Here is a 288,358-nt window from a genome sequence, read left to right as displayed (position 1 = left end):
AATAATCAGGAGCACACGGAGAAACTATCATAATATTAGCAAGAATAATCAGGAGCACACGGAGAAAACCATCATAATATTGACCATATTAATCAGAAGTACTCGGAGAAAACCACCACATGTTTTCTTTGATATCATAAAATTACAGGAAGAAATATTTAAAAATAAAAATAAATTAATAAAAAAATTAAAAAAAAATAAAAAAAATGCATAAAGATCTGGCTTGTACAAGAACTCTATCTTTGCTCAACAATGATAAGTATACAAGCTAGCAGAAACTGTTTATGCATTTTTTTTAATTTTTTTTTAATTTTTTTATTAATTTATTTTTATTTTTAAATATTTTTTCCTGTAATTTTATGATATCAAAGAAAACATGTGGTGGTTTTCTCCGAGTACTTCTGATTAATATGGTCAATATTATGATGGTTTTCTCCGTGTGCTCCTGATTATTCTTGCCAATATTATGATGTTTTTCTCCGTGTGCTCCTGATTATTCTTGTCAATATTTTTATGGTTTTTCCCGTGTTCTTTCAATCATTCCTGTGGTTTCTTCAAGTGTTTCTGACTATTCTGAGAAACTGCTCTCTGCATGGATTTTTTTTGTCTAATGAGACATGTCATTTTATTTGGAGTTACATTTAATTCGATAATTTCTGCTACTAAATCAAAACTTGCAATATTTTTATCAGGTGGAATTAAAAAATATCATTACTCGGTCAAATTAATATTACACCTTGAGACATCTGTGGAGCACCAACATGCAAGACGAACTTCCTTTTCCTTGGAGTCTAGCGAAGCCATCCTTCTTTTGCGATCGTTAGTGAGCATCCCGCATCCCGCATAAAAGAACTAAATATTATTTACCTGCAAGCAACATGTGGCGACATCTGTTGTTGAAAAGCAGAACTACATGCATAAAGTACTTTTGCATGAGATATATTATTTCTCGCTGATGAAATATGAAAAAATTTATATTTAAGTATTGGATCTAGTTTAAAACACTCAATTGGTATCTGCCATTAGTCTCAGTAACTAATATAAATTCCGATTTGGGATCTGATGCTGTATCGAAAGAACATAGGTGTAAGTTTTGCAGAAAAGAGTTTATCTTGAGAAAGAATAAAAGACAACACGAGAAGAATGACTGTGTTAAAAATCCACTGCGCAATATGATAAGTTGTGTTCGATGTAGCAAGTCGTTTACGCGGAGAGAGAGCCTAAAAAGAAATGGCAGAACTTGTAGCGTCAAGCCTGCGTACAAGCTAGAGGACAACGATGAATCTACTAGCCAAAGGAAGAGTGATCTGCATTACGACAATAATTTTCTTGGCTCTTCCGATCTCGGCAAAGAACTTAAATTGAAGGAGGTTGATGATTTACGGAAGAATGAAGACAATGGAAGAATCCTTAACGTGAAAAGTGAGAATATGTTCCAGCCGAATTCAAGTAGATCTTTCCTACTTTGAAAAAATGATGGACTCCTAAAAAGGAAGCGTGAAGACGATGAAGACACTTCAACATCATCAACATCGAATTATTACGGTAAATTGAGTGAAGACGATTCCTTCTACGGTGATTGTTACAGTGACTCTGAGGCTGTTGACAAAGACATAAACTATGATGAAGCACCTAAAGCTGCCAAGATCGAAGAATGTGGTGGTGTCCTGAGACCGAAACGGTGGAAACGACGTGATATATTAAATAAATCTGATCAAGCTTGTGATGATCACCGTCTAAAACATGAAAGTTACCCTGAGGTTGGTTGTAAAACGGAAGACACCAGAGATCATAATATTTATTATAAAGGTGCAAGGAAGATGGTGGTAGAAGAGAATGATTACACATCATGGAAAGATCCAAACATATTGGTTGACCGGATAAGACTTCTACATGGTTCGCTTTGTGCAGGAAACTATTCGTGCATCAAAGAAATATCCTTCATACTCAAGGAACTGAGGAATGCTGGCTACATACAATAATGTCTTGATATACTTGCATTTGTATAATGTAAAGCAATAAAATAAATAATTTAAATTATAAGAAAATAATGTTTTTATTTCTTGTATTCTGATTTCTAACTAAGACCTAGATCTCGTAACTTGTGCTTCCTTTTTGCCTTTTTTTTTTTTTTTTGTTCATGGAGCTTCCAAATGTGCTGCCTTTTCGATGATGGTGCTTCCAAATGTGCTGCCTTTTCGTTGTCGGTGCTTCCAAAATGTGCTTCTTTTTATGGTGCTTCCAAATGTGCTGCCTTTTCGTTGTCGGTGCTTCCAAATGTGCTGCCTTTTCGTTGTCGGTGCATCCAAAATGTGCTGCCTTTTCGTTGTCTGTGCTTCCAAATGTGCTGCCTTTTCGTAGTCGGTGCTTCCAAATCTGCTGCCTTTTCGTTCTCGATGCTTCCAAATGTGCTGCCTTATCGTTGTCGGTGCTTCCAAATGTGCTGTCTTTTCGTTGTCGGTGCTTCCAAATGTGCTGCCATTTCGTTGTCGGTGCTTCCAAATGTGCTGTCTTTTCGTTGTCGGTGCTTCCAAATGTGCTGCCTTTTCGTTGTCGGTGCTTCCAAATGTGCTGCTTTTTCGTTGGCGGTGCTTCCTTTATGCTTTTTTTTGATGGAGCTTCCAAATGTGCTGGCTTCGTTGTCGGTGCTTCCAAATGTACTGCCTTTTCGTTGTCGGTACTTCCAAATGTGCTGCCTTTTCGTTGTCGGTGCTTCCAAATGTGCTGTATTTTCGTAGTCGGTGCTTCCATATGTGCTGCCTTTTCGATGACGGTGCTTTAAATGTGCTGCCTTTTCATAGTCGGTGCTTCCAAATGTGCTGCCATTTCGATGGTGGTGTTATCTTTTCGTTGTCGGTGCTTCCAAATGTACTGCCTTTTCGTTGACGGTGCTTCCTATTGTTTTTCCTTTTTTGATGGTGCTTCCAAATGTGCTTCCTTTTTTGTTGATGGTGCTTCTATTTTTTTAATGTTGTTTTGACTCTAGTATTTTAGAAAATTGTTCTTGATTTGACTAGCGTGTTATTCAAACCGGTTAATGTATATAAACGAGTCCTAGACAGCAGGACGCTCAGTTTGTTACTGCCGTCGACGGTGTACGGATCACCTAGTTTGTTTCTTCTGGTGCATAAGTCGTGTAATTATCTGTTCTTGAGACTTCGATGGCATCTTTACCGACTTTAACGTCGTACTCGATGGAGGATGTACCATCGACTACGGGAACCATGACGTCGGCGCCGACGATGTTGGAGCAGATCCCGTTGGCAACGCCTCTGACAACACTGGAGGAGACTTCGATATGTGCTGTTCCACCATCAGCTGAAGTTTCATCAGCTTTGAATACTTCAATTAATGAAGAGCGTACTTCGCATCAGTGCAAATACTGTGGTGCATCATTTACTATCACCTCAAATGCTCGCAGACATGAAAGAAGCGGTTGTTCTAATAATGTTCAAAAAATACAATTCCAGTGCAATAAGTGCAATAAACTAATTTCACGTCTCGATAGCTTACATCGTCATTATAAAAAATGCTCCGAGACGTTTAATGAACATGGTTATTGATTTGACTCATGTGTTGTACCGGCTAATGAGACTATATAAGTGATATGAACTTCAGTCCGTCTCTGGCTGCGGTGATGACCGGATCGGATAGACATTTAAAGTCATGTAAAAGGCTTAGTCCGTACAATAAGAAGATTGTTTGAATCGAGGAGTCCAAAAGGCTTTGGTAATTTGTCAGTGTTTTTTTTTTGTACTTGTAGTAGTGTATTGAATTTATGTAATAAATTTTTTTCTAAAAGAACTTGTGGTGTTTTTATTTTCTCAAACCTAACACTTTTTTAGTATTTTTTTAAATTAAAGTTGTTTTGTATCGGCCAGTGATCGAACCAAGGACCTTAGTCGATCCAATCAATCATTATATGGATTACAAATTTATTTAATGAATTTGGTTTTTTCCCGCTTTTCTAGCTACGTTATTACATGATTTCAAGATGGTGGTCTTGATGTCTGATAGGATGATGGTAGTAGATGATTTAAAGTCTCTTTACGAATGTTGAACATGGTTTATTGAAATTATTATTTTTTACATAAAATTAAACATTATTGCATCGATAGGGTATCTAACCGAGGACAGGAATCGATCGAATCAATATGTAAGTTAATGAGTGATTTATTTAATGAATTTTGGATTTTTTCCTGCTTTTCTAGCTACATTATTACATGATTTCAAGATCGCGGCCGAATTTCAAGATGGCGGGGAGCACCTCCATAATAAATGATTACAGCACTGTAGCGGGTTAGAATAAAATTATCCAGATGGAAATGTACTCTATAATACAAGTACACACACAGGATGGCGTACTCCGGCAGGTGGTGGCTCCTGGTAGCATGTACTGAACATAAAATGTCGGATCCATGATGGTCGACAAGGACAAAGTCAAATTTCAAGGACAAAGTCAAATTTCAAGGTCAAGGTCAAATTTCAGGACAAGGTCAAATTTCAAGGTCATGGTCAAATTTTAAGGTCAAGGTAAAATTTCAAGGTCAAGGTCAAATTTCAAGGTCAAAGTCAAATTTCAAGGTCAAGGTCAAATTTCAAGGTCAAGGTCAAAGGTGTGGTGACCAGATAATTATACTAACATGGTATCAGCACACTCTAGCAGACGAAAACAAGATGGTGATCTCCAGCGGACGAAGACAAGATGGCGGACGTGTCGTCATACCAGCTGACGATATATATGCTTTGAAATAAAGTGGTAGGAGTCAGTCTGCCTGCATCCACCATTGAGGAAGGAGCCTGTCGCCATTTTTAGTTTTTTTTTTTTGCACTCACCATGTTCGAACCGAGGACGGTGATCGATATAATCAATCAGAATTCGAATAAGTTAATTTTTTGATGAATTTTGGAATTCATCCCGATTTTCTAACATAAAAATTGCGGATTTTCAAGATGGCGTCCAAATTTAAAGATGGCGGACGTGACGGCATGCTCACTGGCGATATATATGCTTTGAAAAAAAGTGGTGGGAGTCAGTCTGCCAGCATCCACCACGAGGGAAGGATCGGTCGCCATTTTTATTTTATTTTTTGCCCTCACCGGGTTCGAACCGAGGACTCCGAGCTCCGTGTCGTAAATGTTTGTTTTTTATCAAAACATTATTAAATTTTATTATTTTATTTTTTTATAATTTTTAAAAAAAATTCATTAAAATCGGATAATAAATAAAGATTTTAAAGATGGCGGCCGTAACGGAAACTGCAACGGTGACGTCATAATTCAAAATGGCGGAAAACAAAATGCCTGAATTTTCTAGAACACAATGACGTCATCCAAAATGGCGGATCCAAGATGGCGGATCCAAAATGGCCGCCGGGGTCAAGGTCAAGGTCACGGGTCAAGGTCACAACCATCCAAGATGGCCGCCGTGACGTCACAATCCAATATGGCGGACCCCGGCACCGGCACCACACCCTGAACCCTGTTTCCGGACCGTTATTCCTATACTACTCATGTGCAACTGTTAGCATAAAATATGTTTTTCACACTTATTTGCCAATACTGCTTAGATTGTATAAGATTATAATACAAACATTGCTGTTGCAAAGTTTTCTAATATACCAGTAGTTTTAAAGATTAAGTTAATATCTGTCAAAATAACAGGTAATTTATAGCTATTCCATCAAAGCAATAAAACTTAATGGAGACTTCATCTGAATACCTACATGCTGTATTTTATAATATTTTGACTGAATGTAACATGCACAGATGAAACACACATACTGTAATTGTCAGAACACCGAAATCTGTTAAATTACTGCGCATGAACTGCATTGATTTACAATTAAAATAAACAAATATCTGGATCTTTTTTATGCTAATTTTACTACTAGTATCATAAAGTGTACAATTATCAGTATCACAATTAGTAATCTTAATTAAATTTAAAGCAACATCTGCTTAAGTAAATACATATGTAGTTGCAGTTGAACATCTGCCTACAATATGAAATTGGCAAATTTCATGAACATTATAACTTTACTAAAGCACAGCAAACCTTTTAAGAAGTTTTCCTGATTAATTAGGTTCCAAAAATTTAATTACTCTCTATTAATAAAACAACTAGACATATTATGAAGTTTTTAGTTAATTAAGTGAAATTGGCCAGTACATACAAAAATTTCTTAGGAGAGCTTCACTCTACTTAAAATCATGTATTTAGTGAATAACTTCTGTTGTGACCAAAGAAACTTTGTAAACCAAATATTTTTCTCCTTGGAATTGAATTAAGCAGTTTAGTAGAAAGAAAAGTGGTATTCTAAGCAAAAATGAATGCTACCATACAATTATAACAAATGGATGGTATGTATTACATTATTTAACACTATCTTTCATCGAATGTGTTAAAATAACCACAAACTTCTAACAAAAATAGATTTTTAAAAAAATTCATCATCTGACAGTATGTGTAATGAATGAATGATTTCAGTTATTTGTAACAAATTATTATAATGAATTAATATTACATACCATCAGTTGGGGTAACATATGTATCATCACATCTAATAAATATTTTGAAGAGTTGTACCATGGTTTAACATGTTTTTTGTCTTGGGCCAAAGTTACTCTCAAAGGGCCAATGTAGTTAGAATTATTGAAACAAATGCTTGAGGGGACTTGCAGGCAGTTATTTCTAAATCAGACCATTTGAAGCATTGACTACTTTTATGAACTTCTTAGTATAAACATTGAAAATATTTGTAAATTAAAATCTAAGTTTGAATAATTTCATATAATTGTGAGTAGTACACAACTTAACAAAATATTCACTTTCTCCATAACATAGAAGACAGGTGGCTGCACGTACTCACAGGATAGCACGACGTGTAATTTCTACCTTCACCTGAAGAAGATGGTTAAAACCATCGAAATGTCGTGAATCGCGCAGCCGCGTGAAAATGTGCCGTCCTCGTATGTGTTTCTACCTACAAGTGCTATCCTGTGAGTACTTGCAACCACCTTCCTTCTATGTTATGGAATTAGTAGCCTAGCGGCCTTGAAACATTCTATTTATATTCAAAATATTCCATTTGTCATATTTGATATTGTATAAAGTATTTTTAAAAGTGCATTTTATACTACACATGGAAAGAAAATTATACATAGTAGTGAATTTAATAAGCTCACGAGACTTATTACAGTACATAAATCAGAGGTGCCCACCCCCTCCCCCCAAACACTATGACTCACCCCACCCCCCCCCACCAACCTAATGATGGGCCCCCCCCCCCCCCCGAAATTTTTATGCCATTTTCTCAATGATTTACTCAATTATTTTATAATATTATACATTTTAGTATTATATTTTATCACATTTTGCATTAATTAAAACTGATTTTCTAATAATAATAATAATTTTGGTCATATCAGGTAATATTTCCATCCTGAACCGACAGATGCCAAACTGCTTTTGTTTGAAGAAAGTGCGGGGTTGCCAATTTGATTTACAAGATCCCTTTCAATTATCAAAGCACCAGAAACGTATTTTCACATTAGAAGCTATAATTATGTAAATAATATATACATTTTTCTCGTCTTTTAACAACCCCCCCCCCCCCTGAAATTTTAATGACGCAGTCTGCGTCGTTACCCCCCCCCCCCCCTTTGTGGGCACCCCTGCATAAATAGTGTGATAAACACTTATAATACATAAATTAAAAGAAAAGTATGTAGGCAAGAGTTTAAAAGCCAAAAGATAGTGAAAAGTAAAATGTCTGCACCATATAGAGTGACCAGTTTTGCTGTTGTATATATATTAGGAGTGGAATCATTTTAATTGGTTATCGACTTATTGTTTACCATTATTAACAGTAGTATTTTCACTTGATTTTTTTCACTTTAAAATAGTTCAAATTTTATTGCTGGTACATGCATAGTTAATTTCAACTAAATACAAGCATTAATCGCAGATCAGTTCAGAAAAAAAATACCTAATCTATTTACATTCGAAGCTTTGAAAATTAAAATTTTGTCCGAACCTAATACCAACGCCTACAATTATCAATTTGATTTCAACAAATTTCAAAATTTTGCACAGCATTAAGAGAGCTCCAATGTGAGTTCCATACGCATTTCCTGAAGACATCCATTGCATAATCTCTTCACTCCCTTTTCTGTCACATTCACTTTCCTAAAACAAATAAAACTGACATTTCACACAGATATCACCAACAACATGAAAGCACTATTTTTAACATGAAAATAGTAAATAAACTCTAGACAAAACACACCATTTCATTTGCAAACATTAATTAGTGAAAGGTCACCTAAAGAAGAAGGCTTAGCAGAACCAAAAGACCATCTGAAAAAATAAATCTCCAACAAACCACTACCTGCCTTAGCATTAATACTTTTAAGTGGTGATGGGTGGGTGGTAGGTGGCAACATCACTACCAAATGCAGACAAGAATCACGAAATGTAACCAAGTGTTATAAACTAAATCAATTTTTTTTAAATGTGTAGCTTGTTTAAAGTATACTTGCTTAAAATCTGTAATGATTTTGTTGTATAAAGTCTTTTTCCCTACCAAAAATTTACAACAGAAACCAATAAAATACAACAGGAATTTCAGTGTATCCTGTTGTATGACAGATGAGATTTCAGTATATTTTTTTGTATCCTGTTGGGTTTTGTTGTAAACACACTGACTTCATTGGGTTTCAGTGTATTTTGTTGGGTACAAATTAAACACACAAAAAAATACATCATTGTATTCTAGTGGGTTCTGTTGTCAAAGCCCACTGAATTCATTGGTATTTATTGGATTCTGTTGTGAAAGATATTGGAACAGAAAGTGTTGGGTTTTGTTGTTTTCTGTTGTAAATCAGTCTGTTGGATTATATTGTATTTTAGTGTTTATTATTGTATTCTGTTGGGTTTTGTTGTTTTCTTTTGCAAAGAGTTATGTTGGTTTCTGTTGTATTCCAGTGTTTTTCATTGTATTCTGTTCGGTTTTGTTGTTTTCTGTTGCAAACAGTTATGTTGGTTTCTTTTGAATACCAGTGTTTATCATTGTGTTCTGTTGGGTTTTATGTTTTCTGTTGCAAAGAGTTATATTGTATCCTAGTGTTTTTCATTGTATTCTGTTGTTTTATGTAGCAAAGAATTCTGTTGGATTCTGTTGTATTTTAGTGTTTCTCATTTGATTATGTTGTTTTCTGTTGCAAAGAGTTATGTTTGATTCTGGTCTATTTTAGTGTTTCTCCTTGTATTTTGTTGGGTTCTGTTGTATTCTGGTGCAAGAATTTCTGTTGGTTTCTGTTGTATTCTAGTGTTTTTCATTGTATTCTTTTGTTTTCTGTTGCAAAGAGTTTTGTTGGATTCTGTTGTTTTCTAGTGTTTCTCATTGTAATCTTTTGGGTTTTGTTGTTTTCTGTTGCAAAGAATTCTGTTGGTTTCTGTTGTATTCCAGTATTGTTCATTGTATTCTGTTGGGTTTTGTTGTTTTTTGTTTTTCTTGCTGTTCTTTAGTGATTTTTGTATAATTGTTTTTTTTTCCTTGTACATAACCTGTTTCATGGCGGATGCCTTCGGGGATAATGCCGATCACAGTGATCACATTTCCCACCACTGATATATAATAATATTATAAATGCAAAACATCCAAAGGGATAGCAATATGTAAAGTTGTAACATGACCGATTGTAGAAGGGAAATGTACATATCATGCGGGCTAAACAAGCCTAGACAGCTCTCTCTTTGCAACATAAAACAACAAAACCCAACATAATACAATGAACAACACTGGAAAGTCATATAAACCAACAATACCCAACAGAATACAATGAAAAACACTGGAATACAACAGAAACCAACTAAACCCAACAGAATACAATGAAAAACACTAGAATATTACAGTAACCAACAGAATTATTTGCAATAGAAAACAACAAAAACCAACAGAAACCACCAGAACTCTTTGCAACAGAAAACAACACAACCCAACAGAATACAATGAAAAAAACTGGAATACAACCAAAACCAACACAACTCTTTGCAACATAAAACAACAAAACCCAACACAATACTTTGAATAACACTGAAATGCAACAGAAACCAACAGAACTCTTTGCAACAGGAAACAACAAGACCCAACATAATACAATAAAACCCACAGAAAACAACATAATCCATTAGAATGTTTTGCAACGAAAACCAATAGAAACCACTGAAATACACTAAGATTTACAACAAAAACCAACAGAAAGCGGCCAATTCCCGCATTAAATACAACAGAAAATCCTGTTGTATCCTATTGTATTTCAGTTGGTTTCTGTTGTAAAGTTCTGTTGTATTTTCTGTTGTTTTCTGTTGTAAATGTTTGGTAGAGTTAAGTTCTTTATCCCCTTTAATGAATCATATTTTACATTTTACACACACATATATATATATATATAAAATAAATAAATAAATAAATAAATATATATATCTGTTTGGTTTCACAGGGCGGGATTTGTAATTGCTTTATTACTTTTATTTATAGTATTGCAGGTGGGAACAAAATAACATTGACGAAAGAATAATATGTCCGTTGCATATTGTTTCGATAGTATTAATAACATACAGTTAAATTTTTATGTTGCGTAATGTAAGAAAACAGTATGAAAACAATAATTTACATACAATATTAGCCTATGATTACATTTCCTTTCGAACTTATGTGACTCTATTAACATAATACTAGTGCAACATTTTCTGTAGGTCTAATATTTTACGATATACCACCAAAATTACGATGTCCCAAATTTGTCCGAAGCCACAAGCAATCAGTAGCAACAAGCAACGCAAATGTTTGGCTGAAGTCACGCTGAAGTACCGTTGTTTATTGAAAACAAAACAACGATGAGCATAATAGTAGTAATAATTAACATTTGCAAAACTTTGTGACCAACACAAACAAATCTCTCATTATTAGTCTCAAAATTGTGAGTCATTTTAAACACATTAATATGTTTTCTAAATACAATTAACTGGATATACAAATAAAATTATTTTGTTTAGAAAAAATGGTATTAGTGTTTTTTGTCGTAAACCACTAATTCAATATTGGTGTTTGTATTGCTACCTACTGCAATAAGAGCTTCATATGTAGTATCTAGCATCAGCCCCCTGAAAAATAAAGATGAAAAATGTTAAAATATCATGAATTTCACCTATGTGAATGGCACATAATTGCTCCAGAAATGAATATTTTTGTTCAAACATAATGGATAAAACAGGGAAAGATTTCTAGTAGGTAACCTATTGTATATGCTTTGGTGATTTTATGTTGTCCCATCTAATGCATGGGAATATAAAATTTAAGTAGTCATTAAAACTCCTGTGGATACTGAAATCGCTTTAGTTTGTGGTATTGAATTACCTTAGCTAACTTAAATGTGAAATTAGGTTATAGTTATAATGAAACATACTTGAAATGAATGTCTTTTATAAGTATGTCGTAACTTTTCAGCAAAGCAATAGATTTAGTGCATTATTGTTTTCTAGATAAATTTATTTAAAGTAGACTCCTTATAATTCTCTAATATTAACATTAAATACAAGAGAGCATTTAATACTTGGTTTTAAATACTTGCTTTTTACGGATAAATAAAATATATTATGTAAATGAAGAAAAACCTGCTATAAAAATAATTATAGGAAGAAGTCTCTAACAACATGAATTAGTTCACAAATTTGAAGTTATGTATTTTCAAGTGTAAAGTTTGGCCCTAAACCCCGGCCAAACTAAACAACTTCCGCAACCCGCGACACAGTAAAACTCCTATATTGCCCCGTACCGCGAGCGCAGGTAAACCCAAAAAAATATTAAAACCCAAACAAATGGCAGGCTTAAAAAATACTAATAAGATTGCGAACAGTGAGAGGAGGCAGCAAGTTAAAAAGACGCAAAATGTATATGGCAACATTTAATAAATATATATACCATAAAATCGTTTCATCACAAATCGGCGCATCCATCATAAAATACATACCCTATTACTATTTATAAAAAAAATGCTATATAATAATACTAAAAAAAAAATACTTTAACAATTCCCCCAAAAAAGTATAATTTGATCATATACTTCGGAGCTCCAAAAAATTAAAGGTAATTACCAAAAAGGCATTTAAAATATTTAAGAACATATTAATACAATAACAAATATAGATACGCACCGGGCGTAGCACTACTGTAAATACCAATTAACAGAATGAAATCTAGCAAAAAATTGTCATACATTAGCATCCAAATCAAAATATAAAAAATTTAGCTAATTACAAATTATGGGTTAACAAGCCCTTCTCAGTTAAGTCATTTTCTAACAGTCGACGCCTTTTTTCTTCCATGTCTGGCAGGGATCGGATGAACAGGCTGAACGTAAAATCCCAGTTTCAAAGTTATTGGTCCGTTAATTTAAATCCCAAAAATCCACAAATTATAGTTTCGCACCAGGGGTCAAAGGGGTCAACGGGGCGGTGGCACTGCTGGCACTTACTTGCTTTTTTGACGTCGTGATATCTGTCACCAAATACACTCGTTTGCTCACGAGTGTTTTTAATGGCAAACCCTTGCCATAACACGTTACCTTAGCTGCGGGTGATTGTACGGCTATGACGAATCCTTCGCCATACCGTCTTGGAGTCTTGGCGCACATAATTCATCCTTGGAAAATCCTCGCGACATTCACACACGCCTCACCAACCCCTCGCTTTTCATCGTACCAATGCGCTCTAAATTATATATATATGAACCCCGTTCATATTCAAAAAGGAACACTCGTATTCAGATGTTGGACCGGCAAGTCACTTCGACGTGGAACCTTCACCATGGCCAACCCGCGTTTAACTCACGTCCGCGCCCGCCCGGGCCCACCAGGCGACTGCCGCTCTCCGTCTCCCCTGACGTCACACACTCAGCTGTTCTCCACGCACGCCGCCTAGTGCAGCGATTACCAAAATATTCGGTATTGTCCTTGAACTTTCCAGACCAATTTAATAACTTAAAATCTTAAAATTAAAAATAATAAGACTAAACAAGAATTACAATTTCCTTATTTAAAACAAAATATAACAAACTTAAATCCATAATAACTCTTATTACCAGGGCATCCGAAAAGGTTAATAAAATAAGTTAACCATTTCTGCCAACATAAACATTATCAAAGGTAGAGGCTGTAGCACACATGCTACACAAGGTTATGCACAAAAACTGTAAAAGCCAGTTCTACAATGACAGTCGTAACAACAGTTTTAAGATTGTTTGTACAGTCGTAAGAAGCTAGTCGTAGAACTTGGTTAAAATCCATGTCTTGCGACTTCGACGACTATAAACTGCATTAAAAACTGATGTTGGCTCATGGAGATGTTTATTTTTTGAACTAGTCATACTATTTTTTATAGTGCTTCTTAAAAACTCGTGACTTTTAAAATTTCATGTTGCAAACTACAAGAACTCCATGTGCTGACCAGAAAGCTAACAAAAATTAAAAAATTATCATCATACGTTGCCGTGCAAAGCATTAATTGTAACACTACGGGAAAAGAAATTCTCATTAAATGTTAGGACACAAACCTGCAAACATTAATACCTACAAACTGTGCATAAGGGTTAAATTACAAGTGTATAGAAACAAGAAACCTACATGGAATTGCAAATAGTCCAGTGTTGCGAATGACAAATGGAAAAAACTAATTTTGTCAAGAAGATATATGTTTTTACTTAGGCTAAATAAAACCCACTCTGAAACATGCATTAAATTATTACAAAACAAATATAAATATAGCTGGGAAAATATCTGAAAAATTTTTTTACTGGAACAAACATATTGTTTACAATATAACCTTTGCATTATGCAAAAGTATTTATTATGACTTTCTGTATAAGTGCAGGTAAACAGGACTAAAAACAACACATTTAAATAGTATTTCTTAAAATAATAAGTTCGTAATAAACCGATTTCAAGATTATAACGATCAAGACGATAGTACTGTTGCGGGAGAGGGGGAAGAATGTGTTTTAGGATATTATTTACTTACATAAAAGCGAATGATAACCGGGATATATTGGACAAAAAAGTAATACGGATTAAACTTTAGGGATCATCAAGTAGTTTATTTCACAACAATGATTGAAAATATTTAAATATCCTATGTACGCAATAACAAAAGTATAGTGAATATTTATAACACACAGTCTATAGGTTCTATATAGTAATATGTAAAATACTTACGACTATACAACGTTTGGTAATGCTATGCTTAATACGAATAATGTATAAAGAACATAAACGTACCTTACATATCAAAAATCACTACAAACATAACCACATGAACATTGCAGACAACACATCAACAGGAAACAAATGCACAGTAGTGATGGGTCGTTCGTGAACGATTCGTTCAAAAAGAACGAATCTTTGAGAGAACGAAATCTTGAGATTCGTTCGCGATGTAAAGAACCGGCTCTTTGAGAGCCGGTACCTTGAAAGATTCGGAAGAACGAAAACGCGGAGAGAACGAGAGAACGAGAGAACGAGATGAGAGAACCGGCCACGCGCCCGGTCTGATTCGTTCGTGAAATGATTCATGACGTCAGGAGTCTGAAGAATTAGTAATCACAGCGTGCGCATGTTCATAAGAGCAAACGATAACTGATAAAATAAAATAGGGTAACATGAAAAGTATATATACCTGAAAATGTCAACTGTTAAGTAGTGGTTTAAAATTGCGTTTTCACATTCACATACACAAATTTGGAAAAAAAAAAAAAAAAACTAAAAAAAAAAAACATGAATTAAAAATAACAGGGAAAGTAACTACAAATGTTCACACTTACCATTTAGGTGTTAATTAATGTACTTCATTTTTCTCTCTTCATACTGAATCGCAGTAGTAGTATTCAATTTTTGTGTTTTTTTCTCTAAATGTGTTGGTCTACATGTAAACATTTTACTCTCTCTAGAGTGTAAATAGCCTGTATATTAATATTTGTAACATAAAAGTAATACAATATAAATAATCTTGTTTCATATACGCAAATGTGATTCACTGGCTACGAAAAGCAATGTTCAAGTACTAGCTATAATAGTGCGATTACAAATTAAAGTTAAGAAAGATCACTTTCGTAACATTCTTAGATTTAATGCTCCCGTATTATATAGAATCACTGCATGAAGCATTTGCAGCGATCAACAGTCAATAATTTTATAACAGTCAGTATACAACTAGACGTTTTAAATTTCATTTACCCATGCAGAGTAGATAAAGATAACCACCCACGCGATCCAACCTCCTCTCGTTATCGGGTCACGCGATAACGAGGGGAGGCTGGAAGCAAACACGTAGCCAATACTCTAGGGCCCACGCACACGAGCGACTCTGTGGCGCGACTGCGTGGCGCGACTGAGTAGCGAGGAGCTATACGCAGATAAGCCACCATTGAAAACGCGCGGAGCCTCGCACACGGGCGATAGTCGCGCGCGTCTGTGGCGGGCTGACGCGGGTCCCCGCGTCTCAGTGGCGCGACAGAGTGGCGCGTACGCATTCACACGGGCCACTTTCTGTGGCGCGACAGGCCCGCGCGGACTGTTTTCCAATGGCTTCTTACGATTCCGACCGTTTTATAATCGAGATTGAATCACGGCCAGCAATTTGGGATTCAAGATGTGATGCCTACAGCAACAAAATTTTACGAGGAAAGGCTTGGGAAGAAATGTGTGCAATTTTTGTTGAAGATTTTGTTGACATGGATGCTGCAAGAAAGAACCAAGCAGTTATGTGTTGGTGCATTACAAAGTAAAATGTTTTTTGTTAATACCTAACTGCGTTTTAAGTTGTATTTTAACATTCAAAAATACCTTTTGACACAGCCTTCAAATATCAATACATAAGTTTAGGGATTTTTATAATCTTAACAAAGGTTTATAACACTACCAAAATTATTTAAGAGTTATCTTGTATTTAATATTTGCGATGTTTTATATAAATTAGGATGGATTTAATAGTTTTCATAGTTCTGTGTTGTAGGAATATAAGTTTATATTTAGCGTATCTAGGTGCATATAATACACACACAATAGAATAATAAAATTTTAGGCTAGTCTGAAATATCTCTATAGGCTCCGGCTAAGTTCTGAATATTTTAATAACTGCGAAGCAAAAGACAGTACCTACTACACATATATCACTAGGTTCCAGAAACACTGTTCAACACTTGGGACGTAATTATAATGTAAGCAACAGCGTAGGGAAGCCACCACCAACAATGAATACTCCTGAAAATTACCTTGTTTCAAAATTTAGTTTTTAGTTTTATTACTCATCATGAAATACTCCGATCAACAACAATAAAATAACACATAGCATTGCATCACAAGTACGACGAGAGCTAAATATCTTTACAACAATAGCACAAAGCCATACTTGACTTGCTCAGATTTCTAATTGTATGCAACAATATTTGAAACTCGTAAATAAACAAATAATATTATTCGGAAAAATCGTCAGTGCCAACAATATGAAAGGTTCAATCTAAGATGTTATGTTCGGCGCTCGTTACAACAATAGTCAATTAACAATTGGTTCCAAGATGTTCAGTAACAATTCGGTCCACAATGCATGTTTTCATAAGGGGTTCAATAAATAATTTAAAATTAAATATCCGAATATAAGCCTCAGCGGTAAGCACGGATCCTTTCACACAGCACCACTGGTTCGGCTAGATTGGCAACCATGGCTAATTTAAATGTCATGTAATTTTCTTATTTGTGACTTGATAAATTTTGTTTTTACTGGATTTAATCACATAAGAAACTGTGCCAGCGACTTAGTTCACATGTATGAAGTGGTAGGCATAATAAATTTGAATCGGCGTCAGGTCGAACAATAGAGAAAATGACTATGGTAGCTTCTTTCACCTATAGTAGAGACATAACTTTTAGCCACACAACCTAAATAAATAATCAATAACTACATTAGTTTATCTTCCCTAGGACACTACCAACTGGACAATCAAAACAAAATATATATTATTTATAAAACTTTGATACAATGTGGATATCAAAAATGAACAAATACTATTAATACATTTCAAAAAGTTTCTTGAAATAATGAAACTGAGATATTTATTAAATAACTCGCATCATCATATTTTACCACATATTGACTTATTTATCAATGTAAAATAACGCCTTGTAGGCCTAGTTGTAGCTGAATTTAGTACTCATCATACCAAAAACTGTGCTGTTTCAGTAATAAAAAATCCAGAATACTTCAATAAAACTCAGATTGTGTTTTTGAAAGAAAAGTCAATCATGCATTCGATTCTGCCACGGCACAGATCCTTCTGCACTACAAAAGTAATCCGCAAACTTTTCTCTGATCGTTAAAGCCGATCATGGACCACCTATTTGCACTACCTCAGTGTGATTGCAAGTCTCTCCTCGGCAGATATACTTATTCTCATATTGGTGTCAGCCTTCTCGATATGAACTCTGAGCAATGCAAGAAGCTGTGCAAAAGATTCTTGTCTCATTCGAAAATAATTGAAAAACTTCGATGTGTCTCCTTGAAGCGCACTCATAATAGTATAGAACTGTCCATTAGCCAGCCGTTCCGATGTTATAGGGTGCATCCATAGTGATCGCTGTTGCCTACGACGACGCCGACGTCTTACGAGGAGAACAATGAGAAGAGCTTCCTCGTCGGAGTCCATGACCAGACTACATTTCTCTGTGGCGCTTCTCTGCAGCTTCGTCAATCACACGGGCCACCGAGTGGCGACACTCAGTGGCGCGACACGGTGGCTTGTTCACGCCACTCAGTCGCGCCACGCAGTCGCGCTACAGAGTCGCTCGTGTGCGTGGGCCCTAAAGGATGAACGAGTTACGACACCTAATAAAAGAGCAAGATCCTATACACAGAAAAGAACGAAATGACCGAGATGAACGAATCGTTCTGAACGAATCTTTCACGGAACTGATCCGAAAGTACCGGTTCGGTCAAAACAACCGTTCTGCCCATCACTAATGCACAGTGCACTGTGTATACTTGTGTAGTTCGCGAACGAACTAGTTCGGAAGAGTGCTCCCACAGACGAACTACGCGAACTAGTTCCCAGATCCCTCGCTCCACAGTTCATTAGTTCGTTCTTTTTCCGATCTCCTTCTTTTAGTTCTGTGCACACGATCTGGCTCTTATCAAAAGTCGTCACTCGTTCTCCCTTTCGGGTATTAATTACGGCTTTGTAGCTGGTCTTTTTGGCTGGCTATCGTTTTCTGCTCGGGTCGGATAGCTGAAATTTCAGACGTCTAACGGATACTGACTTTACAAAAATATTGACTCTTGATCGCTGCAAATGTTTACTGCAATGATACATTTTCAAATATGATCGTTTTGTTGATGATGATAGCTTTATACTCGTGTCCGAGCACAGTTACCCCAGGGTAACTTCGCGGTGGGGAAACCGTGGTGTATACTGAGAACAAGTCAGACATAATTACATTAGGTACTTATATCAGAGTTTACAAAATGATTTCAATATTCATAAAATAATTTTGACAGCTGATGACAATTTTAATATTAAAATTTTGACTAATATAAAACCATTGTTAAATAATCTTATTTTTACATTTCATACATTATTTATTTGTCATTTAATAAAAAAATTAACTAAATAAGTTGTTGTTATGACTGTCTTAGAATGCCAGTACATGCAGAGTTAAGTAATTATCTCAAAAATGATAAGTGTGAAGCACATTTTTTGTTAACTTCACTGATATTTATTGTTAGCATTTTTAATTATTATTTCCAAAATTCGTGTGTGTATGTGAAAAAAATTATTAACTAATACCTATGTACTTAACATTTGACATTGTCGACTGTAGATACTTTTCATGTTACCCTATATGCTATATTCTTTGATCAGATGTCTTTAGCTCTTGTGGATGCGCACGTCAAACTTAAAAAAAAAATTAATATTTGTATATTTATAAAACGGTATTTTATTCACTAAAATAAACACATTTCATAAATAATATTTCTTAAACTAGCTATAAAATAAACCCTTTTATAGATTAAAAAATTTCCATTATAGTGTATGTTAAGTGAAGAATAAAAACAGAACTGTTATATACGCCATTTTACCCAATTATGTAAATTATTGTTTTATTTACTCATTTGATGTATAATAACCCAAAAAAGGATAATAATCTAGGCGTTCACAACACTCATCATTATAAAAAAATAACTAATATAACATAAAAAGAAGATCGCCTGCAGTAGCGGTAGCAAAGCGAACGAACTATCTGAGACCTGTCTTCTTTGAATTCGAGATGGGAGCGGACGAACTAAAAGAGCGACCTAGTTCGCCAAGGAGCTTCGAACTAAAAGGAGCACTCCCGGTCGCGAACTATTATGCGCAAGTCTAGCACTGTGGGTAAATAGCATAGATTACATTTCAGCTATGTACCAGGTACATCACTTGAAATATGTTCCATTTTCGAAACACTGTTATATTTCATTGATATTTCAAAACACTTATAAATGAAATGTTGCAAAGAAACATGTCTGAAATGTTTATGAAAGCTGGATTGTGAAATGTTATGTATTTGAAACATTGCAACGTAACTGAAATATAACTGAAACATTGTGTGCTGTATGGGCTGGTACTCATACAGGTGCCTAACACATGGTGCAGAGAACTTAATTATTTGCAGACACAATCACTAACTTCATTCGTGGGGGTGTGATGTAAGAGTGTGTTCTACCAGCGGGGACTTGTACTGGCGGGGTGGAGACCATGCTTTACTGTCATAAGAGGTATGACATCACATTTAAAACTAGAAATAACATGTTCACCTGTTATATTAGTATGTGATGTATATTCAGATAAAAATACACCGATTCGTAGGTGAAAATTTTGAAATTTAATTATTCCTAAAGGGAACAAAAATATTATATAAACTCATATGCGATGTGTTTAAGAATAGGTATGTCCAGTTTACTGCATTTAAAATTTTCAACATGAGTGCCATTCCAATTTTTGACATTCGTGGGTGCATGAGAATAGCCTTTAATTTATTACAATTTTATTTCTAAATTAACTACATTTGTTTCTGTAATTGGCAATTTAAAACAGTTTCCTAAACATTAACAGAAGTTATATTTACAATTTTTACTTTTCTTAACATTTTACCTACTGTACATTAAAAATATGGATATGTTCACTGTGTAGAAATATTTTTATGTTGATGGTCCCCCGCCTGTTGCCCTGTGAATGATGGTGTCCCGGGTTTGACCCCGGTTGCTGTCTAGCTAGTTACTTGATCTCAGGGGTAGGTGTGGGCCACGTGGCTGAGAACAGAGGGGACGTGATGATATGGTTCCGTGCGGAATGACTACCAACTCAGTTCATAAGACGTCTGTTTTAATGCAAAAAGGCGACTCTGTACATGATGCTGTCCTCGGAGATGGCCCTGCTTGTATGGGTGCCATAGTACGTCCCGGCACACTGACTAACAATGTTTGTTACGAACCGCATGTTGAAAGTGGTTAAAGTGATGGTGGCTAGATGCGTGACGAGAGTTTGAGACACAGAACAACGTGGATGAAAACACAGAGAAATTAGGCCCTTAACAAACACACGAATATTACATGATACAATAATACAATTACTATGTGGGCGTTTAAGAAGTTAACACTGGATTAAAATTATGTACTGTCTTGTGGCAGCGACTACACTATTTGCAATGAAAGAAGAAATTGCATATTAGGCTTGGGTGGAGGGCCCCTGCAGGTATGAGTCCCGCGTGGTCACTACACGACCTGTCTTATTGTTCCCAAGTTGTAATTACTGTCGATTAAGCAAGGCGCACATTTTGTCTGTGAGCTGCCAAGTGCAGGCGATGTCCAAAAGTCCGGTAGCTTATCCCCACTGACCGTGGAGGGGTCAACTACAGTCTCGCGAAATCTCAATTGCGAACACATTAATGAAACAATGAAATAATTAAATTAAGCACCTGAGATTTAATTCGACCCGAATGGAGGCTGGCCGCGGAGCGGAAGAAAAGGTTTACAGATGAACTTACTATGGCAGCGAAAGATGGTGACGACCAAGAGATGATGGCTCTACAGTGCGCGAGCATATCTGGCCTCTGCGCCGGGAGAGTGACAACTGAGATGGCCCTGTGCCATACCGCAACGTGTGGGGTCACTTTCGCGCGCGAAGTGTGATTAAGCCTCTTTTAGGATTTTGTGTTCTTTCTAAGGCAAAATACTTTTGAGATTTTTGGAAATCCTAATTTTTGAATTTTTGAGAAAGTTAACGAGAATTTTTTCCTCTAAACGGTAATTTTTGAGTCATTTTGAGCCATTTTTGAGGAATTTTGAGGAATTTTTGAGTTCAAGATGGCCGCCGTGACGTTTAGAGCAATCGGCAGGCTCCACGGCTCAAGCTCCACATCCTGAACCCTGGCGCCGGAGGAACCTAATCATACTACTACTTGTTTATTTATTACGAACTTTAATTAAATTGTTGTGTAATGTAATCTAAATTCCATGTTGTATATGCTTTCTGTTAATTAACTCACATGATGTAGCTCTATATTATGACAAATAATCAATAGTAAAATAAAAACAGAGAAACCAACGCCTGGACGAAATCATTGTTTTACCTGCTGGAACCAAAAGATCCACTCGTTCCCCTCAGTAATCAGGGGAGAGTGACGAGGCGGGACACACCTATGTGACCGTTTTCCCGCGAGTGCAACGAACACAAGCAGTGAGCAAGTAGAATGGCACCAGTAGCGGCCGGTATTAAAGAGCAGAAGTGCACGTGCACACCCAGTTTTCTACAGAAAATTTATTTATTTTGTAGAGTTATAAGTTCCTTTTTATATACTTTTACCAGTGGCAGCTACCAGAGTTACACTCGTCGCTTTGTTTGCATCTGTCACGGACATCTGTTTTTATTTTTTCGATTGCGGCGATACGGCAACGCTGTAGTGTTCACAATGGATATGTGCACGAAACGCGCTGCCTGCATGCCTGCCTCGGTCCTTTTGCGCATGCGCACGAAGGAATTACGTCACCTCCTACGGGACATTTAACACTGGACGAGTGCACGACTCTGGTGTGCTCGTGATTGTCTCGTTGCTCATTGATGGAGTTCCAAATTTCAGCACGCACAGCAGCACTGATCAGAGAAGTAAGTCATAACTTATGAATCAGCCCGGTAGGTGCCAGTATTGTCCACTCCAATACTATCACCCCTAACCAAACAAACTCTTCGTTTTCAGTTTTTTACGTCCAGTAGAAACAAGTATTTGCGTGTGGTTTAATGCGAGCGTAAATATCTTTAAATGATTATTGTTACTGTGCGTTTGTAAAATATTTTTCTGTACCTTACGCAGGACAACATTTTTCTGAGGTATATTATAAAGTTTCCCTTTGTTGTAAGACTTTAACTGTAAAAATGTAACTGCGTTATTTGGAGCGTATAGCAAACATGTACAATTTTTAAAAATCACCATAATGAATTCCGTACAAACAATTTTAGCGAACACAAAACTTACTTCAAGGAAAAGTTAACAATTAAAAATTTAGGAACACTATGTCAGAAGAAACACTTACTGATTTAGCAATGTTGTCAATAGAAAAAAGACTAATAAATAGCATGCATGATTTTAATCATAGAGTCATCAAAAAGTTTGCTCAGCTGAATAACAGCAGAATGGATTTTTTTTTTACAAATAAATAATGGTGCAATAACATTGTAGCATTAAAGTTTGTAAAATCACATTTTTTAGCTTCACATTGCTTTCAGGCGCAACACTTTGATAAGCTTAAGCCCAGCCACAAATCTGAAAAATTAAGAACATAAAACATAATTTTTTTTTATTTATGTGAGGCTTGATCAGCGATCTACCATTTTGAATTACAATTTAAAATCTCTTAAAAAACAACTAGTCTGCTCAATAAGCTTCGTTCTGTTAATTCGGGCCACAATTACAGACATGAGTTTATGTAATAAACGAAATATATCTTTCACGACTCCAAGATAAGCAGTAACTGCTACTGTGCCGCACCAACACAGATAATCTGACACCAAACCAGGCTTCAAGAACGCAGTAAGGTAGGTGGTCTTTTTTTTTTATGAGTGCATATGTGTTAGCATGTGTGTATGTATGAGTGTGTGAACACCCATAATTTAACATCACCGGCCGCTACTGAATGGCACCATGGCCGATATGCCGATAGCCACCCACGCGACTATCACGTGTGCTTCTCCGCAGGGGTTTTATGTATTAGTCCACCACTTGTAACTGAATTATTTATTTACTGTATTTTTTAATGTTTTATATTATCATGTTATTTCAATAATTCTACAACTTTTATTCACCGTGCATATTTGTTTATGGAAATGGTTTGAACCATCTTTAGTTTTCTGCACACTTCGCGCGCGAAAGTGACTCCACACGTTGCGGTATGGTACAGGGCCATCTCAGTTGTCACTCTCCCGGCGCAGAGGCCAGATATGCTCGCGCACTGTAGAGCCATCATCTCTTGATCGTCACCATCTTTCGCTGCCATAGTAAGTTCATCTGTAAACCTTTTCTTTCGCTCCGCGGCCAGCCTCCATTCGGGTCGAATTAAATCTCAGGTGCTTAATGTAATTATTTCATTGTTTCATTAATGTGTTCGCAATTGAGATTTCGCGAGACTGTAGTTGAAGGGCTACACCACGATGGCGCCCACCTGGCGTTGGCACCACCCCCGCCCGAAGTTTTAAGGCCCGGACAGCTGCCGCCTTCTGCACCTGGACCAGTGGGGGCAGCCCGCCTCACACGTTCACAGCCCACACCGGGTCGGCAGCGAGCGATGCCGTCCACCTGGTGTCGGCGCCGCCCCCACCCGATGTTTCAGGGCCCGGGCAGCTGCCACCTCCCGCACCTGGGACCAGTGGGGGCGGCCTGCCTCACCTGTTCGTAGCCCGCACCGGGTCGTCAGCGAGCGACGTCGCCCATCTGGCATCAGCGCCGCCCCCGCCCGGAGTTTTAGGGCTCAAACAGCTGCCGCCCCCACCCGCCGTTGTGGCACCCGGGAGGGCACCACCCTGACTGGGCCGATTAGGGATACGGAGACAGGGGTGCTCATCCGGATACTGGTGTAACTGAATGGGCGATCCATAGCCGCCCTGGTGGACACCGCGGCGAGTCACACCTACGTCGTGGCCCACCTCATCCCCAAGGCAGACACGAGTACCTTAGGCGAGCAGCATCCAGCTGGCCACAATGGGAGATAGCACGACCACAACCGGACATGCAAAGGTAACGATCGGCATCAGGGATTTTGTGAGGAGTACCACCGCCCTGGTTGTGAGGGACCTCCTTGACGACATCATCTTGGGGCTGCCCTGGCTGGCGCAGGAGGATGCTATTGTTGAGGTCCGGGAGGGACGGATCCATGTGGGTACTCAGGGTCGTTGGACAGTGTATGGGCTCAAACATGCCGCACCCCTTCCCCGGGTTGACCCCCCCTCGACTGGCCGACCTCAGACATGATGTTCCCCCCGAACACGCAGCTCTGTTGGGTGCCGTCTTTGAGCAGCAGCCACAGGTCTTTGCCACTGCTGACCATCTGCGCTGCACCACCATCACGGAGCACTGCATCCCCACCATCCCTCACAGCCCCCCATTTGAGAAGCCTTTCGCTTTCGGGCCCCACGAGCTTACTGCCATTAGGGAGCAGATGTCTGAGATTTTAGGAGACAGGGTCATAGAGACGAGCGAGTCGCGGTTCAATTGCAGAATTTTCATGGCTAGCAAGAAGGATAGCTCGCTTAGGTTCTGTTTGAATTTTAAGGCCATAAACTGCCTCATAATCCCTTCACACACCCCCTCTGATCAACATCACTGAAGCTCTTACTGGACTGGTCGACACCCCAATCTTTTCGTCGCTGGACCTAAAGGCAGGGACTGGCAGGTGCCAGTGAGGTCTGAGGACCGCCCCAAAACTGCCTTCCAGTTCTGTGCGTTGCCATTCGGGCTGATGGACGCCCCAGCGACCTTCCGGACCATGATGGTCCGTGTCCTGGACCGGTATGTCAGAAAGTTTTCCGCGGCCTACTGTGGCAAAGTTTTAGATACCGTCAACATTCAAGAAGGCATGAAAATCATGTCTGTAGTAGAAACGCTAATCGAGTGACATTTCCATGTGACCCATGTAGTGTACATTTCACAAACAAAAGTAATTTGATTAGGCATTGTCAAAGTAAAGTTCATTTGCAAGTTGAACATCGGGGAGGCGATGGTAATTGAGATGTATATCTGCATCAGTGCCGCTACTGTGGTAAACATTTTAGACGACTATGAAGTACACGTATCCATGAAAAGCATGGCTGCAGAAGAAATCTTGTCGTGTAAAATTTATGTGTGAGAAGTGTGGTGTACAGGTTACACGAAAATTTTACTTGAAGAAACATTATAAATTTTGTAAAGCTGGGTTTCTACCATCAACATCTCTGGTCCTCTAAGGTGTTACACTCCTGAACTTTTGTATCGAGATCTGTATGAATTAGTTGTATTTTTTCACTCTTAAAACGAACTATAATAATTTATTTTTATAAAAATGAATGTCACATGAATTGAGAAATGTATACGATATATATGCAGTGTCAGTTTTTATTGTGTATAAATGAACAATTTTAAATAAATTATTGAATTAAAAAAAATTATTTGATTTATTTTTCTTAACCTACATCATTCATCTTAATGTATTAAACTACATGTGACACGTAATTTAGGTCGGATTCGTAATGTACGTTTTGTCTTGTTTAGGTGTATTATTAATTGTTACCAATAATGTTCAAGGCATTTTGTTTTGCTAAAATTATTTCTGTCTGAGTACGTCATCTGCATTCTTAAGATTGTTTATGGGTGATATTTTGGTAAAGAGCTGGTACAGGTTATACCGTAACATTAGAGCAAATCTGATAGGAACTTGTTTTGTTAATGTTTCTATGAAATAATTTATTACTCCTCGAAATAAAACTATCAGACTTGACGAAATTTATTGTTTTAAATCGTAACCTGTCATATATTGGTGTACGCTACGGTGGTGATATTAAAAAAATTAAAGAATGTTAACCAATTGTCCACACTTCGGAGTAAGCTGGTGCACTGGATGGGCTGTATCAGTAAGATTCTGGATACTTGGTAAGAGATTATTCGTCTGAGTTACTCACACCTTCGTACTGATTACTAACATGAATTTAGGGTTCACGAAAAAAATGTATACTAGCAGATCGCTTGTTGTACATTTTTGTTGCTTATAGTTTTCAGAGTATGGAGTATGGTATTGGGTTCGAATCTGTTGTATACACTACAAATTTTTTTTTGATGGTGGCAAGTTATAGATTCGTAGGCTGATTTTCTGCTCTGGATCCGCGTTTAGCACTTTTAAACTGATTCCATCAAGTACTTTACATGAGCTTGATTACGATTTCACTGGAGTTTTACGTGTAGTGAGTTGGAAGGATAGCGAGGTGATGTATGCATTTCTCGAGCAAACATCTGACTGTCGCAGCAATCTACAAGCTTGCCACTCCCACGCGAGGTTTCAATGTTCATTTGCAGGTGCCTGTCTCCATGTCACATTCAGCAAACTCTGCCTCTAGCCTCGAGAATTTTTAAAAATATTTGAGGTTAACGAGCTTGAATTTTGGTATCTACTTTTGACTAGTCGCACGTGAATAAGTTTAAATTCGTATGCATTGGAAGATATTTTTCTACATGAGGTAAGCAAATACAGCATAGATGCTACAATGTCTGATATAGGTATCGAACACATAGTGACTAGCACTTGACATTTGACCTATCTCCTCTAATCCTCTTTTACCGTGTGATTTAGATGAAACATGTTTGTTTTTAGAGATGATGGTTAAAATGTCTTGGGCAAAGAGTCCTTTGTATAAATTATTAGGTGTGGTAATTATTTTAGTCGAAGTGATAATTTAATAGAACACGTAAAAATAACGTGAAGGTTTATTTTCTAATGTGTAAACAAATTATTGATAGGATGGATTTGTATGTAGAACTGGTAGTATACCACCTCTCTTGAATAAAACTGCATGGTATATAATGAAAGACTTTTGGGTTCAAAAATCTATTCTATAGGTGGAAAGGATGATGTGGTTCCTACGATTAAATTAAAGGAAATTTGATGATTTTGTTCTATATAATTAAATGATTTAATTGAGTTTGGGATGATTGGTTGATGGGATAAATAATAAAACTGGACACACTAGCTTTTACAGAAAATGAGAATGGAGCTAGAAAAAAATTGAGAATATTGTGAAGCTCACAAGATCATAGATTGAGGTAAATCTCTGACAACTGAAATGTGGAAACAATATCATAAAATGAGTGATATTGATGCAGCTCCTGGTATTGTAACTGGTAGCTACGGTGATGATGACTTTGCGTCTGTGATAGTGACACGGATGCGGATATTTTAAGACTATTAATAACATATATGTAAAGAAGGTGGGAGCCGTAGAATGTGAGACCAATTGTTCATCAAGAGTCAATCCAAATGATGGGAGAATAGTCTAAAACTTCTACTTGGTTAGTGAAATGCTGACAATTTTACGTCCTCAAAATACATGAACTAAGAAATGGGGAGTTTATAGAATAAAAGCTACTTTTTTTGATCTGATGTATATTATTGGGAATACGTATACAATTTAATATGAGTTTTATTAAATATCATTCTCACATATGTACTTTCAAGCTCTTGGCGCCTACAGTGTACATAAAGTTTATAAAATATTTACGTACCTGGTTCTTCGTTTACCATGTACCTATATTTTGCATTTTTTAATTTGAGTTTCTTAAAGAATAATGACTGAAATGATGTGTGTTATAAACTATAACAACTTCTATAACTGGTGTAATTTATAAAACTGTGAAATTTAGAGGATAGTATGTCCAATAGTATGATAAAATGATTTGACATTGGCTTGATACTCCGCTTGAATGTAATTTAAATGTTAACTTTGTAATGAAAGATGCACGTATGTGCATTGCGTGACCATTTCATTTGTGGAATTTTCTTCCAAATGTGTTACCTTATTTTGTTGTGCTTCTTATTTCAATGATGTTTTGACTCGAGTATTAAAGTAAATGGATCTTGTTTTAAATTATTCGATCGGTCGCAGGTATATAAGCGGGTCCCCTAGACAATGGGACGTTCAGTTTGTTACTGTCGTCGTCGGTATAAGGATCACCTAGTTTGTTTTATCTGGTGCATAAGTCGCATAATTATCTGTTCGTGTGAACTCGATGGCATCTTTACTATCTAAAACGTTGAACTTGATGGACGTCGCACCATCGACTACGGGAACCCTGACGTCAGCGACGACGAAGAAGGTGCAGATACCGTCGGCAACGACGACGTCCACATTGAAGGAGACTTCAACACACGCGGTACCACTAGCAGAAAAGACTTTAATGACGGTGGCGCTGACTACACTGGAAGCCTTGACGAACTTCATTTCGCCCTCGATGGAGACTTCAATGCATGGTGGTTCGGCAAAAACTAACGAACATCGTTGCTGTAACTGCGACAAGATTTTCTCAAACAATAGCAATGCTCGACGGCACGAGAAGAAATAATGTGCTAAGAATCCTCCTCGCAAAATGTTTAGCTGTAACCAATGTCGTAAGCAATTTGCAAGGCATGATAATTTGAAAAGACACATGAAGACATGTACAGGTCCTGCTGCGCGGCAGAAAGTAAAGGTTTCTATACAACAACGATGCATCGATGTGCATAAGAGTACAGCGGGAATTGCTACAACTGCTGCAACAACATCATCTGGTTCGGGTCTGAAAGGATCGGCTTCTTTAACTAGACATCCATGCAGCTACTGTGATATGTCATTCGCATTTTCACATGACGCATGAAGACATGAGCGGAGTAAATCCACGAAGAAACCTTCTCATATGAAGTTTCGCTGCTATGTGTGCCATGTTTGGTTTACACGTATTGACAGTTTGCGACGACATGTGAAAAAATTCCACAATAAGTCCTTGTGTTTACTGATGAACTACCTGTAGAAATTTAGACTCCTTGCATTAGATTGGAGACTCGTAAGCGTACAAGCAAAAAACAGATGCGCAGCAAACGATTGCTGTGGTATCTGGACATTAAAATAAACCTAAGACTGTGTTCGGTTGTCTACAGGTGAATGATAATGGGTTCTATTTGGCGCAGTCTGCATTTCGTGGAACATTAAAAGACTACTATTATCTAAATACGCTTAGTGAGTCGAAAGACATTTGTAATTTTCTTGTTGATATCAGACAGAACAGCTTATTGGTGACGTATCAACAAACGGACCTTTGAAATATAACTTGTGGTTGGACTCAGGGGCGCAACAACTAAATTTCCAAAGGGGGAGTAATATACCTTTTTATAAAGAATCATTGATCGCCTCCTATTGAAGCGGTGGGTCCGGGGGTCCTCCACCGGGAAAATATGTATTTCAAGGTGGAAAATGGTGCTATTTAAGCAGTTTTATTATCTAAAAATTGATTACACAGCACTTTCTTTGCTCCCTTTTGCCCCAACTTCAAGGTTTCAGAGGAGGGGGGGGGGGGGGCAAATACCCTTGCCCCCCCCCCCTGTTGTTGCGCCCCTGGTTGGACTGTATATATGGAAAGCCATATACGTTCGATGACGAAGTGAAGAAGTGTGCATTTAAGACATCGTCTGCGGTAATTTACAGTTCTGACGATGTGAAGCAAACTATTAAACATGCTGTCGAGAAAGTCTGTCAAGAAGAGGAGAACTATGTAGGTAAAGGATCTGGCTGGATTCTGTCTAGTATAAACCGATTGGTGCAACGAATTAGTCATTTCACGCCTATGCAAACCTAAATGATTATAATATTACTAACCTTCGCATGTTATCCTGTAGTAGAATATAAATAATGTAATAAAATTTATTTTGTGAAAGAACTTGTTTTATTTCTCGAACCTGTCACTATTAAGTTAAATGGTTCTTATATTAATTTTTTTATCATTATCTAGGATCGTACCAAGGACCTAAGTCGACCTAATTAATCAGTTTATTGATTGTAAATTTATTTAATGAATTTTGGTATTATACCCTATTTTGTGCGTTAGTTATTTTGAATTTTCCAGATGACATCTAAATTTTAAGATGGCAGGCACCTCAGTAATAATAAATGATTACGCACTCTAGCGGGTTAGAATAAAACTTGCATGAAGGTAATGATGGTAATGATGGGAAGACAAGTACACACAAGATGGTGGCCACCAGCAGACAAAAACAAGATGGTGGCAATGTCCTCTAGCATGTGGTTTCTCCTGGTAGCATGTACTGAACACAAAATGTCGGACCCATGATGGTCGTCAAGGTCAAAGTCAAATATCAAGGTAAAGGTCAAAGTTTAAGTTCAAGGTCAAATTTCAAGGTCAAGGTCAAATTTTAAGGTCAAGGTCAAGGTCAAATTTTAAGGTCAAGACCTAAGTTCAATGTCAAGGTCAAAGTTCAAGGTCAATATAAAAGTTCAAGGTCAAAGTTTTATGCCAACAGTTGAGGATAAAGGTATGGTGAACAGAATATTATACTAACATGTCACCAGCACACTCTAGCGAACGAAAACAAGATGGTGCCTCCAGCGGACGAAGACAAGATGGCGGACATGACGTCATTCCAGTTGATGTTATATAAACCTTGGTATTGGTGGAGTGAGGTCAGTCCAGGTAGCTTCCGTGGAGGAAGAATCTGTGGATTTTTTATTTTTTGCTCTTACCGGTTTCGAACCAATGACAGGAATCGAACTAATCCATCTGTATTCTAATAAGTTAATTTTTTGATGAATTTTGAAATTTTTTTAATTAAAATCGGATAATAAGTAAAAAAGTTAAAGATGGCGGGCGTAACGAAAATTGCAACGGTGACATCATAATTCAAAATGTAGGGGGAAAAATGCGGGAAAGTTCGAGAAAACAAAATGATGTCATCCAAAATGGCGGATCCCAGATGCTGGATCCAAAATGGCCACTGGGGTCAAGATCAAAGCTCCCCAACAGTGTATTAGAGCGGCTTGACCATGGGGAATTTAGGCCACTATGGGGACATGTCTAGCCGCTGGAATTTTTAAGGACTAAAACAGGAAATTTTCCCTCGCAACGGGACTTTTTTAGTCATTTTGAGTCATTTTTGAGGAATTATGATGAATTTTTGAGTCCAAGATGGCCACCATGACATCACAATCCAAGCTGGCGGACCGGCACCAGGCACTTGTGCCAGTAGCCCCATTTACACACTACTCTTTACTTTCTACCGAACAGCAGGACCTTGGCATATCTTCATGTGCATTTTCATATTATCTTGTCTTGCAAATTGCTTGTGACATTTCTAACAGCCAAATATTTTGCGAGGAGGTTTCTTAGCACATTTTCTCTTCTCGTGTCGACGAGCATAGCTATTGTTTGAGAAAATCTTTTCGCAGTAATAGCACCTATATTCGTTAGTTGTTGACGAATCACCACCAATTGAAGTCTCCAACGATGGATGACCAGCGTTCGCCGAGTTTTCCTGTGCAGCCAGCATTACCGGCATTAAAGTCTCTTCTGCTGGTGGTACCGCGACTGTTGAAGTCTCCTCCAATGTTGACGTCGTCGTTGCCAATGGGATCTGCTCCTTCTTCGTCGCCGCTGACGTCAGGGTTCCTGTAGACGATAGTACAACCTCCATCGAGTTCGACGTTAAAGACGGTAAAGTTGCCATCGAGTTCACAAGAACAGGTAATTACGCGACTTATGCACCAGAAGAAACAAACTAGGTGATCCTTACACCGTCGACGTCAGTAACAAACTGAGCGACCTGCTGTCTAGGACTCGCTTATATACATGCAAAGGATGGAATAATACGCTTGTCAAATCAAGTACCATTTACTATAATACTTGAGTCCAAACAACATTTAAAATAGAAGCCCTTCAACGAAAAAGGCAGCACATTTTGGAAGCACCATCAACAAAAACGCAGCATCAAAAAAAAAGGCAGCACATTTTGGAAGCACAATCAAAAAGGCGGCACATTTTGAAAGCACAATCAAAAAGGCAGCTCAATTTGAAAGCACAATCAAAAAGGCAGCTCAATTTGGAAGCACAATCAAAAAGGCAGCACATTTTGGAAGCACAATCAACAAAAAGGAAGCACAATCGTAGCATACTTAACAAACAGGAAGCACATTCAGCAAACAGGAAGCACACCTAACGAAAAGGATGCATATTTTCAAGTCAGTAGGTTGCGTTCGTTAAGTTTATGTTCCATCAGTCATTTTCTCCAACTGTCTTAGGCTCCAACAATCAATGACGTCAAAAGTATTTGACTTCAAATAGTCCTATGCCTAGCGCTATTTGTCTACAAGATTAGGAGGCTACGAAGCTACGAGACTACAGGACTTAATGTCTACATGAGTACTTGACTACGAAGCTACAACTAAACAGGACTCCAACTGCCCTTTGCTTCAACAGCTCCAATGATATTTGACTAGAATGCTACGAGTCTACGAGGCTATGAGGCTACAAGGCTACGAGTCCACAAGGATCTAGCTGGTTACGAGTTATACATGACTGCAGGACTGCATGCGGCTAAAAGGCTGCGTGGCTACGAAACTACATGTTTATGAAGCTACAAGGATACAAGTCTACTCGGCTCCAAATGACTGCGAGGCTACATGGCTACAAGATAACTTGGCTACAAAACTTCAATTCTACGAGTCTTTACGACTCCTCCAACTGCCTACGAGCCTACAAAGCTCCAACTGCTCCAGCAGCATTATGTTATAAGATTACAAGTCTACTTGTTTAGTAGCTACAAGTCTACGAGGCTATTTGGCTACGTAGCTACAAGTCTACGAGGCTCCAAGACATCATGACTACGCGACTACGAGCCATGAGGTTACGAGACTACGTAACTACGAGATTTCAAGTTTACGAGACTGCGAGTTTACATAGCTACGAAGCTTCTAGAACACAGGTTTATGAGACTGCGAGGATACAGTACTACAAGTCTACATGAGTACTTGACTACGAAGATACAAGTCTACAAGGCTCCAATTGCAAAATGTGAAGCGAACTGTTAAACACGGTATCCAGAAACTCTGTCAAGAAGAGGAGGACTATGTCAGTAAAAGTTCTGGTTGGTCTTTGTCTAGTATAAACCGATTTGAGCTAAGAATTAGTCATTTAGTGCCTATGCAGGGTTACATGTTTATTAGATTGCTGGCTTTCGCAAGTGATCCTGTAGTAGAATTGAAATAATGTAATAAATATTATGATTGTAAAAGAACTTGCGGTGTTTTATTTCTCGAACCTGACACTTTTCTGGTATTTAAATTAAATTTATTTTTAGCTTCGTTCATAGATCGAAACAAGTATCTATTCAATATGTAATGTAATGTATGATTTTTTCAATGAATTTTGTAATCTTTCCCGAATTTGCCAACCCTGCCAACAGCACAGTGTTCGCCAAGCAGATCGGGTCGAAAAACAGTGTCCCAGGCGCCTGGAGGAACCTTTCCACACAGTGGCCTTATATGTCATGGGCTCCTACCCCCGCACATCAGGCGGGAAGCGATTCCTCGTGGTGATCACTGATGTTTTTACTAGATGGTCAGAGGCATTCGCGGTCTCCAATGTGCGAGCAGGCACAGCTGCCAGTCTCCTCGACAGCGAGGTTTTTCCTCGGTATGGGTATCCGAGGTCTCTCCTGACGGACAATGGGGCATAGTTCATGGGGCGGCGATGGAAAGCAGAGTGTCGCCGCTGGGATGTGGAGCACCACACAACCCCGATCTACCACCCTAGGGCAAACCCAACGGAGCACCGCAACCTGGACATCAAAATTCAGTTGCGCCTCCGTTTAGGGGAGGATCACTCAAAATAGGATCTCTATCTTCCCAAGTTGCTCTACTGCCTGTGGTGGCGGACCAACATAGTCACAGGCCATACCCCCACTGAGCTACTCCATGGCCAGAACCTCGCCCTCCCTGGGGTGCTCGGAGTATCTGAGGTGGCGGGGGCCGTCACCTGCCACCCTTCGTTGACTTTAGGGAGGAAGCCCAGAAAAACCAGTCTAAATTCCTGGTTACACACTCCACAGTCACCACACCCTCCGACACCACTGGAGCCCGGGCAAATGGTTTATGCTCGGTGCCATCACCTGTCCTCCAGTAGTAAGCGATACTGTGTGGGCTTGAGCCCAAAGTGGGCCGCCCCCGGGAGGTTCTTTGGCGGCTGGGACCCACCTCATACCTAATCAGGCTCCCGAATGGCAGATCAACTAAGATGCATCAGAACGACCTGCACATCGTCCCCCCTCTGGTGTATTGGCTGCCCCAGTGAGGAACAATGGTGAACAAGGCGAAACACGCACTGTCGCACCATGTCACTATCTGACCACCTAGCCGCCACCACCTCTCGTCCCACATCACCATCTGACCAACAAGCCACCACCTCTCATCCTACATCAACAATTGACCACCAGCACACCATCAACCACTTTGCATCTCACCTGGGCGGTGCGACAATGGACGAGCTAGAGAACCTTGTAGACAGGCTAGACCCCAATAGTCTAGGAGCCAGTGACAGATTTTCATTACCAAGTCCCTCCTAATCGAAACTTCGTAAAATGCATCAGGGACTTATACTATGAACATTCGCAACCGTCAGCTGCGACTCTGTGGTTAGGGCGGGCAGTGGCAGCCTCCCACGCATGGTGAAAAAAAAAGTTTTTTCAGTCATTTCCTCTCATTTGAAAATTTGTCATATTATATTTGATCTAGTAGTGTGAAATTAAAACAAAGTCAGCTGACCATAACACGGTGGATTATACGTCAGATGGCTGCTTGAACATGAAAGAAGCGTCCATTTTCCATTATGTCAAAATATGAAGCTTTTACAGAGTGTTTTGTACAAATGTCAGAGCCATCGATGAACAGGGAAGATTTATTTCGCAAAATTCAAGAGTTTACTTGTCAGATGTATGGCCTTAATCGGTTAAACAAAATTAATGACACTAGGGTTGCATTGTTCCAAAAAACATACAAATTTTTTGACAGGAATGATGAATTTAATTTGCTTAAAAAAGCTATTGACGGTTCTTCTCTACCACCATGCGAATCAGAACTGAACAAGCAATATTTAAGGGCGTGTTACATTGCGCAAATTTGGTCTCACGCTAACCTTAAAGTTCCAACAACTGAAGAACCTAAAGACTATGGTTGGGAAGAAATAGACAACCGATTCGAATGTGATTGGTTTTCTGGGACTCAGTTACCAACATCGATTGAGGAGATAACCATTCAGCCTGAAAAAGGTATCAATTCTTTTTTAATATTTTTATTTTTTCATATGATCATGTTTTACTATACATGCGGACTAATATATATATATATATATATATATATATATATATATATATATATATTTTTTTTTAAATCTTTTCACAGATGATGATGAAGACATGATCGCATATAACTCGGACAGCGACTCTGACAGTGAATCAGAGAGAGATGAAAGCGACTCAAGCCAAAGCGAGAGTGAAAATGATCAATTTGAATTGTTATATTTAATCAATTAATTCAAATAAAAGTTTATCAATTAAAAAAATATGCTACAATATATAATTCATTAATTAATTTACTCATACCAACATTTCCTCCATTATTAAACATCATATTTGTTATCAAGACTCTCAAATCAAGCATAATGCCGAATAACTTAAGAAACGTTATTTCCTCCCGGATAAAAATTTATAAGAGGATTGTTAAAATACTCTAGTAAATAATGAAACAAATCAGCTAGCTGTATGTCAAGAAAAAAGTCGTCAGCTGATAAGATTCAGTAGGTAATAGATGCTGTTGCATTACACCTTTCAAGGTACCAGCTGACAAACTTTCCACTGAGATACAGCAAGCTGACATTAATTTTTTATTTATAGTAGCATATAAACGATCACCAGGTACATTTTTAGATGAGAGGAAATCATTTAAAATATAAATTATTTTTTTCATGTTCAAGCAGCCAGCTGACGTATAATCCACCGTGTTATGGTCAGCTGACTTCGTTTTTCTTTAAGAATACTAGATAAAATATAATATGACAAATTTTCAAATGAGAGGAAATGACTGAAAAAACTTTTCTTTTTCACCATGCGTGGGAGGCTGCCACTGCCTGCCCCACCCACGGAGTCGCAGCTGACGGTCGCGAGTGTTCATAGTATAAGTCCCTGATGCATTTTACAAAGTATCTCTCGAGAAGAAATAATTGACCGAAAATGTTCCTGGCTCCTGGACTACAAGGGGGCACAAGTGGGGCCATTTGGTACAGACAGATCTATCACACCAGAGCCAAGCCCCAACCCACAAGTCACATTCCCCGAGGAGGCATGGGTTGGTCACCACGCAGTCTCGTCAACCTGGGGCCCGCCCTTCTGGCCATTATACGTGATTCTAGCTGACTCAACTCTGGCAATGAGCATGGAGCAGCCCGAACATCCAGAGGCAGAACCGCCTAAGGAAAGGCATCTGGTGAGGACGCGCCAAGCCCCGGGGAGGCAGGATTGTGAGGCCAGCACCGGGGGGCAACCACCATCCCCGTCGATGGGGCAGGTGATATTGACATGGCACACTAAGTACACAAGGAGGTGGGGCTGAGGGAGGCCAAACCCTGGCCCTCAGGGCCAAGATGCTCTGCCCAGACCCACTGTATTCCAGTCCACCTTGGCGACTATGTGTGGCAATGCCCACACAGAATGGCGAACCAAGAGCCAAAATCCGACACACCCTGCTGTAGTGTAATGGCCTTTCTCCCGCCATATGCATGGCCCCGCTCTCCCCCAGCACCACCCTGGCCCTGATCACCGAACCATCCCGAGACATCCAGTGTATCAAGGGGGGACAGGCCTCGAGGCAATGCGTGTGGCAAGGGGCTCCGTAGGTCATAGCGGCCTGCATGAGAGGGGAGGGGGGCATTTAACATCGCCGAAGGGCTCCCTTCATTCGCGTAGGCTGTTATGCCGCCTCGGCGCCTCTCTGGGGTGCATATAAAACGAAATGCAGGTGTCATCGGGTGCAGTGTAGTAAATGAAGGGGTCGTGCATGTGCGCACGGCGCTCCGAACATGATCAACTGGCCCAGTGACGTCACTGATATACCACTATATCAGCTGGGAGATTATCATGTTATATCCACAGGGGCTTCAAAGGAACAATTTCTATTACAGAAACACTCTTTAATTTAAAGATTATTAAATTGTGTCTTTGTGCGACCAGGCGAAAGCATGGCTTGCATTATTTTTTGCACATGGCACATTTCAGCAGGAAGGAGGGCCTTGGAGGGATGTGGATGCCATCTTGGACCGCAGTTTGTCACCAAGCCTCAACAGGGTAAGCTGCGTCGCATGCCGCAGAGTCCACCAACCTTTGTTCCATTGGCCATTAACTTCAATAGCGTAAATTCTATATATCACTTTATCTAGACTCCGCAACACCCTCAGTTTGGTTTGAGCTCGCTACTGCTTAACTTAAAATGTGTACCCTCTAAGGGGCTTTTGTTTTCAATGTAATATTTGTAATCATTTTATTAATTCTGCCCTAGGACTTTCGGGACCCGCCTCTTTGTCCGCTGATAGTGTAAGGCTTCATGCCCATTTAGTGTCTGTACTACGTAATTGTTAACCCCCGCGTGTTCGCGGTATAATTTCTTTGTGTTAGGGTATTTTTGTAAACCTGTGCGTCCATTGGGGGATGGCTACAGGACTAGGGTAACTTTGTGTCAAGAGTACTTATTATGCCCGGGGCCAGCAGGCCTATAAAGTAGCAAGCCGCAATAGACGTGCCATGCAGAGCCAAACCTGAATTAACAGAGGTCATGCTCACGCAGCACCATGTTTCAGTGTAGCGTGTTAATAAACGTTAAAAGGAACCCCCGTGTACTGATTGGAAGCCACCCTGATCACTAGTCCTAGGACACATAATCTCACCCCTGCCGCCTGCTGATGCCACAAGGCGACGTCACACCCTAGGACAGAGAATCGTGCTCTACCTGCGAATGGGCCCGCAGGTGCATAAACCCTGGCCCGTTGGTGCCCTAAGCAACCAAACAGGCATTCACCTAACAGCAGAAGGCGGTAGGGTAGCAATGTGAAGTGCAACATGTGTTAACAGTGTTTTCAATGTAATTTTTAGCATACCGACACAGGCTTAGTACCTGTCCATCAGCTCATCTGAATAAAACCATGCTCAAAAAAAGGTTTGTTTTATTGAGTAGTTTGCCACCCAACCTACTTAGGAATCAATTACATATGTGGAGAAGGAAACTCTCAAGGATATCATTAATTAGTAGGGCCTTCGCCAACAGGTGCAGCCACCAAGCTTGGTGAACCACACAGGTGGCCAGAGACCAACACGAACACTTGGGTTCGACGTCTGGGCTAACCTGGCACCCTTCTGGACCACTGTCATAATTAAATTTTTGTAAATTACTTTCACGTAACTAAGTTAAACCCAATTCTCAGTCTCGGGACCGACGGGCAGAGGTATTTGGCGCCCGTACATGTGGCGAGCAACAGAAGATGCAGAAAGAGTTAAGACAGCTACGGAAAAGTGCGGTCATTGTGGAAAAGTGTAGACACGCCAAGCGGACTATTCGAGGTACCCCTCTAGGATGCTTTTGATCTTCATCACGGGATGATGCCATTGCATTCCCCGCTTCTCAACCTATGCGCCTGTTACAGTATCCTGTGACTGCAACACCGGACATAGGCACTGATAATGTGCACAAGCTCTTCGTAGCCAAGGTGTCTCAATTTAAATGCCTGTGGGATTTCTCCTCCTGCCACTCTCTTTCCTCGCCTTGACTAACTTCTCAACTCACTGATTCTCTCACCATCTGTGAACCCTTCCTCGTGGACTATCCCACCCCCACCTTTCCACGCTTCTCGAACAGCCCACTTTTCCTTATGTGTCAAGACTAACAGACAGTGGCAGGCAGTAATTCACATGTTCGCGGGCTGATGTGTGATATCATCATGGCGACGGGTCACTTAACAATCATCGCGACCACCGGTGAGATGCTATTGCAGCCAATGACCTGTGTGTGCCATCACTATATTTTACCTAAAGACACGGACATACTGACAGGCGAGGTGCAGTGGTGCTACATGTGCCGATGTGTTCCGGTAATATCCAAACAGGAAATGGATGATAATACAGGAAAAAGACAAGGGGGCTCAATGTGGACAGGGAATTTTTATATAGCCAGGCTATTACCTCATATGCAGCCAACCTCGATAAAAACTCAACAACCCACATTTACCGATCTAATCGATGTGAAAACAGACCTGTGCCCAGTCTTCATGTGTAACGCAACAGACCAGGAATACATGTGGGAATTTGCTTTGCCAGCTGATCCAGACACAGGGGTAGTGCCGCGAATAATATCAAGCCCAGGACGATTGATGCTGCCAGAGTTCAACAGATTTTCACTTGAAGACCCTGGAAGCTTCTTGAAACAGTGCGAGGTAGGCAGGCATACCAACAGACGAGTGGGCGGAGTGCACGAGTGAGCAACTGTGGGGCACAACCCGGCATTGGTGGTGTCTGTGGAGACAGTTTGGTATTCTGTGGACTGAGTTTGTGGATGCTTGCGTGCATCCTTTTTACACTAGGCAATCCTTGGTGCAGTGTGCATATAAGTTTTAATGGAGAGACCCAGCGAGATGCGAGCTTGTGGAACAGTTTAGTGCACATAAGTTATGGATGTTCAGGCACATCTCCCCTGACATCTGCTCTCCTGGCGGTGACCCTGTCGCTCTGTGATGAGCTACAGCCTCTTATGCACTGTTGCCCACCTGCCTTGGTGGAGGCACACAGTTGATGTGTCCCGGCACCGGGGCTGGTGCTGGAGAGGCCAAGGGTGGGAGTGCACACCCCCCTGGGGCTGGGTGACCTCAGTCATTGCTGCCGAACAGCTCCTGGAGTCAGCAGCGAGTCCGGCGGAGAGGGGCTGGGGCCGCGGGTCCTTAGGCCGGTGGTCCGCGAGGTCGGGCCTGGGTGGACGTTTCTTACCAGCCCTTTTACTGGGCGGGGAAAAGGGGGGTTAGCGGAAGCCTTAGAGCGAGCACCCAAAGGCCGCTCCAAGGGGAAGGGGGGAAGTGGGACTCCTAGAACGAGCACCCGAGGGCCGCTCCAGGGGAGGTGATCTAGAGCGAGCACCCAAGGGCCGCTCCAGAGGGAAGGGGTTCTAGAGGGAGCACCCGAGGGCTGCTCCAGAGGGAGGTGGGAAGAGAATCTAGAGCGAGCACCCAAGGGCCGCTCAAGAGGAAGGAGGGAAGAGGAATAAGATCAGGAGAGTAATAACTTTTCCTCTGTTTCCAATGTTCCAAGTTTTATTTGCCATTTACTGGGAGAGGAGCTCTAGCTAGGTATTTTTTTTTCTTAACCTAACTAAAAACTAAGTGTGTTTGGGAGGGGTCCGGGTTAGGGAGGGACCTAAGTGCGTCTCAGGCTGAAGCCTATCACGCCTTAATCATGCTGGGAATAGCCATGCAGGGAGAGGGTCACATGCATCGTGTGCTAGGAGGGGATTGGCCAGCCATGGCAGCGATTGTTGCCATGACTAACTCCCCTCACTCTTATCTCTAGTCTAAGCTACTAGTTAAGTTGGGCCCAGGTAAAACCTGCATAGACACAGGGAAAACCCTGGGCACTTTCATGCGGGATGCAAGTTTGCATGCATTAGTGTAGGAGAGTACAGGAGACAGAGGATGGTCTGGATGAAGAGTTGGCCAGAGTAGAAAGAGTCTACCATGCGGGGGTTGGGTATGTACTTGGACTCGAGGTCCGCCTTGATGTTTGATTTTGTCCAGGACTGGAATTCTCTGGCCAGGGATGGAGGCGCCCCTGGCTGTGAGGGTACCACGAACCACTCACATCCGCTCCAGACAGCAGCACCTATAACTAAAAGAGAGAAAATTAAACATCCTACAGACTAGACTATTTTTAGTAAATACATTAGACTTGTGTAGTTCGCGAACGAACTAGTTCGGAAGAGCGCTCCCACAGACGAACTACGCAAACTAGTTCCCAGATCCCTCGCTCCTCAGTTCATTAGTTTGTTCTTTTTCCGACTTCCTTCTTTTAGTTCTGTGCACACGATCTGGCTCTTATCAAAAGTCATCACTCGTTCTCCCTTTCGGGTATTAATTACGGCTTTGTCGCTGGTCTTTTTGGCTGGCTATCGTTATCTGCTCGGGTCGGATAGCTGAAATTTCAGACGTCTAACGGATACTGACTTTACAAAAATGTTGACTCTTGATCGCTGCAAATGTTTACTGCAATGAAACATTTTCAGATGATAGCTTTATACTCGTGTCCGAGCACGGTAACTTCGCGGTGGGGAAATGTGGTGTATACTGAGAACAAGTCAGACATAATTACATTAGGTAGTTATATCAGTGTTTACATAATGATTTCAATATTCATAAAATAATTTTGACAGCGGATGACAACTTTAATATTAAAATTTTGACTTATATAAAACCATTGTTAAATAAACTTATTTTTGACGTGACAACGTCTAATAAATCGATGAACGCCGGCTGCACGCACGAAAAAATGTCCCGTTATGCACATTGTCACGTTACCCTGTGTCCCGTTACGCTCATTGTACGCTTGCGCCGCATCTATCTCTCTTCCACTCGTTTGGAACAACCATCTATTTGAATTTTTCGAGGCACATTAAACTTGAAACACTCCCATTCGTTTCCTACTTTTCCTATCATCGTCCTATCCTTAACAGAATAACACAGATTTGAAGAAGTTAAATAGCAAACCTGTATAAAAGTTATAGTTAAAATAATCTCTTCGTTAAAGTAATAAACATATTTGAATTAATGAGTGCAAATAAAAGTAAATGTATCAATTAAATTGTAGATTTAATTTCACTCCTTCTTTGTATAAATACAAAATAGTGGTAATTCAATAAAAATGATTAAATTTTATTCATAAAAGTTTGCTTTCATTTCATCAATGTTTTGTTATGACGTCACGTTAAACTTTCGTCCGAAAAGCGATTTTACAAACAAGTTTTTGTTGATTATTTCTAAAACTTAAAAAAAAATTAAAATTTGTATTTTTATAGGCCTAAAACGGTATTTTATTTACTAAAATAAACACATTTCATAAATAATATTTCTTAAACTAGCTAATAAATAAATTCTTTTAGAAATTAAAATTGTTCGATTATAATGTATGTTAAGTGATGTCGAACTTGCTAAATTTAGTGAATTATATATAGGTCCTAATGAACATGAACATACACATTGTTAAGCAATGCTAGCATACAATTTTACTTAAGAGTTTTTATTAGTATTTCTATGTCTAATTGTAAGGTAACAAATTAGAAGAGTAATGGGTTTTTTTTTCTTAATAATTTACGTAATTTTGTGGCCTGTACATAATAACGCATTTTTTGTTGATTATTTCTTAAGAAAAATATTTGTATATTTATAAAACTGTATTTTATTCACTAAAATAAACACATTTCATAAATAATATTTTTTAAACTAGCTATAAAATTAATCCTTTTATAAATTAAAATTTTTCGATTATAGCGTATGTTAAGTGAAGAATAAAAACAGAACTGTTATATACACCATTTTACCCAATTATGTAAATTATTGTTTTATTTACTCATTTGATGTATAATAACCCAAAAAAGGATAATAATCTAGGCGTTCACAACACTGATGATTATAAATAATAACTATTATAACATGCAAAGAAGATCGCCTGCAGTAGCAGTAGCAAAGCGAACGAACTATCTGTGACCTGTCTTCTTTGAATTCGAGATGGGAGCAGACGAACTAAAAGAGCGACCTAGTTCGCCAAGGAGCTGCGAACTAAAAGGAGCGCTCCCAGATGCAAACTATTATGCGCAAGTCTATAATGCATGTTGCACGGGCTAACATGCCTTTTTTTTTTTTTTTTTAAATGGGGGACCCCCCCAGGGGGTCCACCCTGCCAAAAAATTCGCGTCCTTTATTAGGATCACTTGGTAATACATAATATACATGGAGGGTGACACTTGATTGGTACAAAAAAGAAAAACAAAAGAATTACATATATACATATTTACAATATCCCTTCCGACTAAAAGTCCTTGGAGATGATGTTTTGTGATGTGTGATGGTCTGATGCTGTGCTGGAAAGGATGTTGTTCTCGTTGCGAGGTTGAGCCGTTTGGCTCGGCCCAACCTTGTTGATGCGGTGATTTTATCGGGTGGTGTGGTTGGCGGTACTGTTGCGGGTAGGGTGGCGGCAGGTGGTGCTTCGTGGGGCAGTGTTACCGGTAGACGTGCGGGCCACCGATGTTATCCGCCGACCCCTCCAGCATCGGCAGCTTCATCTCCGTCTGAGGCGTCACCCGGGAGGAGGTGTGTGGTGGAAAAGAGGGGGCGTCTGGGGTGTGGGGCTGTGGGGGGAGGTTCTGCCATTTGTCGGATGAGGGGGTTCAGGTTGGTGGAACAGTTTCTCAAGAATTTTTCTGTGGCAGAGGAGATGGTGTTGTGGATGTGGGGGAGTCCAGTTTGGTCGAGGAGGTGTTGTCGGTTGGTGGCGCGTGGGAGGCCAAGGATGAGACGGGTGCCGAGGAAGAAGGTGCGGGTGATCGGTCGGAGATTGAAGAGGGAGGAGTGTGCCCAGGTTGGGCATGCATAGGTGAGATGGGATATGACGTGGGATCTGTATACAGTGATGCGGTTAGGGAGTGAGGTGCCTGAGTTTGGTCGAAGGACTGGGGCTAGTTGCCCCATGACTGCACGGGCTTTGGAGCGTATGGATTCCAGGTGCGGGAGTAAGGTGAAATTTTGGTCGAGGGTGATACCTAGGTAGCAAACAGTGGGGGACCATGGAATGATGTGGTTGGCGATGCGAGGTGGTCGGTCATGGTGGGGGTGATAGCGGGAGAAGAGGATGGCGTCCGTTTTGGTGGGGTTGAGCCCGATGCCGTGTGCATGGAACTGGGTTGAGAGGGAGGTAAGACCGCGGCTCAGACGGTCGCCGAGCATTTGTTCTGAAATGGAGGAGGCCAGTATGCAGGTGTCGTCTGCATACTGGACCAGGTAGGTGCCTGGGGGAGGGGTGAGGTCGGCGATGTGGAGGGTGAAAAGAAGGGGGCTCAGGATGGCTCCTTGTGGGACACCGGCTTGGATGGGTCGTGGTTGGGAGAGTTGGCCCTCTACTCGGACCTGGAAGGAGCGGTCCTCCAGGAAGGAGCAGAGGAGTCGGATAAGGTGTGGGGGGATGTTGGTGGCAGAGAGTCGGTGGATCAATTGGGCATGTGGGACCGAATCAAATGCTTTGGCGAGGTCCAGGAGCACCATGCCCGTGTGTTGCCGCCTGGAGAATCCTTGGACCACCAGGAGCTCCACCCGGGCGATGGCGTGGGAGGTGGAATGGTGTGGGCGGAAGCCAAACTGGTGATTTGGGAGGAGGTGGTGGTCATTGATGATGGGGAGTAGGCGTTGAAGTATGGCCTTCTCAGCCACTTTGGAGAGGATGGGAAGGAGGGAGATGGGCCGGTAGGAGGAGGGGAGGGTGGGTGGTTTGGCTGGTTTGGGGATGGGGCAGATGATGGCATTCTTCCATGAGGATGGGAAGTAGCAGAGGAGGAACATGGCATTGATGATTTTGGTGAGGAGGACTAGGGCTTTTCGAGGTAGGTAGCGCAGGAGAGGGGTCGGAATGGAGTCAGAGCCCGGGGCTGCATTGAGTCGGAAGTGGGAGATGATGGACTGCAGCTCCTTTGGTGTGACCAGGGGGAATGGTGGAGTCTCTGGTGTGATGGGGAGTGTGGTGTGGCGGGAAAGGTGGTGAGCCTCATCGTCTGACGAGTCAGACGACAGGGAGGTGTTGATGGCAGGTGTGAAGGTGGTTTGGAGGTAGGCGGCCACTGCTTCGGATTTCTCCTGGGCAGTTTCCGCCACTCCTGTGGGAGTGGTGATGGGTGGGATGGTGGTAGGGGTGGCTTTTAGTTTTCGGAGGTAGGCCCAGAGAGAGCCTGTGGAGGAGGAGAGGGCGGCGAGGCGCTTTGTCTCCTGTTGGGCTTTCCACTCCCTCGCCAACCGACGGCACCAGCCCCGCAGCAGGATGTAAATTCTCCTGCTGATCGGGGACCTGGTGGCCTGCCAGCGCGCGCGGAAGCGGTTCCTCAGGGACAAGGCCTCACGTATGTGTGGGTGGAAGGGGGTGATGAGGGATCGGGGGGAAGCCATGGGGATGTGGGAGTGGGCAGCTGCCGAAATGGCCTGGGTGAGTGTGGTGGTGTGAGCGTCAACATCGGCAGGGGAGTTGAAGGAGACTGTTAGGTCAAGAGAGTGGGAGAGGGTGGTACGAAAGGCTCGCCAGTCAGCCTTTGGGAAGTCAAATCGGGGGAGGTGGGGGTCAGTGTGGGGGAGGTAGTGGAGAGAGCCAATGACTGGGATGTGGTCGGAGGTGCCGGAGGTGAGGGTGTGGAGGTCAGTAATGACGGGGAGGTGTGATGAGAGAGCGAAGTCTATGATGCTTGGGTGCCGGTTCTGTTGGGCCGGGTAAAGAGTGGGGGTGGGCGGGGCGTTGAGGGAGAGATGGGACGTCCGGAGGAGCTGTCGGAGGGAGCTGCCCCGCCTGTTGGCGGTAACACAGCCCCAGAATGGGTGGGTGGCATTGTAGTCCCCGGCCAGCACCACGTGTACGTCGAGCCGCCCGAGGGCCACAATGTCAGCGGTGGGGAAAGGGTGTTGTGGGGGTAGGTAGAGGGACACGAGGGTGAGAGGATAGGGGTGTCCGTGGAGCCGTACTGCGACCGCTTCGGTCGCAGGGGAAGTTTGGATGTCATGCCTTAACATGTGGTGTAACACATGTGTGGGCATTAAATGTTTTAATTATGTTAAGTCTAGCTAGGTAAAATGTGTACCTAGCTTATATAGATCTCCTCCCTACACTTATCACTGATACGAGTGACATATTTTCCCCAATACAGAATACGGGTCATCCTGTGCCCTCCCCAGTAATTCACACACCAGGATATTATTTACTTATAACATACATAGCACTTAGACACATTTTATAATATACAGTCATTAATAAATCCATATGCACTGTTATAAACGTCCAAAAATGCTTGCTGCCATCTATGGTATGTTTGCGGCACCACTCGTAGCCTATATCCCACAGCTGGTGTAGAGAAGCCTTTTGGGATACGGCTTTCTTTGCGAGGCGGCCATGTTGGTTGCAGAGAGAGGAGGCCGAGGGCAGAAGCAGGACACGACACAGTTTTAAAGTATTTTAGAACTACAACAGAGCCTCTATTAAACAAATCAAAGTTCCAAAGAACAACAAACTCTCAAATCTCTAGCGGAATTGCTATTCCGTCAGCCAAAGAGGTGTAGGAATAATTCCCACAGTTTGTGACATCAATCTGAAACAAGAATCCACTAGCAAGTGTTCGAGAATAGGGTTCAGCAAATCTCTATCGGAAATCAGTCATTCCTTAGCGGAATTATTCTAACAGCGCCAAAATTGGGCCCCTGTTTCTAGCAAAATACTCTATAACCTTTTTACCGACCATACCAATTATATCATCTACCCTCCAGTAACTGTCGCATAAATTACTTCACCCAATACAAACACTATAACATAATTTGTCAACAGCACAGTTGCATTGGTATTTAAATGAAAACTAAATTTTAATCACAATTGATGACTTTCAGTTTATTTTAAAGTAAGTTTCCCATCACTAAAAACTGGTTGGCCAATATATTTTCCTAAATTGTTTACTATTATTCATTAGTTTCAACGTTGACACTATAAATAGGAAAGCAGCCAAATGCTTTGCAAAATAATAATAATAAATCAACATAGCCTTGTGATATGGTATCACATGATTTAAAATGGAGTTGGCAAGAATCGAAATATTTTAGCGTTGTAAACTTGTGGAAAAAACATCTCATTAACTTCAAATGATCTGTACGGTTTCTAAACAATGTAATTGTTGATCAAAACTAATGAAAAATTTAGGAACTCGGCCTTTAAGGCATTTCTTCTGAGGGTCCCCTAAACGGCCTAAACGCATGGACGCATGTAGATTTGACATCGATTTAGCAGTAGCTGGATTGAGATCGGTGAAGCGATAAAATAATGACTGTTCTTGTATTGTTTACGTGACATTTCGTAATTGAGTGCGGTTGCCATGTAATGGACGGACGATGAGCTTGGAAACGCTGCTGGCGGCTGCCTGGTTTGTTGAACAACAAGATGCGCAGCGAGACCTGTTGCAGACTTCGCCCCTGAATAATTCACGTGGTGAGTCATATATGTTGCATTAAACTTTTGTACTAACCGTTTTTAGTCCTAGCAATTTACAGCTTTTCTAACAAAAATCTGAAAGACATAAGTATTAGTTATTTACAGAGTTCTTTTTTTTTTATTGGTATTTAAATTTTTTTTGGTGTAGGCCTATTAAGGATTAAAAATTACTCCATTATAATAAATTAACATTAACTTAAAACTCCCTCATTTTTTTTTGCTGTTAAAAAAATATTGAAATTATTCTTGTAGCAAATTAACTGATATTACAGTACCAAATGGGGCTCATATAGTCATTATTACCTTTTGTTGGCAAATGTTGTAAAACCTCTGCTCTGCAACCCTTCACGAGAGCAAAGGATAATGAATTAGGTAGTTTTTGTTGAGAATGGCTTTTCTATGAATACAAATTTCCAGGTACCTAACTATCTAGGAGGGGTGTGGAAAAAATAGCATGGTTATTTCCTAAATTGCCAGCCAGCTTTTCCTTGGGAAAAGAAAAACAATTCCAAAAATTTTATATATTAGCATTGGTTGGGTTCCCTTTTTTTTTCTCGAAAAGAGCATACAATTCCTACTCGATTGCGAGTAGTGCCATGAGGTCGAGAGGAATTGTGGGGTAAAAGCCATTAAAAATGAGAAAAACATTGATTGCAAAATTATTAAAATAACTGTAGCAATAATGTTACAGCAAATGTAATAATTTTGTGTCAGTGTTTACTAGTTTTCATCTGGCTAAAACTCATTTTGATTAAATTATTACATTCCAAATTTTCCGTAAATAAAACGATAAACTTCCGAAAATTGTATTTTCAGTACCACAGACCAACCTTGTTTGACCTTGAAAATAGCATTGATAAATTTCCACAGGTTTCTCAGATACTACAATTTATAGGTTACATTAAAATACCTACCTGTGCATCGACGAAGCTGCCACTATTTTTTACTTTAATTGCATTGCTGATCTTGTGATCTCATATATAAGAATGTGTATATTTAGTATTTGGATGTTGTGACACAGTGGAAGGTACATAAATAAAAATTGCACGAACAAGAGGCAAACTTTGGTGAAGTTCGGAACTGTTTGGGCCTTAGAATGGACTGGTGTGAATCTTAGGTTTCCCAATGGTGGTGGCCATGTCACTACACATACTACCTAATGTAACCTACAATGGTACATAATTTCTCTTAAACTATTGTATTTTGCAAAAGCTGTTATAAAGGTAAATAGAGGAACTTCAGTAGTATTGAAAAACCACCATTTTCAAATTTTATTATTTTATTTGCTGAAAATTTGTGATGTAAGAACTTTACCCAAGTTTTTGCAGACTTATAAGCAATTTCTCACGACCTCAGCATTGAGGCTTACCCACTCTGTTTTATTTTTCTAAACCATATTATTTTCCTCGACCGAGTTTTTCAGAATCCTTTTTATTCTGCGAAAATGAATATATTTGATTATAATTAATTCATAATGTACTTTAAATGTGACAACCTTGTCTAACGAAACTTTTACTTCAGTTATGATTATCTAGATTTGCGAAAACCTAACCTTGTGGAAACTTTGGTTTAAATTTTTCTAAGAATTTAACTGTTTAAACAATGACTTAACCTAATATTTATTTAATTAACCTAACCAACCTTTTATTTTATTTATGATCACCTAGAAGTGCAAATGCCTACCATCCTTGAAAAAAAATCACTTCAAAAAATACTCTTTGCAGAAAACTAGCATAACTGTACCATAAAAAATACAATGCAAAAAAACTGAACATTGCCCATGGAAAAAAAATTCAATGTATCATAAATTCATTGAAATATTAAAATAAATGTGCAGTACCTATCATATACATTCACCATAGCTGCACTATAAAATCATTACAAAATGCACCATTGCCTAACATAACCTCTCTCACAATCATCAAAAGATGAACAGAATTTTCAAATATTTGTGACAAACAAATTGACATGTAGGCCTACACTCTGTGTAATGGTTCTAATTCAAAACAGAAATCTTATAATTGATAACAAAGCACATGGAATAAACAACATAAGCATTCGTAATACAATAATATAAAGACATATTTAAAACACCTTTAATATTGCTCGATCAATGCTAATAGGCTGTAACTCTAACAATTAGCAAGTACAGTTTCATTAATTTTAGTTACACAAAGTTATTTCTTATAGTTGGAACAATTGGCAACAATTTTTTTCTTTTCTGACAACACAAATTATGGTAGATTTTACTAGTGCCTGATTAGAACTTAGTACAGGGTGTCTACTGACCCTGGAAAACCTGGAAAAATCAGGGAATAATCAGGGAAAAATTAGGTAATTTTTTTAAATTATCAGGGAATTTTTGTTTGGTAGGTTGTAGTTGGCAATACTTTTTTGTTTATTGATCTGCTTGCATTGACGTAGCATCAAGTCTATCGCGTCCCATTTTTTTATTTTTGAATGGAAAATAACGAACAGTACCCATGTCCATTTTCTTTTATTTACCATCGGATTCAAAAGTGGCGTTAAATCACGTGATACAAACTGGTTCAAGCTGGTCTGTTATCCTGCTAACATACGTACTGCAGCATGTGCTTCCCACGTTCGGATTATACCGACAGGTGCATTTAATTTTAAGTATCTATGGATGCCCTCAATGCAAACTGGGCATTTTTGTTAGCTTTGAAAATACATATCACAGACACTTTTGGTGAAGATTTGCCATCATTGATAGAAATTGGTAGCTGTGGGCTTCATACGGTCCATGGTGCTTTCAAAACTGGAATTTCTGCTATACAATTGGACGTTGTTAGTTTTTTCAGGCACAGTTACTATTTGTTTATGCATGTACCTGCATTAGAAAAACTGGATCAGAGCTTTTTTCCAAGAAATTTTGTGCAATCAGATGGAATACTGCAGTTGCTGAGCATGCCATGAAAACGTTACCCCACCTAAAGAAATTTGTTAGTGAAGTTTCTATTTCATCTGTGTCTTTCAGTGTAGTGAAAAGTGCTCTTGAAGATAATCTTCTAGAAGTAAAATTGACATTCTTCTACTCTTTGGCATCAGAGCTTGTATTATTTCTCACAATGTTCCAAAGTGAAGCACCCATGGCACCTTTTCTCTGATTCACTGGTAGACATTTTATTAGCTTTGGCAGGAAAGTTTTTGAAACCAGAGGTACTGAAGAGCTTTAGGGAGAAACGCAATGTATCTTGATTGGATGTAGATAACCAGGAAAATCTATTGACTGCTAACAATATCAAGTTGGGTTATGCAGTACGCCATGCCATCAAGAAAGAGAAAGTACCAGTAAAGTCTGTCCTGTTACTGAAAAATGATGTTAGGACTTGTCTAAAGGTTATGGTAAAAAAACTTCAAGACAAAAGTCCCCTGAAGTACAAACTTACCAAGGGAATTTCCTGCTTATGTCCGTCTGTGGCTTTAAATTCGGGTGTAAGGAAACAGCGTGTGAATTACAGTTTAGAATGTTGTCTTCAAAACAAGTGGCTATAAGGACAAGAAGCTAATAACATTGAGTGATCATATCAGTTGGTATGTTCCTTGCAAGATTCTGAAGCACTGTTCTCGTCTTTTTCTCGAGAAGACTGGCGCCTTGATCACGTGTGGATGCTCATTCTTAAGGCACATACAGTAGCTGCCAAAACAGGCCTTCTAAAGTTTGTGAGGATGATGTTGGTACTTTCCCATGGAAATGCATTATTGGAAAGAGGATTTTCAGTGAATTCTAGTCTGCTGACTGAAAACTTGCAGGAAGAAATACTGATCGCACAAAGACAGATGTATGACTTTGTTCAACGTTCTGGAGGTGTAGAGCATGTTGATATCACAAAGTCCATGTTACAGTATGTAAGAAATGATAGTTGTAGGCGTAAGGAAACCCTGCAAACAAAACAAAAAGAAAAAGAAGCTACAGACAAGAAGAAGGCAGAAAAAGAAGAGTTGAAGAGGAGATCAAGGCATTGCAGTTGAAGAAGGCTCTAGTGTTGGATTTGGCTCGTTCTGAAGTAAGTGCAATAGACGCAAAAGTTGAGTGAGCGAAATTGATGGGAGCTTCCTTTTACTTATGTTTTTGCAAAAGTAAGTGTGTGAAATATTTGTAGCAGCATGTTTTATTTGCCATCAATTGAGTCACTTTGGCCACGTCTGGAAGAAGGTATTTTTTTTACTAATTTAAGTGAGTTGAAATACTTTGAAACCCATCAATGTACTGTTATGTAGTTTTTTCAGTTTCGTGGAATGTCGTAATTGTGTTAAGGAAAACCTGGAAAATTTCAATTTTAGACCTGGAAAACCTGGAAAAATCAGGGAATTTCATTTACTAGATCTGGTAGACACCCTGTTAGTAAGATCAATAAAACAATTTTATCTGCACTTGAAATTAATAGGGCAGCGTTATTTGCCAAAGGGTTAATCAAAATATTAGCCTACATATTATTTTTACCTGTAAAGAATTATTTAATAGCTTGGTATGTACATGGTAGATTCTGTATGATACTTTGTGATTGTTAGTTATTTTTAAAAAAAATATTTTAAATATCTTTATGGATTATAAAAATGATTTCACATAATTTTTAATTTTGCTGTCTGAACCAAACATAACCTGTTGCTTTAGTTATGATCACCTAGATGTGTGAAAACCTTGGCTTTTACAGATGTAAGTTGGTGATCATTACAAGGAGAAAGGTTTGTTCAGGTTTGGTCAGTTAGGTTTAAAATACGGTAAAAGCATTTTTAAAATATTCATGTTATCACTAGCATAATTTTTCAGAATGTGTACTACATATTGCTGAAATTATAAATAATTACCTATACAATAATACAAAGAAAACAAAGGTATATAAATTACAGAAATAAAACTGGTGGAAGTTTCACATTGTCACACTTTAAAATAACTTAGTATTAATTCCATATTCAAAAAAAAAATATTTAGTTTATTTTTAAATTATTTGCTATCAGTAGCTACTTTCAACATTTACCTTTAGGCTGTCCTACTAATATTATAAACGCGAAAGTTTGTAAGTATGGATGGATGGATGTTTGTTACTCAATCACGCAAAAACGGCTGAACGGATTTGATTGAAATTTGGCACACAGATAGTTTATAACCTGGATTAACACATAGGCTACATATTCATGTGAAATTCCCTCCATATTGGATTGAAAGTGTGATAATTTAATTTTATAACAGAAAAAATCATAGGTCATAGACATACAAATAGTGAGTGAGTTTCATTTCTCTATGTCTGCCACACATAGTAAGCCATAGTATGCCATACATAGTAAGGTCTGGCAAATTAATATCCTTCTCCTTGGTGAGACCAGCCCGCTTAGTGGAGCTCGCGGCGGCTAGCGAACTGACGGCGCTAATAGCAGTTCAGTTCTTAACTTCCTAAATAGATAGAGTTGCCTTGAATTTTAAACTTGCCATCGTTTGATGCGTTTGTCACGTCTTGAATTTTCTTTTGTTTGTGTCGTATGTGTTCCTATACCATTCATCCGATTGCCGTGAAATTTTGGTGAGTTGTTATGCGCATGCCCGTGAAGGTTTCTGAGAAGGTAGAACAATAGTTTGAGCACGAATCGTTTAAAAAAATGTGTGTATTTCTTATAGTTTAGCAGCAGTAGTTATTGTGTTTTCAGTGTATTACAGAATTGAACTGAATGAAATATAAACAGCGATAATTCACAGAATTGAACTGAATAAAATACAAACACAGACATTTCAGTTCATGTGTGATATATACAGTAGGTAGCCCGAGAGTCGTTTCAATAAATGTGTTTATTTCATATTATATAGCGGCAGTTCGTCAGTTTTCGTTGTATGAGTGCGCACGCATGACACAATTTAATTAAATATAAAAGAGAGAGAGATAGAGTGATAGATATAGAGTGAGGTTGAGAGAGACAGAGAGATAGGTTGAGATAGAACTAAGTTTAGGGAATGAAATGGAGTTAGATAAAGAGATATATAGGTGTATAGAGCTATATAGTGATTGGTATATAGGAGAGATAGAGATGGTGGGAGGTATAGATGTATATATGTAGATATAGAAAGATAAATAGAGATAGAGAGAAACATAGATATACATGTAGATAGAGAAAAAGATATATATGTAGAGAGATGGATAGATGATTGTATATGTGTAACTACTTCAAACATATTACAAAACAAAACTGAATGAGGCATTGCAACACATGCCGAGCATTAGTATAATGGAATCTTTTCCATATAAGTAATCTAAAGTACTTTATAGAGTCTACATTACATACAGACCACAAATTTTTAGATATATAGAGGTAAATAACTAAATACTGGCAGAACAACGTCTACCGGGTTCTACCAGTGATATAAATTATTTTGCACACTTGACATTCAAATCAAGAAGACAATTTACTGTCTACATCTGATTTCAATAAAGGTACCCTTCACCCTGTGTTGAGCACGGGCAACGCCGGGTACTGCAGCTAGTGATCCATAGTTTTACAGGCACTTGGGAAATTATTTATCCTGTAAATGGTATTGAATGTAAAAAAAAAGTCCAGGATATTACATATAAAGAAAGCTCTGAATTTTGTAAATAGTATGTAAAAAAATATTTTTCTCAAAAAATTATTACGTTATATAATTTAATTAACACATTTTAAAAATGCAGTATTTCTAAGAACTGTGCAGAGGTTATTTTTTTGTACACAATATATTTTTGGTATCATGAACAATACTTTGGACATAAATGTTTATATAATGTACAGGATTTTAAATGATTAGTTTTTAAAACTTATGTGTAACCAACTCGCGTAGTGTATGAAAAGGAATAGATGTCACGTGAGTTCAGCATTAACGCTGCTAGATGTCCGGCACAAATTTTAACGATGAGATGCTAGATGCTCGACTATTGTGGCAAAATTTATGGTGGGAATATATTATAATGAAACAGTCAACAGTCATAACTGGTATAAATGACAGTGAAGTTTGTGTTTTGTAAATGAAGCCCAGCAGGAAATATAATTTAATTTTATTTAGTATCTGTATACATCTGATAAAAATATTCACAGAATTGGTTACTTCTTATGCTAGTAATAACTGAGCAGGATTATATATTAGCCTACTTAAAGAATAGTAAGTTAGTATTTAGTAACTGATATTGAATGCATACAATTTTTGTTTTTCCAAAAAACGTTCTCTGCTCGGCGAATGATTTACTGATACCAATGACAAAAATATATTATCTGAAAAAGTAAAGGTTAGTTATGTATAGGGCACTGACTCACCACCCACAAAATCACAGCTTTAGTAATTGCTACATTACACAAGAACTAAAAATATGTTTATAATCAATTTTGTATAGAAAGAAAACACCTCTCTTACTGTCGTACAGTATTGGGAGACAGCTTTTGAAAATGATATTGATATTTCAAACAATGTGTTTGATAAAGAAAATCTCCAAAATGCCACTGACATTCAGTGTGGACACACTGTGGAGGAAGCACTTAGTAGTGTAAATGAAAGAGACAGATTGGAGTTTAAATTCAGTGTACAGAAACACTATGCAACAGCTGGAAATTATTTGGTTGGTAAGTTCCACAAAATGTTGAAACACTTCAGCTGTTTCCAGCCTGAGCAGGTTTTAAAGCCAAAGAGTTTGCAGTCCATAGCAGAAATAGCAAGAGTTTTACCAGGGGAGATTAATGTTGACCTCCTTTTAGACGAATGGAGATTGTTGAAAAGAGAAAGAGAAATGACAAACTTCAGTCCAGGGCAGAGAATCGACCATTTTTGGAGAAGTATCTTTCAGTTGAAGAATGCTGTCGGTGCTGAAAAGTATCCTACTGTGCAGAAAGTTGTGAAAATTAGTCTAAGCATTTCTCATGGCAGTGCTGATGTTGAAAGGGGGTTTTCCCTTTCTTCAAAAATTCTGACTGAAGATCGAGCATCAATGAGTGAAAGAACTCTCAATGCCAGGTTAAACACCATTGATGGTCTTAGAGTGTATGGAAATAATCCTGTGAATGTTCCCATCACCAAGCAACTTATTAATTCTGCTGTTAATGCCCATAAGAGCTACAAGCTTTACCTTGAGGAGAAGAAAAGAAAAGAAGACTCTGAGAGGATTAAGGTTGAAGATGAGAGGAAGAAAAGAGAAGCAGAAGAAAAATCCAGAAAAGAAGTGAAAAAATGAAGCTAAATGTTGAAGAATTGAAGAAAAAACTGGATGAAGCCAACAAATGTCATAAACTGAAAAAAGATATGTACTTGGGAAAAAATGCACGAAGAGGCCAATAATAGGCTAAAAAAAGCTTTGTCTAAGACTCCTGTTGATGTTCAGGAAGTAAGCCTGGCACAGGCGATGTACGAAGGAGCACAGTTAGTCAAAAACGAAGAACAACTGCTTTCAAAGAGAGTTTCTAGTTTACAAAATGAACTCTACAAGAAAACAAACAAGCTCCTTACAAATATTTAATTTAAGTGATGAACTTTCGCAGCCCTAATGTAAATATTTTACTGTGTAAACAATGTGAAAGTGTAAAACTTAACAAAATTGTATTTCTCCATGAACTTAATACAGCCCTGTACATCACTTATTTGTTGTAATTAAATGTTTCAAATGTTCAATATTTGGGTACATCTTATTTTATGCCAAAGTAAATTTGGTTTTATTTTGCTATTTGTAATTATTTTTAAAATTTAGAGCCAGTATATTCATGATTGGTACATACATTGAAATAACATGTACTAATTTTGTTTTTGTGTTGTAATATAAATGTCTGTGAGTACGAGTGAAAGTCACTAAATAAGTCACTTTTTTTTTCATTTGTGGTCACTAAATCAACTATTTCGAGGAAAAATTGTGCTCTTGGCCCTGCGAATGGAGAATAGAAAGAATCTCAAACAACGAAGACATAACTCTGAAAAAGAAAGACTTTGCGAAATTGCTAGACGACACCATCAACAAATGCATACAGCCAAAACACTTGGAAAGTGCTTTTCGAGCATGTGGGCTGTTACCATGGGATGCTTCAGCAATTAATGCCACTAAAGTGATTCCAAAAGCTGCTGTCACTAAGGTGATTCCAAAAGCATCGCAGTTGGAATCTACTAGTTCAGTTTCACAGCACCTAGAAACTTTCCTAGGAGCAGAGAAATTACATCAGTTTAAAGAAACTGAAGATGTCTGGCTTGGTGAGGTTGCGAGGTTGAGGATACTTCCTTATTCCAATTTTGGAAGTATCTACAAAATCTTACGAACGAAGATGACCAGCAAAATACCACTTCTAACACACCACCACTTGAAGATCGCATAGCAGCAGGAAGTTCACTTCTTTCTTTGACACTTGATGCTCAAACAGGTTCATCTGATAATGTACCTGATCCTTCAGTCTCACCAATGCATATTTATCAGGCAACCACACCTTTTATTTCACCTGGTCCTTCAGTCTTGCCAGAACATGTTGAAAATGCAGCTACAAAATCTAATGAGTCTTCTTCAGTGTTACCATTACAGGTTGATCAGACAGTTGTAACAATTGTTGCTGAACCCGGTCCTTCAATGTCATCAGTAACTATTGATCAGGCAGTCACAACATCTGTTGATGCACATGGCCCTTCTGTTTCTTCAGGTCCATTGCCTGCTGTGACTCCAAGTGGGAAGATAATCTCCTCTCCTTTCAAGCGCTCTTTATTTTGGCCTGGGCCTCAACATAAGAAAAGTAAAAGAGCACCAAGAGAAAAAATCCCGACAGTGGCAAGTTCAAAACTATGGCAAGAATATTATATGCGAAAAGAAGAAAAAAAGAAGGAAGCACAACAAAAAAAGGAAGAGAGGATTGCTGAAAGAAATCGGAAGAAGATGGAAAAAGTTATGATGGCCGCTACAGCTCAGGCTCAGAGATCATCCCAACAGGACACATCATCAGAAGATGATCCTCCATGTCTAGAATCATCAGGCGAGTGCAGCGAATCCAGTGAAGATGGCATTCTTGATGTTCAAGAGCCAAACAAAGATAACTTGCGACCAGGATTCTTTGCCCTCGTCACATTTCAGGGAGTGAAACGAAAATTAACTAAATACAGATATGTATGCATCATACAAAAGGTAGAAGGAACTGAACTTCAAGGGTAATGAGTATGAAGTCTACAGATAGTTCCAAAAAGACTTTTGTAGCAAAAGATGATGATGTCTCGTACATTAATGTGTGCCAAGTTCACTGTATTCTACCTTCACCACTAATGGTGCAGCAAGAAGCCAGATTGAGGTACATTTTCAGTGCTCCCGTTGATGTGTTTGAAATGTGACAATTGATTCACTGTAAGATATTTCTGGATTTTTGTGCTAAGTTTTCAGATGTGTTTTAAATGACATTCTTTTGATTTTTAGTAACAATCTAAAATCAGCTGTAAATTGCTTTAATTGAAATGTAAATAACTACGTACTGTAAGATGTTTCTAGATTTTTGTGCTGAGATATAAGTTGTGCTTAAAGTGTTTTTTTTTTCCGTACAATATACATCTAAAATAGTTGAATTTAGTTTCTCTCTTTAATTATACTGTTTAGGTAAATAAAAAAAAGACAACCCTAAAATGATATATTATTGTTGTAGAAACAACTATTATTTTGTTTGAATAAGTAATTGTTTTCTAATGTTTTCTAAAGTCATTGTAATATTACAAATGTAAATTTTACGAACTTTTGAGATATGTATGTGTGTGTGTGTGTGTGTGTATGTGTATATATATATATATATATATATATATATATATATATGTATGTATGTATGTGTGTGTGTGTGTGTGTATGTATTTTTTTTTACTATAGTGGTGTTTTCAATAACTGATGAGCATAAATTGTCGTAGTTGGAGCAATATATTTTTGTAATGTACTATCATTCGTAATTACGTTTTTTAAGCATAATGTTATATAGGTACAATAGGCATATTTACTTTTTACTTTTGATATGTTTAAATTGTCTTAATATGGCTATAATTATATTTTTTCAATGTTAGCATGCAAGAGTTGGTATAATTAAAACATGTTTCATTTATTGTAGCTTTACTTATTTTCATGTTAGTTTTGCTGTCCCTCTTTGTTCCGTGAGTGCTGTAAGTGAATTCAAAATTTAATGAGGATTATTCATTATATTACTAAACGATCTTTATGAATTGCCATTTTGATGTTTAAAATATAGTACCAAATAAAATTTGAAGCCCAAATAGTACAATACTATCATTCTGGATCTATGAATTAAAACTAATGCCGCCGAAATCGCACATGACGACTACTGGCACAAACATGTGACGAACACTGGCAAACATGAAAATTTGCATGACGACTACTGGCTCGAAATCACACTTTTTTTCAAAATTATAAATCTACAAAAATAATTTGTTTTTATCGAAGAGTGTTGGATAGCATTGTAGAGTAAAGTTTGAGGTTAAAAACAAACATGTAGGGGCAGTAATACATCTACGAGGTTATGTACACAATTTTTTTTCTAAAACTCTTCTTAGCGTGATGACTATTGGTACATTTACCTTAATTGTAGCATATTTGAAGAACTTATAAATGCATTTAATATTTTCGTAGTAGTCTAATGCTGATAACTGATACAAAACCAAATTGAACATTACTTGTATGATCTTATTTATACTACTACACATATTCTTCCATTTTCATAGTAAATATACTTATTCAAGGCAACATAATACAGATGAAGAATCATTTGGGATTTTCGTAGATTTATCTAAAGCCTTTGGACAAGTTTTATCACATTATAGTGTTGAATAAATTAATTGAACTGGGAATAGTAGAAAATATAAACAAATAGTTGGAGTCTTATTTTAGTGACAGGAAGCATATTGTGTCCATTCAGCATGTACTGAATGATTGGTTCCTCACCATAAATTCTGATATCCAAGCAATAATATATTGGGGTTCACTAAGGAATCCTTTGCGGATAATTCCAACATAAGAGTCATTCCATATCAAATCAACCAAAGAAAAATTAATTTAGAAACTTCATGTTTCAGATTTATATGATTTTTTGTATATTGGTAATATCAACTAAATACATTATAAATATATTTTTTCTAAAAAAAAATTTTGAGTAGTTTTTTTTGTATAAATTTTTGAAAATTGCAAAAATAGCCCTTTTTAGCAATGTTTTGGATCACTCAAATACTTGTAGGTTTCCAACTAATGGTGCTAGAAGGCTGTTTGACAGCTCATTTTAAAGGTCATTGAATGGGCTTCAATTTGATATGTAACATGACCAACTTTGGAAAAAAAATGTTTTTTATTTGTTTTCAAAAATTTTAATATTGAATTTCTAAAAAACACCATTTTCGATTTTTTTTTAAAAAAAGTATGTTATTCCTACATATATTGGTTAGATTTATGCCAAATTTCAAGGTGGAGAATCAATGGGATCATGAGTAAATAAAAATGAGAAGTTTAGTAGATGCTTAAGGGGGCATGGTAGATAAATAAATGCTTTAAGCGTCAGTTGGACGTTATTGGTTTTTGGAAGACAACATTGAAAAACTGCAAAACAACAATCCTACATAATGTTATTTGCCAACTTTATTAGCAGACGTCCTAAAAAGACAATTCTCGAGCGTTGTTTCTTCCGCAGCAATTAAATGTTCGAAATTACCAAGGCAGAAGTTTTGGCTTCAAGTAATCTTCAGTTTTTAATTAATGCATTTAGCTCTGGTTTAGATACCATGCCGCCTTAAGAAATAGTTGCAGCAAGGAAGAGTAGCATAATTTTACATAAAATTTTGACTTAGTAAAGTATTCAAATTTTATTTTTATAGACTAAAAATTTTTGACAAATTATAAAACACGGATAACAAATCTTACCTTACATTCATCCAGTGTTCTTTGATTAAACATTTGATCAATATGATAATACAAAGCACGTGATCTTGCTGAACAGATGTAGCCTAAGTTCAAAGCACATGATCTTGCTGAAAGGATGTAGCTTAAGTTATAACTGACAAAACATATAATTGCTCATGAAAAAACTATGTTTAGTATATATTTAATTATTTACAGTTTTCACTTAGGTTGTGGCATACTTCGTTCAAGCAGGTGTGATGTCTCTACAATCTCTTTTTTAGTGAGTGTAAAAGTTCTCCCAGTTGCTGTACAAGGTTCAACCTTTTTAAGCAGATCTTCAGTTCTAATGTCTAGTATATCGGCTCTTGGTGTTGGATAACAAAAAAAGGAAGCAGCAGGTCCTTTGGGATGTAAAAAAATGACTTTAACCTCATTATTCTCATTATTTTTTGCCAATATACATGCAAGCCACCAAAAGTTATCGTATTTCACAGTAACATGTTTTGTCAGTTATAACTTAGGCTACATCCTTTCAGCAAGATCATGTGCTTTTAACTTGGGCTACATCAAAGGACCTGCTGCTTCCTTTTTTTTATCCAACACCAAGAGCCGATATACTAGACATTAGAACTGAAGATCTGCTTAAAAAGGTTGAACCTTGTACAGCAACTGGGAGAACTTTTACACTCACTAAAAAAGAGATTGTAGAGACATCACACCTGCTTGAATGAAGTATGCCACAACCTAAGTGAAAACTGTAAATAATTAAATATATACTAAACATAGTTTTTTCAAGAGCAATTATATGTTTTGTCAGTTATAACTTAACCCTTTCCTGCCTGGCGGTACTTGTGAGTCCCACAATGTTTGAAGCTCCATAGAAATAGTGTGTGCATGTTTGAAACCACATGCTGCCTGTCGGGACCTCTGGGTCCCTGTATAGCTCCGCTCTGCTAGTTTTCAAAGAAGTTCGGTTGACAGCCAAGAGGTTGCAGCACTAAAACGGCAGCACTGCACCAGTCTGGAGCGCCCTTTTTTTTGTTTGTTGAGCTGGACATATGATAAATGCCTGTCAGGACTTAAAAGTCCCATCATTAAAAAATATATTAAATATAAATAAAAAAATTTGGAAAAAATTATGGCCTCCTTTTATGCCTACTTAAATATAAAAATAAAATAAAAATTACAAAATTCAATTTTTTTACATTTCTAGGCAGGAAAGGGTTAAGCTACATCCTTTCAGCAAGATCATGTGCTTTGAACTTAGGCTACATCTGTTCAGCAAGATCACGTGCTTTGTATTATCATATTGATCAAATGTTTAATCAAAGAACACTGGATGAATGTAAGGTAAGATTTGTTATCCGTGTTTTATAATTTGTCAAAAATTTTTAGTCTATAAAAATAAAATTTGAATACTTTACTAAGTCAAAATTTTATGTAAAATTATGCTACTCTTCCTTGCTGCAACTATTTCTTAAGGCGGCATGGTATCTAAACCAGAGCTAAATGCATTAATTAAAAACTGAAGATTACTTGAAGCCAAAACTTCTGCCTTGGTAATTTCGAACATTTAATTGCTGCGGAAGAAACAACGCTCGAGAATTGTCTTTTTAGGACGTCTGCTAATAAAGTTGGCAAATAACATTATGTAGGATTGTTGTTTTGCAGTTTTTCAATGTTGTCTTCCAAAAACCAATAACGTCCAACTGACGCTTAAAGCATTTATTTATCTACCATGCCCCCTTAAGCATCTACTAAACTTCTCATTTTTATTTACTCATGATCCCATTGATTCTCCACCTTGAAATTTGGCATAAATCTAACCAATATATGTAGGAATAACATACTTTTTTTTAAAAAAAAATCGAAAATGGTGTTTTTTAGAAATTCAATATTAAAATTTTGAAAACAAATAAAAATTTTTTTTTTTTTCCAAAGTTGGTCATGTTGCATATCAAATTAAAGCCCATTCAATGACCTTTAAAATGAGCTGTCAAACAGCCTTCTAGCACCATTAGTTGGAAACCTACAAGTATTTTAGTGATCCAAAACATTGCTAAAAAGGGCTATTTTTGCAATTTTCAAAAATTTATACAAAAAAACTACTCAAAATTTTTTTTTAGAAAAAATATATTTATAATGTATTTAGTTGATATTACCAATATACAAAAAAACATGAAAATCTAAGGTGTAAAGGTTAAGGCCTCTGGTTGATTTCATATGGAATGACCCATAATTCTTAAAAACAAAAATCTCTCAAATCTGCTTTAAACACTCCAAATAGCTTAAATTTTAAATAAAAAAGAATAAAAAGCATACCATATTGTTAAACAATAATGAGTTGGTAACAAAACAACATTGGACAGCAAATTCGCTTGGAAGCCTCATATAAAAAAAATAAATAAAATTATCCCTTTGGGCACAACTTGCAGGCGGAGATTCAGAAAAACCTATTTATTTCTGAATATTGTGGTAACTGCTGGAATATTCTAGAAAAATCTGGGACATTCTAGAAACCTCTGGAACAGCTTAGTAAGCCTACCAAGGTAGTTATTAATTTTTTTACATTCATGTACATGTCATCCCTTGTGCTATAAAGGTGTCGTATAAAAATATTTTACGGACCAAGGTTTAAAATGTGTTTGAACAAATTTGATAGTGTATATAGTTAGGAAGTATTAAGTTATTTTTTTTTAAATTTCAAACCCTTGTTTTTAACAAGTTGCAGTAATAGTTCATCTCATCAAAAACTGTTTCAGCCAAAATTGTAGATAATGTTTAGGAATTTTTTTTGCCATGGGCTGGGTTTTCTCAGGGTATTCTGGTTTCCCCCACCAATTCATTTTGTCACTGCTTCATACCCCAGCTCATCTTACCTCTCACATTCTTCAGGCTGGCCGGAACAGGTCTGTCCCTCTGGTTAAAGGCAAGCTTCAAGGTCGCAGTTGTGAATCATGGTCACCAGATAGTGCTCGGTTGGAGCTGAGAGAGAGAGAGAGAGAGAGATATTGCAGACAGAGATATGACCGTGTCAGCGAGTGGGTCGAAGGCATGATCATGTGTTCATCCAATGTTGCCAGCTCTGTGTCCCATTGAGGAGAACAGGCGCGTGCCTAGCTGGGGGTGGACCGTTAGGCGAGCCACACCCACTCAGCAGAGTTACAGCACTAGAAGCCCGGGACAGCCGGAATATTCATTGGGCATCGTATAGAGCAGGATTTTTTAGGATTTTTACACAAAATTCCTTTGGAAATCAGTAGCCAAGAAATATTTTGTAATATTACAAGAGAAAATATAGTAAATTTGTACAACACATTCCTGTGGTTATTTTTGAATATATGATTTGCATTTTTGGAAACAAAGCTTGATATTTTATGTCGTGCTTATGAATATTGCAATATAATTTAAAATTTCGGCTGACTTTTGTACAAGCGTACATTTTTTAACCCTTGGGAAAGATAAAAATATTCAGCAATTGGACTTCATAATTTTTTATTGTGCTTTTGTGTGTGCGCAGTTAGTACTGGAAAGCTATTCAGGGAAAAGTTTACAAATAACTTTAACTAATTAAGGTACTGGGACAACCCAAATCATAAATGCCCGGGCATGAATCCAATCCCAGATTTGCAGCGATACACTTGCTTTTGTGTAAATTTACAAATTGACAAATATCTGTAATTTTGTGTACATGAATATTTCAGTTCGATTAACAAAAAAAATTACAGAGTACTGTCTCTGCTTTTCAGTATAAAAATCAACAGCGTTTTAGTTATATATTGGCTATAACCATGGTAAAGTTATGTTTGACGAGCTCTCAACAACTTATGTAGCTGGCCTATTCCTTTGAAATTTCTTTGATACTCATTTTGCAAATGCAGCGTTCCTAACCTTAAATCAGTTTTGTAGAGCTATATAATATGTGAACATAGACATTTTTATAGTTTGTCTTTTATGATTTACAAGCCAATGCGGACTGACAAATGGCCCGATTAGACAAAACAAGGTTGGTTACCAAATCTTAAACTGTTTAACCTTTTACCTGAAACAGGGACGGAAAATTAAAAGAGTGAATCAAATCACAGCCAGTATTTTCAGTCTGGATAGGCTTATAAGTAGAGATACGTAAATTTTGTGCATTAATTTGGTTGCAAGCTAGAATGCAAACATTTATACTTTTCCACTGACTTCATTATTATTGGGCGGCAGTTATTTGGCTACCCCTCTGTGATGCCCAGCTAGCAGAGAGGAAAGAAAATCAGGTAGTGCTGATTAACTAGGTTAAGTAATCAGCCAAAGGAAAAGCAAACATGTGTTGAGCACATGTAAGACATTTAATTGTATTCTGACGCCAGATTAATCCACACTTAATCCACAAAATTTTACGGGTCTCTACTTTACTTTGAAAACAGTTTTTGGTGAAGCTGAGTTCTCTCCAGTTAAAGAAATTTGTTATAGTAAGAGCTATGCATTAACGTTGTTATATGTTTTTATCATTCATTTCAGTTATGTGTAGGGCATTCCTAGTTGAAACTGATTCACATTTTTAATATTCAATTACTGCGAGAAAAAATCTCATTATAATAAACATTAATGAAACCTGCCATTCTTTGAATAAAGTTTCATCCAAATATAACTTCACAGCTAAAGTATTACAGAAAAATTAAATTTGTTTGCATTGATTATCTTTCTTTATTATTTTCAGCCAATTAATGTTAGCTGAGAGTGTGTCAAAATAATTACAAGAAATGTTTTATGTATTAGTGAAACATAAATCCTGTTCCATTAGTTTCAAAGCAGTATATTCGACAAATATTTTTCTTTATTGATCAGTAAATATAGCGATAAGAGTTAATCTTTATGAAGGATTGTATCAGAGGATTTATTTGTTTATTTATTCAGTTTTTGATCTGTAGATCCCATATGGAAGTATAGTCCGGCAGAAATTGGCCGTTTTTTGCATGAAGTGAAATTTAGAGTCTATAGTTTGGTTTTAGGTGTCAAATGAAAGATATAAGTGTCTTGTAACAGAAAATGCTGGGTGACATCCGCTATCTGTTGAGCATTTTAATATATTCAAAATGTTAGCCAATAGGGTGTAATATGTTCAGAAAATGTAATCAAATTATATGTATGTCAAATTTGGTATCAAAGTATATGTTTTAGGGGCACTGAATCGAAATAGCCTATACACTGTGTAAAAAAAAAAATTAGCAGATAAGCAACATATTTGCGAAAATAAATGTGCACAATTTCGTAATTCCTCAATTTATATTTGTGTTAATTTTTTTTGTATAAATAAACATGTTTAGTGGCTCCATACTTGATACTTGGCTGTACATCATATTTCAGGTGTACGTCAGAAAGGGGAAGAAACTTGAAAATGTGTGATTCATAAATTCTAAAGCTCAAAAAAATAATCATTAGTGATATACTTAATAATATTCTTACAAACATTTTATGTCTTTCAGATATTACATTAATGAACAGGATATTGAATTATTGAACATTATTTAAATAACTTAGATATTTCATCGGTCATATACCTAAAAGTATTCTCACAACAAAGAAATTAACAAATACATATTAACACTATAAGACCATTAAAACATATATACTACGCAAGTATATTCTTACAATAACTTAAGACGGGTTATTGCATTCCAAATCTCTGCAGGCACAGAATAATGTGCAAGTAAGTCTTGAAGAATAGCAACTACACTTTGAATATTTGCAAGGAGTCAGTTTTGTACAGCTACATTTCACCAGCTTCAAAATAGATTCAGGGGCGTAAGCAATCCCGTTTGGAACTGCAACAGGAATGAGTGATTTGTTTGCCACATCCTTTGACCAGCCATATTCTACTGGATCTAAGGTTGTATGTTCAGGTTTGGTTGCTGATCGCCAGATACAAGCTTGAAAATGTGAGCGTTTTACATTTTCAAGAAATGATGCAGCAGTTGGGGGAAGTGTACGAAGGTTTGGAGCAGTGACAGAACCTGTACTAGCTTTGCTCGCCCAAACTGTTACACGGGTTTCTGACATTGTTTTATATCCACGTTGACCATAGCACGCCGATATAAAGCTTGTTGCCTGATCTGTAACATTATTCATTTCTGCTCTCTCATCTCCAAGCAAGGAGAGCGATAACCCTGATCGAAGTACCTTTACAACTTTGCCTTTACCTATCCCAAAGCAGTACGCCACAGTGTCAGATCACGAAAGTGCATGAGCAGCTAAAAGTTCTGAAATGATTGAAGAATGTTTTTTTTACTGTTTCTCCAATATCCACAACAGTCCTTTCTTGTACTGGTGATTCCATTAACACGCAAGCGGAGACATTGTACTGTTGATAGTAATGCAATAGAAGAACAAATACATCAGTGTCATCTGATACAATGGATATGACTTTAGGGTTCTCTCTTGAAACTACTATAATTTGCTGAATGATAATTGTGTCACCTTCTTCGTGTGCTGTGTACAAATCCTCTCGATTCTGGATGACACCACCAGGAGGTATTTGATAAGGTGTTTTGTCCAAGCCAGTTATGACAAGTTTGTTTATCACATCTTTGTGAAATGATTTGCCAAGTAAAATTCATTCCAATGATAATTTATTAACAAGCCCAATAACACAAACAAGTATTTCATTGAATCTCAAACTTACATGTGTCGTAAATAAGCCGGGTCCTTGTGATATCGAACGGCTGATACATGATCCCACTACAACACAAGACAGACGAATTAACACTCTGTGAATAATTATGAAACATGTAAAAACAATAGCCTTAATTCTGTCGAGGTGTGAGCTTGTCACAGCCTACAACCAGTACGCCGTCAATCTAAACTGCAGAGGCTTGAAAACTACAAAGTGTTAGTCACACCAAACATTCATAACCTTAATAACTAATTCTCTTAACATTAACTCCAGGTCCTTAGTCCATGTACGTTGTACTTTACAGGTGTTTACATTTATTTCTTTAACCTTATCATAGCACACAACCCTTGGTTAATATTAACAACACCCACGTTATTACAACGTAACATAGCACGAGACTATGTCTATACAATCAGTTTTATGTTTTTATTCCGCCGCTACCACGTGAAGCCCCCTACACATTGCTTCCGTAACACGTAATTCTTATCGTGCGTGTCGTCCCTTGTGTCCGCAAATAGTCATGCCGTACGTACTATCTTTGGGTCGTTATGGCTACGATTCTTCATTACATGATGTGGAGAGTTAAAGTCCGTATAGTTTTTAAGTGACGTGATCGGGTCGTGATAGTTTCACTACACCAGCTCGCTCAGCCCTCACGGAGGTTGCTATCGCGCGTCCTCTTGGCCTAGTCGTTGGACCTTTGAATTTAGTTAATAACCACTCTGAAGAATTTTATGCCAAATACAGCGACGCTTCATCTTAACTGTCTAAATTCCGGTTTACAACTTGAAGAGGTCTCACCCAGTCAAAGTCTTCTGCGGCAGCAACTCCGTGGCATTTTGACGGTGTAGGCCGGCGAGCGGTGTCGAAGCAGCGTGGCAGCCTGCCTGCTGATGTCCCAGTTGTTCTGCTCTCTGGTGGACTTGGCGCATGCCCTTTTATACGCGCTGACTTCCTTGACGAGCTGGAAGAAGAACAGTCTCATCTATTTGGGGGAAGCCAGCCCAACTTCCCATTCTGTCCAGATCCGCGCGCAGCCGAAGGCGCACGAACTCGTCCAACGACGGCTGACCTCCTGCCGCAGCGTTTGAACGGCCGCGCGCTCACTGTTGCGCAGGTGGTATTCATTGACAAGTCAGGGGCACTAACCTTTGCATGTGTACGCAGGTACTCAGGTTACAATAGTACCGATCAAATATTAGGTACACCACTTCTATCCAACTTTAATTAAGTAGATGCTTGAGATTTGAGTTAAGTATTGTGACTGTCCCTTGGTTTGGCCAGTGAACAGTCCACAAAAGAGCCATTCCATCTATAATGATTATATCCAGTTTGGGTATCGTTCTAGTGGACACACTTACTTGTAACACTTTTTTAAGCATTGATTTTGCTTTACCTATGCGCATTTCTCCTTCCTCAGTAAACATTGATGTTGAAACATGTGAAAGCTCATGATCAAGTGTTTTGCCAATATCTAATTCATGAGAACTTTCCTATATTCCAATAATCCTTGAATATATAACGTTAGGATCTGGTATGCCTTTTGAATTTTTCACAACACATTTTTTTTTATCAGCCATGGAAACCACTTTCTTTGCAATTGTCTTGTGAAAATTTTCAGGTTAACCTTTTTCGAACTCTTTCATCTGTGCAAGTCCAATTTCTAGAGAATAATCTATATTCACCTTTGCTCTAGCAACTTTTCCACTCACTATATTTAACAGTCCATCCGCATGTTGTGTTGCATTAAGAGGATTGATGCACAACTCTAGTTTCTGTCGAATACCTTCTCAATTTGTTTTATCACTCAACACTCTTCTCTTTCCTTCCTCTTTGTGCGACACTTGAATTACATCCTTAGTACCTTCAGCCATATCAAACAAGGAATTTTATAACTGACAATATATATGTAGACTTAAAGCCCAGGTTTTTAGAGTTTCTGGCTTTAAGGAAATCCCAATGATTCCTCCTTTACCATGCCCATACTTCATAAAAGTAGTCTCTATATACGTCACTCCAAATACCGTTCCATACACCTGGGTTGTGTCTCATTACATGCTGGCCTTCCATAAAGTATTGACGAACTTCTGCAGGCAGTGCAATCATTGACCGAAGGTAATATGTAGCATACCTTGCATAGTGTACATGGCCAGCAGAAAAAAAGTAAGGTAGCATTTCTCTTAAGCTTCAAGATGCAACATCCACTCTCCTTCTCTTTCAGCTCTTACAAACTTCATCATAATGAACAGTGGTTTGATTAGGATATCAACCCATAGTTTACTCGTTCTGCTTTTTGATGCCAGTTACTGAGAACATTAAAGAGCTGATTTTTGCTTGTGACATTATTCTCTATAATTGTATGTCTTAAAATCTCTTCAGCTAGTAGGCGAAGAGCTCGGACATTCTGTGGGAACTTTTTCCCCAACATAATTTTTGGTACATCAGCGAAAACATCACTTAAAATTTCTACAAGCCCACTTCCTTCCATCAAAGTACCTATTGAGCCACAAAAGGACATCAAAGTGTGCATACCACCAAATCGAAGAATTACATTCTGAAAATGCTCTGGTAATGCCCACTTTATATGTACTGCAACACGATACAGCTGTAAGTCAAATGTACAAACAACAAACTTCTGACCAGTTTGATGCACAATCTCTTGGAATGGATTCAAAGCAGTGAAGATGGTATCCGGATCGGAAGGTATCATGTTAATAAGGGGGAGATATACTCGTCTAGTTCTATTTTTAACTTTGTGACCTTGTTTACGGCATAAAGATGTGTTGTATCCATTGAATTCAGGACACTCTGGGTTAGTAGTTACCTCTTTCATAAACTGAAAATCAAGTGCTCCAGCTCTTACACTGGCTATTGTCTTGTGACAAAGAAGTTTTAAAGGTAACACTGATGTCTGTGCTTCCTTCTGAGGCATGATTGTTTGTTTGGGGCCATAAATCTGTGAATTGGAACTTCGTACTTTACATTTTTTACCATATCAGTTTTCCATTTGCGCTTAAAAGTCTCTGTAGGATTCTTATTATAAGATTCCGCTGATTCTTCTTGGGCTAGAAGTACTGCGAGTGAGTGAGTGGTACTTTTACCATTTTGTGATGAAATTTCAGCATCAAAATTATCTGCGACAACTTGCACCATGCCATCTACTGCATCAAAAAGTCCAGACTTCTTGGCATCTTCTACAACTGCCATGGCTGCTGATTTCTTGAACCTCAACACTTCATCATAAGAAAATGTGATTCCAAACTTGTGCATCAGCTGTATAAGAGACTTTGTGTCGCAAAGGACTATGCCTAAGGCTATTTGCATATTAGTTGGGAAGTTTTTTTTGTACTTGTAACAATATTACCAATCAAAACTGCAGGCAGTGATTTGTTCAGTTTTTCAGAAATACTACATAGCAACTTCATTAGAGTATTACTGACTTGCTCTGAAGCAATGTCTATATTGATGGTACTTCTGTAATTCGTGCTTTTCTTTGGAAGTGACTGTATTTCTGTTGTTATTATTTTGCTTACCATTGAAATGCCATTTTCAATATCATCATCTTCGCTGTCCACAAATTTTTGAACTTGTCTTGCTGTACTTTTAAAAATAATAATGTTGGCAACACCCGGAGAACTGAGGACAACAATATCACTTAACTGTTGCTGATATTGCTTTGGTTAGATGTTTTCTTGAGAGTTCACTCCCTCCATTTTGCTGGTATTTTTCATACAGTTCTACAGATGTCCACATTGTTGATCTGTTACTAGTCACTTCATTGATGACAAAATCTAATGCCACATCATTTTCACCTTCACTGTTTTCTGTCCTTGTAGCCAATTTAATAGATTTTGGTGACATAAAGTTTGATCTACAGTTAACATGATATCTTGCATCTGCAGCATGAACGTCACTCAGTGATCCCAAAACACGTATGCGTACACTATACGCCCATTCATCTTTTCATATTTCACACACTTGAAGAATAGAATCTTTGAAAGACATTTTTAAGCCACCCACATTAGCCTCTTTACAGATATAGGCTGGTCTCCAACGTGATGGATTTTTTTGGAGATCTCATTCAAGGACACTTCTTCTTGGCGCTTCCTCTTGTGATGTTCTTCCAGCTGTGTCGCTGAACAGTATGTTGATACACAACTCTTGTTGCACTTCACAGTCAATTCGCTTGTTACAGCTATTTTTTCTTCTAGCACATTGTAGAGATCATCGTTGTATACTTTACTGCATTTTATAATAGTCTGAATTCTTTTATCACCACTTTCAATAAGTCTTTCATTGTAGTTTTCACAATTAAATTTCTAGTCAAACAGGCATTTTTCTTAAATTTTCTTCTCTATATTACTTCACATTACACATGCAACAATAAAAAAGTATTAGCCAATTCTTTCCATCATGCATGATCCACAAAAAAAACAATGTTCATGCCACAGCAACTAGAAGAGTTACATTTTATACTAATACTAGCTGCCCGTCCCGGCTTCACACGGCTATACTGAAACCCGCCTTCTGGTCAAATTGGAAGGGAGGTCCCGTCCCCGACTCACCCTAGGTAACTATCAATACAAAAACAGGGAAAACCAAAAAAAGGTAATTCGCTCCAAAAAGTCGCACCCGGGCGGTCGAGCTATGAAAGGCAGAAAACTACGAACGTATGCAGCAAGACTTTGGCTCATTTCAACAATCAAATAGATTAAGGCTACTCAAAATTTTATTATTAATATCATTTTCAAAAGATCCAAAATACCTATATAATCAGAAAATACAAATACTATAAAAATACTATATAATAAAAACAATTAATTATAAAAGTTCCAAAAAGAGTCCTACTGGGAGCCGGATTTATACACGTGCACGATCATGAATATTTGCACGTCTTGCTTGCAAGAATCAAACAGCTGATAACCGTGACCTTCAGAAAATGTGTAGATATAGTTCAGTCAAATGCGCCATGCAAAATATCACTCAGTCGAATTGAGGCGGCTGCATTAAAAATGTTTTTAGTTCTGAGGCCAAATTTCGCAGGTAAACATAATTTAAAAACTAAATCTCTTCAGGGCATAGCAGCAATTTCTACACTCCACATTTATCATAGTTCAGCAAAGTAGCATTGACCCAGTTTATAGAACGGAAAGGTCTAATCCATAAGCTTGCACAGTTATACGCAGTTCACATAAAGTTTGCCTCGCAAAACTAAGCTTCTTTTTAATAATAAATCTTGATCCACAACCCGCTACTGCCAAAGCTATGTGTCGCCTCTTTACCTTAGCGTAGATTTCGAAATATCTTGCCGCTGAGGACGCCTCAGGGTAAGGCAAGGCCCCATCTCAGCAGGCCCCGGCGAGGACTGGCCGATGCGAAGTCGAAAAGCCGTTTTGCTTGCCTCGCGACACACGTCCGGTCGCGGCGACTCCAAAAAACCAACAGCCAGCGGCCCACAGTTCAGTCCGGGCTCACCGGCACTCGAGCGCTCATGACGTCATTGGTGAAACGAACCCGCGCTCCCAGTAGCCGGCCATGAAAACACAATCAATATATATATTGAAAAACAATAAAACTAGAATGACACCAAATCAGAATAAAACTATAAAAGGAAATAATCACAATAATTAAATAATTAACCAAAAAAAAACATTAAATAAGATTTTACAAAAAGAAATCATTTAAAATGGAAATAATTCATAAAATCAATAATAACTAAAATATATAAATATCATAAATGTGGCCAGGGGGCCACAATACTAATGGAAAAAAATTAAGCCACATCTCCCATTTACAGTAATGGTAAATAAAAAAAAATTCAGTGAAAATTTATTACAATGCTGTATAATGTACCGGAGAGAAAATGAATAGCACCGATGGTTTCCCGACTCGTGCATGCCACTTACAACTGATGTACCCGTACTTCGCTACGGCAGTCTACAGGCAGATCATTCTTGCGCCGCTCATTATACGGGGCGACTGAATTGCGCCCCATTGGAAAGGGCGCCTTTCAGGTTTTTTCGAGCACACACACAATTATTTAAATCCTGATAGGCTGCCTTTCCAGAGTTGGCTGTTCGCTTTGCTTTAAGCGAAAGAAAACCCTGAATTGTGCCCCATCGGAAAGGCCGCCTTTCAGGTTTTTTCCTTGTACGCATACAGTCCGTAAAATCCTGATGGGCTGCCTTTCCAGAGTTGGCTGTTCGCCTTGTTTTAAGCGAAAGAAAACCCTGAATTGTGCCCCATCGGAAAGGCCGCCTTTCAGGTTTTTTCCTTGTACGCATACAGTCCGTAAAATCCTGATGGGCTGCCTTTCCAGAGTTGGCTGTTCGCCTTGTTTTAAGCGAAAGAAAACCCTGAATTGTGCCCCATCGGAAAGGCTCCCTTTCATAAATTTTTAGTTTTCGTTAGATCGTTGTGGGCACTGAATTTCGCCCCATCGGAAAGGCCGCCTTTCAGGTTTTTTCCTTGTACGCATACAGTTTGTATAATCCTGATGGGCTGCCTTTCCAGAGTTGGCTGTTCGCTCTGTTTTAAGCGAAAGAAACCCTGAATTTCGCCCCATCGGAAAGGCCGCCTTTCAGGTTTTTCCTTGTACGAATACAGTTCGTAAAATCCTGATGGGCTGCCTTTCCAGAGTTGGCTGTTCGCTCTGTTTTAAGCGAAAGAAAACCCTGAATTTCGCCCCATCGGAAAGGCCGCCTTTCAGGTTTTTCCTTGTACGCATACAGTTCGTAAAATCCTGATGGGCTGCCTTTCCAGAGTTGGCTGTTCGCTCTGTTTTAAGCGAAAGAAAACCCTGAATTGTGCCCCATCGGAAAGGCCGCCTTTCAGGTTTTTTCTTTGTACGCATACAGTTCGTAAAATCCTGATGGGCTGCCTTTCCAGAGTTGGCTGTTCGCTCTGTTTTAAGCGAAAGAAAACCCTGAATTGTGCCCCATCGGAAAGGCCGCCTTTCAGCTTTTTTTCTTGTACGCAATCAGCTCGTAAACTCCTGATGGGCTACTCAGACAGTTTATACTCTTTATTTTATTCCAAGACAATTTTGAATTGTCCCCTATTGTTGAATGATCGGCGCAGATAAAACCCTTTTACGCTCAAAATGCAATCAATGTATGTCTATACAAATTAATATTCAACTTATGGTGTACGACAAAACGAACAATTTTAGTTTCCTTGTAATATTTTATTTAAACATTATAGTTATCTGCTGACTGATGTCTACCATCAGAAACAAAATCGATGCTTATACAATCGCCCAAGAGATCATAAAGCTATACGTGAAGGAAATGCAACGTAAATAAAATTATAATACAACTTATTGCTAGGTACTATTACAGAATAAGACCACGGGGCGTGAGGACATCCAGTGGGCATTACAGTGACTTGTACAGCCGTAGATGTACACACAGGCACAAGACAGCTTTGTTTTTGACATTCGGTGAGGGATAGTAGAGAGCTTTTATATAGATTGCCGTGACAACTTGTCTATGTTCTTGCGGGTTTGTGGAAGTAGTGTTGCATTTAGTGGGATTTAAACTGTGTAACGCAGAAGGCCTACTGACCATAGTTCTAATCTACGTTTTTTGCACCCATGAATGTGAAGCCATGTAAAGTTAATGTAATAGAAAAAAGTTTAAAATAATCAAAATGAAAAAGTCTATGTGAAAGCGTCTGAGTGCTTGATTATGGCCAGTAATTATAACATACAAAATGAAGTGTACTCACCGATAAACTAAGCTCTAAGCTCTCTTTTTATGTGTATTATATATATATATATATACACAGACAAACACACACACACTCCACGGTACCAGGTTTTCGTAAAAGCTGCTGCGTGGACTACTGTAGCTGCTCCCATAACACCTTATATCATAGAAATCGTCAGACCAAGAGCAGATTTCGCAGCGGGTTTGACGATATAGCATGCTTTATTTTCTCCAGGAGGTGAACAGGGTTGAAAAATGTTTACACCATTTTATTTTTAACTCCCTAACCTGTGCAGATATGGTACTGCTATTTGGTTCAAAAAAATTGCTAAATTAAAGTACCTATATAATGGTATAGGATTTAGGAAATTATAAAAATAAGGGAGTGAAAAGGGGCGCAAACTGTCTTTGCAATTTCCTTAAAATCTCCCTCTAAATCCCCATAACTTGGGCAGAAATCGCTATGCTTTTTGGTTTCAAACATTATTGATTTAAATACCTAAAAAAAAAGTATTTTCAGGATTTTTCGAAGTTAAAAATTTAAGGGGTAGAAAAGTGGTGAAAACTGTTTTCGTCATATACTTAATAGCTCCCTAATCTGAACAAATATACAAATATATTTATACTATTTGGTTTCAAATCACTGCTTACTTAAATACCTACAAACTAATTATTTATTTTTTAGACATTTGGAAATGTAGGGACTGAAATTGGGGTAAACATGTTTTCGCAATAAACTGGACATATATCTTTATCCTCTCTGGTATAAATCTCAACTGGACATGTATCGTTTTTCCCTTAGTATATTAAACTCAGAGTAAAACATAGACTAAACAATTTTAATGCGGGTAAAGTCGCGTCAGGACAGCGTCAGGACCATTATAATAATGGCGAAAGTTTATATTTTTGTTATTCAATCACGCCTGAACAGGTTTGTATAATATTTGGCATAGAGAAACATTATGTCCAGGAATAGAACATACGCTATTTTTATCCCGAAAAATGGGTTTCTAAGGGAACTAATCAGACATGATCTTTGTTAAGGCTCTACTATACTTTTTGCTAGGTGATATGATATTGTGACCATACATAGGCCTACATAAATAATTTATGCAAAGTTCGTTTGCCTTCCGTTACATAAATGTACGTATATGTTCATCGTTTCTTATGGCCGTAGCAGGTAGTGTTAACATTTTTACAAGCTTTTATTTAACTTGCAATGTTTGTATGCATGTATGTCTGTGTGTTCGACACTAATCTTGGAAGCAGAATTAGAACCACTTCCCTATGTCCGATTAAGCTCAAATTTGGTGCACATATGTATCTTCGGTGACAATACAACAATATGGTACCATGAAGTTCTGATAATAAAGCCGGAAGATGGCCATAGTAATTTCTGAACTAAATAAGATAAACCCATCGAGTTTGGGCTCGATAGAATCGTTTTGAGGAGTATGTTTTTAAACCTCAAATCTACACTGAAATAAAACTTAGTTTGTAAAAACAAATTTGAAATATAGCAAATGAATTAGGCGCAATGATTAGGTTTATACTATCTCAACAATAAGCCAAATTGTTTTATTAATAACAAAAAAAACTAAACATCTATATTATAGTGTTTACATAGAGAAATAATATACACCAAATTTTAGAGTACCACAGGGCAAAAAACACAAAATCTGCTTTCTGTAAAAAAGTTGAAGGTCAAGATGCGAAAGTGGAAGACGTTCATCTACCTTAAGAACTTCAGAGGCTCAGCGGCATATTGGCGTACTGCATTAAACGAACTGTTGGCACAAATTCGGTGTCTAGGACCGCAGACTTACTTTTTGACATTCATTTGCAATGGCATCAATTGGCTAGATATGTTAAAAGCTCTCCTCATCGTCGTTGGACAACCTATGGAATATCCGGATGATTTGGATATGGTAACAACACAGCGGTTAATTGAACAGTATCCCGTAATTGTTCGCAGACATTTCATGTATCGCCACAACGCCCTTATGAAATTTATGTTAAGCAAACATTCAATTTTAAATGGTCGTATTAAATATTTCTGGCGGAGAATCGAATTTCATAACCGCAGAAGCCCCCATATTCACAAGGTAGTTTGGGTGTTCACATTATTCAACCTAAATCTGTGCAATTCCCGATAAATTTTTGTCACGGCACTGAAGAACGAAATTATGAATTATATTACGCTAGGCTTGCGCAGTACACAAAATGCAAGGTAGCACTGTCGACCACGCCGTCGTGTACCTACTAAGGTTCAAAGCTCTTCGCAGCTGGTCAAGCCATATGTGGCCCTAAGTAGAGTAAATTCGTAAGAAGGTCTACTTATTGATGAATTAGACTGCACCAAAATTGACTGACAAACAAACAGTCAATATCGACGCTCTAAATGAAATGAACAGCTTAAGAAACATTTCGATATTTACAATGATGAATAAAAATTATGAAATAAATTAATTCTAAAAAAATAAAAAAAACTTTTATTTAAATGCTCTAAAAACAAGAAAATAAATTAAATTGATTCAAAATCATCTTTTTATAACATTACACAACACCACTATTTTTATGAAACTAGCGACGGGTCGCCCCCAGAAGACCGTAGCGACACTAGACCGTACGCTGCCTACCTGGCCAATGGTAGTGGGGGGGCTTTCCTCACGCCAGTTAGCCAGTCATTTAGCTGTTCCTTCAACACGCCTGCGTTCACAGTCCTGACAGAACAACCACGCAAGTCAAAGTTTATGTTTTTAATGAAATTATTGATAGTTTATTATAATTTTTAATTAACTGTTGAAACGCATTTGTTTTGTCACTTAAGCTAATAGTTTAATTAAAGGTTACGGTAAGTGATGGTTTTTTAATATATCGAAATGCGATATAATTTGTATAGCTTAATAGCCCATGAATTTTAGTGTTCTACCTGAAAAAAAATAATGCAGTTTAGAAATTTGGCACAGATGTTCCTTTGGGTGTTAAAAATTGATCCTAAAAAGTCCCCATCTCTCAGATGCTGGCTTCATACATTTTTAAGGCAATAAGGGCGTAAGTGCCGAAATATGCATTTCACGACTGTTGCGTGAAAAAAACTCATTCTAATATATCAAAATTTGGTCAAAATTTTAAAGTTAAGGGCCCTTAGTCCTTAATCATTCGTTTTTATTACTTTATACATGGCAAAAATTATCTTATAACCTAATTTATACTCAACTAATGGAAGTAAAATATATCACTGCTCTATACAATCACCAGTTACATCAAATTCACCACTGATAGGCAAAAATATACCTATATAAAAAAATTTCCGTTATTTTATTAGCTTTAAATCGGTTGGTCAAACATGTATATGCGATAATAATTGACTGACGTATTAAGGATTACAATGAACTACTGTACAACAATGGGTTTTTGAGCAATTTAGGTCAATATTGACTATAGCATATTACCTGAAAAAAAATAATGTAGTCTTGAAATTTGGCACAGATGCTCCTTTGGGTATTAAAAATTGATCCTAAAAAGTCATTATCTCTCAGATGCTGACTTCATACTTTTTTAAGGCAATAAGGGTGTAAGTGCCGAAATATGCATGTCACGACTGTTGCGCGAAAAATTTTCATTCAGTTGTATCGTAACTTGTATAAGATGTGAAGTAAATAGCACTTAGTTATTTAACATCCATTATTGTTGCATAATACACAGCAAAAATAAGAAACCTGATCTAAAATCAATTAATGGAACTACAAAATAAAAAAATAACCAGTCCATTAAAGTCCTCTTCATCAGAACGATCATTGATAAACAACATTAGTGCATGTTGCCCCACGACATTTGGTGCACATAATACCACACTGCAATCCGCACTTCATCCGCACACACTCGCATTTTGGCTGCATTCACTTTTACAGTTACATGATATCAAATTCAGGAGCTGTTCTGGAGCTGTAGGAAGGGATGTTGTTATAGGAACAAGTGTGCCACTCACACTTTTCCATCCCCACTCAACAGGATCTAATGAATGGCCCAGCCACTCTTGCACCTGTAGGTAAACCAGAAGAGAATGCTGTTCACATGCGGCACTGGTTGGTGGAAGAGAGGCTAGCTGGAAAGAAGCACTAACAGGCATCTTTGCTATCTTGCAGGTATACATATATACTCTCATTTCATCCAAAGTGGAATACTTATCATGTCCCTGATACATTGCAATTGCAAACTTTTCTCCAGCTGCAATAACTATCTTCTTGTCCGCATGTGGACATGTAAAAGCATGTACTGTTCTCCGAATGGAAACATCGTTCTTGATGATGTTCCATGCTTGCTTCTTTCCCTTACCGAAGAAAGCACTGGTTGTATCTGATCCGGTCATAGCAAAGATCTTAAAAAGGTGTGAGGTAACCAATGAGAGCATTAGTGTAAACTGCAAAGTAGTTATCGATGGAGGATACCTCTTGCATGTACTTGTGTGGCCAAGACCTACTACATTTGGTCAAATATGTGAGGTTTATGTTACATTCGTCCAAAAACATTTTTCTGCGACAGCAACTGTAGTGTTTGATGGTTATGACAAGTTAACCACTAAAGAGGAAGAGCGAAGGCGGCGTTCTGCAGGGAGGTCTTCCACCGATATTTCAATAGCTGCTAACAATGTTGTTACATCGACGCAAATGGACTTTCTGAGGAATGGCCATAACAAAAATGGGCTCATCAAATTATTAGTAACTTATTTTCTAACTTCAGGTCATCACGCAATTCAGTGCTCAGGAGATGCTGATACCACTATAGCAGCTATTGCTCTTCAGTATTCAACAAGCTGTTGTGTAAAAGTAATAGCTACTTATACAGACATCCTTGCGATGTTGACTGCGAGGTTAGAAGATGCACACATTGAAATTGTCCATCCACCCTCAAGCAAGACAACAGGAAATATTCACAGTATATCAGCTATTCAGCAGGACATTGGTGAAATGAAAAACTATGTTTTGTTTTGTCATGTTATGTCAAGTTACGATACAACTGAATTAATATTTTTCGCACAGCAGTCGTGATATGCAGATTTCGACACTTACGCCCTCATTTCCTTAAAAAAGTATGAAGCCGGCATCTGAGAGATGGGGACTTTTTAGGATCAATTTTTAACACCCAAAGTAACGTCTGTGCCAAATTTAAAACCTGCATTATTTTTATTTCTGGTAAAATGCTATAGTCAATATTAACCTAAATTGCTCAAAAACCCATTGTTGTGCAGTAGTTCCTTGTAATCCCTAATATGTCAGTCAATTATTATCGCATAGGGTAGAGTGGGGGAATTCCGATCACTTAAGCAAGATTGTCCATATTATGACAATTTGTTACGGAATGGAGGTGTAAAACAGAATATATATTCTCCTATATTATGACTTGACTTGTGGGTATTAGAAATAAAGAAATTGTTATTGGTTTGGGAAAAAAATTTTTTTAATAAGTCATATGTTTGGTTGGAATTACCCCGACGTTTGGGTAATTCCGATCATTTATATTCACCAATATATTTAAATTATTTTGGACATATGGCTGTCACTTAACTAATACTTAAAGCACAAATAAATGCATAGCACACTACAAGCAAATTAATTAAAATATTTTGTGTGAAAAAAAAATTGTTCAGACAAAATAAAAATTATGTAAATTATAGCTGATAAAATCAACTCTTAAGTGATTGGTATTTATGACTTCCAATAGTCACAAATATAATTGTCTGGTGTATCAAAACCAGTGCACTCTGCATGAGCCCACTCTGAACACGAAGTGCACCTATACCAAAGTTCATTGTCATGTCCTTCATCTCCACAAAGGATGCAAAAGTCTTTGGCATTGCTTATTGTTGGTTCTATGTCATCACAAGGATCAGCAACTGCATCATCTTCTGAGGAACTTACTGGAAGTATCTTTTTATGACTGTTTCTTTTTTGGCCGGGAATCTGGGCCTAATTCTCCATGAAGTCCTTTCTTCTTTCTTATTCAAACTTTTTTTTTTGCAACAGCCCTTTTTGCCCTAGCATCTTCAAGACATTTATTTTGCGGAGTTGAAGTTAGGATCTGAGAATGCAATTTTTTCTTCTAGGCCTTGTCTTTGACTCTATTGCGACCCGAGAAATTATTTTTGGCACTGGAGCCACATCCTGGAAAGAACACGAAGGACCAGCACAACTGGAATGTGTAAAATCCATATTGGGCGAGACAATTCTGTTCCCAGTAGTTGAACTTGAAATAAAATGAGAAGTGACAGTGGTAATATTTTCAATTCCTCCTTCTATGATAGACCTATCCACTCTTGCAGGTTACTGGGAAAGAATTCCTCTTCAGAAAAAATATCTGGATCTAGAGGGAAAATTTCAGTTTTCCGAAAACCATTGACTGCCTTCTCAATTGTTGCTACCTTCATAAACGCAATGTTAAAGAGTCCTGAAAGTTCATCTGGACTGAGTTTTTCGTGGGGATGATTTACCATCCATCTTCTGCATGCTTCGTGGTAGGCCTTCTTCAGCGGTGCATAGAAAGCAACATCCAAAGGCTGCATTCAATGGGATGTTTGTGGAGGCAGAGACAGCATGATTATTCCATTGTGATGACAAAATTCATATGACTCGTGAGATATGTGGCTGGAATGGTTGTCCAGAACAAGCAATACTGGATTGTTAGGATCTGGTTTACAAAAGGCACTGAAATGTTTTAGCCATGCTAAAAATAGTTCCTCGTTTATCCAGCCTGACTTCGAACACTGATACAAAGAACCTGGGGGACCATCTGTGATTTCGGCACTTACGCCCTTATTGCCTTAAAAAAGTATGAAGCCTGCATCTGAGAGATGGGGACTTTTTAGGATCAATTTTGAACACCCAAAGGAACGTCTGTGCCAAATTTCAAACTTTTTTTTTTTTTTTTTAGGTTTGCTCGATTTTTCCCCTAAAATGCCTGGGCTATAAGTTTTAAACATTATAATATGGGTGGTAAATAAACCTACACATGTGTAGATCTCATTTACTATTCACTGTTATTTAGAATGCGTTTCTATATTAACTTGCGGTAAATTATACTATCTTGTTTTTATTTGTAAAATTAACTCTGTTTATTTTTGCACCTTAAATAATATATCTTTGAAACTTGTAACTTAAGTTACTTTGCCCATACGTTTATTTCAATCAGTTTTCGTGTATTTAATAAAATGTAGAAGTAACTTTTAAATACATCTTTCATTGTGTGAAAAACGCTAGGCGTTAGTTATTCGCGCGACAATTTTTCACCCAGTGTAGGCCGACTTGTTTACTTGGAAAGGAGGGCTCCCTCCCCGGCAGACTTCTCTCTCCTGCCCTGGGGGTGCCGCACAGCTAGTACGACTTTCATGCTCCATATTATGTCTGTTGTACTTTTTAACAGATTAAAGCGGCTTAGCCCACCCATTCACGTTAGTTTATACAGTTTACATTTATTTTTGATAAATGTTTCGTTGGATGCATGGTTACACGATTTGTTGATAAAGTTCTGTAAAGTTACATTTACGCCTAACAAAAGCTGTATGTAAAAATTTGTTAGAGACTTGACAATGACTGTTATTGTTGTTATTATTATTAGGTACGTATATAGTCTTAATAACAGCTTCAAATTATTATTGTTATGATTATGTATATCGTCATAATAACAGCTTCATATTCTAATGTTAAATGCATAATTATTTAAAAAAAAAATCTTTTTGTAACAAACATTCTACAGGCGTAGGTAGTTTCGAAGTAACTATTCTTCTGGAAATATTTTTGAAACTTCTATAAAATCCTAGAGCATTTTAAGAACTTAATGTAGCTGACATAAATACCTATCTGTTCGCCAATCTTCAAAAAGGATTGGTGTAACAAATTCTCATATTACATGAAGCGAAAATATTTTGAATGTTTTTAACTTAATGTCTTAAAGATATTCATAATATGTCTACTAAGGTAGTCATTAAATTATTTTTGATTTTCAAACACTGTTTTTTATATCTTACACTAATGTCATATAATTTTTTTTCGGACAAAGGTTTAAGATAATCTTAAGATTGTTATTAATAAATTCCAACGAAATTGATACTAAAAAATTTACTTTCTTTTTAAATTTCGAACCCTGTTTTTATGTTAATAGTTAGTTTCATCAAATATTATTCAAACCAATTGTTTTAGATAAAACTTAGGAATTTTTACAATAAATTATATTTAATTTGATAGTAAAAGTATTTAAAAAAAGTAATGTATTTTTGTTTTTCTACCCTTGTTATTTCCAGCCCTTGAAGTATTGGTTTGTATTATCAAAAATTGTTTCAAACTAAAGTTTTAAGTAACATTATATGATTAACAAACAATTTGAACGGATTTGAAAGTGCACCACTAAGGGAGTTATGAATTTTTTTATTCTGCCCCTTATTTTTTTAACCCCTTGTAGCAATAGTACTTCCAATCAATTTTATTGTTTCAGACAAAGGTTTTTGATAAAAATTATAAGGTTTACCAACAACTTGAAGAATGTTATATTGTAACTAATGAGAGTTATGAGTTTTTTTTTAATTCTACCCCTTATTTTTTCAACCCCTTGCAGTAATGGATGTTCCGATCGAAAATTGTTTAGACAAAAGTTTTAGATAAAAATTATATGATTGATACACAATTCGTACGAATTCTATGTTGTACCTACGAAGGAAGTTATGATTTTTGCCACCAACCCTTGTTTTTTCAACCCCTTGAAGTTGTGGTTGGTCGTATAAAAATTTATTTCAGATGAAAGATGTACTGAATACTTTAAGGTTTCACGATAAAGGGATTTATGAGTGTACATGGTACATTATGATTTTTTTTAATTCAACGCCTTTATTTTTTCCACCCCTTGCAACAATGGTTCGACATATAAAAAATAATTTCAGACAAAAGTTTTAGATAAAAATTATAAAATTTACTAACAATTATAACGATTTTGATGGTGTACTTACTGAGGGAGTTATGAAATATATATATTTCTTAATTTTTATCGTTATTTTATTTACTACATTACTGCAATGGTTCGTCTAATCAAAAATTGTTCCAGACAAAAGTTTATATAGAAATTATAAGAAAAATACATAATTAGTACAAATTTGATGCCTTACCTACGAACACAGTTATGATTTTTTTTGTCCGCCAACCCTTGTTTTTTCAACCCCTTGGAGATACCGTCGGTCGTATCAAAAACTTATTCAGAGAAAATATTTTGGCATTACTCCTAAGAATTTTAATAAATTCAAAGGATGTGATATTTTCCATATTGCGTGATTTAGAACGATTTTTCTGTTTTTGAAAAAACCTTCCCCATTTCTACCCCTTTCTTCGGATATTGCTCATTAACGAACTCGATCGAGATTTTCCACATTTAGATTTTCTATATTAGTTTGGAATTGATTTGAGAAAAATTAGGACAGTTATCGCGTCCACAAGAAAGTGATATATATATATATATATATATATATATATATATATATATATATATATATACACACATATGTATAAATATACAAGCTTTTGAGTTGACGATGGTTTTGGGGTCTATGGACCATGAAACGAAAAAATATGTAAAAAAAATTCCGGAAGTCGCACCTTCGTAACGGCTACAATAGGTAGTACCTATTTCTTTGAAATCTACCTAAAATACGTAGGTATTAAAATTCTTCTATGCTAATGCACAAAGCTGTTTCGAATTGCTGGCTCCCTTGAGTCACGCGAGACAATTCATATGCTCCTGGGGTTCTCCTGAAACAGTAAAATCTGCAGCTGTGTACATCAATTTAATTTTACCAAAATAAATGCATTTACCAGTGGTGATTGTACTTTGTTTCTAATTTCATTTTTGGTCAATGTTACTGCAGAAAATATTCTTTCAGTTGCTGCGTATGAATGAGGCAAGCATAGCATGGCTTTAATAAACACTGTTATAGAAGGGAACATTTGGTCTCCTACAGCATTTTTCATTCCAAAAACTGTATTCCAAAAATTCATTATATTACTTCTCTACTGTAACTTATAGGTAGCTATATTGTGTGTAGGTGTTGACACTGCATTAATAATTCAATTATTAACTTAATTTGATTGTTAGGTAAAAAGTGTAGGACTATATGTATGTACAAATCCTTATTTTACTTAAGAAACACAATAAACATTTATTCAACACAACACAGTACACTATAATGACACAAGGATTTCCAACAATAAAATATTAGAATTTTTCTTCCTAAATTTATATATTAAAATTATTATTTATATGAATATAATATCACGGATGAGTCAGAAGTAGATGATGTACACCCAGGACAATACGTTGAGCACTATTAGATAGAACTCCAGTCAACAATACAATATATGAAAACAAACAGGAAATCGATTAGGAAATATTCACAACATAAAATTAGTGTTATAAATTAAATTAATCATATATCATTTCCAGAGGTAAATACAATTTTTGGGTTATGTCAAGTGGCTTTAACTTGGTTTGTTCAAATTTCTATTACAGATGTTGTTGACAGCTTTTAAACATGAATGCATGTAGTTAATTGGCATTTAGACTGAGCATAAATAATAACAATCAAACGAAATAGTATGGTAAGAAAATAAATAAATAGTACTTAAAATAAAATCTGTGTGGGTCATTGTTACCGCCCACCATAAATTCGTCGTCTTTCTTCAGTGCTTCAACAGTCTTTAATAAACGCCATTCCCTATCCAGGTTATCGAAATATTTTTCTTCAATAACATTAAGAAAACATTTGGCAAGTGGCATTATACTGTGATTGTCATCTGATTTATACTTTTCTGGACTCAGCAAGGCTAAACCTTTTAGAACAGAGTCATTAAAATTTATTTGTTTTAAAACTTGGCTCCAAAATACAACATAGAAGGCCAAACAATTAACTTTCAATAGTGTTAACCTACATCACTTGGTCTAACTATGCTCTTATCTAATCCCATCAAAAAGAGCTTCCACTCTCGCTCCTAGATAAACTTTGCTTATGTCTAAAACTGGCCGTTGTCAGCTGTATTTTCTTTTTCAATTGGATTATTTGAAAAATATTGATGTTTCATGTAAGATTTCATTGTCAGTTTCATTTTATATCCCACCGATGAAACCAGAACATGAAAACGATATTAGTACATTGATAATCTAAATTTAAATTAATTATTACTGTCGACAGAATAAAAGCTAGGAACAAAAAATATGACTTAATTAATGCCGAACGACCGAATTGAGTTCCTGACCTGACTCGTCGTCGTCAACTGAAAAATTAGATTCCCTTCCACTCCTGTGTGTGTTTGAATAACACTTAATAATAAAACAATTTAGTGTAAACATAATATTATATTCAAGGCAAAAAACTCGAAAAAGTACTAGCTGGGGACACCCTGATTGTGTCTGAGAGTTGGCGTACTTATGTTGTTCTTCTCCTGGTCACGTTCCCTTTCCCCTCTAGCTACCGGCCAATGGCAGCGAGGGGGCGGGGCTAGCAGTGATTCTGACACACTTTTCTCTGATACGGTCTAATGACTATACGGTCAAGCGGTGTCGCCCCACTAGCGACCTTCCCCTACCCTGCTTCGGGTACTGTTGTGTATAGCCTTTTGTAACAAAAAATTAATTAACTGATAATAAATACCACATTAAAATCAGTTGCATTTTTCAGAAGAAGTAAGCGGAAATAAAAACAAACGCGTACAGCGACACTGTTTTATAGATATTTTATAGAGATAAAAGCTTCCTTGAGTAGATAAACAAGAATAAATGGTAAATACACCTACACTACATAATTAAATCACTACACCCGTGCGAAGCAGGGCAGGATAGCTAGTAATTCCACAAAAAACGTTTCAGTAACAGTAAGTAGTAGGTTACTGACGAACAGTAGGTAGTAGGTTACTGAGAGTAACAGTAGGTAAGAAGCAACTTCTGCTGCTGCCCTGAAGATGGAGGCTGCAACGCACTCCGAAACGTCAGAAAGAACTTCCATTGTGACGCGGCTAGAACCCAGAAGACAAGAACATTTATTAAAATGTTTCTAGTTGATTTGATTACTTAATGTATTTAAGTAAATTCTTGCTTATTGCCATAATGTTCCTGATTTGTTATGAAGTCGCTTGAAGTCTCGATTATCAGTGACTCCGACATCTTATCATGTTTATCATCGGCCAAACATTATTACATTTGCAAGAGGAATTACCTCACAAAATGTGCCAGCCAATTTCAAACTTACCATACATAGTTTATCAAATACAGACACAAATGCAGACTTATTAGTACCTATAAATAAACACATGATCTTTACACAAGCAATCATTTTTCAATTATTGTTTTTATACATTCTAGATAAAATGGCTTCTTACATTAAGTACTGGTTGAAATACACTCAGCCGAGTTAACACTGATATTGCAATTATCTTTTATTTAAATGTAAATACGAATAATGTTAAAGGAATATATCGCACATATCTATCGAATATTGGATTATTTCATATATACAATTTTGAGACTGAATCTCTCCCCACACAGTGCTGAAATAGCAAGTTAGAACACATCAAACGTATACTTAGTGCAAAATGAAACCTTTCTTACAAGCAGAAACACTTTCCCAAAATGTACATGTTAATAATTTATGCAAAACTTGATACAACGATTTTATCTTTAGTGAAATTCTATCACATGCAATGTAGTAAGCACATAACTAATAAGTTACACTATCGCACTGAAAATGTATGTATGTAGTTAAGAACTGAACAATGCATAAAATGACATACCCAAAAACAATACAGCTATATCATGCGTTTGTACTAAAGAATCAAATGCAAACGTCTTGTAAAGTTCAGGTGAGTGTAACATGTGGTATATTTATAATGACTTACATGAGACGATTTCATTATGAATAGTGATAAATCATATTCAAAAACACAAATTTCTTCTTGTCTTCTTTGATTCGGGTTCATCATTGTTGGCAATAGCTTGTACACTTTTATTTCTTCTGGAATTTGATGGTTTCTTGACACTAAGTTTGTGTTGTCTTGCAGCAAATTCGTTCATAGCCTTCCTTTGTAATATAGTCAGGATCTCGTATGGGCAACGACCGCGGTCGTCGCGGGTCTACAAGTTCTGGCAGCATACAGTTTAAGTAAAACTTTGTCAATTGCTGATCCATTTGATCCTTCCAGAACAGATAATCTCTGTCAATACGTGTGGTTTTAATTCCATTTGGAGTCCAGAGCCCGAAGATGCAGTAATTACGCCTTGTCACATGAAGTTGCCCTTGAACTTGGTAGAAAAAATGGTGATTCTTATTAATGTCTTTAACAGTTTTTTTTTGTCTCGAGATATGTTCCAAAATGTGCATTTCCTTTTAAGAATTAACTCATCAGGACTTAGAACTTCTGGCTTTACTCCAGAAGATGGACATTTTACTTCCACGATACGATCTCTTTCAATCAGTCCATCTGGGCTGGCCCCTAGAAATTGTATTTCTTCATCAACAAACAGTCCACATGCCTTTACTTGTACATCACAAGTCTCTTCCAGCTTTTTCACTACCTCTTTTTCGTGATCTCTAATCCATATCATAGCATCTGTATCGAAATCCTCATACAACAATGTAGCCACCAATTTTTGGCATGAAGTATGTGGTTTACGCCTACAAATAGTGCCAAAATTAGAAGCTGTCAACAATTTTCTCCTAGTTTATTTCCACAGGCCGCACTCCCTTTGTGAAAGGGTACCATTCTGCAGTTTCTAACGCTCTTCAAATGTAGAGGGTAAGGATTTAAAAAATCCTTCCTTAGCTAGGTTGTAACCTTCGTAAGTCATGTCTGGTTTTTGAGATTGGGGACTTTCAAAGGGAAACCTTGAGGATTTAGAGCTGTAGGTGGTAATCTTGCGCACATACTGGGTTATTAACATTTTGAGATTACAAGTGAATATAATGTCATATGTTGAGCGGACATAGGACTGAATTGTATATTTAGTTGTGAAGCCCTTTCATAGCAAACATTATATAAAAGCTATATTCAAGTTAAAATCTCTTAAATATGCTTTTATGGTATTAAAATGACATTAATTTGTGTAGCATAGGGTAGTAACATGTTATTATTATTGGTGACTGTAAGATATGGATGGACGCTGTGATAGTGTGAGTATGCGGAATTCCCCCGACCTCATATAAATATTTACTACACCTTCACGGTTGTACTGAAATAAGCTAAATGAGTATAGTTTCAGGTACATTGCGTATATATTACATTGATTTATAAGTTCTTTATTTATATTTAGCTCTCCGACTATTCCACGTTTTCCTTGTTTTTTTCGATGATGGACACAATGATTCAGCAACCTTGAAATAATTTTTTCTGTGTTTTGTTTTCAGATAGAATTCCTGAATAACTTTTCATTGAAAACCAAATTTTTTAACAGCCATTTGCTCTGATTTTTGTAATGACTCCCAACATAGATATTGGTGGAAAGTGTGTCTCATTTTGTACATGTACACATGAGCATGTGTGTGTTCCCTATCTCTCTCTAAAGCTATCATGTGTACATAATGGGAGTGCGTCGTTTGCCCTACAGGCGTTTGCCCTAAACGCATTTTCAAAGCAAATTCTCGCAGTCCTCATTCCAAACAGGCGTTTGCCCTAAAGGCGTTTGTCCTAAAGTCGTTTGCCCTACAGGTGTTTGCCCTACAGGCGTTTGCCCTAAAGGCGTTTGCACAAAATGTTTGATAATCACATTCGGACCAAGCTCCGGCATTTGCCCTAAAGGCGTTTGCCCTAAAATAAGTTTTTCGACAGTCGTTTGCCCTACAGGCGTTTGCCCTACAGGCGTTTGCCCTACAGGCGTTTGCCCTAAAAGTTTGCGAATTTTCAATAATCCGAAAATAAATGCTTGCCGGCGTTTGCCCTACAGTCGTTTGCCCTAAAGGCATTTGCCCTAAAGTCGTTTGCCCTACAGGAGTTTGTCCTACGAACCTTTTCGAAGATAGATGTCCTTACGTTTGTCGCCCCTGTTGACAAATATTGGAACCATTCTCCAAATGAGTACAAAGTACAAAATTCAAAAATTAGATGGCAGCACATACGGTTTGCTTTCCCAAAGTTGAAGTCTAAGAATGCAGCTGGTAATTGAACCTTACAACAGATGGTGCGCCAATCTCAGTGACTGGATTGTGTTTTTTAAATCATTTTTTAACACAGAGGTTGATCATGTAATATGTTCCATGGTGGGGGGGGGGGGGGAGTGTTAACTAGCGAACCAATTAACTTAGTTTAATATTGCTGCTATATATAAAAACAAGCGTTAACGAAAGTAGCTTACAAAATTTTATTATCCTTGCCTGCTGGAATTTTCACTTAAAGTTGTCCTAAAAAACGATGACCCTAAAATAATTTAAGGCAGAGGATTATGCATATGCATTTATAAAAACATTTTTAGTGTTTAAAAGTTACTGTTAAAATAGCCTCCGAGACTTTCATGCCTATTTTCAATTTTTATATAATATGTGCCTAACTGAATCTGTCGTTTTATTAATATGTTTGTAGAATGCGGTGAAAATACTTCCATCGAGAGAGTGCATATTTTGCTAATTCGCCCAGATCATCTATAGCTTAACCCCTAATAAGTTTTATGGGAACAAGTGAAGTAGGTATAATAAAAGACTGATTTAATGTGTGACAGCCAATGAAATGTACAACTTTTCAAAATGCATTTAATCATATCATCCATATTGCCACAATATTTGAATGAATGTCATAGGTATGAGTGTAAACTAGGAACGATTTTGATATGTCGTGGAATGTACAATAATGAATTACGTAAAAGTATAATACACAAAGAAAGATCATTAAATATAACTCTGTTTCATATGCTAATGAATCAGCATATTCGCAAAAAAAAAGTGCAATTTTAGTTAACATATTTTCAAAACAATTAAACAAACAGAATTTACTGGAAAATATGTTATTCATAACTTAGTAGGAGCAAGTGACGTCTATTCACCATCACCTATGTTTAATAAATAAATACGTTATTTGTTATTTTTGTTTTGTCTCATTGCTATGTACATGCTGTGCTGAAAGACTATTACTTCTAGATTTCAATGACAGTTTTTCTTGAGCGCGCGGTGTATGCCATGTCTACGTGTCGTCTTTGAAATCGTACAAATGACTTGTAGTTTTTATTAGTTTAGTTTCATATTTTGACATGGTTAATGAATCAAAACAAAACATCAATTTGTATACAACCTCAGTACACATAACATGGTAATTGTATGGTTTCTCAGCCGTATTTATAGTTATATGCGATTACGTAATGGAAAAGGTGTTTTCGTGTATGCTGCTGAAAGAATTCACTCCTTAAAATTTTATTTATGTGCTATGTGATAAATGCCCCATTGTGATACTTATGTAGGCCCTACCCAGCAGCCTAGTATCGTGAGCTGGGGCGGTTTAGCATTGAGCTTGAAACCATTGTCAACAAATCCCACTCGCAGAAAGCAGTTTTTATTTCGTTCTTATTCATGGACACTATTACTAAAATTATTTATTACCGCGAATTGTAATTTTTTTATAAGTATACATAAAGGTTTTTAATTTTTTAATAAGACATTTTTTTGTGACAGATATCTCAAAGAAAACAAAACCAGTAATTCGGTAGAATTCTATACGAGCCTCGTTGCCAAATTTAATGGACGCAAAATAATAAATTACCTACACATAGACACAGCGTAAATGTTACATGGCAGGACAAGATTCAAGAAAGGTTTAGCTTGGGAGAAGAGTCCTTTAAAAAAAATGTCAGGTAGGAGCCCTGGTTCAATACACAAGAAAGTCATTCGTAAAAAGATTCGACACTGCACAACTCGGCGTAAACTGGCTTACCAAGAAGATAGTCGGATGAAACTAAAACGGCGTGAACTCCAATCGACTAAACCAAATGTTATCTATGGATCCTCATCAGGGCAAGCTACGGATGTACAAGGGTGTGATCTTCCTGAAAATGAACTATTAAGTAAGTGTGAACATTACATCGCGTCACTGCAAGTCACTTTGGAAGAAGGAAGGAATATTGTGTAACAAACAAATATGCATACAATCCCGCAAGGAAAGTCGTTCTGTGTGCGGTGGACTAAAGTCACATTATTATTATTGAGAAATACCATTACATATCTTCATTATTTTATTTTGGGAATATAAGTGGAATCCACTATGGGAATATGGGAAATATTAAGGATAAATTCAGGGTTTTCTTTCGCTTAAAACAGAGCGAACAGCCAACTCTGGAAAGGCAGCCCATCAGAATATTACGAACTGTATGCGTACAAAGAAAAACCTGAAAGGCGGCCTTTCCGATGGGGCACAATTCAGGGTTTTCTTTCGCTTAAAAGAAAGCGAACAGCCAACTCTGGAAAGGCAGCCCATCAGGATTTTACGAACTGTATGCGTACAAAGAAAAAACCTGAAAGGCGGCCTTTCCGATGGGGCACAATTCAGGGTTTTCTTTCGCTTAAAACAGAGCGAACAGCCAACTCTGGAAAGGCAACCCATCAGGATTTTACGAACTGTATGCGTACAAGGAAAAACCTGAAAGGCGGCCTTTCCGATGGGGCGAAATTCAGGGTTTTCTTTCGCTTAAAACAGAGCGAACAGCCAACTCTGGAAAGGCAGCCCATCAGGATTTTACGAACTGTATGCGTACAAGGAAAAACCTGAAAGGCGGCCTTTCCGATGGGGCGAAATTCATGGTTTTCTTTCGCTTAAAACAGAGCGAACAGCCAACTCTGGAAAGGCAGCCCATCAGGATTTTACGAACTGTATGCGTACAAGGAAAAATCTGAAAGGCGGCCTTTCTGATGGGGCGAAATTCAGGGTTTTCTTTCGCTTAAAACAGAGCGAACAGCCAACTCTGGAAAGGCAGCCCATCAGGATTATACAAACTGTATGCGTACAAGGAAAAAACCGGAAAGGCGGCCTTTCCGATGGGGCGAAATTCAGTGCCCACAACGATCTAACGAAAACTAAAAATTTCTGAAAGGGAGCCTTTCCGATGGGGCACAATTCAGGGTTTTCTTTCGCTTAAAACAAGGCGAACAGCCAACTCTGGAAAGGCAGCCCATCAGGATTTTACGGACTATATGCGTACAAGGAAAAAACCTGAAAGGCGGCCTCTCCGATGGGGCACAATTCAGGGTTTTCTTTCGCTTAAAACAAGGCGAACAGCCAACTCTGGAAAGGCAGCCCATCAGGATTTTACGGACTGTATGCGTACAAGGAAAAAACCTGAAAGGCGGCCTTTCCGATGGGGCACAATTCAGGGTTTTCTTTCGCTTAAAGCAAAGCGAACAGCCAACTCTGGAAAGGCAGCCTATCAGGATTTAAATAATTGTGTGTGTGCTCGAAAAAATCTGAAAGGCGCCCTTTCCAATGGGGCGCAATTCAGCGTCCCCCATTATACATGCCCCTCCTTGTGGGTACACCACTGCCGCGCGATGCCTGTTGCCATGGAGACGCAGAAGGCACGAACAATGCAAAATCCTGTTCTCATGCAGACAAAGTACCCACTGTTGCCTGGTTTTAACCACCCATGGGATCTAATTTTCGGAAAATGTCATCCTGCGTAACATAAGGAACATTACTGTGAAGTTTCAAGTCTGTAAAATATATATACTTGAAAAAAAGGGCAATAAAAAAAACAAATTAAACACAGAGAGGAAAAAAAAAAGTTTAGGTTCGCGATTTAAAGTGATAAAAATTATTTAAATACTAATTGAACTCTTATGAGGGTACTGATTGCTTCGTTGTTAATGTCACACGGGTGTTTTTTACTTGTATGGGAAGATTAAGAATGATAAGGCATCTAGTGCGTGGCAACAATGTTAATAGGCAATAGGAAATAATCTTATAGCGCCTGCCGCATTGTCAACACACACTTTGTACGTGTACTGCATGTTGTATCTAACCCCCTCCAATGCATTTTATTCTAAGTTGGACTTTTAGTAAGGATCGCTAATGTTATTGATAATATAATATAGCCTATATATAGCCTTCCTCGATAAATGTACTATCCAACACTGAAAGAATTTTTAAAATCGGACCAGTGGTTCCTGAGATTAGCGCGTTTAAACAAACAAACAAACTCTTCAGCTTTATAATATTAGTATGGATTCACATAACATTAGGCATAAATTAAAAAAAATCCGGCATACATATTGAATATGTAATTAAATAAAATTTTACACAATATTTAAACACATATTTTGATTCAGCACCCTTGAAAACATGTATGTATTTTGTTAACAAAAATTACCATAATATGTTTGTATTGCAATTTTTGAAAATATAACACCATATTGGCCGCCATCTTGAATATCTTAAAATGCTCAACATATAGCCGATGTCACCCGGCATTTTCTGTTACTAGACATAATGATCTTTCATTTAAGACGAAAAACAGAACTATAGACCACTTTTCCAACCCATACCTCAATTCTGCCGGACTAGTAAGTAAGGACTCCGGGATATAGAACAAGTCAAATAATACAAATATATACATATATACAAACATACTGTACAACCACAAAAACTAAATATTACAGAGTACTTTTACATTTCAAAAGTAAGAAAGAGAGAAGAAGAAAAAAAAATGGGTACATAAGAAATGGTATAAACTGGAGTCTAAGGCTCAGAGCGAAGAGTTAGTTTACAAAACTCAATATTTTTCTCCTCGTTTTGTGATGGATTTAAATAAGATTTACCTGAGTTTAGTTTTCTTATCAGTTATTAGGTCAAAGAATTCTATCAGAGAGTAGGAAGGATGTTCTAATAGAACTTGTTTGATTGTTCTTTCGAATATAGATAAATCAGTTTTATTTGTGACATTTTATGGCAGTAAGTTGTAAATTTTTATGCCTATGTAATTTGTGTCCTTTTCATACTGACTGGTATTATGAACTGTTATCCTCAATTTATTGGAGTTTCTTGTGTTGTGTAAATGAATATCTAGATTTTTTTGATAATAGCGTTTCTCCTTATGTATGCATAGCTGCCAACTCTCACGATTTTGGCATGAGGCTCACTATTTGTAGATATATTTCACGCCCTCACAATGGAACATCCCTTCCTCACATATTTTTTTACCTTGTACATTTTTGTGTCAATAGATTATAACTGTATCAATACAATCGTATCGCACTAGATTGGTCGGAGATATATTGCTTGTGACCTCGATTCGAGATCGAATAACTTCGACCTGTTGCTTTTTTTGACCAGTTGCTTTTGATCGTTAATGGCGGCTGTGGTTGTTTCTGGACGTGTTGTTGGTTATGTAGTGGATTAGCGTATATATTCATTGTTTATGATTTCGCAGCAGTGCGGCGTGAAGAAACAATACAAAACAACTTTCAACAAGTTATATACAGAAGAGTTTCCGCACATCATATCGTCTCGTAAAGGTGAAAATTATGCATATTGTTTTGCGTGCCATTGTGATTTTTCACTCGCACATGCTGGCAAAAACGACGTGTTTAAACACTGCCAAACAAAAAAACATGTTGATAGCGTAAAGTGCATTGATTCAAATAAGAAGCTGAATTTTTGTTTCTGATACGTCTGAGAACCGTATAATTCATGCAGAATGTTTATTTACGTCTTTTATCGTGGAACACAATTTGCCAATAACTTGTGCTGATCACGCGGGCTCGTTGTTCAGGAAAATGTTCCCGGACAGCGAAATTTCAAAAAAATACAGCTGCGCAAGAACAAAAACATCAGCTATAATTGCAGAAATGGAAGAGGAAACTCATGCAACTAATGTTGAGATCTTGAAAAGTGAAGTTTTTTCAGTGGCGACAGATGGAAGCAATCAGGGTGATGCAAAGCTGTATCCTATCGTGGTTACTTTCTACAACAAAGAGACATCTGCAATGGTGAGTAATCTGTTGTCTGTCCCAGTTTTAGATGGTGATTTGACTGGTTTAAATATTGGCAACCTTCTCCTGAGAGATGCAGATAACGCACCAGTGATGATTGGTAACAAAAGTGGCGTAGCTAGTGTCCTGAAGCAAGAAATGCCAAATTTAATTGTTATTGGATGCCCATGCCACCTAATAGATTTAGCTGCTGAAAAAGCTGCAGCTTTTATCCCTGTTAAAACTGATGAGATGTTAGTAGATATTTATTATTATTTACAAAAGAGTGAAAAACGCAAAGAACAACTAAAACAGTTCCAGAAATTACATGAGACAGATGTAGCTAAGATATTAAAACATGTGTGTACACGTTGGTTGTCGTTGGGAAGGTGTTTGGGACGGTTAGTTGAACAGTGGCAGCCCCTTACAAGTTTCTTCTTAGAAGAAACAAAGTTTAATTGTAGAAAAGAGGGAACTGCATGTTTGCAGAGCTATAGAATTCCTAAACTTGGACATATTCAAGAAGGTAGGCCTAAATCTGATTCACAGTCCACAAAAGCTGACATGGGTCATCATGTTCTGCCAGAAACTGACAAACCATCATCAAAGAAGAAAAGACAGGTGGACTCTTCTGCAATTGTCGTAAAGAAACCAAGGTCTGATTGCACTAAGATAGGTAACTCAAAGAAGCAGAATATTATGCCTACTACCTTAACAAAAAATTAGAATTGGAACATTTCTGCACAGAAGAAAGAATTTTCATGTTCATGTCATCAGACCTCTCCAAAACATTTTGTTTATTTGTCCTGAATGTTATACCATATTTTGAAAAGTCAAATACTTTTTTGCAATCAGTTGAACCCCTTATTCATGTTCTGAAGTCTGTTTTGACAGATTTGTTTCGAAATTTGATTACCAGATTTGTTATTGCATCTGTAGTCACATCTTCTATTCTTGATGTTGATTTTCATAATAAAACTAATCAGAAAGATGATTCAGATTTGGTGATAGGTAGTGCAGCACACAGGTCGTTAGAGAAACTGGATCAGAAACAAAAATAAATATTTTTTTTCTTCAGTTAATAAATACTATATGTCTGCTTGTGATTACATGTTGCACAGGTTTCCACTGAAAAGTGACATATTGACACACTCAGAAGCGGCAGACATGAACTCTATTCGTACTGCTTCTTTGTGCAGTCTAAGGTTCTTTGTTGAAAAGTTTCCCAGTATTGTGGTGAAGAATGAAGACCAAGATATGGGTTCAGAAGTAGACTTATTGGAAACAGAGTTTTGCTCTTTTCAGGTGCAAGAGATTCCAGAAGAGGTGGGAAAACAGAGCAGAATGGATATGAAGTGGTCATTGGTTGGAAAAATAAAAAATTCAGATAATACTTTAAAATATGGCAGACTTTCCAGGGCAATGCTTGTCATTCTCTGTATCCCACACAGCAATGCAGAGTGTGAAAGGATTTTTTCACAAATTAAGAAAACAAGAACCCAATTCAGAGCATCAATGTGTGATGCAACTCTAGAAAAACTGGTCTAACTGAAATCATCACAGAGAGGACTTTGTTATGAACAGAATTTTGATGCAAATTTTTTAAAGAAGGCTAAATCTTCAACATGCATGTCATTGAAGAAGTGAAAATTATCTGCATTTAGTTTGTAGGCCCATACATGTGCTGAAATACTAACCCAACCTCAACTAACAATTTTATAATCAAAATTAGTTTAAAGTTACATTATTTTTTGTACATATAAATGTTTCCTCTAACAAACTACAAATGTAATCGAGTTAAAATAACATCATTTTGTGTGCAGACCTACGTGTGAATGTGTGAGACCTACGTGTGAACTGTGAAGGTTTACATTTATGATCTTCTCATGTAGGTAAGTTGTTTGCATTTGTTCCTATTGATTTTTGGAAACAGTTTTAAGTGATTGACATGAAATATGCATTTATACACATCAGTGCCTATAATATTGTATGTTGTTAGATATATTTAAGCGTTTTCACGAAACCACAGCAAAAAATCACAAATTAAAAATCCTCAAGATTTTGGATTTCTCAGGGTTGGCAGCTGTGTGTATGAATAAGAGTATTATTAGTATATACTCGTTTATGACTGTTAAGATTTTAAGTTTTCTGAATTTTTTTTTACAGTGAGCTGTCATTTTGTCATGTGTCATTATACAAATAGCTCTTTTTTGTAATTTTAGAATTGTTTCAATTCCCACTGAGTTTCCCCAGATTTCTATATTAGATGTCATTATAGAGGGTAAGTGAGCGTAGTAGACAGTTTTTAATGTTTCAATACTAACTACGTCTGCCAGTCTTCTTAGTACATAGCAGGATACACTTAGTCTACTAGCGACAGAGTTAATATGGTCTTTATACTTTAGCTGTTCATCTAAGTTCACACCAAGGAATTTAACATTTGATGTTCTAGTTATGATATTAATGTTAAACTTTAATTCAAACTTTTCTTCTACTGGTTTATGTCTGTTCCTAAAATTTATACAATTTGTTTTAGAGGTATTTAGTACAGGGCAATTCCATATGTGACTGACTCTACATTTGACACAATTTACGTTTTGTTTTGTCTTATATTACGATTAGTACAGTAAGTCCTCGGTTTACGTCGGGGTTACGTTCCTGAAAACCGCGACGTAAATAGAAACGACGCAAAATGAGCCATGTTTCATGCCACCGGCCGGCCACGGCCCAAGGTCGGCCGGAAGCGCTGGCATACAGACGTGACAACGGGCAATTTTATCAGCAAATGACAACCGACAACGTGGGAAACAAGTCCAACTAGTACTTCTCAGCTTTATAGAATGGTTATTTAACCAGCTGCTTTATTACCTTTATTGATTGAAATATAAAAACAGATATATAGTACATACTTTACGTAAGAGCAGGAAGCGTCCCTTATGATGTATGATAAGATAAGGCGGTGAACGTGTAGCTTACGTTACATAGCATAAATTAACTACCGAAGGAAACAAAGAATTATAAACGAATTATATACAGTGTTTTGGTTAAAATAAAGATTTACGGTCATTGTAAACGACGTTATTGTGAATCGGCGACAACTTAAATTGAAACATGAGTACTCAAACATTAGCGACGTTAATCCGAAACGACGTAAATCGGTACGACGTAAATAGAGGACTGTTTTTAGTTTCAATTTAAACATGGCTTTATAGCAGTTTCAACAATTATTATCTAGAGAAAAAATGGCAACCAATGATATTGTGAAATATCATTTATTTAGTACAATATAAACGTGACTGACACTACATGCAAAAGGATGTCATTTTCGAGAGTGTTTTTAAACTTCAATAATCTTCCTCTGTACTGGCGTAATAACTTCAATTTGTGTTTTTATCGAAAGTGCATGAAACACACTACCTACTATAAAATGAAACCTTAGGATTTAAATCACAACACATAAATAGGAACTCTAAAATTATTTTAAAACTACAAAAGTGTAGTTAATGAACTCGTTAAAATGCTATTTTTGAACAAAAACACCATCTAAACGAAACTGCTTATAATATGTTAATATACTTATAATATGAAACTAAAATAATTAAAAATAAAACCTTTTTAGAAACAAGAAATAAAATTATTTAAAAAACTTAGAAAATTTCTTAAAAAAGTACAAATTCTTTTAAGCCTTTTCAAAGACATCTAGACTTTTTGGAAACTTATAATAGACTCTATTGCCCTTAAGAATCAGACACAGATTAGGTAATATTTCCAGTATGTCATCAAAAGCTACATAAGATATATCTTCCTCATCAGCTCTAAATAAAGAGGCATCGTTATTTGCTTATTTTAGGCTCATAAGTTTGACTTCGCCCTCTTCATCTACATCACTCTGACAAATAGTGACGTAACGATACATCTGACGTTTGTTTTTTGTGGCAAACTGTGCCAGTACAAACACACCATGTTGGATGTTATTAGCAGTAAGTTCTAAACCATTTGGTCCAGCGTCTATTGGAGCATTATTTTCTTTTTCGTCTGGTGATGTATCAGGCATTAGAAGATCTCTTTCATCATCGTCTGCCGATTCATCAGAAAACACTTCTTCATACGTTGTTTTTTGCAAGCGAGATAGTTGCAGGGCTTTGACGTAATTAAATTTATTTACGTAAAATTTGTACATTTTTTTAATGTCCTTAATAGCCATAGCTTTCTCAAAAACCGTTCTTAATGCTAGGTCTTCATGACATTTACTGAAATCCTCATCATTCATCGAAATGATTTGTACCTTTGAGTTTTTGTTTACAGCTTCAGAAAAATCGTGTGCATTAGACACAATTTTCTCTCTCCTCATCACTAAATTTCGTACGCAACATTTAAGGGCACCTCCAATTCCGTCTACTGGCCCTTTCCCGCGTGAGAAGTGGCAAAAAAATTCCACGTGATTTTCAAATTATGACGTTTTTCAATCATTGGAAGATAGTTAGCAATAAATTGGTTTTTGAATTGTGAAGCTGGACCATCTGACCATATGTGCACTTCTTTTACATCTTCAGGTATTTCTATTAATATCCTATCAATATAAGGTATCACCGTATCTTTATTGTGATTAAGATTATCCGATGCTATCGTAATTGCATGCCGTTTTTGATGAAACCACAAAGACACAGTAAATAAAGAAACTTGTGGCTGCACCCAATGATATGATTGAATTTCATCCTGCGAAACATAGGTATAATTTTCTGCAAAATCGACTTGCAGAAGTGCAAAGTTGCAATCTGAACTCATACAATCAATGTGATCTTGAGTGTAACATTGTGCTTGTTCCCTTTTTATGTAACTGTGTTCCTTAAACGGTGGATTCATTTTCGAAATATGTTCACAGAGCATCGACACTGTACCTTTCAGTAAAACCTTTCTAAGTCGTCAATTTTCCTCTTTCCATTCATACCAGCTAACTTCTTTATCTTTAATGGAACAAGTAGCTTTTTCTAATTTAGACTGCATCATAGTTTTACATTTTGTACATTTATCATTCCAACAGGATGTTGTTGGTGCTTCACATAGAGCAATTTTTTTCAAAAAGTTTTTGTCGTAACCAGGTATGTCATAGCAATTTTTGGACAGTGCGTTTACAGCTAACATGTAATTTTCATGATACTTACAAAGGCAAACATCTTCAGGTGTTTGGCAACTTAGCAAAACATGTTTTGGTCGTAGTTCAGCAAATTTACTTTTACCTATACATGTTCCAAATTCATCACAAAACAGAGCATATGTTTCGAGAACATTGCTGAACAGATGCCTGTTTTGCATTTTAACTTTTTTTCCATCTTCGAGACGAACTATTGTTGTGTCTTTAATGCCAGGATTTTGGTGACTAATATCATCACGGACATAAAATTTTTTGACTTTTGCAACTATGTCAGCAGAGATTGTTTTCTTCGGTTTGTTGCATTTAGGCGTTATTATTTCAGGAGTTATTTGTCTTGCTAATGTATGCACAACTGCTCTACACTTCGAAGGACTCGACGGCAGATTCCGTTTGACTTTTGCGACCGCTTTTCCATATGAGCTTTTTTAGGAAAATGCTTTAGTAGTAGTCTCATCTTTGGCAGATGTATGAGCGGATTCTAACATTAGTTTTTTTTCTTTAATCTTACTTCTGTATCTTCTCATCTCTTCAGATTTTTTTTCACGTAAGGCTTTAAGCATGTCAACCGATGCTGTTTGTTTTATCAAATGTCATTGGCGTTTCTTGTTTTCAGATTATTTTTTTTTTAAATTCTTCAAATAATGCTTTAGCTTTCAGCTTCTCTCTCTGCTTACGCTTTCTTTCTGCAGCTGTTTTCGCCATCTATGAGAAAAAGAAACAAACAAAAAGCTACATTTAATTATGATACAGGCTGTGATTGACTCGACTTACTATGTGACCGACTCTACAATGTGACTGACACTACAACAATGTTTCTTAGAGTTCAGGCATTATAAAAAAATAATAAATTTTTACTGTCGGCATCATTTGAGTAATGCCATCAAGTAGGAAAAAATACTTATTTTCATGATAATTAAGTAATTTTACTATAGTTAGAAAGAAAAGTATGTCTATTCTGTGACCGACACTACACCTTGACACTGTGATCTTACAAACCTAATATTTCTTAAAAAAATAAAATTAACATGAATAACGCACTCTTTATTTATATCTCATCATTTGAACAGTCAGTATATAATAAAATATAACAATAATTCAAAAGACTTACCGTGAAAATTTAATCAAAACTCTACCACAAAAACCATCAGCATTTTGATAGTTACAAAATAAAACATTTAGAAATTAGTATGTACTTAAAGTAGGCTGATGTTTTCTGGGCTTCAGCTGCACATCAATGTCATCATAATTATTCAACATTCCAATACTTATTTCTTGGTCATTTCGCTAGCGGTAGATTTATTTAAGGTCTGTGAAACATTTATTAGTTTAGTTTAATGTCATTGGCTACGTCCATTTTGGGGATTGAATACCAAAACTTAAAAATGCAGTTACGGAATCCATACAATCTTGTAAGTAGATAGTTCCATAAGAGATGAGAAAATTGCAAGTACTCATAAAATGATAATAATATAAAAAAATATTTCACAAAAATTTGAAATTTTACTTCAAAATTAATTACATGTTTTGCCACAGAACTAACACTCCTAAATGTACTAACTTGTACACCTCTTAGATGTCAGACATGCAGTTCTAATATTTCATTAATTATATACATTTTTAATACTATTCATTACTATTAAATAAAACTAAACAATAATTATATAGGGTCATTCCATGCCATTTCACACACCTGTTGACATCACCATCACCGAATTCAATGAAACTTAGGGCTTTAACAGTACAGGTGCAGGAAAGTGATTTCTGAAAGTTACAGCTCCCTGTGAATAATACTTTTTATACAGCAGGGTTGCCAACTTGTGGAAAAAGTGGAAATTTTGCTGCGCAAGGTCCAATAAAAATATTTGTAACTTCCTTTGTAGTTGAGTGAGAACCTTGATGTAGGGCTCAATAGAAAGCTAGAAAAGTGTACTTTTAGATAAAAATAAGTTTTACGAATTTTAAAAGAAATTTATTTCAAGGTCATGTTCATGTAACCTGTGACCTTGAAAATTTTGAAAAGTGTATTTTTTAAAAATGTGAAAAAATTATATGTTATGAAGTGCATTATTGGCTATAAGTGACATAAGTTTCATTTTGGGATGGATCTGGGATCAAACACTAGAACATTGTGAATTAGGCCATGTTCACTAAAACTACTCTAGTAAGGCATTAACACAATTAAAAAAATGGTGTAGCTTTAAGTCATTCATGGATTTAACACTGAATTAATTCCTATATATGATTCATTTACTCATTACCAATACTGCAGGTTACTGTTGCTTCCTTTCCTTTAGTTGGCTTTCCGAGGTCTTTGTGTCAAAGGCTGTTAAAACGTATGTCCTTCCAGTTGCTGTTCTTGGATCTACAGTTGTGAGCACATCTTCAATTGAAATCTTCATAACATCTGGATGCTGGGGATATACATAAGATGGGGAGGGACCTTGTGGATGCAGAAAACTAATAAGAACTTCATGAGAACTTTCTTCTACTTTCAGAACACATCCCAACCACCACCCACTTCCGTACATGCATGTCACAAAACCTTTAACTTCATTCACAGACAACGTACATTTAATTTTATTCATGTAGTGAGTTTCACCTTCAGTTTCACTAGAAAATCTCTTCACTATTATTTCCTCAGATGAAACAGGCAGGAAGGCATGACACTACTGAGTTCCAGGTACTGGTTTAGCATTTGCACATCTTTCAGACAACACCTTTCTTTCATTCATTACCTCTTCCTGAGTGACATAAGCAAAATTCATGTTATGCAAACTACTTACAGCCCATTCAAACAGTTGCCGTGCGGTCATAATTTGGTCTGTGTAAGGACGTTGCAGACTTGCCCTGGCTGCCAGTCGCTTCAGTGTTGCCCCTAGACCATCACATGTATTCTTGCCATGAGAGGTGGCAAAAAAGTGCCACTCAACTCCAACTCCAAAATCATTTACATGATACATCAAATTTGAGAAGTTACTTTTATTCTTGTATTGAGCAGCACAACCATCAGAGAAGTAATATATTTTACATAAAGTGACTTTTTCTTTCAAAAATGGAATAAGATGTGTAAGAAAAGTATGTACTGCAATGACATCATGTTGGAGACAATCAGAAATTATTGTTAGGTTGGTATAAATTACTTCCTCTGTTGACTCATCACGGTAGTATATTGCAAATGGATGAACTATAGCCTGTGCATTGTTCCAATGGAATCCCTGAACTTCATCTTGCATAATGAAAGAATAATTTTCTGCAAAGTCACATACAACTACTACCTCACCAACATCTAATTTTTTTTTTTTCAGATACTTTAGGTAGTTCCCTTGCTGGTATGCGATGAAAGAGTGAGTTGTAATATTAATAATTTAGAAATGAACAATTCTATGAAATCATCAGATGACTTCACAAGAACTTCAAGTGTGTAAACTTTTGATTCAACCCACTGCTTGAATGTTAATGTTTCAATTGAATTTTGCTCCAATGTAGTCTCCAGTGATTTTCGTATGTTATCAGGGCCTGGACATTCTGCACACTCATGGAACAAAACTTTTAATTTGGGGAGGATTACACATCATTTGAGCCACATAGTGGTGATATGTTAACAGATTTTCTCTTTCCATGAGTTTGGCCAAATTACAGCCATCTATTAACAACTTCATATTTTGGTGTGTTACACAGACACATACAGAGTGTGTGTCCCACTAGATCCTGCCAAAACCACATATTTAGGCCGTAGAGATGCAAATTTGGAGAAACCAATTTTGACCATTGGATACTCCTGTTTGAACAAGGCATATACTTCTCTCAGATTGTTTAGTAGGAGCCTCTTTTGTTTGTGTTCTTTGGTATCGCCAATTCGAATAGTTACAAAGTCCTTTTTACCAGGCATCATTCTGCTTACATTGTCGTTTGAATAAAACATCTGAACAATATTGACGACACTGCAGTCTAGATTTCTCCCTGGTTTTGGATTAGGTGATGTCATTATTCCAATTTCCTTCACTAACTTCTTTGATGTTCGTATCATGTAGTTCGTTGCAGTTGGGAATTCCTTCTGTATTCTGCTAATACTCCAATCTTTGGGTAAAATAGTCAAATTTGCACCTTCATACTTTATTCTGTTCACCCTTCAAACTTTTCCTTCAATTGTTCTAATATATTTTCATCACAACTTTTTTCCTGTGATACTCCTACTTCTGGTACAGGGATTTGAAATATTCTTTCTTGAATTGCAGATGATTTTTTCATTACTTTTTTCCTTGCATATTTTGCTGTTCTCACTTTTATTTTCTTTATGGGTGATTCCCCTATACTTGGTAGACTGTTATTAAATGTGTGCAACACTACATCCATCCTTGATTCCTTTTCAACACTGTCAGTTAACCTTTCTCTTCACTGTACTCTTCCTCCCGTGTAGTACTTGCACTTGCTATTGATGAGATTTGATTCTGACATGAATCACATAGGTACCTTCTGTCCAGTCTGCAGGTGTGGTTGTTTCTGTATCATCCACTGAAGAACATTTCTCAACTGTTTTCTGCTGCTTTTGTGACCCTGAATATTAAACGGATTACAGCACTGTGTATTTATGTAATTCTTTTCCATTGTTGCAAAGTATTTATCAATACGGCTAAACTTAATAAATTCACACTGTTGTCAATGACAAAGCTGCACTAAGACTGACCTTGCTTTGTGAGACTGATGTGATTATATACACTTGTCTGAACTTGCTCTAAGACATTGGGTGCAAAAGTGGCTCAATTCCACTGCATCCCTAGTCAGTATTTGAGATGTAGCTTATGTTTCCAGATCCATCCCAAAATGTAACTTATGTGACTTATAGCCAATAATGCACTTCATAACATATATTTTTTTCTCATTTTTAAAAAATACACTTTTCAAAATTTTCAAGGTCACAGGTTACATGAACATGACCTTGAAACAAATTTCTTTTGAAATTCGTAAAACTTATTTTTATCTCAAAGTACACTTTTCTAGCTTTCTATTGAGCCCTACATCAAGGTTCTCACTCAACTACAAAGGAAGTTAAAAATATTTTTATTGGACGTTGCGCAGCAAAATTTCCACTTTTCCCACAAGTTGGCAACCCTGCTGTATAAAAAGTATTATTCACATGGGGCTGTAACTTTGCTAATGCACTTTTCTGCACACCTACTGCTAATTGGCCAAGTTTTTTTTTAATTCGGAGATGGTGATGCCAAAAATGATTATTTTCTGGTTGATATGGCATGGAATGATCCTATAATGTTTTTCAGTCAATAATTTATAAAATATAAGATGTGTGTATAATTACAATGGCAGTCCATCGGTGAGTGGGCAAAGGCGTCACTGAAACAATAAAATATAAGATGTGTGTATAATCACAATGGCAGTCCATCGGTGAGTGGGCAAAGGCGTCACTGAAACTCAGAAAATCTAATTTAGTACTACTTGTAACGTAAATAGATTTTTATATTAAGTGAGAAATTTTAATGAAATGTTTGTTTTACATAGACTTCTAAAATAATTTGCACCTGGTAAAATTTAAAAATGGAATAACTTAAAGCATATTTTACAGGAATATTTCTGGAACGTTTTCTCAGTTTCTGTTTTATAATCTTATTGTCGCTGACAATATATGCCAGCACGTGAAATTGACAGTAAAGAGTATAAAAAATTATAGACATAAAATTGCATCCTAATAAAATAGCTGTATATAAAAATCTATATTGTCCTGCATGCATCCACACATTTACAGTTGTCATTGTCACTAGCACACAAGTGTAATTTATCATTAATAAATTTTCAAACTATAGAAATTATTAGAAAATTTTTTTAACAAATATGTGTAGGGTCAGGTGGGGTAATTGGGAATCAGGGGTAAATATTCAGATAGGACTTCGAAATTTCTGTCACAATAAATGTAAACTTAAAAAAATTTAATAATCATTTGGTTTGGACAGGATTGTTTCCATGAAGCATCGGTGTGCATAAAAGTGTAACATAAAATCCTCCTAAATTATATACAAAAAAAGACCACAGAAAAAACTATGTAAAGTAATGTACAAATTTAATTTGTGAAGACGTACTGCGTGAGCACAAATTATACTATTTTTAATACATGACCATTATGCTGTCCATGGGCGTAGCTAGGTTTCAGTTTTTTTTTTTAAATGTCAAAAAGTGCAACATTAATATCCATGTAAAAAAAATGGCAAACACAAAATACATTACAGAATTATTCTTCTGTTTTTCTTTTTAAATATATCCACTACACCATCTGCATCAATTTCTGTCCCATAGTGTATATTCATGAGAGCCAAACCGTTCAATCTGTTTTCACTGGTCGTGTTGTGTAAGTAGTTTTTCAGTCCCCTTAGGCTTGAAAAAGTCCTTTTTGGGGTAGCGGTGGAAACAGGTATGATGGCCAAAATTTGTAGCAATGTGTAAACATTGGATACAGTTTTATATCGCACTTATCTAGGCATTCCAAAGCACATTTTGGAGTAGGAGAGGTGCTTGTCATCACTGCTTTCCACACATCTAGTTCTGCTTTGACTACAGATATACTTCTTTCGGGAAGCACTGACGAGTACATACAAATTGCTTCTTCAATTTCGGAACTGGCCGCGAAATTTTAAGGTAATACACCAGATAGTGCCATCACTACTTTACGGTGCTTCGTAAACCTTTCATTCAATTGTTGAATTGTATGTTCAAGGAATGGGATGAAGAAATTAATTTTTTAATGCGAGCATATATCTGACGCAGGAATGTTTGAGCGGTTCAACTGCCTTCCGACTATGCGTGGCATCTGCAGTATACCACCATTTTCTTCGAGCAAACCCTTTGCTTGTTCATAGAGATGAGGATACTCGTCATCAGATTTATTCCTCAGAAGTTGCAAGGAATTAATAACATCATCCACGTGGCTGAATACTGTGATCAGGTCGGTGTTAATTGCTTGCAACTGTTTTGACAGCGACAATGTATAGCTCATGACTTTCTCAAGAATCACTAAACATCAAAAAATTCGAAGCTAGAAGTGTGTGAAGCGTTTGGACGGCTTGTTGCGATGTTTCCTTATTATGGCTAGACTGGAGTTTTTCGAGAGCATTCACAATCGCTGAATAAATTTCTTTGAATCTCGTAACAGCTCTCGAATTTTTTTCTTTCAAAACAGCAGTGCGTTGAGCAGAATGTCTGAAATACGAACCGACGGACTGCACAATCCCAACACAATTTCGGATATCTGCTCGTGAACATGAGTCAGCAATGGCGAGGTTGAGAGAGTGTGCACTACAGTGTACATAAAGAGCAAGAGCACATTCTTGACGAACATATGCCTGGGCACCGTGCAAATACCCACTCATAGCTGCAGCTCTGTCGTAACCTTGACCAGCCACATGAGAACATTGAAGTCCATGGTTTTTCAGAGCTGTAATAATGAGATTTGCTAGACCGGATCGTGTGATGTCAACAGTTGGCATGTACTCAAGAAACATCTCCTTAACTTTATGTTCAGCATCTTTTACATCAACTATCGCAAGCACAGCGAGACTTGCTCCACGCGCGCGATGTCAGTCGTTTCGTCAGCGAGAATAGCAAATAATTGGGCTTCTTTACTTCTTCGATTACCTTATGTTGAATTATTTCACCACATATTTCTATTATTTTGGTTTGGATCTGAGGACTTGTGTAAAGAGCATTCTTCTGAGAAGTAGCTAAATGCTCAGAAAGATCTTTATCCCCAGACTCGGCCCCATACCGCAACAGTGCCCGAAAATTACCATCATTCTGCAGTGGTTGTTCAGGCTCTGGTTCTGGTTTAAAGTAAATCCGTCCCGAATCAGTTTAACCTCTTAATGGGAAACCTTGTTTGCCGCAAAAAATTATTCCTTTTATGGTAGGGATTAATTTCTTTCGGTTTTCTTGTTGGTGTCTCTTTCAGAAGACAACTGCTCAGTGACTGAAAAAGCCTGGGAAGAAATTACTTTAAGGAAGTTATCTGCAAGTTCCGAATTTCGCTTGTGATATCCTGTTTTTGCATGGGTTTCAAATATTTCAAGTGCATTTTTACACTTGCAGAATGGCTCGGTTACGAGCTGGCCAATTCGCTGATGGCCGCCTTTACCTTCATCAAGCGAACGCCCCATTACGACGCAAGTTCTGCAGAATGCTCCACTTTTATATTCAGAATATGACAGCCAGGGGAATCTCTCTATCAATTTCAATTGAAAGCGCAAATTTCTCTTTGTGGAAATGGGAAACTTATAATCTTTGGATGGGGTTCAAGGCACTTTTAATAGTTGGGCTTTCATATATTCATCCACAATTTTGTCTTGATTCGAGTAAAAACCAACATCCAATTGAGCACTCCATTTCGTCGTTAGATACTGTAATTGAGGTCGAAGGCTCATTTGTCATCACAGTCTCATTGCCATACAAATGCACTTCTTTACTGGAAACTGCCTGACCACACCACTTTTTCCAGTAGTCCATACCCTTAAGCTTATCGGCTTTTTTCCCCCTCCATTTCTTAACAAAGTGAAATTCGTACCCTAGAAAAAATATTACAAACATTACAAATAATAAGAAGTAATATTAAATAAAAATAAGTGTAGGCCTAATGGTCAAAAATAAGCACGTTTTATTATTACATTTCCTTAATACTTTTATATTTTTAGAATAAAATTAATAACGTTATTTCAAAATAAATTAAATTATTATTATTATTATTTTTAAATTTTCATCCTGGATTAAGAATATTGGTAAAATGTGTAAAAAATAATAATATGGTATACTTTTTTCAATTATTTAATTAATTTTTTATATCAAAAATACAAAGTGGTGCTCACAAATAAATAGTTTATCACGTATGCTTGCCACGATTTTATATATAATTTACTAGCAGATAGGCCAAATACTATACATTTTAAACCGCACAAATGTATCTACATAAAATTATTCCCCTTCCTGAATGTAATTATTTATGCACATGTTGTATAAACATGCAGCCTAATAAAATGTCCGGAACAGATCAAGAATCGCGGAATGAGTTTACGAAATTTACAACTGCATTGTTGAGGTAAAGTGCAATCCTGAATAAAAAATTGCCAGTTATTTGTTGCCGGCTGCCATCTGCTCCGTGCTGCGATGTGTGTATTTATTTCCGCCAGTGTAAATATACATAGAAAAAAAAATATAGATACTGTCCGAAACAGAATAAAGAAACACGGGAAGATTCTACAAAATTTAGGACTGCATTTTGATGTTAGAGTGCAGTCCTGAACAAGAACAGCAGAATAAAATTGCGGGAGTTATTTGCTACTGGCTACTATCGGCTTTGTGCTGCGACCTATACCATATTCAATAAAATAATCTATGTAATATGCTGGTGCGGTCTGTTGATAGACGGTGCAACTAAATATCGTTGAATTATTGCTGTGGTTAATGTTTAGGCTTTCGCTGCTCTCTGTTGTCTAAAGAGTAAACTAATTTCATAAAAAAGAAACAAAATGAATTAACTCGGGGAAAAAATTTACATACACATAATTTTGTTCTATTTGGTTATCTCGGGCAAATTCATTAAGAGGTTTACATGTCGGACAAATTGACAATTTAACTAAAAATTACCATTCAAGTTTCTATTTCTCTACACTGCACATCTAGAATTATTGACATTTACTAAAATCTTATTATTAAATTACAATTTACTTACTCCTGTAATATGGCCAGTAAGTTACTTCAAGTTCAATAAACACACAAACGATAACATTACTTCGTTCACACTGCAGTCTACACGGTGTAGATTCACTCAATAATAGTTGGCGAATGGCGACAGTCGAGTCAACTGAAGCAACAGGTGCATGCGCGACGCGGAGTACTGCACGAAATCATGTCGAAGGTTACCGAACGAATGCGATGATGCGGGCGGTGTCATTGGATAATCGACGTTGAGCGGCAGCGCGGCGAGTTCAAATATTAATCTAATAATATATAAGTAATTACTGTGGAACAACAAGCGTGTATATTTCAATGTGATAGCTTCTAATGAATAACATTAGCAATCACAATTTTCTTGCCTTCATTTCCGGGGGGTGGGGGGGGGGGGGGTTGAACCCCTAAACCCCCCCCCCCCTCCGGCTACCCCCATGATGCTATCAGTTTTTGTTTTTATTTGATGTCCTGTAAAGAGTTAAACACTAACCACAGAAGCTGTAAATGCAGAACTGTCACTACCTCGCGCGCAAGGCGTGAACGATGTCTAGCCCTTGTCCGTCTCCCTGGCTCACAGTCGCGTGGGGTGGGTGACCTTCCAGGAAGGAGCTGGCAACTTGGCAGCCTGTCTCCGCCACCCCGCGCTTCATCCTCTCCCCCTGTTACCCCTCCGCTTCAACCATGTGCTGGAGCCTCGCGTCCTCAATGTTTGCATTACAAATAACGCCGCTGTGTCTTTGTTTTTATAGATAGAGTATCAGTGCCGCTGACTTTTTTTTTTTTTAAAGAAAACTCAGTCAAGGCGGCAGTATAGCTGTTAAAGCGATTAAATGAATAGCCTGAAATCTATGATACTTTGAATATTATATCACATATCACCATCTTGAAGTAAAAAATTAAAACTTTTGAAACTATAGCACTAGTCTTCAAAATCTACAAAATGGTTTTTGTTTGACGCTGTTATCACAAAAATTGCGGAAATTGCACGAGAATTGTTTTGCATGTAAATGCCTATCCCATGGCGGACTGAATTTCGTTAAGTCCGGCCTTAAGGCAGTCTGCTGCGATGAGTGGCAGCCCCAATTAATTCATATAGACCCTGCCTCAGGCTGGAAACTACATGTCAATTTTTATTATGTTAAGATAATAGAAGGTTTAAAATTAAAATAAATGAAACAGAGTCTATAGTTAGATGGTATGGAAAATGATTTTTTTTGTATGTTAACTTCTGATATTTTAAACCCTTGCAGTAATTTTTCGTCGTATTATAAAATTAAGACAAAATTTTTACATAATATGTACAAGGTTTACAAACAATACTGTTTCGACGTAGCTAGCTACGAGGCTGGCTGGCCGGCCAGCCAGCGTGTCAGCCTGTGCGAGGGACCCGATGCAGGTGGTTTCCACCTGTCTCCTGCTGGAACTGTAATCTGATTAGCGCTGCGCCTCTCTCTACCTCCCCCGAAGGTTCGTCACGTTTCCAGTGCTCTGTAGGTATGCATAAATCGGCGTAACTAGGGTGTCATTGTTCTCGGAGCGTCGTGTGTTAAGTTGAGGATTCTGATGACGCGACACTTTGGAGGGCTTTGAGATCTTTCCAGAGCGGGGCTTCCCAGGTATATAAGACAACGCCGATCTCCGACGGGAGATTGTCAGAGGCTGGTGCTGACATCAGGGAGTGAGTGCAAGACTGGTGAGTGAGTGAAGGGAAGAGGTTGAGCCAAGTGAAGAGCGTGAGTGATACCAGGTGACTAGTGACGAGCTTCGTCTGTAAGAGTTAGTGCATCGGGGCACTGTTGCGGCGTAGCAGTTGAGCAGTGCGAAGCAGTGTGTTGGTACCGAGGTGCGTGGTAAGTGACGAACAGTAGAGAGAGCCAGTGTTGAGTCGAGCTCCAGTGGAGAGAGTGAATGGTGTACTTATTTAAAGTACTATTACTTTGTGGAGTGACAGTTAAATTGTTATCATTTGATTAAAAGTGTAAATGTTAGCTGATGAATAAAACTCTTGTTAGTTAATTTGGCTATTCTTTCCGTACCTGTTTTGCCCACTCGTAACATTACAAACTGATTTTGTGGTGTGCTTACTGAGTTATGACATTTTTTGGTTTTTCAACCCCTGTTCGTTTAGCAAATGATTTTTTTTTATCAAAATTTTTTCAGACAAATGGTTTCGATAATATTTATAAGGTTTAGAAATAAAACAATTGGATTTGATTGTGCCTAATAATGGAGTTATGAATTGTTTTGCCCTCCAATCTCCCCCTCCCCCTTTTTTTCCACTTCTTGCAGTTTGATTGGTTGTATCAAAAATTAATTTTGACAAAAGTTTTTGTTACTACCTTAATGAGATATTGTAACTTCAAACATGCAATATTTGCCATAGCATGGGGGTTATAGCATTTTTCAGTTTTTCAAAAAACCTTCCCTATTCAACCCTTTGGTCAAATTTTGTCCATTTTCGAACTAGACCGAGATTTTCCATTACTATATTTATTTTATGTATCAGTTTGGAAGTGATTCATGCATAGTTATGGCAGTTAACTTGTACATATATATATTTTTTGTTCATAAATATATATATATATATTATACTTGGAGAATATGCTGGTTTTGGGGTCAATGGAACATGAAACTAAAGCTATAACCCATTTTTCCGGATGTGGCACAATGGTAACGTCTCCAATAGGTATTCTTTCTTCAAAATACAACTAACTAGAAATAAAATTTATTACTAGTTTTTTCATAATTAAAAGGCTAGCAAAAATATGAAATTTCAATTGCATAGGAGCAGCATATTTTTCTTTTATTCTCTCTGCAATGAGTTACAGCATAATTTCTTGGGGTACAAACAAATTCACAATATAACAAAAATGAGCTGTAAGGATTTAAATGAACAAACCACTTCAGAGACATACAGAGAACTGTTTAAATCGTTAAAGATTCTTTCTGTTCCGTGTGTTATTATGTTAAGATAGGTACATATTTAACATCCGAACAACTTCACCAAATTTACAATAAATATATGTGCATAGGACAACAAGAAGTACTGTCAGAGTTTTCTACGGTAGATTTTAATTTTATAATAGCCTTCTGAATGGCAGAAAACAAATTGACCAAAAGAAATTTGAAAAAAATATATTTAAAAACACTAGTTTTAGATAAATGTTGTTTTACACCTAAAAAATACCTGGGAGATTGTACATATTCATTTTGTAATTCTGTTAGAGTCTACTTGAGGCTATGCAATAAAATTATATTCTCCAAGATTGTTTTAGTTCTAGTTTGTATTAAAATTCTAATTATAACTGGTATATTTTCATTTTAAGGGGGCTGCTCGCAAAAATGTTTTTCTGTTTTTATTTATGACATTTATTCATCCTACGCAGAGCATCTCTTGTACCAAATTTGAGATTATTTAGGCATATAATTTTTAGCTAAATTGATATCAAATATTGATTTTTTTTCAATCTTGGATCCTAAGTTGTATATAATAGGGCATACTGAAACAGGCGCCGGCGCGTGGTGTGTGGTGTCGGTGTCCGCCATCTTGGATTGTGACGTCACGGCGGCCATCTTGGACTCAACAATTCCTCAAAATTGACTCAAAATTTCCCGTTTTAAGAAAAAAAATCCCGTTTTCGAGGGTAAATTCCCGATCCGAGGGAAAATTTCCCGTTTTAGTCCTCAAAAATTCCAGCAGTTAGAAATGTCCATATGTAGGCTTAAGCATCCATGTCTACAGCCTCAGATAAGCCTCTGACGTCATCATGGATTATGACGTCACCGTTGCAGTTTCCGTTACGCCCGCCATCTTGAAAATCCGCAATTTTTATGTTAGAAAAACGGGAAAATTTTTAAAAATCATTAAAAAAATAATTTAATCGAATTAAATAATAAAAATCTTAAAAACCACTCGCAGTTATCGTTACGGTCGCCATATTGGATTATATAAATTTTACATATTTCGTTACACCCGCCATCTTGGTTGAGTACCATGTCATTCTTACACTTTATGTTACGACCACCATATTGGATCCTATTAATGTTGCAATTATCGTTATGGTCGCCATCTTAAAATTTAGACGCCATCTTGAAAATCCGTAATTTTAATACTAGATATTCGGGAAAAAATTTAAAAATCATTAAAAAAATTAATCAACCTAATTAAATAATAAAAAATCCGTAAAACCACCGTTGCACTTTTTCGTGACGGCCGCCATCTTGAAAATCCGTAATTTTAATGCTAGAGATTCGGGAAAAAATTTAAAAACCATTAAAAAAATTAATCAACCTAATTAAATAATAAAAAAACCCTTAAAACCACCGTTGCACTTTTTCGTGACGGCCACCATCTTGAAATCACCCGCTGGAGATCACCATCTTGTTTTCGTCCAAAAGAGTGTGCTGATACCATGTTAGTATAATTATCTGGTCACCATACCTTTGTCCTCAACTGTTGACATTGAACTTTAACCTTGACCTTGAACTTTGACATTGACCTTGAAATTTGACCTTGACCTTGAACTTTGACCTTGACCTTGAACTTTGAGCTTGACCATGAAATTTGACCTTGAACTTGAAATTTGACATTGACCTTGAATTTTTACCTTGACCTTGAAATTTGACCTTGACTTTGAAATTTGACCTTGACCTTGAAATTTGACCTCGACCTTGAAATTTGACTTTGTCCTTGTCGACCATCATGAATCCATCATTTTATGTTTAGTACATGCTACCAGGAAATACCACCTGCTTGCGTACTCCATCTTGTGTGTGAACTCGTATTATAGAGTACATTTCCATCTGGATGATTTTATTCTAACCCGCTACAGTGCAGTAATCATTTATTACCGAGGTGCCCCCGCCATCTTGAAATTCGGCCGCCATCTTGAAATCATGTAATAATGTAGCTAGAAAAGCGGGAAAATATCCAAAATTCATCAAAAAATCACTCATTAATTTACATATTGATTCAATCGATTCCCGTCCTTGGTTCGATACTCGATCGATGCAATAATGTTTAATTTTATGTAAAAAATAACAACTTCAATAAACCATGTTCAACGTTCTTAAAGAGACTTTAAATCCTCTACTACATTCATCCTATCAAACATCAAGACCAACATATTGGTAATTCATAATTTTAATGCTAGAGATTCGGGAAAAAGTTCAAAATTCATTAAATAAATTTGTAATCTATATACTGATTGATTGGATCGACTAAGGTCCTTGGTTCGATCCCTGGTCGATACAAAACAACTTTAATTTTAAAAAAGTACCAGAAAAGTGTAAGGTTCGAGAAATAAAACACCACAAAGTCTTTTACAAACATAATATTTATTACACAATTTCTATCCTTCAGAATCACTTGCGAAAGCCAGCAATCTAATAAAAATTTAGCCCTGCATAGATGTGCAACGACTACTTCTTAACTCCAACAGCTCCAAATGCTCCAACAGCTCCAACAGCTTCAAATGCTCCAAACGACCTCCAAATGCTTGACAGCTCCAAATGGCTCCAAATGCTCCAAACGGCCTCCAAATGCTTGACAGCTCCAAATGACTCCAACAGCTCCAAATGCTCCAAATGGCTCCAACAACTTCAAATGCTCCAAACGGCCTCCAAATGCTTGACAGCTCCAAATGACTCCAACAGCTGCAAATGCAACAAATGGCTCCAACAGCTCCAAATGCTCCAAACGGCCTCCAAATGCTTGACAGCTCCAAATGGCTCCAACAGCTCCAACAGCTTCAAATGCTCCAAACGGCCACCAAATGCTTGACAGCTCCAAATGGCTCCAACAGCTCCAAATGCTCCAAACGACTCCAACAGCTCCAAATGGCTCCAAATGCTCCAAACGGCCTCCAAATGCTTGACAGCTCCAAATGACTCCAACAGCTCCAAATGCTCCAAATGTCTCCAACAGCTCCAAATGCTCCAAATGTCTCCAACAGCTCCAAATGCTCCAAATGCTTGACAGCTCCAAATGGCTCCATTAGCTCCAAATGCTCCAATTGACTCCAACAGCTCCAAATGGCTCCAAATGCTCCAAACAGCCTCCAAAATGATTAAGACAGCTCCAAATGACTCCAACAGCTCCAAATGACTCCAACAGTTCCAAAAGGCTCCAATTGCTTCAAAAGGATCGAAATGCTCCAACAGCTCCATCTTAAATTGGTTCCAACTGATTCCAATTACTTTTCTTATCGAAGTTGGCATGATTACTGACATGACTTTATTAGTATACATTTTGACTGGCAGTGATAACGTTTTTTACACCTTTAAGTTATAAGTTTTATTTAGAAATCAGATTTCGATAAATGGTAGCTTCCATCTGGAAAGAAAATATACTAATTTATCTTCAAGTTTATACACATACATTTAATTTAAGTCATTATTGTATGTAGCCAGATTCCCTCAGTTCTTTGAGTATGAAGGATATTTCTTTAATGTTCGAATAGTTTCCTGCACAAAGCGATCCATGTAGTAGTCGTAGCCTGTCAACCAATATGTTAGGATCTTCCCATGAGGTATAATCAATCTCTTCTGCTGCGTTCATCATCATTGCATGTTTATAATAAATATTATTATCTCTGGTGTCTATCGTTTTAACACCAACCACAAGGTCACTTTCGTCATCTTGCCAGTGATTATCACAAGCTTGATCAGGATAATTTATTTTATTACGACGTTTCCATCGTTTTGGTCTCAAGCCACCATCACAGTCTTCGCTCTTGCTTGCTTTTGGTGCTTCAGCACAGTACTCAATCATGTCAGCCTTAGATGTGTCAGCACAGTCTTCGTTCATGCCAGCTTCTGATGTGACACCACAGTCTTCAATCATGTCAGCATCACAAACTTGATCAGGATAATTTATTTTATTACGTCGTTTCCATCGTTTTGGTCTTAAGCCACCATCACAGTCTTCGTTCGCTCTTGCTTGCTTTTGGTGCTTCAGCACAGTACTCAATCATGTCAGCCTTAGATGTGTCAGCACAGTCTTCGTTTATGTCAGCCTCAGATGTGTCACCACAATCTTCAATCATGCCCGCTTCAGATGATTCATCAAAGTCTTCGACCTTGTAAGCTTCAGATGGTTCTCCATCTTTCTCATTTTCATGGAGACGACTAGATATTGGAGTAAATATCTTTTCATTTCTAATGTGGTTACAACTTCCTTCGTTTGTTTTAAATTTTAAATTATTATCTTGATCCAGATCAGTAATTTTAGCATTAGCTTTTTCGCCTTCGTTCCTCTTCCGCGATGTTGTAGCCCAGTCTTCGTTATCTTTATTCATCTTAATTGTACAGGTCTTGTAATGTCTATCCAAGTAATATCTTCTACTAAAGGATTTCTGACACTGACTGCAATGAAATGGTTTTTGACAAGGACCCAAATTACACTCGCTTCTTTCATGTCGTTTAGCATTCTTTCTCAAGGTAAACACCTTGCTACAGTATCTACAGTGATGACGTTTTGTTACAGCAACAAATCCCGTTTCAGGATTCATATTAGTTGCTGAGACTAATGCCAGATGCAAACTAAGAGTTTTAAATTAGATATATTACTTAAATATAATTTTTTAATTATTTCATCAGCCAGAATTAATTTATCTCATTCAAAGGTACTTGTTGCAAGTAGTTCAGCTTTTCAACAACAGATGTCGCCACATGTTACTTGCAGGTAAATAATATTTAGTTCTTTTATGCGGGATGCGGGATGCTCACTAACGATCGTAAAAGAAGGATGGCTTCGCTAGACTCCAAGGAGAAGGAAGTTCGTCCATCCTGTTAGTGCTTCTTAGATTTCTCAGAGATTATTTGACTGAGTAATGATATTTTTTTTAAAATTTCCACCTGATAAAAATGTTACAAGTGCTGATTTATTGGCAGAATTTCAATAATTAAATGCAACCTTGAATAAAAAATGACATGACTCATTAAGTAAAAAATTCTTCATGCAGAGATCAATTCCTCATCAGTAACCAGAAGCACCCAGAGAAAACCATCAAAATATTGTCAAGAATAATCAGGAGCACACGGAGAAATCCACCATAATACTGTCAAGAATAAACGGGAGCACACGGAGAAAACCACCATAATATTGACAAGAATAATCAGGAGCACACCGAGATACAGCCACAAGTTTTCTTTGATATCATAAAATATCAGGGAAAAAAAAAAAATAAAAAAAATAAAAAAAAAAATAATACATAAATATATTCTGCTAGCTTGTGAACTTCTCATTGTTGAACAAAGATAGAGTTCTAGTACAAGCCAGAATTTTATGTATTATTTTATTTTATTTTTTTTTAATTTTTTATTAATTTATTTTTATTTTTTTTTCCCTGAAATTTTATGATATCAAAGAAAACTTGTGGCGGTTTTCTCCGTGTGCTCCTGATTATTCTTGTCAATATTATGGTGGTTTTATCCGTGTGCTCCCGTTTATTCTTGACAGTATTATGGTGGTTTTCTCCGTGTGTTCCCGTTTATTCTTGACAGTATTATGGTGGATTTCTCCGTGTGCTCCTGATTATTCTTGACAATATTATGGTAGTTTTCTCCGTGTGCTCCTGATTATTCTTGACAATATTTTGATGGATTTCTCTGGGTGCTTCTGGTTACTGATGAGGAATTGATCTCTGCATGAAGAATTTTTTACTTAATGAGTCATGTCATTTTTTATTCAAGGTTGCATTTAATTATTGAAATTCTGCCAATAAATCAGCACTTGTAATAATTTTATCAGGTGGAAATTTTAAAAAAAATATCATTACTCAGTCAAATAATCTCTGAGAAATCTAAGAAGCACTAACAGGATGGACGAACTTCCTTCTCCTTGGAGTCTAGAGAAGCCATCCTTCTTTTGCGATCGTTAGTGAGCATCCCGCATCCCGCATAAAAGAACTAAATATTATTTACCTGCAAGTAACATGTGGCGACATCTGTTGTTGAAAAGCTGAACTACTTGCAACAAGTACCTTTGAATGAGATAAATTAATTCTGGCTGATGAAATAATTAAAAAATTATATTTAAGTAATATATCTAATTTAAAACTCTTAGTTTGCATCTTGCATCTTGCATCTGGTTTGCGTCTCAGCAACTAATATGAATCCTGAAACGGGATTTGTTGCTGTATCAAAACGTCATCACTGTAGATACTGTAGCAAGGTGTTTACCTTGAGAAAGAATGCTAAACGACATGAAAGAAGCGAGTGTAATTTGGGTCCTTGTCAAAAACAATTTCATTGCAGTCAGTGTCAGAAATCCTTTGGTAGAAGATATTACTTGGATAGACATTACAAGACCTGTACAATTAAGATGAATAAAGATAACGAAGACTGGGCTACAACATCGCGGAAGAGGAACGAAGGCGAAAAAGCTAATGCTAAAATTACTGATCTGGATCAAGATAATAATTTAAAATTTAAAACAAACGAAGGAAGTTGTAACCACATTAGAAATGAAAAGATATTTACTCCAATATCTAGTCGTCTCCATGAAAATGAGAAAGATGGAGAACCATCTGAAGCTTACAAGGTCGAAGACTTTGATGAATCACCTGAAGCGGGCATGATTGAAGATTGTGGTGACACATCTGAGGCTGACATGATTGAGTACTGTACTGAAGCACCTAAAGCAGGCAAGATCGAAGACTGTGATGGCGGTCTGAGACCAAAACGATGGAAACGACGTAATAAAATAAATTATCCTGATCAAGTTTGTGATGCTGACATGATTGAAGAATGTGGTGACACATCAGAAGCTGGCATGAACGAAGACTGTGCTGACACATCTAAGGCTGACATGATTGAGTACTGTGCTGAAGCACCAAAAGCAAGCAAGAGCGAAGACTGTGATGGTGGCTTGAGACCAAAACGATGGAAACGTCGTAATAAAATAAATTATCCTGATCAAGCTTGTGATAATCACTGGCAAGATGACGAAAGTGACCTTGTGGTTGGTGTTAAAACGATAGACGCCAGAGATAATAATATTTATTATAAACATGCAAGGATGATGAACGCAGCAGAAGAGATTGATTATACATCATGGGAAGATCCTAATATATTGGTTGACAGGCTACGACTACTACATGGATCGCTTTGTGCAGGAAACTATTCGAACATTAAAGAAATATCCTTCATACTCAAAGAACTGAGGGAAGCTGGCTACATACAATAATGGCTTAAATTAAATGTATGTGTATAAACTTGAAGATAAATTAATATATTTTCTTTCCAGATGGAAGCTACCATTTATCGAAATCTGATTTCTAAATAAAACTTATAACTTAAAGGTGTAAAAAACGTTATCACTGCCAGTCAAAATGTATACTAATAAAGTCATGTCAGTAATCATGCCAACTTCGATAAGAAAAGTAATTGGAATCAGTTGGAACCAATTGAAGATGGAGCTGTTGGAGCATTTGGATCCTTTTGAAGCAATTGGAGCCTTTTGGAACTGTTGGAGTCATTTGGAGCATTTGGAGCCTTTTGGAGCATTTTTAAGCATTTGGAGCCATTTGGAGCTGTTGGAGCCATTTGGAGCTGTTGGAGCCATTTGGAGAATTTGGAGCATTTGGAGCTGTTGGAGTTATTTGGAGCTGTCAAGCATTTGGAGGCCGTTTGGAGCAATTGGAGCCATTTGGAGCTGTTGGAGTCATTTGGAGCATTTGGAGCTGTTGGAGACATTTGGAGCATTTGGAGCATTTGGAGCTGTTGGAGTCATTTGGAGCTGTCAAGCATTTGGAGGCCGTTTGGAGCATTTGGAGCTGTTGGAGTCGTTTGGAGCATTTGGAGCTGTTGGAGCCATTTGGAGCTGTCAAGCATTTTGAGGCCGTTTGGAGCATTTGAAGCTGTTGGAGACATTTGGAGCTGTCAAGCTTTTGGAGGCCGTTTGGAGCATTTGGAGCCATTTGGAGCTGTCAAGCATTTGGAGGCCGTTTGGAGCATTTGAAGCTGTTGGAGCCATTTGGAGCATTTGGAGCTGTTGGAGTCATTTGGAGCTGTCAAGCATTTGGAGGCCGTTTGGAGCATTTGAAGCTGTTGGAGCTGTTGGAGCTGTTGGAGCTAAGAAGTAGTCGTTGCACGTCCATGCAGGGCTAAATGTTTATAAGATTGCTGGCTTTCGCCAGTGATTCTGAAGAATAGAAATTGTGTAATAAATATTATGTTTGTAAAAGACTTTGTGGTGTTTTATTTCTCGAACCTTACACTTTTCTGGTACTTTTTTAAAATTAAAGTTGATTTGTATCGACCAGGGATCGAACCAAGGACCTTAGTCGATCCAATCAATCAGTATATAGATTACAAATTTATTTAATGAATTTTGAACTTTTTCCCGAATCTCTAGCATTAAAATTATGAATTACCAATATGTTGGTCTTGATGTTTGATAGGATGAATGTAGTAGAGGATTTAAAGTCTCTTTAAGAACGTTGAACATGGTTTATTAAGGTTGTTATTTTTTACATAAAATTAAACATTATTGCATCGATCGAGTATCGAACCAAGGACGGGAATCGATTGAATCAATATGTAAATAAATAGTGTTTTTTTTGATAAATTTTGGATTTTTTCCCGCTTTTCTAGCTACATTATTACATGAATTCAAGATGGCGGCCGAATTTCAAGATGGCGGGGGCACCTCGGTAATAAATGATTACTGCACTGTAGCGGCTTAGAATAAAATTATCCAGATGGAAATGTACTCTATAATACGAGTACACACACAAGATGGAGTACGCAAGCAGGTGGTAGCTCCTGGTAGCATGTACTAAACATAAAATGATGGACTTTTGGACTTTTACCGTTGTTGCGTTTCTTGCGTTTCTGCGTTCTTGCGTTTTCTATAAACCCGGCCTAACTCTTCTACCAGCACGTTTATAAAAAACGCAAGACACAATAACGCAAGAACGCAACGCAGAAGTTGTTCAACTTTCTACTTCTTGCGTTTTCTCCTTGCGTTTCGGCCTTCTATACTGGTTGCTTAGTATGTGGAAACTGAAACTGTCATGTAATGCATATAGAAGGCTCTTCGATTGTAATTAATCGTTACGCTTGTGTTTATTTATGTTTTGGGCTGGCATTCTTCTAGTGAATACAGCGCAATGGAGGAAGCTGATGAATTTGTTGTTCAGCTTATCCAAAATTTTCCCTGCCTGTACGATAAGTACAACAAAGATTTTAAAAATAATCATCACTTATTCCTGAAATTTTATTGTTTGACGTTGGTGATGGCCGGCGTCCTTGCGTTTTTTATAAACGACTGTGAATTTCTTGCGGTTGTCGCGTCCTGCGTTCTTGCGTTTCTGCGTTCTTTCGTTTTCTATAAACACGGCCTAACAAAGTTATTTATTTTCTATCAAATATAAGTATTAAGAGGGTGCATCCCATTTAAAATCATAATTTTAAAGTAACGTTAACAAAGACTTTAAACGTGTAGATTTTTAATGGCTTAACTTTCACAAACATAAAAGTAAATATATTGCATAATGTTTGCATAGTTAACTGCCAAAGTAACATGGTTTACGATTTTGGGTAGTACAAATAATAAAAATGAAACGTATTACTGAACTGGAACTTTTTATGCCTAAAGGCAATGCTACTGGTTACTTATTGTACCACAGGACGTCCCCACAAATTTGCAACAAATTTTCCCAGACTTTTCCTGGCCAAAATTTCAAATGCTGTATGGTTTAAATTTCTTTCATAACCAGATAATTTATTTCATTTAGCTCAAAAATTAAAGAATTTTAAAAGGCTGAAAATAGTTATCTCTAAAAAAAAAATTCTCAACTAAATAAAAGCCATATCATGAAGTAGCCAGCATCATTGCATTTAAACTTTAAAAAGTTTAAGTTCAGTAATAAATTTAAATTCTACTTATTTTTACTGACCAAAATCGTTAAAAATGTACTTTTGGAGCTAGTTATGCAAAAAATTACTTAATACAGTTATTTTTCATTTTGTGAATATGAACACACTAAAAATTCTGAAGTTTGATAAATTTTAACGTAAATCTATAATTATGACCTAAAATTGACTCATCCACTTAACAGTGCTTCGCTGTAGTTCAAATACTTGCCTTTGCATGTAAAAAATATTTCTGATATGCTATGATTTATATATTTCGGCCAAACAAACGAAATTTTATTCATTATGTGAACAGTGTAGAAAAATGTTTTATACGCATCTGCCAAGTCATTTGTATGTTAATATGTTTTTGCAATAAAAAGTTTATTGGCAGTCAATACAAAATACGTTTATCATAGAACATTAATTTTAAGCTCAAAATAATCTATATATTGTAACTGCGAAATAACAAAATTATATTTATAAGTATTTTTACTATCGGCATTAATTTGTGTACAGGTATTGAATTTTAACTATTTAGGCATATTCTGTTACCGGGGTTAATTTTGATTCTTCAAATAGTCACTTCTTTAAAAATATTTTTTCCTTCTAATTATTTGAGTTGATATTCGGGTAGTTTTGTGTACATTGTATTGAATTTTAACTTCTTAGCAATCAACAATTCGTTGTGTGGATTATTGCTTTTGTAATTGGTTCATTTTTCTTGTAGACAATACAAATAATGTCCAAATTTGAATTCAGAAACCTTTTATGTTTCACTACTTTTTTTGTGTTGGAAATATGTTTTGTAATACGCCCATTTACTTTATTTTGTGTTTTGTTATAATTGTTAATATATAAATTGATTAATGCTAGGTTTTAAGTAAGATTTAAGAAGTTAAATGTAACAATTCAAACTATGCACTATGCGTGGCCTAACGGAACTCCTTTGTCGAGGGATTTCTTGCTGGCCTGCGCTCGGGGGCTGTGGAACCACCCCGCCTAGCGGTCAGAAGGTTTGACCTACCATCTTTTTCTTTGGCTATCGCCAATAGGGAAACAGTATGCAAGGCCAAAGGAATATTAATTTTAAAACTATTTCTAAATAATTGACAAATTTTTAATCGAATCAGATAAAATTATGTTACAGCGCACCAATGTAAATTATACAAAAATTAAAACATAACGCAAACACGTAATTTGGCTGTGGGGCCTAGGATAGTCGAGGAACGCTGGTTGGTGGACCGCAAGAGCTCCGGGGGCACCGAACAGGCCTCCTCGAGGGACAATGTGCGTAGAGAGAAAAACGGTAGTCTTGATCTAGCCTCGAAGGCAGATTAACGTGTCCGACCTTCGAAAGGTCCCGGCACAGTTCGATATTTTAAGAGTTCTGGGGCCTGAAGCGTGAACGCCTGTCCCAGGAAATTTTATCTGCTAAGGGCACGATAAAGTCGATGATTAAAATATAAGCAAGCCAGATATTGAGATAGAATAACAAACGTATGTAAAACCGAGCCATAGCAGCCAAGTTACATGAGAGGCCATTTAAAATACAATTTTTTTATTGCATCTGACCTCACAACCAGTCTCGTGTTTACTCAGTACTAGCCGGAGCAAAGGACAGACGGAGTTCGTCGTAGAGCGGGTTACAGTTTAGAGTGGTACAAGAAAAATTACATTTAAAGTATTCTAATAGTATTTGCCTAAATAGTTATTTTAAATAATATATTATACTGTGTTTTCTTTTGTACATTAAAGTTTATAAAAAATTCACTAAGCAGTTGACCAGATTTGATAATTTACATTGTGCGTGTTAGTATAGTGGCTGTTTAAAATTCATACCTAAATGAAAATAAATATCTTCCATTGATTTATGCGCAGCAATGGAAAACAGTTTTACAAATTCCTTGTTACATTAATATTTAATTAAGGAATAGCCTTGCTGTTGGTGATCGCCAGTTGTAATTAATTTTCAATTGAGATAATGTCAGTGATTTGTGAACAAAAGCATCTGGCTAAATATACAGTATACAAAAATTATAACGCTGTTTGAAAACTTCCATAGACTGTATTCTCAATATTAGGTATTCAATACCAAAATGCCAGTTGACATATGTATATTATGAGAATGTATAATGGTCTAATTTAAATAACTCAGATTTGCATTTTGATATGTTTGTCTATTTCCAAAAAAATACGTGTAATATAACTACGAAACTTTGTAGTAATAGGCCTTAAAACGTCTGTATTAAAAAAATATACAAATGTTTGTAAATTCCACAGCAAAACTAGGATTCCAAACAAGTTGTTGATCAACACCATATTTCTTGATGGATATTTTTATTCGAAGCTATACTTATTTTTTGGATCGGTTTTGAACACCATACATGATAATTAACTGTGTGTTCCCTTCCACAGAGTATTTTAATGTTAAAGACACTTTATCATTAAAAATTAGTACGCATTTCGTACTAAATGTGACAAGATACAACGTTCAAGCCATGCACCATTCCTTATGCAGTAAGTAAACTGTTACGAATGCAATTTAGATCACGTACAATGTCAAAGTGAACAGTTTGCAATATCACTTGAAAATCGCGTGTTTGATTTTACATAGCAGTGTTATGGTAACAACTCAGTGCTTATAAATAGTCAAAAAGAGGTTTGGGATAGAAAACACGACCCATGTCGCATGAGAGTGACATCTAAGCGACATCATTTATTTAGAATATAATTTTGATTGAACACTATGTTTGTATAAGTGTTTATTTTAAAAATCCACTACCTAAATCATTGTTTTCTATACAGTAGTTTTTTGATTTCCAATTTAATTTATACTAACTGCATACAAAACAACAGAACACAAAATACATCATCAGTTATAGGTACGTATATAACTTTAGGAATATACGTGAGAAAACAAAATTACCGTACAGATTTGTCGATTTTAACTGTGGTAGGCCATAGGCTAAGATACGGTCACCACAATTGCTGCAGGAAGCCGGGTATTCATTCTTGGCAAGGGACGTGCGTTCCTTCAAGGTCAGGGTTCGCTGACATCACCTCTCGGCTGTGACACGTCACCCGAGGCTAGCCCGTGGAGTTGACAACACTGGTAAGCTAATCCCTTCCCGTCGCCCAGCGCGGCTCGGTACGGCCCGGGTGCGACAGAGAGGACAAGTACAGATTGTAACTGCGATAAGACACCCTTCCGGCCACCAGCGCATGTAGAGCAGCCTCCGCTACCTAGCGGTGTTCGGGCGATTGCATTAGCCTTCCAGCGCCTTTAAGTCAATAATTTGTTGTATTATGTTCTCATGTATTCGTGATTGTAAAGTTAAAATTACTAAATGTATTGTTACGGATTTATTAAAATAAAATAATAATCGTCGTGTAGAAAACTACTGGATTCGTAAATGGATAGCCCAATTAAAGGTTTTACTACACAGTTTTATTGATTGCCGATATTTACATCACTAACAAATAATCTTCTAAAAATGCCTAATAATCAATTACATTAAAAACGTTTATTCCCCAGTCACTAGGTTTTTACACACCGCACACCTCGCTGGGCCGCACATCTGGCGCAACTCTCGCCGCAGCACCCCTCGTGGACCTCCGTCGCCGCACTCCGCCGCCGCCGTCGCCGTCGCCGTCGCACTTCCCTTCGCCGATGATCCGCTCGACTCTTCGCTCGGGACTCGCCGCACCCGCGGCACTCTCACCACTCAACTATCGCCGAGAAACTCGCTCGCCAAGAAAATCGCTCGCCGAGAAACTCGCCCGCCGAGGAATTCCGCCGCACCCGCGGCATTATCGCCCAGACTATCGCCCCGGAACTGAACTGCCTCGCTGAGGAACTCCACCACACCCGTGACACTATCGCGCAGACTCTCTCGCCCCGGAACTCTCGCTCAGACACTCTCCCCCCGGAACTCTCGCTCAGACACTCTCCCCGGAACTCCGCCGCACTCGCAGCACTATCGCCCGGACTATCGCACCGGAACTCCGCCGCACCCGCGGCACTATCGCCCGGACTATCGCACCGGAACTGAACTCAACTGAACTCAGAGGCTGGCGTCCTGATCTTATTTAGGCCCAGGCACCACTTCTAGAATTCACGTGCACGGCTGGGGCCAGTCGCGTCATTCCGCGCCGACCCGGCGTCGGAATTATTGAGAAATGTGTCGGCAGCTCGCGTGGCGGCCGGCGGAACTCCCTACAGCTGCTAGGTGTCAGATAACGGCGCCGAGACAGAGCGCCGCGCAGGGAGTGGAGGGGGCGAACCGACGACCCTTGTAATCCACCAGGCGCGCGCGGCATTTCTCTCTTTGCGGCGGCCACGTGACTTGAGTTGCCGTGCGGGGCCGCCAGCCAGCTCCGAACCCGCGCGCAACGCGGCCCTGCTCACGTTTGTAACAGTATTATTGACAGGGCCCATAACATAATTACATGTTCCATTGGTGGAAAATAAAATGTAAATTTAATTGTATTTCTTTAAAAAAAACTGCATTCTTTTGTATTAGGCTACTAGGCAATGATTGTGTAATTACTTTATTCTATAAAATAATTATTTAATTTACTGCTATTTAATTGATAATTGTTTTCATAAAATGTTTATTTTCATTTGGTCTTAAATATATTTATATATCAAGCAAAAATTTTTTACTATTTGCAAGTTTGCACTATTGGGAAGTTTTAAAATATTAATTTTGCATTTAGCAATAATGAAAAATGAGTATAAATTTACATAAAACTACACCAATGACTTATATGTATTGTACTAGTAATTAATTACTAAGACTCCGCTGTGAGTTTATCAAAGTCCTTACACTGATAATTTCCATTTATAACCTCTGTGGTTGTAATTTATATGTGTCTCTTTCTCACTAAGAAGATCCAGGTTCATATCTGAAGCATTGTTTTTTCATGTGTGGAGGAATTAACGTTTATTTAGGCCCGTTCTACAAAGACACAGAAACAGTGACAGATTACGTAAGAGGAGACAAATCTCACGGAACGAAATATCTACAATAGCACGAACCGGAAAGAATTAGTTGGGCAATGCTCAGCTCTTTCATTTATGTTATTCCGTACAACCAATAGAAGCCGAGTATCTGACCGTGGTAATTGCATTGTTTGTTTAGTAAAAAAAATATATAAAAATATATTTTTTAGTGAAAACCTTAAACAATTATCTCTAAAATATAATTTTTGTCTAATTAAAAAGTTTTGAGAATAATTTAAATTTTATAAAGTAATTCCTGCTACTCACAAAGAAATCTGAAAGTAAAAAATGTTGAAACAAATAAAAAACTTGCTCCCCTGAAATGTTCCAATGTATGACATGGCGTGCTTGACCTCCGAGGTACAGATATATATATTATATATATTATATATAATATATATATAATATATATAATATATGTAATATATATATAGATGTCGCTGGGGCTGATCCCGTTTGTGGTAGTTACAGTCCCGGCTGCTCAGATGGGTGGTAGAGGGGGTTCGAGCCTCTTGGCCTGGGGGATCAAGCCTAGCGCAGGTGTGTCACTGTCCCGCTGTGTGTCACTGTCCCAGAGAGTACCGCAGGTTCTCGTCGTGGAACGAGATGACGAACCTGAGAAGTTCCCTCGCCGTGGTTGTGTCCCGCGTCAGTCGAGGCGTCCGTCTGCGAGCGTCCGCGAGCACGCGCCTCCAGCGGATGTCACGACTCCGCTGTCCACAGTGTGCCGTTTCAGTGCCACTTTCAGGCACAAATGTACGAATTTAAATTTAATTTTTAATTTTTAAAGAAGGAAACCAAATAATAAATTTGTATTTTTTTTTTAGTTAATTTAATTTTTTTTCCATTACTGTACACTCCGACGTAAGCTTGTGCTACCCAGTGCACCTGTGCTTGTTCGCAGGCTTCTATTAGATACTGGTTGCTGACGATTTGTGATTGCAGCATCTCGGCCGCGGTTCGCGTCACGTTTTCTCCATGTAACAAAATGACGTTCGTGTTAGCGAACGCTACCCCAACCCCACTGCTAGCAACTTTCATTTCTCGGAGGCAAGCATAGGTAAGGGTTTTGCAAGCACGCCTCTGGACCAAGTTACAGCCAGCGGCGAAGCCTCGGGACGGTCCACGTGACGCCTTTCCCAGGCGACTTAGCAAATTTAAACCCCCCTCCCCTCAACACCCACCTGTGGCTTTACGAGAACTCAAACCCGGAGAAACGACCCCCAGTGAACCCCGGGCGGAGACCTTGTCTCCCCAAGGACATTCCCACTTGTCAAACAGAGCCCTCAGGGAAGTCTAGCGGCGGGAAAAATCCCTAACCTTGCTCTGAGCGCTGGTCGCGAGCGCGCCCACTGCACTCTAGCGGACGTTTCTGTGACCCTCCAGACAGGTTCTCGTCTTGGCCACCAGAGCGCAATACTCATCCCTCCCATAAGAGACAGCTTGTCACAATCGACCTTGGCAGCAGTCGCAGTGCGATTGCGATTTTAGTTCGCCTACGACTCGCGTGAGAGCGCAGCGAACATGTTGCAGTCTGCTTCGCCCCTTCGGGCATCTCCGGACACCTTCGGGCAATCACCACCCCCCCTTCTTTGGCCGGGGGCAGTTGCTTCCTTTAATTAGGCGCCCCGACGCCATTTTTTTAAGATTCGGCGGGCAGCATCTGGTCTGTGCGGACCACGCGTCGCGATCCGTGAGAGTTAATCTCCGTTGTTCGTCCCAGACTCGACACTACGTCATGTAGTCGCCAACGTCAAGGCATAGAGGCCTCATTTTCTTATTTTTAAATTTTGGCTGCCCACAATAGTTTTTTTTTGTTAATCTAAATTATTTCATTTTCTCTGATCATGATTACCGAGAACTTCCGTGCCGCGAACTACATTCCCTGCTCCTGGAGGCAGTCTACATGAACTTCACCCCGCTGTTTTGGGTAAGTGGTCGTCATCCCTACTCCCCCCCCCCCCCCCCCCTTTTTGCCTTTCACTGGGCATAGTCTAACCAGTCTAAGTAATTTGGGACTTTGGTTGCAGGCGGGGTCCAAAATCAGCCTCCAAAATCAGCCTCGAGGTTTAACTCCAAGTTGAGGTCCAAAATGAGGTCCAAAATTAGCTCCAAGTTCAGCTTCGAAGTTTATCTCCAAAATTAGCTGCTAGCTCCAAAATTAGCTGCAAGCTCCACTCCAAGTTTAACTCCGAGTTTCTACTCAAAATGATTTCTTCTGGACTTTAATCTGCCGAAACCTCTGGTGCCAGGACACAGGATATAATTAAATTTCAATGTAATGGTTTCTTTCTTTTGAGCCTGCGAGCTAACTTAAAACCAGTATTAAGTTCAAGATGTATTATTGTGTTACTTTTATATGTATTTTGTTGCCCCGGGGCTCCCTCCATTTTGTAATCAATATGTTTTAATACCAGTGTACTTAAAAGATAAAAAAAAAAGTAAATTATTTTAGTAAAAAGGGCAGTTATATAAATCAAACCACCAGTCTTGTTATTTCATTAGTATTCATCCCCGATCCACATAGCCTTCTAGAGTTTCTAGGAGGTTATAAATAAAATTCTTTTATACGACGTCTGGGCACCTCTGTGATTATTGTTGTTATTGTATTGTTTTCTGGGCTGACGCTTCCAAGGCCTTAATTTAATTATTCACTTTTGAGTGTTTACCTGCAGCCCAGCGTTCGTAATAACAGCAACACTCGCCACTGCTTCGTCAGCTGTGCGACTTCCGATGTGTCGTCTTTCGCGACCGGCGCGATAGATACTGCCGCGCGCAATGATCCAGCTCGCAAGATTATCTCTCCCCCAATCACTCCCCTCTACCTAGTTCGTCTTTGGCCGGCTTTCCCACACCTCTTTCCTTTCGTTCAATTCCCCCCTTTATCAATACTTTTCCACACACGTGCACATCAGGGCAAAGAGGTGGCAATGTGCAACAACGGTCTAAGCGACTGGGAGGAGCACTTGGGGCGATGTCAATATATGTATATAAATAAATTATTATTAATTTGGTGGTCACACTCAATCACTTAGGGATTTAGAGCAGAAAATGTAAAGGAAATCATCAAATTTATTCTCTTAGTGCTGTTGAGGGTTGAGGTAGAAATCTGAAGTGGGGAAGGGACAGAGAAATAGCAAAATGCTAACTGCTCTTCAAGGTAGGCAATCTACTCCATCCCCCCTCTCCCACCAAAACCTGTCATAAATATAACACCCAGCTGGGGGGACAGATTCTGAGAAAACCATCATTCTCTTTCCTCCCCCCCCCCCCCCCCACTTTGTTTCTTGTACAAACCGCTCCTTCGCTTAACCATACTGCTAGTGGTCTCTATTAAGATCGTATGGAACTACAGTGGAATCCGTTTATAATGACATCAAAGGGAATTGACAAACACGTCATAATAAGCAGACGTCATACAAAGCGTTTTGTGAAAAAAAATTTTTTTTTCGGTGAATACTTATGTATTTTAATAGAGAAACTTTGCATATAAACATAATACATATATGTACATATTTTTCATTTTTAAATTAAGAAATCTGTAATTTTTGTCTGCTTTTGTTTTTTTAATTTTATTGTAATAACAGTCTCTAATACTATTGTGTATAGAAGACATTGCCATGGTCAAATTACTATCATTTTCAATATTGCTATGAACAAATCGTGATAATAATTCGGCAGCCTTTAATGCCTCTTCTGCAGTAGGTAATGGTGCTTCCTCGACTTCCTATTCCCTTTCCCCATCACTTTCGAGGTGTTCCCTTGCATTAATGTTCTGTACAATATTTTTATCGGTGGGTTCTTCGGATGTGAGAAGAGCACTATCAATGTCAACATAATCTTCCCACATTCCCGGTGCAGCTAAAGAATTTAAATTTAGGTTTCGTGACCACAAAGATAAAGGGACATCATCTTCTTCATCAAATTCATGTTTTGCTGTTTGAACAGGTAAACAGTCGTGGTTTCCAATGAATCCAGCATGTTTGAAACAGTTGTGAATGATACTTTGTGACATTTTATTCCAGGCATCATTAACCATCAGAATTGCATCTAGCACCGTTTTTTTCGTAGAAGAGTTGTTTTCATTAGCATCAAACCAATTAATCATTTTGAGCACAAGGTTTTTCTAAAATTAGTTTTGAGTGATCGTATTATTCCCTGTTCCATTGGCTGTAGTACTGATGTTGTATGTGGTGGAAGGAAAGCAAGTGTTATAGACTTCAAATCAGTAACTTTTGGATGCGCCGGGCAATTATCAACCAGCAATAAAATCTTTTTCTTCTTCTTCACCAAATCACGATCCCAATTTCGAAATCATTTTTCAAAAAGCTCTGACGTCATCCAAGCTCTACGATTGTTAGCATAATCGACAGGTAACAATTTGACACTGCTAAAACATCTTGGTTATTATGACTTTCCAATAACGAGCAATTTCCTTTTCTCTGTGCCAATCATATTTGCTGCTATCATGACAGTTATTCTGTCTTTCGACATCTTGCCTCCACTACAATTCTCACCTTTAAATTTTAAAGTTTTGTCCGGCATTCATTTGTAAAACAGTCTAGTTTTATCAGCATTAAAAATCTCATCATCAGAAAATTGTCTTCGTAGATTTGGCCACACCAGTTTGTTGTTGAATTTTGATCAACAGACGAAGATTCACCGACAATTTTTCCCGCCACAATGCTATGTCGAACTTTAAAACGACTGATACAGCTTGCAGAACAATTGAAGTCGAGAATACCAAAACGTGTGGCAAAAATATTTGCCTTTTCCTGTAGCATAGGGCCGCTGACAGGTATTCCCTTGTTTCTCGTGATTTTAAACCACTGAATTAATGCTTGATTAACATTGTCTTGTCGCAATTTTTGAAGCCTCTTCGGTTTCAAAACATTTGAATTGAACAATTGCTTAATCCGGTTCTTGTTTTTGAAAATCATTGAGATTGTCGAATGACCCACGCCAAATTCCTTTGCGAGAGAAGAGTTTGATTCTCCATTTTATAATCTGCATATAATTGCACCTTTCTCCTCAATCGCAAATGCTTTACGGCATTGAGATGACATTTTTTCCACAGGATATCACAAACATCAATGCTTGACCTTCAACTGTCAATTACTCACTGAGGTTCAAAACAAAAACGAGCCACGTGCCACGTCATCTGGAATTAACGCACATTGCCGAAGGTGTAAAGAATCATGTCGGTCATTATAACCGGACATAATTTATTAAAAATGGGTCACAATAAGCGACATGTCACTATAAGCAAAGTCATTATATCCGACTTATTTACAAAGAATTTTATATGAAAACCAAATTTCATTTTGTTATTACGTCATAATAGGCGGTTCGTCAATATAGGCGGAGTCATAATAAACGGATTCTACTCTACATGTTTTGTGTTTCTTTGCACACTTGGGAGAAACTACCACTAGTACTCAAAAATACCATTTTCCCCTAAAAGTTTCTTTGTTCAAGAATTACCGTAGATTGCTTTACTTTTAATATAGAAACCCGTACATTCCTACTAGACAAGCATGGGGAAATAGGTGTTTTGATTGGTGAGTAAGTAAACATAGTAGGTCCAAGCATTTTGGAAAAAAGTACTGAATATTTTTTTTTTACTATATTGCCAATATTTCTGGACTATATTCAAAAATGTGTAAGAAACTTTATAGTAAGGAAGGAAATGAAGAATATGTATAGTAAAAATTGTAAGGTATAATAAGTTTAAAAATGCTTAAAATAGCTATAATGGAAATGTTTCACACATTGAAATGGCTGAAGAACATTAAAGTATGAAAATAATGTATACTAATTGCATGGTTGATGCTGCTCCATGTAGGTGGGAGAGGCTGCAGCTTGCATGGGAAAGAAAATAGCGCAGATTTGTGATGACATTGCATTTAATGTTTTTTATCTCCAATTATAGTAATTTTTATAATTGAGTACTGGTTTCTCAACCCAGAACACACAACCTCAACACCCAGCTGGTAATGTTTAAAACCTCTTTAAGAAAATTAAAAATTATTTACAAACCTCTTTTCAAGCAATTACCCAAACTAGGTGTTAAAGAAACGTCAAAAATAAGTAGAGATAAATTGCAATCTATGTGTCGGATTGGGCTGCAAAATACATTAAACATTTAAATGGCATCATAAATTTTATAAATTGCATGTAATCGTTGAACCTCTACAAAATCTGATCAATGGCAGTGAGCTGCATGCTTTATATAACTTATGACCCAATGAAGAATTGTTAAAAAATTATACTACATTAAATATTGATTAAAAAAGAGTATGGCATAGATAACTATTATTAAAAATACCTCTATTATACATAATATTAAAATACAATTCTCAAAAAAAATACTAAGTTTCTGGTGCCTTAAGTTAAAGACACAAATACCAATTAGAAATTTTTTAGATGATTCTAAATCAAATTATTTCCTGCAGGGAAGTACCCACTTGACTTTAATCTCGAATTTATTTTATATCTATTACTCTCGCTTATTTACCAGGGAGTCGCTTAAAACACAAAAAGGTTTAATTAAAAGAATTGAATTAGCAAATAGTTTCTTTCCACTGATGAATCGCTGGTTATAGTCTTATTTTCTCAAAATTCTAACCATTTCTTTCGTCGCGCAGCCACTCGCATTACTTTCCGCTGGAAAAAAAAAAACAATTGCCTTTAAAACTGCTGGGAACCATAGTCCTGACAAAAGTAGGCCTATACACCATCAGGAACGTCAGTTGTATCGAAGTTGTATTTCCGCTGAGCATAGTCAGGCATTAAAGTGTAGAAAAAGTACATACAGGTGAACTGCCTCACTGCTACTGAAAAAGGCATTAAAAATCCTTAGGCCCTCCAAAATCCTTAGGCCCTCCAAAATCCTTAATAAACCTGCCGTGCTTGCAGTCTCTTCATTTACACATTTGAAGTGAAACCCAGTAGTCTCGAGCAAGCGTGTTCTAGGCTCAGGACAGCCGCACACACACACACACACACACACTCACCAGTGTCCCGCTTACATTGCGCCATGCCTGCCGCAAAAGACTGTGCCAATCATGTGCATTATAGGCACCCTTTTTTTTTTAATTTTAAAATAATTGAGTTTTTTTAAATTTTTTTTAAATTAAATTCTTTGCTCCCTTCCATTTTATTCAGTCCAGTGTACGGCCGGGCCAATTCTTTTTCAGCGGTTTCCCCCCCCCACACCATCCGGTTCACAGCTTCGCCAATGCTACGTTGCAACTTGGAGTGCTGCTTGAAGCACCCCGGTCCCATAACCCCCGCTTGCTGTCATGTACTAAGTCTCGTTACACGAAGCCATTTCGTGACCAGACTTGCAGGGGCAAGCAGACATTCAGTCCCTGGTGACTTCCCCGAAGTCTCGTAATCAGCAAGCTTGGACAACCAGCCTGGTCAAATTCTCGGTGTGGCAGACACGTTGCGGTGTTTCGTCGCCTCGGTTCTCACGAACCTTGCAGAATTTCCCCCCGCACTCGCCAGTCCCCTCGTCCAGAACCCAGGCCGGGTCAGTCACTGGTCATAACCTCCCCCCTTCCTCTCTGGTCCATGGAGGTCATAACCCACAGCCGCTCTCACACACTCGTCCGCACGCCCTGCCGGAGACGAGAGGAATTAAGATGCGCCGGACTGCTAAAAGACGTATCCGCGATCCTTCTAGCGGAAGCGAGAGACACTAACCCCTCCCTACCATCCTGGCTGTCCACCTGAGGGCAGCACTGTCGTGCCCATAAGAACAATGTTCAAGTTGAATTGACCCTCTACCTGATAGCTCGCCGGGCGAGTTGAGTTCCCCACTTTTCTGTCCAGAGCTGCTGCCCAAGGATGCCAACTTCGAGTGTCTATGGCGACGAGCGCCGATAAATACCGAAGGCTCCCCCCCCCCCCCCCCCCCCCCACCATCCTTCAAGGGAAACTTGGCCTTTTAATTTAATGCCCCGACTGCGCCCCGAGGTCACTTTTCTTAGGGCAGCCAACCGCGAACGTCTCCGGTCAGCTACTCTCCTGACTTACGCGAGAATTAGAAGACCGCTGATCATTCATTTGGAATGTAGTCTACTACAGTTAAGGCCTCAAGTGCTGAGTTACTATTTTTAGCTTTTAGTCTGCCCTAAGTAGTCGCAAGTTAAATATTTTTCCAACTTTCTTCGTAACCATCATGATTTCCAAAGCCAACCTTGTGCTACCGCGTCGGTCTACGAGGCGGCAGCCAGGCAGCTGAGTTCTCCCGGCAGTGGTGAGATTTTTATGTTTTTACCCCATTTCCACCAATCCCGGTGGCGAATTCCGCCACCCTACCTAACGCCTGCATCCGAGGTAATTCGTACCGAATGGCCTTTGTTGCAGTGCAGGTTCGAGAGCACCCTGGGAACCCAGTTCATCCTAAAACATCCCACATCAAGATTTTGGCCTAGTAGTTTCACAACACTCGGTGAAACGCCTTCGTCATTTTGCTATCTCTCTCTTCTCGTCGTCTGCGGCTCACTATGCTTGACTGCCAATATATATCAAGTCTACCTACCACCCGTGTCAGTTTATAGACAATTATATTTTTTTAATCTTATTGTTTTATTTCATATTTCAGAACTGTAAATTTATATTTGAAGTGCTAGCCAATGCAACGAAACAATTTTGTGTAATTATATGTTAACCTTCATAAGTAATCCTGTTGAGGCCCGGGCCGATTGTCAATTGTTTTTCACCTTTTTTTAAATAATGTTGTCTTATATTTGTAATATGCAAACCATATAAAAATGATGAAAGCACAGTCAAAATAAAATAAAAAATCAATTTTTAATCAGAATATATCGAATAGTTCGCCAACCAAACCTCGGCTTCTATTTTTATAAGCCTTACGATCCTCTCCGCCATCTGTAAGCCCACAGGGGCGGTAATAAATTCTTGTTCACCCTCCTTAGTGCCCCTCTGAAGTATTATTGAAATATCTTATTATTATAAGTTTATCTTTCCAGTACGTTTCCAAATTTTTGTATTACTTAATACTTAATAAAACTATTAGCGCACTAAGGAGAGGCGTAACAAGACGAAAGTAGAATGCCGCGGTTCGGCCGCCAACATTCTCAACTCCAGCAATTGAACACAGTCACACGGATGCACGCTACTATTCACTTAGTAGCATACTAAGACTACTCAAGTCCAGACAGTCTACAAACCTGCAATAAACGAGACAATGCTGTAACGTAAAGTTCTGTTACTTTAAATCAAAAGATTGACACATTATGTTTCCAGTCATTCAGTAAACGATTTTTAATAATTTTCTATTTATGACATTTGACGTGAATTCACTGTAACAAGTACTTTCAAGCTGCTTTATAAAAGAATTATTTATAAATGTTACAAAGATGTGATTGCTAAGTATGCATGTAATCCTAATGTTAATCAATGTAAACCATGTGAATTAAACTCATTCAGTAAATACTAATGTTACATAAATAATCTTTAGACAAAAACTCAATATTAAAGTTTGATTTTGTAGAATCAAGTAAAAATTTATATTTTCTGATTACCAGCTATACCATGTGCATAGCTGCCAACTGTCACGATTTTGGCGTGAGGCTCACTATTTGTAGGTATATGTCACACCCTCACGATTGAACATCCCTTCCTCACGTTTTTTTTTTTAACTTGTACGTTTTTGTGTAAATAGGTTGTAACTGTATCGATACAATTGTATCACACTAGATTGATCAGAGATATATCGCTTGTGACCTAGATTCGAGATCGAATAATTTTGACCTGTTGATTTTTATCGTTAATGGCGGCCGTGGTTGTTTCTAGTTGTGTTGTTGGTTATGTAGTGGATTAGCGTATGTATTCTTTATGTTTTTATAATGTCGCAGCAGTGCGGCGGAAGAAACACTACAAAACAACTTTCAACAAGTTATATGCAGAAGAGTTTTGCACATATCGTCTCGTAAAGGTGAAAACTATACGTATTGTGTTGCGTGTCGTGATTTTTTACTCGCGCATGCTGGCAGAAACGACGTGTTTAAACACTGCCAAACAAAAAACAAAAACATGTTGATAGTGTAAAGTGCATTGATTCAAATAAGAAGCTGAATTATGTTTCTGATACGTCTGAGAACCGTAAAATTTGTGCAGAATGATTATTTACGTCTTTTATTGTGGAACACAATTTGCCAATTACTTGTGCTGGTCACGCGGCTCGTTAAGGAAAATGTTCCCGGACAGCGAAATTGCAAAAAAAAAAAAAAAAAACAGCTGCGCAAGAACAAAAACATCAGCTATTATTGCATAAATGGAAGAGGAAACTCATGCAACTAATGTTGAGATCTTCAAAAGGTGAAGTTTTTTCAGTGGCGATGGATGGAAGCAATCAGGGGGATGGAAAGCTGTTCCTTATGGTGGTTACTTTCTACAACATAGTGACATATTGACACACACAGAAGTGGCAGATATGAACTCTGTTCGTACTGCTTCTTTCTGCAGTGTAAGGTTCTTTGTTGAAAAGTTTCCCAGCATTGTGGTGAAGAATGAAGACCAAGATATGGATTTAAAAGTAGACTTAATGGAAACAGAGTTTTGCTCTTTTCAGGTACAAGAGATTCCAGAAGAGGTGGCAAAACAGAGCAGAATGGATACGAAGTGGTCATTTGTTGGACAAATTAGAAATCCAGACAATACTTGAAAATATGGCAGACTTTCCAGGGCAATGCTTGCGGTTCTCTGTATCCCACACAGCAATCCATTGTGTGAAAGAGTTTTTTTACAAATTAAGAAAACAAGAACCCAATGTGTGATGCAACTCTAGAAAAACTGGTCAAACTGAAATCATCACAGGGAGGACTTTGTTATGAACAGAATTTTGATGCAAATTTTTTAAAGAAGGCTAAATCTTCAAAATGCATGTCTTTTAAGAAGTGAAAATTATCTGCATTTAATTTGTAGGCCCATGCATGTGCTGAAAACTAACCCAACCTCAATTTCCAATGTCATAATCTAAATTAGTTTAAAGTTACATTGTTTTTTGTACATAAGGAGGTTTCCTGTAACAAACTTAAAATGTAATAGAGTTAAAATAACATTATTTTGTGTGCAGACCTATGTGTGAACGTGAAGGTTTCCATTTATGATTTAATGTAGGTAAGTTTTTTGCATTTGTTCCTGTTTAATTGTTGGAAACCATTTTAAGTGGTTGACGTGAAATATGCATTTATACACATCAGTGCATATAAAATAGTATGTTGTTAGATATATTTAAGCATTTTCACGAAACCACAGCAAAGATTCACAGATTAAAAATCCTCAAGATTTTGTGTTTCTCAGGGTTGGCAGCTATGCATGTGTGAATTTTATTACGAACAATTGGGGATCTAAGGTAAGTGCACCGGTACTCGTCACTGCTCCAATGGTCGTCACTAGCAACTTTAAATGTAAATAATAGAGAAGTAGCTCAAAATATCGCCAACTTAAATATTGACAAAAATTTGGTCGACGTTCTAGCTGAAATTACCACAATAGTTTTCGGAACAAACACTATTTTCAATCAAAAAAAGTCCGTGCATCAAAAGTTCGTAGAGCAGTGAAGATAAATAGGGGAATTCCTATACTAAAACACTAAGGACGTAAGTGCACATTTTTACTTCTAATTCTGTAATTTTTCATGTTTATTCGTGATGTTTTGTGCTGAATGTGTTAGTTAAATGTTCTTGAAGAGGTGAAAGTGTTTATTTAAAAAAAATAGTTTTCTTTGTATGATTTAGTTAGGGTGACGAAAACTGGATCAATAAAAACCTTGTATTGCTAGTGTTCGTCATACCTGACGAGCACTGGTACATTTAATATTTTATTTAAAGTTGTGCTAAGTTACACCCTAGAGTTCTTAAATAATATTGGTTCTTTGTTGTTGATAGACAAAGTACATTATTATGATCAGATCCAGTAGTCGTCACCTATGACAACTTCCGATGCATGTGTATGACGACTTCTGGGTCGGAAATTACTTTACTTTATTGTGCAGAAATTGTGTAGGCATTGTTTTTTACATTAATTTAGGGGTCATTTGATGTATATTTTGACATTAATAAGTAAATTAAACATTGTAATGTGTCTCGTTCTTTAATTACAGGGCAAAATGCCAAAACGGAAAATACTGTTGTATGAAGAGTCAGCCATGGAAGCTGCTCTTAAAGATGTAGCGAATGGTATGAGTATAAAACGAGCAGCGGAAAAAAAGAGTGTGCCAAGAAACACATTGTCCTATAAACACAAAGGCAAATCGCCCTTGGGTAGGAAGATGGGCCCTGATTCATTTTTTAATTTTACTTCTGATACCGCATAACATGCTATGTTAAGTTGCAGCAACGAATCGAGTCGTATTGCGTACGCGTACAGTATGACGTCGCGTAAATAATAATAAATAGAATATAAACAATTAACAATATTTGATAATTAAACAGTTTTTGTTAACCAAGAAACAATTAAATCTCATTAGAGCGGCTTTATTATATCTCTTTTAAGATAAGAACAAAAAAACGTGAAAATATGCGATAGTGAAAAACAAAAACATACATATTTCTAATTTGTAAAAAAAATACTTTGTTACGTTGTTTCTGTTGCAATCTCAAACTTTGTCTACACACATAATACCTTTAATAAACAGTAAAAAAACTTAGACGAGGAATTTCCAAATTATACTTTACTTAATAAACAAACATCGTTCTTTGTAACGCAAATTCATCGAATATGCGCGCGCATGCGTAAAATATACGAGCAATGCGAGTAACAAAATGCAGCCGTGTGTAACGTTTCGTTACTCGTTACTAGACGGCGCACCCGTTACTTAGTAACAAATACATACGGTTTGCTACAGCTCTATATATTTTCATGTTAGTTGTGCTGTCCCTCTTTGTTCCGTGAGTGCTGTAAGTAAATTCAAAATTTAATGAGGATTATTCATTATATTACCAAACGATCTTTATGAATTGCCATTTTGATGTTTAAAATATAGTACCAAATAAAATTTGAAGCCCAAATAGTAAAATACTATCATTCTGGATCCATGAATTAAAACTAATGCAGCCGAAATCGCACATGACGACTACTGGCACAAACATGTGAAGAACACTGGCAAACACGAAAATTTGCATGACGACTACTGGCTCGAAATCACACTTTTTTCAAAATTATAAATCTACAAAAATAATTTGTTTTTATCGAAGATTGTTGGATAGCATTGTAGAGTAAAGTTTGAGGTTAAAAACAAACATGTAGGGGCAGTAATACACCTACGAGGTTATGTACACAATTTTTTTTTTCTAAAACTCTTCTTAGCATGACGACTACTGGTACATTTACCTTAATGCATACATGAAATGCGTGACACACAAACGTAAGTTACTACTCGCAAAAATTCAATATTATAGGATACTTACTATTTATGATGCAGCACATGTGTTTAAAATCTATCAATCAATAATCGTACCATAACACATAAATTACAAAGATAATTACAGAGTTCTTTCTAGTAACGGCGTATTTATTCCAAGAAACGTAACTATACGAAACAGCCCCACAAAGGGCCAGATCAATTTTATGTTTACTTTGTTGGCCAACAAGGGCAACAAGAAGTTGCAGAACAGAACTTCATCACCTATGTTGTAGTTATGTTCCTTACATGACACATTGTAACTTTGTGCTACTTCCTCACGGGCCTTATGCAAATTACAAGAAACTGTACTCAAAATAATGTCGAGTGACAAGTCCAGCTGCGGCAACCCCCACTGGTTGAGGAGGGGGTGTTAAAGTTCCCATTCTAGAAAAGGAACAGAAGGAGGTAAACCTGTTGCTGAATGCATAGCGGAGTTTAAGCCTACATTAATAAATTCTATATCAGAATTCCAAAGAGTCTGGTCCTTATGATAGGAGGAGGTTAGGATGTCTTTCAGAACTTTATTCACCCATTCCAAAACACATGTTATTATATGTAAAAGAATGATAATAACGAGCATTGTCAGTAACTAACATTGCAGGAGCTCCAAATAACTTCCAGACATTTTCTCTAAGGGTTTTGACAATATAATTAGATTTTATATATTTGAATGGTAGAAGAATGACAAATTTAGTAAAAATGTCAATGACAACAAATGAAGCAATTATTTCCTTTACAAGATCTAGTCAATGGACCAAAATTGTCCATATGTAAAACATGCCACGGTGCTACAGGCAGATCTGCATTGTACAGTCCCACTATAGTGTTGTGGGTGTTTAGAATATGACAATTGTGATAGGCACGAACAAAGTTGCGTACATCTTTACACAGTTCTGGCCACGCCGGTCACGTAGCGATTCTACGATAGGTTTTCTCTATGTCTAGTGACCCCCTATAATGAAGTCGTGAATAACTTAACACAATTGTGCGTGACACTGCTGGAACCACAGTTTTATGAGCATGGCCTGATTTTATGGAGAAAAATATAAGGTTATTTTCTTCCACATAAGGAACATATTTCTGGGCCCGTAAGTCCCTTTTAATACTGACGAATAGCGGATCCTGCGACTGGCTTTCCTGGATATTAAAGTACGATTTGGGGAACAGCTTACAAACTGCTACACTTTCTGTTGTGGATTGAGGAAGAGTTTTGGGGTTTTAAAATTTGTTTGGAGAAAACATATAAGAAAGGGTGTCCGCTACTACATTCTCGGAACCTTTGCGATGGTGAATAATGAATTGGAAGCGCGAAAGTCGCAGCACTCATTGGTCTAGTTTACCCAGCTGTTGTGGGTGGTTGAACAACCAACTAAGAGCTTGATTATTGATGTAGAGGTCAAACTCTCGACATTGGTCAGAGCATGGTTAGCAAAAGCTATCAGATACAGCATTCCTTCCTTTACATGCCCAAACACAGCCCCTAAAGAGAGAGATGAAACTTCTACTTGAAGAACAAAGCATTTATCAAAATCCAGTAATACAAGGACTGAAGATGATGACAATTTTTTTAAGAAATGAAACAAACTCCCATGGGAATTTGATTGAGTTGAAAATGACTCAAGGGGTTGAGAAAGCAGTGTATTTTCTACATTTGGGATGTAGTAGACACTGGTGAAAACTGGCGTTAAGGTCAGTTACTGAAAAAATCTTGGCTTTACCCAGGTGCTGCAGAATGCTCTCTACATTGGTAATGGAATTACGTAGTCCTGAATCTTACTGTTCAGATTCTTAAAATTGTTGACCATCCTCAAGTCTACCGAGTCCTTTTAGGGACCCAAAACGTGGGCGTGCTGTAGTGTAAAGTGGACGGAGTAATAACTCCTGCAGTCAACAACCGGTCAGGAAATCTTGCCATTGGCAATACAAATGGCTACTTTAGGACAGTCAGCGATACGTTGAGACACATGGGAAAATTTTTTACACAGTTCCTGGCACATACTTCACTGATTGTGGGTTTTGCCGGAATCTATGAGAGCAGTTTAATTATTTCCCAACATATGGGTACTAAATTGAAAAAAGTAGGGTGGACTTGCTGTGATTTATGACTGCGACAGTTGCCCCGATGTGCAGTCAACATCCGTTTACCGGACAGTACTGACAGTAGTGATCCAGCTGCTTACACCAGAAAAACATCCGCTGATTCATCTCGATATATGTGCTAGCACACTTGGACGTGATGTGACTAAAGGCACAGCAATTGGCACATCTGCCTACAGAAGTATGCTCTCATGACACATTAGCCGGCCCTACTGGTCAACAAACACCTTTGTCACAGCGCATGACTCACATTGTGCGGAGTTGTGCTAGCTACACTCATGAACACACGAGCTGAGTCCTGCACAGGCCTACTACCTGTAACTTCTCTAGCTGTCTGCTAGTTTTCCCTGGAGAAAATGGTCGACATACAGCCTCAGCCAAAACAGGCAGAAAATCCACTAGATATTTTTTCGCTGCCATAAGGCGGTTCTTCACCTTTCCACACTATGCCCGCAAACCATCCAAATAGCACTATGCTGGAGCACCAGTGGTGAAACATTATCTAATAATAAACAGACTAGCGCAGGCTCCGGTATTCCTAATTCAAGGACCTCTGAGTGTGCTACTACGGAATTAACAAACATGTGAACTGGTTCACTCGGCCGCTGAAACATGAATACGAAGTCGCGTTTGCAACTTACCAATACACGTTGTGGACACATTAATCGTTAAACCTGTTTCTTAAAATCAGAAAATGTTAATTTCTGGACCATAATGTCAGTCAACAACTGAACAAAAAATTTGCTACACTTACTCAGAAGTGCCTTGAAGAAATCAGCCTACGACACTTAATTCACCTTAGCAATAAGAGTTCCCTCCAACAGAATATCTAACACCTCTTTAGGCTTACTATTCTTTAGACATGTAAGAGATTTCAATGTGGTAAAGAAAAGTATCAGGTTAAATCTGGAATTGACAGGAGCACTTAAATCGGGGGGGGGGGGGGGGGGGGGGGGGGGGCGACTGCTGCAGCTGACCTTTGGACTCAGCAGTCCAGGACTCACGTATATGCTGAACCAGCCTTGAACTCAGTTTGGCCATGGTGTTGGCCGGCCAATATCTAAGTTGTTCTATTTCAGATACTCTGTCAACTCAGTGTGACATAACTGGTAGACCCAGGCAACCGCGGTAAGGCTCATGGTGGTCATGTATCAAACAAAGCACACAAAACAATGCTCTGCACCAGCAGTGTGTCACAGCTTTTATAGCCTCCTGGAATGACTCGAGTCCAGTCAGTCTACAAAACTGCGATAAACGATGAGACAATCCTGTAATGTAAAGTTCTGTTTATTTAAATGTGCAGAGCTATAATTGTGTGTGGGGAGAATCAGAGAATTAAATAAAAACAAAATATGAAGATACATTACTTTTCTAATTATTCAGTAAATGAAAAAGCCTGACATTCCCGTCGCCGAAGGTCACCACCGTGTCTTACGACCTCAAACTAACTTAAACATATTACTACAGAGACTGACAACGAAAGAACAAAAGAGGCGAAGGCTTCGTCAACACCCGTACTTATGTCTAACACAGGCACGAGGGCGCATGCGCCAAGCACAATAGGGGCGCACACAAAAAAAAAGAGACGTCATAGCACTAGAGTAGGAGCGGAGGGGTGGACAAGGATAGGAGGGAAGGCGGCCAGCACCCGAGAACACATCTTCCTATCGGTGTCCTCTTCAACTTGTTTTCTTCCGAAGCAGCAAGGAGCTTATTCTAAGTTTATCGTTTCGATGGAATTTGACGTTACCTATCGATTATCGTTCGTTCTCGACAAGTTCGTATTCTAAGTTTTTCTGTGACGTCATTCTCGATGTACAAAATCGTTTAATGATATCGTTTCGTAACGAGAGGGTATGAAGCTATCGAAACAAATAAATACATTGTTACTGTCAAAATGGGCGATGCGTGGAGGCGGTATTTGTTACATGTAGCTGTCGAAATAGACGAAGGTGTAGATATGCGCAAAGAAAGGAAACTTCTTCGGGATAAAACTTATCCCTTTAAAATGAAAGAAAAGGATTTATGGGGATGTTTCGCTTGAGTCGTGATTTAGTGCGACAGTTGTGTGTGGACTTACAAGGACTATGATTTGTCTAAAAGAAAACAGATTTTATTAGCTTACTAATTACATAATAAATTATTGATTACATATTGTAATATGGTTTCAACTTCTATGGGCACACATTTTCTTAAGTTTTATTATGCTTTTACCAAATTGTAATGTTCAAATAAATTGTTTTATAGTATGTTAGTTTTTTTTTTCATGTGTGTGGGGGTGGGGAACATTAAATTACATTTGCATATATCGGTGATGCATCTTTTGTAGGTTAAGTTAAGAAGATAAGGTTTACACATTATAGCATATAATGAGCCATTTGCACTATTTTATAATTTCATGTAGCTAAAGAACCTTACCAATTTCTCACAAAATTTTACAGTAATTTTAATGAAGCAAAGTTAATCCGTTCTCCAGATTTTACCTTATTTTTGTGCACCAATATTAGCAAATTGTTAAAACTGCAAAATACCAGAAATATATTTAACAATTAGTAATTAGCACCTTTTTAAATAATTACAAAAATGTCATTAAGTAAGAAAATACATTTCTGGAGATATTTGTATCTCTTTTTTTTCCTTAATGAACCTCTCTCATCTATAACTACCACAAAGTTGTTACCAATTTATTAGGTTATAACTAGACTTTCATTTCAATAAAATACCAACCACAACACATATAAATATATTTCAAAACTAAGCCTACATAATTATTTAAATATACATTTCATAAATACCTTTATCCACTTGTCTGTCTTTTTCTCAGGTCCCAAACCATTCGAATTCAGTACACAACTAAGCTTGCCCTAGAGTTCGTTATTCTTGGCTGTGGTGAAAATAGGCTAAAATTTATTTCGTAGCAGCTCTGGATGAGATTCAAAAAACTCCAACATGATTTGTTGCTGTCTTTCTGAAAGGTGTCCTTTACGTGAACTTACTTTATTTTTGGAATCCATTTCGCGTAAGTCGTGTAGCCGTGTAGGTTATAACAACAAACAATATGTAAACACCTCCGCGCCTGAATTGTCACCACATTTGCTAACTTAAATTCTTTATCCCGATAGTTTGTGTAATACTGTGTTTATTACTACAATTTATCTTTTAACGAGCAAAAATTACACTCAACATAAAAGATATGACTTCCGACGTAAATATTACATACTTTGTGAATCCCATACATAATTTTCTTAAAATTACTTAAATTAAATATTCTTTTTCATTCGTTTTGTTGCCACTTTGACGCCATACCCACTCTCGTGTCAGTAAAGAAGGGGAGGATATCGAAAACTCCGAACTTACCTGAGTGTCTGTGTCATCGTAACGATAGCATACTTAGAATACATTTTTCTTGCTCTCAATATTTTTTGTCGTTAGAAACCCTATCGAGTGAACTCGATGTCGAGATGACTCGATGGATGTAACGATATACTTAGAATAAGCCCCCTGGTGTCTTTCTTGCACTGACTCATATATAATTCACAACTCCTCTAGCGACTCTTAAGTCTTTTTAAAAGTGTTTTTGCAAACTGATATTATTAATTAAACTTTATTTAAAACCTTTTTAAAAATATTTAAAACAATTGTTGGTAAATAACAATTATAAGGATCAAGGTGAAAATATATTAAAGATAACTTTAAATTTAAAAATAAAATAAAATAACTATCATGTTAATTATAACAAGTTACACAAAATGACGTCAAAATAAAAATTTAAAGTTAAATTGTACCTAAATACACCTGAAGTGTGTAGAATATCAAACTGCACAATTTCTCTAGATCTCTTAGATAGCCTTTTAAACTAGTGAGTTTTCCAGGATTATTTCTGGTTACTACTTGAAGCACTTGTGTGATTAAGTACCTGTGTGTGCAATTTCTTAGCCATCTTGGAAGAATCAACAAAACTAAAGTAACTCAAACATTTTAAGAAACAGAAACACAAATAAGTAAATGAAACACTAATTTCAGAGGAATTAAAATGATTTTCATGGCATGTGCACTCATTAATATTCATATCAAAAATATTGAAAGCACCATGTATCCAATGAAATATTCAAATAATAATTTTGCAATATCATATAAATTTACATTATTAAAATTTCATGAAAAACCATATTACTTACAGGCGCTAGGGTACTTACAAACCTTGTAAATTTGTTCAATTCTGGTTGCCATCAATTGTACATAATTATGAAAGACTAAAGAAAGGGCCAGCAGTATGACAAAAGCATCTTTTGCACATGCCTGAAAATTTACAAAAAATAAACTCTGAATCATTTAACCAAATAGGTTTCAAATAATAAAAATTAAAAAATAAGTTAAAAGTTTACAATCATTTTATGTGAAATAACCAAATTTTAAAATTAATTGTTGCTCTTCCATTTAAAAAAAAAATTAAATTTTTTTTTACCAAATAAAGTTATCTCAGTACATATCTCAAAACTATTTTTATTTTATTTTTATCTGGCACCATTATCTTTCCTACTGTATGCAGAAACAGGGCCTCATTGAGGTTTTGATAAAATTTCATTATTGGTCTTTTCTTATAGATGGAAGTTTTTGTTTTTGGGTTGTTAAAAGAAAACTTAATAGGCTTACATATAATGTATAAATGAATATGAATTAATTTATGAAACCCTAAATAAAATGACTTTTAATCGTGCCTAAATATTGAACGTATTCAGTATTTTTTGTGGTCTTTAGGTGATTTGGGGTTTTAACCACAAGACCAAAATTTCTGTGTAATAACTACAGCTAGAGTACTTTCCAGCTGTGTTTTTTAAACCCTTTCCTGCTTTTATCTTTCATAAAATTTTCATACCCTTCTAATTAGTGGTCATCAAAACCTGCCATGTTCATTTTGTTTCAAACTGTTTTAAAAGTAAAAATAATTTTAACATGTGTTAAATTGCAATGTAAACAGTTGTTTCAGTTTTTCACCAATTCAGTCTTGTGTCTGTTCTCATAGAGTTAAGATGTGTTTCTGTTTGTTGTAACTTTTTTTAATCTTTTGCTGCTAAGTATTTTATTTTTTAATTTGTAGTGGTGTGAATACTATTGATAGTCATATAGTCTTATAGTTATGTAGTGAAGGAACTTACGTAAATTTCAAATTTGATTTCTTTCGGGTTTGTATATACATCCTTTTAAACTAAATACATAGTTACAATTTTACAAGAAAGGTGATGTGTTCTGTGGGAACTTTTGTAAATAATGCTGTGAAAATGAGTCCCATGGAAAATCAGAAATAAAATTAGTATAGTAATTAAATGAATCACAACCTCCCCTTCTCAGAAATAGAGTTAAAATAGATTGTTTAGCTAGTATGTGTTACTTATCATGCTAAGAAATATTTGTTTACATACCATCATTTGTTTGGCTACTTGTTTTGTAATCAGTTTTCATCTCATAAAAAAGTTTTTAAAAAATAGTTGAGGGAAATAACTGTAGAGTTGTCTGGTATATGGCCCTCACTAATTCCTGTTATTTCTGTTTGTTGCTCTTGACATAAAAATTGCCTTCAATTAATAATTATGAGAATTTGGATGTTAGAAAATGTGTTGATGAAGAACCATTCCTCTCGCCAGAAATTTTTGTAGAATCTATTAATGAAGCAGGCTCTGTTTTAGACGTTTCCCCTATTAAAATTATGAAACTTAGAGCCAAAAAGAAACACCTAGAAGTAAAGCGAACTGTAAGAAAATTTTCTGGTGCAATCCAGAAAAAAAGTTAACACTTTTACATCACCTGTTAGATTCAATATAAAGAAGAAGAATCAAAACAGAAAATTATTGATACTGCCACAAAAGACATACAATATCTTGTTGAAGATCTAAAGCAAAGAATAATGACCAGCACATCCAATAATGAAAAGATACAAGTTATTAATGTAGTAGTACCAAAGAGGTGGTCAATAAAAAAACCAGACAAGAGTTAGGTATGAGTGAATACCTTGTTAGAAAACCTGATTAAATAGTTCAGAAACATAGTGTCATTTCACAGGTTACATCTAAGAAAGCTGGGAAAAAATTGCTTAAATAAACTGGAGATTTGGTTGTTGAATTTTATGAAAGTGATGAAGTTAGCAGATTGTGTCTTGGAATGAAGGATACAAAATTAGTTTGTCTTGAAAATGGGAAGAAAGAAATAAAGGAAACACTTTTAATCCTATGCAATTTAAAAGAACTATACAGAAAGTTTAAAGAAGAAAATCCTTTAGTAAAGATTGTATTTTGAACATTCTGTTCTCTACGCTCCAAGTGGTGCATCCTAGTTGTAGCTAGTGGCACCCATTCTGTTTGTGTGTGTTCAATTCACCAAAATTTCAAACTAATGACCATATCAGCTAAATTAAATTACTGGAAGATCCTTCTTGAAAAAATTGTGTATGATGTGAACACTAACAATGTTGTGGGATGCACAAAGTGTCCTGAAAGAGGAACCTTGAATTTGAATGAAATATTGAACTGTTAATGTGAAAATGATATATCAGGAGAGTGACCATTGCAGTCGTGTTACTTTTATTAAAACATATGCTGAATTCAAACAGAAATTTGCTAGTAAACTAATGGTGCTGAAAATATATTTTATCACACATTCAGGCCATACTTCATCCATTCCTTGTGTACTACAGAGATGACACTAGGAATTTATGTATTCTGCACCTTTGAGTTATAAGTGACTGTGTTATTCATAATACAGCTGTTGTGTACACATTCCAAACAAAGTTGATATTTATGAAGTCCTTTGTTCACAATTTGAATAAAGTTGTTTATTTCTCAGATGGAGCAGGAGGTCAGCACAAGAACAAGTTAAATTTTACTAGCTTGTGCAAACATAAAGAAGACTTTGGAATAGATGCTGAGTGGAATTTCTTTGCAACAAATCATGGCCAGGGACCTTGGGATGGGGTAGGTGGAACCATAAAGTGACTTGTGGCTAAGGCACGTGTGCAATGACATTATAACACCACTCAGCAAATTCTACTTTAGTGTGGAATGGTTACACAGAGAAGTATAATGGTTATAGAATAGATAAATCACAAGTTTATCACATGTAGCAAAGGGTCTGTGATAACCAAAGCATAGCGCTTCGCTATGCACAAAATGAATATGATGGTGAGCATGATATCACAGGCAAAATAAATACTGACTGACAAACACGTACATACATGATCCATCCGTTGTGGGCTCAACCATTGTTGATGCATTATTAGTCTTGTAGTTATTAGCAATTCAAATCTGACTATTTTGTCACACAAGAAAGTATGACCAACTATCACGGTAACGAGCAAATAGACGTTTTCACGTCAAAGGTAGGTTTGATGAAGTTAAAAGACCTGTAAACACTAGAGACCACCATTTTTATGTACCAAAGACCAGGTCAACAATATAAGTTGGCATCATTTCAGCATTATTTGTCAAAATCATAAAGTATATACTATTGATGGAATTCCTGTGGGTTTTCCATTTCAGTAACATACCAGTAAAGGACAATATTGTGTGTGTTTATGACAACAGATGGTATATTGGTAAAGTTTGATGTCTCAAAGGATAAAAGTGATATCAAGGTGGGGTTCTACAAATCAGGTGGGCGATCATCAAGCTTCAGTTTAGATTAGTCTCATGGTTGGAGATAAAGAATGTTTTGGATGTCCTTCAACCTACATATATCATGACTATGACAGGAAGAACATTTAATATTACAGAAGAGTAAAATATTGAACTTTCAGTGAAACTTCAAGCCCACTTTCATAAATAAGACTTCGGCATATCAATTGTACAATTTCAAACTGTTGAGAATGTTATGGTGAGTTATTTATCTAAGCCTCTTTGAACATATGTTAAAAGAATAATGTAATTTTAATCTATGAAACCTTTTTTATATTATATGTAAACTTAAACATCTGTTTTATTATATGTGCTGTGACAAAAAGTCACAGCGTGGTCAATTCAGAACTGCTTATTTACTTTTAAACTATTTTCTGTCTCCAGAGATTTTTCATTTATTTATATTTATGAACTTTGAAACAGTACTGCTTTATGAACTTCATTACTCTATGACACTAGAGATGCTGCACAACAATAATAGCCGGCATTCTCTAGGCAGCATTTAATTGATGTTATTTTAACAAACACTTATTTTGATTGTTTTATTGATTTCGGCTATTTTGGTTTTAAAATTGGGCGTGTATTTATTTTATCTTTGTATTAATTTACATCTGGTTTTAAGTATTTCTGTATTTGGCGTTTGTTGGCTTGGGCCATAGCCGGTCAATCAGGATATTTTATTTAATTTCTGGCACATTTATATTGTTCCGAAAAATAACTTTCTTCTGGACACAAAATTGTGCTAAAAGAGTTACAAAGTAGGAATATCGACCTACATGAGATGCAGTAAGTCTTATAAATACCTCTGGCAGCATAGCCTGCAAATTACTGTGTTTTCGATGATATAATCGTATCCCAAAGTAAATTTGGGAACATAACACATTTTACGTATTGTACTGAGACATAAGTACAGATTCCAACTGATTTGGCAGTAATTTGACATTTCCGTGTTAACATATTACACGGCCTTTAAGGCATACTTATAATGTTAATTTTATTATCCTCCCCAGTTGTCCAGGGAAGCGGAGACTGACTAGTCAGGCATTTGCAAATAAAGTTCTTATACTTGTATCAAAACTGCATATTTGCAGAGACAGTGATAATGTTCAGAACAGACAAATTTATGAAATCGAGATAAGTTTTTTTAAGTCAGTGAAAATTGTGGTAACAGGACTTTTGGTTTTTTTAAATGTGCAGAATGTAACTTTCCAGTCGTGCTAAACTTTGTTTTGTTAAGTCCAATACTTATTTACTGTATGATCTGAATTTCAAGGGTGTAAGTGGTTGTGCACCCATAAGAGTGTTTTGTGTGTACTACACCCATTACCAGTTTTCTGTCCACAATAGCAGAACCGGATGTAAAATTAATATTTAAAATACTGGCTTTTGTTTACCTTATTCACAGAGGGACCCTGACTAACCATTATTTTGTTGTTTTTTTTTTTTTTTTGCACATTTTACATCCCTACGGTGTGTGCATGTAAGCTCTACTATAGTTCACTAGCCCCAAATAAAAACCTGTTACTTTTAAACCAGTTTGAAACACAAAGTGAAACTTGCAGGTTTTAATAAGCACTAATAGAAGTATATTTTTGCATAAATATAACATTTTTATCTGGTCCCCCTTTAAGATATTTGACCTTGAAATTGGTAAAATTTAAAAATTTAGAAAATTTAATGCTGAAAAGAAAAGCAGGACAGGGTTCAATACATTCAGCTGGGAAGTACTTCATCCATAGTAATTTATTTTATTTATATATGTTTGTCACATGTTATATATGTTTATTACACAGAAATTTTGGTATTGTGGTTCCAACCTTGTCACCTTAAAAGGTCATGAAAAATTTGGCACTATTCAAGGTCGTTTTGCTTAAGTTTCCAAATATTATTTAATATTTTTTATACATTACATGTAAGCCTAAGACATTTTCTTTTTATCACCAAAAACAAGATGAGGCCACAATGAAATTTTATAAAAACCTCTACAAGTAACCCAGTAAATAAAGGCCAAAAATCGCCTCTTGTCACAACTAATTCCGGGAAAGCTGAATTTTTGTCAGATGTTAGACCCTTATAAGACACGTATTTCCTCAAAAGTCCCCGCCTCTCCCCCTTGTGCTTTCCCCCCCACCCCTCTCAGAAGTTCTTAAATGTTGACCTTTACAGAATCTCTTGTGAATACGTAAATAATTGTGTAAAGTAGTAAATATATAGCTTATTTTGTTCTCAAAAATCTGGTTTTTAATTTCGTTTTTGACAATATTTTCTTTAATGTTGATAGTTAAGGCGTTATAAAATCACAAACATAAGAAAACTGGTTTTTAATGTTAAAATGCGCAGTTCTCGTTCTGGATGTTTTTAAATATTGGAAATACACAAAAAATCTTCAAGTAAATTTTGTAGCACACACTTTCAGCTTTAAAATGATGTATAGTTTATATCGGGGAATTCATTGGTTACTGCTGGGGAGGGGGGAAGTGAGCGCATGCGTATGGCTAGAACGCTCCGACCGGCTACATTTAACTACCCAGCTTCCCTACAATCGACTCTTATTGTAAGATTGTTATTTTTAATATTCCTCTGTTACATGAAGGATTTAAAACTTTAAAATTTAAATAGTAACCCAAATCTAATAGTAGGAATTATTAATATATTGATGTATTCATTCGCAATACAAAATTGAATCAAAAATAATTGTTCGGTGGTGTTTATGTTTACATATTACGGGCGGAAGGAACGAGATTTCTCCGATGAAACACTTTGGCCTGCATCATAGTCTCGGCTCGATTCCTGTTGACGAAAACCTGGGAGTTCCTGCTTGGTTTCGAACCCGAATCGCCTTTGACAAAGGCAAGAACTGGATCACTGCAACCCCGTTTCGAAATTATTTAGATAATGGTAAATTTGCCATAAAACGTATGAGTGTCAAGTGGCTTTTAGGGTTAATATGTTTGAGCCTTGGCAGCAAGAACTGGGTTAAGTGGCAGGCACACCATGTATGCATATTCTTATTACGTCTCGTTTATTAAGTCTTCGCGATGACGGAGCAGGAGTAGGCTACACGTTCTTGTCTTATCTCGGCAATAGCGTGAAGAGTGGTTTAGTGGTTAGGGTCGAGGCGGGCGGGCTGCAGGGCAACTATGAAAAAAATGAAGGGACAGTCTTTCGGAGAACTGAAATTACATAGGAAGGATATGGTACTGACTCAATCTAGTCACAAATCGGTGGCTGTTCGTTCAAAGCGAGTGACTGTGAATCCTCAACAGTTATTCAATTGAATACTCTGTTTGTGTGATGGTCCGACTAGATAAAAAGTTTACCTTCCGTACGAACTGGCTTCTCGGCCACCATCCTTATTCGATGATGTTTTTTTTTATGTAAAGGAGCAAAGTCATCATTCCTGAAGGTATTTTCTGAGGGCATTACTTATGAAATTAAAACCCAACAAGATACAGGTACTGGTATAGTTATTTATGGAGGCTTTCTCCTCTATAGTGTAACATGGCCAATTAAAGAGACTTTTGGAGAAATCATTGAAAATTACTGCACATATATCGTCACAAAATATGGAATGAACTCAACTGTTGTTTTTGATGGGTACCCTTCAGAGCCAACAACTAAGGGAGAAGAACAGTCAAGAAGATCTGCTAAAAACTCATAATGTAACATAGAATTTGAGACAAATACAAAATGTATCACGAAAAAGGAAGCTTTTCCAGACCTGCCAACTCTCACGATTTTGGTGTGAGGCTCACGATTTTAAGGTCCATCTCACGCCCTCACGCCAAAATAGAGTTTCCTCACGATTTTTCGGGGTCCCTAGATTTTGTTTGTAAAAGTTACAAAACAAGTTTTACGGAAGCTTACAGTAACGAGTTTCCATCAATACTCGAGTCATGTAAAGGAAGCAATTTTGCGTTTTGTAGCGTGTGCCGTGCTGATTTTTCTATCTTGCATAGTGGAAGAGGAGACATTGTGAAACATGTCACTACAAAAAAACACAACTAACACGTGAAGTGTATTGCTTCCAATAAAAAAATTAATTTTGCTGTGAACAGTGATAATAGTGCTGTGAACAGTGATAATAGTGTTACACGAGCAGAATGTTATTTTACATCTTTTTTAGTTGCAGCCCTGCATGATCACTACACAACAGCGCTAAATTATATTTAACTAAATTAAATCTGCAACCTATAATTTGTTGAAATAAATTTTAAAGCTGAGACCATGTAACATATGTACAGGTATGTCACTTAAATTTAAAAATTCTCATTTGTTTTTTTTTATATCTAACCTGTATTTATGGGCCTGAAAATTTTTATCGAGGACCTCATGATTTTTTAAATTTGAATGTTGGCAGGTCTGCTTTTCTGTCTAATACGAATAACAACAAAAATTAATTATGAAACTGTCTAAAGCATTAAATAGAAGGGGAATAAGTTCATTCATAGCCGAGGGAGATGCTGACTTAGACATCGTAAAAACAGGAATTGAACATCTCAATAAATTCAATGTCATTTTTGTGGGATCAGACACAGATATTCTGGTACTGCCTGTAACACTTGCGCCTGAAAATAACTCTGTATTCTTTCGAAAAGAAATCTGTGGCAAAAATCCTTCCATTCTTTATTATGACATACAAACACTAGTAAATGTGCACAAGAACATCAGAAAACTTATTTTATTTGCATATGCAATTACAGGCTGTGACACCACCTCGTCATTTTTTGGTTTGGGAAAGACAAAATTGGTTGATGTGATCAAAGTTGCACCACAAGCCAAACGTCAAGCAGAGTTATTTTTGGAAAAAGATGTATCTCGCGATGAATTACTCGAAAAGGGAGAGACATTCATACTTGAAATGTACAGGCTTAGGAGATATTCTAATCTGAATGAAGATCGCTACTACAAATCTACATCCATGACAAGTAAATCTGCTTTAAAATCTAACTTTGGTTTATCAACATTGCCCCCCACATCAGAAGCAGCTCACCAACATCTGTTACGAGTTTACGTCCAGGTGCAATATTGGTTGGGCAATAAACTTCCACCTACAGATTGGGGTTGGAGGCATGAATATGTAAAGGAAAATTGCAGGAAAAATAAAGTTTTAAAACCTGTTGCCAGTACCAAAGCCTTTGCCCCTGATGACCTTTGTCTTGTTTCCTGCAGCTGTAATACTTCATGCGGTAACAATTGCAAATGCAGAAAATCCGATCTAAGCTGTTCTGCTATGTGTGGAAACTGTAATGGATTATCATGTCTTAACTCTCCAAATTTCGACGAAGAAATTGAACTTCCTTCAGACGACTAGTGTCATAGTAAAGTTTGTAAATGCCAATGACTGATGCAGATGAAAGTCAACATGTATTGATTAAGGACAATTTGTTAAAAATTAAGGAATCATTACTTTTATATTAGAGGCGGGTGGGCGGTCCGTGATGCTGTCATCTAAACTACAATTTAATATTTAAAACATTTTTAACTTGTTTAAAGTTATTCGTAATCATGACAGCTACCGGTTTTAGCCAGTCCGGGACACGGCGGTTGGTGGATAATGGGAGGCACTTAATTGGGTAAGGGTATCTTTCCCCCCGAACCAAATCTGGCTATGCGTATTTAAGTAAAGAATTTATGTACACAGAATTGCTTTAAGTATTTGCTAATAAATATTATTGTTAACATCAAGTGCAAAAAAGAAAAATTTATGTTAGTTGTTTTATGAATTATTTTATATAAAAATGAATACAGTTTAAAACTATATATATTATTCCTCAAATAATTATGAAGGCTACGCGAACGGACTGCGAATACAAAAGGATGCACATAGTAGGTCGGTGTACGCTAGCCATACGCATGCGCTCACTTCCCCCCCTCCCCAGCAGTAACCAATGAATTCCCCGATATAAACTATACATCATTTTAAAGCTGAAAGTGTGTGCTACAAAATTTACTTGAAGTTTTTTTGTGTATTTCTAATATTTAAAAACATCCAGAACGAGAACTGCGCATTTTGACATTAAAAACCAGTTTTTTTATGTTTGTGATTTTATAACGCCTTAACTATCAAAATTAAAGAAAATATTGTCAGAAACAAAATTAAAAACCAGATTTTTGAGAACAAAATAAGCTATATATTTACTACTTTACACAATTATTTACATATTCACAAGCGATTCTGTACAAAGGTCAACATTTTAGAACTTCCGAGAGTGGTGGGGGGGAAAGCACAAGGGGGAGAGGCGGGGACTTTTGAGGAAATACGTGTCTTATAAGGATCTAACATCTGACAAAAATTCAGCTTTCTCTGAATTAGTTGCGACAAAAAACCTTTATTTACTGGGCTAAAGGCCCTGTTTTTGCACGCAGTAGCAAAGATAATCGAGCCTCGATTCAAAATGGTGGCAGATAAAAATGAAATAAAAATACTTTAGGGCTATTCATTAATAGAGATTTATTTAATTAAAAAAATATATTAATATTTTCAAATGATAGAGCAACCACATCTTGGTGATTTTACATTGAATGACCCTTTACATAATATAAAACATAAAAAAATTAATCAATGAAATAGATATATAATACAAACAACTATCTGAATTACGATATTCCTATTCTTAATATAACCTAACCAGTTAGCTTTTTATTACATGACACGTAAAACATCCAAAATATAAATATTCACAGGTAAATAACATAATGTTAGCTGTAGATGCTGAAAAAAATTTATTTTGATCATTTACGTTCTTTCAAGAAACATATTATCTTCAACATAGCCCATTAAGTCGTTACCTTAATGTGCCTTGTGGTGAAGCATCTCATATTTTAAATAAATGTAACTGAGATATTGACTCACTAGAAACTGAAGTGGCTACTAAAATAAAAATCATAAAAAAATTAATTTTTCAATTCTGATAAGCTCGAAAAAAATACTTTAAGTCTACTTAAGCCTTTTGTGTGATAATTTTATAGATATATATTTGCACATCATCATTTATTTGACAGCTCACTTGGTGACAGTCTTATATGAAAAAAAATTTTAACCTACTTTTTACTTTTCCGTTTAAGTTTAGTAAGAAAGTTGGTATATAAGTTATCTCCCATGCTGGCGTAATTAAATTAAAAATAATAATAATGTTTCATTGACTGCTTTTATTTATTTTGATTAACATTTTTGACTGGTTCATCTCCCAATGTACTTTTGATAGTCTGAAACAAATAGTATATGTGCTTTATACTTCTTAGTAACTTAGCTTCAATTCATATGCATACTTGTGGAGGTTAAGGGCTTTTACAAAAACCAAAATTAGGAAAATAATATTATTTAGCACTTCTAATGTTACTGAATTACTCTGCAAGGGCACATTATTTAAAATTTGGTCTTGATTCTAAGAAACTTAATCATTGGGATGGATATGAAGACCAGGGAAACTGTGGAGTAAAGAGAATTAAAAGTGGGAGATAAATATGGAAAAGTGCTTATAATTACCTACTATTAACCCTCATTACAATGAAATAACTTTGGAAGGAAAAATAATCTGAAAAAGAAATTAAAATAAGTTTACTAAGTGCATGACCATTGCAAGTCTGCATCACTCTGGTTCCCAGATCAAAAGCATGGCATGCGATGCACAAAGCTTACAACTGTCTATGTCCAGCCTTCCATTTCTTTTGTTGAATTATTTATTACATAAAATGAACAAACAAAAGAAGTATGCTGTAGGTATGGGGGTATGCCCTCTGAGCTTTCTCCCCTCATGCTCTAGGAAGCAGAGTAGAAGAGATTTGTGATAACATCGACAAATATACTTTATTTTCCCTTGGAATTATTTTTTAAAATGCTTGTTCTTTCCTACATGATACCATTTGGGGGTATTTGCTTGTTTTAATGTCTCTTAACTGCACAATTTCCTGCTTCTTAATGTTCCTTCACAACCGCCAAGTTTTTCAGAATGGGGTTGGAATTTGAAAACAAATTGGCTTGTGCATACTTCTAATTATTATAAAAGCTTTTATTGTGGTTTTAAAATGCTTTTATTGTGGTTTTAAAATGCTGACGTGCCATAACATTTTCTTCAGTTTAACAGGGAAACCACATAACTCTTGCCTACAGTTGCCACCATTTTATAGAAGAGTTAGGGGCAGCAATGGTATTGCAAAGTGAAAGAATACCAAATCTAAGAGAAACACAAGGAAAAGTTGAAGTATCTTGGCTCTCATAACTTGGTATCAACCATGGCATTATAAATTTTGTGTTTGTGGAAATATATATAAAAAAAATTCTAAAACCAAAAATATATAATTTCTGCTTAGTTTTGTAATTGAAAGGTTTTAAAACTTTGGCCACTAGACCATGATTACTGTCCCAACATGTATCATATCACTTTCTATGAAATTAAATATAGCTAAAACCTGTACCTGAAATTTCAAAATACAAAAATACTTTTACCCTAGTATAGAATCAAACAGTGCAATGTTAGAGTAGAACTGTGTGTGCACTATATAATATTTATAAGTTAACATTGAGATATAATATTAAAATAAGGAAAGGAATTCAATGTGTTTTTAATGCAAAGTTGAATAATTACCAAAATATATTTGATTTTGAAAATATGTATACAATTTTTGAATATCATGTTTCCTGAGAGCAATTGTTCTGAGTAACATATCCAATTGTATTTTAATGTAAAAATGGAAATTAAGCAAGGAGTTGAATGTGTTTGTGATTAGAAACTGTACAATTACTAAAATATTTTAAATTTTGAAGATATGCATCATAAATCTTTGATATAAACTGGATATGCAATAAGAAACATTGCCCCAGGAGCAATTGTTTCATTGAATGTAGCCAATTTTATTTTATGTAAACATTAAAGTAAAGTAAGCAGTTAAATGTGTTTGTGATGCAAAACTGTACCATAAGAAACCTATATTTGATTTAGAAAATATTAATTATAAATATGAACTGGATACGCAATAAGGATCAATTAACAAAAATATCAAATTATGAATCAGTAAACAAAATATTTCATTCCATGATCAATCACTACCTGTGTTTCTTCTTGCTTGAAGGTTTCGGAGTACCGTATTGCCACTGTGTTGTAGAACATTAGAAATAAGTCTTAACTGGCATCTTGAACACTGTATTTTAACACAACTCGGGAATGGTTGCTGGTAAAAGAAATGTACATGTAAAAGTACATAAAATGTTTCAAAGTAGAAATTTATTGTTTGGTAGTTACTAATTAAATTTAATCATAAATATTGGGTGGTGATTTTAACACATTGGTCATATCCAACTTAACACGAGGAAATATTTAAGCATTTTTTGCCACTGTTTTGTATGCTGCTTATCGAGCAAGCAGCTCTGAAAAAGTTTTTTTTTATTGTGAATGTCACATGTTCACCAACAGCCGATGGCTTTGGCACTAAGAGTTGGCAGGCACTACAATCCGCAACAAGTAGGCATAACCGCAGTTGGCCAACGTACACAAGGCGCGAACCTGCATAGACAAGACAAAACAGAACAAAATATGAACATACAGTGAAACCCTGATTATCCGTTTTCCAATGGACCATGAGTAAAAAACGGATAATCCAGGAAATCCTACAATGTGGGAACACACTCTAAAGTTACCAAATGCACAATGTATGTACTATTGCAAAAACTTTCAGTGAATCAGTTAGGTATTTCCATAAACTGACACCAGCAGCACACTGTATATACACTATCAATATTGGAAAATTATACAGCGAAACCCCTTATTTGCACTTTTCATGGGGACAAAGTAAAAAAGTGTAAAAAGCGGGAAAGTGTAAATAAAGGGAAAAGTAAGAAATACGTTAAAGTTAATTAAAATACAGTCGCATCCTGCAGCGTTTATAACAAATGCGGGCTACATTACACATACGCATTTCACCACAGTAAAAAATTTTTAAATAATAGGGCCGCAAATTTGAAATTTACCGTCAATAGCGCGCCGTGCGCGGAGAAAGCTCATCGTACTCAATCAGCTGTTATGGCCCGTCGTAGCCGCCGGCTGGCTCTCTCTGTTGTCTGAGCTGCGCATGCGCAGTATAACTCACTCAACGCTCCGCCCAGACTCGTGACGTTCCTTCAGCAGCCAGCCAATAGATGCGAGCTTAGTGGAAAAAAATATAAGCTCCGCCTCCCGTGTACCAGTTTTGTCCAGTTCTAATACCAGTTTATTGGTATATGCACCAGTTTTCTCGCTGCCGTGACGTGTTCAAGTTTACGTTCACCTTGATTTCTTGATACCAATAATTAATTATTTACGATCCCCAGATATAAATGGTTAGTTTAAAAAATATGCGTCAACTGTACAATACTTCCGAAATTATAAAATACGTTTAAAACAGTTACCAAGACTCCGCTCATTTTATGTAGTGAGGTTTATGTCTCGTACCAGTATTTCGGCTAAGTTGTGACATAAATATAGTAACAGAACGTTTATACATTCGTGAGTTTACGTTTTTCCAGAGTACATTTTAGATTGCCTCCTGCTATAATTACTCTGACTTTTACACGCCTAGGCTAAAATTATTATATGTTTAGAAATAAAAGCAACTTTTCATTTTATAAAATATGTTTATTTTGCGATTTAAAATGTTCACTGCCGACTATAAAAGTTACGTTTTTTACAATGTTTTTAGGCCTACTATCGTTGTTACGTGATGTAAATAGCGGGATGGATTAGATTTTTGAGACGTAATTCGCGTGAAAGTATTGTATTGGATTAAATGGGAACCAAACGGGTCCTGAAGAATATAGTGCAAATAACGGGAAAACGTAAATAACGGTAACGTAAATAAGGGGTTTCACTACTTCCTTAATTTTTTTAAATGAACAAAATGTGCCATCCACTGGGATGTTTGATGCCCGAACTTGCTGGAACCAAGAAAACAAAACTTTCTCAAGCTCACTGTATTTCGACTGTCTTGCCATTTTCCGTTTTTTTTAAGACTGGCCGAACTGACTTGCTTGTTTCCGAATCTCATTTCTTCTAGCGAAGATAGAATTAAGAGTCGATGGAGGAATACCATAGCGCTTTGCCAAATCAACCCGTTTTTCGCCTGGATTTTTTTCAACGGCATTTATAATTTCTAAACGCTCTTTAATGGTTTTAACCTCTTTTGTAGGCCGATACATATCAATGAACCTTTACAAATTTCACACGTGCATTAGAGTTAAATGCGTAAAGCTAATTTACCGTAAACAAAGAAAATCTCGCGCATATACGGCCGGCCACGGAAACGCTAGGATGAACAATTTCGTCTATGTTTCTCGCAGGATTTCACTGTCGCTAAATAGAAACGTGTTTACGTTGGGCTAGTATGTACAGTATATCGACCACGGTTATATTGCTGTGTCGATTATCGCACAAAGCAAGAACTATCGTGCGAGCGTTAGCTTTCGTCTGTTGTTTTATCGAAGTTGGTGAACCTGTTAGCAACAGCGTCATGCTCACTTTATTCGTTTTCTTTTAGTAATGGCCGCCATATGTAAATATTGGTATTGCGTGTCGTGTAGACACGCGTAAACTGGAATATTTCTCGGGAATTTGAATGTGAAATCGGTAAAAAGCCTGTAAAGTTCAACCTGTTAAACCGGGTTAAAAAATATTCGTAAACGATGGAAACGGGATTTTTTTAACATTGTTCTTGCGGGATTTTTTCGGGACCACGGACATTGAACAATAAAACCGGGAAATTCTACAATGTGGGAACGAATAAACGAGGTTTCACTGTATATAATTTACACAAAGTATATACATAAAATTACACGGAAACACAAACAGAAAATGAGACACAAAACAAAAAAACAAAAATCTACCAATATATTTAACATAAATTTATCATTAAAAAAATATTGCAAGAATAATTACAATGAAAAGAAAGTAAACAATTATTCTTATAAGGACTTTTCGAGATGTGTAATTTACTTAACAAGTTTTCTTGATAAGTGTTCAAGTACTATATTGAAATGGGAGAAAATCTATAAATGTTATCATTCTCATTATGCAAAGTACATAATGTGGACATTAAACAGCAATGGAATTGAACTCTAATTTCTGTATTATCAAGAATATATTGAGAAATAATTTTGGAGTTGTAACAGATCTTGAAAAAATTGCATCAAGGTAGGCTCTACGATCTAAGAGAGAGGGTAGGAAGGGTGGAGAAAAATTTTAAGCTTCATAAAATTAATTATTTTAGTTTGTATACTTTCAATTCTCTCACAATCAGTTGAGTTGATAAAATTCCAAATTAAGAACAATATTCAAGTTGTGACCAAATAAGTGAGAAATAAAGAGAAAGAATTGATTCAGGATTGGTTGCATAATAAGTAATAAATTTGACGAAAGCTAGGGTTCTTCTTGAACTAGAGAAGAAATAATTAACATATTGGGGAAAAAACAATTTGGCATCTTCTTTTCTTTTACAGAAAATGATTTAGGTAATACAATATTATCTAATTTATAATCATGAAGTATAGGTTTATATTGCCTAGTAAAATAAATAATTTTTGTTTTATTAATATTGTTACTAAATTAGGTTTACACCAGTAATTAATTGCATTTATGTCCCTTTGAAGGAGAATACAATCATTTAAAGTATTAATAGGTGAAAAATCATCAGATCATCTGCAAATAAAACATCATTAGAGTGGTTGAGAACAGAGGTTATATAATCTATAAAAACATTGAAAAGTAAGGGGGAAAGGGTACCACCTTCGGGAACACCTGAACTAATATTAAAATTGTTAGAGCAGCAATTGTTAATGGAGACAAAAAAAACTTCTATGATTAAGATAACTAGCAAACCAATTTACAAAACTGTCACTGAGACCGATGTTAGATAATTGTTAAGTAAAATTAATTACATGATTAACAATATCGAAAGCTTTTAACTTGGTCAAAAAAACAAGCATCCAATTTAATTATATTTGTAACTTGATAATAGACACGATTAAGAAAAGAAATTAGATTGGTGGTATAGTGGACATAACATTTCTAAACCCATGCTGACTAAGAGAGAGTTTATTTTTTAGTGAGAAATTTAATATTTTGAAAATGACTTTTTCAAAAAATTTTGAGAAACCATTAAGCAGAGATAGTGGACGATAGTTAGAGAGTTAATTTGCTTCCATTTTTATGAATAGGAATAACCTTTGCAATTTTCCATAATTTAGGAAAGTCTTTAAACGTACATTAAATATTTGTGAAAGAAGAGGTACAAGTAAAAACTAACAACCTTTAAATAAAAAGTGGGGAATACCATCAGGCCCGCAATTTGCAACACTGTTTTTTTTTATGTCAGTTGCCTACAACACACTTATCTTGGACTGTACAGTAGTTGTGCCTGTGTTGTATGCACTGCACTGGCACCTCCTGCCATAAGGCAGCTCGGAATTGTCCCCCCTCCCCCCTCGGGCATCAGTAGGCTGCTGTCTGACCTTGAAGCTTAGTCACACAAAATAAACACTTGTCAAGGTTTAAGGGACAGAGTGAGCATTAGTAGGAAGAAGTAAGGTGAAGTGAAGTTTGTGGAAATAAATACAATTTTTATTTTATGTATTAATTATTACCAAATTCAGGGACAAGTTACCATTTCAAACAAACAGTATTGCGATTTCGTGGCCTACAGCAGCAATGACTTTTTTGTTCAAAGGATTTTTAAAGATTAAAGGGACTTAATTCCCCACAGTATGAGACTATTAGAGATTGTAGGAACTGAAATAGTATCACAATAAGGATTGAAGGTTTGGTTTTGATTAAGAATGATTGCAGATCCATAAACACTGGCAAAATATTCAGCAAATAAATTAGCTGACACAACAGGATCATTGTTGGTAGTACCATTAACTGTAAGAGCAGATTGTTTGTAAAAACCATGTGACATTAGTTTGACAAAGCGCCCGAAATTCCTTGGGCTAGACTTGATATTATCGTTAATAGATATAGTCCATTTAATCTTATCACGCTTATGTGGAAAAAAATGAATAATAAAACACATTATTGTTTCTTTTATAAAGTTTGTGGAAATGTTTTTTTTATTTAAGTGAGAACCAGAAGGGAAGCTTTTTTTTTTTTTTTTTGAAATTACTGGGAAAAAAGGGATATTATTACACAAACACATAGCTAGCTGATCAACTAAGAAGTCAACATCGGAAGAATCATAAAATTTAGACCAGTCGTGGTTTTATATAGAATTGTAAAAGCCAAGGAAGTCACCATTTTTATAGTTCCTGAACACATAAGATGCAGTGTTGGGAGATTCACTAACAAGTGTAAAAGTTGTTAGTAGTGCAGGATGATAAGTATCTTGTTTAACTAGAGCTTCATCAGCAGGAACCACTTTACACTGAGATATGTTAGTAAAACAAAGGTCAAGTAGGTTTATCGGTGCTTGTGTAACATTACACTGGCATAGACCCAAATTAAAAGAAATATTAAGTAACAACTGAACCTTGTTATGGATGGGTTGCGTAAATGAATTATTGTTAGATAGATTATTACACCAATCAACGCCTGGAGCATTGATGTCACCAAGAATAATAAAGTCATCTTGATAGGACGAGAGTTTTTCTTCAAGAGTATCAAAGTAGGCTTGATATGTATTTATAGTGGTTTGCGGGGGAATGTAAATATTGCCAAAAATTACAGTTCTAGTAGAGGTTAATTTGAGTTTTACCCAGACAGCTTCAATACCAGGAAAATCAAAAGCTTTAGTTAATTGAACAGACAGAAATTTTAATTATTAACTGCAGTCAACACACCACCACCACCAGGTTATTTCTACGTTAAAACTGCATCTCTATCATTTCTAAAGATCAGACAATTGTCCGTAAAATAATGAGAGTTGACACTGAGGTGGTTAAACCATGTTTCTGTTAAACATGTAATATTGTGATTAGAATTCAGCAATTTATAAAATAATTCTACTAATTTAAATCTAAGACCTGTGACATTTTGAAAAAATAATTCATAATCTGTAGGGATAGAATGTACTAAGAAAGAAGAAAATTAGGATGCACCTCCTGGCACCTGTGTTGATAGTAAGGCAGAAGTGGAAGCAGACTGGGAAGACAGGCTGGTCCCTCTTCTGTTGCTTGCATTGTTCAAGTTCAGTTGGGTAGAGACGTTGGCAGCCACTTGTTCCGGGTAAAGCTTGCCATGATCGGCGCTAATCAGGCACCCACTTGGCCTAAACATGATATTGTTTATTCTGGACCAACACGATAGGAAGAGTATGTATCATACTTAGTCCGGAGCTTCGCTACATTCACTTGCGATCAAATAAGTTAATTGGTGATGTATTCAACAATATCCTGTTCCTGAACAGAAACAATTTTCTTCAGTGTTTACTTTAGGCTTGGACTTGCGTCCATTTTGCACTAAAATGAATCCATCTAGATCTTGGTCGACGTGTTGTCTGGTGATGCCATTGCTGATGGCGTTCTTTTCATGGCGAGCCGAATGTAGGTTAGTAGTGCTGTCACCAGCAACATCTGCAGTCGCAACATCATGACATGGCGCATTCTTACCTTGCGAGGCGCTCAACAAATTTTTAACAAATAGGCTTTAGGTTTTGAGATTCCTACTCTGAGATCACAAACTTTGTTTGATTTCATGCAGTTCATTATTAATATCTGCAGTTTCAGAACGAGAGTCTATCAAGAGGGTTTTGAGGATAGTTTTATAGTTCTTAAGTTCATCAACCTTTTCACTAACCATTCACTAACCATTTTAAAAATATCTTCCATCTTCAATACATCAAATTTGATGTCTACAGTCACAGAATGACTATAGATAGCTGTCTGATCAGATTTGGAGTTCTTTGGCAGTGACTTGATTATTTTAGTGTGATAGGTGCGAGACACAGTTAAAAATTAAACATTATTAAGGCGTTAATTGAACCCCAAGAAATGTGATTGATTAAAAAATGAATTAATTATGAATGTTCATCATACAGATGACAAAAAGACAAAATAGATTAAATAGGCCAAGCACCTCGCACGCACACTTTTGTAGGTTATAAATACTCGGCCACGGCTGAACGCTTGGCCGCAACTGAATGCTCGCCCGGGACTGAAAATATAACAATAATCTATACTGGTTATTCTTTTTGAACAACTTGTATACTAGGTGCAATTTAATAGGTCTGTAATGGAGCATGAGTCTTTATTGTCTATTAATAGTTTACTCTTTTTTAACATTGTTTCCTAAATTAAAAATTTAAACTTTAAAATATCTGTGACAAAGTAGGAAAAAAGAGTTTATGGTCAACTAATTATCTCATCTTCTGTATGTTTTAGAATTGCATTTGCTGGAATGTACTTCCAGTGAAGAACGTGCTGGAGATGGAGTACTTAGTAACCAGGAGTCGCCAGAGCATGGTGAGTAATGATAAATTAATATTTTTATTGTTTTTTGTTTAGAGATAGATTACATGTGTGTATATTTATTAAATAATAAAATATAAAGACCTTTCTTCTCTAGGCCATTTGAATAGAAGGAACACAAACTGTACGACTAGCATTTAATTAATAAAATTATAGAAAATAAAAATAGTTTTACACTCTCAGGTGTAATAGGATATGGGATGTGCACATGCCAAAACACAAAGGCTCATAAGTACTAGTTTATTCACCAAGTCCCCTGCCTGCTACCAAACACAGATTGATACATTGATTAAACATTGAAGAATATGGCTCATGGATGTATGATTGACAACTTCACAATGTTGTGCTTCACTTATTGGTTGACTGTGAAAATTAAAATATTCTGCATGAATACTAAATATAAAAGAACTTAAATAAAACAGGTTTAAAATAGACCAAACTGTGGGCGTTAATTTGTTACTGGGTATCTACTCCAGTTAATACAACTTATCAAACACTCCCATAGACTACTAAAACATACTGGAAAGCACTAGAAACTCTGCATCAATATTTGTGAGAAACAATTTACAATTTCGTCTTAATAGCTTAGAAACATTATGAAAATAAGCAGGGATTAAATTAAGGACCAGTGTCCATATTCTTTAAGTTAGGTGTTAAGGCAACTGCCGCCAAGCGTGCAGTTACTGTTGCGGTGGCTACTTGCCTCTTTCGTCGCCACATACTAGCTCTTGGTGGGATGGATGGCTTCTCCATCAAGTGAGGAACACTTGCTATCGCCCGCTCGCCCAGACTCCTGAAGTGTTGAACACATTGATGGTCATGCCGTCAGCTGACAAGGACTTATAGTCTTCCTTCCAGGTGGATGCCCTCAGCTACTCAACTGAAGATGCGAACCAGCTACAATGTGAGTGTTCCCAATGTCTGCCACTCGCTGCTCACAGGGCAAGCGAGCATTGTTCATTGCTGGCGCACTGCAACACCTTGTCCTTAGTTGTTCATTTCGGAAGCCATAGAAGTCAGGCGGAGTTGTCTGCTTCCTCGTACTCGTTAGTTTACTCGTTGGGTACCTCGGTCGTCCATCAACTTGAATCGGTGTTATTTGTCATAGATGTTCGGTCTCGTCAGGTAGTCACCACTTGAACAGACACATGCCAAGCAAGTGTAGCTCGTTCATCCAGGATTCAAATCAGCCTTTTAACCACTTGTGCCATGCCTATGCTCTCACCTTTAGTTCTTTTTTTACTCTTTAGCATCCGCCATCATTAATAGAATTTTAAACCTTTTTCGTTATCTTTGAGGCTTGCCCCGGTTAGCAGACTGTTTAATTAAACATTTAAGTCCAGAAGGACATTTTAAATCTAACAACATGACAATCTCTAGACCAGGCCATGCTGTGTCCTGGTCTGCCCTTAAAGTGGTTGAATTGCTGTTGGCATCTTTTTGCAGCTTATTACTTAAAGTTTACTTTCATAACTGTGTTTGCTCATGCACATCTTGACTAAAATAAAACCCTCCAACCAGATCTTTGACTACTTGATTGTGCGACCACGTGTGCTTCCTGCATAGGGTACCGGGGTGTGTGGGATACCTAAAGTGACCACTGACAACCATCATTCGGCAGTGTGAGGGTGTATCCGCCGCTCAGAGTGGGTTGGTAGGTAAGATTTTAACACTGTATAAGGGAGATCGAGCCTAGCACTCTCACTGGCCACGTCATAACCCAGAGATGGAGTCGCTAGCCGGGTCCACGTGCCCATAAGGGTGGAACAAAAAATTTAATTTTTCAAGTATAGAGTTCTAATAGGGCATAACTTGCATATTTGCATGCTTTTCAATGGGAAAATAATAAAAAAATCATACATTTGATCTTCAGTTAGCACAAAGAGCCTAAAGTAAAGAAAAATAGATCAAAATCATTCAATTGTAACTTTACACTAAAAATGTACAGGTAAATATTTTTGGATTTAAATAGCAACTATGTCTTTCATTTAAGTTGCCTTGCCTGATGACAGAAAATTGATGTATAAACACAATGCGCATAATTTTCAGTTTACACAATGGAACCAAAATTTTTGAACATTCTTGAAAAATTGGAATTTTACCATTTTAAAAACGGATGCACTGTGGTATTTTAAATTATAAAATGCCATCTTTCTTAATTATTTGAAATTTGAATGATTTTTTAGATATTTGATGAGAGTGCATCATTTTGCAGCTCTTTGCCTATTTCACAATTTTGTTTAATGAAATGGCCCAGAACTCACCACGAGGAGGTGGCTGCAACTAGAGTTCCACTAACGCCCTTCCCAACCAACCATCCAATTAGGGTTTTATAAATTATGGTTATTTAGTGAAGGCTGGTGTCTTAAATTCAGATTTTGGATCTCCACTCTATCAGCTCACTGTAGTGAGAGGCATCAAAATTTATTGAGGGATTCGTTATAGGTTTAACAGACATCTTATTCAGATTTTGAGTTTTTGCTTTTTAAAAAAAACAATGATTTATCTCATCCTAATTGGATGGTTGGTTGGGAAGGGACTCTAGTTGCAGCCACCTCATCGTGATGAGTTCTGGGTCATTTCATAAAACAAAATTGTGAAATAGGCAAAGAGCTTCAAAATAATGCACTCTCATCAAATAGAAGTCTACAAAATCATTCAAATATAAAATTATTAAGAAATATGATCTTTTATAATTTAAAATACTACAGTGCATCTGATTTTAAAAGTGTAAAATTCCAATTTCACGAAAGTTCAAAAATTTTAGTTTTATTGTGTAAACTGAAAATGAAGTGCATTGTGTTTATATATAATTTTTCTGTCATCAAGGAACTTAAATGAGTTACATAGTTGCTTTTTAAATGTAGAAATATTTATGTGTATTTTAACCCTCTTAGTGCCAGCCTCTGCTAGGATGGTAGTGCTAATAGTGCCAGGTAATTTTTAACTAAATTGCATCTCTAGAGTTTAATTTTAATAACTTTTTAACCTTTACTGTTATAACTATGAAATTTTTACTGTTTATAGATAAATGTTTTCTTCTGTCACTTCTCATGTTTAAACATAAAAATTTTCATCTTATTTTATTTTTGTTGTTTTTTAAATTAAAAAAAATAATTATTAAAATTTTTTTATGGATTGTAATGTGGATAGGGAGAAGTTTTGACAGTAATATTCTTTGGTTTGAATTTTTTTAATTATTTAATTGTTTTTCTATATGATAGTATAATAGTAATGTAATTTTTTCCAATATTTATTCTAAAAATAATTTTTTGAAAAAAAAAAAAAAAAAAAAACAACATTGCTTTTCTGTGTGACAGTACAAATGAAATCTTTTCTTAGCGTAACTCCAACTATATAGTGTATTTTGAATCCTTATAATTTTTTAATAATTATAAGTCTGTTATTAATATATTTAAAAAGTAAACGATTTAATTAAAAAAATTATGCATTGCTATTGTATATGCCTTTATACAAATTTAGGTGAAACTGACTTTCAAATTTTAGAAGAAAAATATTGTCTTGGTTTGATCAGCATTTTGCATTATCACATTTTTTTCAATTAAAAATATAAAATTAATTGGTAGTTCATGATAACAACAATGATAAATCCATCACAACTATAGTCAAATACATATTCACTGGTCCTAGCAGCTGTGTTTACTAAAACAAACACCATGCAATCCTTTATGGCATTTTGCACAAACTGTCCTTGAACGCTTTCTTTTTCCTCCCTGACGTTTACTCGATACACTGCAAACACAACATTCTTTTTCTTTCTTCAATGGCAGTTTCAGAATTCCTGATGACGCCACACTTTCGTTAGTGTCACCAGGTTGTTGGTGTTGCTGTTCTAGCCACTCTTTCCCGAGACTGTCCACTACAGCAGAGACGAACTCATATCTTGTCAGAATGTTACCATCTGTATTCATTTTGTACAAAATATAACTGTTGAGTACCATACGGCCAAATATATTGAAACATACTTTTTTCCAGTATTTCAATGACCTTCTTTCGTCGAGGTAACAATACAGCATCATATCACTTGTGTCTATACCACCCATGTATTTATTGTATTTGTGAATGATTTCTGGTTTTTCACGCACTCTCTCTAGTCCGTGCTGTTTTTTAGTACACTGAACATCTTCTGTTTTTCCATTTGTTGATAGTAAAATTACTGGTTTTGTTTGAGATTTCTTTTCGCGATATGCCAATAACAGCAGTTCATTAATTTTGAAATACCTTTTCTCCCCAACCTGAAATTTATTTTGCCTGTGTAATTCGGCTGGTAGATGCTTCCTGTTCCGCCTAACAGTGCCAGTAAGGTAAGTCCCTTCAGAATAGAGTTTCTGTGCAACTGGTACACTTGTAAAAAAATTATCAACAAAAATGTGATAACCTTTTCGTAGTAAATTCACACCTGATAATAGCTTCATTATCACAGTGTACCCAAGACCATGTAGTTTTATGCTAGTCTTATCTAATTGATCTTTAGCACCACAGTATACATAAAATCCCATGCAGTAATTGAGAGTACTATCACAAAGCATCCAAAATTTTATTCCCCATCTATGGTGGTGTTTGTTGGGAAGGTATTGAAGTAATGACGTATGGCTCTTTGTTCCGACCAAACTTTCATCAATGCTCAGCATTTGGTATGGAGTGAAGTGGTGCTTGAAAACATTATTTGCGTGGTCAATAATTGGCTTGAATTTTCCTTCTGGATCATAGTTTGATTCGCCTGGTAGACCAAGGTTTTTGTTATCCGATAGGTGGAAAAATTTTAGAAGTAGTTGAAATCTATTGCGAGAAAACATTTTTCGAAACCATGGCATGCTGCGAGATGGAACAGTAGACCAATATGAGGAAAGTGTAGGCATTTTTATGAGGCCCATATTTATTATACATGCTACAAATGCTTTCATTTCAACAACTGAAGTTCTTTTCCAAGAAATAGCTCTTGAACCTGTACCTAATTTACCCTTGTTCTGTGATAAAAACTGCTGAGCATATCTATTGGTTTCCTTTACAAGAAGCTGTAGTAAGGAAAAAGTAAACATTAGCTGGAAATATGCTATGGGCTTCGAATTTCGAGGGGGTAAATGTTTTGGTCCAGCATTTTCTAAAAACTGGGGTATGTTGTGTTTTGGTGGTGAAAAGTTTTCACAAGAACACCATATTATATTATTTACGTCAGTCTGTTCATTTTCATCCGACGAATCACTTGAACTATCGCCTGAATTCGTACGAAGTGATGCACCGCCTGGAATATAATTACTCGCAGCCACAGGAGTAAGTCTCGGTGTGTTTGAAGTAGATGGTAAATGCTCTTCCTCATCAGTACTTGTATTGTTGTCGCTTGTTGTATCACTTTCACAAATATCACTATCGAGCGAATAAAAATAGTCGAGCATTTCTTTGTCATCTTTACCCGCAATGTAACTTCTTTTCCGAGACATTATTATGAAAACGAGAACAAAAGCCTTGATCGCACAAAGTTTCGCGGTAGTATTAGTTTGAAACAGAGTAACATCACTTTCCACTGAGAAATATGCGGGAAAACGTGTTTACTATGACTACTACAATAATAATTTTCAACGCAGAATAACCAACGGTATAAAATCCTACGCAATTTGTAATATCCACGAAACTGGTAGTTACATATAGAGCCATTCCATTTCAATTCAGGCAGGAGCGTGTCAGGTCACCATCTCGGATTTGCTTTAAAAAATTACAGCAGTTACAACCAGTGCAGACAAGAAGTATGCCAAAAGGATTTTGTCCCAAAAAATTTTTTCCCCATGTTATAGCCTTTTGAAGTTGGTTCGAAATCAAAAAAGGTGGAAAAAGGGGTGTTTTTTAAATGAGCGGCATTTCAAAACTATTATACTGATTTTGTTGATTTTTTTTTATTTTGTACCTATTATAGTGAACTACAGAGTGGAATAGTTCCAATGAGCCCAACGACAATATCTTTAAGGGGGGGAAACTAAAGAATTTGGCAAAAAATTTGAATTTTTTTGAATTTTCAAAAAAAAATTTTTATGTGGAATAATCAATTTTCATAAAAAGTAATTCTGGTAATATGTGGACCTATTACAGTAGTTTTACAGGAAAAATTGTTTTTAATTCTATGATGCATGGAATTATTAAAATTTAACTTTAAAATTTTCAAAATTTGACAAAAGTGCCATTTTTGATTGAAAATTACTCAAAAATCCCATATTTTAAAAATCTGAAAATTTGTAACTTTGTAGTCCTCACCTTTAGTAATAGCATGCACTTTGTCGGATAGTGTGTTTTTGCCTGTAAACATTTCTAGAATTTTTTGAAAATGTAATTTTCTTACATTTTCTAAGGTCTGCACACTCAATTAACAAATGTTTTGTTAGTTTCCAAAAAGTGAGATGTAATTTGTAAATTGGGGAAACCTTGGGAATTACAAAAGGAGAGTCTGTGTATACATTATCACATTAACATAATATGCACAATACATATACACACATATAATACATATGCATACTCTTTAACTTGCATGAAAACCAAAATTTCAAAGTAAAATTGAAACCAACAATATGTACCTATAATTAATTATATGTAGACTGCTTACCCTTCCTCAACTATATGTAACATATATTGACAAACTTCCTAAAATATTATTTGGCTGATTAAAGACAGTAGATCTGCTGGATCTTCATCAACTCAGCTTTGTCGAAAGTGTGGAGTCTTGCTGATTGTCCAAGTGGAGTAGGATTGCTTACTGCTAACAAAACATTTTGTAGTGGCACCGGACATTCATCCTTCTTCTTTCCAGATTCCTGTGGCCACTGAAACCCTTTAGCTGGACCATGGGGATGCATAAAAGACACTGTCATGTCGTTCAACTCTTTAGATATACCAGTGATCTGTCCCATCCACCAATTCTGATCGTATACACAAGCAACGAACTGGCCTACTTGGAAATCATTTATTGAATAATCTGTTTTAATCTGGTTAGATTGTACAACTATTTCTATTTTATCTTTAATTGTGCATCCCATGTATGTCTCATTTTTAATCAGCCAGTAATGTTTAGATTGTATTCCAACAACTGGTTTTACAGTAGCCCATTCTTTTTCCTTAGATGACCTATACGTTTGAATTGTTTTACTTTCAAGAGCCAATAGAGTTATCTTTGGTACAAGGTTACCTACTTCAGCAACAAATGAAGCAGAATCTCTAATGGCATTAACACACTCTGCCCGAAGATTGAACTTAGTTGCAAAGTGTTTACACAAACCACCTATTGCATCACATGCACTTTTGCCATGCCCTGTAGCAGAAAAAATCCATTTTTTTTCAACAGTTTGAGTATTTTTACATAGTTCATACAGCTGAAACCTATTTTTGAAATGTCCAGCTGCCCCATCTGTAATGTACACTATTGAACTCAAAAGTTCTAACTGACAAAATTTTGAAATTTCCAGTTTTATAACCTCTAAAGCACAGAGAACGTGAGCAGAGTCGTGAGCTATATCATCAGATACTATAACAAAACTTCTTATTTCCGCACCAAAGTATGCAACACAGGTAAACAGTGAAAGCTGATCAGTTTTCCAGTGGTAAGTTTGGATTTCATCAGGCAATACAACTGACCAGTTCTCAGCAAAATCAAAATGTAAAACAAGAGCATTATTTTGTTGGACAGAACTTCTTGCTTCAGCTATTCCTTCCCTTTGTATTTTCCTAATGTAACTGTGAGGAATAGCTTTTTTAACCCAATGCCTTACATGTTCCAGAAAATTATTTACAGATACAGTTTTTTTTATGAGGTCACCATGTTCCCAAATCGCAAATGTAACTTCTTCCCCTTCATCCAAGCCAAAGTTTTCAACAGTTAATGTTTCTGTGCCAGGACAGTCACCACACTCCTCGAGCCAGCAATCTTCATTCCTTGTTTCGTCACACAAACACTTCAGTAGAAGATAGTCTTCATCAATTTGGTTATTTGTTACATTTCGAAGAGCTACACAGATAAGTTGCATGTTACTGCAGTAAATACAAGAACACACAGTCTGTTCTGGCTGAATTTTCACCCATCTTGGTCGTAAGGCATAAAACTTTGAAAGACTAATTTCTATAAGAGGATTATCTTTTTTGAATGCTTTGTATGCCTCTTTGATGGACCTTGTCATGAATCTTTTAACATTTTTTACTTTCTCGCCATTACCATCCTTAATGCAAATAACATCTTTTTTGTTTGGACTTTCCCTTGAACAGTCTTTACTATCTTCTAGGTAATATGATAATGCTAGATCTTGTACCTGTGTAGGTAAAGGATGTCCACTATAGGGGTCAGGTTGAGCATAAATTCCCTTATTTTTTATAACTGTGCGACATTTATCAATGAGGTACTTTGACACTGAAGGTAATTTTTCCTTCAATACAGTTTTACTAAATGTTTGTGGTACCAATGTTAGTAGCTGTACTTTTCCATTGTAGTTACAAGTATGAAGAGCTGAGTCAATATTCGAAAACCATAGACTACAATTGACACACACAGGCATTTCATCATCAGACTCACTTGAAAGATGCACGTGATATATGTCTTGTAATTTGTTCACAGCAGAAGTTTTTAACTCATCAACTAATTTTATCTTCTTTTTCCTCGCATAACCTTCTCTCCTATCCAATCTCACCTCTGAAGGGGATTTCAATGGTGATACTTCTACATTTAATGTTTTAATGAGACTGCTATTTAAAACACTTACTAGTTCATCCTCCGGAATAAAATTCTCTGATGTGGATGTTTCTTCTGCATCTTCAGCAAGTTCCAGAAATTTCTTTTTATAAAAAGTAACACAGTTGCTACACAAAATATCATTTTTATTTACTGAAACAGATACACCCACAAACTTTTGAATATCATCTGCTAAATCATTCACCTTACACATCCTCACACATTTACTTTTATACACACTTTTTTTGTGCCTTTTAATGTAGTCCACACATTTAATTCTCTCCGTACTATGAAAGTCAGACATGATTTAGTTCACTAGCTGAACATCACCCATGAACACACACAACACAACTGTAACAGCAAAAGTTTGGGAATTCCCTTGTAGTCTTGTAGTTGATTCCCCCTATGGTCACCAGGGATTTCCCTCAAGCTACCAGGGATTCCCCTTACAGCAAGCGCCTGGGAATATTCAGATAGGGACTCCCCCTTCATATTTCCCAAGGTTTCCCCTCATACAAAACCAGTTACAAATTATCACATACTATTTAGATACCAACAAAACATTTATTAATTGAGCATGCACAACATACAAAAGGTAATGACATTACATTTTCAAAAAATTCTAGAAATGTTTACAGGCAAAAACACACTATCCAACAAAGTGCATGCTATTAATAAAGGTGAGGACTACAAAGTTACAAATTTTCAGATTTTTAAAATATGGGGTTTTTCAGTAATTTTCAATCAAAAATGGCACTTTTGTCAAATTTTGAAAATTTTAAAGTTAAATTTTAATAATTCCAAGCATCATAGAATTAAAAACAATTTTTCCTGTAAAACTACTGTAATAGGTCTACATATTACCAGAATTACTTTTTATGAAAATTGATTATTCCACATAAAATTTTTTTTTTGAAAATCCAAAAAAAATCTAAATTTTTTGCCAAATTTTTTAGTTTCCCCCCCTTAAAGATATTGTCGTTGGGCTCATTGGAACTATTCCACTCTGTAGTTCACTATAATAGGTACAAAATAAAAAAAAAATCAACAAAATCAGTAAAATAGTTTTGAAATGCCGCTCATTTAAAAAACACCCCTTTTTCCACCTTTTTTGATTTTGAACCAACTTCAAAAGGCTATAACATGGGGAAAAAATTTTTTGGGACAAAATCCTTTTGGCATACTTCTTGTCTGCACTGGTTGTAACTGCTGTAATTTTTTAAAGCAAATCTGAGATGGTGACCTGACACATTATCTTGCTAACTGCCTGAATTGAGGTGGAATGGCTCTATATCGTTTACATAAATGAACCATTGTTGTCATAACTTTGAAAAAAAAATACATTTGTAGAAATTTCTGGAAAACAGTTTCATGATATAAAAGAATTAAAATAAAGAATTTACAAAAGAAACAATTTTTTTTTCAAAAGGAAAAGTGTTTCTTTAGAATAAAAAATGCAGCAAAACGCGGTTTATTACGCTGTGCGATATCCAGCAGTATGACACTCATACTCTCTGTTGTGAGAAAAAAGAACTAAATAGTAGGGCACATACGCTACCTGTTTTCAGAAAAAGGAACTAGATAGTAGGACACTTCATTAGACAAAGGTAGAATGCGCTACTAGTAACAAAAACCTGTCTTGAAAACGGAAAAAAAATCGGGCCGATTTTTCGGCCCTGGCAATTCTCGCACAAAAAGGCAAGGCCGATTTATCGGACTTTGGCACTAAAAGGGTTAAGTCTAAAGTTGAAATAAGTGATTTTTATCTATTTTTCAAACTTAAGGGTCTTTGCGAGAACTGAAGATCAAACGTATGATATTTTTAATCATTTTCTCATTGATCAGCATGCAAATATGCAACTTTTGAGTCCTATTAGAACTCGATACTCAAAATCAATTTTTTCGTCCCACCCTAGTGCCTATCCATGTGGTAGCGCCCATGTCTGCAGTCCATAACGTGCCTAATTAGTTAATCACGTAAGCACGCGATGTCAACCCTACCAGGGTCAACTGTCTTAATAACCCAGAATGTTCTTTCTTCCGTTCTTCCAAGCTGTGCGGAAAGCATTCACAACGGGCAGAACTTCCGATGCTATGTAGCGGACAAACGAACAAGAGTCTCCTAATCCACAGGCGAACTGAGGGACACTTCCATTGGGAGTACTTCGGCTTGCGTCCATCACACACTTTGTACGTCGTGGAGAAAAACTGTAACGGGTTCATGGAAACCTCCAGTAACAATAGCTTACTTAATCTTTTAATGTTAAACTTGTTAGTTTAGAGAAAGGAGCAGAAACATGAAAACATGTATGTCACAATTGCATTTTTGGTATAGTTTAAATATTTTAATACAATTTTGCTTTTTGACTAATACTGAAGTGCGATCAAGAAGACCCTGACCCGTGGGTTTCCAAGTGTCTTATATTGAAGAGGTTTCATTTGCTTGATGATGGAGTGGTCAGCCTGAAACTGGTTTGGTTTCTAATCTGCCATAACCAGAACAGAGTTGGCCAGATGATTTTGTTGTGGTATACCATTGCCTCTCACAACAGTATGATGTGAATGGGCAACACTATACCCAGTCCTGAACTATGGGAAGGAAGTTTTTAAACTTAAAAATTGCGACTGCCAGAATCAATCTAAATATCTACGGATCAACAGTCAGTTTGTCTTGATCAGTGGACCAAATGGTCTGAGAAAACACCTTTTAGTTGATATAAAATATGGTTTTATTTATATTATACCCTCTTGAGATATTGTCGGTATATACAGAGTGTATCAAAATTCATGTTACAACGCTTGAGGGTAGAAAGCTCTTATTATTTGAAACCATTTTTGCCAATAAACATGTTGCCGGAAACGCGTAGTTAAGCCTCTGTAGCCCCAGAAAGAGTCAGCGTAGGCAACCCGTTGTAGAGTGTTATGTTGTGGATGTGCGGGCGTTCCAGTAAGGTAAGTGCAACGGTACTCGTCACTGCTCCAATGGTCGTCACTAGCAACTTCAAATGTAAATAATAGAGAAGTAGCTCAATATATCGCCAACTTAAATATTGACAAAAATTTGGTAGACTTTCTAGCTGAAATTACCACAATAGTTTTCTGAACAAACCCTATTTTCAATCAAAAAAAGTCCGTGCATCAAAAGTTCGTAGAGCAGTGAAGATAAATAGGGGAATTCCTATACTAAAACACTAAGGAGGTACTGTCCGGACCAAACGTTGTGGTAGCTGGACTCCCTAGTGCTGTAGGCGCGTAGTGTCGGCACGGCCCGGTCACACGCGGCGCACATTCGGCACGGCCCGTCACGGCTCGGACGTGTTATATCTGTTACAAAAACATATGCGTGTATCGCTTTCTCATCGCTCCCCAGGCCACAACGCTTTGGGTTTCACTCGTCCTTATCATGACACCTTAGGCCCATATAATTTTTTCACTATATAACGAGAAATGTAAAACTGATGGTGTGACTTATATTAGCAACCCAAAAACAGCAATGTAATCAACCCATATGAATGCAATGCACACGTTACCAGTAGTCTGAATTTCACCTCGACAGATATTTTATCCAATAATCATCTGTCTCCAAATGTTGTTAGCTGAAAAACAAGGTTAAATATAGATATGAGTCGGTATCAAGGAATGTGTAATGAAATAAATATGTTACGCGCAAATAAATTTAGCAGATGAAGTTTACTGCAGGGGGAAAAACGTATTTTTAATATACCTCGTCACAAGCATAAGTTTAAAAAAATCAATTACATGAAAATATAATACTCTCTTGGTAAAAGTGCCACATACTGTAGAAAGAAAATTAAATAAAATCACCCTGTACGGGTAATTAACTCGTTAAATTACATGAAACAATAAAACATAAATCTCAGGAATTTAAAAATCAAACTGACCTGGTCGCCGGTTTTGGTTAAATGCATAATACTGTAAAATGCAAAATTAGACAATAAAATGCTACTATACAAAATTATGAAAGATACAATATAATTCACAATAGCAAAATCGTAAGTATCAATGTCTACAGAATAAATACAATTTCCAAACAAAAATATAAAGGTATACTATAAATAAACAATGTATTGATAACCTCCCCCTTAAGGCATTGAAGTCATTGCTCACTACTTTAGCAATAATGTCTCTTTTTCGACTATGAATAACTTTATGAGGCCGTCGGCAGCGTCCACATCCACGTCCACGTCCACGTCCGTCCATTTCCGTACGTCTCGTAACTAGAGCTGTAGCAAACCGTATGTATTCGTTACTGAGTAACGGGTGCGCCGTCTATATACGAGTAACGAAACGTTACACACGGCTGCATTTCGTTACTCGCATTTTTCGTATGTTTCATGCATGCGCGCGCATATTCGATGAATTTACGTTACAAAGAACGATGTTTGTTTATTAAGTAAAGTATAATTTGGAAATTCGTCGTCCAAGTTTTTTACTGTTTATTAAAGGTATTGTGTGTGTAGACAAAGTTTGAGATTGGAACACAAACAACGTAAGAAAGTATTTTTTACAAATTAGAAATATCTATGTTTTTGTTTTTTATCATCGCAAATTTTCACATTTATTTTATTATCTTAAAAGAGATAATATAATAAAGCCGCTCTAATGAGATTTAATTGTTTCTTGGTTAACAAAAACTGTTAACTATCAAATATTGTTAATTGTATATATTCTATTTATTATTATTTACGGGACGTCATACTGTACGCGTACGCAATACGACTCGATTCGTTGCATTTTATGCGGTATCAGATGTAACGAGTAACGATACGATAGTAACGAGTACTGATTGTTATAGTAACGAATACATACGGGTACGCTTATTTTCGTTACTTTTACACCTCTACTCGTAACACGCGCTGCGAGTTGGTCACGTAGCAATGTTTTCATGCTGAACGCTACACGTACCGACCTGCGCGCGCATCGCCTGCCCCTCCGCCGCCTTGCCCCTTCACCCCCGCGCAGCCAGCTATCAGAACGTTTGGTCCGGACAGTATGTGCACATTTTTACTTCTAATTCTGTAATTTTTCATGTTTATTCGCAATGTTTTGTGCTGAATGTGTTGGTTAAATGTTCTTGAAGAGGTGAAAGTATTTATTTAAAAAAAATTGTTTTCTTTGTATGATTTAGTTAGGGTGACGAAAACTGGATCAATAAAAACCTTGTATTGCTAGTGTTCGTCATACCTGACGAACACTGGTACATTTACTATTTTATTTAAAGTTGTGCTAAGTTACACCCTAGAGTTCTTAAATAATATTGGTTCTTTGTTGTTGATAGGCAAAGTACATTATTATGATCAGATCCAGTAGTCGTCAGCTATGACGACTTCCGATGCATGTGTATGACGACTTCTGGGTCGGAAATTACTTTACTTTATTGATTGCAGAAATTGTGTAGGCATTGTTGTTTAAATTAATTTAGGGGTCATTCGATATATATTTTGACATTAATAAGTAAATTAAACATTATAATGTGTCTCATTCTTTAATTACAGGGCAAAATGCCAAAACGGAAAATACTGTTGTATGAAAAGTCAGCCATGGAAGCTGCTCTTAAAGATGTAGCGAATGGTATGAGTATAAAACGAGCAGCGGAAAAAAAGAGTGTGCCAAGAAACACATTGTCCTATAAACACAAAGGCAAATCGCCCTTGGGTAGGAAGATGGGCCCTGATTCATTTTTAAATTTTTCTTCTGATACCGCATAACATGCTATGTTATGTTGCAGCAACGAATCGAGTCGTATTGCGTACGCGTACAGTATGACGTCGCGTAAATAATAATAAATAGAATATAAACAATTAACAATATTTGATATTTAAACCGTTTTTGTTAACCAAGAAACAATTAAATCTCATTAGAGCGGCTTTATTATATTATCTCTTTTAAGATAAGAACAAAAAAACGTGAAAATACGCGATAGTGAAAAACAAAATCATACACATTTCTAATTTGTGAAAAAATACTTTGTTACGTTGTTTCTGTTCCAATCTCAAACTTTGTCTACACACATAATACCTTAAATAAAAAGTAAAAAAAACTTGGACGAGGAATTTCCAAATTATACTTTACTTAATAAACGTTCTTTGTAACGTAAATTCATCGAATATGCGCGTGCATGCGTAAAACATACGAAAAATGCGAGTAACAAAATGCAGCCGTATGTAACATTTCGTTACTCGTTACTAGACGACGCACACGTTACTCAGTACCGAATACGTACGGTTTGCTACAGCTCTATAATATTTTCATGTTAGTTGTGCTGTCCCTCTTTGTTCCGTGAGTGCTGTAAGTAAATTCAAAATTTAATGAGGATTATTCATTATATTACTAAACGATCTTTATGAATTGCCATTTTGATGTTTAAAATATAGTACCAAATAAAATTTGAAGCCCAAATAGTAAAATACTATCATTCTGGATCCATGAATTAAAACTAATGCAGCCGAAATCGCACATGACGACTACTGGCACAAACATGTGACGAACACTGGCAAACATGAAAATTTGCATGACGACTACTGGCTCGAAATCACACTTTATTCAAAATTATAAATCTACAAAAATAATTTGTTTTTATCGAAGACTGTTGGATAGCATTGTAGAGTAAAGTTTGATGTTAAAAACAAACATGTAGGGGGCAGTAATACACCTACGAGGTTATGTACACAATTTTTTTTTCTAAAACTCTTCTTAGCATGACGACTACTGGTACATTTACCTTAGAGAAATAACCTTTTTAATCGTGGCACAGATTTTAATTTCACTCTGAAATCAATCACAGCTTCAGCTTTGTTTCACAACATTGAAATTGTTGCATACGTTTTAACAACGTGACAGCCTAAAGCAACGGCTCAAAAACACGCCCACCTTGAGCGACACAGAGGTGGCAACGGCGAATCATGTTTTCACGGATACGCTGGAGCATGTGTGGAGTCGACCTTATGATTTCGAACGCTTCAATGATTCGCTGTGTAAGCTCTTCTACCGTTTCTACTGGCGTAGCGTAGATAAGCCCTTTTACGTAACCCCACAGAAAGAAATCTAACGGGGTTAGGTCCGGTGACCTTGGTGGCCATGCGACAGGGCCCTCTCGTCCAATCCATCGGTTTGGAAAAGTTTGGTTTATATACTCTCGCACTTGCAGGGAAAAATGAGGTGGTGCCCCGTCATGTTGGTACCACATCACACGTCGGACATGCAATGGAACCTCTTCAAGAAGACCTGGTAGTTCATTCTGAAGGAAGTGGAAGTATCCGGCGCCGTTAAGTTGTGGCGGAAGAAAAAAAGGCCCGAGGAGTACGCCGTCAACAATACCGGCCCACACATTAACTGAAAAACGTTCCTGGCGAGCTGTAACACACGTTGCATGCGGATTGACATCATTCCAAACATGACTGTTGTGCGAATTGAGAATAGCGTCTTGAGTGAACTTGGCTTCATCGCTGAATAAAACCGCTAACTCGGGGTTCCTCAATACTCTTAGAATGTACCAACGAGAAAAGGTCATGCGAAGAGGATAGTCCGCCGGACCCATGTGTTGCACTTTTTGAAGGTGGTACGGGTACAAGAGTTGCTCATGAAGAACTCGCCAAACAGCCATTTTGTCAGCGTCCATATCGGAACCTTCTGTCCTTGTGCTTGTATCCGGACTCTCCTCAAATCTCTGAAGTACATCTTCAAAACTGGGAGTACGAACCCTGCGTGGAGCACTAGCATTTGGTCTTGTGACGGCACATGTACCAGTATCACACATTCGCTGAGTAAGTCTTGCAAACATGGTGTGAGCTGGAATCCTACGACCCTGATATCGTTCTTCGTACAGACGACGGGCGGCTCGTCCATTTTGTCTAGCTTCCCCGTAAACAAGCAGCATGTCCGTGTACTCACTAAACGTGTACTATATTGAGCTCCACTAAAATGTCACCCTTTTCAGAACCACAGCGAAAGAAATGACACCACGAGTTTGCTTGTACGACAGAACAGTCAACGACAGACTACCAGTGATATCAAAACACACTGCGACACTGCGATGTCACGCTGCGCAGTGCTATGGCACGGCACGAATGGATGAAAAGAGGTGAGGCCGCCACCAACGGAAGTAAAATTCGACATCGTACAGTCCTCTCGAGCGCTGCCCGGCGTTGTAAACACGTAATTCACCACAGCATCGTCTGTCTCGCACAAAGCCCAACGGGTTGCCTACGCTGACTCTTTCTGGGGCTACAGGGGCTTAACTACGCATTTCCGGCAACATGTTTATTGGCAAAAATGGTTGCAAATAATAAGAGCTGTCTACCCTCAAGCGTTGTAACATGAATTTTGATACACTCTGCATAATGGCAAAAAATAAAAATATTTCAAAATTGGGTCTAAATAACATGGGATTATTACTGAAACTTAACATATAGGCTTATTTCTTTGCTTTGCCATATAATACATTTTCTTTTTTTTCTAGCTCACATTTTTTTGGTCTACTATAATATATAGTTTGTATTTGAAGGTTGTATATTCATGAAGTGAGAGTTTTTACTTAATGAAAAGGGTGTTTCATAAGACAATAGTATTTAAAATTATTATGCTATGAAGCCATGTTTAGAGGCAGACTTTCAACAATGAACTTTTCTGTTCAGCTGTCAAAATATTTTGTGAAAGGTTTAAATTGCCTGGCAAACATTGCAAACAGGTGGATGTTTTATAGTGTCTGATCTATTATCTGTCTTAGAATTGTTAAGAGAAACCGTCGAGCAGTGTTTTCCACTGGCATCTGTGCCTAATGTCAGCCCCATTTATCTTATGTTTTCCCTAAAATTACATTCACGTCATTATGGACACGTGAATACTATCTAAGTTGAAGATACATAAGCCTACAGCTTTAAAAAGTTGGTTTTGTTACTCTCTTAGGGTGTGGACCCTCTCGAGAGAACACCTTGAATGTGAGAGTGGCATGTGTTAATTTATGTGGAGCCATTCTTTATGAGAAATTTATTTTAAAATCAGTTAGGAATTTTTGCTGTAGTAAATGGTAGGGGTTTACGTCGCAAATCTTTACGTAGACACAGAGGTTAGGAGCACTTCAACATTATAGAAGATTCTGAACCACTAGAGTACCAATTTAGTGCTGCTTAAATTTAAGTTCTACTGTGGTTGGGACAGAACCAGCAACCCTCACCATGCGAGCATGATGTATTTTTTGGTTAATGATCAGTGATGCATAGGACACTTTATAAAGGGAATAATAAAGGAGATGGGCAAATAAAAATTATATTTATGATATTTTCTTTAAAAATTTAAAAAAATTATTTGTCATTTTGCTTTAAGCTGTATATTTCAGAATTATATTTAGTATACGATAGTTTAAAAATTTGTGAGCCTCTTTTCACAATGGAAATAATAGAGCGAGGTGATGCACTGACTTCTTTTAATGACTTTGGTTTGAATCCCAGTTCATCCATCATGACATCACTTTTTCCATGATTTCCTGATGCAACTCCAAGGAAAATGCTGGTATGGTTTTTAATTTCCATATGTTTTGTGTGTTTGTGTCTCTCTTAACCCCGTTGTCAAGACAATACGTAATTGAAACAACTTTGTGAGCATGGGTTTCACACCCTTTTCTTGCCTGTCATTTAGAAAAAAAAATGTGATTTAACCCTAGAGTAAATAGAAATTTTGAATCTGCATGTGAAAGATGTCATTTTGTAAGGACTTGCTTTAATGACATATCTGTGAGAAAATCACATATTTAAGTTGGAAGGTTTTTTTTTTTAATGATTTAAAGGAATAACCATTGATTTTTTGTGCAATACAGAAAGTCTGGCTTTTATACCTATTATAAATTACTTCATACCTTACAGTTTAAAACATTGGAATTTGACAAAATATTTACATTGAAATGCGCGGCAAGAAATTCAATCATGAGATGCTGTTCCATGAACCATATAATACTTGACAATGCCCAATATTTTTAGGAATTGGTGGAAGCCTGTTGTTTGTATAGGTTATACTATTTGATTGTCCTTCAAAATACAAAATGATTTTTAAGCCAAATGAAAGTAATCTATAATGTTTTTGACTATTCATGCAAGGGAATTTTTAAATACTCATACAAGTTTAGAGTATTTATAATTTTTTAATTTGTTGCTTGAATAAATTAAAAACACCCACATTGATGAAAAATGTCATGTATTTGTACTTAAAACAAAATCATACACACTATTATCCAAAACTCTTGATTTATTTATTGTTGTGTAATATGTTCAAAAGTATCTGTTAAGTTGGATCCAGTGTTGCAGACTTGGTTTGTTTTTGGTGTAGTTTGTTTTGAGCAGTGGCCTGGTAATCTGAAGTAGATGCCTCTTTGCGACTTGAGGAAGTGCCGTGAGAAGGTGGGTAACTAACTGTTGAGAAAGGGATGGCTGTGGCGAAACCAACCATTGTGGCCTTAAGCTTTTGGGAGTAGTCTGGATCCCGATACCATAACAATATTGATTATGTCACCGACATGGAAGCGCTGATGTCATTACCACCCCTATATTCTTACAGGAAAAGTGTGGGAATATGGGAGTTTTGGGCAGGGAACATTCACATGCTTGTTTTGCACAAACCACATTTCTCTATCAAACAAACTTTCGGGTATCATATTCAATAACACAGCCCTACCTATTCTAGCATATGACACAATACCAAAGTAGTATTTCACACAGTATTGTGTTCTGTACTTCAGTCCTACCTACTCTAGTGTAGGACATGATACAGAAGTAATATTTTCCACAGTATCATGTTCTATACTTATGTCCTACCTCTTCAAGTATAGAATGTGATACCAAAGATACATTTCCTACATTTTATAATTTTATATAGAATACGATACCAAATTTTTTCTTTACTTTAATTTTCTTTTCTCAACAATAATATATTTTGCAAACCAAGCATGTGAATCTTCCCAATCCAAAATACCCATTCCCGTACTTGTACCTTAAAAAAACATAGAGGTTGAAATAATTTCAGCATAGCCTTGTTGCAGACTTCATCAATATCTCTACCATATCGCGATGTAAACATATATATATATAATTAGAAGACCTACCCTCACCAAAACATTTGCTTTGTTTTTATCACTTCAACGATTGCAAAACTTACCTATAGAAAAACAAGCCTTTTTTTTTTACATTACCTACTACATTGTATGATTCGCCTAACCAAATAAACTATTTCACCTTACATTACAAATGAAACACAACACACCTCTCACCTAACACATCAAAATAAGTGCGCATAAAAAACAATTAAATATCACAAACATTTGACAGCCTTTAAAAACCACTTACCTTTCTTAGCTTTATGGCAATAATCGTTTACTGTCAGTATTTTCCGTGTACATATTAAATTTACGCCAAAAAATTTGCCATTTCTCGATTTAAATTTTTGTATTTCGCAAAACATATCTCTTTCCTGTTTACTATAATTGCACATTCTTTCTCTACACTGCACCGTTATATTAATTCAATAAAAATAAACACGACTTTGCTCTTCTTGTGGCAACATATCTAATAAATTTTGTAATACCTACGTAATACTTGTTGTGTACTTAATTTTTTTCTGTTCTTAAAAATTATTAATTCTACTTATTAATTCACTCCTTGTTCCACGATTGCTCCAATTCTCGCACTAACTTTTTTTTTTCATGGCGCTACCCAATATTGATGCTACTTGGATTTCGCTTTTGCCAATATTACACACTATATATTCCTTCATTCTGCAATACAGTCTGTTATCATTGGCTAACTTCCATGTTGTCATACATTTTCCCTCCTTTATTTCTGACCAATAGTAAGGCCAGTATCGTATTTTGAACTTGACCCTAGTTTTCTTCTGGAATGGTGTAAAATACAGCTTACAAATTCTTATTCTGTTGGAACAATTATTTTATAAATATCCCAGCAAGTTTCCTCCTCACATTCATTCCTGTCAATAGAAATACCATCCTCTGTTTGCATTCACTGATAAGTTTTGTGTTTGAAGAGAGACTTAATATTAGTACATGGTATATATTTTTGGTCTCAATAATTCTAATGTTTTACGTTTCTGTTTGTTTAAGGTTCCTGACAGTGTAAAAGAGTGGCAATCTGTGCAACCATAATCGTTAATGCATTTGAATTCCTACTAGCTGTGGAGCCCCTGGATGAAAAAAATGCTGCAACTCCTTTACCCACCAACCAACATTCAACAATTAAAATTATTCTACATTGTATGGTTGACGACAGTGGATGCAGACTATGGCTTCAAATGGATCAATGTTGAAAGTTGTGGGAGAGCATCTGACATGATTCTTATGAAAGATTCTGCTTTGAATGCTGTGATGGAAAGAAAAATGTTCAAATTTGGCTTAAGGGAAATTATGCTTTTTTATTATGGTTAAACTTACGAAAGCCTTTCAGGAATGGAAAATTATCAATAGAAGAAATTTATATTTTTATTCTTGTAGAGGCTTTGCAACATATCTGTTATTGCAGTTAAGGTCCTGACTTAAAGAGAGACTATTTTTCGAAGACCTGATTAGCCTTGAAGATCAAGAAGAGGAATTGTGTTACAGCACTGATATGACCCACAGTTATCTACAAATTACTCTCCCAGTGACTTTCTCTTCCAGTGACTATTTTATCTCAGATTATGCTAACATCTATCCTTTGGAAATTCACAATTCATAGAGATTTGGGTTATAGAAACCACACCAATCGGTTGGCCAGAGAGTCATTTAGTAATTGTTTTCAATGAAGCGGAAACAGAGGCAGAGTTGTGGTAGAGGTTTCAGTACAACATTAGCTGTTTCATGGAATTCAAATTAAAATAATATGTTTCTTATTTAAAATCAAACATTTTATTTTTTGAGAATTTTGTTAATTTTAATTTGTAACATTATTGTATAGTTATTTTTGTATGTCTTAAGAATTTGTAAACTTTGCAAGAATATTTCTGCTCAGTTATATTAAAAACTAGTTCCTATATAGGTACTATATCGTAAACTGAAGAGTATAAGTATTAAACAGTTAAATAAATAAATGCAGTATGATGCCATTATTAAAAACATTTATGTGGGTCCTTTGTCCTTCCCATGAGATTCACAAAGTATAGGTATGTATCAATTCAGAGGTGCAAATGATGATTCTACTATTATAATGCATGTTTCTGAGAAGGCAAGCATGCTGAACTTGTGTGTATATAGTGTAAAGACAATTTTTACTTGAAATATTTGAGTTTCATTCCGAAACATAGTTTCTCTTTAAGAGATCATTGTCTTGGAAATATGTGTGTTTTGGCTGATGAACTTTTTTTTTTTTTTTTTTTTTTTTTTTTTTTTTTTTTTTTTTTAGCAAATTGATTCACTTTGGTAATTCATCTTATGTTTGTAACACCCCATAAGTTTTTTTATTTTTTTCCATGGCAATGGCCAATGGTTCACACCAAATCTGTGGTATTACTGGTTCTAACTTATGACTAGTTATGAATGAATGTATTATATTCAACATCTCGTTTAAGATAAGGCTGAGGAATTAGAATTAGATGTGTTGGGAATACATTGCTAAGGGAAACTGAGGTACCCAGAGAAAATCATTGGTTCATGACAAAAATTCTCAAGTTTCTCATTTGTGAAAAAAATTCTAATTTTGACCTCATCTGAAATTGAACCTGATTGTCGTAAATAGAGGGAAGTGATTGGACCACCCAAAACGTCATGGCCCCCTTTCATAGTTATAATAAAACTTTTTACAAGTATGTAATTAAAAAATAACATAAAATTATGTGTTGGATTTCATAATAAGCTATTAGTATCAATTCTCAACTGTAGTAATAAAATTATGATTTTAGAGAATTTCTTTTGACATAGCCCATGTACATTTGATTTTGTTTTAAAGTAGGCAACATGGGAAAAAAATTGAAATATAACTGTCACAGCCCAACATACCCAATCTGACATTTACTTATATTTCCAGAATCTATTTTTGGAATAGTGATAAAAATTTTTGATGACTTGGTGCCAATTTGTATTTTCAATATTTTGTTTGTTTTATTTTTTTTTGTAAGCTTTTAATATAACTACCAATGTTTATATTAAATTGTGATAATTAGCTTACACTTTAAAAACACCTCCAACTGCCAGTTGCTCAAGACCTGTGGAACAAATGTTTTAGTTTTATATCATTAAGATTATTCGTAGTGAATGAACTTGGTAAAGATGACTGATGTAAATAGGATTTACAGTAAACATAAATGTTATAGAATCTGTTGTATGGAGATAGGAGATATCAGACAGATTTTTAACTTTGTGAATATAAAAAAAATGCTTGTTTGTAGTACTTAATTTTAGTTGCCATCACTTTAAGAGTTTATAAAACCACAAATTCGAAAATACTCATGTGATCTGTAAATTATCATAACATACTTCTTTCTGCACTTTTAAGCTGTGTGTTGGGGACATGTAACTTGCATGGCTTGTGTGGCTATGAAAAATATAACAATATAATGAGATAAAAAAATCTGTATAATATTGATAAATAATAAAGAAATTATAAGAAAATGCAGATCAGTGATTAAATAATTAGTTCTCACTACTTATATTGCATGTTTTAGCATATTCTCTCACAAAGTAGAAAAGCTTAAAATTAATTCCCAGTAAAGGGTGCTTCTCATTGTTTTATATGCTGAATTTTTATCAACCTTCTTTAAATAGTTGATTCAAATCCCAAAAACAGTAGGTATATTATTTCCTAATTTTAACTAACACAAAATTTTAAATTATATTTGACTACCATATTATTGATATATTTCAATACTGAGAACTATTTTTTATATTCTCTGTTAACTTAACATGTGAAAATGACAGTGACCCAATGCTTAAAATAATTTTTAAGTGGTGGAAGTAATGTATTATTATCATATTATTTCCTTGTTTATACAACATTTTTAAATCACAGTTAACTTGTTACCACCAATATTCTTACTGTAAAAGTGTACTTGCATCTGAAAAGTTACATGAATGGACTGCATATCTTTAGGTGACATAATGATTGGTCGGTTCCAGTATTCTTTTCTAATTATGTCCATGTAGTCATTGATTCATATGAAAATAGATTGGTTGATATGTCAGTCCCTACCCCTGGCATCACTAATATTAATTTTGTGAGTTCTGCAGTGGTTTGGAGCCCATTTTGGAGGTACAATTGCTTCAAGCTTATCTGTGTATAATTGTTCATTATTGAAGCCTATCTTTACCTTTTACCTTGTTATTCTCAAATATTGTTTTTGGGTTTTTATAGCAGCAGTATATATTACAAAAATACATTCCTTAAAATTCAACAGTAAAAGATGATTTTTTTTATACACTGGGACTTAAATTGATATTAAAAACTCAAGTCCAGTATGAATATGCAACATATTAGAGTGCATATTTTCCTTCATTTCACTTTGTATTCAAGTTCATCAAATATGACAGTTATTTGTGTTTTATTAATTTTTTTCTTTTATTTAATCTTTTTATATATTTGATCTGATTATTTTAGAGAAATCTTACATTTGGAGTCATCTTGCATTTGGAGTTTTCTTGCAGTTTTGTCATCTTGCATTTGGAGTTATCTTGCATTTAGAGTTGTCTTGCATTTGGAGTCATCTTGCATTTGGAGTCTTCTTGCATCTGGGGTCTTCTTGCATCTGGGGTCTTCTTGCATTTGGAGTCTTCTTGCATTTGGAGTCTTCTTGCATTTGGAGTCTTCTTGCATTTGGAGTCGTCTTGCATCAGTATCTTCAAAATCCTAGTTTTAAAATGGAAAGTGTTTTAGATTAGCTAGTCACTAAACTTACACCTGTACAATATTTTTTTCTTACATTTTTAAGTGTTTTTTAATGGTTTACAATGAATTCTCTTGGGTGCTTTATTATTTTTTTGTTTTTACTTTACCCCATTTTGATAACAAACTTCAGTATAGTGTCCATCAATACATACTGTATTTCAGATTTGATTACATACACCTGTGTAAACCAAAATCCAAGAGGAGCTATAGTTGATAAAATATGCTGGAAGAATTTTGGAAATGCTTGGTGAGCAAAATATGTAAATTGAATATGTAGGCAGGGCAAGCTTTTACTGAAAATTTGGGAGGGGGGGGGGGGGGGGCCTTGTAACATGGATTTGGCTAGCAAATATCATTGTAGCAGTGCTTCCTCTGTAAACAAACCTTTGTACTTTTAGAGTTGGATGTTAGAGTTGACCTGTTTGAAGCTTTTTTCACACTATAGTTGCTACTTTTATTTTATTGGCACAGGATTTTTTTGTTTTTAATTATTGTTTAATTAAAGTGACTGCAACAAAACTCTATCAGAATGAATAAAATAAACTTTAAGTATAATAAAGATAGGTCTGAATATGTTAACATAACAGCATCGTTAGTTTTGGTCAAAATAATATTGTGTGCCTCTGCGTGGAAACAAATAGCTTTTATTTATATATTTCAAGTATTCATCTGCCTGCATTTGATTTCTTATTTTTACATCATCATTTCTTTTTGATTTATTGTATAATATTGAGTAGTATCAATTTGACAACTATTCAGACATAATGTTTGACTTGTGGTGGTTGCAGAGGACTGTTCTTCAAGCAACAAATCAGCATCACTGCCTGTAATTCTTCCTAGAGACAAACCAAATACATCACCATCTATAAACAACGATATTTTATCAAATTCCCCGGACAATATTGCCCAAGCCCCAGCATGGACTGAAGAGAAGGAGTATCACAAACGAGTGTGAGTACAGTTCACAGTATTCTGCTCTCCCATGTTTTCACTTTTTGGCCAGTTGGCATTGAATATACATTTTTGGTGGCGAGAAATGCAATACTTTGAAAGAAAAGGATTGTACTTGTTTATAAATACTGCTAATTAAAAATAAGGCTGACATATTTTGTCTTAGCTGATATAAGAACCGTTGGAGAGGGAGGGGAAAGTGAACATGTTTTATTTTAACAGCATTGGCTGGTGGACAAAAATATTGGCAGAAGTGTGTCTCATTACTGCAACTTCTGACTTGAGTTTGGTTTTTGACTAGTTAGTGTAAAATGATTTGCCCTATATTTAGTAACACAGAATGTGTATAGGCCACTGTTATGTATTTAGTTCCGTAATCTCGTATAACTGTCATAATTTACACACACAGTTGCCAACACTCGCCACCCAACCTTCCTACACTACACATCTCTATCCTTAATTTATAAAATACACAAACAGTTGAATGTCTTGAATGTGGTTACTGTCTCCTCCCCCCAGTAATTCACTCAATAAGGTAGACATCTCAGTCTTCCACTGAGTTGGAGAAGCTTCTCCTGGGCTGTAGCTGTTGTTAAAGATTTGATTCCTTTCAAACCCACTTCATTCTCTTTTCCTTTTGTTTTGCCGCCCCCAACTCGTTCTCAGAAGAAGTGACTGGCTTTACAGTCACTTTGGCATCCTCACATTGAGTCCTTAATAGCTTCTTGCAAGAAACTGCCTTAAATGGTCTGTGTGACAAAACCGTATCATGTCGCCTACCGTAACCCTGTAGGGGACCGAGCTCATCACGTCTACATTGTAACCAGAAAGTCACTGTAGCCATTTCCCTCGAACACTTCTTACTAGCACACTATCTCTCACCTCCAATGGAGGTTTCTTATCCTCCCTTGGTCTGTTAACTCTAACATCCCGGTACTCTGGCAGAATAGGCTTCACTAATTTTGGCCTAGTGTGCTGCTTCTGTTTCAAAAATATTTCAGCTGGAGTCTTCCCTGTGGATGTATGGGGTGTATTGCGATAGGCATGCAACCATTTATCCACCACCTGCTGTATTGACTATCTGCTAGTTTGAAGGCTGTCCTGAATCCCATGCTGCAAGAATGCCATCTTCACCACTTGGATTTTCTTCCTGCTGCTCCGTTGGACAGAGGATGAAATGGAGATGACAAACCAAAATGTGATCAAATTTTTTTCCCACAAAACTGTACCAATTCCTCCGAACGGATTTGATGCCCATTATCTTCACAATTATTTATGGCAAGCTGTAAGCCACCAGGGCTGAACGTATAGTTTCAATGGTTTTCACTGTTGTAATTGGCATCCTCCACTTTTCCACCATTTAGAGTAAGCGTCAACCAAAACTAAGAATCTGCTGCCGTCCTTTTCTGCAAAGTCTACATGTATGTGTTCCTACATGTGAGATGCCTATGGCCAGGATACCTCTGGTCCTTTAACCAAGCTATGCCTCTAGAGCTTACAAACAGTGCACTTCCTTGTTCCCAACATCATTCTAACCACTCCTGAATGGCTTTCATGAAGCATTGTAACACCTGTGCTCTGAGGTCAGGTGGAATTACTACTCGGTCTCCTCACATTAAACAGTTTCCTTCCACTGTCAATTCATCCTTCTTAGCATATATGCCTTCAAGGCTGGTTCACATACTTACGGTGGCCAACCATCAATGGTGTGTCTTATAACCGATTGCAGCACTGTATCTTGGCTTGTAGCACTTGCAATATCTGTTGCTATGATATGAAAATTCTGAACAGGCTGGAGTTGAAACACTGGCTTCTCTAGCGTCAGTGCCTGAGATAATGGTAGCTGTGATAAAGCATCCGCATTTACCCATGTCCTTCCTTTTCCTGTACTTAACAGAGTAATCATAGTTTCCTAGCAGCAGTGGCCAAAGCTGCAACCAAGTGGCCGCCTTAGCTGAAACCGCTTTTCTAGGACTAAAATTTGTTGTTAGGGCCTGGTGATCTGTATATAGCGTCTGCCATACAGATATTTATGAAATGTTTTCAAAGCAAAACACATGGGTCTCTCTGTACCATCTGGCATCTTGTCCCCTAAAACCACCCCCACATCATACTGTGAGGCATCACTTGACACTACCACTGGCTTGAACGGATCAAAAGGTACCAACACTGGAGCTTGCAGGATCCACAATTTACGCTCCACAAAAAGCTCTTCACATTCCCTGTTCCAGTCCCATCGCACTCCTTGAGCCAGCAAGTGGTAAGGTGGTTTTAATCTGCCAGACTTCAAGGAACATATTTGGCATAGAAATATATCAATCCTAAATAAGCTATCAATTGTGACACCGTAGTCGGGGCTGGCGCAACCCTTATGGCTTCTTGAAACTATTTTGTCGGCACGATAGCCTGTCCTCCAAGGACTTAAGAATATGACTTCTCTTTCCAAGAAATAACACTTTTCTCTCCTGGCCCTTACTCTATTCTCTTGAAGTCTTCCAGTATTAAGGACATCATCCAAATATGCTACTACTCGAGGAATGCCATGCAATATCTGCTGAATTATTGCTTGAAATATACCTGAGACACTTGATAGGCCAAACGGCATCCTTCATTACAGATACAGATCCCTATGTATTCACTTTTACCAGCTATTTTGATCGTTTCACATATATAACTGTTCATAAGCATTTGATAAGTCTGTAACACACAAAATACTTGGCCATTTTCCAGGGATGCCAAAATATCATCAATAAATTGCAACGGCTGCTGTGCGAGCTCTACTTGCAGATTAACCGTGGTTTGATATCTGCACTAACTTTCAGCACTACTACCAGTGGGCTTGCCCAGTTGCTCTTCTCTTCTTTGCTTCTGCCCCCCTCCAAATCATTGTTTTGTATCTGCTGGATTTGGTTTATGTTGGATTCACACTTTACACATTTCTTTGCCCCATTATTCTTATTCCACTGGTTGTAACCTGCTGTTTCTCTGTCTGCTCCAATGTCCAAGTACATGTAAGCTTGTTCCAAACTGTATTCCCTTCTATTAGTTTTATCTGGATATGTGGCTCCAAATTCCACAAACAAAAGATCTCGTTAAGCTTCCAGTAAAATGAGCCAAAATTGCATGTTGCTGCTAAATGCGTAGTGTCGATTGAAAAATCTGCAATTGACTCATTTTGTATCTGCACCCGGACATGAAATTATGTCTTTCTGGTGATCACCAATATCATAGGACTGACAAAATCTTTTAGTGCTAGGATCGTCTAGGACCACTAATCCTGTATAATGCTAAATGTGTGTTTCCCAATCACTGACAATAAAACAGCCACTTCTTTTTTTCTGGTACCAAATTAGCATCAAAGTTGTATCGTAACTGCATTGAATATGAGATAATGTTCCTAATGTTCATAAAACTCTTCCACATGCTCAAACAATGCTATTTTATTATAATACACACTTCCCATTAAAAATAAACATGTCATCGCCCTTGTTGTGTTTCGGGTTCTGTGATCTAGTTCAACCGCCATCAGCTACACACATGGTTTGCCAACACCTGCCAACCAACATTCTACAATACAGTCATGAAAGTCACCAAAAAGGTCCTGAAGTAAACAGTAACAATGCTGGAAGTCAAAAAATTTTAATTTCCAGCAACCCTTTTGCTAACTTGCATTTTTTTTATGCCTTCAGTTTATAGTCGTATATTAAATATAAATAGTTAAGAGACTGGCCACTTAAATTGTGCTGAAATAAGCTTTGAAAACATTTTAGCTTTCTAACATAAATATCAGTACGTTTGCGGGAATAGTGTATTTTTTCCTATTATGTTTAATTACTCCTATAAACAAGAATGCCTCTTAAAAGTGATAAAAAAAAATTATTACAATATTCTCAAAAAGTTTTGAAATTGGTTCACTTGATATTTGTTGACTCCATGTGTCAGTGGTGGTGTGGTAGGTGTACAGAAATCTGGGTTCATTTGTGTCCAGATCTGGGCTTGATTTGTATGTTTTGTATGCATTTGAAGCTTATTTTGGGCTTTCAAATTTAATGAATCTATTTATGCTAATAAGTTCAGGACTAAATTTAACCAAGATAACAATTCTACATCATTTCTGATGTCTGTAAATTTCATTCTACATTTTGTGTTATGTTTAATATTGCACAATTATGCAATTAACTTCTGACTGCAACAGAAATAATTTATTGTAACAAGTGTCAAACTACTTTATATCTTCATAATAAAATTATGAGTTTTGCCATGAATGTATCTAAAACCACTTTGCCACTCAAGTGTGTCAGTTTGATTGTGGAGTCTGAGGCCTTTGCTACTAATATAACCCATTTGGCCCATGCTGGAAGTGCTTTAATGAGCCTATACTCAGTACAAGCTGTCCTCTACTTTCATACATGTTGTGTTCCAGAAAATGTCAATGAAAGTCGAATGTATAAAGTCCAGTCATGTAATTTATATGTAATTAGAGGGGTTCCATTCTCAGCAAGACCAGAAATTATACAAAATCCATCAAAATAATAGGAATAGGAATAATGTATTACAAATTAAGAAAAATGACTTACATTAGAAATTAAAAATTAAACTAGCCTGAAATGTTTATTTATAGATGACAATAATACCTAAATGTAATAAAATTGATTTGTTGCAAGCAACATTATTGTTTCTGCAAACAACAAATTGTGACTGCATTTACACACAAGAAAGAATCATTTTCTCTCACTACTTTATCAGATTTAGTGGGAAAAAATTTCAGCAAAGGTTGAATGCTAGGTTTTTTCTTTTTTTCCAACAAAAGTCTGTAGCATGAAGTGTGTCCTTTTCAACAGCTCTACAAACTTTGGAACGTCTTTCTTCATTTGGATCACTTTCTTCCAAGATGTTAAAAAAATTGTGAAGATAAGTGAAATCTTCATTCAATTTTTGTGTTGTCATTGTTTTTTTGTGGGAACTTGTTACTCTGTGGTGTCGATTGGTTCCACACAATATGCCTTGGGTTCAGCGAGTGATTAGGACAGTCAACAAGAAGCAAAGTAAGCACTTATTACCAGCAGACCTGAAAACTTGATATAAGGGTAATTCGAGGAAACTGAATCAAATGGTGCTAATTTTTTTTAAATCGGACGTGAAGTTTTTGGAGAAAAGGGCTAAAAATTGGTTTGACTCAGTCTTTCTCAGAATCTAGGCGTTTAAGCGAAAAACGTTTCAAACAAAATTTGTGGAGAATTAAAAAATACATTAAAAAAGTTCTCAGGTCTATCTTCGTATTTGCCAACATGAGCGAGAAATATTGGAGAGAAAATAGTAAAGTGTAATTGTAAAAGTGGGGCTAGTGTGCGTGCGATCGTTCGTGTGAACTAAACACAAATGAAGGGACTTCGGCTATTCTCGGGGCTCTCCGTCATGACTAGAGAGTGCGAGTGAGATGAAACCGTTTGTTCTCTCTTTTTATTTTCTCACTGGTTAGCAAGTAATTTTCGTCTTTACTTTGACCGTCGAGTGTCGAGCGTTCTATATATCGGCCTATAAGTGCACCGTTTTTAAATTGAATTGTGATGCTTATAGCACGTCGTTTTCTTATTTAATGTCAAAAACAGTTAACCATAATTAAATAAAAATATTTCATTTTAACAGAAACTAATAGTTTCCGAAACCATCTTTCTTCAGTCAAGAGTATAAATAATGAAATATTTGTGTGTCTGAACATAAAATTAATTGATATAATTAATTTATAAAAATTTTATGTCTCACAAAAATTTATTTGTACATCAAATTGAATACGTATTCTTTTTAGGATGAAATTTAAAATTCAAATATTTTTCCTATTAAATTTTGCATTTCATAAAATTTTAAATTACAGATTTTTTGCCTCCTAAAATATTTATTTGTAGATCAAATTGAATACATATTTGCAAAAGAAGAATTTTATGTCTATACATAAATTTAATTCAAAATATACAGGAAAGGATACTAAAAACTTTGATTTGATTTTGTGTCCAGACATAATTTTATTTCATTTTTATTATGGTATAAGAAAACATTAATGCATATTTTTCAGCTTCAAAGTCGTTAAAATTGCAGGAAAAAAATTTCATTGGCCACAAAATAATTGGAATGTAAATGTGATGAATTAATTATACTACACCTGCATGCTATTCCAAATTTAAATTTTAAATACAACTATAATAATTCAATTAATTGAAATACATATTTTACTGCACTGAATTTATATTGTGCCCACACAAAATATTCATTGCCAATTGTCACTATGTGCATAATTCAAATATTAGAAATTTAAATCAGGTGCATTATTTAATTCCACAAAATTTTGTTCAAAAATTAATATTATGTACAGTATTATAATTCTAATAAAATTATATGCATAATTTTAATTCTCACATTACATTTCGGGTCATTCAATTGTGTACATAATTTTAATTTGAGAATTGAAATTACTGAAAATATTATAAATTAAAATAAATGTGATAGTCCTATGAACAAGGTGACTGATCAAAAATGGGGCGCTCTGGATTCGTGTATCGTATTCTGTTAGTTTCGTGTATAAATTGTTATTATTGTCCTAATTTTTACAATTATTTTTTTTCCTTTTTTGTAGAATTGTGTATTGAGCAGTATGACGCTTCGGAGCAGAAAATTCGTTTCAACGTTATATATCTAGGTTTGCAAAATTCTTGTGCTGTGTGAGTTTTGTATGCTGAATCTACACACTTCAAACTTTTTTTCTTCAGAGACTTATGTCTAGGTAAGTTCAATATTCACATATATTATTTTTATATACAATTATAATTGTAATCGAAAGAACTCGGAGGTATTAGTCTCGCTTAGAATTTCTATAAATTTTCGGTTATTGATTAATTAATTATTGTTTTATAATTTATTGTTATTCTTTGTTAATAATTCTGTTTAAATTAGTATTTATTTATTATTGGTTAATAAATTAAAGAAATTATCTTTAATTTTTCAATACTTGTTAATCAATTTACTATTGATTAATAATTATTGTTTATAATTATCTGTTGTCAGTTTATTAAATTTATTACTAAACAATTTCCTTACTAATATTATAAATATGAATATTTGTTTTTTTGTTGGTTTTGCTTTCACGGGGAAACGACTCAACCGATTATCATGAAATTTTGTGCGCATATTTTCAAGGGTATAATGAAGAACATAGTATAATTTTTATAAAAAAAGAAATAATATTTTTTTCCGAAAAGCAAAAAAATTGATATTTGTATGTGTGATCGTCCGACTGAGAGTTTGAGTTATTGAATGAAATTTAACGCCATCTGGCTTTTCCATAAGTAATAATTCGCCAACTTAATTCTTATATACTGGCGGTCAAATAATTATTCAATTTAGTATAGCATCTGATTCCACATTTATTTTTATTTTTCTGTGACCGCCGAACAATACTTAAACTTTTTTAATTTTTGAGGTTAGGTATCTGTTTATTTTTTTCGGTGATGGTTGTTTGAACGTTTATGCTGAAGGTTATATTTTACTTTAAAGAGAATTTTGTAATTTAGTAGAAAATGTGGATCTTATTACTAAAGTTTTCCCGTGCTTGCAACAAAATTTGGATAGTGATCAGTGGTTGTGCGCAAGAGCAAGATTGGCACCAAAAAATTATATCGTTAATATAAAAAAAAACACTTATATTTTAAAAGAGGTGCAAGGGGAAATGAAGGAGCATTTGTCAATAGATACAATCATATATACAGAACAAAGCATTTATATCCTGCGGAATTTTTAAATTCACTTTAACTTTTGAGTGTACCCTCACATAAACTTCAAATGAAACTAAATGTACAAGTTATGCTTATGCAAAATCTAGATGCTGCTCGAATGAGGCTTCGGATCAAACACTTGGGGCAGAATGTACTTGGTGCCACTATTTTAACAGGTGTCGGAAAAGGGGAAAATGTTATCATACCTCGAATCCCAATTATCCCCACTGATCTACCGTTCCAATTCGAAAGAGCTCAGTTTCCCGTCAGGCTTAGTTTTGCTGTAACCATCAACAAAGCACAAGGGCAAACATTGCAGGTAGCAGGGGTTTATTTGGAAAAGCCATGCTTTTCGTATGGCCAACTATATGTAGCATGTTCGCTTTGTACCGGACAGAAAAACATAGAACATAGTATACAGGAACATCTTATAACATAGTATACAGGAGCATCCTAGAATAATACACTGATTTAAACTATTTTAAAGAAAAATTAAATTAATATATGTTAATACATTGAACTTTTAAAATGTTAGTATTTAAAATTATTTATTCTTTTGTAATAGTAGGTACATATTTCAATAAAGCATGTTTTCAATATTTTAAGCTAAATTGTATGTTGGAATTATTAAATACTGATAATCCCAGTCACGCAAAAAAAAAATTACCATATATTTTTTTTCTCTTTGCAATGATACTTATTTAAGGACATCAACGCGAGCGAAGCCGCAGGTAAAAGCTAGTTATTTAATAATTGTTAATCAATTTACTATTGATTAATACATTATTGTTTAATAATTTTATTTTAAAATAATTATAATTACAATAAATTATATTAAATTTTTCGGTTTTAAGGAATGAATTTTTCCTTACAAAATTTGCGCGAAGTTGAACGTTCTATGAGCTATTGTTTGTTGATATTTTGGGAACATGGATACATTTTGCTACGCTTCTATTTTACACATGGTTGACACGTGGTTCTCAAAACAATTGCTGTACGCACATGTTTTTATATTGTATGCGGGACCTTTGAAAATTCTGTTATGTCTACAATATTCTAGCCTAGACATTTTATTATTCCTTTTTCTTTTATTTTAAAAATCTTAAAATTTCCAAAAAAAAACATTTAACGATATGTTGAAAGTTTGGGTGAATCTTTTATTCAATGTATAAGCAAACTTATTAAGCAGACATTTAAATACAGTTGCGTTTATCTAAGTGAGTATAGTTTGAAACTATTAAAATATTACGTCTTAATTCCATTCTATGTAAATAGTAATAGAAAACACATTAAAAATAATAATTAAATCTATATTAAGGAAAGACTTGCCCAAATATTAGTAAACACTTCCAACAAAAATAAAAGAATAAATTTAATTGTTTGAACGTTATTAATTTTAATAAACTGACACCAGATTACTAAACAATAATTATTAATCAATATTAAATTGATTAACAAGTAGTGAAAAATTAAAGATAATTTCTTTAATTAAGTAAGCAATAATAAATGAGTACCAATTTAAATAGAATTATTAATAAAGAATAATAAATTATTAAACAACAATTAATTAATCAATCAATAACCGAAAATTTATAGAAATTCTAAGCGAGACTAATATCTCAGAGTTCTTTCGATTACAATTATAATTGTATATTAAAATAATATATGTGAATATTGAACTTACCTAGACATAAGTCTCTGAAGAAAAAAAGTTTGAAGTGTGTAGATTCAGCATACAAAACTCACACAGCACAAGAATTTTGCAAACCAAGATATATAACGTTGAAACGAATTTTCTGCTCCGAAGCATCCTACCGCTCAATACACAATTCTACAAAAAAGAAAAAAAATATTTGAAAAAATTATGACAATAATAACAATTTATACACAAAACTAACAAATACGATACACGAATCCGGAGCGCCCCATTTTTGATCAGTCACCTTGTTCATAGGACTATCACATTTTTTTTTTTTTAATTTATAATATTTTCAATAATTTCAATTCTCAAATTAAAATTATGTACACAATTGAATGACCTGAATTGTAATGTGAGAATTAAAATTATGCATATAATTTTATTAGAATTATAATACTGTACATAATATTAATTTTTGAACAAAATTTTGTGGAATTAAATAATGCACCTGATTTAAATTTCTAATATTTGAAATATGCACATAGTGACAATTGCCAATGAATATTTTGTGTGGGCACAATATAAATTCAGTGCAGTAAAATATGTATATCAATTAATTGAATTATTATAGTTGTATTTAAATTTAAATTTGGAATAGCATGCAGTTGTAGTATAATTAATTCTTCACATTTACATTCCAATTATTTTGTGGCCAATGAAATTTTTTTCCTGCAATTTTAACGACTTTGAAGCTGAAAAATATGCATTAATGTTTTCTTATACCATAATAAAAATGAAATAAAATTATGTCTGGACACAAAATCAAATCAAAGTTTTTAGTATCCTTTCCTGTATATTTTGAATTAAATTAATGTATAGACATAAAATTCTTCTTTTGCAAATATGTATTCAATTTGATCTACAAATAAATATTTTAGGAGGCAAAAAATCTATAATTTAAAATTTTATGAAATGCATAATTGAATAGGAAAAATATTTAAATTTTAAATTTCATCCTAAAAAGAATACGTATTCAATTTGATCTTCAAATAAATTTTTGGGAGACATAAAATTTATATAAATTAATTAAATTAATTAATTTTATGTCCAGACACAAAAATATTTCATTACTTTTACTCATGACTGAAGAAAGATGGTTTCGGAAACTATTAGTTTCTGTTAAAATGAAATATTTTTATTTATTTATGGTTAACTGTTTTTGACATTAAATAAGAAAACGACGTGCCATAAACATCACGATTCAATTTAAAAAAGCTCACTTATAGGCCGATATATAGAACGCTCGACACTCGACGTACAAAGTAAAGACGAAATTTACTCGCTAATGCGTGAGATAATATAAAGAGAGGTCAAACGGTTTCGTCTAACTCGCACTCTCTAGTCATGACGGTGAGCCCCGAGAATAGCCGAAGTCCCTTTGTTTGTGTTTAGTTCACACGTACGCTCGCACACACTCTAGCCCCACTTTTACAATTACATTTTACTATTTTCTCTCCAATATTTCTCGCTCATGTTTGGAAATACGAAGATAGACCTGAGAACTTTTTTAATGTATTTTTTAATTCTCCACAAATTTTGTTTGAAACGTTTTTCGCTTAAACGCCTAGATTCTGAGAAAGACTGAGTCAAACCAATTTTTAGCCCTTTTCTCCAAAAACTTCACGTCCGATTTAAAAAAAATTAGCACCTTTCGATTCAGCGTCCTAGAATTACCCTTATATTAAGTTTTTTCAGGTCTGTTGGTAAAAAGTGCTTACTTTGCCTCTTGTTGACTGGCCTAATGATGCAATAATTCACATTTTCATTAGTGACTTCCCAGATCTAACTGGTTCATTATTTGAAGAACCTCTTGAGTGGCAACTTCTGGTGTCCCCTCAAAACCTTAGAAGTTGGGTACCAAATCAGGGCACAGCTTTGTCCAACAACCATTTGTTTGTTGATGGCCCTACTTCAGCCCAAGCTTATGCAATATTATTAATTGCTGTCCCAATTTCGTACCCTTTCCAGAATTTTTTCAAGTTTGTCCCTTCACCAGTTTCTTTGATGGTTTGTCTCCCTCATGCAATATTGTTTTAAGGTTGGAATCACTGTTGGATCCATAGGCTGATTCACGCCTATTGTATTTGGTTACAAAAGAAAAATCTTTTATTCTAGACCCACATTTGGCAGTGCTTTGTCGAAAATTAACAGTGCTTTGAATTCTTTATTTTTAAAGGCACAATACTTGCTGACCGAAGGGACGAAATGGTGAATAAACAATTAGTCCTGAAAAGGTTCTGGTGTTTTCTTAATGGTAGACTAATATCAGTTTCAATTTAAAGTCTCTAGTTGCATTGCCATCAAGAAGTAGCGTGAGCCTATCCTTGGCTGCCTTATACCTTAGTGCAATTTTCTCTTCTTTTGCCAGGTAGGTTCGGGCAGGCATTTTTATATTCTCATTTATTTTTCCAAAATAATAGAGAATATTCTTCATCTTCAACATGTTTTAACAAACACTTCTGCAGCTTCCTTATCAGTGCTAGTAGATTCACTAGTCAGTTTAATATTCTGCAAACAAGCTCTAGTCTTAAACTTATCAAAACAACCTTTGCTTGCTTGGAACTGTGGAGTATCATTGGCTGTCTCTTCTATGTGTTGCTTCCAATCTTTAAACAAACTGCTTGCTTTGTCCTGAATCACTGAATGGGACAAGGGAATGTTTTTTATATGTTGGTCTTCAGTCCACACTTTCAGTGATTGTTCCATTTCTTCCATTACGATGCCGCACCTCTTTGATATACGTACTGACAGACTAAACATTTTCTGCATTTTTAGCGTAGTTTTTTTATTTTGTCCTTTTTTCTAACAATGGAATATTCTTTGAACAACTTAAATTATAAACATGACCGATGGTTCCATACGAATCATAATTTTCAGATTGCCTTATAATTTCTGACATTCGCTCTATAGTATTTGCTTTGTGTCTCCTGCACTTTATACTGATGAACACATTTTATCTTTAACCATGGCCGACCAACCAAATAAAGGCTTGTTTCTCTTTTGTTGGTTTCCGGTGTCAATCAATTAATTGTGCTGTACTAATTACAAAATATCGATGAAGATGTGTTTGCATATGAATGAAAGTCAGAATGGTTTTTGAAAGTTTAGTTATCAGTAGCAACATGTAACATACAAAGAGTACGAATTGAACGAGATTCAAACATACAAAGTTGAGGCTGCCTATATTGAGGTTTTATGCTTTATGATGAAAAATTTTGATATGTATGATTACAATATTTACAATACCAGTGAAGTTAAGAAAAATAAAATAAATAACTTTTTCTTCTGGTAAATCTTTAAATCTTTACTTGAAAATTCATTTTTGTAGAAATACATAGTAATTGTTTTAAAATCATTGTGTGATTTACGTTAAGCACATGTCCTGTTAGCCACAGTTAACTTAATTTAGCTTTGTTTTAGTTCAAATGAGGTGTGCAATGTCAGTGTGGGCACACAACACTAATATTGAAAATGAAACTACCAGATGCTTGGATTCCCATGGACACGTTGGTGTTGCCAAATGAAGCACGCTGTGGCCACTGGCGCATCACAAGCAGGGTCAGGTGGTGTCATGGTGCTGGAGCGAGGGGTGGGGTTGAGGGGCAGGTTGCTGGCATGCGCCATATACCACAGGCCTGACTAGAGAGGATAAGAGAATTTTCTTTGAGAGCTGTACTAGCCTGGTTGGACTGCCGGGCTGGTTCAGAGCAGTTGCAACATAACGTATTGGAAAGATAATTAGAGTACTGGAAGAGATATTTGCTGTATTAATTGGTGCTCATTACCTCACAACATAACTCCTGCAATCATTTGTGTATAGTTTTGTATGGAAGATGCTCAAACTGATGTCCGCCAGCAGCCACAAAACACAACACCGAGCTAGGACTGTCATACTATTTCCAACATCTTAGATGTGTTTCGGACACTGTAGCAGGTAGTGACAGTAAGTGACAAAAAGTCTAATTTATTGTTAACCTGTGAATGTTTCTTGATGAATCCCCTCTAAAGTTCTGTTATAGTTATGGTATATGATGTGTAATTTAAATTATATGTTATTCATTTATTTCAAATGAAAATTTATTTTGAAATAAAATGCTTATTTTATTAAAATGGTTACATTATTAATGTGTTTCATGAAATCTTAAATTGGCTAGCAATACTCTTGATTGTATTTTTTTATTGTTTGAAACTACGTAATTTCAAAACTACACTAATGTAATGAAGATGCTTGTTATGGACAGAGCTGGAACCAGAGAAGTACATAACAAGCTAGAGAAGAACAGAAGAGCACATCTAAAGGAATGTTTTGAAATCCTCAAAAAGCAGTTGCCCCCATGCCCCGACGAAAAAAAGTCTTCCAACTTGAGCATTTTGCACAGTGCTCTGCGTCATATACAAGTAAGTTTTAATTAAAACTTAGTTCTTTTTTTTAATTATGATTTATTTAATTATTTTAGTGTTTAATGAATAATGAATACTTATTAGGGTGTATAAAGTGTTCCTGTATCTTTCATATTATATTCATCCTCTCACTTTTCTAAATTTCTCAAATTTGTTGATATTGCCACTAACTCAAGGATATTTGTGGGATACCTTTTCCAAATGATAAAAAAAATATGTAGAATCCTGTACAACTTATCTATATATTTAATTAATTACTAATGGTTACGTTGAATGACTGAAGACATAGCCAGAGGCGCTTCACGACAAGAACATATCCTTGACAAGGGGCTGATCGGGCTTAAGTAGGCAAGGCAAAGCCCTAATGTGCCGGCGCGAGCGCGCTGAGGGGTTGGAGGTGGGAGAAAAGGAAGGCTACTCAATCAGGAGCGGAGGGAGAAGGGTTGGGGTAGGAGGAGAAATGACGGGAGGGCGGCTGACGTCACGAAGAGCCTACTGTGCAGCCCGCTGCAATCTCAACATTGTAAATGGTCCAGTTTATTTCAGATATGTTTCCAAACAAAACTATTGAGTTATATATTGTATGGACAGTTGAGGCGGCCAGTGACTGCCAACAACATCTGTTGCGCCTCAGGTTAGCCACAGAAACAATATTATTTCATGCATCCTCTGGAATTACCAGTCCATCCTACTCAACTTAAAGGCAAACACACTCTGCAGGTGCGTATTTAATAACAAGACAAGTCTATGAAAAAGGGAGGAAAATAACCAAGTAAATTCGTTTCAAGGTAACCAGAGATGTACTGTTACTTTCTCATTATATTGAGATCTAATTTTTTTTTCTGAATGCTCAAATTACAACAATGTTCAGTCTTAAAATGATCACAAATATACAAGCCTCTAGAGATCACAGTTCCAAATTTTGTTTTAAGATTACAATAAAAATTTACATTCTCTGTACTGAAAAAAGTAATTGTGTGAAATAAACTTTTGCTAAGATAGATATGTTTCTGACCTTGGTTGCTTCCATAAACACCTTCTTGAATCATTGAATAAAGCAATCTGGCCCTCTTCACCTTCTCCCTACTTCTGGAAGTTAAACATTTCCAAAAGTTCGTAGCATATATTTGTACTATTGTCCAGTTTTCTTTTCACCAATTTTGAGTCATTGGCACGATCAGATGGTGGGTGCCGGTGGCAGGGGTTCTGCTGTCACAGCAGCAGGAGGGGAAGGTAGTCTTACCCTTCAGGGGTGTAGAGAGCCACCCTCATAATTTTGAGTGGTAGTGGACGGTCGACTAGATGAAACAGCAGGCTCCAGAAATACTGCCAACGCAGCCTCGTACCATGATTTTTCAACACATTTTTTATGAAATATTGTGCACAATTTACAGGTAAATATGGTATAAGTCTGGCCAAAAACTGAAATAATAGCTAGACGAGTAAACTAAAATGTTATCTTTACATCCACATTATAAATTTTTTTACTATAGTGTACAACAAACAATGAAACTGTGATTAGTTCCTCAAATTGCTGTACCGGTTGTGTCACACAAACAGGTCAAAAAATGGCTAGTGGTTTGTTGTGTATTCGTCAGACGTTATGCCTCAAATGAGGGATTTTGTGTACAGATGGAACAGCCTCGCAAAGGATATGAATACAAGCAGATGATTGGTCGGAAAATATATCATTACAGTAGAGCACCCCTCAACCGGAATCATTGGGGGGAGGTCTATTCCGGTTATGGGAAAATTCCGATTAAGGGGAGTTGATGTAAGGCCGGCCTCCGGGCCGGTTGAATGACCTTCATTCAAGCAAGCTGGCAGGCACGTGTTTATCTCTCTGGGTGGGTGCGTGCGTGAGCGAAGAGGATGATGAAGAGGGTTCGGGGGAGGTAGTAGGACTACAGCTGCAGTGTTGGGTTACTTCTGTGTTGACGTGCTAGTGATTCACACTTCCTGGAGAGTGTATAGTCACTGCCACGCACAGTTTACATTTCACATAAAGAAGAATAACACTTCAAGCATCTCGTTTAAAAACACAGAGATAGAGAAATACAGGTAAATGTAGACTGTTTACCATATATTAACGTATAAATATGTACATAATACATATTTGTACACTAAATTATTGTCTACAAACTGGAAGCATCACACGTTGGAAGTAAATGTTACTGGCTATCACGTGTGTCAGTGTGTGTAGTGGGAGTCTGTGTACATACTCTCGGGCCGGCCGGAATTTTCCGTTTGCTTGACATAGTGAAACAATAAAACTATTTACAGCATAAACATCTTTATAGTAATTCACGTCCGACGCGAAAACCAGCGGTGTATTTACGCAATGCGCGGGAAAGACTGGCTATAATTAGCTGTCTGACAGACGTGCACGCGCGTGCCTACAAGATATGTACAGTCAGGCAAAAGCAAAAAAGCCTCGTTCCAGTGCAGAAATGTTTTAATTTTTTTTTTTTTTGGAAAATTAGTTCCGGATATCGGGAGTTCCGTTTGTGGGAATTACGGTTGACGGGTGCTCTACTGTACTACGTGCGGCAAAGGTTTTGACATTCATGTTTGTTATTGTTTTGAAACAATTGTTTTAAAGTTTAACGTTAAATATAGTTTAATAGTTTAAAGATAAACTTTATTAAATTATTTTATTCCTTAAATTATGAACATTGTATGAAACGTTTTGAATAGGAAACATTAACTTAAGAATGTATGGAAGTGATCAAGGGAATAATTATTTAAACGTTATGAACGGGAAAATGTTTTATGTGAAAACGTCTTAAGCGAGTTTTACTGCAGTTGTATGTTACAATCTGGTTATGACCATGCTATCAAAAATACGTTAAGACAAAAAAATTAATATAAAAATCCTTTGCTAGTAGTTTCAGAGATTCCCTGAGGATTTTGAAAACCAAAACTTCTGCTTAACTTGTTGAGAAGGAAGTTTAGAAAATAACACTTAAGTAAAGATATGTTTATTTTAGTCCAAGATCACATTTACAGTAGAACCCTGTTATAATGTTTTTCAAGGGGGGAAAAGAAAAAAACATTATAAGCAGGAAACACTAATTTAGCACTCGATAGTATTTTAAATGTTTACTGATGGACTCATTAAGCTCATTAAGCTAAGTAAATTAATTTCACGTTAAAAGGAATATATCCCAATATGAAATCCTATATTTTTAACCTACTTGTTAAACTCTGTACATTCACAAAAAAAAAACTACATCATATTTGTGAAACAATTTAATTTTAGTTTATAGCACTAAGTATGAAATTTAATACTGAAATAATATTTTTGCCAAACATCATATATAAAAAAATGGAAAAGAAAACACAAAATCCCTTGACATTTGAATGTTCACTCATTACAGTTATTATTTAGTTATGAAATCATCTATTTTTGTCTGTTTCCTACTGGCTAGTGCTTCTTTTCCCAAGTAGTCCTCTATTTTCCACATGGAGCACATCACATTCTCAGGTACGTTACTCTGAGCTCCCACAAAGTTCCTCAATACAGTTGCAGCTTGATATGCTTCAGCAGTTGTTGGTACAGTTGCATATGGTTCAGGTTCTTCATCTTCACTGTCTTCTTCAGCATTTGAGGCACAAATATCTTCAACAGTTTGAGTTTCACAGGAAAGATCATCATCATCCACTTTGGCAAATTCTTCGTATGTAGATTTAAAATTAAGACCACTCTGCAGAATTGCCCACTCATTGGCTGTAGGAGTGTGAAGCTCCTCTTCAGAAAGGCTTACCTCATTTGACAGAAGATTTGGAAAATCCAGCCTTTCTGAAACAGTTGGCAATCGTAGCTTGCTGAACTGAATCCCATGAAGCCGCCAACATATGTATTGTTTCCAGTAAATTGAGATTCTGGATTGGCTTTTCCATTTGAACGTACCGCAGTACTTTTCGACAAAGCCGCTTCCTGAAGCCACACTTGAACACATTAATGATGCCTTGATCCAGTGGTTGAAGACAAGATGTGGTGTTTGCAGGCAAAAACTCAACTTTAATGTTTCTTAACACCATATCTGTAGAATGTGCAGCACATTGATCTATAAAAAGCAAGACTTTTCTGTTTTTCACGCCCATTTTAGCATCAAGGAACTGTACATACTCTTGGAAAATCTTGCATGTCATCCAGGCATTTTTACTACTGCTGTATCTGCATGGCAGTGATCGAACATTCTTAAAACATCTCGGCTTGGATGGTTTGCCAATAACTAATGGAGGCAGCTTCTCTGTTCCATCCATATTTGCCCCTAAAAGAACAGTCACCCTCTCTTTGCTTCGCTTACCACCACTGCAATTCTCACCTTTGAAAGAAAATGTTTTGTCAGGTAACATATAAAACAAACCACATTCCTCCAAATTGAAGATTTTTTTTCATCATACTGTTCCAGCATGCTAGGCAATACCTTTGTCTTCCACTCATCAATTCTTCCTTCATCAACACTTGCCGACTCTCCACAAATAGCACGATACACTATTCCAGTCCGATTCTTGAAACAATCTATCCACCCATTTGTAGCTTTGAAGTCATCAAAACCTAACCTCAAAGCTATTTCTTCAGCCTTCTCGCGCAGCATACTGCCACTGATGGGTACACTCGATGCTCGAACTTGTTTAAACCAAGCCAACAGTTTTTCGTCAACTTCATCGTGCTTCCCGTTTCTTATTTTCTTTGTCTTGGTTAATGTAGTACCAAAGTTCTTTAAGATTTTTTCGCAATTTGCAACGATGGCATTCAGAAACGCCTATGTTCAGTTCCTTTGCCACTTCAACACGTGTTTTTTTGTGGATTCCTGTCGACAATTGAAATAAATTCAGCTTTATCGGCAATAGAAAATGCTTTACTTTTTTTTTTTGTGACATCGTGGAAAGGATTTCAAACTACAATATTGTAAAACTACGTAAGAACATGCGTCATAAAACAGAATAATAAGCAACGGAAATAGTTACTATTTGTTATTGTTTCCCTAGGTGAAGATGCCAATAGACACGACACTGCAAATTTGAGTGTATAGTATTCGATATATCGAATGCTACAGTGCACAGGGTTAGTTAATAAAGCCAGTGCTCACTGGAAGCGCCAGTGTTCTGGCACACTTCCATTTTGTTTATGCACACTAACCTATTTGAACAATCTATGCAGGGTGTCTACTGACCCTGGAAAACCTGGAAAAATCAGGGAATATTGTAATCAGGGAATAATCAGGGAAAAATCATGGAATTAATTTTGGTAGGTTGTAGTTGGCAATACTTTTTTGTTTATTGATCAGCTTGCATTGACGTAGCATCAAGTGTATCCCCTCCCATTTTTATTTTTGAATGGCAAATAACGAACAGTTCCCACGTCCATTTTCTTTTATTTACCATCGGATTCGGAAGTGGCGTCAAATCACGCGATACAAACTGGTTCAAGCTGGTTTGTTATCCTGCTGACATACGTGCTGCGGCATGTGCTTCCCGCGTTCGGATTACACAGACAGGTGCATTTAATTTTAAGTAATTATGGATGCCCAATGTAAACTGGGCATTTTTGTTAGCTTTGAAAATACATATCACAGACATTTTTGGTCAAGATTCGTCATTGTTGCTAGAAATTGGTAGCTGTGGGCTTCATACGGTCCATGGTGCTTTCAAAATTGGAATTTCTGCTACACAATGGGACGTTGTTAGTTTTTTGAGGCACAGTTACTTTTTGTTTAAGCATGTACCTGCAAGGAGGGCAGATTACATTAGAATAACTAGATCAGAGCTTTTTCCCAAGAAATTTTGTGCAATCAGATGGTTAGAAAATAGTGCAGTTGCTGAGCGTGCCATGAAAACATTACCCCACCTAAAGAAATTGGTTAGTGAAGTTTCTATTTCATCTGTCTTTCAATGTAGGTAGTGGAAAGTGCTCTTGAAGATAATCTTCTAGAAGTAAAATTTACATTTTTCCACTCTTTGGCATCAGAGCTGGAATTGTTTCTTACAATGTTCCAACAAAATTTGTTAGTGAAGTTTCTATTTCATCTGTCTTTCAATGTAGTTAAAAGTGCTCTTGAAGATAATCTTCTAGAAGTAAAATTTATATTCTTCCACTCTTTGGCATCAGAGCTGGAATTGTTTCTTACAATGTTCCAAAGTCAAGCACCCATGGCACCTTTTCTGTATGATTCACTGGTAGACATTTTATTAGCTTTGGCAGGAAAGTTTGTGAAACCAGAGGTACTGAAGAGCTTTAAGGAAAAACGCAATGTATCTCGATTGGATTTAGATAACCAGGAAAATCTGTTGACTGCTAACAATATCAAGTTGGGTTATGCAGTACGCCATGCCATCAAGAAAGAGAAACTACCAGAAAAGTCTGTCCTGTTATTGAAAAATGATGTTAGGACTTGTCCAAAGGTTATGGTAAAAAAACTTCAAGACAAAAGTCCCATAAAGTACAAACTTACCAAAATAATTTCCTGCTTATGTCTGTCTATGGCTTTAAATTCGGGTGTGAGGAAACAGCGTGTGAAGTATAGTTTAGAATGTTGTCTTCGAAACAGGTGGCTATCAGGACAAGAAGTTGATAACATTGAGTGATCATATGAGTTGGTATGTTCCTTGCAATATTCTGAAGCACTGTTCTAGTCTTTTTTTCTTGATCACTTGTGGATGCTCATTCTAAAGGCAAACAGGCCTTCTAAAGTTTGTGAGGATGATGTTGGTACTTTCCCATGGAAATCCATCATTGGAAAGAGGATTTTCAGTGAATTCTAATCTGCTGACTGAAAACTTGCAGGAAGAAACACTGATTGCACAAAGACAAGTGTATGACTTTGTTCAACGTTCTGGAGGTGTAGAGCATGTTGATATCATCAAGTCCATGTTACAGTATGTAAGAAATGCTAGTTGTAGGCGTAAGGAAGCCCTGCAAACAAAACAAAAAGAAAAGGAAGCTACAGACAAGAAGAAGGCAGAAAAAAGAAGAGTTGAAGAAGAGATCAAGGCATTGAAGTTGAAGAAGGCTCGAGTGTTGGATTTGGCTCGTTCTGAAGCAAGTGCAATAGACGCAAAAGTTGAGTCACTGCGAAATTGATGGGAGCTTCCTTTTACTTATGTTTTTGCAAAAGTAAGTGTGGGAAATATTTGTAGCAGCATGTTTTATTTGCCATCAATTGAGTCACTTTGGCCACGTCTGGAACAAGAAGGTAATATTTTTACTAATTTAAGTAAGTTGAAATACTTTGAAACCCATCAATGTATTGTTATGCAGTTTTTTCAGTTTCGTGGAATGTCGTAATTGTGTTAAGGAAAACCTGGAAAAATTCAGTTTTAGACCTGGAAAACCTGGAAAAATCAGGGAATTTCATTTACTAGATCTGGTAGACACCCTGTCTATGGTATAACGACTGTAAACAAAAACGTAATTATTGTGTGTTCATATTATTTAATTTAAGTGTTTAATTTAATTGGTTGAATAATGGTTGGAATAGTAACATTTATAAAACCGTTTGCGCCACATACTGGATTCAGAAAGCAAACATTATAAGCGGGAACAGCATAATTCGTGAAATATTATAAACGGGAAATAAATACATTGCTCTTATGGGGAAATTGTCGGGACTTAAAAAATATGGCATTATAAGCGGGAAAACATTATACGCGGAAACATTATAACCGGGTTTCACTGTACAGAATTTCACATTTCCAACTTCAGCGGCTGCACACTTGTATTGGATCCTGTTGGCTGTCAAAACAACAAAGTATGTTTCAAAGATGATTCTTTGATTCTTCGATTCTTGCAATTCTTTAAGTGTAGACTATCATTATAGAATATTTTACCATTTTGATCACTGTTGTTTACTACGACTTTTTCACTAAGTCACTTTTGAACACTTGTTTTTTTACCTTACCCTCTGCAATGGATGTGAACAGCTAAACACATGCCTGCCGCAGGGTGTCTTTTTTTCGTCCTCCAGTTTTCACCCACCATAAATTACTGCACACACAACAATTTAAATCTACTGGCATACAGTCAAATGTAATTTTTTCAGGTAAACAAAAATCTGATGAAAATCAGAAGGTGGAAAACTATTTTTACGATTTATGTGGGGAGAACTACTGGGTTTGTAAGGGATAGCCCAATTAATTAGTACAGTTTTATTTATTACTAATGTCTAAACTATAAATTTAATTACTGCAAGATTTCTTTTCATAACAATTAGTCTTACACTGAACATTGAAATATTAACACTTTCCACTGTAGCTTGGCTCGACAGTGGCTCGCTCTTCTGTCCACATCCTTTGCACTCTCACCCACGCCGCGCCACAGCACAGTCCTCAATTATCGTTCCTCACACCTGACTGGCTCGCCAGGTCTTCTCGCAGATATTGCCTCCCAATAGGTTGGTTGCTCACCAAGGGCTACTTGCCCTCTTCACCTCTTGCTTATTGCATGGGTATCGCCAGTATCACTCCCCGAGGGGGAGACTCTCTTCCCTACTCTCAGAACTCTCTGAACCCTCAGAACTCCCGCAGAGGCCGGTGGCATTGCTTATATACCAGTGGTGTCCTTTTCGAAGGGACAAGAGCGGCTGTGACGTATCGTGTCATTCCGGGCCAACCCAATGTCCAAAACACCCAGCACAGCGACGCTTATTCACGCCACTCCTGGCAGCGGCCTCTGTAAGCCCGGAATTCCCAGGCCACTAAAGGTGACGATAGCCCAAAGCGGGACCATGCGCGTGAATGGAGGGAGGTGGGTAGTGAGGACCCTTGTAATCCAGTCGGGCACGCGTGGTATGCTTTAGGTCAATGGATGGCGCATGACATCAGTGGCCATACGTGGCTGCCAGCCCACTCCGAACCTGGCGCGCATCTTGGTCTTGTCTCTCGCGTTCGTAACACTATTATATAGTTATCTGCACAACATTCTACACTCTAAAATTTATTGTCCTCCAATTTTTTCTATTATTGCCAAAAAGTGTGCCAGACTTTAAGCTAATCGCACCTTTTACAGCAGTAGGAGGCGAGTAGTGTAGAACCATGCCCCACTCTTCTACCAGATACTAGAGAACATTATCCCCTGCTACTTGTCAAAAGACTTCTTGGGAAATGACTTGTAAACTAATTAAAAAACTGAGTTAAAAATGATTTTTTAACCAGCGACCGCAGGTTTATAAGTCAGAGGAAGTGTTTACACTCATGAACTTCAGCCAGTGAAAAGTTTAATTCAACTGATATGCTTTGCTGTAAGCCTTTAGTATTTATTACAGTTATGTTTTTGTTAAAATTATTATTTTTATTGATGTTTTCATGTTCAAGACACCATGTTAATGGTACCAAATTATTTTCAGGAGAAATACTTTTTTTTATTTTGACTACTGTACAAACATACAATATTTAAATTTGTTTCAAAGAAAAATCTTCAGACTTAACAAAACTGAATTTGGTTAAGTCTGAACATAAAATTTGATGACTTTGAAAAAACCTTGAAAGAACCTGGAATTTGATACTGCCAAGAGAATGTACACCTTGTCAAAACCTATATAATTCCAGTAGCTTATCTTACAATTTAGGGTAATCATATCTGGTAGTTGTTTACGATGTTTTTAAATTTTTAGAATCCATATAGCTAGATGTTGCTACAACTCTTTAAAACTGTCTTATGTACTGGTAAGTAGAATTTTATTTCATCTAAGAATCGCTGTGATCTCTAGTAAAGTGTAGAAATACTAAAAATATTTTTGTGTAGACTATTTACACAGTAGGTTTTTTATTCTATTGATATGCTGTAGGGTACAACCTATTGTTGAAATAGAGAGCATTTTATACTAAAAAATTGTGTAGTCTTTTTGACTTCAGCTGTGACATGACACATGAAATATTGCATAACTAATCTTAAACTCACAAATTCTGTAAACCAATGATACAGAATTGGAATCAAGCTGGGAATCGAGGTAAGAATCAACAACATTGGAATTAATGAAATGTTTATATTTTGGAGGATGTTATTCATAAACTAAGATATTAAAAAAAATTCTTCAATTTATAAAAATTCTGAAATGCAGCAACATAAAACAGCTCCAGCTGAAAAGGGTGATGACAGGCCATAAAGACAAACTTATCTTTATCATTTTCCTAACGCAAATGGATCAGTGCTGTTGTCACTGTGTACATTTGCAACTAAAGGTCTGAATGTACAATATATTTTTTAATATCTGAAGATTTTGTTTGTTATAGTCATTGCGTCGCAAGGAGCGAGAGTTTGAACATGAAATGGAAAGGCTGGCTCGTGAGAAGATTTCTGCACAACAGAAATTAGCCATATTAAAAAAAGAACTGTCCACTCAGTGGGAGCACATAGACTTCTCAACACTACTTCCTGATAGTGTAGAATTGAATGAAGCGGAAGTGAAAGAAGATCAGGGTTCATTATCAACATCCACTGCAACAGGTAGCTTCAGTTTTGTTCACATATTTTTTACGTCAAATAATAAAATCATTTCTCACTGTAATTATGTTTTCGTGATGCACATTTTGGTAATTTTAGTTTTGTATGTATACCTTAGTAAAACTTTTTATGTAGGAAATTTTAGTTCTTAAACAATGTTTTTATATTCACATTTTCATTACACGGTAAAATGAGAAGAAGTTGCTTTGTGCTATTTATTCATACTTTTTTAAAGGCTAGTAATTAAGTTTCATAACTTGTTTGTGAAAGAATTCATTATGTATTGTGTAAACAATGATTACAATCTTATTTGTCAACTGTCCTTGCTTTCACTTATCATATATTTAGTTTCAACTCATATGTCCTCTTGATTCAGTTTATAATATTTAAATGTTGTTGGTCATCACTTGCATCAATGTATTTCAGTCCAACCTCTATTACAATGCTGTCAATCACCAATTTTGCTGGTGATAGGCCTAACCAATTGTTTATTGGCCCACATGTATGTAACTATTATAAATCACATTGCCAAGGTACTAAAACTGCTGGATTTTTTTCTTTACTTGCACCTTCAACCGATTAAATAAGTCTATTAAAAAATTTTATTTTTATAACAATATATGAAAGAATGATTATTTTGAAAGAAATAATGCTGTAATTTATCAACTCATTTGTTTTGATAAGTAATTTCATCCAGTTTATAAAAACAAGAGTTATTCTAGATTTTAGTTACATTGTTACCAACACACAAAATATAATATGTTAAAATATGTATTTCTGTGTCTGCCATATGGCATTTCTAAAACAGCATTTCAGTTCCAAATTCAAAGGCATATACCGTAAATTCAATACTATAAGTTGTATTAATTTATTTTACTTATTGTTTTTTGACAAATCTGCAGCATAAGTTTTTTTTGGTAGAATCCAAACTTATCCTATATAGTGTTTCTGACTTACATGTATGGTAAATAAATAATTTGTTCCATGTACAGTCTGGAATTCACCTGTGTCATTGGCACACTCTTTGAGATAGTGTGCACATCAGTCACATGACCAATTAATGAAATTAATATAAGTGCCCTGCTTCAGAGTCTAACATCACACATTCTTCTCTGATGATTTTGGTATACCTATAATATTAGATTCACTTTATTCACCATTGTATTTGGAGACAAATATGTGAAAATATTAATTAATTAGGTGAAAGTCTGTGCAACACACATCTGATGCCAGCGAGCGTGTGACCACAACCGTTCAGTTATCTTCACACCTGAAAGGAAAAGGTTGAGTGTTTCAAATTGGGGGATTAGAACCTGAGCTAGCTCCTTGGCACTTGTAAAAATTAATAAATTGGAAATTACCTAACAGAAATCTGCCTGAGAAGAAAATTAAAACAAAAAACTGTAAATAGAAAATGACTATAAATACCGTATTTACTCGCATATAGGTCGCGGCAATTTTACCAGATTTGATGGGGGGGAAATGAAGTGCGACCAATATGCGAAGAAAAAATTAAAAAAAAATTTTGGGGGATTTTTTTGCAAGATTTTGCTTTAAAATGAGAAAAAGAAGTTTATATGGGTATAGGCAAATTTATTTACAATGTACACATACAGCGAAACCCCTTATTTACGTTAAAGTTTTTTAAGTTTTTCCGTGTTTTGCACTATATTCTTCAGGTCCCGTTTAGTTTCCATTTATTCCAATACAATACTTTCACGCGAATTACGTCTCAAAAATCGAATCCATCCCGCGATTTACGTCACGTAACAACCATAAACAATCAGAAAATACCGTGGGTACTTTAAGAGTAGATAAGATTAGCTAGTAGGCCTAAAAACATGGTGAAAAACGTAACGTTTATAGTCGGCAATGAACATTTTAAATCACAAAATATACATATTTTATAACATGAAAAGTTGTTTTTATTTCTAAACATGTAATAATTTAAGCCTAGGCGTGTAAAAGTCCGAGTAGTTATAGCGGGAGACAATATATAATGCACGAGGGAAAAATGTAAACTCACGTATGTATAAACGAGGCTGATTGTTAAGTTCTGATACTGTATTTATGTCACAACTTAGCCGAAATACTGGTACGAGACAAACTTCACAAGATAAAATGAGCGGAGTCTTGGCAACTGTTTTATACGTATTTTATAATTTCGGAAGTATTGTACAGTTGACGCATATTTTTTAAACTAACAATTTATTTCTGGTGATCGTAATTAATTAATTATTTGGTATCAATACATCAAGATGAACGTAAACTTGAACATGTCACGGCAGCGAGAAAACTGGTGCGTATACCAATAAACTGGTATTAAAACTGGACAAAACTGGTACACGGGAGGTGGAGCTTATATTTTTTTCCGCTAAGCTCGCATCTATTGGCTGGCTGCTGATTGAAGGTCACGAGTCTGGGCGGAGCGTTGAGTGAGTTATACTGCGCATGCGCAGCTCAGTGAACAAAGAGAGCCAGCTGGGGCGCCGTAACAGCAGCTGATCGAATACAATGACCTTTCTCCGCTACTGACAGATACTGACAGTAAATTTCCATCAATTTGCGGCCCTTTTTTTAATTTTTTTTACTGTGGTGCAATGCGTATGTGTAATGAATTACCGGTGCGGCCTATATGGGGGGAATCTTAAATACCAAATTCAAGACCTCAAATTATGGGTGCGACCTATCTGCGATGGCGACCTATTTGCGAGTAAATACGGTAGGTACATGGATTACACACTGTTTCGAGGAAGCAGTGCAAAAGTTGCATCTTCTCTTTGCTGCAGTGGGTTTAAATACAAATAAATGTAGGCTGCAATTGGTTACTTAGGGTGGAATATGCAGTGAATTCTACAATATGCAGGTATCACGACACAAGTGAGGTTTCTCATCAAACGTGTGGACACTCCAAGCCACATATTTAAAAATATAATGGTTGCCAATACGGAAATATTCCACAATAATAAACATTAGGTAATGCGAGTAATAAATCTGTCCATAAATTTAACATTTTTAAGTAAGTTGGAATGCTTTAAAAAACAAAACTATAACTTACCTCTGGTGAAATCCAAATAGCAAATCCCAATCCTTAGGTGTAATTGTACGAGGGTTATTTTTTTTTCCACCTCCGATCGGCTGTAATAAAAAAACGGGAATGAATTGGGAAATTATTTTAATGTCAAAAGAAACGTACAATTTTACTCTATTTTTCCACATAATCACCGTGCAGATTGAGGCATTTGTCGTACCGATGCACCAGCTTTCCAATACCCTCTGCATAAAATGATGCCTCCTGCCTATTCAGCCACGTTTTAACATTGCTCTGCAGTTCATCATTGGTGTTGAAGCGTCGTCCTCCAAGCTACTTTTTCAACGTGGGGAAAAGGTGATAGTCACTCGGTGCCAAATCCGGACTGTAAGGAGGGTGATCAAACACAACTGAGGTGTGAGTTGGCTGCTCCACATGGTTGGTGGAAGGGGGTAAACACTACGAGACGTGTCGATTCATGTACGAGCGATTAGGGTATCGATTAATGGGCATGCCATGGAGAAATGAAACTGTAATCACACTGCAGGGCACTGTTAAAACGTGGCTGAATTGGCAGGAGGCATCATATTATGCAGAGGGTATTGGAAAGCTGGTGCATCGGTACGACAAATGCCTCAATCTGCATGGTGATTATGTGGAAAAATTGAGTAAAGATGTATGTTTCTTTTGACATTAAAATAATTTCCCAATTCATTCCCGTTTTTTTATTACAGCCGATCGGAGGTTGAAAAAAAAATAACCCTCGTATAAGCAACAATGTAGTTACGCAGCTATCTCAAGTCACAACCTTTCTAAGTTGCAATTGTTGATTGAGGTGGCACAATGGTAAGGACATGAGTTTGAATTTCAGTCCATTCATCCTGATTTATGTTCTTCATGGTTTTTAAGGTCACTTCAGGCAAATGTTGGAAAGGTTTGATGGTTCCCTGCTACATACCTATTGCAACTTTATTAATTTGAATACCAATAAGTTTTATGGAGTTTGTGTTTCATTTTTAATGTAGAAATAAAATCATTTGATAATTATGGTGTGTATATATTTTTTTAATTTTGAATACTTTTTTTTTTGCATGTGTATACACCTATGTAGTAGGTGTTTCATGGCATTGTAAAATTGTAATTTTAAATTAATTAATTAATAGTTTCGAAGAATTTACTCAACGCTGTGCTAATTATAATGTGAAGTTATATTTAGGGGTGTAAGCAGGGAGAGAGAGATGGGGGGGATATAACTATCCCCATTCCCTGAAATCCTAAAAATATCTATCATTCCCACCAATAATTGGAAAGAATTTGAAAGCAAACAGCAGAGAAAGTTCTATTTCCTCCCTCCCTCCCTCCCCCCCTCCCTACCTCCCTCCCTCCCTCCCTCCCTCCCCCCCCTCCCTACCTCCCTCCCTCCCACCCTCCTTTCCTCCCTCCCCCCTCCTACCCCTTAACCCCCCCCCCCCCCCCCACCATCCATCGCTTCCCAAATGAAATTCTGCGTATGCTCTTGGCTATGTTAAACTAGGTTATTGGTGTTTGGGGAGACTATCATAAACAAAAAGCTACTAAAAAAGCTTTACAACAAACCATACATCAAAAGTTTATTTTTGTAACTTAGGTACTGGTTTTCAGAATTTTAGATAAGTGATTGTGAACTTTTATATGTTTACAATTTGTAGTTTTTTTTTTTTCCTATTTTTTAGAGGAAGGGCTTGATTGGATAACCATTCAGAATGACGAAGATGAGGATGATGATATTGATGTTATAAGTGACAGTGATGATACAAGTAAGCTGAACAGCAACACATCGTCTTTGTCAAGCTTTGCAACTCCTTGTTCACCCATGGGAGCATCATTTGCTGAGTTAAATACAGAGAGTAACAAAGCAGCATCTCATTTCTCAATTCCAGTCCCTGCACATGTGAGTACCAAAAGTAGTTTTTGTCTTACAAGTTTACAAAAGGGTTATGATTTTTTTGGCACATTATATAATTAGTTCTTACATAAGTTGTTATACAACCAAATGGAGATGTAGGCTGGTATTCATAGTTGTCGTGAGCACTGTCTTGTGACCATCTTGGCGAAGACGGTCTTGTTTCTCAAGACGGCGATTTCCATCTTCATGTTTTATAGTCTGGGTACAAGACAAGCTTCATGAAGACTGTGTGCTTAAGCGTGAGCTTCTTTGACATACTTCCTGCTTGACGAAGCACGTACTTCAGACAACCGAAAATACACGAGAATTCACAAACCTTGCCGACTGGACTCGTTCATTAAAAATCGTGCTACTTTTCACACAGAGTATCGAAACCACAGAATCTGAGGCTATCATCTGTTTTTAGTAGGGTGTATTTTGTGAGTAAATATCACCACAGACCTTCCACCTCTCCCAATTTAGGCGGGAGACTCCCGATTTTTTATGTTATCTCCCGCCTTCATGATTTGATGCGTCATTCTCCCGATTTTGACGTCGGTTGACTCGTGATCGAACAATTATACTATCGATAGTAGTTCGTTGCTCGGCTGTCGATGTCAGCACTGCGTGACCGTGCCATAAATATCGATTAACACTAGTATTATGTACTATATTATTGTACTTTGAACAAAAATAAAATTGTGTTTGTTGTTACTGTACCGTAATATTCTCAAACGACAATTCGGGGTTTGGGAAACATTTTTAGTCTACAACTTTGGTAGTTCTCACCTGCTTTCTGTGCGTGTAGTAAAATGGTTACCATTCATAACACATTATTTATTTGTGGTCGAAAGAATATAAAGTTATAATGTTGAAGAAATACCACGCAACATTCAAGAATGATTATTCATTGGAATTTCCACTGATAATCGAGTCGAGGTTAGGAGCTACGTATGAGTTTTGAATCGTGTGCAGGTGTGATTTCACTGTCTCTCATTGCGGGAAGTGCGATGTCTAAGCACGTGCCTACTAAAAAAACACTTAGATAACAGTGAATGTGTGCAAGCAAACCGTAAGTTAGACTTTTTTTGTTAAAGATATATTGGTAGTGAAAGTGTGACTCTTGCCAAATGTCTATTCACTACATTTATTACAGAACATAACCTACCTTTTAATTGTGCCGATCATGCGGGACCTTTATTCAGGAAAATGTTCCCGGACAGCAGTATAGCGAAGCAGTATGGCTGTGCCAGGACAAAAACGGTGTCAATTGTTAATGTACTGGGTGACTTGGAAAAGGAAAAACGTGTTGTGGCTTTGAAAAATACTACATTTTCTATTGCTGCAGATGGTAGTAATCAAAGCGACTCAAAGTTGTATCCTGTTGTAGTGACGTTCTATAATAATGAAACACACAAAGTAGAAAGTTGCTTGCTGGGTGCACCTTCTGTAGTAGGTGACTCTACTGGACACAATATTGGCAATCTTGTGCTATCTGAAATGAAATCATGTGAAATTCCATTGTCAAATTGTGTAGCTTTGAGTACGGACAATGCGCCGATTATGATAGGGCAGAAGAGTGGATTGGCAGCTGTTCTAACAACAGAAAAAGATAATTTGGTAGTGATAGGGTGTCCATTAAATTTAATAAATTTGTCAGCAGAGAAAGGAGCTCCATTTAACATTGACGAGTACTTAGTTGATATATATTACTATCTTGAAAAAGTGTGAAGCGAAAGGAAAAGTTACATGAATTTCAGCAGTTGCATAACACAGAAACTAGAAAAGTTCTCAAACACGTTTGCACGCGCTGGCTTTCATTAGGGAGGTGTCTGGCAAGATTATTGCAGCAGTGGCAACCACTCACAAGTCTGTTCATGACTGAAGTAAATTCTAAGAAGTCTTCTGGAAGTACTTTAGATACGTTCACAATTCCGAAACTGAAGCTCACAAACAGCCCAAAAATTATTTTCTCACTTGCAAGGATGGGGGTTCCAGGTCTGCTTCTAGCAAAGACCACGGTCAAAGTTCTGATTCCAGGTCTGTTTCAAGCAAAAAATGTGGTCAAAGTGAATTGGTTAATCCTGTTCTGAAAAATAGAAGTTCTGAATCACAAAGTGTACACTGAAGTAATCAGAAGAAGTCAAAACATTGCAAATAGTCTATCACGTGAAGAAAGATAGTTTATGATTTTGTCATCTGATGTAAACCAGGCATTTTGCTTATTTGTGTCAAGTACTTTGTCAGTATTTGAAACTCCAAACATAGTTCTCCAATCAAGTACACCTCATATCCATTTATTGAGGTCTATTTTACTTGACATGCTGCAAAATTTAATGTCCAAATTTGTCAAGCCATCAGTTGTCCTTTCATCACCTTCATTGCTGGAATTGACTATCACAGTGAAGGAAATCAGAAACAGAACTCGGACATAGTCATTGGTAGTGCTACTACCACTGTAGTAGATTCTCTAAAGCATGAGGATAAGGAGGTATTCTTCACTTCTGCTAGAAAAATTTATTCTGCAACATGTGACTAAATGATACAAAAGTTCCCTTTGAAAAGTGATGTTTTGATGCATGCCGAGGTAGCAAACATCTCCTCAATCAGCACAGCATCTTTCTCAAGTGTTCAATTTTTTGTGGAACAATTTCCAAAAATGTTGGGTGTTAGTGCAGATGATTTGCCTAGAGAAATGGACATATTGCAGTCACAGTTTTGTAGATTTCAGTTACAATAACTAACCCCAGAAATTGAGCAGGAGGAAAGGATTGATACCAAATGGTATTTGGTTGGTGAAATTGTGTCTGCAGATGGCTTTCGTAAATATGACAAACTTGCTAAAGTAATGTTGGGTATACTGATAATTCCCCATAGCAACACAGAATGCGAGAGTGTGTTCAGTATGGTCACAAAAACCAAAACTCAGTTTCGATCATCCCTTAGTGATGAAACTTTAGGGAAACTACTGACCATTAAATCATCACAACATGGATCTTGTTTTGAACACAGTTTTAATTCACAAACATTGAAGAGGGCCAAATCTGCAACAACAAAAATGAAAGAAGCTCTACTGGAGAAGTAAAAGTAAAGTCATATGGATACATTGTGATTATTTTGAGTTTAGACAGTAACTTACTTTTTAATATATGCTCGTGTTACAAACTTTTAAATTTTCATGCTAAAGTTAGGCTATATTGTAGGATAATGAGCTTAAAAACTGAACAAACAGTGAATTACATACCTCAATTATTTTGTTTTACCATTTGTTAAGTTACGTCATAAATTAAATGGTTCCAATATGTGTGTAGAACAGCAATTTGAAGAGACAATTGGTAAGTCTATAACTCAAAACTTTAATTATTTTTTTGTGTATAGTGATGGTTTTAAAATTTTCATTGTATTGAAGAGTGACATAAATATTTTAGTTTCTCGAGGTGAAAGTTAACAGTTTCTTTTTATTTTTGGGAGAAATTGCACGGGGGGGGGGGGGGGTGTTAGATGATCCTTAAAAAAATCTCCTGATTTTTTTACTTCTGGGAAGTGGAAGGTCTGTCACCATATATTTGGTTCGTGGAGTTTAGGGAATTTTTTTTTTGTATGTTTAAACCTTGAATCATGCCTGGAAAAAACAGGCATTTTAGTGACCACAAAGATGCTGCACATCGTCCAGTACACCTCAACTTGTGTCATTTCAGTTGAATGAAAGTAAGAACTTGACAGTCTTTCGTCTTGCCTGTTAAGTTGAACATTCTAAGATTTACTAATATTGTTTTTTTTTTTTCAAAAAAATAAAATAAAATAGGTTAAACTGTTTATTAAATTAGCTATGCTACATTATTTACAATTATTGAACATAAAAAAAATAGCGGCATTTTAAACTTAATGAGAATTGAATTTAAAACTTTTTAAATTTAAAATTAAAATGATACAAGGAAATTTTGGTTTGCATTAATGTAGTTTATTTATTATGTATTCATAATATTAAATATTACATTAATAAGATAGTTCATCAAGCTAATTCACACAAGCTAATTCACAGTAATAAGAATTGAGCTAATTTCATCATAAGAGTTAAAAATGCTACAATTCAAATTTTTTGAATATGTTAATTGATTATTATCTTATAAGACTACTTTGAGAAATTTTGGCTAGTAAATATTTTATCAAGTCAGACAAAGAAACAAGCATTGTTTAAGAAAGTATAATTGCTCATAATAAACTTAAATCCTATGTGAAATAAAGCCATCTTGTATTTTTATTTACATTAAAAAGGTGTGTAGTACCTATGAAGTTTCATTTATTCATCAATAATATATGGAAATTAATTTCCTAATATAGGTAATATAAGTTAAAATTTTTGTTTAAGATACTTGTAATATAATTAATTCTTATATAATAAGTATGACATAAAGGGTATGAAGTTTCATTTATTCATAAAATATATATGTAAATTTATTTCCTAATATATAGGTAATATAAGTTAAAAAAATTTTTTAAGGTACTTGTAATATAATTAATTCTTATATAATAAGTATAACATAAAGGGTGTATATAGTGTGTTACAAAGCCTACTTAGTATGGAATAATAAAACAATGAATGAGCTATGTATTTAAAATTTATTATAGCATTTAGATAAACAAATAAAAATTATTAATACACTTTTGCTTAAAGCATAATTTGTATTAGTCAATAATGTTATTATAAAAAATAAAGTATTCCCAGTGTCTAGAATTGAACCACCTTAAAAATATTACCACTACGTCATCAACCTTCAAACACATAGTCTTCCACATCCATTGTACTCATTCTGTAATCGCTATGTAAACAAACAGGACTGTTTAGCACTTGCAAGTGTAACCATTGGTCACAAACAAATACTAAACTCATGTAAAACACGCATCAGATTGCTTCAGCACTTCTTAAGGGTTTTATATAAGTTTAAAAATACGATGATCATGAGAATCAGCTATTTTCTGCACTGTGATCTAAAGAAGTAATTGCTTTGCGATATGTCTACAGCAGTCTAGACAAAGATGGTCTTATTCGTGATCTTAAGCATGGTCTCAATGACTATGAAAACTATGAATATTGCTTCCGCTGTGGTTTTCTCGAGGAGCGACATGAGCTCTGAGAATACCCTCAACGTATAGGTCTATCTTAAGACAGTCTTCTTCAAGATCTTCTTGTTTGCAATTACTTTAGACAATCTGAAGCAACGTCTATGGCAGATAAATATTAAATAAGAACAAATTTAAGGATTTTTTTATGAAGCTAATGCTCATGACACTAATATGAATACCCCCATACTGTTTAGGGTGCTGCAGGAACAAAGGGGAGAGAAAGTTTTTAAAATCACACAGGCTGTAAAACAGAAACAGAATTTGGAAGTTGGGGTGATATCTGGCAGGTGTGGGGCAGACATGGGGAAATGTGGTGTTTACTTAAAATGAGTGCTGCAGCAAGTAACAGGGCAGTCAGAGCATGGCGATAGCAAAAAAAAATAAAAGCTTTACTAAATTAGGAAACTAAACATGAGAGGTAACTGCTGGCTAAAAAATTTGCGGGATATAGGTGCCAGCAGCTAAGGCTGGTAGGGTGAACCTCAGATTTAAAAGGCAAAATAAATGACCTAATGTAGTTTTTTGGACATACACCATTGAAATTTTGCACTCTTTGCCATGGAAAAATTCTGAAAATCAAAGATAAAAATACAAAGACAAAAAATTCACAGAATTCAGTCTTGTTAAACTTTTATGCCACATCTTGGCATTATAAGAATTTTATCACCCTTTTTCAGCTTAAGTCAATGTTGTAACATTCCATCACAGGAAGTCTAATTACCTGTTTTGATCTGCGTCACCATTTTTTTCACGCTGCAATATATTTTTGTCATGAGTGCTTTTCATAAATTAATCTACTTTAGAAGTGGCCTTTATTCACAGCATCTTGACTGGTTCACTAACCCAAATACTCATTTTATTAGTCATGTATATGACTTCTTTTAATCAGTGGAATCAGTGGAATCCTGGACTCACAACATTTTCTTGTGGGCTTGTCTTAGCCTACATGATTACCATTGGTTCCAAAGATGAAGCTGTGTATTCTCATGTGTCAGACAGAAGCTTCCAGATCGCCGTGGCAAGTATAAATTGTCTCAACAGACATCGTCTGCCTCTCCAGGTATCTGCTGATCAGAGGGGAAAGATGTTGCCTGTACCACAACCCCTACTGCTCCCGGACGATGGAGAGGCTAGCAGTGACGTCATCAGTTGCAGGCTCAAGCAGCAAGGGAAGCAGGGTAATGCATGAGCTTTTATAATCATCATCATCATCAGCAGCAAATAATACAGCTCTCTTTGCCAGAATCAATTTGTTGCAGTTGTGGATAAGTCAATGAAAGCCTCAAATATCATAAAATCCTCACAACAATAGAGGTAAAAGATTCACGGGAAAATATTTTGAGGAAGGGAAATTCAGAAATTTAAACAATAGCATCTCTGTAATTAAAAAGGAGTACATTATTAACCCCTACATAAGCTATTAAAGAAATGTTGGTATTTGCCACCAGCTACAATGTTCTGAAGATGTTGAGAAAAAAGACATTTTCATCTTGAACATGTAAATATTAGGAATAGACTCAGAAAAATCCTCAAACCCTCATATCTGTAATTTTTTAAAGATTTAAGATTTGCAGAAAAATATTCTATGATAAATATTGGAGAAAATGTAGTGAATTCAAAAATTGAACACTGACTAGTTTATGCTTTACAAAGTCAAATTTTTTCTTCATATCCATCCTATTACCATTCCTCAAGATATTAAACATTTGATAACGTAATTATATGAATAATATAACAATATGTATGGATTCTGGAAACATAGGGAAACAAACATTTAAAGGGTTGAATATTTCAACACCATAGTTTTATATTTTTCAGTACATTATTTTAATTTTGACCTTTGACACATAGATTCAAATTTGAGGTGTAGATTCAAGATACTTTATGGGATTCAAATTCAATAATTATATTCAAGAAAATTGGGATTCTACCAATTGCTATTTACAATTATTATGGATGCCCTGATACTGAAAATATCTGATTCCGATAATTTATATTTACCCAATCTGATGCCTGATAATTAGAGGCACTGGAAAATCGTAAAAACAATATAGGCGCGAATAAAAGCGACAAAATGGTTTACCGACGAATAAACACTACAATCCCGTTTTTAGAAGTAATTATTAAAATTTCAAGTAATATTAAAATTTCTAGTATATTTTAGGTTTACCTAATATTTTTAAATAAACCATGTCTTGTTATTAACGGCCTAACCTCATACAATGAAGAAGATTCTTTATTTTATGCATCTTCTTACCGTGTTTGAAGATTATCTAATAAACGGTGACGATGGCGAGCCATGTAAACAATCAAATTGATCTATGAATCTTGTAAATAACACGAAACACAATTTAAATACGCATAGGCTCGCGCGGAAACTTTGTTAACGGCAAACGTAATGTAGGACCCAAACAAATGTAAACAATTAAAGAGAGACGTTTATTTACGTGCATGAATATTTTCACGGGAAAGAAAGTGAAAACATTGAAGTGGCCATGGTTGCCAACGTGTGCGTGCGTGATATTAACACAAGCAATCAAATTAATTATACTGTTAAATGACAACAACTAAAATATAAAAATGCATTAATTTAAGTTTACAACACACAAAGCTTATATTTGGAAACTACAAAAAAAAATTACGAAACTCTTACTTCAGTCAAATTTGTTAGCACTTTAACGGGAAAAAAAATGTGGCAGCAATGTAGCTCTATGCTTTTGTCGCTCATTGTTGAACGTACCTAGTGTTTTCCTAATTTCCTAACCCGAAAAACAAACGGTAATCTGTGAAACTAAAATATTGCGCTGCTATTCACAATAAAATTAATGTTATTAACCAGTGTTGATGCTGAACGGTTTTTCAGCAAATACTATAATTTAATTGTCACAGATCGAAGAACCAGCATGACTGAAAAGACTGTCTTTTAATTTTTGTTAGTGGCATATGTTTTTGGTAAAGTTACATTTTATTTAAGAACTCTGTGAAAATTATTTTTGATATTCGGCTTTGTGAAAGTGATTTTTGACACTTATGTTTGTTACTTGAACAACATTGACTGTTTTTTGCATTGATATGTTAACATCTCAGTTGCAAATTTTTATTCTCAGTGTTGATGTAGGTACTTTACAAATGTGATATTTAAACTTTTATGTTACATGTTATTAAGGGGCAATTTTATATTATATGGACAGCTATACTATCGTGAATTGTGTATATAGAAAATTTTCAAAACTGTTTTGAAAATATCGAATAATGAATAATTGAATCACGTAAGAATTTTCTAGTCTAATAAAATTAAAGCTATATAAATGCTATATGGCAAAATATAAATGCTACGGACAGCTATTATAAACACTATTTTCCAGTGCCTCTACTGATAATCAATAAATGATATTTTTAATGTTTTTAAAAAAATTTGGTGACTAAGTGATTGAAAAAATAGTAGCTATTGTGTTGAACTTAAATACCTATTGAAATGTCTATTTTCAACATTTTCATGTTTTCATTGAAAGTTCTCAAACAGAAAATTTTACAGTACTGCACATACGTTTGGTAAATAGTAACTACACAGAAGAGATTAACACTGGTATCCATAATAATTTCTCACTAACAATACTGTTTACAGAAAAACTGGACTGAATAGAACACCTAAAGCTATGTAACAATTAAATGGAACAGTATGTTTAGTATATTTAGAACAATATAATGCTCAGTACTTATTACAAAATTCATAAGAAAAATACAATATATAAAAACATGTTACATATGCCACTTGTAAACTTTGTCGCACCCCAGACCACCAAATGGATGGCCTAGGAGCGGACATGCATGTTTCGTTAACATTTGCAGAAATGAATTGGGCACTGAAAATGATTTAAGTTCCAGAATTAAACGCTGTTACTGTCAATTGTTTTCGGAAATAATGTCTCTAAGACACAAACTGTTATTAACATAGTTTTATTAATGCTTGAAGAAAATTTACAGCCTACATGGCGACCAACTTCTGAGCATGAAAGCCAGTACATGTGGAGTATACAAATTTTCCCACATAGCCTCTTCACAGACTCTAAAAACAAACACGTCGACTGTTCACAGGTATTGAATAATGACTGTTAAAAGATAGTTTGCAATCAAGTCCCGTGGTTTCACACGATTTCACGATACAGACTGAATGATTACGTCCTCTGAAAAAAGACAAAGTTCCCTTGATCCTAGTTGTGGGCTAAATACCTGTGACTGGTCAGAAAATTCTAGATGAAAGCTCGAAACGATGAAAAAAAAGATTGATTATACAGGCTAGCGCCTGGAAGGCAGCTGCAAAATTCTCAAACTCACATAAATATATTATTTGTGAACCACCGCCAGACACTCGACCTACTGGTACCTCGTTCAGACAATGACTGCTGTGGCTACATGCATCTGCGTACCACCTGAAGGAAGTGGCAGGTGCGTGACCTCTCCAGCCAATCACAGCACATCCCTCACAAAAACATAGCAGTACACAAATTTCCTGTCCCTCGCACCGAGGATTTTCAGGCAAAAATTTCAACAAGAAAAAATTATAGATTCTGGTGACATCATTTTTAACCAATCACAAAAATACCAGCCAATACTGGTGCATGGCAACAGCACTCCAGAGTCCTTTCTCATGGCTACCAAACTCTCCGTCTCTTTCTCTCTATTATCAAGCACTGGGCAAACTATGGCACCTGCTCGCATTCAAAGAATTGTGGTGGGAACAAATTACAAAGGAAAATTACATTAACGTGCTCATTTACGAATAAAGCAAAAATAACAGCAATATGTAAATACGTGAAGGCACATAAAAATGTAAATACACAAACTGGTAAAAATAGAGCCTATGGGCTTATTTACTATAAAGTAAGCACATTTTCAGAATCACTTAGAAAACATGAAATAATGTAAATTACAATTACAAAATGTACGGCAAACACAGGAATACTTCTTAAAAGAAATAAAATTATGTCATTTAAATTATATAAGACCACCTAACTATAGTACTCAATATGATGAGACACCATAAAAACTCATCAATTAATTCATTTAACAAGTGGGGAGGGCAGTACTGGGTTATTACAACTAAACATAAAAGCTTTCTTATTCAGCAGGCAAGCTATACAAGTACAATACTTCTTGAATGGCCATTGGGCAATGGAAATTTTTGTTATAATCATTAAATATACGATTGTACTTGGAAATTTATCGTTTAGTGCATGTTTTCCCTCTTTTATCCCTCATATTTCATGTGAAGATTGCTGACCAGCAAAAAATCTTTATTTCAATGAATGTATATACCTCGGAGGCCACTGTCTGACATTGTTTCTAGTGGCATATTTTAGGTAATAATAGTTGAGTAATTAAGTGAGGTACTATTTAAAATTCTTTAAACTGCTATCATGAAAAAATATGGTTTATATGACATAGTGTCTTATGCCTCCGAAGTACATATATAAGCATAACTTATTTTTTGAAATTAACTTCTTCAGCATTCCGTTGCTGCCGCCAAATATGTAGCATGACAGCTAATGTTCCGGTATAGATAAATAAATAAACAAAACACTTTCAACTTGTTTCCAACATCAGTATGCATAGTCTTAATACCAGAGTAAAAAATTGCGGTAAATTTTAACACGTCACAATCATGCCGAGCTAAGACGAAAATTGTTCCTTGCACTGGAAAATAAATCCCGGTGAGCCAGTGGACCACCCGGGCCTACGTGACATGTCTGGGGCCTATGATTTCTAAGTAAAGTGTTTGAAAATTGATCAAAAAAAATTAAGGTTGATATTTAATTGCGGCATTGCCCCGGCACCTAGGCGTGAAATTGTACATCCTTAACAGCTCATAATAGTATTACATTTGTGAGCTGCCGCCCTCACATGTCCTGTCTGCACAGTACTTGAACAACGACTGACGAAACTCAGCACATCACAAAAATACTTAGGAAAAATCTAGGGCTGGGCCGATCACTAAATTTGCCGATCATTCTGATACCGATCATTTGCGCCAATGACCGGTGCCGATCATTGCCGATCACTGATCAGACAAATTAAGAATTATATAGCTTGTTTGATGTTAATAATAAAAATCTAAAAAAAAATAATTTAATGAAAAAGTTACCTTATGATAACTTACCATTTATTTAACACTTCTGACAGAAGACAATTTGTTCATTGGTTTTTAAAAATGAACAATAATATAATATAAGCTAAGTATTTCCTATTTCTACTATTTCTAGACCTTCCCACCCCACAAACCAAAGTACCCATACGACACTTTTCACAGGTGTTGAATTTCAACGGAGGGCACAAAAATAGTGTTTGAAAAGGGAATGGCGACAATAATTTTTTTTTTTTTTTTTCAATCTAGCATACCAGCACAATATCAGATTAAACATAAGTACATGTATGTAATGTAATTATTTGCTTTATATTAATGAAAGGTATGAATTCATCATTATATATACATACAATAAAACGACCAGAAATGTAAAATACAGTACATAATCAAGTAAAACTGAAATGAGAAACAGTGGCCTACAAATTGTTATAAAGTCCTTTCTCGGGAAAGGGGAGGGGGGGAGGAAAAGTCACCAAGCCTTAATTAGAAATAAAGAAGAAAAAAAATAGGCTATTTATTGGAAAAAAAATATCAGAAATGTTTGTTTGTTTTTACAAACAACTTTATGCAACAGAACAATTTTCAATAAAATTTTAACTTTAGAAACAATACAATCTGATCGTAAGGAAACAAAAACAAATAGGTATATTAGTTCAAAGATTAATGAATGCACAAAATATGAGATCCATGCCTTGGTGAAGAGCGTGCACCGTTTTCATAATCATTGCTAGTTTGCGCCACTAGTCTCGCTTCCGTGCTAGCCATAGATGCTGCTAGCGAAGTGCACACTCTTCCTGATGCTATCCATATCTATGGTGTAGTAAAGTTATTTTCTTACGTTTGCAAAGGTAAACAATGGACGTTTTTCAAAATAAAAGCATTTAAACGTAGTTTATAAGGAGGAATAAAAAAACCATTTGTGAATTTTGGGACTTTTCCACTTCGTAAAACCGTATGAAACGGGAAATTAAATATTTTATTAGTGTATGTTCCAGGAAAATAAACCATTGTAAATATATTACTTTCGGCGGGACCAAAATTAATCGGCGTATGACGGGAAGATTATTAAACAGGAACGTATCATCGAGGTTCTACTGTACTGTAAATTCGTGTTTTTGTTGATACGTGATTGTAGGCCTACCTTATTTAGTTATTTTGTAAGTAAATTTGAAACGTACAACTTTGCATTTTTAAGCTTAATTCAGTATTTATTAATTATGATTTAGTATGTAATGATCGGCGTTTGGTGATCGGTATATAATTTGCAGACCGGTACCGATGCCGATGTGTTAAAATCGGCCAATTATTGTGATTGGTGATCGGCATCAGCCCAGCCCTAGAAAAATCACTTAGATATCCTAAATACTACCTTACTATTGGCTACAACACTTATTCTTACAGTTATGATGAAGTAAAACCCCCTCTTTGAGGGTTTCCCCTCACTCTGTCACCGGTCTCTGTCCCTCTCTCTCACACATTGTCTGTTTTTAACATAACACAGAATATTGTGATTCCCCAGTAAGATATTCCCATGGTCTGGGCTAACATCTGTCTCTCTCTTACACAGGATGCGATAAACTATCATCTTTCGGCGCCGCTGTCTCGCCACATGTCTTTGTTTCTCTCTACACACAATACTTACTGTCTTAAAACCACTATAAAAACACATACATATTATTATAAAAACAACATTTAAATTCAATAAAATACTGAAATGCACATTTACATAAATAATACCCAAGCCAGCAAAGTGAAAGCCAATAAAATTAAAGTAAAAAGGCTTTTCGAAATAAAATACTTAAACATTATTTTATTTTTATTTTTATTTATTTCTAATTTGTCACATGCCCACCAACAGTCGTAGACTTTAGTGATGGGCACTACATGCAATAACAGGAACACAGTTATCACTACCAGTGTATGGACTCCCACCTCCGTCAGTACCATAGGAGGAAAACATCTACAGATGGCCAGTAAACGAGAGCAAGAGTACCACACACTAGCAGTGATAATAACAAAACAGACAAAACACTAACAAAGGTAAAAGAACCATAACACATAACACATAAAACATATAGGTAAAATCATATCATTCAGTGTTAAGAGAACAATTGAAGGAAAAATAATATATATATGATAGAAATAAATCAGAATTTATAATCAAACACTGTTGGAATTCAAATATAGATTATTGTAGTTTGTTATAAGTCTATAAATAATATCATTATTAGTATGAAGAGTACACAGAGTAGAGCGTAAGCGGGAATTGAATTGAGGAATTCTTAAGGCAGTATTGTCAAGAAGATAAGGACATCTGAATTTATGAATGTAACAATTATGAACAAAAAGGGCATCATGATAGGCCCTACGGTCTACCAGGGGTGTCCAAGTGGGGCGTGGGAGGTTCCTTGTAATAATTAAATCTATAACTTTATTTTGAAGACTTTCAATTTTTTCAGTATCTGTTAAGTTAGTTGATGCCATTCCAGATAACAGAACCATATTCTAATTTTGATCTTATAAGTGCCATGTAAAGAGAGATAAGTGAATCTGAGTTGGTTGCATAAGAAGTAATAAATTTTATAAGCGCTAGAGTTCTTCGTGCATAGGAATATATGTAATCTACATGTTTATGGAAATATAATTTTGAATCAAGAATGATACCGAGATCCTTTGTGTAGTGGGCTTGATAGATAATAGAATTCGCTAATTTGTATGAGTATTTAATTGGATGGTATTTCCTAGTGAAAGATATGACCTTGGTTTTATCTTTGTTGAGTTTGACCAGGTTTCTTAGACACCAATTATTAACTTTAATAATATCTTCTTGTAATAATTCACAATCCTCTAAGGAATAAATAATTTTATAGATTTTTAGGTCATCCGTAAAAAGAATGCCAGTAGAGTAGCAAAGTACTTGTGTAATGTCGTTAATAAATATATTGAAGAGAAGAGGTGAAAGAGTACCTCCCTGGGGAACACCAGAACACGCATTATACTGAGAAGATCTATGATTGTTGATCGATACAAAAAAACTTCTGTTGGATAGGTAGCTTGAGAACCAATTGATATAGTTTTCACAAAGACCTAAATGGGATAATTTAATTAGAAGTAAGGAATGGTTTACAGTATCAAAGGCTTTAGCTAAGTCAAAGTAATAGGCATCGGCCTGACCCCTATTAGTAACTATATTATATACAGGATTAAGAAAGGTAAGAAGATTAGTGGTAGTAGACATACCAGACCTGAAATCATGTTGATTATTGGTGAGAATATTACAAAGTTGAAAATTTAAAAATTAAGCTATAATTTTGCAGCCTTAAGGAGGCAACAAACAAAATTATACAATTAATAAATTTGAATAAAACCCAGCTAAATGGGTCATGGCAGAAAGTAAAACCTGTTGTGAAATTTCGTGAACAAGGGATGGAAACGTAAAACACAACCAATATACAAAAATAATTATACAATTTATTGTTTATAATCAATATGAAACTGCATTAACCTTTCACATTTATGATGCATTTAGAGGTACAAGTTATCGTATACGAGACTACTATTCGACACATAATCATGACAAATATTCGCATAGTATTACAATAAATATAGAAGTTCATATATAATAATAATCCCGCTCGTGAGGACAAATCAAGCCATAGGCAACGTATACAAATATATATCAAGAGGTTAACGACTAACGAGACCCCTACATTATTATACAAAGCAAGCCAAAATTTAACATTTAACAAACTAACTCATAAAAACAACACAATTTATGACACAGAATCAAGTGGGTCAAACTAACTGCTCCTCGCGAGGAGATTCAGGGTGCTCGTGCTCATGGTCTGTCTGATCAATGGCCATAGCCAAGTGATAAAATAGAGCAACTATTTACGGCCAACAACAATGAATAAAACGTACATTCTTGTACAAGCAGGGCCAGTCAATCTAATCGATACTTAAGGCAACAATAAGAATGTGAATGTTAATTCTGGGGGTGTCGCGCCATGGTTCGGGTATCGCGCAGCAGTGGTACATCAAACAGAAAATTAACATCAAAGCAAACGAAGCAGACACAGGAAACCAAAACCAAATTTTCTAAAAGTGGCGGCCGAAATAGGATTTAGAATATAAAACCCTAACCTCAGGAGAATTTAAGCTACCTAAACAACAAGAGCATGGCCACTTCACACTAATTTAAAGTTACGACTGCTTGAGCATACATACCAAAACCATGTCGCGACACCTCCGGACCGGAACAGACCCGAGGCCACAGGGGGCCCACCAATTTATAATCCCAGTGACGTCATGGTAATCGGCAAAGGGGAGGAAGGAAGGGGAAGGCGGCGGCAGTGTGGGAGGGGGAAAGGAACGGAGGCTGTCGGCGGTGCGCGGTTTGAAGTGGCATCCACTTCAACTCCCTCGCCCAAAACGTCCCTACCCGGAGCCCGAAGAACAAGTTCAAAGACAATAACACCAAAGCTCAATATCATTTTCGAAACAGAAAGCATCTCTTCAGCCGAATCTTCAATCTTCAATCAAACAACTCAGCACAGCCCCAAAATTCAAGTGTAATCACGAATATCTTCTGAACTGTTCACCATCCAACGGCTGCAGGGGGCAAGATGCCCCAGGGAGTGTAAACCCGCGAACCCACGGCGTCAATGAGTGGTGGGCGGGCCGGCAGGAGGTGAACAGGCTCCGGGCTGACGTAGCAGTGTCTCACGGGCAGGAGGCACACGATGGGAGTGAGTGTCTCCCACACGCGTCAGTGAGTGGTGGGCCGGCTGGCAGGATGCGAACGGGCTCTGGGCTGACGTAGCAGGCTCTCACGGGCAGGAGGCGAACGGGCAGGATCAAGCTGTCATCAGACGAAGGCACCGCACGCGACGCCTCAGGACCCAAATGACGTCACTGAAACAATATCAAACTCAAAACACAACCACACAATGCACAAAAAAAAAAAAAAAACACTGTAAGAAAAATTATGCTACAAGCGAATCACAGGCAACAAAAGCCTGAAACACAACAAGGCATGTTAAGTCACATAATATTTAGCTGTGAAACGTGGGCCTTACGGAAAGCAAATTTATTATCTGACTTGCGCAACAAGGCAGTATTGTCACTCAAAAATTTAATGATTGTATAAGGTCCAGCATAGGGCGGGATAAGCTTGGTGTTAACTTTATTCACCAAAGATGGTAACGTAAAAATTTACACAGCACTAAATCTCCAATCTTATACCTGTGAGCACTTCGGTCTTTATTGTAATTCTTTGATACAGCCTTCCTGGCGAGAAGCAAATTACTGGAAATCTCACTTAAAACTTTATCCAGCTCAGTCTCGTCCAGGCCGGAGGTCAGTGGAGGCAAACCCCATTGATTCAAGAGTTGATGAGTGAGTTCCCTACCTAAAAAAGATACGGACGGTGGGTGCCCAGAGGCAGAATGATATGCAGAGTTAAGCCCCACATTGTTAAAGTCCAAATCGGAGTCCCATAAGGTTTGGTCCGTGCGATAAAAAGATGTAAGAATACCTTTGATGACCTTGTTGACTCTTTCTGACTGGTTCCCTTGTGGAAAATAAGGCGAACTATAGATAGGTTTGATGGCCCACTCAAAACACATCTTTGTATACTGTGCTCTGAAAATACCGAGCATTGTCGCTGACAAGCATAGCAGGTGGCCCAAACAATTTCCAAACCTGCTCTCGCAGTGCTTTAACTATGGATGACGATTTCATATTCTTAAGTGGTAAGAGGATAACAAATTTTGTAAAAATGTCCAACACAACTAACAAACACACATTACTCTTTTTTGAGCTGGTAAGAGGCCCGAATATATCTATATGGAGAACATGCCACGGCGCTATAGGGGCATCTGCGCTATATAATCCTACCTTGGTGTTTTGAGGCGGCTTAGAAACCTGACAATCATGACACGCACGTACGTAGCTTCGCACATCATTACGCATTTCTGGCCACGCCAGATGGGCGGATATCCTACGGAAAGTCTTATCTATCCCTAAGTGCCCACCTATCAACGAAGAGTGGAAATATGCGAGCACCATAGGTCTCAATATAGAGGGAACGACCGCTTTCCGGGCTCGGCCTGTTTTTCCGGTAAAGTATACCACGCCCTGCTCCTCTACATACGGCACACATTTTTTTGCTCTGAGGTCTTTGCGAATTTGGATGCATAAAGCATCTTGAAGTTGCTGATCCTTAAGATTTAAATACGATTCAGGAAACAATTTACAGGAAACGCCATATTCTATCTGATCCCCGGAATTAGGGCTGGTAACCTCAAATTCGTCTGGGTTAAACATGCGAGATAATGTATCCGCAACAACATTCTCCTTACCACGGACATGGTGAATTTTAAAGTTGAAGCGTGATAACCTGAGGACCCATCGTCCGAGTTTACCTAGCTGCTGCGGGTGATTGCACAGCCAGCTTAAGGCCTGATTATCTGTAAATAAGTCGAACTCACGACAATCTAAATACTGTTCGAATTTCTCCAGACCAAACAAACAAGCCAAGGCTTCTTTCTCGTACGTTCCAAGACAGCGCTCTGATGCGAGTAGGGTGCGGCTGGCGAAAGCGATTGGTCTTAAAACGCCATTTTCCATGTGTCCCAACACAGCGCCCAAGGCAATGGACGATGCATCAACTTGCAAAGCAAATCTTCGGTCGAAATCAGGCAACACAAGCACGGGGGGGCTAGCCATGCATTTCTTCAGGGCAGTGAAAGCCGCCTCCTGGGCCTCACCCCAGACAAAGCGAGCATTCTTTTTGCGTAAGGCAATGAGTGGAGCACAAATAGCTGCATAATCCGAAGTAAAACGTGAAAAATATCCTAACATTCCCAGAAATCTCTGTATGCCTTTCAAATTCTTAGGCCGTGGAAAGCTCAAAATCGGCAAAATCTTATCGGGGTCCATTATTAATTTGCTTTCAGAAATAATGAAGCCCAAAAATTTAACGTGATTATTTGCCAAGGTAATTTTGTTTGGGTTTACGCTTTAAAATGTCAAAATTCGCGTAAAAAATATTGTTGTGATTAAACAATATTTTTTACGCGAATTTTGACATTTTAAAGCGAATAATCACAAATTTGTAATAAAATCATTTTTATGCGAATTTTAACATTTTAAAATGAATAAACCCAATATCCACATTATAGGATACTATTTTTACGCAAATCTTAACATTTGAAAACAAATAAACCCGATATCCGTAACTATTTGATTAAACTATGCTAAAAATTTGTACTTTTGACGAAGTCCGTAACGTAGGCCAAACCTGGTGCAGAATTAGTAAACACAACACGGCCGCCATAATTCAACTAGAGTACGATGCTTCCTCTCACACGCGAATATGTGATGATGTTTTTAGTATTTATGGTAAGAAAAACTGTGTAAACATGTATAGAGGCGAAATTGAATGTTTTGATTAACTTGAACGATGTAAGCAAAGACGTGAGTATAGTTTGGTACACTTGTACACAAAACATCAAACAAATACACAGTAGCTACACAACACGTCATTACTCGCTGAGCTCACGCAGTCACGCTCACGCACACTCACACGAAGTCACAACAAAACAAAGCTGTTTACGGCCGTGCCCGCGCGTGGTTGAATATGACAAACTCATAAACGGTATGAATTGAACTTGCGTGGCGTGGTAGTTGTGCTCTAATACTTACGTGGCGTAGGCCTACATACTTATCCGAAGTAATAAATAATTTTAACAAAAATGTGTTAATTACTTTTGTTGACAAAAATGCCGAAATCTGTAGTGACTGCCAAACAACGGGCCGGAGAGTTTTCACAACACGATTTGTATGCAAGCGATGAAAAAACCATTTTCTGTCGTTTTTGTAATGTGTCTGTTACATGGGACCGCAAAGACTTGTGTGCGAAGCATATTGGCAATGAAAAACATAAGAAACGGGCAACAGAAAGTGTTGCTGAGCAAAGTGTAAAATGGCAGTGTTCGATATCGGCATCTTTCAGTAACATCGCAAAGAAGACAGATTTCAAGACTTTACTTCATCAAGGACACCACAGAGGCTTTCATTAAAGCAAATATACCTTTACAAAAACTTGATAATCCCAACATTAAGAAATGGCTCGATAAGTACATAGAAGGAGCTGGTGATTTGCCGAATGCACGTACTTTGAGAAAAAAAATGTGTGGAAGACTTGGCACACCAGCGAGTAGAAGACCTAAAGAGAGTCCTGAAAGAGAAACGAGTGGATGTGTTTTGTGATGAAACGACAGATCGTATGGGAAGATGTGTGTTTGTTGTTTTATTTCGTTTTTTTTTTGTTGATTTTGATAAGCCACAAATTGTTGTGGGTGGTTTACATTTTTTAGCTGCAGCTAATGCAACTACATGCACAAGAGCAATTGTTGATTCCTTGCATAAGTATGACATCAAATATGACAATGTAAGATCCTTATTTACAGACTCTGCAAGGTACATGGTCAAGTGCAGCAAAGCTTTGGAAATCTCGTTTACAGTATGTGCAGTGCTGGCCACACAAACTCAATCTTGTTGGTGGGGTGTGGATCAAAGAACTGTCCGAGCGGAATCTTACAGTTGTTAAGGTAAAGAACATTTTTTTGAATACTAGTAAGAGGCGACACCTGTACACAAGTTTCCTAGAAGAGAAGTACGGAGAGAAACGACCTTTGTTCCCCATTCCTGTAATTACTAGGTGGAACGCTTGGTTCACATCTGTGTTTTACCTTGCAGATTATTTGCATGATATTGCTGACTTTGCCAAAAAGACGAGATCAAAGCACTTCAGAATGCTGGTGTAGAATACTTCAGTGCCATCAGCGAACACCATCTGGCAGCTGTTCATGTACAAGCAATTTTCGTAAAGGAGCATGCCAAGGAATTGGTGGATTTGATGCTAAAGTTGGAGGGTTCATCATATCCAACTTCACATTTGCTACATGGTGAACTGGAGCATCTCAAAGAATGCTACACAGCTGTTTCAAATGGTGTTTACTTTGATAACACCCAAAGTGCACTAGAGTCTCTTGCCCCAACTAAGGCAGCAGAAGCAAAACTGTCACTTCAAAGAATACTTTCACAAGCCCAAGCAAAGTTGACTTCTTTAATGGCACAGGATCCCAGCAAAAAAAATGTTTGAACACCTTAAAGTATTGGATCCAAAATATATCATTCTAGCAACAGTAAACCCAAGCCTGGTTGAAAATATTAGAAATATTTTTGGATTTACTTCACTGGATACTGAAGAAATAACTTCAGGTTTCTGTCAGTTGCAAGCGGCACTGAACCAGCAGGTTTCAGAAAGTAATCGCCCAGACATTCTCACAGCTTGGAGAGTTGTGAAATTAACGAGGCCATATTTGGTGACCAAGTGTTTCAAAGTGATTTGGTTCCCTTGTGCCAATGTTGACTGTGAACGGCTCTTGTCTTCGTACAATACAGTGTTGACAGATAGAAGAACAACACTCACAGAGTCAAAACTTGCAACAATGGCCATATTTTCTTTTGAAGATTTGAGCTGTGAATAACTTAGTGAGCGTAGCCTACTTACGGTGTTGTTTTTAATTGATATTCATTTATTTTAAGTTAACTTTCATTTTAAATAGTGTTTGCTGTGTTGATTAAGTGTTGTAATAATTTTGAAGCAGTAAGGTCCCAGTTTGCCAATGGTTTGAAGTTAACAATTCAGTGAGTACAGTAAGTATTTAAATAAGAATTGAGAAATGACTTCATACTTCTCCAAATACTGGACATTCAATTTCAATTATACCTTTTTAATGTCATCTTTTTTTTAATATTAAGTAGTTAGTATTTGGTGTGTGTTAAGTGTTGAAACAATTTTCACGACACTTGAGATATGAAATTGGTATTACTGTTACCCATTTTGGTAGTCAACATAACCTCCCTTTCAGAGAAAAATAACACAGATTTTCCGGAAAAATAACCTCGAATTCTGTGAATAAACACGAAAAGTGTCTGAATTATTAGATCCACAATCATACCCCTATCCATAAGCAATGCAAACTGTTTTGCTTTAGCATGTAACATTGGGCCAGTTACTGGAACATTTTTTGATCGTACTTCTTTCAACCATTTGTTCAAAGCATCTTCCAGACCTTGATCTCCGGAACAAAGCCTTTTGTGGTCACAACCAAACAAAGATACTTCATACATGTTTCCAATTTTTGCTCTATTATTAACAACCGTGCTTACGGTTGTTGCCGCAATGCCATATATCTTCGCAACCGCGACCTTCTTTTTCCCTTTATCCAGTTCTCTGAGCATTTCCACTTTTTCCTTAAGCGTGAATTGCTTTAGTTTCTTTTTAGCTCCAGGATCACTCATTTTTGTAGCACAAATACTATGAGGTGTCTAAAAAACGTAACATGAAAATAAATTCAAAACAATAACAATCTTGGCACGGACTTCAAACAATACATTAGCGTGACCATTTCCTCTGAGTTAATAATTTTTTCTCTCGAAATTCAGTGTTTCTATGTATCGAATGGTGTTGTGTTGTTCATGTAGCATATTAAATACATCAATTTATGGTAGTGCGTGCAAACGTTTGTTTGTTTTGAGGTTTTAGAGGTTACAAATTACGTTGCGGTGGTATGATTGATTTCTGTTTGTTTGTTCTATAACATTGATAATTTAGTTGGAAATTTATTTACCTGTTTAAGTAAATTTTGGAGTAGCAATGCCTTGCTGGTAGTGGAATTTATACGTTATAGTAAAAATTATACTTTAAACTTAAAAAAATTTGCATTGAAAATATATGATTTTCAGCGAGGATTTAAAAAAAATATATGTTAAATTGAATAATACATTATAGTGAGGTAGGGACACTGTACCGGTATTCTACTGTACTCAGCTGATTTTATAATGAAAATATTAAAGCTTACTTTAAGCTTTCACTTACACATTATACACTACTAGATACCATACAAAAACCAACATAGCCTAACACTACTGTAGTCAAATCAGGATGAAAATTCACTAAATTGAAAAAATTTAAAGTTAGAAAATGAAATAATTTAACTTGTAAGTAAACCTCCGTGCCGTAATGTTTTTGCCCGTCCACAGACCGGGCCATGATGAACTTCATTCTAGCCAGTGGCACGGAATTCGCATGCACAAATGTGCACAACCACCTGTAGTTGGAATGGGGACGCTGAAATGCGCCCCATTGGAAAGGGCGCCTTTCAGATTTTTTCAAGCACACACACAATTATTTAAATCGTGATAGGCTGCCTTTCCAGAGTTGGCTGTTCGCTTTGCTTTAAGCGAAAGAAAACCCTGAATTGTGCACCATCGGAAAGGCCGCCTTTCAGGTTTTTTCCTTGTACGCATACAGTCCGTAAAATCCTGATGGGCTGCCTTTCCAGAGTTGGCTGTTCGCCTTGTTTTAAGCGAAAGAAAACCCTGAATTGTGCCCCATCGGAAAGGCCGCCTTTCAGGTTTCTTCCTTGTACGCATACAGTCCGTAAAATCCTGATGGGCTGCCTTTCCAGAGTTGGCTGGCTGTTCGCCTTGTTTTAAGCGAAAGAACACCCTGAATTGTGCCCCATCGGAAAGGCCGACTTTCAGGTTTTTTCTTTTACGCAATGAGTTCGTAAAATCCTAATGGGCAGTTTATACTCTTTATTTTATTCCAAGACAATTTTGAATTGTTCTCTATTGTTGAATTATCGGCGCAGATGAAACCCTTTTACACACAAAATGCAATCAATGTATGTCTGTACAAATTAATATTTATCTTATGGTGTACGACAAAACGAACCATTTTAGTTTCCTTGTAATATTTTATTTATGCATTATAGTTATCTGCTGACTGATGTCTACCATCAGAAACAAAATCGACGCTTATACAATCGCCCAAGAGATCATATAGCTATATGTGAAGGAAATGCAAAGTAAATAAAATTATAATGCAACTTTTTGCTAGGTACTATTACAGAATAAGACCACGGGGCGTGAGGACACCCAGTGGGCATTACAGCGACTTGTACAGCCGTAGATGTGCACACAGGCACACGACAGCTTTGTTGTCACATTCGGTGAGGGATACTAGAGAGCTTTTATATAGATTGCCGTGACAACTTGTCTATGTTCTTGCGGGTTTGTGGAAGTAGTTTTGCATTTTTCTTGGCTATAGTGGGGTTTAAACTGTGTAACGCAGAAGGCCTACTCACCATAATTGTAACTTACGTTTTTGCACCCAAAAATGTGAAAATGGGCGATGCCATGTAAAGTTAATGAAATAGAACAAATTTTAAAGAAATCAAGTCTATGTGAAAGCGTCTTAATACAGGATTATGGCCAGTAATTATAACATACAAAATGAAGTGTACTCGCCGATAAACTAAGCTCTAAGCTCTCTATTTATGTGTATTAAATATATATACACACACACATACTCCACAGTACCAGGTTTTCATAAAAGCTGCTGCGTGGATTACTGTAGCTGCTCCCATAACAGCTTATATCATAGAGATCGTCAGACCAAGAGCAGATTTCGCAGCAGGTATGACGATATAGCATGCTTTATTTTCTCCAGGAGGTGAACAGGGTTGAAAAAATGTTTACATCATTTTATTTTTAACTCCCTAACCTGTGCAGTTATGATACTGCTGTTAGGTTAAAAAAAATTGCTAAATTAAAATACCTAAAAAAATGTTATAGTATTTTGGAAATTCTAAAATTAAGGGAGTGAAAAGGGGCGAAAACTGTCTTTGCAATTTCCTTAAAATTTTCCTCTAAATCTCCATAACCTGGGCAGAAATCGCTATGCTTTTTGGTTTCAAACATTGTTGATTTAAATACCTAAAAAAATTATTTTCAGGATTTTTAAATGAATTTTAAATGGTCGTATTAAAGATTTCTGGTGGAGAATCGAATTTCATAACCGTGGAAGCCCTCATATTCACAAGGTAGTTTGGGTGTTCACATTATTCAACCTAAATCTGTGCAATTCCCGATAAATTTTAGTCACGGTACTGCAGAACGAAATTATGAATTATATTATGCTAGGCTTGCGCCGTACACAAAATGCAAGGTAGCACTGTCGAACACGTCGTCATGTACTAAGGTTCAAAGCTCTTGCTGGTCAAGCCATATGTGGCCCTAAGTAGAGTAAATTCGTAAGAAGGTCTACTTATTGATGAATTAGACTGCACAAAAGTGATTTACAAACGACCAGTCAATATCGACGCTCTAAATGAAATGAACAGATAAAGAAACATTTCGATATTTACAATGATAACTAAAAAATCCTACTAATATAATAAACGCGAAAGTTTGTAAGTATGGATGTTTGTTACTCTTTCACGTAAAACTACTGAATGGTTTTAATGAAACTTTACAATAATATAGCTTATACATCAGAATAACACATAGGCTACATATTAATATGAAATTCCATCCTTAAGGGAGTGAAAAAGTGAAAATTTCATTTTATAACAGAAAAAATCATAGGTCATAGACATACAAATAGGCTAGTGAGTGAGTGTCATTTCTCTATGTCTGACACACGATCATACACATAGTAAGGTCTTGCAAATTAATATTTTTATCTTTAGTGAGACCAGCCCGCTTAGTGGAGCTCACAGCGGCTAGCAAAATAAAGATGCTAATAACAGTTTGGTTCTTAACTTCGTCAATAGATAGGTTGCCTTGAATTTTAAACGCACCTTCGTTCGATGCGTTTGTCATGTCTTTAATGTTCGTTTGTTTGTGCCGTATGCGTTCCTAAACCATTTATCCGATTGCGATTGGTGAGTTGTTATGCGGATGCCCGTGAAGGTTTCTGAGACAGTATAACTTTTTTGCAATAGTTGGAGCACGAATCGTTTCAAAAAAATGTGTTTATTTCATAATATATTGCGGCACTTCGTCTGTATTTGTTGTCTAAGTGCGCACGCATGAGACAATTTATTTAAATATAAAATAGAGACAGAGATAGAGTGATACATATATAGTGATATATATAGAGTGAGATAGAGATGGAGAGATAAGTTGAGATAGAGCGAGGTATAGAGAATGAAATGGGTTAGATAAAGAGATATACCCATACATGTATAGAGCTATATAGAGACTTATATAAAGAAGATATAGAGATAGTGGGAAGTATATATGTAGAAAAGAGATAAATAGAGATAGAGAGATACACACACACACACATACATATATATATATATATATATATATATATATATATATATATATATATATATATATAGATGAAAATAGAGATAAATATATATTTAGAGATATGGATGATTTGTATATGTGTAACTACATTAAACATATTACTGAACATAACTGAATGAGGCATTGCAATGAATGCTGAGCATTAGCTAGATAATGGAATCATTTCAATATTAGTAATCTCTTATTTTTCAGCTTTTTTCTATAGTGCTTTATAAAGTCTAGATTACATACAGACCACCAATTTTTCGATATATACAGGTAAGTAACTATACACTGACAGAACAAATTCTGTTGGGATCTGAAAGTGATATAAATTATTTCGCACACTTGACATTCAAATTAAGAATACAATTACTAACTACATCTGATTTCGTAAAAGGTCCCCTTCACCCTGTTTTCAGCCCGGACAACGCCGGGTACTGCAGCTAGTTATGAAATAAATTAATTCTAAATGTAAGTTAAGTTTTCTTGACCGGTGTGTATACCTGTTCGTGTACTTGCAGTTTTGTTAGTCTCTGCTTGTTGGTTGCAATTTCTGTCAATTCCCTTATAAGTATCCGTGTACCATGAGTTTCGACACTGACATAGTTAAATATATACATATAACTTTGCAACACTACTTATTTCAAATAAAAAAAAACAAATAACATAAAACTAATAAAGGATCAAATTTATTCAATAATAGAAAATAAGAATTATAAGTTGTGCGGGAACAAATGATTACAATTTCAATAGTGAGCATCCCATATTAATGCATCCATAAGACAATATAGTTTAGCAATGAACTCCTCTTTAGGGACAATAAAATTAAGAAACAACAGGAATTAGGTTGCGCACAAGTTTACTCAACGGTCCATTCAGTTCATGTTCGTTCTCTCGCGTAAATTCACACGCATGACCTAATGTAGAAATTATTTTATATATAAAAAAAATTTCTAGATGTAAAATTACAGTTTATTTTCTGATTTTTAATCATGCCTCAGCTTCGCTCAGTCAAAAAAAGATAGTCTTTAGCACGAAAGTCCCTTCCCAGTAAACTTCTGGGTGTAATATAGTTACCTTAGAGAATTAATATTCAAGCCCAATTGTCATTTGATTTCAACCAATAGATAACGTTTTAAGTCTATTTATGTTGCTACGGGGTGATGGCCTAATTACACAGCTCAATTTATTTTGGAGTCAGGGCTTAAAATTTTGTTAGTACGCGTATAGGACTGTAACACATACCTTTTTGCACTCCTAATTGCTTTATCCGTCAGAATAAGCCCTTCCTTATTGACATATATTTATGCTACGTCGTTAAAACACCATCTCTTAGACTTGGATGGTCTAATGTAGCTAAAATAAATTAATTTCGTAGAGATAGTCTAGCTTGCGTCTCCCTAGTGACGCCGTCAAAAACGTTCCTATTTTTACTCTCATTTACGCCCGTAAGCGTCTGGGTCCTAAAGAAAGTGGCCTCTGATTGGCTGATACTTCAAACTTACAACAACGTTTAATTTCACAACAGACAAACAGGACTGTTAACAAAAACAATTTTTGTGTAAATATTCATTAGATTAATAATAACTATTTATAAATATAAAAGTTAACATAAATGTGATATATTACAGAAGCTGAAAATTCACGCTAATAGTATGGTTTTACAATGGACATGCCAGCAGCATTGTTGACCTAGCAAGGCCTGCCTTAGCCTAGAGATTAAATGAGATAGATACGGCATTCCCTAAGCATAGAACATAATAGTATTATTAAATACACGGTCAAAACAGTGTAAATATTGAAAATACCGAATATAATAATTCTGTGCTGGAAAATTGAACGATGTAACAGTACATAAAAAAATAAAAAAAACTTTTATTTAAATGCTCTAAAAAGAAGAAAAGAAGTTAAATTGATTCAAAATCATCTATTTTTAACATTACACAACACCACTATTATTATTAAACTAGCGACCCTCCCTCACCCTGCTTCAGGTACTGTTGTGTATAGCCTTTTGTAAAAAAAAATTAATTAACTGATAGTAAAAACCGCATTAAAATCGCCCAATTACAAGCTTCGGTGGTTGTGCTATGGTATTAAGTGAAATACTGAACAAATGAAGAATGCAAAGCCTCGACTGACTTCAGTTTGCGATAAACGATTGTCGTCTATATTGTTGTGTGTACTCTGTTTTGTATACGACCTAGCACGTGGGACTAGGAATTGTTGCAATTGCAATATTTCGCAAAGTAGACGTATGGAGGATTTGAAGTATCTTTAATTGCAGTGGACGAGTCGAAGCTGACTTCATATGAAAAATCACAGCCGATTATAGAAAAGAAGCAAATGTAGCAAATGAAAACTACTCACGTTTTTTTTTGTATTGTTTATAAACAAATCTTTTGAACAATTTCCACTGCCAGCCAAAGCAACACAAATTTATCAGGTAGAAAATCCGTAAATAAAATATAAGAAGGTAGCTGTGTTATTGCCAATTATAGCCACCCCTCTGTGCTTGTGTTGTTCATATGCTTACCGCTTAAACTGTGCTTGTGGTGTGCTAATAGCATGCCGCCGTTTCCTCATATGTTCGGCCAGGCGCGTGTGACAGCGATACCAGGAACTATTATGTTACCATAACTCGCTATGTGGGATATCAATATAAGATTGCGACCCCGTCACTTTGTTCGAATAATTGACGGCGGGGCGCGTGTGTGTGATTCTAAAGTTAAAAGTGGCTCACGGTCCAGGCAAGTAGTAAAGTGGCTATCGCTTTGGTGCTTGATTCTAATTTAATTAGTGTAGATAGTAGTGTGTAATAGTATTTCCGGCACCTGGCTTCTGGCTGTGGAGCCGGGAGCCGGTTGGCCATCTTGGATTGTGACGTCACGGCGGCCATCTTAGATGGGTGTGACCCTGACCTTGAACCTCGACCTTCAAAATTTTCCAAAATTTGCCCAAAATTCCTCAAAATTCGCCAAAATTTCCATTTTTTTTTTGGGAAAAAAATTGCGCAAAAAAATCTCAAAAAATTCCACAATTCAAAAATTAGGATTTCGAAAAATGTCAAAAGTCATTTTGCCTTAGAAAGAACTCAAAATCCTAAAAGAGGCTTAAGGGGCCCGCCTCGTCAGGGGTGTATGTGTGTTAGTGAGGCGGGATGATAAGCGCGACGCTCGCTGGTGCTTCTAGCGCGGTATCGCCTCTAAGCTCAAGGCTCTGAACTGGCGTGCAGTCTTCTTGTCGTCACAGGATAACTGTGAAATTTTAGCGGTGACCATAACATTATATGGCGGAAAAATGAAGATAAAGGTATAATGCAAGTCCCTTAAGTGCTTTCAAGAATCTGTACTGGTTGTTTTACGCCTAAAAGTTACTCTGAAAACATGCGTTTAAGCCATTTTGACTTTTCTAAAAATACATTTTAAAAACATAATCCGAAATCAAAAGTACTTTTCGGTCCTCAGCGAACTCTTAAATGCTTTTCGTAAGCAGAGCCCACTCGGATATCTTGAGTAGTTTTGAAATCGCGTTGTTTTTCCTGAAGCTCTGCACACCGTATGCGTGCCCGGGTAGGCGGGCCCCTTAAGCATCCTTGTCTACAGCCTCCGATAATCTCCTGACGTCATCTAGAGTTATGACGTCACCGTTGCAATTTCCGTTACGGACGCCATTTTGAAAATCTTTATTTATTATCCTATTTTAATGATTTTTTTTTAATTTATAGAAAAATTCAATTAATAAAAATTTAATAATAAATATTTTAAAAATGTTCACTTACGTCATGGAGCTCGGAGTCCTTGGTTCGAACCCGGTGAGGGCAAAAAAATAAAAAATGGTGACCGATCCTTCCCTCACAGTGGCTTCTGGCAGACTGACCCCCACCACTTGTTTCATAGCATATATATCATCAGGTAGTATGATGTAATATCCGCCATCTTGAAAATTCGTAATTTTTATGTTAGAAATTCGGGAAATATTTTAAAAATCATAAAAAAAAAATCAATCCAATTAAATTATAAAAATTTAAAAAACACCATTGCACTTATCGTTAGTATCACCATCTTGGATTTTATAAATGTTGCATGTTTCGTTACAGCCACCATCTTGAAAATCGGTAATTTCAATGATAGGAATTAGGGAAAAATTCCAAAATTCATCAATAAATTAACTTATTAAAATTCTGATTGATTTCCGTCCTTGGTTCGAAACTGCTAAGAGCAAAAAAAAAACATCAGTTCCTTCCTCCACCGAAGCCACCTACAAGTTATGAGGATCTCTCCTCCTTATTGATAACCCAGCCTTCACATCCTATAAGGATTTCCAGGCTGGGGCCCCCATGGGCACGGATACGGATACGCCGTATACGCAAAATGGAAAGGCGTTAGAGGTTGCGGCTATGCCCAGAGACTGAGGCTACCAATCGCAGCATAGGCACCACCACAATCCCCCTACCTCAGCTAACCAGACAAGTGGCTACACCCCTAAGCTCAAAAGGTGCAGCATTGCTGGCGCCTACCCAATTCTCCCACATCACACTGGGACTCCTCAATCACCCAGTGAACCCGTGGTCCGGTGGAGGTCTACCCAAACCTCTCCCAACTTTCCAGGCTGGTACCGGAGCTGTGTCGTCGCTCACCACGTTGACTCCGCATCGGGATTGAGGGGCCCTTGGAGCCTGCTCCAACAGATAGGAACCACCAATACCAAGTACGAGTCCTACCCAGCAAGAATCCTGGGCCTTAGAGGGAACCTCAGCGGGGACATCATTCATACATGATGGATTCTTCCCGTACTACTACCAACTTATGTGCATAACTCGGTAGACTTTTCGCCAGTAGCTAGATCAAACCATCACCAGTCAGACACGAGCCACCGGATGTCCTCGTCTCCTCGGATCAACCCCACGACCCGCCGTACCTCGGCCCGACGGATTTACAATCGATTAAGGCCCGGCTGTGACTCGAGTCATCGGGCGACGATCGCCGTCAGCCCCAGCTAGAAATGGGAGCTGCAGCGCCGAGGCCGGAGAAACCTGGGGGTCACCTCAGTTCCTACCCCGACTGTTGGGCCAGGGTGCTCCCTTTCGAGCAGTTTACAGCCCTTTTTTTAGGCCCGGGTTGCCCAAACACTGCAGCACCATACCCAGTCCTCCATTACCATAAGGCCGGATCCATTCACTATGAGGCCCTTTGCGGACCGATGCACCGAGGCTCGGCAATCGAACCCCCCAGGAAGGTTTCTATCGCATCTGCTGTTGCCAGCAGATTCAGCCCTTTCACCATTCCTGGTCCCATACATGCCATTGAGGAGGCAACTGAGGCAGGGTTACGCCCGGCATTGCTCTCTTTAGTTAAGAAGGTGCTATGACCATAGCCACCTACAGACTGACCTACCACCACCAATACCAAGGTATATATCGTCAGCTGGTATGTCATGTCCGCCATCTTCTGTTCATCTGCTGGAGACTGCCATCTTGATTTAGTCTGCCAGAGTGTGCTGGCGACATGTTTGTATAATTTTCTGTTCACCATACCTTTAACCTCGACTGTTGGCATTGAACTTTGACCTTGAACATTGACCTTGACCTTTAAATTTGACATTGATCTTGAAATTTGATCTTGATCTTGAAATTTGACCTTGACCTTGATCTTTGACTTTGACCTTGACGTCCATCGTGGATCTGACATTTTATGTTCAGTACATGCTATCAGGAGCTACCGCCTGCTAGTGGTCATTGCCACCATCTTGTTTTCGTCTGCTGGAGGACACCATCTTGTGTGTGTACTCGTCTTACTATCATTACCATCATGTTAGTTTAATTCTAACCCGCTAGAGTGCAGTAATCTTTTATTACTGAGGTGCCCGTCATCTTGAAATTTGGGCACCATCTTGGAATCGTGTAATTATTTAGCTAGAAATTCGGGAAAAAATACCAAATTCATTAAATAAATCACATATTAATTTACATATTGAATCGATGGATTCCTGTCCTCTGTTTGATTCTTGACCAGTGACAGGTGTAACTAAATATTAAATATATTTAATCTTTTGATTCCATTACCTTTCGTGGAATTTATTAATCATTCACTCTACGAAAAACAACTCAAGACAATATACCTGACCAACGAATTAAATACAATGCCGATATGCCTTAAATGAAAGTCTAATTTTTCGATAACCTGAATAACCTATAAACAGGTCATGTACAAAGCCACACATACAGGTCAAGTTTCTCCGGACCATGAGACCGAGTCATGACAATATCAGACTTATAGGCTAGTCATTCCCGGACATCATGACCTTCTTTGTCGTTAGCTAATTACAGCCAATTATACCATCATGAAATGTTTTATACATACTAAAGGACTAAGTGATACTGAAAAAAATTTTAGTAACACCAAGAGGTTTTGAACTAGTAAATATTCAGTCACTACATATTTTACTATGCACTATCAACAAAAAGGAAGCACCATCAACGAAAAGGCAGCACATTTGGAAGCACCATCAACGAAAAGGCAGCACATTTGGAAGCACCATCAACGAAAAGACAGCACATTTGGAAGCACTATCAACGAAAAAAACAGCTCATTTGGAACACCATCAACAAAAAGGCAGCTCATTTGGAAGCACCATCAACGAAAAGGCAGCACATTTGGAAGCACAATCAAAAAGGGCAGCCCATTTGGAATCACCATCAACAAAAAGGCAGCACATTTGGAATCATCATCAACGAAATTGCAGCACATTTGGAAGCACCATCAACGAAAAGACAGCACATTTTGGAAGCACAATCAAAAAGGAAGCACATTTGGAAGCACCATGAACAAAAAGGCAGCACATTTGGAAGCTCAATCAACAAAATGTCAGCACATTTGGAAGCACCATCAACAAAAAGGTAGCACATTTCGGAAGCACCATCAAAGAAGGAAGCATATGTTGGGCGCACCATCAAAAAAGGAAGCACATTTTGGGCGCACCATCATCAAAAAGGCAGCACATTTTGGAAGCACCATCAACAAAAAGGCAGCACATCAACAAATAGGCAGCACATCAACAAATAGGCAGCACATTTTGGAAGCACAATCAAAACGGCAGCACATTTCGGAAGCATAATCAACAAAAAGGAAACATATTTTGGACGCACCGTCAATCAAAAGGAAGCACGATTCTACAAAACGAAAGCTAATTTAACGAAAGGAGGTACATTCTCAAGTACTTGCAACTCGCTACGATGCGATCGACAACGTTAAGTTAAGATATTATGTCTCCATCAGTCTATGAATCGGGTAGCAGTCACTAGGCCGAAAGTCATTTGGCCGAAATTTCGGCCTAGTGCCTTTCGGCCTAGTGCCTGTTTTCAGAGTTAAGACATATTTCCAGCGAGATAAATTTTCAATTTTTCGGCCTAGTGCCTTTTGGCGTAGTGCCTGTCGGCCTAGTGTACTTGACGATACCTCTAAACTATTATTTCTATTTATTTTAATTTAATGTATTGCAATACCGGTTTCGCATTTCACACTCGCCTGCGCAGACTTCAGTTAAGGTACTTCAAGAAATATTTTAACCAATTTCCTTTCTCTCACATACCAAGATTAAATTACAGATTTCGCAAATTACATTATACCGGCTGGGGATTGTTTTTTTGTGATAATCTAAACAATAAACGCCACTCTCACCCAACAACTGTAACTAAATTCACATCCAAAAACTACAACATAGGTATGCTTTTATTTCTCCATTCAAATACACTTACCATTCTTTTTTTTTATTTCAGTTGAGATTCTACTTTCTCCTTATTCTTTAAGTATTTTAATGTAGCTATCTTAACCTAACAAACCCTACCACTCCCGCCACATTTTTTGTGTACTATCACTCAAATCACAAAATATACAACTCACATTAACACTTATCTTCATTTGTTCCAGCCTCTTTGGCCTAGAGCCTTTAGGCCTACTGCCTTTCGGCCTAGTGCCTTTCGGCCTAGTGCCTGTCGGCCTAGTGCCTGTCGGCCTAGTGCCTTTCGGCCTAGTGATTTTCGGCCTACTGCCGCGGCCCCTATGAATCTATCAGTCTTTAGTTCCATAAGTATTTGCTCCAAATGTCATTGGCTCCATCAGTCATAGTCTCCAACAGTCTTTTGGCTCCAAAAGTCATTGGCTCCAATAGTCATTGGCATCAACTACCTTTTGCTTCAACAGCTCCAATGATATTTGGCTAAAATGATACTAGTCTAAGAGACTATGAGGCTACAAGGCTACGTTAAAAATTTTACAAGTGAAGATTTAATAGCAGAAATTCAATGAATTAAATTTAACTCTGAATAATATGACATGACTCATTAAGTGAAAAATCCTTCATGTTTAGATCGGTTTCTCAGAAGCAACCAGGAGCACACGGAGAAATCCATCTAAATATTGACGAGAATAATCGGGAGTACACGGATAAAACCATCTAGAAATTGGCAAGAATAATCGGGAGCACACGGAGAAAACCGACACACACACAATTCTTTTATATAAAAAAATTACAGAAAAAATTTCAAAATAACAAAAAATAATAAAAAAGAGATAAAAAATTACAAAGAATTCTGGCTTGTGTTAGAACTGTATCCTTTTTCAACAAATGAGAAGTTCACAAGCTGTCAGAATTGTTTGTAATTTTTTATCTCTTTTTTTGGGGGGATTTTGAATTTTTTTATATAAAAGAAATGTGTTTTTCGGATTTCTCCGTGTGCTCCCGATTATTTTTGCCAATATTTTTGTGGTTTTATGTAACGGAAGGCAAACAAACTTTGCATAAATTATTTCCGTAAGCCTATGTATGGACACAATATCATATCACCTAACAAAAATCATAGTAGAGTCTTAACAAAGATCATGTCTGATTCGTTCCCTTTTAAAGCATAATTCGGGATAAAAATAGCCTATGTTCTATTCCTGGACATAATCTTTCTCTATGCCAAATATTATACAAACCTGTTCAGGCGTGATTGAATAATAAAAATTAAAACTTTCGCCATTATTATAATGGTCCTGACGCGACTTTACCCGCATTAAAATTGTTTAGTCTTATGTTTTACTCTGAGTTTAATATACTAAGGGAAAAACGATAATGTCCAGTTGAGATATACCAAAGAGGATAAAGATGTATGTCCAGTTTATTGCGAAAACAGGTTTAACCCAATTTCAGGCCCTACATTTCCAAATTTCTAAAAAATAAATAAATAGTTTTAGGTATTTAAGTGAGCAGTGGTTTTAAAACAAATAGTATAAATATATTTGTATATTTGCTCAGATTAGGGAGATATTAAGTATATGGCGAAAACAGTTTTCACCACTTTCCTACCCCTTAAATTTTTAATTTCGAAAAATCCTGAAAATACTTTTTTTTTAGGTATTTAAATCAACAATGTTTAAAACCAAAAAGCATAGCGTTTTATGCCCAGGTTATGGAGATTTAGAGGAAGATTTTAAGGAAATTGCAAAGACAGTTTTCGCCCCTTTTCACTCCCTTAATTTTAGAATTTCCAAATAATATACCATTTTTTTAGGTATTTTAATTTAGCAATTTTTTTTAACCAAAACAGCAATACCATATCTGCACAGGTTAGGGAGTTAAAAATAAAATGGTGTAATTATTTTTTCAACCCTGTTTACCTCCTGGAGAAAATAAAGCATGCTATATCATCATACCCGCTGTGAAATCTGCTCTTGGTCTGACAAACTCTATGATATAAGCTGTTATGGGAGCAGCTACAGTAATCCACGCAGCAGCTTTTATGAAAACCTGGTACCGTGGAGTATGTGTGTGTGTAAATATATTTTATAAACATAAATAGAGAGCTTAGAGCTTAGTTTATCGGCGAGTACACTTCATTTTGTATGTTATAATTACTGGCCATAATCCTGCATTAAGACGCTTTCACATAGACTTGATTTCTTTAAACTTTGTTCTATTTCATTAACTTTACATGGCATCGCCCATTTTCACATTTTTGGGTGCAAAAACGTAAGTTACAACTATGGTGAGTAGGCCTTCTGCGTTACACAGTTTAAACCCCACTATAGCCAAGAAAAATGCAAAACTACTTCCACAAACCCGCAAGAACATAGACAAGTTGTCACGGCAATCTATATAAAAGCTCTCTACTATCCCTCACCGAATGTCGACAACAAAGCTGTCGTGTGCCTGTGTGCACATCTACGGCTGTACAAGTCGCTGTAATGCCCACTGGGTGTCCTCACGCCCCGTGGTCTTATTCTGTAATAGTACCTAGCAAAAAGTTGCATTATAATTTTATTTACTTTGCATTTCCTTCACATATAGCTTTATGATCTCTTGGGCGATTGTATAAGCGTCGATTTTGTTTCTGATGGTAGACATCAGTCAGCAGATAACTATAATGCTTAAATAAAATATTACAAGGAAACTAAAATGGTTCGTTTTGTCGTACACCATAAGATGAATATTAATTTGTACAGACATACATTGATTGCATTTTGTGTGTTAAAGGGTTTTATCTGCGCCGATCATTCAACAATAGGGAACAATTCAAAATTGACTTGGAATAAAATAAAGAGTATAAACTGCCCATTAGGATTTTACGAACTCATTGCGTAAAAGAAAAAACCTGAAAGTCGGCCTTTCCGATGGGGCACAATTCAGGGTGTTCTTTCGCTTAAAACAAGGCGAACAGCCAACTCTGGAAAGGCAGCCCATCAGGATTTTACGGACTGTATGCGTACAAGGAATAAACCTGAAAGGCGGCCTTTCCGATGGGGCACAATTCAGGGTTTTCTTTCGCTTAAAACAAGGCGAACAGCCAACTCTGGAAAGGCAGCCCATCAGGATTTTACGGACTGTATGCGTACAAGGAAAAAACCTTAAAGGCGGCCTTTCCGATGGGGCACAATTCAGGGTTTTCTTTCGCATAAAACAAGGCGAACAGCCAACTCTGGAAAGGCAACCCATCAGGATTTTACGGACTGTATGCGTACAAGGAAAAAACCTGAAAGGCGGCCTTTCCGATGGGGCACAATTCAGGGTTTTCTTTCGCTTAAAACAAGGCGAACAGCCAACTCTGGAAAGGCAGCCCATCAGGATTTTACGGACTGTATGCGTACAAGAAAAAAACCTGAAAGGCGGCCTTTCCGATGGGGCACAATTCAGGGTTTTCTTTCGCTTAAATCAAGGCGAACAGCCAACTCTGGAAAGGCAGCCCATCAGGATTTTACGAACTGTATGCGTACAAGGAAAAAACCTGAAAGGCGGCCTTTCCGATGGGGCACAATTCAGGGTTTTCTTTCGCTTAAAACAAGGCGAACAGCCAACTCTGGAAAGGCAGCCCATCAGGATTTTACGAACTGTATGCGTACAAGGAAAAAACCTGAAAGGCGGCCTTTCCGATGGGGCACAATTCAGGGTTTTTCTTTCGCTTAAAACAAGGCGGACATCCAACTCTGGAAAGGCAGCCCATCAGGATTTAAATAATTGTGTGTGTGCTTGAAAAAATCTGAAAGGCACCCTTTCAGTCGCCCCGTTGGAATCATATTGGAATGATGGTTCTAAGAGAGAGCGTGAAGAATGTCATGAAGGCCACACATATGTTGATCACACGTCAGTTTTAAGCAAGTCAATGCAAAATCCTGACCTTCCAACAATTTTACTTTCACATCAGGCTGGTCTCCAAAATTTTCTAAGCCTACTGTGAAACTCATAAAATCCTCTCCTTTTGTACTATTACTCATTTTTAATTATTATGAAAAATAACAAATTTACAAAATTTTCCAAAAACATGCGACTAACCAACTTACCAAAATATCAGAAACCAGTTTTAATACAAAATTTATACCAATTACTATTTTTGTTCTTAAACTTTCAGTTTTTGGTGTTTATGCGGTGATCCCTGAAGTTCTGCGTAGGGTTGTTGCTTGAAGTTCGAAATGTCCTGCGATGTTCCCCGAAGCAATGTTCTACGGTGTTCTGAATTGTTGGGCGATTTTCACCTCCCGCGTAGTCCCGCAATGCGATGTTTACGTACTGGGAAACTGGATACAGCGTGATCTAGCTGCCGGTGTTCACTCGTTCAACTTGTAGCTCCCACGATGCTTAGAAATCTCTTCGAAGCTCGTAGCTCGTTGAAACTGCCTACAGTAACTCCAGGCTGGCTACAACTATTAAGGTGTCAGGCTGCTTGAGCCACTTTCATCTGTGTTATCAGATTTTCTTATCTTACTCACACTTTTCTGAGCGTATACGGTCACCACCAGCATATCCCAAAGTAGCCAAATTATTATTCCAAAAAGAGTTACTTTCATAGTTGAATGGGCATGAAAGTACATACAATCAAAGGAATAATTTATTTTTTAAAACATATTGTCTGCTAAAAGCAGTGTAAAATTGATTGAAATTAAAATGAAATTTTGATAGATAACACCATGTCAAAATAAGATGCATTATGGTTGGTTCTCTGAATAGTTCTAAATCTGTACATAAGTATAGCTGTTAAAATTACTTAAAAATTATTTGTGGAATCTGATTATGAAGGAACTATGCTCCTTTAAATATCAAATTTTTGAATACCTTTTTCAATAAATGTAAAAAAAACTACTGGCAACTAACAAATAAATTGGTGAATTGTGTTTCTGATAATATAGATGTTACATCTATGAAAACATGGCTGCTGATATCAGTTTCTTCATTTATAAAATTGGGGGTTGCCACCATTTTAATACTAAACTGTTATCAATTTTCCATGGAAAACTATTAACTTACAGAAAAGTCATCTGGCCAGAACACACTACACCAATCACTCACTTAGCATGACAAATACGTTCCTAAAAATGTTTGTGTTATTCAAAATTCCGTATTTTGAAGCATTTGTCTCCATAAGTAGCTAGGCTAATTTACTTATTGTGTTCCAAAATGTGTAGAGAATAATTCTTTACATAATATAAATGCTTAGAATAATGCTGAATGATAAATATGTCACACCTTTTATCTTTATAAGCCTACCATCAAATATGTTGTATGCCAAATATGACACCGCGTAATGGAAGATAGTTATCGTCAGTCAGCTGGTTGACTTACCCGCCCAGGTGTGACTTTCAACTCATGTCGTGTACCTTTCTACGAACTTTCCAAACCATCCTTTACTGGCAGTGAAACCGATATTACCGTCCGGATATTTATTTTTTAATTTTTAAAAAATTAAATTGCTTATTCACGTATCACCGTTTTGGTTCACACCAATCCTGTCAGGCCCGTGATTTTTTTTCATTGCACTAGTTATTTAAAACCTTTTTCCATCTGAATCATCTGTTCATTTCTATTCAAGTATCTAATGTCAAATATATTCCCATTAGTACAACCAACAGCATCAGACTTATATAAACGTTTGATATAATCCTTATTTCGTACAATTGTGCGCATAGTTAACTGCTTAAAACTAAAGTGCGACCAACATAAGTTTGGCCTTCATGGCATTCTGCATGCAGTAATACTTAAGTTTTGACTCAAATACTTGAACACGATGCATTACGCTCTTACTTGGAAGCCATGATTCCACTATGATTCCAACTGCAGGTGCGTGCGCACGTACAGTTGCCGGCAGACAAATGGGCAGACGTTGCATTGTGTTTCGGCGTGCGAGTTTCCTGCCACTGGCTAGACTGAAGTTCACCACGGCCCGATCTGTGGCCGGGTGAATACGGTACAACCCGGCGGCATACGCGTCGACATAAAAACATTTTTCCTTTACACTAAATATCTAAAACTGAACTTGCCATAGCTGATGTTTGTACAATACCCGATAGTATAGTCATATCTATGTGTGCATCTCTTCCTCCCTCGTATAGCTAACTGTATGCTAAGGTACTTCTGTTATTTACCGAATTGAAGCAGACTTCGTGGCATCATGCCCAATTTATTTATTTATTTTATTTCTGTGGTGGTTTCGTGCCAACTGAAATTAAAATATGTGCTTTTCAAGACTGGGGCAATAACATTAACATTGCAGTAAATTAATTCGCGCAATTTTGAAGTGAGTGATTGGTGTACGGTAAATTGTTTCTCAATTTGTTTCCTAAATTTTAAACACTGAAAAAGTCCTTTTTTTATTAAAGGGGAGTTTCAATGTTCACAACAAGCATGTCTGGGCTGATGAAAATAAACATGCTACCTACATCTGATCATTCTGTAAGCTTTAACATAAATGTTGGGTGTGGTGTGTTTTAGTGATACAGTGTAACCCTGTTATAACATTTCTCAAGGGGGCAATAGAAAAAAAACATAAGCGGGAAAGCATTATAAGCATAAAATATCAAATTAGCACTTTTCAGTATTTGAACCTTGTAACGATGGAGATGTAAACAAATTTCATTTTTAAACCACAAGTGGATACTTCCGATACTTGAATTTGCTTATACCAAGCAAACAATTTTTCTTCAACACTACCATATTTCAATATAATTATCTCAAAATTCGCAATGATGGCATTTAGAGTGGAAATTCCTTCATTACTTGAACATGTGTGGTTTGTGGATTCCTCTCTCCAACACTCATTGGACTTATATGATGGGCATGCCACAATACAGACAAAGTCACAGATATCACAGCTATCACAGCTATCACTGCAAATGCATGGACTCCCACCCCTGCCTGTTCATAGAGGAAAGACATCTGCAAATGTAACACATGAAGGCAGAGTACCATAGATTGGCAATGATAACAACACATACACATTAAACAATCAGACAGAAAATAACAATAAATACAAAATAACATAAAAAAAGACAAACATTTACAAAAGGTGATAATAATGAAAATAAAAATGCTAAAATCTATCAGAAACCAAACTGAAATACATAAAATAGTTACAAATGAATAGGTAAAACAAAGTAAGTAAGAAAAATTTCAGTCTAGCAAATATTGACAAGATAATTAAGTTTTACGATTAACAATGTTATTGAAATTGGAGATAAGTCTAAGAATTATATCATTCTTTTTTATGATCTGTACAGAGGGAAGATGTTAAACGGCTCTTAAATTAAGGAACTCTTTTAATTCCAGTATTATCAAGAATTTACTTACAATTTAATTTTGAACAATAACAATTTTTTAATAAATAAATACAGCGATCAGATAGAGAATATAATTAGATAGAGAAAACTTTTTAAGATTGATTATTTTACATAATTTATTTTGAATAGATTCTAATTTATTACTCTCAGATGAATTGATAGGATTCCAAATAACTGAACAATATTTCACTTTGTATCTATTTAGTGATAAATAAAGAAAAAAGAAGATAGTCATTGTTTGTTGCATAGGTGGTGAGGACATAGCTACTTACCCGAGGCTGTTTGTAGTGGCCACCACCACGTGAGTGGGCTCATGGACCCGGCTAAGACTCCCGGTCAGGGCGTTAGTTACGTGGCCCGTGTGAGGTGAGATATTAGTCCTCTAATTAATCAAGCTTATTTACTTAAGACCTGGCTGGCTCTAGGCGTCGGGCACACCACACAGATTAACATACACGGATAACGGGGTTGGTGACACGGGGCCACACGTCTCTGATGACTCCGCGCACGTCTGGCCTCTGCCGATTTTGAAGAGGAACTGGGGTGAACAGCGCTCTGCGTGCGGGCAGCAGGCAGCTTCCCGCTGGAACAAAACCGTTATTTTATTCTGTGATCCCGCGCCAAGGGTTAGTTTTAAGGAATAGACAAAACACTCTTATAATTTATACAATCCCTCATCCTGACTCAGAACCTTAACATCAGCTACTTTATATATTAACATTTAAATAATATTTGTTGTTATTGGTTTTTGAGTGACGTTGTACTGCCGCTAAGCGCCCTCTTGCGGTAGTCCGTGGCGCGCAATTTGAACACACGCACGTCTACATATGTTGGTGGTACAAATGCCGGGAAGGAGGGGAACTGGACAGTGGAGTCAGACCAGGCTTATGAGGCGAAGCCCCGGCTGACTTCAATTGCCCCCCTCCGAAGTAGCCTGGGACGACCACGTTTCCGCTGTTAAAGGTGTGGGCGTGGCTACTCCTGTCACGCGCCCGTAGTCTACCGTTTGTATGGTACAACAGCTGGGTGGTCTGGTGGCTGGATGGGGCCGGAGATGGTACCGCGGTGCGTTGCCTCTGATGCCAAGTCCGCTGGTTCCTCCCGCTCAGACTCGTCTCCCGCGGGCTCTTCTACTCTAATTCTAATTGTGGAGTCTGCCAACGAATAGTGTAGGGGCCACTGTGGCCCCTCTGGTGACCCACGCCGCCCCTCTACTTCTCCCGGCTCACACGTGAGATGTTCAGGTTCAATATTATTCCCCACTGGGCTGTCTGTGTCCCCGTCGAACCCTAGGAAGAATGTGTCCCCGCCCGCCCAATCTTCAAACAGTCATCTCGGCTGTACTTCCGTTATGGAGACACTTGCTTCCGGTCCTACCGCTGCGTCCGGGAAGCCTAGGAACGATGGCCTGTCGGTGTCTATCGGGGTTGATGTAGCCGCCTGCCCCCTCTCGCGCTGGCTGTGTGAGCGTTACTGGTCCGTTGTCTAGTGGTTCCGCCGCCCCCTCTACCTCCTCACCCTCTCCTGATTCGTGTGCAATCCGGATGTCATCTCGGTGATACTTCGCAGCTCGGCCAGAGGGCAGTTTTATGGTGGCCGTCGTGGAGCCTGCTCGGATCACGGACACAGGGCCCAGCCACTTGGGTGCAAGCCTCGCGCAAAAGTTGCGATGGCCGGAGGAGAGTGGGTGAAGACGGGCATAAACCAACTGTCCTGGGTTCAGATCCGGGGGCGTACGCATCTTGGGTGTGCGTTGCGCCTGGTATGTCACCTGGTTGCGCCACGCTGTGTCGTGTCTCTTGGCCAGCCGTCTCAGTCTGTCTGCAGGGCTTTCCACTCCGGGCTCCACCTGGTGTTGCTGTCGTACGTGGTACTCCCCGGGAAGAGTGAGGTTTCGCCCCTGGACCATAGTGGCTGGCGTCTCGCCTGTCGCGACGTTCACCTGACGCCGAATACAATACAATATGTCTAGGATATGGGTATCCTATAGGGTGTGGTCGTCTGAGAGCCTTAGTCGCAGCTGTGCCTTGATCTCCTGCTGATTCCTTCGCTCTGTCGGATTTGCTCGGGGATGGTATACAGGTGTAGTGTGGAGTATGACTCGCCACTTCCTTCCCACCTTAGCCCATTGGTGTCCGGCAAACTGGGTGGCGTTGTCTGACAAAATAACACGGGGGTACGTCCACTTCGGGAAAAACTCTGCCTCCAAACTACGCGCGATGGTACCGGCGCGAGATTTTGAGAGGGGAAATGCTTCTACCCAATGTGTGTAGCAGTCTGTCACCACTAGTAGGAACTTCTTCCCTCGCGTCGACCGGGGGTGCGGTCCCATCAAATCCAGGGCGACGATGTAGAAAGGCTCCGTCGGCTGTCTGGGCACCTGTTGAGCGGTTCCGTTCGTGCGGCACGTCTTGTGTCGCTGGCAATGTCTGTATCTACGTACGCTATCTCGTACAAACTTATTGACCCCAGGCCAATAGAATAGCTCACGGACATCGTACCGCGTCTGATCCACACCCGGGTATCCGGCAAGCCGGTTGATGTGTAACATGTTAAACACTTCCCAGCGTGTGGCGGTGGGCGTAAAGGTCCGCCACGGGCCGTCAGTCCCCCTAGGCCGTGCTTGAAGTAGCCCGTCTACGACACGGTATCCCTCGCATGCTTCCTCCCCGCAGTGGCGTACTAGCCCTTGTGTGTCGACCTCCGTGAGTTGGGTCGCTCGCTTATACACGTCCAGGTCGTCCAACTCGGCACTTGGCGGTAGAGCGGGTGTAGTGTCCGAGATGATCGTACAGATGGTGGCGTGTGGCGGCAGTGCAGGTGAGCAGTTGGGCGGTTGTTCGCTTGATGGCGGTAAGAGCTCCTCCCACTCACCATTGTCGCGCGCAGTGACCGTGTTATCGGAGTTTCGTGACAGCTCGTCCGCCAGCTCGTTCTGCTTTCCCGGCACAAGTTCGACTACAAAATCCAGGGCCTGTAGTAGCATGGCCCAGCGGGTAAGCTTCAATCGCCGCCCCTGCATGGTTGCTAACCATTTCAGACACTGGCTGTCTGTTCTTAACACGAACCACTGCCCTTCCAAGTGTGGGCGGTAGCGACTGAGGGCCCAAACCACGCCTAGACATTCGCGCTCATTCACACTATAGCGCCGCTCGACATCGCCGAACTTGGCGTTGGCGTACTCTATCATCGGGGTTCGTTGTTCTCCCCAAGTTGAGCAGTATGGCGCCTATCCCCTCCTGGCTCGCATCTGTTTGTAACACTAGCGGTTTGTTCGGGTCTAGGCGGGCTAGCAAGTGGCACTGCTGGAACCGACACTTAAAATCGTCAAAGGCGTGTTGGGTTTCCGCGGTCCACCGGAACGGTCTCTTGGGTGACAGCTGTTCTGTCAGAGGGGCAGCTACAATGGAGAATTCCGGGATAAACGCCTGCAGCCAGTTGGCTAGTCCAAGGAATTTCTGAAGCTGCTTGCGCGGGCGTGGGGGGTCCTTGTTGACAATTACGCCCAGCTGTTTGTCAGTTGGCCGGTTTCCCTCCGCGTTTGCGACTAAGCCTAGGAAATCCAGTTCTGTAGTGCCCAAGTGGCACTTCTCACGGTTGCACGTGAGTCCGTGTCCGGCAAAACGCTCCAGGACTAACGCTAGGTGGTGTGCGTGCTCCTCCCATGTCTGTGACCATATAATTATATCGTCCAAGTAGGCAGCTGCTAATTTACCCAAATAATTATCTAAGACTCGCGTCATACTCTGGAATGTCGCAAGTTCGTCTTGAAGGCCAAATGACATTGCACAAAACTGAAACCTACGGCCGTCCAGGGTCGTGAACGCTGTCTTAGGTTGGTCTTCTGGTTGTATCGACCCTTGCCAATACCCGGGTTTGAGATGAGGGACGACAAAATTTTTGCATTACCCAGTCCGCCTAGAGTATCGGCGATGTTTAACAATGGGGGCGGGGCATTGACTGTTATGTTGTTGATAGGTTTAAAGGCCACGCAAAAACGTAATTTTCTGTCCTTCTTTTCCGCTAGTACTACTTGGTAGTTGTAGGGAGACTCACTTGGCTCGATTATGCCGTCCCGTAGCTACCGGGTGGGATAAACATTGGCTCGTGTGGATGGGTAGGGATGGCATGTTCCGCTATGGTGGTACGTTTTAGCGAGTCAGCGGATGCAAACACACTACAATGTTGGTCAAGGGCAACCTGGATGGCAGCACGGAACTCGGGAGAACACTGTGCTGGAATTCGTCGAGACTGACCTGTTTTACAGTTGGTGGTGCGGGCCGCCCCAGTCCATAGATAGTCCGCCGCCCCTGGGTGCCGATGTGTACACACCCGGTTCGGACGTCGATTGCTGCGTGCTGCTCATAGAGCCATGGCAGCCCCAGGATGTCGTCGTCCCGCAGGTGATCCACCACCAAAGCAGTTGTGGTCGATTGTTTATCCCGCACGTCTACGTCCAGCGTCGCGACGCCCTGGGTGTGACAGGCATCTCCCGTTGTGGTCAGCTGAAGTTGGCCCGGCCGGGACTCGAACCTGGTGTGATGGACCACTCGTGCCGCGACACAGTTGTGGCTGGTGGCGGTGTCGACGAGCGCTTGGACATTGCACCCGTTGACAACCATTGGAATCCTCAGTAGTTCAGCAGCCGTGCCCACGTGGCCCAGGAGGGGCCCCGATGTGGTTGGTCTGTTGTTGTCCGGTGCGTCGGGGGGGAGGGCTGACTTAGCTAGCTGCCCCCCACCGTTCGTTTTCTGACTGCTGCCGCGCCATGAAGTCTGGCCTGAATTTTTTTCGCACCGGGCAGTCCATGTGCCAGTGCAGCGAACCCACTGGGCACGTGTGGCACGTGGCACTGAGGTGGCAGGCCGTCGCCAATGTTCTGTCTCCGTCACGCCGGTGGAGAGCGGCTGCCCTGGCTGGTCTCGTTGCGCTTGTTGTCGCGGGCAGGCACGACATAGGGCAGCAGCGCTTTGATGTCGGCCGGTGTTGCGTCCTCCTGCTTAGCAGTCGGTGTGGGGTTGACCTTAAATGGTTTTACGGCTCTCAGGTCTTGCTCCACGGCGCGGGAGTGTTTGATGAACTCCTCCGCTGGTTGCAGTGTCATCAAGCACAGATAGGGGCGGAGTTCCGGGCGCATCAACTCTATCCGCTCCATCATCTCCGTCCGCTCGCCTTCTGGGAACAGCCGCTTGTATAGTCGCACCTTTTTTACAACGAACGCCTCGGCCGTTTCAGTCAGACCTTGCTCGAGGCAATGTAACTCTGTCCGTACCCGCATTTCAGCCTTGACGTCCGTAAAACATGCTTAAAACCGCCTCGAGAACTCTGGTCACTGAATGTCGTACTCCACGATTTGCCACCACGTATTCGCGTCATCTTTGAGTGCGTTGCCCACTCTGTCTGCCTACTCGCCCTCTGGCACTCCGTACCGGCCCAGCCGTTCGTGACATGTTTTCATGAACTTCGCGCAGGTCGTCGCTGGTCCTCCCGGCGAACTCCGGTAATTCAACATGTCCCACAGGAATTAGTCGGGCTCGTCATTCATCGGGGTTGGTCATAACCGGGCTACAGGTCTGCTGTGTCGTCAGTCTCGCATGCTGGCACCACTAGAAAGTGTACTACCCATCTTGGTATGATGTTAATTCAGCCTTGCAAAGCACGCGGTGTGCTTGAACGCCCGACAGTTCCGGCACCAGCCACCCTCCCGCATTGTCCTGTAACACTCTGCGTCCGTGCACTTTCCGTGTTCCGGTCCGTGATACTCAGCCTACGCCGCTGGCTCATGGTAGCGTGGTCCCTCGTATTGTCCTGCCTGAATCACGCCCGGGTTGGTGTTTTTCCGTGATTGTCCGACATGGCGTGCCAGGATTGTGGTCACGTGGTCGCTCAGTGCGGAATTCCTGGCAACGCGCGCGCTCGGCCGGTCACATGGTTGGCCGGTCCCGTTCCTCCTGCTGCCGTCTCCACTGGTCCTCGCGTTCCGGTACACAACCGTCTATCTCACTCGTTTGCTTGTACAGGTGTGGTATTCGCGGAAGATGTTATATCTCGCCCCACGCTCATAGGTGCCATTTGAGGACATAACTGCTTACCCGAGGCTGTTTGTAGTGGGCGCCACTACGTGAGTGGGCAAGTGGACCCGGCTGAGACTCCCGGTCAGGGCGTTACGTGGCCCGTGTGAGGTGAGATATTATTCCTCTAATTAATCAAGCTTATTTACTTAAGACCTAGCCCGCTCGGGCATGGGGCACGCCACACTGATTAACATACACGGATACCACGGGGTTGGTGACACGGGGCCACACGTCTCTGATGACTCCGCGCACGTCTGGCCTCGGCCGATGACGAAGAGGAACTGGGGTGAACAGCGCTCTGCGTGCGGGCAGCAGGCAGCTTCCCGCTGGAACAAAACCGTTATTCTATTCTGTGATCCCGCGAGGTGAGATATTATTCCTCTAATTAATCAAGCTTATTTACTTAAGACCTAGCCCGCTCGGGGCATGGGGCACGCCACACTGATTAACATACACGGATACCACGGGGTTTGTGACACTGGGCCACACGTCTCTGATGACTCCGCGCACGTCTGGCCTCGGCCGATGACGAAGAGGAACTGGGGTGAACAGCGCTCTGCGTGCGGGCAGCAGGCAGCTTCCCGCTGGAACAAAACCGTTATTCTATTCTGTGATCCCGCGCCAAGGGTTAGTTTTAAGGAAGAGACAAAACACTCTTATAATTTATACAATCCCTCATCCGGACTCAGAACCTTAACATCAGCTACTTTATATATTAACATTTAATTAATAATTGTTGTTATTGGTTTTTGGGTGACGTTGCACTGCCACTAAGCGCCCTCTTGCGGTAGTCTGTGGCGCGCAATTTGAACACATGCACGTCTACATACGTTGGCGGTACAAATGGCAGGAAGGAGGGGAACTGGACAGTGGAGTCGGACCAGGCTTATGAGGCAAAGCCCCGACTGACGTCAAAGGTTTATTTGATTAACGCTAATGTTCTATTAGAACTAGTAACTAAGTAATATACATGCAAATGGAGATATGATTTAGAGTCTATTAGAATACATAGATCTTTTATAGAAGAAGATTTTGTATTTTTTTTTATTATTAAGAATTTTTTCATATTTTACAGGATATTTCCTTGTGAATGTGATAATTATTGTTTTGCTTGTATTAAGAGCTTCTAGATTCATTAAGCACCAATTATTAATTTCATGTATGTCAGTTTTTATTATTTAATAAGTGATCATTGATGGAGTTAATACTTCTACAAATTTTAAAATCATTTTCAAACTATACATCAGTGGAATGTATTGGTACGTTATAAATATTATCTATGAAAATACTAAAACTTTAGTGCTGCCTTGAGGGACCACAGATGAGACCTTAAAAGGTGAAGAATTAATGTTGGTAATAGATACATAAAAACATTTATTATAGAGGTAGTTTGAAAATCAGTTTACAAAATTTTTACATAAACCAAAATTAGATAGTTTCCTGATTAAAATATCTTGATTTACATTTTTAAAAGCCTTCGCAAGGTCAAAGTAACAGACATCTACCTAACCCCTGTTTGTTAATTCATAGCAAATGGGGTTTATAAAAGTAATAAGATTGGTTGCTGTGGTCATACTGGTTTTAAAACCATGTTGGTAAAGTGAAAGTTTTTTTAATAGGTCAATTTAATATTTTAAAAATAATGTTTTTGAATATTTTAGATAAACCATTGAGAATAGATATAGGATGATGATTGGATGCATTTAATTGGACCATTTTAGTGGATGGGTACTACCCTTGCGATTTTCAATTTGGTAAGAAGTGTTTGACTTTTCAAGCTCATGTTAAATAAATGTTTAAGGAGAGGTATTAATATGTGCAAACAGCCTTTAAGAATGAAATGAGGTAGTCTGTCTGGGCTGGACAACGTAGAAAATTTTTGGGATCTGATGATATAATGAAAACAGAAATGGTACAAAGTGGGTACAATAAATTTTGTTTGTAGTTAGTAGATGTATATCAATTAGAGAAGTATTCAGCAAAGGTATTAGATAGTAAAACAGGATTAGTGGTCACATCATCATTCACTTTAGGAGAATATTTTTCAAACCATTTCTCATTATTTTCACAAAGTGCAAAAACTTTTTGATTGTATCCTTACTTTGTTTTTAAATTGTCTGGTCCATTTAATTTTTTCACGTTAAATAAGATATTGGACTTGCTTCCTGTATAACGAGAATTGCGAGTAATAGAACATGTTGCTGTTTATATAGTTCAGGGAATTTTTTTTTTTTTTAAAGGAGAAATTAATTCACTAGAGAACCAGCAAGGTTATTTGGTAGCCTTTTTTGTAACAACAGTAATATATTTATTAATACTATTACTTATGGAATTAAAGATACCCAGATAATCACAGTTTTTATAATTTCGAAAAGTAGTGGAAGGAGTAAACTTATAAGGTATACAGTCAAGAGTTAATTTTATAATTAATACTGAATGATAAAAATCTTCTTTTACAAGTGGATCAGCCGCTTGAGACACTTCAATGTTCGAATAGTTAGAAAAAATTAGATCTAAAAGATTTTTGGGTGGTTGAGTATTATTGTATTTGAAAAGACTGAGGCTGGAAGAAAAATGGAGAAGACTCTGTGCCTTACTATTGATGTTCTCTTGTAAGTTGCAATTGGACCAATCAATACCAGGAACGTTGAAGTCACCTAGTATCAGTAATTCATCTTGAAAGGAAGAAAATTTATCTTCAAGATATTCAAGATATAATAAATAAGTATTTGAATATGTGTCAAGAGGTAAGTAGATAGACAAATAATAACTAATTTGGATGGATTAATTTTTTTTTAAATCTAAATCTAGATTGCTTCAACACCCGGATAATAAAATATATTAATTAGCTCAACTTATGAAGATTTAAGTTTATTTACTGCTATTAAAACACCACCACAGTGATTTTTCAATGTCAAAAGAGAGTCTTTGTCCTTTTCTAAATATAAAATACTTATCTAAGAAATAATGTGAGTTTATACTATTTTCATTGAACCATGTTTCAGGTAAACAGATTATGTTATAGTCAGAATTAAGAAGGTTTTAAAAAAAATTCTATGGATTGGATCTATCTTAGACCTCTGACATTTTGATATAAAATAAGACTTTTCTTAGAAACTGGATGGAGAAAGAACAGTTAAGTTTAAGGTGTTCCTCCAGATACTCGAGATGGATTAGATGCTGATGCAGGTGTAGTAGATGTGGATGCAGCCACAAACGCAATTAATGGTTGAGGGCTGGATTTTCTTGCTTCAATCGGATCAGTTGATACAGAGAAGTTGAATGCTGAGACATTGAATGCAATTTGATCTGGATGGAACTTCCTATAAAATGGGCTAATTAAATACCCACTAGGTCAGAAGACTATATTATTGATCCTGGTGTAGTCTCCAAAACAGAGCTGTGGAATGATTCTTAGGAATTAAATTTTTTTTGGAGTTTGGTTACCTTTATTTGAGATAAATTAAATTCATTGGAAATATAATCGTTCATTTCCTGTTCTTCCACGGAAGGGTCAAACCTAGTAACAAATAATGCTTTTGTTCTTATGAATGCTGGTTTGGATACCATTTTTAGTGTAGAAACATTTCTAATCCCAACTTGTGTTGGCATTTTCTTTTGTTCTTGATCATGTTTTACGACAGTAATCCTGCTAGCCTTGCGCCTATGTTGTAAAGCCTTCATTGTCCAGAAATAGTTTGTTTTTGTTTGAACCCATGACGTTGCGTGAATCCTGCTGCATTGCAAGGTCACTGGTCTGGTTGTTGGTCTGGCTGGACTGGCTGCGGTCACCTGAGACACCCGGGATTTTGACGTGGTCAGCTCTCTTACTGTTGGAGGGTTTTAAGAGCACTTGGCTTTATGAATTTACCAAGTCATTTTTCAGAGACAATTTTTGATTGAGTTTGAAAAACTCATATTTCATCTCTGCTGTTTTTAATACTAAGTTTTCACTTCTAAGCTAATCAACTTTTACACAAAGTGATTTAACAAAATTAAATAACTCGTCTATATTAGAAGTTGACGCTTGGAGTTCACTTTTGCTTTGAAGTCCTTTTGTGAGTTGGTCAATGCTTCCTGTTTATTGTTTTTCTGATTCCTTTACTCCTGTCTTCTTTGGGGGTGATCTAAACATGTTGATATCTTGATATAAACCTAACGTACAAACTTCATTATAGGGTAATGAAAACCCCAGAAAATCAGGTTGGTCAAAAAACGAAGAATCAATGTTGAAAATTAATCACTACTGGTAATAAAAACAACTGTATAATCATACAACTGAGTGCATGCGCGCAACATCTGTCAGCTCTGAACACCAGGCCGCTACTTTCAACTTTAAAATACTTTGTTTTTTTTGGGGGGAAAGTACATCTTATAGAGCAAATGGCGGACCGAAACATTCTTTGACTATATTGGATGGGAAATCATATTTTACAGGTATATCTTCAATGAGTTTTACTCTAATTTTAATTACTGTTTTTTCCCATTCTAACTACCACAATGCCTAAACGGCAACTTGAAATCAGAGTGCTGTAGCACAGTTCTTTGTCCTGTGATCTTTGGCAAGGTCATGTTTTACTACCTACACAAAGCGCTTGGAATCTAACAGCGGGACGATAAACATTCTGCAATTTTTTTCCAAATTTTGATGGTCTAAAATAACAGTGTGACGATTATGCGATAAAACACGGTAGTAATTGCCATATTAATACTTGGCAGATTATGACAGTTTATATAACAACTGGTTTATGTGATAATAATTTGTTATCCTAAAGATTTATACAATATAATTAAAAAAATTAATATGCAATGCTGGAGCCCAATCTTCTTGAATTAGGTACCTTGTGATGTTCCTCTGTAGGCCTTTAGCCACATTTGTATGGTATCAGATATAGAATTATTTATTTATAAATGTGAAAGTTTTTAAGCTAAGTTTTTCTTTCTCTTTTTTACATTTCCAATATACTTAAGAAAAAAGCCATTCTCTATAAACTATAAATAAGTTATGTATATAGTATATAATTGTTTAAATTTTCTAAATGAAAGTCTAAACTAATTTTTGAACAGAATTTTTCATTCTAATTAGATAAATGTAAGCCATTCAGGTGAATTTCTTTGCATTTTGTTTTTCACCTAGCATTACGGTGTTATGCTGTATATTGATTTTCTTTTCAGTGTTACAGTATTTTTATTATATCTACTTCTAACCAGAAAAATGAAGTATCTTGTATAATTACACAGGATGACTGATGCCGAATGTTACTCCTTTAAAAAATTTAATTCATTATGTGATTGTTGTTGACTGCAGGAGGCGTGCGTTCCACATGTGAGCTGCGGTTGCAACTGGGCACCTCTGATAACAAGTCTGGCCAACACAACCATGCAATTGGTCTCATCTCTGGTTGCTGTGGTTCAGCCATTGGCTCTCACAGTTCACAAACATGATGATTTTGAATGCCAATCAGCTCCAGCCATACACTTACCATCAGCATTAACCATTCAGTTAGTACAATACCTGTATTTTATGCATGCAAGTATAGTGCTTTTCTCATTTTCTTAGGTGAAAATTGAAGAACTCACAGCCATGGCTGAGTGTGCAATTTTCGTAATGTTTAACTTGTGCCAGAGTAAATTTTCTGTTACAAAGAAAAACAGCATAATTTTTTTTAAAAATGTTTTTGTTTTTAATGCAAACCAGAAAGAAAATAGTACATCTTAAACAGTCGTACAGATCTTTTATTTTAGAATAATAGAGCACAATATTATTTTTTTTGTTCTCACCATTAAGTAGGCTTGTGTGTGCGAATATCAGCTTTTTTAGTTCTTAATGAATACGAATACCAAATTATTCTCGAATATGATTATGAAATTTAAATAGTAATAATGAGAATTGAAATGAAACTAGAAAAAAAAATTTTCACATGTGAAATATACATAGAGGAATAAATGAAAAATATTGAGTGTAGTGCCATCTGGCGAATTATAAAATTAATACTGAAGTGAAAATGAAGCCAGCTACAATAATTAAACATAAAATGTTTTTAAAATATGGAAATAAAATTTTTTTTTATGCAGCTAACATTACTTTATCTAACCTAGCCAACTTTTCACTTCAGTTTTTATTTGCCTTATTTTCCAGAACCGGCTACTCCAAATACTGATACACAAAATTTTTGCGAACCGCAAAATACAGAAAATCTGATCGATTTCACAAAGAAAATGTGAATTTTTTTGAAATTCTGTTCTTGTGAAATAGATTATAAATAAGCTCATATTTTCATAATTCACGTGTTTTCGTAGTTAGCAACCAGGTAAACTTCATTTTACTTCAGCAGTATTGCAAATACATTTTCTACTAATTTCCTTTAAAATCCAAAAAACCTTTACATTTGTTAATTTACCTACTTTTTGAGTCACACTGAATGAAATTGACCTAAAAATAAAACCATAAAAACTTGTCTCTGTTTATTAGATAGTGCTCTGCAACAAAGTAATAATTGTTTTATTTTTTACAGTATTCATTCTTTGGTATTCTTTTTGCATAAAATGGTACATTGCAGGTTGGCAAAATTACTGTAAATATTTAGTGAGGTGATTCCTTGTAAAATTTGAGATGGAATATATACAAATTTTTCTAAAACTATTCTTAGTTCCTAAAAAGATATTTCCTAGAAAAGCTTATAAAAGTAAATATTCATATTGAAAACTATTGGAAAATAAACTACAATTTTCATTTATAATAGAAACCAACTATGATAATATTTCCTCCACTTCCTTAAAATAATAGGTGACACCCTCTTACTATATAAAATATTTGTGCCTTATGAATTGTGCCAGGCATTGTATCTAGGCCTGAATAAATATTCATAATTTAAAATATTAAAATGAATAAGTTATTATTCATATTCAAATCAATTTCAAATATATACATTTCAAAATAAGGAATATTATATTGCATTTGAATTGTTTTGTGTTGAATTCGTTGCAGATCACCTGAAATAACTATTGAAACTTTGAGGTTGAGTGATTGTTTCGCAATATAAATGTGTATATACCAGTAAAAATAATATCAATGAGCCCGAGATAATTAGCCATATTTTAATTCAACACACGCATAGAAAACAGCAGATTGGCTTTAATTCAGACTGGTAGGATAATCTGCAAGCTTAAATTTTTTTAGTTGAAAACAAGCAAACAATAACCACTGCAAAAAGATCCTTAAAAATTTGAAGGAATATATTTCTTATGTAGTAGTTTTTTAATATTTAAAATGATTAACTTGATATTTTACCTTTGCACGAAACCATGTACAAGTATTCCTTAAAATATGACTTTTAAGCTGTTTAAAATTTTATATATTTGAGAATATTTTGATATCGGTGTGCAAATTTTATTTGAATAAAAATAATAATACCCTCTTTTATCGCATAATCATCGCACCCTTATTTTAGGGCGTCAAAATTTGGATTAAAAAAAACTCTCATGTAAACGTCGCATGATGGTTTTGATCCCGCTATTAGATTCCGAGCGCTTTGTGTAGTTATCTTTTCCATATAAAACAATGTATTTTTAAAGTATAAATCTAATATTTGTATGGATATTACCACTTATTTAATTAACGGATTATACAAAGTTGTCTGATGTGTAAATTTTCTTTTAAAGACATTTTTAAACGTTATAAGCTATATCTGTTCGTCTGAGTCGCCGCGGTGTACTGCTTATAAAATTGTAGCCAGCGCTAGTTGGCATCATTCATGTTTGGTTATGTTGCTTCCCGTATAGAGCGCGCAAACGTAGTCGAATATCGATATCTCGCCGATTCATGAGTGCCGAGTCAACTACATTTGATGGCCTGCACACTGTGGTGTGTACTACGACGATAGTTATATGTTAGTTCAGGCTCGCATTCGGGTCACAGATTTTGTTTTTCTATTTAAAGTTGAAGAAAGGTTATTAATTAAAATTGTTTGGCGTGCTCTTGTACACTCCACTTTTTAATTAAACGTACTTTCTATGAATGGGTTTTGCTTTTATAAATTACTTTACCAAACAAAATTTTTTTTTTTTTTCATAAACGTCCCACCCCTACTTTTCAAATTTTTTTTTAGTATAAAATGTGCGACGATTATGCGATAAAACATGGTATTCACACAGGCCTAATTGTATAATTTCCAGGGAAATATTTATGTGAGTTTTAATCTGAAATGGTTTGTCGGAGGCAGTTGCAACCAGAGGGATGGTGTTGTTATTAATTTTGTCATAACTCTCAGCAAGTCAGCAGAAAACATGTACATTTATTTACATGTGAATTTGGCAAGAAAGAGTTCCTAATTTTTTTTACTTCTTTTGGTTGGCATGTAATCATAGTTATAGCATTGTAACTGGAAAATGAGCCAGGAAATAACATAAGCATTATGATAAGAATACCACCAATCATTATTTACATTACAGTTAGGGAATTTAATAGTGACAACTTGGGTCTCAATCGTGTAACCAGTGCTTTTACCTTAATTTCCCAAATATAAGCCCAGGTTTTATTCTTAAAAACTGCTCACCAAAAACATACATCGTGTACCAAGAAAGGTCTGAGTAACCATAACCTTAAAATAAGCAAACATGTATATATAATCTTGACCACCCAAGTACATATTAATACATATATAATTTCAATCCTCGTGGTGTTTGAGTCACTTTTATTTAATATTTTGCAGTAGAAAAAGTTTCCATTTGCAAATATTTATTCTCTCCCTACAAACTAGGATTGCCAATATACATAGAAAAGAATATGGTGAGTGAATCGGGGGTATGTTCCATTACTTTGAACTGCCTACAAGTCTGAAAGAAAAGCAAATTAATGCACATGTTTTCCTAATTTTAAAATGCACACAATACTTATTTATTTCTTTTGTGTTTTATTGTCTGCACTTCAAAATAGTTTTGTTCCTAAATGCGATATTAATGCAAATTGTATGATAGAAATGTTGTGCTAATCATAATTGTGTGTTGTACTTTTTCAGAAGTTTTATGATTATGTACCTGATAGGGTGATGGTGTCAAAAAACTTGGCACCAAAGACCAAAGGGCCTCACGTCTAATATGATGGTGCAACATTATTTTCTAATTTAATTCCTGAAAAGTTGACCACATCTTACATTTCAAAAACCACGGTACTAGAAATTACGCTGTTGTGTTACTCTGTGAATCTAAATATGTCTTGTTATGCAAATGCTAGTGCAGTTACTCGAGATTTGTGTTTCATATTTCCTGCTTTTCAGGATGCTGGGCAGTAATTGGCATCAATCTGTTGGCCAGCTCCTAAAGTTCAAATAAAATTAATTAAAAAGTTAAAATAATGTAATGAGTATAGATCTCCATGTGTGTGTCTGCAGATACTGACACCGATGCTCAAGTTAGTGGACAATGCCTTCGATGTCCTCCCAGTACCTGAATATGGCAGCTCAGTCAAGCCTAGTAGTGATGACAAAAATTACTGGCAGCACATCCACTTCTCTGTAGCTACCACCAAACTTCCCTCCTGAGAATTCTTCCACTTCTTCCTTGGCATCAAGTATTTTAATAATTGTGAGTGAATTTGAACTGTTAGTTTCCATGGAACATAATGAAGTGACTGTTTGATGTTGATGAGTCTCAGATTGTTTCATTGTTGTGGTTCAGAAAGGATGAAGTTCATGTGTAAATAAGCAAAGATAGATGAAACTTCTTTTTATTTGTGAAATAAACATACTCTTCACTAATTCTTTGTTATAGTTACACTCACAAAGTGTAATTTGTTGATCATGTAAATACTTTCCTTTTAATGGCAGTGTATTATAATTTATATTTGGTTTTCTCATATTTTTGATATGTTTGTGAGAGTCAAATCTGTGAAAAGAAGTGAAATCAGAAGTTATTTTCCTGTTAATCTGTAAGAAGTTGATTGTGGTGCTTATCCAGTGTTATAAGACTAGTTTGGCAATGCTCATCTAAGAAATATATAAATCATTGTGTTAGACATTCTCGTTCAAAGTGTACGAAATTTGTGTATTCTGCAGAATACAAGCATGAATGTTACAGATATATTTTATTAAAATGGTTAAAATTTATTTAGTAAATTTTGTGTTGTCTTTGTATGTATTATTTATGTAATTATTTAAATGAGCTGTGTGTTATAGTATACTACTGATTGTGATGATAAACAAAATTGTGCATAAAGTGCATGTGACTGCAGCAGTTAAGTGCAGGAAAATAATTCATTATTGCATTGATACCTACAAGTAGCCAGAAAAAACACTTGCAATAAGGTTACTCATTACGTGGTATATTTTGGCATTTAATAATGATAAACCATCATTCCTGCGTACTAACAACAGGATCAGTCCTGTGTTATTGTATTAAATTGTTTCTTGCATATTCTCATTTTTTTTGGGCTGAATAATGCTGGGAATTGCTTATAGCATATTTTTTATGTTCTTTTTTTTTAATATTACATTTTGTTCACAGCTTGTATATACACTGTTCAAGAATATGCACTGTATTTTTCCTTATTGAACATTTGCATTGCATGGTTTTTGTTCTGGGTTATGATGTGTACTGTGGTACTAGCAACTATAGTGAATTGAATGTTAAACTGAAAAAAAAAAATTAATTTCAGATTTTTTTTCAAACAATTTAACTTGTTGATATTATGTGTAATGTTCTTTTCCACAATATTTGACATTTTTCAAGTAAAATAGATTATCCAATAAAATGTCAAAATCACATTCTAATTGTTTTGACATCCCAAAATAAAAAAATCAGTTATTTATATTAATAAGTTATGCCCTAAGCTACCTCAAGATATGTATATAATCATGCAAACAAATGTTTTAAATACATTTATGTCTAATATCATAAATGTAAGAAAGTTTATGGTAAATTGTTGATCTATGGTTAAACCTACTTTTAAAAAAAAATTTCATAACCATATTGGACTGTAAACTATAGCCATACTTCAGCATACAAAAATTTTTGTTTGTGTTTATTATATGTTTGAATGTATAACTTTGCAAAATCTGACCAATTGAAAAATGTAATAATCATCAGATTACATATAATGTGTAGACAATTGACACGAGTAAAATTAAGATAATTTTGCTATTTAGCATTCATTTATTTTTGTACAATTGTTTACTGATATTTATATTACCAGTTTGTTGATAAATAATAAAAAAATTTCAATATATTTTTGTTTTGAATTTGGCTTTTAAAATGAAATTATGACTGTTTGTTATGGAAAAAAATTTTAAAAGCAAATCAAAGTATTTATATAGAAAATACAGAAGAATCCTGATATACTCAGACACAACTCAGACCAGTATTAAAGCTTAATCAGGTTTTATGGAGAAGTGAACAAATGGTAGGATCACTAAAAGTAGATAAAAATATGTCAAATAAGTAATACAAATTTTACACACACACACACACACACACACACACACACACACACACACACACACACACACACACACACACACACACACACACACACACACACACACACACACACACACACACACACACACACACACACACACACACACACACACACACACACACACACACACACACACACACACACACACACACACACACACACACACACACACACACACACACACACACACACACACACACACACACACACACACACACACACACACACACACACACACACACACACACACACACACACACACACACACACACACACACACACACACACACACACACACACACACACACACACACACACACACACACACACACACACACACACACACACACACACACACACACACACACACACACACACACACACACACACACACACACACACACACACACACACACACACACACACACACACACACACACACACACACACACACACACACACACACACACACACACACACACACACACACACACACACACACACACACACACACACACACACACACACACACACACACACACACACACACACACACACACACACACACACACACACACACACACACACACACACACACACACACACACACACACACACACACACACACACACACACACACACACACACACACACACACACACACACACACACACACACACACACACACACACACACACACACACACACACACACACACACACACACACACACACACACACACACACACACACACACACACACACACACACACACACACACACACACACACACACACACACACACACACACACACACACACACACACACACACACACACACACACACACACACACACACACACACACACACACACACACACACACACACACACACACACACACACACACACACACACACACACACACACACACACACACACACACACACACACACACACACACACACACACACACACACACACACACACACACACACACACACACACACACACACACACACACACACCACATAAAAATCTTTGAGAAACACTCCACAGTGGGTTCCAAATTTCTATAGTTTTAAGAAACTTTGTTAAGTTTTTCTAGTTCTACATGTAAGATAGAAATTTTTTTTAAATTGAGAAAACTTGTGTGAAATTTGCTTGTTACCTCTCAAGAACATAGATGGAAAGCTAGCTCAAGGGAGATTTGGTCAGTTACATTACATGTATAGTATGACCATATCAAGTCAAAATTAGAATAAGGGGGGAGGGGGTGGGGAATTCTTCTCTTGGAATATGAAAAAATAATAGAAAAGTTACATCATGTAAATTTTAAATATAATTAGATTAAGATTTGACAGTTATATATTTATCATGTATTGCATGTTCTTTCTACCATATTTGCAGCTCTAAGTTACTTTAAATGCACCCAAAAACCGTATGTATGCTTTTGCTTCCATACCTCCTGATTATTTCTTCTGAAGTATTAAACACCAGTCATGCACCAGTTTTTTTTAATTTCACAGTCAATTTTACTTTATTACTTTCATATTTAGCTTATTTTCTGCAGTATACTTGTCACACAAGATCCACTCTTCTAGCTTAGCAAAATTTTGGTTAATGTAAAAGGAACCTGCATTATTACTTATGGTAGTGTCACACACATTATCACAACAATTTATGTTTGTTGTTTTTATAGTGGTGGACATACTTTGTTTTTGTGTTACACTAAGCATGTTATACAGGCTCCTTTTGTATGTGAAATGATGAGATTAATTAAAAAAAATATTTTCATTTATTCCAAATTTATTCTTGTAAGGAAAGAATAAAAATCGGTTTCTGACTTTTGTGAAAATTTTTATTATAGATATGGCATCATGACAGTCACTTAAGTTATTAAATTTCAGACACAGTTTGTGTATAAAATTTATCACTGTTAAAAGTTCTGGCATTCAAAGTTTTGTAATTGGATGTAAGCTTTAATTTTAATTGAATAAAAGAATTAAGTCTTGTTTCAGAGTTTACTATCCATAATGTACCAAAAAAATCCACTACAAACTGTAAAACAGTAAAATGTTATTTAATATTTTCTTCAATGTTATTCTCAGTCACCGTGTTTTTAATACAAATATTTTATTATTCATATTCAATTCGACTTTGAATACTAACACTTCAAAATAATGACTATACATTTGATAACGAATATTAGACATAGATACCTTGTGTGTTTGTTGTTCTTTCAACATTCATTGTTGAGGTTAATTATTTGTGCAATATAAAAACCCAGTTAAGATTATTAACGGGACTGTATAATCAAACACAAACAGTATTATATAGTGATGGGTCGATTCCGATTCCGGAATCGGTCGGTTCCACCGATTCCACCATAATTGCGGGTTTAAGAATACAATGGTTTTGGAATCTACCATGACCAATTCCTGCATTGTTTTTGTAAGTTTGCTAAATACATCTACGCAACGTAAGAAAATATTAAAATGTATGCAAATTTAATTTTTAAACTACATAATAAAATCTTTTTTACGGAACTGAGATTTACGAATTTCTGTGATAAACGTATTTATTTACTTGCATCGCCATTTTCCCCACAGTACAAATGCAGTATCTACTTTCCCGCTTTAAGCGAAAGCATTTTTCGGAAATTACGTTGCTGCAGCACTGCATTTAATAGTGAACCTTCAAAAAAATTAGACAAAACCATCAATGTTTAAAGAAAATAATGTAAATTTTATTTACGAAACGTTAACTATTTGATCATGGCAGCTACGTTTGCCATTGTAAACAACCTAATTTTTTGTTTGTACTACTTGCCATGATAAACCATACGGCCATGAACCAAATCTTTGGTGACGTGAACGTGAAAATTAAGATGTTTTACATCTCTGCACTTTAAACTTTAAAGAATTATAAATAAAATAACTTTTTAATGAGATTTTACTAAAATTTACAGTGGATTACTGCGACCATATTAAAATAAGTTTAAAGCAACATAACCAAATTGCTGTAAATCAGCGTTCTTGTGCGTTTTAGCAATGCTCGTTTTACATTAGAAATATTTTGGAAAGGCAGTTGGTAAATCTGAATTTCCAAACATTTCTGCTGAAACGTTTGTAAATGTTTATTATTAAACATAAACAATCTTTTGAAAGTAGTCGTGTTAGTTCAACAGAATTGTTTCCGATAAATTTCTGAAATGAATTAAATGTTAAAATGTGATTATTTGAAGAGTTTAAATATTTTGTGTACAATAATCTCACCATAAAATGTGGAAATTTTGAGATGCTTAAACATGCACAGATCTTTCTTACTCAGTGAGATAATTAAGTTCTATTTAATATATTAAAAAGTAAGCATCTCTGTAATTTTATTTTAGTGTGGTGTTTATTTGTTTCCATCATAATTAGATAATAAAGTTTTATTTTTACATTTCCCTCTTTTTATTTATTTTTGGCCCTGGTCCCTTGAAATATGTAAAAACGAGGTTATATTGTCATTTTATTTGGATCATTATTTAGTTGTGCTTGAAAATAAAATTCTTAACCTAACCGTACAAGCCCTCTTTTTTTTTACAATAAATAAATTGAGTTGATAATGTAAGGTACATATCTAAAGTTGGTTAGGTTATAACATTATTTACAATTTACGTCATAAGACATCTTTAATTATTGGCAGTGTTTGAACATGTGTTTCGTCTAACTATATGCAAGGTTAAAAGGCCAAATTGTTCTAGAAATTCAAGGTAGCGTAACTTGAGGGTAATGAAAATGCTTTTTAACATTATATAAGCTGTATATAATGTTAATTTATGCACAGAAAATGAAACTCAATTCAATCACATTTTTAGAATTATAAACAACCTTTTTTTCTGAGTATATTACTCTGTTAAAAATTATCAGATAAAAATTAAGGAATCGGAATCGGATTCGAAGAATCGACCCGTTAATTTATGAATCGAAAATGGAATCGGAATCGGTATATTTTAGGAATCGGCCAAACACTAGTATAATGCATTTTGAAAGGTAAAAAGTATTCAAAGAGTTTGCAATACTGTCTCGTTAAAACAGTAGCGGAATAAATCATGTGACAATTAATATCACTGACTTCATATTTGAGGCACTTCAAACTTAAAAACAAATTCTTATTTCTTTTTGTTTTATCACACATACTTATAGTGGGAAAAAATTAATTAAAGTCAAAACCATGGATGACACAAAACACTGACACTCCTTTGCGATGGCCATTAAAAGAAGAGAACACAATAGTTACAACTGTGTGTAAATCTATAGTCTCAATCAATCTACCACCATGCAGCATATTATCAGCTTACTTTCTGTATGTATCTATGACAGAAGTTGCGACTCAAAAACTAAATAAGCAAGCACTAATAATGGTTTCGATTTTCAAAGAAAATTAGCAGAAAATGTAAAATATTGCAAAACTAATGCTAAGTTTACTGGCGGCCATTAACAATGTAAGTGCATGAGTAATTGCAAAAATGATTTTTTAAAAAATCATGGTTTTGTGAAATTGATCAGATTTTGCAGTTTGCAAAAATTTTCTGGATCAGTATTTAGGTTTAGGTTGTGGGAAATAGGCAAAAACGGAACGGAAGTGAAAGGTTGGTAAGGTTACGTTATGTACATAAGAACAGCTTTTTTCTTCTTCTAAAAGTTTAAAAATTTAAAAAATATGTAAATATGATTTTTGCAGCGGAATTAATCTAACCTACCTTTTGTGTCGGTATTAATTGTCTAATTTCCCAGAAGGCACTACATTCCATATTTACATTTTTATTTATGTATGTTTTACATGATGCTAAAAAATGTTTTTGTGAGATTCCAGTTTTCACTCTTATAATTCAATATTCGTATTCAATTTGAACCAAAAATCTGATCCTCACACAAGCTTCCAAAGGTGTCATGCTCATTAGCATGGTTGCTACAGGACTAGAAAACCGGGAAAACCGGGAAATGTCAGGGAAATTAAAATGGTCAGGGAATTCCGGGAAGTGTCGGAAAATTCTACAAATTCTGGAAATTTTAAAGTTGCTTATAATTCAAACAAAGCTTTGTTTTGATGTGCTCGTACCGCTACCGAACGACTCCGCTAAAAGGCTGCTGCTTAAGGCACACGGCAACAGTAACTTTTTTTTTACTTGGTCTACGATTGTCCGTTGCAATAGGCTGATACAAGCACCCACCATAACTTCTGGCCAATCCAGGCACTCGTTTGTTCACTAGCGAACCCGGCCTTCATTTGTTCGTGTTTTGATCCTTTTTAATTTGCCCTTGAGACTTCGTGTTTTGTTCCGTGAGACTTCGTGTTTTGTTCCGTTCCATTAAGTGAACTACAGAATGGGCATGGCGTCGTTTATCTTTTGAAGACTATTTTCACGTGGAATAAGATGAGTACAAAGCTTATTACGTGAATTTAAAGGCGTTGTTTCAGGTGAAGTTAGTTTTTGATGCGATCATAAGAAAATAAAGTGCATTTTGATAAAGAAGCAATACCAATTCTCATTTTGAAAACTACCAAGCTGATACGAAAACACGTGGCTTTTGTGTGCGGTTATGTTTTTGCATTTTTTCTAACTATTTTTTTTAATTACTTTTTTTCAACCGTTATAATCCGTGAGTTCTGTTGCGTGACACTTACATTGTGTATAAAAAAATATGCATAACTGAACATGTTTTTCCCCAGAATCGTTAGTTAACATTGTAAGAATGTAAGAGTAGGCCCTATTGCATGTTGTAATGCTGCTATTGTAATTCTCTAAGTAGGCCCATTATATTGCTAGGTGTGAATTAGGAATAGTTTTTGTATTTGTGTAGTAATATTTTTTTAAGAATTCATAAACAATAATTTTTTAACCTAACCTGAAAATATTAATATGTACTTTTTTTTTTAGCTTAGAGATGTCGAAGAAAACTACCTTTAAGGAGAATTGGCTCAAGGAGTCACAGTTTCAGCATATCAAACCCTCTGCTAAAAACATAAATTCTGCGTACTGCACTTTGTGCTACAAAAGTATTCACAGCAATATGAGCCAAAGAGCTCTCACCAGCCATGTCGAAGGAAAAAAAACACATTCCTTCGCAATTCTGCCATCAAAATAACACAATAAAAAAACCTTATTTTACCTCATGTTGAAATTTTTATATTACATTTAATCATATGCACGTTAATATTTATGGTATGTACTTCATAAGAAAGTCAGGGAATTTTTCTCTTAAATTTCTGGAAAACAGGGGAAAGTCAGGGAATTCTAAGATTCTATTTCTGTAACAACCATGATTAGGGAGGCAAGGCAAGGGTTTATTGTTCGGCCTAGCCACAGGCATGATTTACATAAGTATTAGTTTATGGAACACATAAATAATACACTGTATTCTTAATAAGGAAGCATTATGTTTACATTAATTTTTTTGTATTTCCTGATTTAGTGTTCATAATTAAAGATTGAGTAGGCCTGTGCAAATATCACTTTTTTAGTTCAAATTGAATACAAATATCAAATTATTCGTGAATACGAATATAGAATGAGAATTAGAATGCCAGAAAAAAAATTTTCATGTAATGTAAAAACTTCTGAAAAATTAGTCAATACTAAAGGAAAGTCTGGTTAAGTCAGCTAAAATGAGTACATGGAAAATATTTGTTAAAATATTCAAACTATGAAATAATTGTTTTTTTTTTAAGTATGCAGCTAGCCTAACATAACTTAACCTAACCAATCAACAAACTTATTTCAGTTCATATCCACATTATTTTACACAACTTGCTATGTATTCTACATATTGATCTAAAAAAATTTCACGAACCGCAAAATACAGTGAAATCTACTGCAATCTATTTTTTTTTTTTATGAAAAACAATCTATTTTTTTTAAATACTGTATTCCCAAATTAGTGATTGAATGAGCTAATATTTACATATTTAAAACCTAGTTATTTATGAGTTTTCATTGTTAATGACAGCCAGGTAAATTGTATTTTAGTTCAACAATATAAATACAATTTTTGCTAATTTCATCTGGAATCATAAACCATTACTTACTTTTTATATATATATTTTTGAATCACAATGTCTGTTTCATAATAGGTATATAGGTACAGCAAGAAAGCTATTACTGTATCACATAATGTTAGATCGATTGTGACTATAGATTTATACGCCATTGAAAATGTGCCATGTTTTAAATTGTTTACACAATTTTTTACCTTACTGTTTAGAGAGACAGAAGCAAAAAAAAAAAACTTTAAATACTTTTTGAATGTTTGGAACGTCGCTTATTGTTCATTTATTTGATAACAAAGTCCCACTGGGTATTTAACTATTTATATAGAACAAATGACTAAACTTAGCATTGAACT

The 288,358-nt window shown here is 36.6% G+C and overlaps 1 protein-coding gene across 4 annotated transcripts; it reads left to right on the top strand.

Annotated features, from left to right (window-relative positions):
• The first annotated feature begins 47,020 nt into the window (after positions 1–47,020).
• Positions 47,021–280,710, top strand: LOC134529305 (max-binding protein MNT-like). Of its 4 annotated transcripts, XM_063363213.1 has the most exons (9): positions 47,021–47,485; positions 167,957–168,037; positions 193,420–193,582; positions 207,286–207,442; positions 217,682–217,895; positions 222,636–222,853; positions 229,032–229,149; positions 274,802–274,995; positions 278,883–280,710. In XM_063363213.1, exons 1-8 carry the CDS (start codon positions 47,389–47,391, stop codon positions 274,936–274,938), a joined length of 1,185 nt encoding a protein of 394 aa, XP_063219283.1. In that variant the 5' UTR covers positions 47,021–47,388; the 3' UTR covers positions 274,939–274,995; positions 278,883–280,710. The 4 variants fall into 4 exon arrangements, with proteins under 4 accessions (XP_063219283.1, XP_063219284.1, XP_063219286.1 ...); XM_063363214.1 differs by lacking the exon at positions 274,802–274,995 and having other exon boundaries at positions 47,047–47,485; XM_063363215.1 differs by lacking the exons at positions 47,021–47,485; positions 167,957–168,037 and adding an exon at positions 192,794–192,878.
• Positions 280,711–288,358: the final 7,648 nt, after the last annotated feature.

Source organism: Bacillus rossius, chromosome 2 (genome assembly GCF_032445375.1).
Source record: "Bacillus rossius redtenbacheri isolate Brsri chromosome 2, Brsri_v3, whole genome shotgun sequence".
Taxonomy (NCBI): domain Eukaryota; kingdom Metazoa; phylum Arthropoda; class Insecta; order Phasmatodea; family Bacillidae; genus Bacillus; species Bacillus rossius.
This window is presented reverse-complemented; position numbering and strand designations above follow the sequence as displayed.

What these genes read in the sequence shown, in the direction of transcription:
- LOC134529305 (XM_063363213.1), top strand. Translation starts at nt 47,389, where the DNA reads ATGAGCTTGGAAACGCTGCTGGCGGCTGCCTGGTTTGTTGAACAACAA. An exon ending in GCCCCTGAATAATTCACGTG is followed by an intron (nt 47,486 to 167,956) that starts GTGAGTCATATA and finishes TGTATGTTTTAG; the next exon opens with AATTGCATTTGCTGGAATGT. An exon ending in AAGGAGTATCACAAACGAGT is followed by an intron (nt 193,583 to 207,285) that starts GTGAGTACAGTT and finishes TGTTATGGACAG; the next exon opens with AGCTGGAACCAGAGAAGTAC.